Below are 268,005 nucleotides of genomic sequence, written 5' to 3'. Positions count from 1 at the left end.
ATAGTCTCTCCTTCTCGTTCTGAGTCTCCCCTCTGTGTTTCTTAAAAGGACACATGTCACAAGAGCCTACATAGGTAATCTAAGGCACTCTCATCTTAATTTCCTTAAGCATATCTGCAAAGACCCTTTTTCCAAATAAGATCACACCCACAGGTCCTGGGGGTGAGAATGTGGACATATGTTTGGAGGAGGGGGCACCATTCAACCCACTACACCTCCTAACAACCAATCATCCCAGAGACAAGAATGCTGAGGCTCAAACAGGCTATGTAACTTGCACAGGACCACCCCACTGTAGCCAGTTCTGAACTCATATCTCTTTGATGCAAAGTTCGTGTGTTCTCTCCTACAAATGTAACTATTCTGGAAGTCTTTCCTCCTTCCTTCAACCACCCTGATATCTCTAAGGGAACCCATCTCGCCACGTATTTTCCTCTTTAAATTGCCTCTCCTCTTTGCTCTCCTACAAGAAGGACCACACCTTACCCATCCCTGTATCTTTGAAAGTGTGCGGCTCTGAGCATGGATCATAATAAGTCTTCTGTAAATGCTAGTTGAACTCCCTGCAATGTTTAATTAGCATAAAATATTTAAAAAGGATCTCCAGGACTGATATCACAAGGAAACGATTGCTCAAAATCTGAGAGAGTTGTCAGCTGCTCTCCGATTTGTCAATACTGAGGTTAAAAAAAAGCACTCACCCCTAGGTCAGCAGACGTTGCAAAGGGAAAGTCGTGGGGTTGCTCTGCCAGAGGACAGTGACATCAGACCCAGTCACACACCCATTTGTCATTCGGCAGCCGTAACTGGTATGACTCTCTGGACTATTTCTAAATGACACTGCAATTTCTATTTTTTCAGGGTGTAACACTCCTGACTGGAATAGTAACACTTTTTGTTGTTGTTTAGTTGCTAAGTAGTGTCTGACTCTTTGCAACCCCATGAATGGTAGCCAGGCTTCTCAGTTCATGGGATTTCCCAGGCAAGAATACTAGAGCAGGTTGCCATTTTCTCCTCCAGGGGATTTTCCTGACCCAGGGATCAAATCAGAGCCTCCTGAATTGGCAAGTGGAATCTTTACCACTGAGACACTAATATTTCCCCTAAAAACAGCGGAACATAGATAAATACAGCTGGGACTCCCCATCTGATAAGAAGTCTCCTCCGGTGCCACGTGATCAGTCATGTCCGACTCTTTGGACTGTAGCCAACAGGCTCCTCTGTCCATGTGATTTCCCGGGCAAGAATACTGGAGTGGGCTTCTATTTCCTTCTCCAGGGGATATTCCCAACCCAGGGATCGAACCCACGTCTCCTGTGTCTCTTGCATTGCAGGCAAATTCTTTACCTGCTGAGCCATCATCAATAAGAAGGGAGCTGTGTCAACCACTAACCACAGCAGAGGTGCTATGGGCAGAGGGCTCAGGGCTGCAAGGTGATCACCTTGACTCCTACTGTCACCACAAGGGCCATTTTCTTCAGGAAACTCCCAAGTCAGAGACCAAGTCATCAAGTTTCACATTTGACAGCTTAAACCCTGTGGTTTCAATAAATATTTCATATATTAAATGCAATGGTGCAGTTAACACTTCCACTGCAGGGGGGCATAGGTTTGATTCCTGGTCAGGGAATAAGATATCCTGCAAGCCTCAAGGTAGCCTACAAAATATAATCAGATAAAATGAATAAAAGAATGCTATTTGACATGAAAGCTGTAGACGGTCGCCCATAGCAGCCCTGAGCTACCGGAGTGTTTAGGTCACATTGACAAACAGTCTGGGGCCTAACTGCATTGACATGATGGAGGCTCCACCAACTCAAAGCACATCTCTTCTGCCCCCACCCATGGCAACCTCTCCTTCCTCTGCCGTCTCACCACTCATTTGACAAGGACCCACAAGGTTCAGTTCAGTTCAGTCACTCAGTCGTGTCCAACTCTTTGAGACCCCATGAACCACAGAATGCCAGGCCTCCCTGTCCATCACCAGTTCCCAGAGTCCACCCAAACCCATGTCCATCGAGTCGGTGATGCCTTCCAACCATCTCGTCCTCTGTCGTCCCCGTCTCCTCCTGCCCTCAATGTTTCCCAGCATCAGGGTCTTTTCCAAGGAGTCAGCTCTTCACATCAGGTGGCCAAAGTATTGGAGTTTCACCTTCAACATCAGTCATACCAATGAACACCCAAGACTGATCTCCTTTAGGATGGACTGGTTGGATCTCCTTGCAGTCCAAGGGACTCTCAAGAGTCTTCTCCAGCATCACAGTTCGAAAGCATCAATTCTTCAGCGCTTAGCTTTCTTTATAGTTCAACTCTCACATCCATACATGACCACTGGAAAAACCATAGCCTTGACTAGACGGACATTTGTTGGCAAAGTAATGTCTCTGCTTTTTAATATGCTCTCTAGGTTGGTCATAACTTTCCTTCCAAGGAGTAAGCGTCTTTTAATTTCATGGCGGCAGTCACCAAAAATAATTCTGCCACTGTTTCCACTGTTTCTCCATCTATTTGCCATGAACTGAGGGGACCAGATGCCATGATCTTAGTTTTCTGAACGTTGAGCTTTAAGCCAACTTTTTCAGTCTCCTCTTTCACTTTCATCAAGAGGCTTTTTAGCTCCTCTTCACTTTCTGCCATAAGGGTGGTGTCATCTGCATATCTGAGGTTATTGATGTTTCTCCCGGCAATCTTGATTCCAGCTTGTGCTTCCTCTAGTCCAGCGTTTCTCATGATGTGCTCTGCATAGAAGTTAAATAAGTACGGTGACAATATACAGCCTTGACTGTATACTCCTGTATACTTAACAATATACTCCTTTCCCAATTTGGAACCAGTCTGTTGTTCCACGTCCAGTTATAATTGTTGCTTCCTGACTCGCATACAGGTTTCTCAAGAGGCAGGTCAGGTGGTCTGGTACTCCCATCTCTCAGAATTTTCCACAGTTTATTGTGATCCACACAGTCAAAGGCTTTGGCATAGTCAATAAAGCAGAAATAGATGTTTTTCTGGAACTCTCTTGCATTTTCGATGATCCAGAGGATGTTGCCAATTCGATCTCTGGTTCCTCTGCCTTTTCCAAAACCAGCTTGAACATCTGGAAGTTCATGGTTCACTTATTGCTGAAGACTGGCTTGGAGAATTTTAAGCATTACTTTACTAGCATGTGAGATGAGTGCAATTGTGTGGTAGTTTGAGCATTCTTTGGCATTGCCTTTCTTTGGGATTGGAATGAAAACTGACCTGTTCCAGTCCTGTGGCCTGGAAAATTACAAATTTGCTGGCATATTGTGTGCACCACTTTCACAGCATCATCTCTTAGGATTTGAAATAGCTCAACTGGAATTCCATCACCTCCACTAGCTTTGTTCGTAGTGAGACCCAGAAGGTATCAGTCGTCAATTTTTGTGTTTTCCCACAAACATAGCAGAGACATTTATTTGCCAACAAAGGTCCGTATAGTCAAAACTATGGTTTTTCCAGTAATCACGCATGTGTGTGAGAGCTGGGCCATACAGAAGGCTGAATGCCGAAGAACTGATGCTTTTGAGCTGTGGTGCTGGAGAAAACTCTTGAGAGTCTGTTGGACTGTAGGAGATCTAATCAGTCAATCCTAAAGGAAATTAATCCTAAATATTCATTGTAAGGACTGCTGATGAAGCTGAAGCTCCAATACTTTGGCCACCTGATGTGAAGAGCTGACTCATTAAGAAAAGACCTTGGTGCTGGAAAAGATGGAGGGCAGGAGGAGAAGTGGATGACAGAGTACAAGATGGTTGGATGACATCATCGACTCCATGGACATGAGTTAGAGCAAACTCCAGGAGACGAAGGACAGGGAAGCCTGGCATGCTGCAATCCATGGGGCTGCAAAGAGTCAGACACAACAGAGTGACTGAACAACAACAAACACACGGTGTTCTGTTGCCTTGTCGCCCTAATCAGCCCACCAGTTCCATGAAAACAGGAATGAAGTTTGGAAACAGCCTGGCTTCCCAGATGACACCCCGCTTCCAGGCATGAAGGGAGGACCCTTGGCAAAAGCGACACTTCAAATACCTGAGCCTCAGCCCCCTGCCCAGTGGTGTCTTGAGCTCACCCCTTGCCCAGGGCAGCCTCACACCGAGGAGATGGAACCCCACTCCTAGAAGCTACTTTGTAACATCTTCTTAAATTCTGACAATGGGGGGCGAGAGGGTCAAGGGACAGAGCCCTCACCTTCCTCCAGGATGGTGGCCACAGAAGGCCTCAGGAAGAGGCAGGGTTGACTTGACCTGAGCAGGGTGGGTAGAATTATTTTTTTTAATACTTCTGATTATTTTTATTAAATATTTATCTATTTATTTGGCTACATCAGGTTTTAGTTGTGGCATGTGGAATATAGCTCCCTACCAGAGATTGAACCCACCCCCACCCCCAACCCCTACCCTCCCACCCCTCATCCCTCTCCAGCCCCCACCCTCCACCCCCCACCCCTGCCCACGTCCCTGCATTAAGAGCTGGGAATCTTAGCCGCTGGACCACTAGGGAAGTCCCTACCTCTTTAACATTATAAAAGCAACATGTGTTCACAGTAGGAAGGAAAGTATGGACAAATCAAAATAAGAAAATAAAAGTCACCCATAATCCTACTACCCAGAAACAACCACCATCAACAGTTTATAATAATGCTTTCTTATCTTTTTAATATATATGCAATATAATTGTTAAATAAAATTTTCTTATACGGGGGATTTTGTAGTCTGCCATTTTGGCTTTTGAATATATCAAAAGTGTTTTTCAATGCATTAATATTTTGGGGTTTTTGGCTTTTGTTCACTACATATCTCACTTTATGATATTCCACAAATTCAACCAGCTCTATTTACATATCATTGCGTGTATATTTAGGTTGGTTCTACTTTTTTCTTTTTATTCACAATGCTACTGCATTCAAGATCTTGTAATAACCAGTAATGAAAAAGAATCTTTAAAAGAATATATATATATATACACACACACATATATTCTTTTATATATATATATATATATATATACATATACTCACACATATATATAACTGAATCACTTTGCTATACACCTGAAACTAACACATCAGTGTAAGTCAACTATACTCCATTAAAAAAAATTTTTTTTAAGCAGTGCTGCAATGTTTATCTTTGAAGCTGTGTCTATGCACAGCCCTTGGGGTTATTTCCATAGTATGAAATTCCTGCCCCTGGAATTTCTGAGTCAACAGTCATCCACATTTTAAAGCTTTTGATGATGAGGCTAAAAAGGATTGTGAAAGATAAAAATGAGGGCAGAGGGCCTTTCAGATGCAAAGAGAGAAGTAAAAGCATAGAAGCAGGAAAGTTGTGGGTGTGTTAAAATAAACAAAATGCCAAATGGGCTGATAGTTAATGCATGTAAAGGAGACTAACAGGAGAGAAGATCAGAAAAGCAGTAAGACAGTTTGTCAAGGACCTTGAGTCAGGGTTTTAAGGGCCTGTGTGCATCCTTTAGGCTCTGGGCCAGACACTCTGGCTGTGGTAGATGAGGACTGTAGAGAGGCTGGATGGCTAAGGGAGACCGGTCAGGAGGCTGACAGACTCTTCCAGAATAGGTACAGTGAGGATCTGAAGAGGGCCATGGGCTTGAGAAAGGACAGGTACAGCCCCCATATAAATACCTAAAGATGTCTTCATTCTAGTCCCCAAAACCTGTGAAAGTCACCCTACAAGGCAAAAGGGGGACTCTGCAAATATGATTCATTAAAGATATTGAGGGACTTCCCTGGTGGCCCAGTGGCAAAGACTCCAGGATCCTAATGCAGGGGCCCTGGGTTGGATCCCTGGCCGGGCAAGTAGATCCCACATACAGCAACTAAAGATCCTGCATGCCCGCATTAAGACTCAACACAACCAAATAAATAAACACAAAATAAAATAAAGATACTGAGATGGGAGGTTATTCTGGATTGTCCAGGGAACCCAATCGAATCACAAGGGTCCTTACATGAAAGGTAGGAGGATTAGAGTCAGGGAAGGTGTTTGCAGAAGTAGAGGTTTGAGGGATGAGCAGCCAAGGAATGAGGGAGCCTGGAGAAGCCAGAAAAGGCAGGTGACATTTGCTCCTCTGGAACCTGCAGAAGCAACACAATTCTGCCCACCCTGACTTGGACTCATTTCAACCTTCTTTTTTTTAAATATTTATTTATTTATTTGGTTACGCTGGATCTTGGTTGAAGCATGAGGGATTTTTAGTTGAAGATTTGAACTCCTAGTTGCACCATACCTAGTTCCCTGACTAGGAATCGAACCCTGGCTCCCTGAATTGGGAGTGCAGAATCTTAGCTACTAGACCATCAGGGAAATTCCCCCCCCCCCCCCTTTCAGACTTCTAACCAGAACTGTAAGATAACAAACTTCTATTGTGTTAAACCGTTGAGTTGGTGGCAATTTGTTTGAGCGATGATAGGAAACTCACACTGACAGAGCACTCTGCTCTCGTGGGAGGCAATTCCAGGCAGCACTGCTAAATTGGTGTCCAGAAAAGAGGATGTGCTATGAGCTCAAGGAAGAGGGATCCTTGAGGGCCTAGGCATGAGAGCCTGAAGAACTAAGCTGGGAAGATGAGCAACCAGAGAAGAAGCACACATGGGAAGGTGTGACTGTTGGAGGTACTTGGGGCAGTGCTACCCTGAGACAGGGGGATGGATGAGTTGACCTCTGCCTGCCTGGGGAGTGTAAGTTCTCCAGGGTGGAGCTAGCACAAATGCAAGAGAACTTCAAGATTTCCCAGCAGGGCTCATCTTTGTCTTCTCCTTAGATCATTGTAACATCTCTTCTCCTATGTCAGCTCCACAGGAAAGAGAGCTTTCTTGTAAGTCTACACCAAATAAACAGGCCAAATTTCTGAAGCCAGGCTACCAGCTCCCAAGTACACAGCTAATGCCTCTTCTAGACGGAAGCCATCCTCCTCCACTTCCTCTTCTCCAGAGGCTTCTGTGGGCGAAGCGGTATGCTCACTTCCTGCCTTCGTGACTGCCATCAGAGTAGTGGAATGCCCACTGTCAAAAGAACGCACAACTTCAGGCTAATCTTCTCGTGTTCTCAGTGGCTATGACACCACATTATTATAACCACAGCATAAGAGAGGGCTCAGGCCACTCTATCTTGTGGCGTTTCTAGTCCTAGTAGCTCAATAGGATGTTTGACCCACTATCCCAGGAGCAGGGATTCTAATTTCACAGACAGAAAATTACAGATTCTAAATGTGTATGCATGCATCTTGTAAAATAGCCTCAAAACACATAAACTGATTTTAAAGTCTTTCTCCAGACTCCCCTGGTGTCCAGTGGTTAAGAATCCATCTGCCAATGCAGGCAACACAAGTTCGACCCATGGTCCTGGAAGATTCCACGTCGTGGGCAGCTAAGCCCGTGTGCCACAACTGCTGAAGCTCGTGTGCCCTAGAGCCCTCGCTCGGCACAACTAGAGAAAGCCCATGCACACCAGTGAAGACCCAGGGCAGCCAAAAAATAAGTTAAAGAAATAGCACCTTGCAATACCATAAAGATAGCAGGTTGACAATACGTGAGGTACCTGACTTCTTTAAAGTGTTCATACTCTTGGTCCAGTAAATTCCATTTCTAGGAACTAGCTTAAGGAAACCGTCTACAATGAGGACAGAGATCTGCCTCCTAGATAATCACTGCAGCATTGTTTCTGATCATCCAATGAAAGCACAAGCACCCACAACATCCCAGTTTCGGAGATGAGTTAAAAAACTCTTGGCAAACACATGGGATGGATTATCACGTAGCCTGGAGAAACAGGGGTGAAGAACAGTTACAAATGACACAGGGAAATACCTGTAGTATGATCTTAAGTGAAAGGAGACAATCTCAACTACGTGAAATAGATGTAGAAGAAAACATTGGCGAGAAAACCGCTAACATCTTTTGCACTGTTATCTCTAGATGGCGGGAGGTTGTCACTGTCTTATGCTTCCACTTTTTTTGGCAATGTGTTTACAATAGGATGTAATGTATTTAAAAGGGGTGTTTACGTTTTTAGGGGCTTCCCTGGTGGCTCAGATGGTAAAGAATCCTCCTGAAATGCAGGAGACTAGGGTTCGATCCCTGGGTGGGGAAAAACCCTTGGAAGAGGGAATGGTAACCCACTTCAGTAGTCTTGCCTGGAGAATTCCATGGACAGAGGAGACTGGTGGTCTATAGTCCAGGGGGTCACAGAGAGTCAGACACAACTAAGTGACTTTCACATCACTTCACTTCACATTTTTAATGCTAGGAAAAACAGGGAGAGGGGAGAATAAGCACAGAAGGTTATTGAGGATTTAACTTACAGGTGAAGTTGCAGATCTGAGAAGAAGGAAGAAGAATGAACTGTGAATTCCAAGGAAAAAGAGAGATGCTTTCTTAATCCAGTCAGATTCTTGCTTTCTGAAGAGGAGATAAGGTGGGAAGTGGGGGAATAGAAAGAAAAATCCTAAAAGAGGACAGTTTTACCAAAAAAGTTGGATTTACTTTGTATACCCCTTTACAGTGAACCCAACCTAGCAATGCCTCTGTTTGTAATAGTCCCAGGCTGGAAAGTACCTAAACATCCACCCACAGTTGATGGGTAAGTACACTGTGGTGTGCTCACATGGTGGTTATCGCTTAGCAGTGAGAACAATCTATAACCTCACATACCAGTAGAGGTGAGCCTCACAAATAGAGCGTTGAGTGAAAGAAGTCTGACTCAGAAAAGTACTTCCTGGATACCCCATTTGCACAGAATACAAAATATGGCAGATCTGTGCTGTTAGATGTCAGAAGAGTGTTCCCTTGGTGGGAGTGATGAGGGGAATGGCTAGAAAGGTGCACGAGAGGAGCTTTTGGAGTTCTGGTGATGTTCTATTTCTTAACCTGGGTCCTGGTGATGAGAGGGAGTGCTTCGTCTGTGAATAAATATTGAACTGGGTGCTTATAATCTGAGTACTTTCTCTATGAATATTATATCAATATAAAGTTTTCAAAATGAAAAATGAAAAACAATAACAGTGCCTGGAAGCATGCTTGGAATTTATCTTCCCTTAATTGGATAAAGGTCCTGAAAAGATACTGGGCTTCCTAGAATTTTTATTAATAATTCAAGTCTCTGAAGCAGTGTTCCAGACAAGGCAGCATCTAATTAATTTCAAACTCCTTGTTCTGAAACCGACTTCCTGCTCCAACTGGCTGCTTTGGACCAAATCTGCTTGCCTCTCACACAAGGGCGCCCCCATGGGATCTTCCCAACCCAAGGATCGAACCCACACCTTTTGCATCTCCTGCATTGGCCAGCGGGTTCTTTACCACTAGTATCACCTAGGAAGCCCACACCCCCACCTACCACTGTTAATTAGATGACATAATTTGATGTATGCAATATATACAGATGTCAGTGTGACATCACATGGTGGGGTATGCTGCTAAGTTGCTTCAGTCGTATCCGACTCTGTGCAACCCCATAGACGGAAGCCCACCAAGCTCCCCCGTCCTTGGGATTCTCCAAGCAAAAACACTGGAGTGGGTTGCCATTTCTTTCTCCAATGCATGAAAGTGAAAAGTGAAAGTGAAGTCGCTCAGTTGTGTCCGACTCTTTGCGACCCCATGTACTGCAGCCTACCAGGCTCCTCCACCCATGGGATCTTCCAGGCAAGAGTACTAGAGTGGGGTGCCATTGTCTTCTCCTATGGGGTATAGTGTGACTTAATGGGAGGGAAAGAAAAGGTGTGAACACAGAGCTTATTTGGAGGTGACACTGTCTGATCCTCACCCTGAGGATCCTAATTCAGGGACCAGCTTCGTTGACTACACTAAAGCCTTTGACTGTCTGGATCACAACAAACTGTGGAAAATTCTTAAACAGATGGGAATACTAGACCACCTTACCTGTCTCCTCAGAGACCCATATGCAGGTCAAGAAGCAACAGTTAGAACCAGACATGAAACAACAGACTGGTTCAAAATTGGGAAAGGAGTTCATCAAGGCTATATATTGTCACCCTGCTTATTTACTTTCTCTGCAGAGTACATCCTGCAACAAACTGGGCTAGATGAATTACAAGCTGGAATGAAGATTGCAGGGAGAAATATTAACAACCTCAGATATGCAGATGATACCACTTTTATGGCAGAAAGCGAAGGGGAACCAAAGAGCCTCTTGATGAGGGTGAAAGAGGAGAGTGAAAAAAACAGCTTAAAACTCAACATTCAAAAAACTAAGATCATGGCATCCAGTCCCATCAATTCATGTCATGGAAATAGTGACAGATTTTATATTCTTGGGCTCCAAAATCATTGTGGATGGTGACTGCAGCCATGAAATTAAAAGATGTTTGCTCCTTGGAAGGAAAGCTTTAACAAACCTACACAGTATAATAAAAAGCAGAGATATTACTTTGCCAACAAAGGCCCATATAGTCAAAGCTATGGTTTTCCCAGTAGTCATATACAGATGTGAGAGTTGGACCATAAAGAATGCTGAGCACTGAAGAAATGATGCTTTCAAATTGTGGTGCTGGAGAAGAATCTTGAGAGTCCCTTGGACAGCAAGGAGATCAAACCAGTGAATCCTAAAGGAAATCAACCTTGAAAGTTCTTTGGAAGGACTGAAGCTGAAGCTGAAACTCCAATACTTAGGCCATCTGATGTAAAAAGCCAACTCACTGGAAAAGACCCTGATGCTGGGAGAGATTGAGGGCAGGAGGAGAAAGGGGCATCAGAGGATGAGATGGTTGGATGGCATCACCGACTCAATGGACATGAGTTTGAGCAAACTCCAGGAGATGATGAAGGACAGGGAAGCCTGGCGCACTGCAGTCCATGGGGTCGCAAAATGTCAGACATGACTGAGCGACTGAGCAAAACAACAAACCCAGGTACCTAAATCCAGAACTCCCACTGCCTGCACTCCTGGAACCACTCTGCAGTCCTAATATGTATCAGATATCTGGGCTGGGTGTGGGGATGCAAAGATGAGCAAAATTCCGTCATCCTCTGCTCTCAAGCAGCTTACAGTCTAGTGACAAGAATGACATAGATTTCAACAAATCATATCGCTACGAGTGGTGATAAGATAGTGGTATTATGGATATATACCTGCAACAGAGGATTCCAACCTAAATTAATGGAGGAAGGGGTGCCAACTGAGCTGAGTTCTAGAATAAATAGATTAAAATCAAGAAAAAGATGGGAGAAGCCCTTCAGGTCTTGGAATCAACATGGGCAAACACCCAGTGGCCGGAGGAAGCTGCCTATGAAGAACCCAAAAGATGGTTTGCGTGGCTGGAGCACAGGACACAGGGATGCACGCAGCACGGACTGCAGTGGTAAGAAGGTACCAGATGCGACGTGAATCCTTTCTGTCTTCAGGGCACTTTCACCACCACCAGGTGTTAGCAAGAGCCGGCAGAGTCCCAGCCTGCAGGGGAAGAAGTGCGCACTCTGGAAAGAGACTTGAGAAGCTACACAGGGAGGATGTGGAAAAGCCGGTGCTCACCCCTTGCGTTCTGCCGTGTTCTCTGCCCTGCGTCACCTCTGCACCCCTGTATCCAGTCCAAGCTGAGCCTTCCTAGGGCCCTGCCCTCAGACCCAAGGCAGAGACTCCAGGTCACGAAGCTGCAAGACCTTCCTTCTCTGACACTGTTCCAGGGGGCGTCCTGAAAGTGCCGATGCATCCCTGCATCTCCGGCTCCGTTCTCCCTGCTTTATACCATGAAACACAGGCTGGACTCCTTTGAGCTCAGACTTCCTTGGTGGGAAAAGCCTTCGGGATGACATGGTTTGGCTGGACCGAGCAACCCGGCCTTTAATTCAGTTACTCCCCATTTCCAGATGTCGGCTTTGAAACACAGCAAATGCCCCTGGGCCAGTGACATCCTCTCATGGGAAGGTTTTGCTCACTCATTTGGGAACCACGGGAACTTTCCCCTTATCTTTATGGCTTCCTGAAACACAACCATTCTCTATTTGAAATGGCCTTGCCCACATTAAAATGTTTGTTGATTTAGGAAAAAGCACATCTCTCTTTCTTTTTCCAAAAATGCTCAAGGACAAATTCTTTTCTCCTAAATTTCCAGTCTCCCTCTTTCTAGAAAATGTGACTGAATTTACCTGCTATAATTTGCATGAAAAACGTAAACATATCCTAAGTCATGGGCCTTGAGCAAGCTGCCACCACCCTCCCTGAAGTCATTCACCAAAGATGGAGCTTCTTACTGGAAGAGAAAGCCTTGGGACATTTGGGACACTGCCCTTTGCAGCCTGCAAGCAGTAGGATATAACTGTGCCTTTGACTGGAATTAATAACTGCATCTACTTCCTCACAGAGTCTCAGAAATGGAAGAAGTTTCAGACTCTGGGAAGTCAGAGTCTGCAGCTACTTAATCCTCCACCTTGAGAAAGTTTCAGAACTTCTCTGGCCCTCTCTTTTCCATAAATAGTCAAATGTGTGTGTGTGTTTGTGTGTGTGTATGTTGAGCCAATATTAACATCTCAGGATCTCTTACATTAAAATGTGGACTTCCGGTTCACTTAGAAGATCAGCAGGAAGACTGGACCACGTTCTCACGGACAATCAACAGGGGATGAGGGGCTTCCCTTTCTGGATGGGCATGTCCTCTAGAAGTCGCCAGTCCCTTCCACCTGCTTTATTGTCTCCAGTAATGAGGTCTGTTATCAGTTGCCATTTATCATTCCACTTTATCGTTTCTTTTTTAGAGTACAGAAACATTTCTTTTTAGCTACTTCTCTATCAAAAGTGGAGAAAATCAGACACACCAAGAGAGTTGAGTTTCAAGAAAAACAAGAGGTCATAATTCTTTGTAGAAGCTGAAAAGGATCCCTCTGCATTTGGTTAGCTTCTCTCCACGGTCCTGGTTACAATGCATGTAAATTTTGGAATATTTTTAGTTTAATGTGAAAATTGTGTTGGTTTATATGTTTAGGAGCCAGTGTTCCTATAACTGAAGAAAAAGTTTTTAAAGATCTTTTTAAAAACTGAAAATGATTCATAAGTGACATTCTTTCATGTAAGTAGTGGCTGGTTTAATGACTTCAACAATTAATATTCTTTCTACTTAAGGTGTCTAGAGAAGCTGCAAGTATAGATTAAGGAGCAATGAATATATTTTTCTAATTCTACACGGATGTATAAATATAAATATATATGAAGTCTATATACTAGATCATGTTTTTCGTTTTAATGAAACTAGTCACAATTAGAAATAAAAGCCCTCGGGGACCTATTTCTCAAAGTAGGAATCATAAATTTCAGGATTTGGGTCCATAAAGAGTCAACTTACTGTGGTGCTGATGAGTAGATGCTCACCAAAATTTAATCACGTGGAGGAGTGTGAGACAGGCTGGAAAATATCATCTTTAACTGTGTGTCCAGCTAAAACCTGGAGTTCTGTTGTTAAAGAAAGAAGTCCAGAGTAAGTATTAGAGACTCAGCAGCAGACTCTTGCACAAAGAACATTATCCTTAATTGAGACTATGAATCTAATATAATCTTGATCCCAAAACCAGACATGAACAATATAAGAAAAAAATCCCTGCCAGACTTAATCATGAACACACCTGTACATGTGTGTGCACTCGGTCGTGTCCAACTCTGCAATCCCATGGACTGTAGCTCACCAGGCTCCTCTGTCCATGGGATTTCCCAGGCAGGAATACTGGAGTGGGTTGCCATTTCCTACTCCAGAGGATCTTCCCGACCCAGGGATCAAACCCGTGTCTCCTGCATTGGCAGGCAGATTCTTTACCACTGCCCTAGCCAGGAAGCCCCCAAATTATCCTTACTGTGTTAATTATATATGTACAACCATTTTATATGTGTTAAATATATCGGTATAACCATTTTGTAAACTGGTAAAAATCCAAACACTATTAAGCAAAGTAAGCAGCTCACAATTTTGTTTCTTTTCTACTGGACGTTTTAAATGAGCTATTTCTTTACATTTTCTTCTGTATTATAGGCTATTAACATCTCATTTCACAATCGTATTAGTCATATCTTAATGTAGCTGTAATGAGGCAATATTTTCCAATTTAAAGGCCTCTGATTGAAGCCTAAATTCTTATAGAGTAACAAGTAAAAGTAAAAAGTCCTAAACAAAATATTAGCAACTGAATACAACCATATGTTAAAAAAGATAATATATCATGACCAAGTTTTATTTATCCCGGAAATCTGAATGGTTTAACATTAGAAAATCTACCATTATCACATGCCACATTAACAAATTAAAAGATAAAATTCTGAGCATCTCACCTGACAAATTTACTGATTCATAAAAACTCTTAGCAAACCAGGAATAGAAGAAAATACCTTAATATAACTAACATTAAGTAATAAAAACCTATGGGTTACCATTTGCAACGAGGTGGATGGACCTAAAGGGTGTTATGCTTAGTGAAGTAAGTCAGAAAGAGACAAATACTGCCTGTTTTCACTTATACTCTGAATCTAAAAAATGAAACAAATTAGCTATAACAAAACAGAAAGAGACTCACAGACACAAGAAGCTAGTGATAAGGAGTGGGGAGAAGAGTGGGAGAAAGGGCAAGATGGAGACGGATATTAAGAGGCACGAACTACTAGGCATAAAATAAGCAAGATAAGAAGATCTAATATAGAGCGCAGGAAATATGATCAATATTCTATGATAACTTTAAGTGGAATATAATCTTTTAAAAACCAAATCACTATGCTGTACACTTGAAACTAATATAGCATTGTAGATCAACTATATTTCAATTTTTTTAAACCCTATTCTAAAGGAAATGTAAGGATGTAATATCAGTCCTCTTCAGACGAAAGACAAGACAATGATGCCCAATCCTACCACTTCTGTGTAAACCACATTGGAAATCCCAGGAAATGCAACAAGACGTTAAAAACAGGGGCTTGCCCAGTGGCCCAGTGGGTAAGACTCCACATTCCCGATGCAGGGGGACTGGGCTCAATCCCTGATTAGGGACCTAGATCCTGCACGCCTGCTGCAACCAAGATCAGTGCAGCCAAATAAATAAATAATTTTTAAAAGGGAGAAAAACAGAGTCAAAAAGTTCAGAAATAAGCTATCATTAATAATATATGATATAATCTTCCCAAAAGTATCTACAAAAATACTAAAAATTAATAGAAATGTTGGCAAGGTAACCAAATATAAGATCAATATTTTGAAAATCTAGGGACTTTCCTGGCAGGCCTGTGGTTGTTGACACCCATAGAATGTACACCACCAAGTGAACCCTAATGTAAATTGTGGGCTCTGGGTGATACTGGCGTGTCAATGTATATTCATTAGTTGTAACAAAAGTACCTTCTGCTGGGGATGCTGATATTGGGGGGAGGTCGTACATGTGTGGGGACAGGAGGTATACGGGAAAAACTCCATACCTTCTGCTTGATTTTGCTGTGGACCTAAAACTGCTCTTATAAATAGAATCTTTTTTAAATTATTCAAAGAGAAAGCCACAAAAACATCATTTAAAAAATATATGCATCCAGGACTTCCTGTTGGCCCAGTGGTTAAGACCCCAAGCTTCCAATGCAGAGGGCGTGAGTTCAGTCCCTGGTCAGGGAACTAAGATCTCACGTGACTCTTGGCACAGCCAAAAAATAAAAATAAATAAAATAGCAATAAGAATAATAAGATATTTTTAAAATATATGCATCTGTGTTGTGAAAAAGATCTAAAAGATATAAACAAAATCAGAAAACAGTGGTTACCTCTAAGGTCATCTTTCTCAAATTACCTGAGGGCATTGTTAAAAGTGTTAGAAATCATATTCTAATTTAGTAGGTCTGGAGTGGGGCCTAAGATTTTGTGTCACTCCCAGGCAGTGATAACTGGAACCAGCTCATCCTGGCTCGCAAGAGCCGATTGCTATACTTTTAAGAATTTTGTGAATCTGTTAGTAAGTAGTCATAATTAAATGAATGTTATTTAAAGCAGAGGTAACAAATACTGGAAACATCATTTCATAATTATTCTGCATTTTGCCATTATCTATACTCTTTTTTGGGCTTCCCAGGTGGCTCAACTGGTAAAGAATCTGCCTGCAATGTAGGAGACCCCGGTTCAATTCCTGGGTTGGGAAGATCCCCTGGAAAAGAAATTGGCTACCCACTCTAGTATTCTTGGGCTTCCCTGGTAGCTCAGACAGTAAAGAATTCACCTGCAATGTGGGAGACCTGAGTTCAGTCTCTGGGTTGGGAAAATCCCCTGGAGGAGGGCATGACAACCCACTCCAGTATTCTTGCCTGAGGAATCCCCATGGACAGAGGAGCCTGGCGGGCTACAGTCCATTGAGTCACAAACAGTTGGACACGACTGAGTGACTGAGCATAGCACATACTCTTTTTTTAAGTACTAGCAACATTTCATTTTATTTTTTATTGGAGTATAATTGTCTTTACAATGTTGTGTTAGTTGGAGCTGTACATTGTTGTTCAGTTGCTAAGTCCTGTCCGACTCTTTGTGACCCCATGCACTGCCACACGATAGGCTGCCCTGTCCATCACTATCTCCCCGAGTTTCCTAAAATTCATGTTCATTGAGTTAGTGATGCTATCTAACCATCTCATCCTCTGTCATCCCCTTCTCCTCCTGCCTTCAATCTTTCCCAGAATCAGGGTCTTTTCCAATGAGTCAGTTCTTCTCATCAGGTGGCCAAAGTGTCAGAGTTTCAACTTCAGCATCAGTCTTTCCAATGAATATTCAGGTTGATCTCCTTTAGGATTGACTGGTGTGATCTCCTTGCAGTCCAAGGGACTCTCAAGAGTCTTCTCCAACAGCACAGTTCAAAAGCATCAATTCTTTGGTGCTAAAGTAGTAGGTACATATCAACATATATCTGTACAGAGGGAATTCCATACAGCGGTGTGGTGCTACACAACTCTTTCCAATTTTGCAGTCAGTGACACTGAGACCACGGGTTAACAGAAACTGGTGACTAGCAGAAATTCTTGAGCTTGTCTTACAGAACAGCAGGTAAGGGAACAGCTTGTTAAAATCCTTCTGTTTGTAACCTGACTTTACTGATTAAGTTCGATTTAATTGTGTTTTCTTTCTTTAATTGCCTATCCTCCAAGTTTCACATAGCCTAGATAAATATATCGCTAGACTCCTTAACCACCCCTATTAGACAGTACCTCTGACGTATGGGTTGTTATAGTAACGGAAACAGGTTGTTTTTCAGAAACTTGGAGTCAGTTCTTGTCCAGTTCAAGACGGCTGAGACTGGTTGGGACCACTGACCCCACTGACCCTAAAACTGGACTAGCACAAATGTCCAGTGAATGACATATTGATGTCAGAAGGCTGAAAACTCCACCCTCAGATCATGCTAAAGCACCTCCCCTTTTGAACATGCATCCCATGGAGAAGCACATAACCCAGATACACCCACTTTTTTTTGTTGTTCGGTCACTAAGTCATGTCCAATTCATTGCGACCCCATGAACTGTGTCGCCCACCAGGCTCCTCTGTTCATGGGATTCTCCAGGCAAGAACACTAAAGGTTGCCATTTCCTCCTCTACAAGATCTTCCCAATCCAGGGATCAAACCCTTGCCTCCTGGGTCTCCTGCATGGGCAGGTGTCTTCTTTACCAATGAGCCACCAGGGAAGCCCATATTTGCCTATACAGAATACCAAATACCCTACCTTTTCCCTAACTTCAATCCCCTTTCCCCAACACCTAAGATCATGCTGCTTCTTTATCCCATAAATATCCCAAGCCGCTCACCTTTGGGGAGGCGGATCTGAGACTTATTCTCCTGGCTTGGCTACCTTGAGAATAAACTCCTTCTCTGCTATCAAGCCTCATGTCTCGGTGCTTGGTTTGCAGAGAGACGGGTAAACAAACCTGGTTTCAGTAACATCACATCAGTAGCATGAAAATGCAGCCTTGGTGGAGGCTGTGAAAGCCAGCTGTTAATCTTTTAACAGCTCACCATGCTCAGAGAGCAGAATCACAGAACAGGGCTGCTATGAACATTAGATCCTTAGCCTGTTAGTGGCTGCTGCTGCTGCTGCTAAGTCGCTTCAGTCGTGTCCGACTCTGTGCGACCCCACAGACGGCAGCCCAGCAGGCTCCCCCGTCCCTGGGATTCTCCAGGCAAAAACACTGGAGTGGGTTGCCATTTCCTTCTCCAGTGCATGAGAGTGAAAAGTGAAAGTGAAGTCGTTCAGCCGTGTCTAACTCTTAGCGACCCCATGGACTGCAGCCTACCAGGCTCCTCCGCCCATGCGATTTTCCTGGCAAGAGTACTGGAGTGGGTTGCCATTGCCTTCTCCGCTGTTAGTGGCAGGTAGTGCTTAACAGGGCTTCCCTGGAGGCTCAGATGGTAAAGAATCTGCCTGCAATGCAGGAGACCAGGGTTCAATCTCTGGGTTGGGAAGATCCCCTGGAGAACAGAACGGCTTCCCACTCTAGTATTCTTGCCTGGAGAATTCCATGGACAGAGGAGCCTCTGGGGTTGCAAAGAGTAGGACAAGACTGAGTGATTTTCAGTTCACTTCTTTCAGGTCTATGAACGAACTAATGGGTGCCATAAAGAAAAAACAAGAAGCTTCCACTGGGAAACACAGGATGCCCCACTTCCTTTCCCATGGGAGCTGGGAATAAACGCGCCAGGCAGGCGTGAATGCACTCCTGAGGGCCCCTAGCAGGGGAAGCCCAGGACTGGTCCTCGCCCTCTCCCCCACTTCATTTCCTGCATGATTTTGGTTCCCGTATCTGGAAGCCAGTATTTATTTAACTCCTGCCCTGGAGTTCCGCAAGAAAAGCCCAAGGCAACCCAAAGTACTGGCCAAGTAAACAAATGACCACGCCCGGAAGCAGATAGCGGGCGCCCAGCAGACTCCGGGACTCAGCGCCAGTCACATGGAAAAGGCAGTGCTCATGGCCCCACCCCCTCTGGCCCCGCCCACCACCCCCCTGCCTCCTGCCCCTCCCCCGCTGCCCGAATCCTCTCTCCCCCACTCCCTTCGCCTTACTCCTCTGACCACCAGGCAAAGTTCCATGATTAATAGAACTGGCTCTTCCTGCAGCCCCTGCCTGCCTGCTCCCTCCCTCCCACCTGCTCCTTCCATCCCACCCTCCAGGGCTCAGATCCACCTTGCCTTTCCTGAACCCCAGGCAGAGGCTACTCTGTTCTGCTGTTATTGCTACCCACCCATCAGTACTCTCTATTCCCCATCCAGGGAGCCTCAGCTGAGTCCTACTGTGTGCTGGCATTATTGCAGGTGATGGAGACCCTAAGAGTCAGACCGACCATTCCAAGAGCTTACACTTGGTGAGGGAGGAAGCTGATGAACAAGTGTTTATATCCCCCTAACATTCATATGTGTGCGTGCTCAGTCATGTCCAACTCTTTGCGAACCCATAGACTGTAACCCTCCAGGCACCTCTGTCCGTGCAATTCTCCAGGCAAGAACACCTTGGCATTGCCATTTCCTTCTGCGGAGGATCTTCCTAACCCAGGGATCAAACCCAAGCCTCCTGCACTGGCAGGCATGTTCTTTATCACTGTGCCACCTGGGAAACCCCAACATTCATATGGTAAACCCTAATTTTTACCTGGTAAAACCCCAGGTAATGGTGTTTGGAGGTGGAGCCTTTGAGAGGTAATTAGAACTAGAATGGGTCACAGGGTGGGGCCCTCATGATGGGATTAGTGCACTGATAAAAAGTGGAGGAGTTGGGAGGTTTCTCAGCCTGCCTGCTCCCAGGAAGGCCCTGTGAGGGTCCAATGAGAAGAGAGGAAGATAGCTGAATCTCCCAGCACCTTGACCCTGGACTCCCAGCCTCCAATACTATGAGAAATAAATGTCTGTTGTTTAAGCCACCCAGTCTGTGGGCATTTGTTAGAGCAGCCCGAGCTGATGAAGACACAGGGGAACAAGCTTAACTCAAATGGTGACAGCACTAGGAAGAGGACACAGGATAAGGGAAGCAAGCGATGGGGGCGAGTGGTACTTATGGACAGTAGTCAGGAGGGCCTCTCTGAGGAGGCAACTTGAGAGCAGAGGCCTGTACAAGGCTGAGTCAAAGAATATCTGCCTGTGTGCTAAGTCGCTTCAGTCTGTCCGACTCTGTGCGACACTATGGACTGCAGCCTGCCAGGCTCCTCTGTCCATGGGGACTCTCCAGACAGGAATATACTAGAGTGGGTTGCCATTTCCTCCTCCAGGGGATCTTCCCAGCGCAGGGATTGAACCTGCATTCCTTACATCCCTGCATTGGCAGGCAGGTTCCTTACCACTGTTGCCACCTGGGAAGTCCTTAGGTGCCCTTTAGGGAGTTTCTTTTTTTTTTTTTTTTTTTTTTTAAGTGAGGGTCATTTTAAACAACGAAATCACCAACAGAAAGAACAAACGTGGGAAAGATGTGGCACAAAGCAGACCACGAAGAGGAAACAAGGAGACTGAGCGTCTCCTTATTCAGCTGGGAATGTGACTTTCTGACAGCTCACACTAGTCACCGCTCAGCACACATGTTCCAAAGACCTCAAAGAACTTTGAGTACGGATTCAAGGGATTACAAGTAGGCAAGTTTGAAAATCAGGAATCCGCCAATAGTGAAGATCAGCCGTTGGATTTGAAGAGTTGGATGACTAGTTACCTTGTAAGCCTGCTGAAATGGATGTTGCTGTTTCCACTTTATAGATGAGGAAAGGGAGTGCCTGAGAGGCTGAAGATCTGGACGGGTCACAGAGTGGGTCAGCACTGGTGTCAGGACTTGAACCCACCTGCACGCCTGGCTTAACCCTTTCTTTGCCGCTCAGATCCGGGGCCGCAGCTCTTCCCATACTGCATCTGCAGGGGCTCGTGCAGGCCAGCCCCACGCACACAAACAGCATCTCCTGTGTCTACACCAGAGCTTCCTTTCCCAGACCTCTTTGACTGGGCTGGCCAGAGACCCCTGAGGAACAAAGAGGTTTCCCAGCTTCCTGCCAGGCTGGGGCATTCCCTCACTCTGGTGGCAGCATCCCACCATGCCCCCACACCAGGCCTTCACTCCCCCTCTGCTCCAGCACCTCCCACCCAGCACCAGACACCAAGGCAACCTGACAAAAGGGGGCAAGTAGCTGATCGTGGGTCCTGGTGCCCACACCCCGCTGGATCTCCAGTAAACCTGGTGTCCACCAGGAACAGACAGGTCACCCTGCCTCCCTCCCAGGCCCAGAAGTCTCTGAGTGGGTCTGAGATTGGCTCTGTAAGCTGAAAATGTACCATTCTGCAGCCATTTGCATCTCTGTTCACATGTTAGCAGGGGGCAGTAAACTAGGGCCTGAAGGCCCAGTCCAGCCAGGGGCCTGTCTGTGCACAGCTCACCAGCTGAGAAAGGTTTGTACATCTGTAAGGGTGGAAGGAAGAGAGAAGGAGGAGGAGGACAGAAGACTCTATGTCACCCACAAAGCCTAAAATAGTTACTTTTTCCAGAAAAAGGTGCCCACTTCTGACCAGGGTTGACCCCACTCTGGGGGCCAATCCCCCACATACAGAAGGTCACACAGGGGTCCCTGGTGTGTGACCTTGGGTGTGTTATTTAGCTTCTGGAAAGCTCTGTCTCTCCATCTGTAAAATCAAGGCAGGAACAGCAGCCATGCCCCAGGATTGTAGAATGAAAACAGTTGTTCAATTCAGCTCAGTTGCTCAGTCGTGTCCGACTCTTTGCGACCCCATGCACTGCCACACGATAGGCTGCCCTGTCCATCACTATCTCCCCGAGTTTCCTAAAATTCATGTTCATTGAGTTAGTGATGCTATCTAACCATCTCATCCTCTGTCATCCCCTTCTCCTCCTGCCTTCAATCTTTCCCAGAATCAGGGTCTTTTCCAATGAGTCAGTTCTTCTCATCAGGTGGCCAAAGTGTCAGAGTTTCAACTTCAGCATCAGTCTTTCCAATGAATATTCAGGTTGATTCCTTTAGGATTGACTGGTGTGATCTCCTTGCAGTCCAAGGGACTCTCAAGAGTCTTCTCCAACAGCACAGTTCAAAAGCATCAATTCTTTGGTGCTAAAGTAGTAGGTACATATCAACATATATCTGTACAGAGGGAATTCCATACAGCGGTGTGGTGCTACACAACTCTTTCCAATTTTGCAGTCAGTGACACTGAGACCACGGGTTAACAGAAACTGGTGACTAGCAGAAATTCTTGAGCTTGTCTTACAGAACAGCAGGTAAGGGAACAGCTTGTTAAAATCCTTCTGTTTGTAACCTGACTTTACTGATTAAGTTCGATTTAATTGTGTTTTCTTTCTTTAATTGCCTATCCTCCAAGTTTCACATAGCCTAGATAAATATATCGCTAGACTCCTTAACCACCCCTATTAGACAGTACCTCTGACGTATGGGTTGTTATAGTAACGGAAACAGGTTGTTTTTCAGAAACTTGGAGTCAGTTCTTGTCCAGTTCAAGACGGCTGAGACTGGTTGGGACCACTGACCCCACTGACCCTAAAACTGGACTAGCACAAATGTCCAGTGAATGACATATTGATGTCAGAAGGCTGAAAACTCCACCCTCAGATCATGCTAAAGCACCTCCCCTTTTGAACATGCATCCCATGGAGAAGCACATAACCCAGATACACCCACTTTTTTTTGTTGTTCGGTCACTAAGTCATGTCCAATTCATTGCGACCCCATGAACTGTGTCGCCCACCAGGCTCCTCTGTTCATGGGATTCTCCAGGCAAGAACACTAAAGGTTGCCATTTCCTCCTCTACAAGATCTTCCCAATCCAGGGATCAAACCCTTGCCTCCTGGGTCTCCTGCATGGGCAGGTGTCTTCTTTACCAATGAGCCACCAGGGAAGCCCATATTTGCCTATACAGAATACCAAATACCCTACCTTTTCCCTAACTTCAATCCCCTTTCCCCAACACCTAAGATCATGCTGCTTCTTTATCCCATAAATATCCCAAGCCGCTCACCTTTGGGGAGGCGGATCTGAGACTTATTCTCCTGGCTTGGCTACCTTGAGAATAAACTCCTTCTCTGCTATCAAGCCTCATGTCTCGGTGCTTGGTTTGCAGAGAGACGGGTAAACAAACCTGGTTTCAGTAACATCACATCAGTAGCATGAAAATGCAGCCTTGGTGGAGGCTGTGAAAGCCAGCTGTTAATCTTTTAACAGCTCACCATGCTCAGAGAGCAGAATCACAGAACAGGGCTGCTATGAACATTAGATCCTTAGCCTGTTAGTGGCTGCTGCTGCTGCTGCTAAGTCGCTTCAGTCGTGTCCGACTCTGTGCGACCCCACAGACGGCAGCCCAGCAGGCTCCCCCGTCCCTGGGATTCTCCAGGCAAAAACACTGGAGTGGGTTGCCATTTCCTTCTCCAGTGCATGAGAGTGAAAAGTGAAAGTGAAGTCGTTCAGCCGTGTCTAACTCTTAGCGACCCCATGGACTGCAGCCTACCAGGCTCCTCCGCCCATGCGATTTTCCTGGCAAGAGTACTGGAGTGGGTTGCCATTGCCTTCTCCGCTGTTAGTGGCAGGTAGTGCTTAACAGGGCTTCCCTGGAGGCTCAGATGGTAAAGAATCTGCCTGCAATGCAGGAGACCAGGGTTCAATCTCTGGGTTGGGAAGATCCCCTGGAGAACAGAACGGCTTCCCACTCTAGTATTCTTGCCTGGAGAATTCCATGGACAGAGGAGCCTCTGGGGTTGCAAAGAGTAGGACAAGACTGAGTGATTTTCAGTTCACTTCTTTCAGGTCTATGAACGAACTAATGGGTGCCATAAAGAAAAAACAAGAAGCTTCCACTGGGAAACACAGGATGCCCCACTTCCTTTCCCATGGGAGCTGGGAATAAACGCGCCAGGCAGGCGTGAATGCACTCCTGAGGGCCCCTAGCAGGGGAAGCCCAGGACTGGTCCTCGCCCTCTCCCCCACTTCATTTCCTGCATGATTTTGGTTCCCGTATCTGGAAGCCAGTATTTATTTAACTCCTGCCCTGGAGTTCCGCAAGAAAAGCCCAAGGCAACCCAAAGTACTGGCCAAGTAAACAAATGACCACGCCCGGAAGCAGATAGCGGGCGCCCAGCAGACTCCGGGACTCAGCGCCAGTCACATGGAAAAGGCAGTGCTCATGGCCCCACCCCCTCTGGCCCCGCCCACCACCCCCCTGCCTCCTGCCCCTCCCCCGCTGCCCGAATCCTCTCTCCCCCACTCCCTTCGCCTTACTCCTCTGACCACCAGGCAAAGTTCCATGATTAATAGAACTGGCTCTTCCTGCAGCCCCTGCCTGCCTGCTCCCTCCCTCCCACCTGCTCCTTCCATCCCACCCTCCAGGGCTCAGATCCACCTTGCCTTTCCTGAACCCCAGGCAGAGGCTACTCTGTTCTGCTGTTATTGCTACCCACCCATCAGTACTCTCTATTCCCCATCCAGGGAGCCTCAGCTGAGTCCTACTGTGTGCTGGCATTATTGCAGGTGATGGAGACCCTAAGAGTCAGACCGACCATTCCAAGAGCTTACACTTGGTGAGGGAGGAAGCTGATGAACAAGTGTTTATATCCCCCTAACATTCATATGTGTGCGTGCTCAGTCATGTCCAACTCTTTGCGAACCCATAGACTGTAACCCTCCAGGCACCTCTGTCCGTGCAATTCTCCAGGCAAGAACACCTTGGCATTGCCATTTCCTTCTGCGGAGGATCTTCCTAACCCAGGGATCAAACCCAAGCCTCCTGCACTGGCAGGCATGTTCTTTATCACTGTGCCACCTGGGAAACCCCAACATTCATATGGTAAACCCTAATTTTTACCTGGTAAAACCCCAGGTAATGGTGTTTGGAGGTGGAGCCTTTGAGAGGTAATTAGAACTAGAATGGGTCACAGGGTGGGGCCCTCATGATGGGATTAGTGCACTGATAAAAAGTGGAGGAGTTGGGAGGTTTCTCAGCCTGCCTGCTCCCAGGAAGGCCCTGTGAGGGTCCAATGAGAAGAGAGGAAGATAGCTGAATCTCCCAGCACCTTGACCCTGGACTCCCAGCCTCCAATACTATGAGAAATAAATGTCTGTTGTTTAAGCCACCCAGTCTGTGGGCATTTGTTAGAGCAGCCCGAGCTGATGAAGACACAGGGGAACAAGCTTAACTCAAATGGTGACAGCACTAGGAAGAGGACACAGGATAAGGGAAGCAAGCGATGGGGGCGAGTGGTACTTATGGACAGTAGTCAGGAGGGCCTCTCTGAGGAGGCAACTTGAGAGCAGAGGCCTGTACAAGGCTGAGTCAAAGAATATCTGCCTGTGTGCTAAGTCGCTTCAGTCTGTCCGACTCTGTGCGACACTATGGACTGCAGCCTGCCAGGCTCCTCTGTCCATGGGGACTCTCCAGACAGGAATATACTAGAGTGGGTTGCCATTTCCTCCTCCAGGGGATCTTCCCAGCGCAGGGATTGAACCTGCATTCCTTACATCCCTGCATTGGCAGGCAGGTTCCTTACCACTGTTGCCACCTGGGAAGTCCTTAGGTGCCCTTTAGGGAGTTTCTTTTTTTTTTTTTTTTTTTTTTTAAGTGAGGGTCATTTTAAACAACGAAATCACCAACAGAAAGAACAAACGTGGGAAAGATGTGGCACAAAGCAGACCACGAAGAGGAAACAAGGAGACTGAGCGTCTCCTTATTCAGCTGGGAATGTGACTTTCTGACAGCTCACACTAGTCACCGCTCAGCACACATGTTCCAAAGACCTCAAAGAACTTTGAGTACGGATTCAAGGGATTACAAGTAGGCAAGTTTGAAAATCAGGAATCCGCCAATAGTGAAGATCAGCCGTTGGATTTGAAGAGTTGGATGACTAGTTACCTTGTAAGCCTGCTGAAATGGATGTTGCTGTTTCCACTTTATAGATGAGGAAAGGGAGTGCCTGAGAGGCTGAAGATCTGGACGGGTCACAGAGTGGGTCAGCACTGGTGTCAGGACTTGAACCCACCTGCACGCCTGGCTTAACCCTTTCTTTGCCGCTCAGATCCGGGGCCGCAGCTCTTCCCATACTGCATCTGCAGGGGCTCGTGCAGGCCAGCCCCACGCACACAAACAGCATCTCCTGTGTCTACACCAGAGCTTCCTTTCCCAGACCTCTTTGACTGGGCTGGCCAGAGACCCCTGAGGAACAAAGAGGTTTCCCAGCTTCCTGCCAGGCTGGGGCATTCCCTCACTCTGGTGGCAGCATCCCACCATGCCCCCACACCAGGCCTTCACTCCCCCTCTGCTCCAGCACCTCCCACCCAGCACCAGACACCAAGGCAACCTGACAAAAGGGGGCAAGTAGCTGATCGTGGGTCCTGGTGCCCACACCCCGCTGGATCTCCAGTAAACCTGGTGTCCACCAGGAACAGACAGGTCACCCTGCCTCCCTCCCAGGCCCAGAAGTCTCTGAGTGGGTCTGAGATTGGCTCTGTAAGCTGAAAATGTACCATTCTGCAGCCATTTGCATCTCTGTTCACATGTTAGCAGGGGGCAGTAAACTAGGGCCTGAAGGCCCAGTCCAGCCAGGGGCCTGTCTGTGCACAGCTCACCAGCTGAGAAAGGTTTGTACATCTGTAAGGGTGGAAGGAAGAGAGAAGGAGGAGGAGGACAGAAGACTCTATGTCACCCACAAAGCCTAAAATAGTTACTTTTTCCAGAAAAAGGTGCCCACTTCTGACCAGGGTTGACCCCACTCTGGGGGCCAATCCCCCACATACAGAAGGTCACACAGGGGTCCCTGGTGTGTGACCTTGGGTGTGTTATTTAGCTTCTGGAAAGCTCTGTCTCTCCATCTGTAAAATCAAGGCAGGAACAGCAGCCATGCCCCAGGATTGTAGAATGAAAACAGTTGTTCAATTCAGCTCAGTTGCTCAGTCGTGTCCGACTCTTTGCGACCCCATGAATTGGAGCACGCCAGGCCTCCCTGTCCATCACCAACTCCCGGAGTTCGCTCAGACTCACGTCCATCGAGTCCGTGATGCCATCCAGCCATCTCATCCTCTGTCGTCCCCTTCTCCTCCTGCCCCCAATCCCTCCCAGAATCAGAGTCTTTTCCAATGAGTCAACTCTTCCCATGAAGTGGCCAAAGTACTGGAGCTTCAGCTTTAGCATCAGTCCTTCCAAAGAAATCCCAGGGCTGATCTCCTTCAGAATGGACTGGTTGGATCTCCTTGCAGTCCAAGGGACTCTCAAGAGTCTTCTCCAACACCACAGTTCAAAAGCATCAATTCTTCAGCTCTCAGCCTTCTTCACAGTCCAACTCTCACATCCATACATGACCACAGGAAAAACCATAGCCTTGACTAGATGGACCTTAGTCGGCAAAGTATAGAGTACATTTTGCAGAGTACATCATGTGAAATGCCAGGCTAGATGAAGCACAAGCTGGAATCAAGATTTCCGGGAGAAATATCAATAACCTCAGATATGCAGATGACACCACACTTAAGCAGAGAGCGAAGAAGAACTAAAGAGCCTCTTGATGAAAGTGAAAAAGGAGACTGAAAAGTTGGTTTAAAACTCAACATTCAGGAAACTAAGATCATGGCATCCCGTCTTATCACTTCATGGCAAATAGATGGGGAAACAGTGGAAACAGTGAGAGACTTTATTTTCAGTTCAGTCAGTCGCTCAGTCATGTCCCGATTCTTTGCAACCCCATAAACCACAGCACACCAGGCCTCCCTGTCCATCACCAACTCCCAAAGTTCACCCAAACCCATGTCCATTGAGTCGGTGATACCATCCAACCATCTCATCCTCTGTCATCCGCTTCTCCTCCTGCCCTCAATCTTTCCTAGCATCAGGATCTTTTCAAATGAGTCAGCTCTTCGCATCAGGTGGCCTAAGTATCGGAGTTTCAGCTTCAACAATAGTCCTTCCAATGAACACCCAGGACTGATCTCCTTTAGGATGGACTGGTTGGATCTCCTTGCAGTCCAAGGGACTCTCAAGAGTCTTCTCCATGGGCCTTCCCTGGTGGTCCAGTGGCTAAGACTCTCTGCCCCCAAAGTAGGGGCCCCGAGTTCAATCCCTGGTCAGGGAACTAGATCCCACATGCTGCAAATAAGATCTGGTGCAGCCAAATAAATGATTAGTTTAAAAAAAAAAAAAAAAAAAAAAGAGTCTTCTCCAACACCTTCAAAAGCATAAATTCTTCAGGGCTTAGCTTTCTTTATAGTCCAACTCTCACATCCATGACCACTGGAAAAACCATAGCCTTGACTAGATGGACCTTAGTTGGCAAAGCAATGTCTGCTTTTTCATATGCTGTTTAGGTTGGTCATAACTTTCCTTCTAAGGAGTAAGCGTCTTTTAATTTCATGGCTGCAATCACCATCTGCAGTGATTTTGGAGCCCAGAAAAATAACGCTGGCCACTGTTTCCACTGTTTCCCCATCTATTGCCCATGAAGTGATGGGACCGGATGCCATGATCTTAGTTTTCTGAATGTTGAGCTTTAAGCCAACTTTTTCACTCTCCTCTTTCACTTTCATCAAGAAGCTCTTTAGTTCTTCTTCACTTTCAGCCATAAGGATGGTGTCATCTGCATATCTGAAGTTATTGATATTTCTCCCAGCAATCTTGATTCCCGCTTGTGCTTCTTCCAGCCCAGTGTATCTCATGATGTACTCTGCAGAGAAGTTAAATAAGCAGGGTGACGATAAACAGCTTTGACGTGTTCCTTTTCCTATTGGGGGGCTTCAAAATCACTGCTAATGGTAACTGCAGCCATGAAATTAAAAGACGCTTATTCCTTGGCAGAAAAGTTATGACCAACCTAGACAGCATATTAAAAAGCAGAGACATTACTTCGCCAACATAAGTCTGTCTAGTCAAAGCTATGGTTTTTTCAGTAGTCATATACGGATGTGAGAGTTGTACCATAAAGAAAGCTGAGCACTGAAGAATTGATGCTTTTGAACTGTGGTGTTGGGGAAGACTCTTGAGAGTCCCTTGGACTGCAAGGAGATCCAATCAGTCAATCCTAAAGGAAATCAGTCTTGAATATTCATTGGACGGACTGACGCTGAAGTTGAAACTCCAATACTTTGGCCACCTGATGGGAAGAACTGACTCATCTGAAAAGACCCTGCTGCTGGTAAAGATTGAAGTCAAGAGGAGAAGGGGACAAGAGAGGATGAGATGGTTGGATGGCATCACCGACTCAACAGACATGAACTTGAGCAAGCTCCAGGAGTTGGTGATATACAGGGAAGCCCGATATGCTGCTGTTCATGAGGTCGCAAAGAGTCAGACAGGACTGAACTAACTGAACAAACTGTGAACAATGCCGGGATTCATGGCCTCCAGAGGAGAGGAATTCAATCCAGGGCCAGTGATGAGGCTTGATCTCTCAGAGTGTCTTGGGTAATAAAGTTTTATTAAAGTATAAAAGAGATAGAGGAAGTTTCTGACATAGACATCAGAAAGAGTGCCCTCTTGCTAGGTTTTAGCAAGGAGTTATATATCTATTGGTGGTTGAGTTGCTAAGTTGTGTCCAACTCTTGCAACCCCGTAGACAGGAGCCTGACAGGTTACATTACATGGGATTCTCCAGGCAAAAATACTGCAGTTCTGAGTGAACTCTGGGAGATGGTGATGGACAGGGAGGCCTGGCGTGCTGCGATTCATGGGGTCGCAAAGAGTCGGACATGACTGAGTGACTGAACTAACTAACTAACTAATTAGAGAAAGGAAATGTCTCAAAACTGAGAATTGCATCAGGCCCCTCACCCACAACATGCATTCTGAGATAGCACTGACACCAGGTGAGTCATCCCCGGGCCATAAAACAATTGACTTGAATCTTGAAGAAAGGCAGATTTCCTGGCAAATACATAGTTCATTAACATAGCTTAAGAAAATATATCCGTAAGAAAAACACAGTGGTTAGCTCAAGATGTGAGATAAAGCTAAATTCAGGTGGAACCAGGTGTTCCAAGACAACACAGGATTAGAAGAGGAAAAAAAAAAAAATGTCTGCCACTTGCAGTTTTGTTTCCTCCTCCACTTGGGGACCTCTGGCCTCCCGACCGAGGATATTAACATTCTCGAAGCCAAAGGAGACAGGATGACTAAATGTAATGTGGGGTCCAAGATGAGATCCTGTAACAGAAAAGGAACATTAGATTAAAAAAAAAAAAAAAAAGAGCTCTTAGGACTTCCCTGCAGTCCAGTGGTTAAAATTCCAAGCTTCCAGTTCAGGGGATGCAGGTTTGATCACTGGTCGAGGAACTAAGATGCCAAGTGCCACAAGATACGGCCAAAAATAAATAAGTAGATAAAGTTGGCTTAAAGCTCAACATTCAGAAAACGAAGATCATGGCATCTGGTCCCATCACTTCTTGGGAAATAGATGGGGAAACAGTAGAAACAGTGTCAGGCTTTATTTTTCTGGGCTCCAAAATCACTGCAGATGGTGACTGCAGCCATGAAATTAAAAGACGCTTACTCCTTGCAAGAAAAGTTATGACCAATCTAGATAGTATATTCAAAAGCAGAGACATTACTTTGCCGACTAAGGTCCGTCTAATCAAGGCTATGGTTTTTCCTGTGGTCATGTATGGATGTGAGAGTTGGACTGTGAAGAAGGCTGAGCGCCGAAGAATTGATGCTTTTGAACTGTGGTGTTGGAGAAGACTCTTGAGAGTCCCTTGGACTGCAAGGAGATCCAACCAGTCCATTCTGAAGGAGATCAGCCCTGGGATTTCTTTGGAAGGACTGATGCTAAAGCTGAAGCTCCAGTACTTAGGCCACCTCATGGGAAGAGTTGACACATTGGAAAAGACTCTGATTCTGGGAGGGATTGGGGGCAGGAGGAGAAGGGGACGACCCAGGATGAGATGGCTCGATGGCATCACGGACTCAATGGACGTGAGTCTGAGTGAACTCCAGGAGTTGGTGATAGACAGGGAGGCCTGGCGTTCTGCGATTCATGGGGTCGCAAAGAGTCGGACACGACTGAGCGACTGAACTGATACTGAAACACACCAAGCGAAGGATAGTTAGGTGTCCCATAGTCTCCTCCGGGACACCACTTGAGCCCTCATACCTGCCCCTCCAGCATCTTCCTTTCCATACTAAGCTCCCACATCCTGTGTGGCCAAAAATAAAATAAAAAATTAAATTAAACTGAAAAAGTAAAATGCAGATTGTTTGGTAGAAGAAAATGATCACATGAAAAAAGTAAAGTTTAAAAAATAACAATAAAAATAAAGAACTCTGAATAAACTATCCAAGAAGGAAATGGCAACCCACTCCAATATTCTTGCCTGGGATAGAGCTGACAATGTACTTATATGGCTTCATCAATAGCAACGTGTATATCACATTAACATAAGGTGTCAATAATCAGGGAAACTGGATGTTGATTATATCGGAATTCTCTGTACTATCTCTGTAGTATTCGCAGTAATTCTGTGAATCCAAAACTAAAAGTTTATTATAAAAAATGACTCATGAACTCTGTTTCATCTTCACTCACCTCTGAAGCACAAAGTACCAGACTTAACTAGAGGACAGGGCAACGGGCAGCTGAGAACACAGGCTCTTGCCTCAGATGCATGAACTCTGAGAACTGGCTCTGCCACTCACCGCTGCTGTGTCCTGGGGTGGGGGTGGGGGGCTGGTTACTGAACCCCTCTATGCTTCTGTTTCCTTCATATTTATGAGAAGGGCTGATAAAGAAAGCTGAGCACCGAAGAAGAATTGATGCTTTTGAACTGTGGTGTTGGAGAAGGCTCTTAAGAGTCCCTTGGATTGCAAGGAGACCCAAACAATCCATCCTAAAGGACATCAGTCCTGAATATTCACTGGAAGGACTGATGCTGAAGCTGAAAGTCCAATACTTTGGCCACCTGATGCAAAGAACTGACTCATTTGGAAAGACCCGGATGCTGGGAAAAATTGAAGGCAGGAGGAGAAGAATGACAAAGGATGGGATGGTTGGATGGCATCACCAACTCAAAGGACATGAGTTTGAGTAAACTCCAGGAGTTGGTGATGAACAGGGAGGCCTGGCATGCTGCAGTTCATGAGGTCGCAAAGAGTTGGACACCACTGAGCAACTGAACTGAGCTGATAACTAGGGCATCTATTTCATGAAACTGTTGGTTAGTGTGTAAAGCTCTTAAGCAGTATCTAAGTCAGAAAACATTCCCTGTGCTGTTGATCTGCTGTGTGGCCAAGATCTAAGGACTTCTGGAGCATGGCTGCCAGTCATGGGGAGAGCTGGGTGGCTGGAAGCCTCTTCCATTGAAGGAGGAAACAGACAGAACAGGCTCCATCTTGAAAGCAGGACTCCATCTTGGGCTGGACTGTGGACTTTGAGCTATATGCCCAGTATCTATGGAAACGACAGACCAACTGGAAAACCAGACCCCCCAGATGGAAGTACCCCAGGGCTCATACCTAGACTCTCCATTGCCTAAAAGAATACCCTAATTATCTATGTAATCAAATAGTTCTATTATGCTTATTGGGGTATGACCACAGGCCTACTGATAATTGTCCACTGTTAACTACCTAGGCTTAAGGCATAGGAATCACAGGTTAACTTTGATTGTATCTTTCCTTTCCTTTGTTCAGACTAGTTTCAGGGAATTTGGGGAGGTGGGTTTGGGCACGTACACTTAGGGTATATAAGGTTTTCACAAATGCTGATTGGGGTCCTTGGCTAAGAGGAGACCCTGCCTTGGGCCCGCTGATGTAATAAGCTGCACTTCACTATCTGCATCGTCCTTCTGAGTGAGTTTGTTTCCTGGAATGTGTGGCTACAACACCATGAAGAGGACGGAGTCCAGAGGAGGGGGAGGAAGGAGGGTCTGGGAGACCTCCCATAAGTGACCACACTGTGGGCCTCCTTGGAATGCGGGGAAGTACATACAGGGTGTTGCTGCGTCTACAAAAAGGCTACAAAAGCATCCTGAGCACAATGGCCGGAAGAGCCACTCAGGGCGCAGGTCCAGCAAAACACAGTGATTCTGCCTCCCCTTCAGGATCCCCCTCCCCTAGGACCCATCACGGCACTACCATCAAATAAACGGCAGGGAACCTGGGCCTCCAGCGCCCCCACCAGCCAGCCTACAGCAGCAAGGCCACCTCAGAGTGGCCAGGCCAGCAGTGCCCTGAGCTCACCCCTTGGCATTTCTGGGCCGTGTCTGTCCGTGAGCAACCCTGAGGGGCACTTGCTGTTCAGACCAGAGTGGAGTGGGGGTGGGGACAGAGGTCTGCGCTGGGCCAGTTACGGTGTGCCTGCAACACTTGGCACCCTGGGAATCAAAGGTCCCAGGTAGATGAAGGGGCTGGGGGAGCCCTCCAGCCCCCAAGCTTTCTGACTCCCTAAGAAGCAGCAAGGGCGCTGGGAGACTCTGTGTGCTCTTGAGCAAACTTGTACATAGAACATGCTGGTTCCTGCAGGTGAATGTTGTGGCCCCATTTGAATGATGTGGAAACTAAGACCCAAGAGCTGAACTGACCTCAAGTCACCCAGCAGGTCAGTGACAGAACTGGTCCCAGGCCAGTATTTATTCCTCATCTTAGAGCCAAGAGGCTTCACCGCTGGCCTCGGCTGAGCCCGGACACTAGACTCCTGCATCCACGTCTGCCTGGGCTGGACGCTTCGTCTCTGAGCCTCTGTCTTCCTCCACTGTGTGGAGAGACTATGCGCAAAGAACAGTCAGTCTCTCTGAGGGACTTTGAGGGTTCTACAAAGCAAACAAAACCATCTCAGCTTCTGCCCTCAAGGAGAGTAAAATATAAGGATAACTAAAGTTTGTTTTACAAACAGGGGTTTTACTCACAATGCTCTGGTTGAATACCATCATGCTTTCTGCCTGAGGTGCCATCCCCCAGGAGAGCTAGAAGATGAGACAGAATTTGACGGTGACCATCGCTTCATGTAGGACTTTCTCAGCTGCAAGTGACCAAAACCTAAATAAATAAAGGAGAAACCGAAACCAAATGGGAGCTCACTTAAGTGAAATCCAGGAGTCTGGCTGGGCTGCCTTCCAGTGCAGGCTGCCCCAGGGGCTTATGCTCCTCAAAGGCCTGGTTTCTCTCCATTTCTCAGCTGCCGTCCCCTCAGGACACCTGTGATGATAACAAGGCGAAACAGTAGTCCCAGTGTTTAATGCATCCAGGTTCAAGCCCACCAGGGAAGAAACCCTGTGTCTCCCCCCTGGAAACCTCAGCTGAAGTCTCTCTGCTCTACTTGAAGCCCAACCCCACTGCCCCAGACTCATTGCTGTGGTTTTGGTGAGCCAATGGAGCTTTGGTCAGTGGAGCTGAGTTATAGAGATGGGGCAATCTCACCCAAAGCAAAAGGGCAGAGGGTGGGGAGGGAGAATCTTGAAGGAAATTCAAGATAACATTTTATCCGAAGGAGGCTAGGTGGGCTTACTGTTGCTGTTCAGTCACTGACATGTGTCCGACTCTTTGTCACCCCGTGGACTGCAGCACACCAGGCTTCCCTGTCCTTCATTACTCCCAGAGCTTGCTCAAACTCATGTCCATTGAGGCGGTGATGCCGTTCAACCATTTCATCTTCTGTCGCCCCCTTCTCCTCCTGCTTTCAATCTCTCCCAGCATCAGGGTCTTTCCCAATGAGTCGGCTCTTCAAATCAGGTGGCCAAAGCATTGGAGCTTCTGTGCACATGTGTAAAAATGAATTAAACAGTCACTGACCTCATCTGAGTCCAGCGGTTTGTCTCTGATTCTCTGAACCTCCTCCATCAGATAACAATTTCTCCCTATCAGTATCTAAACCACAGTCTTGGAATTCCTTGGCAGTCCAGTGGCAAGGACTCTACACTTCCAATGCAGGGGTCATGGGTTGGATCCCTGGTCAGCGAACTAAGATCCCACAAGCCTCTCAGTGCAACCAAAAATCAAAACAAACAAAAAACCATAATCTCCAAGGATACTTGAGTATTTTCAAGACAGGGGAAGCTGAGTAAAAACTTCACAATCCTAAACTAACATAACATCATAAAGCAACCATACTTCAATAAAAACATTTAATTTAAAATAAAATAAAAAATAAATACTTTTTTTAAAACTTTACAGTCCTGAACTTGAATTGGAAATATACAGATTTTACAGCTTGCTATGCAGCAATCATGGAGGCCTTTTTCTGGTGGCCCCTCCTCCACGCAGACTGGACTAAGTCCCTCACTCAGAGTATCTCCTCTCTTCGCACAGCACTACACAGAGCCCATCAGAGCCGCTGTGACCTTGTCCTAGGACTGTTTACTTGTCCATCTCCCTGTCCAGCTGTGAGCTGCCTGGGGACTGAGTTTACTCATTTCTCCATCCTTGACCCAATCGCACTATCAGGCACAAGGTCACCCCTTCAAAAGTCACTGTATCTATGAGTGATGAGGAGGAGACTTGTTTCCTTCTCATTCCCTACCCTGTTTTGGGTCCACAACAGAGAAGCAGGGTGGGCAGAGGTAAGAGAGAGAGGGACACGTACTCCAGTATCCCCCACGTTTTACTCTCCCAATCCAGTTCCAGGCTCAGACTCACAGACTAAGAGAAGACTTTCTTCTTGGCCTTTCTATTGCTGGACAAGTGCTAGGTGTGAGTTGTGTGAACCTATTATCCACTGGGCTCCCTGCACTGCCCCCAGGGCTCCAGGGCCATTCGGGCAGCCTCTGCAGGGCTTTCTCCAGAGTATTCCACATGACTCTCTACTGGGGGGTCTTGAGGGGGACTCTGCTGCCGCTGCTTATTATTATTTGCTGTTGTTCAGCCGTTAAGTCCTGTCTGATTCTTTGAGACCCCATGGACTGCAGCACACCAGGCTTCCCTGTCCTTCAATGTCTCCCGAATTTGCTCAGATTCATGTCTATTCAGTTGGTGATGCTATCTAACTATCTCATCCTCTGCCGCCCACTTCTCCTTTTGCCTTTAGTCTTTCCCAGCATCAGGGTCTTTCTCAATGATTCAATTCTTCTCATCAGGTGGCCAAAGTATTGGAGCTTCAGCTTCAGCATCAGTCCTTCCAATGAATATTCAGGACTGATTTCTTTTAGGATTGACTGGTTTGATCTCCTTGTAGTCTGAGGGACTCTCAAGAGTCTTCTTAGGCACCACAATTTGAAATTATAAGCACAGACTTTTGTCAGAGCCTCTTAATCAGCCCAAGGGGATGAAATTCATTCTTTCCTTCATATATTCATTCATTTACCAACGTGTGCTGAGCACCTCCAGGGTGCCAAGCACTGAGGACACAGAATCAAGTGAGCACAAAGGACCTACACTCTAGTGCAGGTGATAAATACTGAAACAGGAAGCAATCCCTGTGATGAGATGGGGAGAAGGGGATGGAGAGGGGAAACAGGACAATAGATGAAGAAAGCCTGAAGCGGTAGAGTTCTCATAGGCAGCTCTCCCTCCCCTTCCAGCCTGAGCTCCAGAAATCAAGGGACCAGGAGAGGAGCATCAGCGGTCAGGAGGTCCCGCCTTTGTTTCCTGGGTTCATCACACAGGCCCACAGGCTGGGGGCTTAGACACCAGGCATGGGTTCTCTCACTTTCTGGGGCCAGCAGTCTGAGATGGAGGTGAGGGTGGGCCGGCTCCTTCTTACCGGCAGAGGGCGAGGTGGGTGAGCGGGTTCTTATTTTGTTGACCCCTGGCCCCGTTGTACTCCTGACAAGGCCACTTCCCTAGTGTGTTTCCCGGCAGGCTGACTCATTGGACAGGAAGGGAAGGGCAGCAATGGCTGGCTGCTGACCAGGGACCCCTCACATCTGGACACGCCCAGCACGACCTCCAGGGGAGTGCCCCAGCTCCACACACCAGCCCTCCCTACTCTATGTGTCCTGCCTGGCTAGCAGGCGGCCACCCACCCTCCAGGGGCCGGGGGGGACCATGGGCTCCCCCCACTCTTCCTCCCTGGATAGTCTTTCATCCAAGGGCCCAGCTGTCCTGAGAGGCTTCTGATGTAGGTCACTCACTCATCCATATGTACTGAGCCTTTGTTTCCATTTCAGCAAATAAGTATTAACACCCACATGGGCATGATCTAGGCCCTGGAAATGTAGTGGCAAACAGAAGGACCAGCCATGGTCCCCGTGAAGTTCACATTCAAGTGGATGGAGACAGAGACCAGAAAAATCAACATAACCCCACATCAGCTGCTGAGAAACGCAATGAGGGGACAACACAGGACAGCTGACAAGGATGCATGGGCTGGGCTGGACCACACATCGAGGGGAGAAGCCGATAAAGGTCCTTTAGAGCAAGGCTCAGAGAAGGAAGTATCCTCAGGGAGGGGATCGAGGCTGAGGGAACAGCAAGACCAAGGCAGGAGGCACAGTGTGCCTGACAGTTTCAAGAAGCATCCTAGGTGGATGTCGCTTAGCAGTGCAGTCAAGATGCCTCGTGGAAGCCGAGGTGCAGTCAAGATGCCTCGTGGAAGCCGAGGCCACACTTCCCGCGTGGCCCCTCCTGCCAGCCGCGCTCCACCGGCTGCCATCGGCTCCCCTGCTGCCGCTCCCCGGCAGCCAGGTCTGATGGCCCAGATGGCAACCGCTGCTGCCGGCGTGGCTGTGGGTTCTGCCGTCGGCCACGCTCTGGGACACGCCATCACTGGGGGCTTCAGCGGAGGAAGCAGTGCTGAACCCTTAAGTCCTGACATCACTCACCAGGAGCCTCAGGGAACCCAGCCGGCGCGACTGCTGCAGAATGGCCCCTGCTTCTATGAGGTGAAACACTTTTTGGAGTGTGCCCAGAGCCAGGGTGACCTTAAACTTTGCGAGGGTTTCAGCGAGGTGCTGAAACAGTGCAGACTGGCCAACGGACTAGCTTAATCAAGAAGTCCCAATTGAAGACGTGAAAAATCACCTCTCGTGACCATGTTGATTTAGCATTTAAAGTATAATCAGTAGCGAAGATGTGAAGTGTGAGACCACCCGTTAAACCTCTCCTTAATCATTAATAGGTTTTATGCTTCATGACTGTAGTGGAAGAGGGCATTGTCACTATATAGAAGTTCATTGAGATGGTATTGAGTTTGGGATTGGGCAGAAGAGGCGGTTGTGGCCTCTTAAGTGTGCTTTTCTCATGTTATTGTTTGTGAATTGATTAGAATAAAATGATTTTCTTTCTAAAAAAAAAAAACAAAGAAGCATCCTAAAGTCTGGGGCATATGTTTTGGGGAAGGGAGAGAGGGGACCAGACACGCCATGTGGTATGGGCATGGCATCGTATATCGCAGGCCCTGAGGAATTGGGGTTTTACCCTGAGGGACTGGAAATGTTAAAGGCTGAGAACAAAATGTGCCATGTCTTCAAGGAGTTCCCTGTCTAGAATCAGAAGTGGGGCCAGGGCTCTGTTGACAGTGCTTAGAGGAATGCTAATAATTACATTAGACATGCTAACGATGCTTAGAGGAAATTCCCTGGTGGTCCAGTGGCTAAGACTCTGGGCTCCCAGTGCAGGGGACCTGGGTTCCATTCATGGTCAGAGAACTAGATCCTGCCTGCTCAACTAAGACCTGGCATAGCCAAATAAATAAATAACAATTTAGAAGAGAAAAAAAAGCTTGAAACTCAGCCTCAAGATGGAAAAGCGTCCTCTGCCAGGCTCAGGGAAACACCCACCGCCCGCCTCGGTTCAGAAGCTTACTGTTCTGCATCAATTTCAGCTCTCAACTCTTTGTCTCCAAAGGGAGTGTTTGTTTGTTCATCTTGAATTTAAATCGAGGGGGAAAGTGTTGTAGACTCTTGGTTAACCACCTCAAAAAACTGAGCTGATCCAGCCACAGCCAACCTCATGCCATGGAAAGCAGAACATAGTATGTGTGTGTGTGTGGTGTGTGTATATGTGGTGTGTGTGTGTGTGGTGTGTGTGTGGTGTGTGTATATGTGGTGTGTGTGTGTGGTGTGTGTATATGTGGTGTGTGTGTGTGGTGTGTGTGTGGTGTGTATATATGGGGTGTGTGTGTATGTGTGTGGTGTGTGTGTATATGTGGTGTGCGTGTGGTGTGTGTATATGTGGTGTGTGTGTGGTGTGTGTGTGGTGTGTGTGTGGTGTGTGTATATGTGGTGTGTGTGTGGTGTGTGTGTGGTGTGTGTGTGTGGTGTGTGTGTGTGGTGTGTGTATATGTGGTGTGTGTGTGTGTGTGGTGTGTGTGGTGTGTGTATATGGTGTGTGTGTGTGTGGCGTGTGTATATGTGGTGTGTGTATATGTGGGGTGTATGTGTGCGTGGTGTGTGCGTGGTGTGTATATGTGGTGTGTGTGTGGTGTGTGTGTGTGGTGTGTCTATATGTGGTGTGTGTGTGTGGTGTGTGTATATGTGGTGTGTGTGTGTATATATGTGTGGTGTGTGTATATGTGGTGTGTGTGTGTGGTGTGTGCGTGCTGTGTGTATATGTGGTGTGTGTGTGGTGTGTGTATATGTGTGGTGTGTGTGTGTGTGGTGTGTGTATATGTGGTGTGTGTATATGTGGGGGGTGTGTGTGTGTGGTGTGTGTATATGTGGTGTGTGTATATGTGTGTGGGGTGTGTGTGTGTGTGGTGTGTGTATATGTGGTGTGTGTGTGTGTGGTGTGTGTGTGGTGTGTGTGGTGTGTGTATATGGTGTGTGTGTGTGTGGCGTGTGTATATGTGGTGTGTGTATATGTGGGGTGTATGTGTGCGTGGTGTGTGTGTGGTGTGTGTATATGTGGTGTGTGTGTGGTGTGTGTGTGTGGTGTGTCTATATGTGGTGTGTGTGTGTGGCGTGTGTATATGTGGTGTGTGTGTGTATATGTGTGGTGTGTGTATATGTGGGGTGTATGTGTGCGTGGTGTGTGTGTGGTGTGTGTATATGTGGTGTGTGTGGGGTGTGTGTGTGTGTGTGGTGTGTGTATATGTGGTGTGTGTGTGGTGTGTGTATATGTGGTGTGTGTGTGGTGTGGTGGGTGTGTGTGTAGGCTGCATAAACTCATTGCCCTCTTTGCTTGTCCCTTCCAGCTGTGAGGGTTTCCTAGGGCTGTTCCTCTCTTCTGGAGGGTGCGGCGGGGGAGGGGAACAGGAGAGGAGGCGGCGTTGGGAGACACTTAGGAAAGTGTGGCAGAAATAGACTGTGTGCAAGCAAATGGGGCAGAGAGAGAGAGAAGTTCGAGCAGGGCCCATGGAAGTGTAGTGCCGGGGGAACATTCCTGCGGTTCTCAGGACTGGGGAAAACGAGTTGCAGATCTGGACAAGCCCAGGCAGGGAGGGGTGCGGTGGGATGGACCAGGGCCAGAGCTAAAAATAAGACGGTATTTCTAGCCGAGCAGAAGAGTTAGCATCTGTGGGACAGTGTGAGCCGAGGAGAGTGTTGGCACCACCAGGCACAGTGAGGCCAGAAAAGTGGGGAGGGGTCGCCGGGTGTCAGTCTCAGCCTTGAGAGAGGATGACGCTGCCCTCAAAGAGGAGACTGCTCTCCTCTTCCCAGCCCAGAGAAGCCCAGAGTCTGGGCAAGGGAGGACCGAGGCAAAGCCTGTCCCGCAGCCGGACAAAGGCTCGGGGCAGTTGCTGCGGGCCCACCCCCGAGGCTGGCCTGACTGCCCCCTCCCCCAGAGTAGCAGAGCCGAGGGCCCGCCTCCAAACCTCCTCCCCACCAAGCCATTAAGGAACCCAAGAGTGGCCCGCAGTCCGCAGTCCAGGGAAGGGAGGCAGTATTTAGTGGTTGTTCACTGTGCAGAGATGTTTCCCATAGGGTCCCACAGTGATCCTGGAAGTGAGTATTTTGTTCCTTTTGTACAGATTATGAAAACATGGTTAAGGACTTCCCTGGTGGTCCAGTGGTTAAGACTGGGCTTCCATTGCGGGGTCTGGGTTCAATCCCTGGTCCGGGAAGTAAGATCCCCACATGCCATGCAGCACAGGAGAGAAAGAAAGGAAGGAAGGAGAGGAAGGAGGGTGAAAGGAAGACAGAAAAGCAGGGGACTGGGGGGCACAGAGGACGATGGGAGGGTGGAGGTGGGTAGAGTTAGGGAGCCCAAGGTTCTGGCATTCTGGGGGGGTTTCCTGGACTGCTTGGCAGAGGTGGGTGGAAGGGTTGGGGGGACACCAGTGACAGCATAAGCTGGAACAGCCTGAACAAAGTCCCTGAGGCCAAGGATAATGCAGTTTTATCTAAATATGCAGCTGCTGTGAAACCACAGGAAACCCTCCACCCACCAAACCAAGCCAAGTGTTACACCAAAGCACCCCCAGACCAGACAGCGCAGGAACGTGTGGGTGGATCATCACACATGACAGAGGAACCCATGAAACTCCCAGAGGTCAGAGACCTGGGCTCTGTTTGAGCACTGATTCCAGCCACCTGTGCGATCCTGAAAAGCTCACCTGTAGATGCAGGTTCTTGAGTAGGGGGGAGCAGGGAGTGAGCAATAATACACACTAGCTTGGATTTGCATAAAGGTTACATCAAAACCAAGGCTTCCCTGGTAGCTCAGAGGGTAAAGCGTCTGCCTGCAATGTGGGAGACCTGGGTTCAATCCCTGGGTCAGGAAGATCCCCTGGAGAAGGAAATGGCAACCCACTCCAGTATTCTTGCCTAGAAAATCCCATGGATGGAGAAGCCCAGGGGGCTACAGTCCACAGGGTCACAAAGAGTCAGATATGACTGAGCAACTTCACTTTCTTTCTTTCTTACATCAAAACCAAAGGAGAACAGCTGGGGTAGCAGGGGAGAAGGAGAGGATAGCAGGTATGGAGAAAGTAACATGGACACTTACATTACCATATGTAAAACAAATAGCCAATGGGAGTTTGCTGTATGACTCAGGGAACTCAAACTGGGGCTGGATAACAGCCTAGAGGGGAGTGGGAGGGATGTTCAAGTGGAAGCGGACATGAGTAAACCTATGGCTGATTCATGTTGATGTTTGGTAGAAACAAATGCAATACTATAAAGCAATTATCCTTCAATTAAAAACAAATAAATAAAAAACCAAATGAGAGTCAAATGAGATCCTGAGTATGGAAGGGGCAGTGGAAATTCTCCCCATTTAATATTACAGCCAGATCTCCTAACCTTCTCCTATCAGCCTCCCCACAGTATCCCTGCCTGCAAGAGGGGTTGTAGCAGGATGAATAGGACTTCTGTGGGAACTGGGAATGGGAAAGTTACTGTAAACAAAGTAAATGACAGGGTCAAAGGTAGAAAGGTGGGAGGGAGCCCAGTTCACTCATAGAATTAAAAGGAATGCAAAGTGTTAAATCCCTGTGGGGTCCAAATCCCTTGGACTCTGGGAAAGAAAAAGAATGTTAGTGGAAAAATGGGTGAAATCTGAATAAAACATGCAGTTTAGTTACTAGTGCCATATCAATATTAACTTCTTAGTTTTGACACATCATGATTTTTTTTTTTTAATGTGAACATTACGGCTTTCCTGGTGGTCCAGTACTTGCGAATCCACCTGCCAATGTAGAGGATCAAACACGGGTTTGATCCCTCATCCAGGAAGATCCCACATTCTGCAGAGCAACTAAGCCCAAGTGCTGTAACTACTGAGCCTGTGCTGTGCTCTAGAGCTTGCAAGCTACGGCTACTGAAGCCTACACACCCTAGAGCCCACGCTCCACAACAAGAGACGCCGCTGCAATGGGAAGCCTGTGCACCGCACCTAGAGAGTGACGCCCGGTCACTGCAACAAGAGAAAGCCCAAGGGCAGCAACAAAGGCCCAGGGCAGCCACAAGTGTATAAATTAATAAATTTTTAAAAGGATGTGAACATTTGTGGGAAGTTGTACTATCTTTGCAACTTTTCTGTATAAACCTAAAATTATTCCAAAATAGAAGAGTTAAAAAAAAAAAAAAAAAACACACACACACACACAAAATGGAAGAGTTATTAAGAAAGAGAGACCTGGAAAAGAAAATGGCTACTCACTCCAGGATTCTTGCCTGGGAAATCTCACGGACAGAGGAGCCTGGCGGGCTATGGAATATGGAGTCACAGAGAGCCAGACACAACTGGGCAGCTAATACTTTTGCTTTCACTTTTTCCTTCAATTCTAACTCATCAACATCAAGACGCTGTTATCTGTCTAGGTCAGGTGACAGCTTCCCGACTCAGGACATAGCTGTTGACAGCTGATGTGTGTTGTACAAGCCCACTTGTGCAAATATGTACTTTCTCTGAAATTTTGTTTAAAAAATTTATTTACAATGCTATTTGAATGATTTCTTATAAATGCTGTGAATCTATATTTGTTGCTTTTGTATCTGTGTATTAAAGTTAATTTGCAAAAAAAAAAAAAAAGAGAGAGAGAGAGAGAAGGAAAAAAGACAAAAAAAAAAAAGTATAATAGTACAAAAAGGCTAAAGCAGATAAGATGCCAGAAGAGGGAATGGATGCTGGACATCGACACAGACCAGGTTACAGTGACCTCTTGGGGGACACCATGAGGTCCAGATTCCATCTTTCTGCAAGCGACACTCCTAGGTGATGCCCCCTCTCATCTCTCTCCCCACAGGCCCCAGGGGGCCACAGCTTCTTACGTTCAGGTTCATCTTAATTATATTTCATCTGCCCACATGTGTCTGAACCCACAGACAAAGAACCCAGGAGCGGCATCAGTGAGCAGGTGTGGCACCAGTCAGAGCACAGCAGTCTTGGGTTGGGGGGCAAGGACTGGAGCTGACTGGGGGGAGAACAGGGATCAGGGGAGAGGGACAAGGAGAAAGGAAGTCAGCCTCTTATACAGGGAGGCCCTCAGAGATTACAAAGTCTGATTTTAATGTTTGAGACAAGTCTTTTTGCTTCTGTGACTAAGTACTGCAGATATACTGGCTTAAAATAGCACATATTGGGACTTCCCTGATGGCCCACTGGCTAAGACGACATGCTCTCAACACAGGAGGGCTCGGTTTCTAACTCTGGTCAGGGAACTAGATCCTACAAGCCACAGCTAAGAGTTTGCATGACTCAAGTAAAAAAGATCCTGCATGCCACAACGAAGATCTTGTGTACACAACTAAGACACAGCACAGCCAAACAAACAAACTTTTTTTTTTAATAGCACATATCACTTTAGAATTCTGCAGGTCAGAAGCCTAAAATGGGACAGTGAGGCTCTACTTGTTGCCTCTGGCAGCTCTAGGGGAGAATCTTCTTGGTTGCTGTTTCCAATTTTCATTGTTGCCTGCATTCCTTGGCTTGTGGCCCCATGTCCCTCCCATCTCTGCTTGCCTTCTCTGATTCTGAGCCTCCTGCCTCTTCCTCTAAGGACTCCTGGGAGTACACTGGGTCCACAAGCACACTCCAGGGTTACCTCCTCACCTCAAGATCCTAACATAATCATATGTGCAAAATCCCTTTTGATGTGGAAGGTGATGTCTCCACAGATTTGGAGGGTTAGGAGGTGGGAATATCTCAGTTCAGTTCAGTCCCCCAGTCATGTCCAACTCTTTGTGACCCCATGGACTGCAGCACACCAGGCCCCCCTGTCCATCACCAACTCCCAGAGTTTACTCAAACTCATGTCCATCTAGTCGGTGATGCCATCCAACCATCCATCTCATCTGTTGTCCTCTTCTCCTCCCGCCTTCAATCTTTCCAGGCATTAGAGTCTTTTCAAATGAGTCAGCTCTTTGCATCAGGTGGCCCAAGTATTGGAGTTTCAGCTTCATCATCAGTCCTACCAATGAACACTCAGGACTGATCTCCTTTAGGATGGACTGGTTGGATCTCCTTGCAGTCCAAGAGACTCTCAAAAGTCTTCTCCAACACCACAGTTCAAAAGCATCAATTCTTCAGCACTCAGCCTTCTTTATAGTCCAACTTTCACATCCATACATGGCTACTGGAAAAACCACAGCCTTGACTAGTTGGACCTATGTTAGCAAAGTAACGTGTCTGCTTTTTAATATGCTGTCTAGGTTGGTCATAATTTTTCTTCCAAGGAGTAAGCGTCTTGTAATTTCATGGCTGCAATCACCATCTGCAGTGATTTTGGAGCCCCCCAAAATAAAGTCTACCACTGTTTCCACTGTTTCCCCATCTATTGCCCATGAAATGATGGGACCAGATGCCATGATCTTCGTTTTCTGAATGTTGAGCTTTAAGCCAACTTTTTCACTCTCCTCTTTCACTTTCATCAAGAGGCTCTTTAGTTCTTCTTCACTTTCTGCTATAAGGGTGGTGTCATCTGCATATCTGAGGTTATTAATATTTCTCCTGGCAATCTTGATTCCCGCTTGTGCTTCTTCCAGCCCAGTGTTTCTCATGATGTACTCTGCATAGAAATTAAATAAGCAGGGTGACAATATACAGCCTTGACATACTCCTTTTCCTATTTGGAACCAGTCTGTTGTTCCATGTCCAGTTCTAACTGTTGCTTCCTGACCTGCATATAGGTTTCTCAAGAGGCAGGTCAGGTGGTCTGGTATTCCCATCTCTTTCAGAATTTTCCACAGTTTATTGTGATCCACACAGTCAAGGCTTTGGCATAGTCAATAAAGCAGAAATAGATGTATTTCTGGAACTCTCTTGCTTTTTTGATGATCCAGAGGATGTTGGCAATTTGATCTCTGGTTCCTCTGCCTTTTCTAAAACTAGCTTGAACATCTGGAGATTCACAGTTTACATATTGTTGAAGCCTGGCTTGGAGAATTTTGAGCATTACTTTACTAGTGTGTGAGATGAGGGCAATTGTGCGGTAGTTTGAACATCCTTTGGCATTGCCTTTCTTTGGGATTGGAATGGAAACTGACCTTTTCCAGTCCTGTGGCCGCTGCTGAGTTTTCCAAATTTGCTGGCATATTGAGTGCAGCACTTTCACAGCACCATCTTTTAGGATTTGAAATAGGGGGTATCTCAGGGGACATTAGATTAGAAATGGCCAACAGGCCCAGGAATATCATGATGAACTTCGGGAGAGGTCAACTCAAAAGAAAAATGGAGAGAGAAAAAGGGGGCGATGGGAGTCCAGGGAGAGAGCGGAGTAGAGAACACAGGCCAGGAGGAAGACTCACCCCCTTGCAGCTTTTCCACATGTTTGCAGAGGGTTCCTCCAGGCCATCGAGGAACTGGATGCTTGGAGAACACAGAAATCAACCAAATGCAAGTGTGTTTAAAGGAGTTCACCACCAAAGCATGGACACACATGTGTGTGTGTGTGGTAATCAACTGTGTTCCACTCTTTTGTGACCCATGGACTGTAACCTGACAGGCTCCTCTATCCATGGGATTTTCCAGGCAAGAATACCGGAGTGGGTTGCCATTTTCTACTCCAGGGCATCTTCCCAACCCAGGGATCCAACCCAGGTCTCCAGTGTCTCCTGCACTGCAGGCGGATTCTTCACCACGGACCCACTGGGGAAGCCCAAGGAGCAGCAAAGACGTTTCTAGAAGGGAAAAGAGTGAACCAAGATGGCGCAGCACCTGGGACAGTGAGGGGGAGATGTCTAGAGGGAAGGGCTGGTCAGCAGGGTCGCAGCAAGGAGAAATGGCCATTGGTGTGGCGGCTGGGAGGGGAGGTGAAAACACCCCACGCAGATGGGCGTGGCCCGTCTTCGTCGCCCCAGTCCTGTGTCCATGTCTTACCAGCAGGTGGGGCACAAGAGCCAAAGTGGACCCTCAGCCCCAGGAGCAGGGTTTTTCCAGAAACAGGATTCTCTGAGGGAGGGGAGGAACTCTTCCCACTCCTTCACCCTTCACCACAGAGCCTGGAAGACCTCGCTGCCTCCATGTGATCTCTGACTCAGGGGCTTACCCAGATTTTCCCCTTCCAGTTAAAGCAAACCATGTTTTTTCCATCATTCCATTTCCCGGTTGCCTGTAGGACAAAACACCCGTCACAAACACATGCTGCAACAGGGACTCGTGCCATCGGGAATGGAGATAAAGCCTAAAGGTGCGTGCTCAGTAACGTCGGACTCTGTTCCTCTGTTCCACACCGTGGACTGTAGCCTGCCAGGCTCCTCTGTCCATGGGATTCTCCAGGCAAAAATACTAGAGTGAGTAGCCATGCCCTCCTCCAGGGGATCTTTCCCATCCAGGAATCGAACCCGTGAATGGAGGAGACCTGCCATCTCCTAATTCAATAAGTCATGGTACAGCTACTATGTATGAAGTGGATGGCTGGTGAGAGCCCACGTATAGCACCGCTGCTGCTGCTAAGTCGCTTCAGTCGTGTCCAACTCTGTGTGACCCCATAGACGGCAGCCCACCAGGCTCCCCCGTCCCTGGGATTCTCCAGGCAAGAACACTGAAGTGGGTGGCCATTTCCTTCTCCAGTGCATGAAAGGGAAAAGTGAAACTGAAGCCGCTCAGTCGTGTCCGACTCTTAGCGACCCCATGGACTGCAGCCTGCCAGGCTCTCCATCCATGGGATTTTCCAGGCAAGAGTACTGGAGTGGGTTGCCATTGCCTTCTCCACACATAGCAGGAGGAGGAGAAAAAAGAAGATATAATCTGTTTATAGGACATATATTAACTTAATCCTAAAAATGCATTTCAATATACTTTGTTGTTGTTCTTCTTCAGTCACTAAGTTGTTCCATCTCTTTTCAATCCCATGGGCTGTAGTCCGTCAGGCTCCTCTGTCCATGGGATTTTCCAGGCAAGAATACTGGAGTGAATCCACCATGAGGATCCTAGGATGCTAATGAGGTACCTCGAACAGTCAAATGCATAGAGTCAGAAAGTACATTGGTAGATGCCAGGGGCTGGGGGTGGTGGGGATGGGGCCTTAGCATTTCATGCGGACAGAGTTTCAGGTTTAGGAAGCTGAAAGATTTGGGAGACAGATGACAGTGAGAGCTGCATAACTGTGTGAATGTACTTAGTGCCACTGAACTGTACAGTGAAATATGATTAAAATGCTGTGTTTTATATTATGTGACTTCTGGAAGAGGAAATGGCAACCTATTCCAGTATTCTCGCCTGGAAAGTCCCATAGACAGAGGAGCTTGGAGGGTTATTCTCCAAGGGGTTGCAAAAGAGTTGAATGTAACTGAGTGACTGAGCACATGTTATGTGACTTTCACCATAATTAAAAAAAAAAAAAAAAGACATTAAAAAATGTTATTGTGCAGGTGAGGATCCTGAGGTGGCTCATTGGATATAATCCGAAGAGTCAGACCAAGAACAGAACTCGGATTGCCTCATTCACATTCCAAGGACCCCCTTGATTTTAAGTAATTTGATGTTTCACCATGGCCCCTCCCACGGTTTCTTGAGGGCAAATGATAACAGTAATAGTACAAATAATAACAGTAATAGTAACTGTTGCCAACATTTCCTGGGCACTCCTGTGGCAGGTGAATAAAACAGTCAGGGTTCAGAATCACCCTAAGAAGGAGTTTCTGTTAGAAACTAAATGTTTCCTGAGCTCCTCCCATCTGGGCTTGTGAGCAAAGGAGGGAGAGTGGTTCAGGGAGTTGTCCTTTAGTGGTTAAGTCATGTCCGACTCTTTTGCAACCTCACGGACTGTAGCTTACCAGGCTCCTCTGCCCATGGGATTCTCCAGGCAAGAATACTGGAGTAGGTTGCCATCTCCTTCTCCAGGGGATCTTCCCAATGCAGGGATCAGACCCGAGTTTCCTGCGTGGCAAGCAGATTCTTGACTGCTGAGCCACCAGGAAAGTCCAGGACAGGGTGAGGGGTATATTAAAAAGATAAAATCTTTCCTCTCCTTAGAGCTGTTCTCGAAAGACAGGTGGACTCTGGCTGAGCATGTGAGACCTTGTCTGGTTTCCTGCCTCCCTTCAAGCCTGCCCTACACGTGGACCAAACCGTCCTCAGCCCCAGTGGGTGCGGGGCAGCGACAGAGGGAAAACTCCTATGCGTGGCCACTCCTGGCAACATTAAGGAAATTCTGTTTTCTCTGCTTCTCCTTCCCCTCCTCCTTCCTTCCCTGTCTCACCCACTGTGGTGATTCCCCAGCAGCAACCTGTGGTTTCCTGCCCTGTGCCTTCGCATGTGGTTCCCTCTACCTGGAATTTCTCTCCCTCCGCCACCCCACCACCCCCCTCGTCCTCTCACCCCGCCCCTTGTCTACTGGCCCGCCTTCCAAAGTTGGCTGCTGTGTCCCCCCCAGAGGGTGGAAGCCTCTTCCTTCCCTGGCAGACCTGGGGACACATCCCAGCCCCTATGAGTTCCTAGGCCAAATCACCCCTCTACTAGCACAAGTTCGTGCACCTGGCACACAGGGAGGCCAAATAAACTGAAATGTCAGAGTCTGGAGCAAAGAAAGATTTATTGTAGGGCCATGCAAGGAGACGGGTGCCGTGTGCCCTGAAAAACCCCAGGCTCTCCAAAGGGTTTAGGTAAAGCATTTTTACAAACCAGGTGAGGGAGGTGAGAAGTGTCACAGGGTTTGTGATCAGCTTGTACACAATTCTCTGATGGGCTGATGGTGAGGCAGCAGGTGGTGTCACAGGGGTGAACGTTATCAGTCCTTAGGCTTCAGGAGGCCTGGGGCTGTGTGCTCCTGGTCATCAGGTAGTTAACATCTTCCTTTCGATAAGGAGTTTTCACATCTCTGAAACAACTCGGAAAAAGTGCTTCAGATACTGTCATGTAGGTACTTCAGAGGGCTTCCCAATTGGCTCAGTGGTAAAGTATCCGCTGGCCAAGCAGGAGATGTAGGTTCGATCCCTGGGTCAGGAAGATGCCCTGGAGAAGGAAATGGCAATCCACTCCAGAATGCTTGCCTGGAGAATTCCATGGACAGAGGAGCCTGGCAGGCTACATTCCATGAGGTCACAAAGATTTAGTAACTAAACAGCAACAACAGGGTACTTCAGAGAGGAGCTAAATCAGAAGATATGGAGGAGGCCTGTCCTGGGGAAGACCCCATAGGGTCCTGCTCAGTTATACCCTGAACAAAGACTCCTGGGGCTTAGTCTGGCCTGCACTGGGATTCTTCCAGGTGAGACAGAGGGCATTGTCCTCTCAGGATCCCTTGTGTCCAGGACACACAGCAGGCTCCCCAGAAACACCCGAAGAAGAAGTGAATGAGCTGCCCTGACTCTGACCTCCCCTGGCCGCCCCCTCACACACTCATCCCCTCTCCCTGTTTGCCACCTTCTCTCCAGTCTCCACTCTGCTGTCCCACCTCTGTTCATCCCTGGGTCTCTGACCTGAACCCACATCCTCCTGTTGTACCTCTGTGGGTCCCCAGATCACCTCCATCTCTGGCTGCCTCACTCCCCAACCGCAGATGTTCTCGCCTTTCAGTATTAGTTGCTCAGTTGTGTCTGACTGTTTTCGACTCTTTGGATGGCAGCCCGTCAGGCTCCTCTGTCCATGCGATGCTCCAGGCAAGAATACTGGAGTGGGTTGCCTTTCCCTTCTCCAGGGGATCTTCCTGACCCAGGGGTCAAACCCAGGTCTCCTGCTTTGCAGGCAGATTCTTTACTGTCTGAGCCACAGTCTAAACCTCCAGCGCTCTGAGCCAAGTTCTGGAGACACAGACAATGGTCCTCAGAGTCAAGCAGCCTTCTGCCTGCCCCTCCTGCTCCCCCACCACCCAATTACCCAAAACAGGTTCCCCTTGCTTAAATCCACCAGTGATCCCTCACCCCTGAGGGCAGAGTCCAGTGCCAGGAGGCACCTCTAGCCAGATGCCCGCCTTACTTCCCCACACACCTCCCCACTACTGTGAGTTCCAGCCCAGACTCCAGACAGCCCCTGCCCTAACTTTGCCCAATCTTCCCTTGATTACAACCACTTTTCAATGCAGCCTGCTTCCCTATTTGGGTCAAAAGTTTGCTTTGAGCTCCCCTGGCCTTCAAGCCTCACTCCTTGCGGTCATGTAACAGGCTCAGTCCCCTCCTGCTCTAAGAATATACCCTCATGTGCCTGGATACTGAAACCACATTTGCCCTGAATGAACAAATTGATGAGACAAATGTAACAGTGGTAATAAACAGAGGAAAATATAATTTCAAATTGGTAATACACGCTGTTTCGGGTGGGTGTTATTTTGAGTTATGTTCTTTTTGCCTATTGGTATTTTCTGATGTTTTGGTAATCAAGGAGGTTTTGCTTTTGTCATTAAAAAAAAAAAGGAAACTTCATTTTGAAAAAAAAAAAAATGGGAAAGGGTTTGGGATTTTTAAAAGTAGAGGAAATCTCCTTATCCTTTGGTGAGAACCAGGAAAGGAATGTTTAAGGAGGCATGGAATTTTTACAAGTGAAGAGGGGATGGTTAGCCAGCCAGAGGGAACAGACCACATGCCACTTGCAGGGCTGGGGTGCTGTGGAGGGCAAAATAAGGAATTTTGACTTAAGTCATTGAATGTAGGAGAGCTGCGGAAAGTATTTTTTTCTTCCAGTTTCTTTGAGATGTCAACTGCAAACTGGCACTTTCCAAGAGCATTGCCAGTGACTGAACAGCAAGGGCGTTTGCCATCTGCCTCTGCAGAGATTGAGCCCTGCACTGCTGCAGCTGCTGACCTTAAACACCTGGAGGGGGTTCAGGGTGGAGAGTGAGGCACTCTGTGCTCCAGGGAACCTGGTGGAACTGGTTTTTATACAGTTGGATATTTTCAGGAACAAATTTTATGATTCCAATCCTTGCCATCTTCTATCTAGAAAAGCACTAAATCCCTTCATGATGACATCAAATCCTCATGACTAGCAGAAAACCTTTATAAAATGAGTGCTTGATGGTATCAAACTCCCCGTTCACCAAAATCTTGTATATTGACCGTCCTCCCACTGCCCCTTTGGAGCAGTCTCTCAGAGCTATCTGCGGTGCTGCCTCCTGGGCTGCATTCCTCATTTTGCGCCAAATAAAACTTAACTCACAATTCTCACATTGTGCATCTTTTTTAGTTGACAGAGATATAATTGACGTACAGCACTGTATATGTTTAAGGTGTATGACATAGTGATTTGACTCATGTACATCATGAAATGATTACCACAGTAACTTTAGTGAATATCCATGTTTCATATACATACATGAAAGAAACAGAAAAATATTTACGTGTGTTTCATTGTCCTGAGAACTCTTAGGATTTGTTTTCTTAACAGTTTTCCTTATAACTTACAGCACTGTTGATTATATTTATCATATTGTACATTAAATCCCTAGTACTTATTTATCTTACAACTGGAAGTTTGTACCTTTTGATTGCCTTCATCCAATTCCCCTTCTCCTATCTCCCCACCTCCACCTCTGGTAACCACAAATCTAATCTCTATCTCTGAGCTTGTTTGCTTGTTTTTGAAGTATAATTGACCTACAACGTTGTGTCAGTTCCTGATACATACATAACATAGTGATTCGATATTTCTATACATTTTGAAATGATCACCACAGTAAGTCTAGTTATTATCTGGCACTGTCCAAAGATATCACATAATTATTGACTATATTCCCTACACTGTACATTTCATACCCATGACTCATTTATTTTGCAACTGAAAGTTTGTACCTCCTAAATCTCCCTCACCTATTTCTCTCCTCCCCCTACCCACCTCCACTTGGCAACCAACTGTTGGTATCTCTGTATCTGTTTCTGGTTAGTTATACTTTTTTTTTTTTTTGGGTTTCCATTTGTCTTTCTCTCTCTGATTTATTTCACTTAGCAAAATACCCTCTAGGTTCATCTATGTGGTTGCAAGTTTTCCTTCTTTTTATGGGTAATATTTCATCATATATATATATTTTTCTTTATCTATTCATCTATTGATGGACACTTCTGTTGTTTCCATATCTTGGCTGCTAGAAATAATGTTACAATGAACATAGGGGTGCAAATATATTTCCAAATAGTGTTTTCATTTTCTTTGGACAAATACCCAGGAGTGGAATTGCTGCGTAGTTCTATTTTTAATTTTTTAAAGAACCTCCATACTGCTTTCCATAGTGGTTGTATCAATTTGTATTCCCTCGCAACAGTTTTGGGGGCTTCCCCGGTGGCTCAGATGGTAAAGAATCTGCCTGCAATGCGGGACACCTGGGTTCAATCCCAGGGTTGGGAAGATCCCCTGGAGGAGAGCATGGCAACCCATGGCAGTATTCTTGCCCGGATAATCCCATGGACAGAGGCGTCTGGTGGGCTGCAATCCATGGGGTCGCAAAGAGTTGGATACAACTGAGCGACTAAGCACAGCCCAACAATCTAGGAGGGTTCCCTTTTCTCCACATCCTAGCCAACATTTGCCATTTGCTGGACATTTTGGAGCAGAGGAGAAACACCCTAAGAACTCTGGCACAGGAGCTCAAAGATGTGACAGTGGGCAGTGGCAAGGGCAAGAAGGAGGGTGATGAGGAGAAGAGGCAAGAACAGAAGCCAGGCTACAGCCTTTTTCTTCTCTGGGGCATCTGAACCACAAATCCAGGAAGCAACCCCACATTGTCCAGCTCTCAGACCTATTACTATTCATTGATGGTATTTCAGGATTACTTCCATAAGCCCCTACGAATCCTCCCATCCGGAAGGCAAGCCTCCATGTGCCGAGTGAAGAGTGTGCTTCAGAGTTAAAGTGTGCAAGGAGCCACCCCAGGGAGACAGAAACAGGGCAGTTTCTCTTCAAATCGGGCCCCATGCAAGAAGAGCCCTCATTCTGCGGGCCACCTTGGGTAAGGGGCCTCTGCCCTCACCACCCACAGGGGAAGTTCTCCCTAGGGCAGAGGGCTCGGGAGGGGCAGAATCCAGGAGAGAACCGAGAGGAGTGAGGCCTTCACATAATTCCAGGATGAAATCGGCCAAGGATGACGGCCTAGAAAGACTCCAGGACGGTTGGGAGGAAAGGGAAGGCAAGGCGGGAAGTCAGGTCCGGCCAACTAGGTGGGGAGCACCGAGACAGAGGCGGGAGGAGCCGCGGGCCCCGGGACCTGGGCGGGGCGTGGCAGGTGGGCCGGGGGCGGGGCCTGCGGGGCGTGGGCGGGGCGTGGCCGGGACCCGGCACATGCGCACCGCGGCGTCGCGCGCCCGAGGAGTGGCACTTTTTAAAAGTGCAGCCCCGAGGCCAGCCAGCAGCCGCGCGCACCTCAGTCCACAGCCCGGTCCCGCCCGTCCCGGCCTCACGCGGCCCCGTTTCACATCTGTCCAACCCAGGCCACTCTAGCTCGCATCATGCCGGTCAAAGGAGGCACCAAGTGCATCAAATACCTGCTCTTCGGATTTAACTTCATCTTCTGGGTGAGTGAGTGCGACGGCCGCGCGCGCCTCTCGGGGGCCACCTGTCCGCCCGGCGCACTCAGTCCGCGATCGGTCTTGCCGGGCACTCGCCCCGCCTGCGCGGGGAAGACTTCTGGCGGGGAGGAGAGGGCTCTGCGGCCGCCAGCTAACTCCTCGGCCCGAGTCGAGACGGGCGGGGCGGGCGGGTTGGTCCGGGGCGCGTCCGAAGCGAGGCGGGCGGCTGACTAGCCCTGATGAGCTGCGGTTGGAGTTGGTGTATGCTCCCACCCCGAGCCCCTCAGAGTGCAGGAGGAAGAATCAGAGCACCCCTCTGCTGGGGACTTAAGGCCCTGGTCGTGGGAGGCTGTGGCGGACTGTGCGGCTCGTGACCCGGGCGGGGTCCCCCGAGTATCCGGGGCCGCGAGGAGGGGAAGGATGCGGACGCCAAAGGGACTAATGACTCGCCGGGGACGCTCAGCCAAGAGCTGTTGGCACGTTTGCACGGGAGGGGAAGGGACGCCCCAACCGCGGATGTCGGCGTCCCGGGACCCCATTCGTGAATGAAAGTCGGGGTCCCTCCTGCACCCCCGAGCTCTCAGACTGATTCTGAGCCGGCGTGAGAAAGTCCGAGCTCCCTCGAAACTACCTGAAAGACTAGCTTGTCTTGATTTTCTTTTTCCCCAAAGGGCGATAAGTATCTGGACTGGAGAGAACTCCGAGGCAGTTGGGCAGAGTTGGGGCCGATGCTTATCGGCGCCCGTGTGGGATGAGTCCCGTGTTTCTCCATTTCCGGGAGGGATCAGGTGGCCACCCCACCTCCTCCCCTGCCAGCCCACCCAGAAGCCGGGTGGGGCCACCGGGAGCGGACTGTCACCTGGGGAGGACGCAGGCCTGGGAGTTCCAGGACTCCCGCTGCCGGCTACTGGCAGCTTCTCAGCCTACGGCAGCCTGAGGCGGGCAGCGGGGAAGGGGAGAGACCCCTCGGAGCCCTCCCTAGGGGGATTAAGGGGCCCCCCAGAGACAGAGGCAAGGGGTAGGGGACTTGGTGTCCTAGTTCCAGGGTCACTTCCCCCGCTCACAGGTGGACGATTTTTCCCCTTTGCCATTAGGAAGGCATTTGGAAAGGCAGACCCTGTGCCGCTCTCCAGAGAGAGATGGCTATAGAAGCAGGGGCGTGCCACAGGAGGCTTGTAACAAAACTGTACTTATTCACTCGGACCTGTTTCCCCATAAGCCCCAGGGAAAAGTCTCCCAAGATTTACTCCTCTCCCTGGAGCTGACGGGGTATGAGATGGACCTGCCCTTGTTCAAGTCATCACATCAAACACCTGCCCTAGTGAAGGTGGAGCATAGACGTGCCTTGCCCAGCCCAGGGCCTGCTCTAGGGAGACCCTCCTTTCCCATCAGTCCCAGCAGCCACCCAGCTAGCTGCCAACCTGGCTTCCTCCTCACCCCCACCAAGACACCAGAAAAGAATGTGGAAGGCGGGCTAGCCCCGCCTTTCCCCACCCTAGTCCTTTAAGGAGTTTTCCTCTAGCCCCTCCCTAGCACCTTCTTTCCCCTGCTAGTCCCCTGGTGACTCCTTGGCTTCCCAGGTGGCGCTAGTGGTAAAGAACCCACCAAGAGACATGGGTTCGACCCCTGGGTTGGGAAAATCCCCTGGAGGAGGAGGGCACAGGAAGCCACTCCAGTATTCTTGCCTAGAGAATGCCATGGACAGAGGAGCCTGGCAGAGCCTGGTGGGCGACTCCCAGACCTCTCCGGCAGCCTCCAGCCTGCCACCCCACCCATGTCCAGAGCTGCCCCCACCTGGGCATCAGTGCTGCTGATGGGCAGTGTCACCTGAAACAGAGATGACTCATTTTGGGTGTAGAATTAGGAATGACTTTCGAGGTCATCCTGTCCAACTTCTTCACAGTGAAGAAGTGGGAACCGGAACTGGGCTGATCCGATCAGCATCACGGGAACCAAGCCAGTACCTCAGCCCCTAGATCCTTTAGGTCCTGTCCTCTTACTTCTCCATCGCAAAACCAACAAGGGGGCCTGGCAACGGGTGGTGTGGGGGGTAAGCAGTAGCGCCATGAATCTGAATCAGCTATTGTTGTCGCTGTTGTTGTTTCGTCGCTAAGTTGTGTCCAGCTCTTTTATGACCCCGTGGACTGTAGCCCACCAGGCTCCTCTGTCTGTGGGATTTCCCTGACAAGAATACTAGAGTGGATTGCCATTTCCTTCTCCAGGGGATCTTCCCGACCCAGTGATCAAACCCACATCTCCTGCACTGGCAGGAGGATTCTTTACCACTGAGCCACCAGGGAAGCCCATTGTTCAGTACTCCTGTATTAAGGTCCCTATAGAGATAAAGCCCGCATCTCCTAGGAGGTGATGGAGTAAAGGAACACTGTGATCCCTTGTGCAGCACGGTACAGCCTGCAAATTCCTTTTCCAAGTTCCACAATACGGTCAGAGCAGAAAGCATTATCCCCGTTTTTACCAATGACCAGGAAACCAGTTCCCAGAGAGGTTCTGTAAGTTAGCCAGGGTCAGGTGGCTGGAGAGCATCAGAGATAAGTTTGAAAACAAGTCTGATGGGCTGCAGTGTACCCAGTGCACTTTTTGTCACCACTAGCCATCATACCCAGTTGGATGAGAATGACAGGAGGGTGGCAACAAGCCCTCAAAAAGTGATTTTTAAGGGAAGCTGTGACCTGAGGGAACTCCTTGCTTGGATCGTTATGTCGTCACTTCCCTTTCTGTCTTGAGACTCAGAATTTATAAATTCAGTGTTTGGAACCCTGATATGGCCTTAAAGAGCAGGAGTTGGGAGGGTAGGAGTCACCCATACTTCATGGCCAGGGGATGCTGAGACGGGTGGTCCAGCAGGGATCCAGAGAGGAGAGGCCCACCTTGATGGCAAGGGCAATCAAGGAGGGAGGGTGTACCTCTTCCCTGGCCCCCATTCTCATTCCTGAGGGACCCTCGGTGACAGCACAGCCTGCACCACCTGCCCCCCACTCCCCAAAGTAAGACCCCTGGTGCCTGCAGCCAAGTCAGCAGTCACTCTGTCCTTCCAGTGGCCCCAGGACTCTTAACTTCCCAGTTCTGTTTCAATTGTTTCTGGGTTTCCTTCGACCTGCTTGCCCACCCACCCTCCAGAAAAGATTGAGAGGGGAAACCTGTTGTGATGCCAGAGTGGCAGCCTCAGCTGTTTAGTGGGGAACCAGAGCTGGGCCAGGCCAGGCTTTCCCATTCTACCCTTACCTCCCTCTGCCCCTTTGCTCACTGTGTCCCCCCCACCTCATCCCTGTCCCCTCCCTCACTGATGGGAAGAGCAGGGAATTTCTCTTTCCAGAGAAACAGTATCTCCTGGGCCTAAGACAGGTTTCGTGGAAACCAGAGATCAGGGACCTGGGTGTTAGTCAGCTCTGCCCTCAGCCCGCTTTGAGCATGTCACTTTTGTTTGTGTGTGTGTGTGTTTTATTTAGCTGCGGCATGTGACCAAGCAGGTCACTTTTTTTTTCTTCTTAATATATACATTTTATTGAAATATAGTTGACTTACAGTGTTTCAGGCATGCAGCAAGATGGTTCAGTTATACATATACACATTTATTATTTTTGAAGTTATTTTCCATTATAGGTTATTAGAAGATAGTGACTATAGTTCCCTGTGCTATACAGTAACCAAGCAGGTCACTTTTGAACTCCATAGTTCAGATTCCTCATCTGTAAGACCAGTGAGTTGGAGCAAATGGTCCCAAAAGGTCAGCCTAAGAAACCAGCCCCACCCCCGTGACCTACAGTGAAGGACATTCCCACACGACCCAGAATAGGAGTCCGGAAATGGAAGTGTATAGTGGGTACCCAGGCTTGGCTCAAAGAGTGGCTTCATTTGACCTTTATTTCTGGGACCTGAGCCTTGCCTCTCTTTCCTATTAACCCTGGAGTTACCTCCAGTCCTCCTGGGTGAGGTCTTCCCCTGGGTGAGCGTTTCATGGCAGTGCTGCCCAATGGTCAGAGCACCAGCAGCTCTGGGTTCGATTTCCGCATCATCACGAGGAGCTGGTGCCTGCCCCCCCTGCCCCGGGGTGGCTATGCGTTACACGAGCATGTGCTTGTGATGCACTTGGCCCAGGAGCTTAGTCCTGGGTGGCTCTTATCATCCCTGAGGGGAAAGGACGTAGGGAGGGTGGGAGCCACTGCCTGAGAAGTGTGGAATGAAACCAGAGAGGTAGCCAGGTGCACACCCCTCGTCCACACACGTCCGGGCTTCTCCTCCTCCTCCTGCGTCACAGCCAGCCTCGTTCCTCCACCCACCTCTGCGATCCCCACTTCAGGACACTGACTCCATGTCATGAGTGGCCCCACCTCTGGAAATCAAACTGCAGAGGCACTGGGATTCGGGGTCTGGGTCGGGGATGGACCAACAGGGGTGGCACTGGCTGATGCCCCCCCTACCTAACCTGCGGCTTCCCCCCAGAGGCTGTTTGCTCAGTGCTGGGCTCGGCAGGCTGCTGGGCTCTTGCATGAAATGGCTTCCACCCTTTGGCACCCGGACAGCCGGAGCCCGGCAAGAGCCGGCTGTGTTTGCACAGAGCCTGGCAGGTTAGGGGAGAGGGGAGGGGAGGCCAGGTGTCTGCCTCTGCTCAGGAAAATAGGACTTCTCCCTGCCTGGCTCCTGATGGCTTTTACCCCCTCCGCTTTGCCCTCCAGTGCTTACCAACAACAGGTCTGACTCCTGATGGGAGCCCTGGGGGCGGGGGGCGGGATTCCTACACAGGCACACACACTCTACTCTCTTTTCAAAGTGGCCTACAGCACCATTCGAGACCTTCCTCTTTGTGCTCAAACGAAACCACTGCTGGTGCAGAACCATTTTGATAAACAGCCCTTCGGAGGGCTGTCCTCATCTGAATGCTTACTCTGCTAAATGAAGCCTTCTGCGGTTTTAGACCGCACCCATCAGTGTTCTCACGCTTTTCCTTTTTGTGTCCAAGGCGAATCTTCCCTCTTACACACAGAACTGTGTGTCCATGTTTGATGTGTCTTGTTTTCCTGTTCAGTTCCATTTTGCAAGGAGGCTCGCCTTTTGGGATCCGTTGCACTGTCTGGGCCTTAATACCCCTGGGACTTAACACAAGCACCTTTTCTACTGAAGAACACAAGCCTTGACTGGCTTTCTTGGGCCCCTCTGTCTGCGGGGAGGGAGCTGAAGTCACAGGTCACCATGGCTTCCGTGGTCCTGTAGCCTCCTTGGCGGGTAGTCTGGGCAGAGGAGCGTGGAGAAGTTTCTCAAAGCTGCGTGTTTATATTCTGTGTTCCTGCCGCCCCCAGATTTTCAACCAAAGTCTTACAGAAACCATCATTCCCTCTAACCTACAGGAGAGCACTGATTTCATCGTTTGGGAACTTGAAAATCTGGGGAAGAGAATGTCAGACCCGGGTTCACCCAGAGATCATCCTTTGCAACGAAGGGAATTCAGGAGATCAAAAGTGCTAAACAATACATTTTTTTTTTGAATTTATGTTTTCCAAGTCTAACTGCAGATATTTGCCTGCTTCGTTCCGTGGAAAAAGTAACACTGGTCCAGGGACATGTTCGTTTTCCGTCAGACGATGGCAGGCAGCTGTGGAAAGCAACATCCTGTGTCCAGATGAGATAATTTTATTTTAATTACATCCATCCAGTAATTCTTCCCCACCACCAAAAAAACACTGACTTCTGGATAGTTTTTAAGTACTGCATGCTGTCATCCTTGACTGGCAGGTCTGAATTTTGGGGGGCGGGGAGGAGACCTCATGAAAATCAGTAGGACCTTCCTCCAAAATCATAATGATTTGACATTTGTAAACCCTGAAAAATGAGCACCAGAGTAAGTCTAGGTACCATCTGTCACCAACGTCATAGCATTCTTTTTTTTTTTTGAATATATACCACATCTTTTTATCCATGTACAGTTAGGTTGTTTCCATACCTCGGCTATTGTAAATAGTGCCGCAGTGAACATCAGGGTGCATGTGTCTTTTTCTTGAAATGAGAGCGACTTTCAAATCTGTAAAACAGTATCACTGACTATAGTTGCCATGCTATACATTACACATAATAAATGACTTATTTGTTCTATAACTGAAGATTTTGTACCTCTGGATCTCCTCCACCTATTTCATGCCCCATCCCCCAGCCTTCTTCCCCTCTGGCAGCCACCCATCTGTTCTCTGTGCCTGTGGGTTTGGTTTGTTCATTTTGGTTGTTTTTCAGATTTCACCTAACATAATACCTTCCACTTCCATCTGTGTTGTCACAAATGGCACAATTCCTGTCTTTTCTTTATGGCTGAATAATATTCTGTTGTGTATATGTATATGTGTGTGTGTAAATATGTGTATATATATATAATATGCACACACCACATCTTCTTTATCCATTTACATTTACATTGCTACCATATCTTGGCAATAGCTGTTTACAATAGTAAATAGTGCTGCAGTGAACATCAGGGTGCATGTAACTTTTCACATTAGTATTTTCATGTTCCTTGGATATGTAACTGCAAGTGAAATTGCTGGATCACTTCCATTTTTAATTTTCTGAGGAACCTCAATACTGGCTGCACCAGTTTACATGCCCACCAAGACTACACAAGGATCCCTTTCTCCACATCCTCGTCAACACCTGTTACTTGTTGACCTTTGGCTAATAGCCTTTCTGACAGGTGTAATATATCTCACTGTGGTTTTGATTTGCATTTCCCTAACAATTAGGGTGGAGAAGGTGATGGCACCCCCTCCAGTACTCTTGCCTGGAAAATCCCACGGACAGAGGAGCCTGGTAGGCTGCAGTCCATGGGGTCGCTAAAGTCGGACACGACTGAGCGACTTCACTTTCATGCATTGGAGAAGCAAATGGCAACCCATTCCAGTGTTCTTGCCTGGCGAATCCCAGGGACGGGGAAGCCTGGTGGGCTGCCGACTATGGGGTTGCACAGAGTCGGACACGACTGAAGCGACTTAGCAGCAGCAGCAACAGTTAGTGACTATGAGCATCTTCTCATGTGCCTGTTGGCCAGCAGGATGTCTTCTTTGGGAGGTTTGGTGTTTTTAAGAGATTGTTTGCCATAGGGACTTCTCCAGCTGTCCAGTGGTTAAGACTCCTCAGTTCCACTGCAGGGGGCATGGGTTTGATCCCAGGTTGGGGAACAAAGATTCCACATGCCATGGGGGCACAGCCAAAGCATTTGTTTAAAAAGATAGTTTGCTATAGACTGTGTCTCATAGTATTCCTATGTTAAATCCTAAAGTCTCATGCAGTGGTATTTGGAGGCATGGTCTTTGGGGTGATGAGCTCATGAGGACAGTTTCTCGATCTCGGACTTTTCCACAGGTCCACGGTACTTTGTTATAACAGCTTGAAAGGACTAAGATGTAGTTATTTACAGGTCCCAATCGAGAACAATTCTTCCCTTCTAGATGAACAATTGCAGTGTGCCCGTTTGCTTGCACTCATATCCATGTCTCCCGCTGATGGGTGGGAAGCCACCCCAGCAGAATGTGCCCTCCAGGGTCAGGAAACTGTCCCCCTAAGGCTCTTCCTCCTGCTCACCCTGATGCACTATAAGCGCCTTCCTTCTTCTGATGTGGGGCTGTGGATTTCATCCTGTTTTACTATTGTGCGCAAACTTTTTAAAGCCTCCTTTCTACCAGCCTACTTTCCCCCACTTCAATCACATTGTAGCCCTGGTTCCCCAAGACAGGTAACCCTTAAGAGACCAGAAAACTCATTTCAGCTAGGCATCTAGATGCTCTTCCAGTGCTGAGGAGGAACCCTTAGGATAGGGAGCTGTGACATGACCCTCATGTCGCAGATGCCTCCCAGGGTCCCATGCCCAGGGCTGTAACACAGGCGTCTGCTGGCAGGATGGGCTGTGGGGAAAGGGCAGAGGCTCTGGGTCCCACCGTGGGGCCATGCCTGTAAGGGGTATAAGGACGGCGGGAAGCTGCAGCAGTGTCTGCCTGCCAGGCTTGCAATGGTGGGAAAGCCAGGACAAGAAGGAAGTGTACTAGGTCACTCTGGAGAATGTGTTTCCCAGAGCAGGGCTGGGGCCACACTCAGTTTCTAGCCAGTTCAGCAAGAGTGTGGACAGAGCTTTCCTGCCAGAGGTCAGAAAGAGGAATCAAGCCTCCACCCACAGGGCAGCCGCCCTAGAGAGAGGCCAGGCTCCCATGGCAGCTACAGGCCAGGTGGGGGTGGCAGGTCCCTTGCTGTCTTGAGAAGGTAGACACTCTGTTCATACACGGGATCCCTCTTGGGGCCTTTACGGTGAGAAGATGCCACTTTTGAAATAGAATCAGACGTGACTAGGAAGGAGAAAAGACAAAACTGAAAACTTCTGGCCCTAAAATGAACAAAACGGATCAACAAGACTTAGCAAAATGAGAATTTAGGCTGTGTCGTCAGACTGTACTGGGTCCACGTTGTAACTCTGATACCTCTGTGATCCCAAAACAAGCTACTGAACTTCTGTGCTTGAAGTTTCTCATCTGAAAACTGGAAGTTAATATTACCTACCTGGGGAGTTCATTGAGAAAGTGTAATGATTCAGGTGAGGTGCTTCGGGTGGGACTAGGAACATGGCAGACAGCTTGTCTGATTGTTGGGACTAAAATGAAGGGGGCATCTTGGCAGACGAATAGGACAGGCACATCTCCCACCACTCAGGGTTGTGCAAGCAAGTGGTAACTGGTTCTACAGGTGAAATGAGAACCTGGTCCTCATGGCTAAAGTATGTCAACAAGAATGTATGTGTGTGTGTGTGTGATCACCAGGCATCTTAGTGAGGCGTACGCAATGGAAAACACAATGGTATTTTGGAATTTAAAGCCAAACAGCCCCAAAGCAATCTCCCACATCAGATGATTTTGGTTAAGATCAGAATGCCTGCTTTCAGCAAAAAATGGATTTATGGGCTGGCTGACGTCTGCTACAAGTCTGGTGAACAGGCAGTGGAAACTTGAAATGAGATTTCTTGTTTAGAAGGGGAAGTTACCTTGGGCAGAGGCCTCCCTCCCATTCCCTCAGCCCTAAACCACTTAACATCAGCACCTCGTAGGAACTGAAACTTTTCTCCTCTTAGACAGAATAAGGGCTCTGATTTTCTGTTGTTGCTGCTCTTTTCATTCACATGGCTGCACCAGGTTTTAACTGTGGCGTATGAGATCTTTTAGTTTGGCCTGTCAGCTCCTAGTTGCAGCATGTGGGATCTAGTTCCCTGACCAGGGATTGAACCTGGGCCCCCTGCACTGGGAACATGGAGTCTTAGCCACTGGACCACCAGGAAAGTCCCAGGGCTCTGGTGTTTTAAAAGTGCTGGCTCAGTCCTCAGAAGGGAGGATTTCTCAAGTCTCGAACTTGTTCAGACATAGTCACTGCCGAATTCCCATAAAGATGTGCTAAGAAAAAACTTTTATAGGTCCTTCATTCTCCACCACACCCCAGAGAGGGGACCAAGCTCCCTGCGTTCCACCAAGGATGAGACAGGCAGTCACATAGCTGACCTGTGCCTAGCACATGCTGTGCATACGACAGGTACAGAGCTGTCCGCCAAGGCACTGCGTGTCTGCTCTGTGACGGTGGGCAAGTTACTTTACCACTCTGAGCCTGCTTCCTCATCTCAAGCTGGGATGATGGGAACTACCTCGAAGGGTATAAGGCAGTCCCACCGGCATCCTCGGCTTCAGAAGGGTGTGCATGCGTGCTCAGTCCGATTCTTTGCGACTCCATGGACTGTAGCCTGCCAGTCTCCTCTGTCCATGGGCTTCTCCAGGCAAGAACACTGGAATGGATATTCATCTCCTTCTCCAGGGGATCTTCCTGGCCCAGGAGCAGCAGGACCCAACTGTAGGACTCTAGTTTCCCATTGTTCCTCTTCTCCCCTAGAAATCCACTCACTGTGCCCCTCCAGGGACTGTTCTCCTGTTAGCAGTCTGAACACAATTGCCCAGAAGACACGGCAGAGCAAGATTGTGGCAGCCACGGGCTGTAGCTATTAAGCCACCTCCCCTCCTCCACCTGGGAGGCCCTCAGGTGTTTTAACCTCCCAGGAAAGAGAGGCCAAGGGTCCACATGCAGGCTGAGGCTGTGCTCAGGAACCTTGGGGAAGGTTACTTCTTTAGACTTACATTTTAATTTTGATTTTTTGTTTTTAAAGTGGAATTATCTAGGTGGTGGGGTAGGTGCCATGATCTTCTGAGTGTATGTGTTAGTCATTAAGTCATATCTGACTCTTTGCGACCCCATGGACTGTAGCCCGCCAGGTTCCTCTGTTCATGGGATTCTCCAGGCAAGAATACTGGAATGGGTTGCCATTCCATTCTCCAGGGGATCTTCCTGACCCAGGGATCAAGCCTGAGTCTTCAGCATTGCTGGCCAATTCTTTACCATCTGAGCCATCAGGGAAGCATGTTAAGGGCATGAAATAGCCATAAGAAGGGCTTCCCAGTTTCGATCCCTGGGTCAGGAAGATCACCTGGAGGAGAAAACAGCACCCCACTCCAGTATGCTTGCCTAGTAAATCCCATGGACAGAGGATCCTGGTGCGCTGCAGTCCATGGGGTCACAAAGAGCCAGACATGACCGAGCACACACAGGCGCGTACACACACAACATTTGGCCACAGGAAGCAGAAGTCTGCCTGCCCAGGTCCTGGCTTGGGGGAAGCGGGGCAGGGGATAGTTGGATTTTGGTTTTGTTGCTGTTGACAGCACCTCAAGGTGCCACATTGTGTAAAAAAGCGACACAGAGCTGAGCCACAGGGGGCTTTTGTGACCCAAGAGATTACTGGGGGAAGGGAGGAAATAACTTGTTAGAAATGCAGATTCCTGGGGGGAGGGACAGCCAGTGGGTGACTCTAGGTCTCACTTCCCTTAGCTGGGGAATGAAGGTAATGTGGCAACTTTCCTACAGTAATTCAAGGTCATTGAGAGCAGTAACAGGATATTTAATGTAAAACTCCTATTGTGACATCTTAGCCAGAGCTCAGCTTCTGCAGCCCTCTGTAGTTGCTATTACCTAAGCTGCCTCTCCTTAGAAGTTTTCAGAGGTTGAGGCTGCCCTGAGCTTTCACGTTCAACAGCGTCTTATTCCTTCAGTTCTGCCAACCCGCATCCCAGGGCATCGCTTAAAGCTGAAATTTTACCATAGGCTTCATCCCTTTCAGAAGGTGAAATAGAGAAATTATCTTTCCATCTGACTACAAAATGCCCATTTCAGAGATTTCCCCAGTTTGGAAAAGGCAGGGGAGGGAGGTACCAGTTGGGGGCACATCAGGAGGCCTGGTTGGCAGGGGCCCCTCTTGTGAAATCTGTCCTGGAAGAAAATCTGAGGAAGAGTTCACTTCCGTTCGGGGCTTCCCTGGTGGCCCAGTGGTGAAGAATCCACCTGCCAGTGCAGGAGCCGTGGGTTCAATCCCTGGGTCGGGAAGATCCCCTGGAGAAAGAAATGTCAACCCACTCCAGTATTCTTGGAGGATTCTATGGACAGAGGAGCCTGGCGGGCTACAGTCCACGGTGTCGCCGACTAAACAACGAAGAACAACCCCTTCCATACACAGCGCAGCCTGTCCTGGGAGATCACAGGCTGCAGACATTAGGGATGTTTCTGCCAAGGCTGCCCAGTTCGTTTTGGCCTCTCAGGGAGGAGGGTTCACCGGGTGAGTCTGTGGGTGGAGGCATGTGGGGAAGCCAAATGCAGGTACTGACTTGAGCATTTACTATGACTTCCTCCCTGCTCAGTGGGTTCAAGAGAGTGTTGTCCAGCCAGTATCTATCTTTCTTACCTCTTCCTTCCTGCCTTACCTGTCCTACATCCTCCCCCTTAGCCTATCACCGTGTGGCCGCCAAGGTGATCCTCGGGCTCGGGACCCCTGGCTTTCCAGTGCCAGCCGTGTAGCCATGCGCCCAGGGGAGGCTCAGGCCCCCATTCTGTGACTTTGTGCCTTTTGGCACTGGCATTTCGAAAGCTGGTCTCTGCGTTCAGAAGCCCCCCACCCCAGAGAGCTTAACCATGTTCTCCAGTTGTTCGATGTTTAAGTGAAAGTCTCAGAGCAGTGGTTCTCAAACTCTAGAACACAGCAGAATCATCTGGGGGTGCTTGTTAAAACATAGCTTGGTGGAACTTCGCTGGTGTTCCAGTGGTTAAGACTGTGCTTCCACCGCTGGGAACTAAGATCCCACATGCCACATGGTGTGGCCAAAAAAACAGCACAGTTTGCTGGGTTTCACCTTAGCTGTTGCGCATAGTCGCTCAGTCGTGTCGACTTTGCAACTCCATGGACTGTGGACTGTAGCCCGCCAGGCTCTTCTGTCCGTGGAATTCTCCAGGCAAGAATACTGGGGTGGGTTGCCGTTCCCTTCTCCAGGGGATCTTTCCAACTCAGGGACTGAACCTGCGTCTCCTGCATTGCAGGTGGACTCTCTACCACTTGAGCCATCAGGGAAGCCCACCTTACTTGGGTTTCTAATCAAATAAGTCCCAGGTGGGTACAGCAAGTTTGCACACCCAACAAGTTCCCAGGTGATGCTGTTGTCACTATCGCTGATTTGGGGACCACACATTGAGAACTGCTGGCCTGGAAAGAAGTCTCCCAGTGGCCTTTGAGGGTACTGGTTTCTGTAGATCCATAGCTCAGCAGAAGCCCCAAGGGAACAAGATGGCCCCTGGGATGATCATACGCACGAGGAAGGAGAGAGGGGGATCGGTCATTCCCCAGGACTGTGGTCTCTGGTTCTTGTCCATCATCTCTAATAAAACTAAAGTTGGTAACAGGCCCTGGTTGGCCTCTTTCCATTCTGCCATAACTAACAGTTTACTTGTGAATGTTGCAGAAAGCGAGTTATGGCAGTTTTTTTTTTTTTTTTTTAATCAGGGTGGAATTTGGTTTCTGCTCTTGTTATCTTGTCTGGCAGACCTGGAGAAGGCAGGACCCCAAGATCTCTGCTGATGCCAAAGGGCTTCGTCCTTCCAGAGATAGCAGCTCAGGGGGAAGTGGGCACCAGGAGAGGGTGAGAGAGGAGGTGGGGATCCAGCTGCTGTTTGCTCCTGTTTGCTCCTGCCGGCAGCGCTCAGCCCAGACTTCTGACCGTGAATCAGCCCATCCAGCCCATCGAGGCTTGGCAAGCCGCCCTGAGCCCGGGTTGCCGTGGAGATGGGTAAGGCCGGAGCCCACAGGCCTAGGTGGCCCGACTGGTTTTTAAAGGCATCGTGAACACCGAGCCACTTATCTGCACTCCCAGGGCTTCCATCAGGCATGGGCGGTGGGGCTGCTTGCATCCTCTTGTTAGCCTCTTGTGGCTCCCTGGGCGCCTCAGGCAGCTATGCCAAGGTCTCCCAAGCCCAGTAAGTTAACAAAAAAATTCCAGGGCTGATACAGATCTTATCCAAGGAGGAAAGTCAAGAGGTCAAATCCCCTTCCTCTCTGTGATCTGCCTCTTTAATAACTGCCTTCTGCAGAGTGACTTCACTCTTGACGGAAGCAGCCTGGATCCCAGGAAGGACAAAGGCCTCCACTCTCAGCCAACCGTCTCCCTAACCCTCCCCATCCCACGTCTCTCCAGCCTATTCCAGCTGGTCCCTGTGGAGTCCCCACCCACCACACTCAGACTCACAGGAGACAGACCCCCCTGTCCTCAGTTGCCCTGTGCCCACCCAGCCACCTTCTCAGATCAGGGAAGGACACACCACTGAGGTCGTACATTTCCCCACTGTTGTCTTCATGTCATTTTCAAGGTTTATTTAAAAAAAGAAAAACTCCTTATTTTGTATTGGGGTATAGCCAATTAACAGCATTGGGATAGTTTCAGGTGAATAGCCAAAGAACTCAGCCATACATATACATGTACCATTCTCTCCCAGACTCCCATCCCATCCAGGCTGCCACATAACTTTGGGCAGAGTTCCCTGTGCTATTCAGTAGGTCCTTGCTGGTGATCCATTTTAAATAAGCAGTGTGTACATGTCCATCCTAAACTCCCTAACTCTCCCTTCTCCCCATCCTTCCCCCCCATTCCGGCAACCATAAGTTCATTATCTAAGTCTGTGAGTCTCTTTCTGTTCTGTAATCATTTGTATGCTATTTCTCCTTCTCTGTCTGACTTACTTCCCTCAGTATGACCGTCTCCAGGTCCATCCATGTTGCTGCATGTTGCAAATGGCGTTTCATCCTTTTAATGACTGGGTAATGTTCCGTTGTGTATATAGGCACTACATCTTTATCCATTCTTCTGTCGATGGACATTTATTATTGTTGTCATCATTGTTTTCCCCGCAGAGTCTAGCTAGCTCTAGAACTCACAGTTTTCAGAGTGTTTGACATGCATCACTGCATTTAATCGTCACCTTCAACCTGGGTCAAAGGCAAGAAGGTATCAAACTCCTTTTTTACACATGGGAGCTCTGAGGTTCAGAGACGCTAAGGAAAGTGCTGAAAGTCACACAGCTCCTTGGAGGCAGCACCAGAATCAGACCCCGAGGCCACGCCGTCACGCGTGCAGCCCTTCTCAGCAGAGGTGTGCATTGTCCTGGCAGCACCCAGACGCCCCAGGGTGGAGCTGTGGCAGGGGCTTGCTTAGAGCTCCACCAGGTGCCTCTGACGTCTCCCCGTGGCTGGCAGTGGCCTGCAAGTGACAGGGACAGAGCCAGGGCCCCTGCTTCTTGCCCTTTTCTGTCCCACCACCTGTCCCCTCACTGAAAAGTCTGCCGCATCCCTTAGGGACCACAGGCTCACCAAAGTCACCAGATAGCCAGGGCTTCATAGGATGGTGGGATGAAGGAAAGAAAGCCCTGCCTTCTCCCCCACCTGCTCGTCACCACTGTCACCTCCAGCCACTCCCAGGATGGCAGGTGGGACCCCTGCCGTCTGCGGTCGGCCCAGAGATATGGCTCGTGAAGAATGATCTGCCCTGCACCCCTCGGGCTAGGACTGCTGGGTGGAGAAAGAGTCATGAGTATTTTGCCCTTTAAAAAAGAGCTCCCATGTGACCAGGGGCTTCCCTGGTGGTCCAGTAGCTAAGATCTTGCACTCCCAAGGCAGTGGGGGACCAGGTACCATCCCTGGTCAGGGAACTAGATTCCTCGGGCCATAACTAAAGATCTTGCATGCCGCAAAGAAGATCGAAGGGCCCTCGTGCTGCAGCTTAAGACCCGATGCAGCCAAAGAAATTTTTTTTTTAAATGTGTGACTGGTCAGCTCATATTACAGAAAACAGAGGGGACCATGTGGAGAGAAGGTGCTGAGACCACCCAGTGTGTTGGCCGGAGTGGGGGGTTGTCCCATGGGGAGACATGGTTCCTTCTACCTGAGGGATGGGGTGCAAGGCCGCATACATGCATTTACGCACATGCACGCACATACACACACACATGAAATCTCCTCTTCAGTCAGCCAGCTTCTCTTCTCCTCACATCCCATCTCTCAGACTTCAGGTGTTCCTGTTGGTGGATTGGGCCCCTGATCGCCCACCCCTCCTCAGGCTCTGACTGGAAGCAAGCAGTCTTGCAGACTTGGCAGCAGGTCCAGGGCAGCCAGGAGCCTCTGAGCAACGCTGTGTTTGGATTTGTTTTCAGTTCCCTGCTTGGATCTGGAGATTTGGGGGTCTGGCACTGTCCCTTTGGGGGTGACTCACTGAGATCCCCATCGCTGCGTGGGCGTCTTGGATGCCTGGTGCTTTCGACACTTGCCAAGGGCCTGCCCCTGAGGTGGGGTGTGGCTTTCATGTCCCTGAGGGGAGAGCTGGCACACACCCCCAGAGACCGGGGCACCTGTGTGCTCGGCAAGGATCGGAGTGTCTAGCTGGACCTCCCTGGATGCTGAGGACAGCGGGGCATGGCCTTTTTATAAAAACTCTCATTTTTCAAAAGACCTGATATAGATATGCTCCTAAATCTCATTGTATACCCTTATGACTCTTTCTCGGTGTTTCTTCTGGTCAAGTAGTTGCTCTTTGTAGTTTCTGACTCTTGCTGTGAGGTGAGTCCGGCTGACAAGCCAGTGGGAAAGAAAGCTTGTCCAAGGGAAGAGGGCCCAGGAGAGGAACTTCTGGTGGGCCCCAGAGATTCTCTCTCTTTTTAATATTTATTTGTTCATTTCTTCTATTTATTTATTTAGCCAAGCCAGGTCTTATTTGCAGCACACAAGATCTCTGATCTTAGTTGTGGTATGTGGGATCTAGTTCCCTGACCAGGGATTGAACCCCGGGCCCCTGCATTGGGAGCTCAGAGTGCTAGCCACTGGACCACCAAGGAAGTCCCAGAGATTCTCTTTCACTGACGTCGTCCTTCACTTGTCGTTCAGTCACTAAGTCATGTCCAACTCTTTGGGACCCCATGAACTGCAGCACACCAGGCTTCCCTGTCCTTCACTATCTCCCAAAGTTTGCTCAAACTCATGTCCATTGAGTCAGTGATGCCATCCAACCATCTCATCCTCTGTCACCCCCTTCTCCTCCTGCCTTCAAGCTTTTCCAGCATCAAGATCTTTTCCAGTGAGTAGGCTCTTGGCGTCAAGCGGCCAAGGTATTGGACCTTCAGCTTCAGCATCAGTCCTTCCAATGAGTACTCAAGGTTAATTTGCTTTATGACTGACTGGTTTGATCTCTTTGCTGTCCAAGGGACTCTCAAGAGTCTTCTCTATCACCACAGTTTGAAAGCATCAATTCTTTGGTGCTCAGCTCTCACTCACTGAATAATGATTTACCAAGGACTGTTTGGTCCCAAGTGTGGATGGGGCAGGAGTAAGAAGTCACCCTGCTCTCCAGGAAAGTGTGGACAGAAGGGGAGGGGGTGAGGATGCTGGGAAGACCAGTGTGGAATAGGGGTTACATTTCCTGAGGTGAACATCTTGGTGGGGAAGCAGCTGGCCTGGATGACCAGGGCAGCTGTCCAGGAGGAAGGGCTTGCTTGAGCGATTCCATCTAAGGAACAGAAGAGGAGGCAGCGGCAGGGTTCCACAGTGTCACTGCTCGGAGATCGAAACGTGTGAGGACGGAGTAGAAGCCTTCACACTTGGTGATGACCCAAGCCGTCTGATCCTTTCAACAGCCACCATCCTGCATGAAGGACAGGGGTCAGAGGAGGGCAGGGGACCTTACAGGGACTCCTAACTGAGTGAGGACTCGGAGGTGGCTTAGCTACAAACTCGGGGGTTAAGGCACAGAGCAGCCAGAAGGAGCCATGCGGCTGGAGGAAGAGAGGGCTTGTTTTCTGATGGGTTTTTTTAGGACAGACAAACCTTCCTCTGTGTGTTGGCAGAAAGTGAAACAGCGGCTGAGACAGGCAGCGAGGCAGGAAAGGGGTGGATTAATGGAGCAGGTTCTTGAAGGAGACAGGAAGTTTTGAAAGAGAGGCCCCAACACACACACACACACACACACACACACACACACACACACGGTTTTACAACAGCTTTTAATCTACAGAAAAGTTGCAAAGATATTACAGAAAGTTCCCTTGTACTCCACACCAAGCCCATCTTCTTTCTTGTTCACAGTGCATATTCCCAGGGTACAGTTGTCACAGCGCAGAAGCCAGCATTGCTATATTACCCTTAATTAAGCGAGACTTCCTCGGATTTCACCTGTTTTCCAGTCCTCTCACCTCTCTGCTCCAGGATCCCACCCGAGATGCCAGGTGGCGGGTGTACAGTCTCCCCTGTCTCCTCTGGTCTGGGACAGTGTCTGTCTGTCCTCTTTGTCCTCCTTTTTCATGACCCTGACAGTTTTGAGACGTTCTGGTCAAGTATTTTGTTAAGTTTGTCCAGTGTTTCTCTCCTGGCCCATCCTCTAAGAAGATAGTGAACATTCTTGAAGAAATAAAGAAATCGCCAATAAAGTGATGGGAAAAATTATACTCTTGCCCCAGTCTATCAAATGTATAGGACTGTTTCTGGCCTAAAGGGAGAGTCTGTCCCGTGGGCTTTTGTTAGAGGTGACTGGGGCCTGGGGCTGGGAGTGGAAGGGCTGTACTCTCTACTTCCATCCCCGCCAGACAGGTTTGGTGATGCCAGGCAGGCTGCTGTTCTCTTTCCAAGACGCTGTGAGCAGGGAATTGTCAGCATCCAGCATCCATGCACTCGAGTCCTCCCGTGACGGGTGAGAGGCAAGATGGCACCCGTAGCATCGGCATGGTTGACATTCCCGCCATGTGCAGCGCATTAACCCAGGAGGAAACCGTCAGTTTCTTGCCCCACCCCCACCTCAGACCCCTATGTCCTTATTTTATGGAGTCCTTCCATAACTGGCTGACGCCCTTTTAATTGAAGTATTGTTGATTTACAATGTGTCAGTTTCTGCTGTATAGCAGAGGGACTCAGTGATACAGATATATACCTATTCTTTTTCATATTCTTTTCCATTATGGTTTATTACAGGATATTGAATATAGTTCCCTGTGCTATTCAGTAAGATCTGTTGTTTATATATTTTATATATATAGTACTGTGTAAATGTTAATCCCAAACTCCTAATTTGTATCTTTTTTTAGATTGCAGATATACGTGACATCATGTGGTGTTTGTCTTTCTCTTTCTGACTTACTCACCTAGCTTGATAATTTCTAGATCCATCCATGTTGCTGCAAATAGCATTGTTCCATTCTTTTTTGTGCCTGAGTAATATTCCATTGTCTATGCGTACCACATGTTCTTTATCCACTCATCTGTTGCTGGACACTTAGTTGTCTTGGCTATTGTAAATAGTGCTGCTATGAACCTTGGGGTGACACTTTTTTAAACAGTAAACCTCTTTTTGGTTCTTGCTGGTCATTCCCGTTTGGTTTCTCCTAGGACTCAGATAGCTAGGGGTGAAAGCCAGGTCGGGGGCTAGGGAACCCTCTGTGCACAGCAGAAAGTGGGCCCTCTTGAGAAGTGCTCTGAGCTCTCTGGATAGCACTATCTGCACATGCAGGGAGGCTACTATTAAGTGGTATCATGGCCCTGTGCTGTACTTAGTTGCCCAGTCATGTCCGACTCTTTGTGACCCCATGGACTGTAGCCTGCCAGGCTCCTCTGTCTATGGAGATTCTGAGCGTCTCAGTCCTGCCCCTGACTTCCTTGCCTCCTGGAAGGCTGAGCCTTCTTCCTCGCTCATGGTGAGTTTTTAGGCATCAGAAACAGATCTATTACTGCTTTTTCCACTTCTGTAGAACCAGTCTCTTTTCCTCCCTCTTGATGTTAGGTTTGGGGTGGGGTCCAAATACGGTGGGACCCCAGACTGTCTCCTTGTGTCTGGGCTTGTCCTTGGCCAGGCTGGGACCTTCTGGGTCCAGTTCTCATCTTGCCGCCTGTGTGCGTGTCCTTGAAATTACAGAATGGGAGTTTCATTTGTGTGTCATTACCCATGCATGGACTCATTCCCCAAGAGGCCCAGCTCCTGCCCTGTGAAGCTTCTGGACAGAGTGTAGCCATCACCGTCTTTTGCAGCTTAGTTCTTTCAGATGGGATTGTTTTTATTTTGTGTGTGTTTGTGCTGACTCATTTAAGAATTTTCCCGGCAGAATAAGGAAGGGGTAGATGAGTAAATTTATCCACAGGGAGAATGACTGGAGGATAATTCTTGAATAAGAACAGGCAGCCTAGAGCAGAAAGGATGGGAAAGGACAGGCCTCTCAGGCCCCGGTGTCCTCAGCAATATCCCTGCCAGAATGAGGGCAAGAGGAGATGCGAAGGTCAGGGTTTGTTCTTAGTGCTAACCACTGTCTAGGACTACCTGCAAATGCGCTCAAAGCTCCAGCCTCCAGGCTTTTCAGGTTAATGCTTTCACGTCCCAAAAGAAGCCAGTGGCCTTCCATTTTCCAAGGGCCTGATTGGGCCTTCTTGTGTTGGGAGCGGAGAAAGGGAAAGTCTTACCTTCTTTCTTGAAACTCCAAGATCCCTAAATAGGTAGGCCGGGGTCTTGGGCCTTAGTCCCTGGCACATGGACATTTTCTATCTGGGCCCCTGTTCTGGGCAGTCCTGAGAGTTGGCAAGAACCCAGACTGAGTCAGAGGATCTGGGCTCACTACTCTTGTTTGCCAGATGGGAGAACCAAAGAGATAGAATTCTAAGGAATTCCAGACCCTCACTGTGGACCCCGCTCTGGGTATAGACAAGGTTTTCTACTACAGTCTGAAGTCTTGGGTCACCCCTCCTGCTATAGCCATCTCCATGCTCCACTGAACACACCGAAATGCTACCAAGTCATGTTGAAAAGGAGAGAAGCAGAGAGAGAGAAAAGAAGCCTGTCTACACCACAGGCTGTGCTGGCCCCTGGAGCAGAGAACCCAGCTCCCTGAGTAGGGCTCTGACACAGGGCGCCTGTCTCTGTTGAAGAGGGTGGGCCAGTAAAACCTGGGGCTGGGTGTTGGCCCCAAGCCCACACGCCCTCATCCAGCCGGCCACCACCCACAGCCTGTGAGTCACCCAGGCAAGCCCTGGTACAGGCCAGCAGTGGGGAGGGAAGCTCAGTCGGCTGGGGGGCTGGGCAGGGAGCCACCTCCTGGCACCGAGTTCAGCAGTGCCTGAGGCCAGGATTGATGCCTGAGGCTTTGCTTATTGAGAAAATCTGCCCTTTCAAGTCTAGTATCTCAACTTGCCCACCTCTGAAAAGGGCATATACATGCTTACTCATGTCCACCTCTTTGTGACCCCATGGACTGTAGCCCACCAGGCTCCTCTGTCCATGGAATTTTCCAGGCAAGAACACCTGAGTGGGTTGCCATTTCCTACTGCAGGGAGCTTTTCACTAAACTGTAGGATCAAACGATCTCTTGAAGGCTTCTTGTCTAATGTTTATGAGGATCATTCATAATGATGTGTCCAGCAAACGCTAGAGTTGGGTGGGTCAGGTTGTGAGGCTTCCCTGTGTGAACAGGGAGGGACCAGATATGGCGGAGGGCTGGGCGACATGGCTCAGGAGTCACAGTGGCCTGAAGAGCCAGGGATGTGCCTGCTCTTTGGGTGATTTTTTTCCTTTCTTTTTTTTTATTGTATGGTATGTGTACAGAAGAGTGCAGAAAACAGAGTGAAGAGTAATTGCGAGGTGAATATCTGGACCACCACCGCTCAAGTCAAAGCTAGAACATCACCAGAGCTTTAGGCCCATCCACCCCACCCCTCCACTGCTGTTCTCTCATCAGAAACCCCCGCTCCCTGTTGACCCCCACTCACTTGACTTTACAATCGTCACTTTCTTCTTTTTCTGAGTTACACGCACCCCTAAATAGTCATTTTTTTTCTTTTTTTAATTATTATTATTATTATTTTTTTTTTTTTACTTTACAATATTGTATTAGTTTTGCCACACATCAACATGAATCCGCCACGGGTGTACACGTGTTCCCAATCCCGAACCCCCCCTCCCACCTCCCTAAATAGTCATTTTTAACTGTATGGAATCCTATTGTGTGTGTTTGGTGCTTTTTGCTTCTTCTGTGTTTTTGGTTTTTAATATTTATGTATTTATTGTTGGCTGTGTCAGGTCTTAGTTGCAGGATGTGGGATCTTTGTTGTCCCACTTGGGGTCCAGAGCTCATAGGCTCTTCGTCATTGGTAGGCTCTGTAGTTGTGGTGTGTGTGCTTAGTTGCCCAGAGGCAGATGGGATCTTAGTTCCCCGACAAGACATCAAACCTGTGTCCCCTGCATTGGGACCATTGGACTGCCAGGGAAGTCCCTGCTTCTTTTGTTTAATACGGTGAGATGCACTCGTAGTATCACAGCTGGTTTGGGTTCACTGCTGTATAATATTCTCTCCACACAATAACCATCCCTGGACTGCTGGTAGATAATTGTTTATTCCCCACTGGTTGTTATTTTTAGCAAATGACATGATCCCCTGTCCCCACCCCGGCCTGGCTGCTGCTGCTACCAGGTGCCTGGCGAGGGGCAGAGGCCAAGGGCAGCTCCCCTGGGATACCACCATGACCTCTGCAGCCAGGCTCACACCGACGTCCTGTGTGTCTTGCAGCTTGCCGGGATCGCGGTCCTTTCCGTCGGACTATGGCTCCGATTCGACTCGCAGACCAAGAGCATCTTCGAGCAAGAAGCTAATGATTCCAGCTTCTACACAGGTGAGTGGGGGACCTTGCTGTTCCCTCCATCCAGCTTCAGAGAGAGAGTCCGTGTTGATCCAGGGACTTGGGCAGGGGAGGACTTTGGCTCCGGCCTGCATTGCCAGTCGGGTCCACTTCCAGCCCTGCTTTTGTGTAGCTGCGCCCATGAATTTGCATTTGACTGATGTGGTTTCTTTTTCCAAGCTGACCGAGCCTGGCACTTGGACCGTTCTCTGATGTGAAATTGGCTCTGCCAAAGCTGCTGCCACTCCCAGAGGGCTACAGAGCTTCTGTTCTTATCCCTGGATTTCTCTCTGAATTTCATGTCTGAGAAGGTTCATTCATCTCTTTAATTTAGAAAACTTGGTCCTGGGGACCCATGGTGCCAGGAGAAGCAGAGGGAACATCTCCCCACGGTTCAGACAGGGACTCAAGAGGCCCAAGGTCCTGCCTCCTGGATAACTGTCAGATTAATGTGAGAGACTAGAAGAGGCACCAGCTTTTCTGACCCCCTGCACTGGGGCACAGGCTATGCATGTTAAGTCTTACTTGTTTTCTAAAGTGCTTTTGCTTCAGGGCAAAGGCGTCCAGTTGGAACATGAATAGATTTAGCAGGTTTCTTTCTGCACATAGGTCCTTTGGCATCTTTCTCTGGTACCGTTCTGCCACTTTCACTGGCAGTTTGCTGCATAAGCGTCTCTCACAGGAGCGGGAGAGCCCTGGCCTGTCCACGGCAGTTCCCCGGTTTCTAAGTTGCCTCATAGAACCCGAAGCTTTCCCCTCGCCTGGCTGGGGGATAGGAAACAAACACTTCATTTACGAGAAACAAAAGCAGCCCCCTATTTTAGGAGGATACTGTCATGTCATCAGTCTCAAAGTGTAAGTTTGGTCACTTCCTTTCCACCCACCAAAGAAGTTATTTTTAAAATAAAAAGACAGAGCAAGCAGTCTAAAGAGCGTTATCACCCGGACCTTCGGGAAGAACACTGTGGCCGGAGGCCCATGACCCCCACCCGCCTCCCAGCGCCAGCCTTGATCTGATGGCCCAGCAGGCACCCGGTTTCCCTCCTTTCTTGGCTTTTTGGTGGTAGTGTTAGTTGGGTTTTTTAGGGCGTGCCTCCCTATTGTCAGAAAGAAACTAAGAGAAGAAAAAGCACAACATGTGTTTTTTTAAAAAAACTACACACACAGAGTTTTTGAAAGCAGATTTCCATAGCACCCTGACTTGTTTTAGCAACAGCGGGGTTTTTTGGTGAGTTTTTTGGTGGCTGTGGCAGGCCTGGAATGCCACCCCTTGAGCTGGGGCAGTGGGGCTGCAGGGTGGGGGCAGGGGGTGAGGGCAGGTCTTGAGCTATCCATGTCATGTCACAACAAGGAGCTGGGGACACTTTGGCAGGGAGAGTGGGTCTTGGGACAGACATTTGCAATCAGTTGGCAATGACCCAGAGAGCCCCCTGCCCCCCAACCCCACCCCCATGCTCTGCAGGTGCCTGGCTCACACCATCATGCCCAACAATTGTTTCTGTCTTGTTATCTAGGACTCTGGCTTGTTTTGTGTATATTTTTTGGGAGAGAGGGTTGTATAGTTGATTTACAACGTTGTGTTAGTTTCAGTTCAGTCACTCAGTCATGTCCCACTCTTTGCGACCCCATGAACCGCAGCATGCCAGGCCTCCCTGTCCATCACCAACTCCCGGAGTCCACCCAAACCCATGTCCATCGAGTCAGTGATGCCATCCAACCATCTCATCCTCTGTCGTCCCCGTCTCCTCCTCCCCTCAATCTTTCCCAGCATCAGGGTCTTTTCCAATGAGTTGGCTCTTCACATCAGGTGGCCGAAGTATTGGAGTTTCAGCTTCAACATCAGCCTTTCTAATGAACACCCAGGACTGATCTCCTTTAGGATGGACTGGCTGGATCTCCTTGCAGTCCAACAGACTCTCAAGGGTCTTCTCCAACACCACAGTTCAAAAGCATCAATTCTTCAGTGCTTAAAAAGCAGAGACATTACTTTGCCAACAAAGGTCCGTCTAGGCAAGGCTGTGGTTTTTCCAGTGGTCATGTATGGATGTGAGAGTTGGACAATAAAGAAAGCTGAGCGCTGAAGAATTGATTAGTTTCAGGGATATAGCAAAGTGATATATGTATATCAGTTACATACATACATATATCTGCTCTTTTTTTTTAACTTTTTAATTGTTTTTTCTTTTTAAGTTGATATTTTTTTCCTGCCTGCAAGGCTTGCAGGATCTTTGTTCCCCAACCCAGAAATGAACTGGGGCCTTCCTCAGTGAAAGTATAGAGTCCTAACCACTGGACCACCAGAGAAGTCCCCCTCTGGGCCTTTTGAGTTCACCCCAAACTGTGCTCAGGAGACAGACCCCAACATTAGCAGCCCAGCAGATGCCAGGTGGAAAAGTCAGGCAGGTGGTAGGACAGTGGCAAGCATACAGCTGGAGGGGCCAGGCCTGTCTCTGGGTACCTCCTGGGACTTAGATTCCCCAGGTTATTGCAGGGCCCTTCTGATGGCCCGTGGTCCTAGCTGAAATGACCAGGAGCTGGTCTAAAGGCGCATCCCAGAAAGACACAGTTGTTCTCACTCAGGGGCCAGCGGCCACTGTTCCCTGAGCTCTGATGGACAAATACGAACTTTCTGCGCTGGATTCTCTTCTGGGCAAGGGCTCAGGTCTGAAGACTTCATTCTGCTGGCAGAAGCCTGGAACCTGGAGGGGATACAAGTGACATCACATAGAACACAGTCAGCGACTGACCACCCGGGTCTGCCCGGGCCCTGTACTTCACTGAGCGCTATGGGCAACTGAACAATTGTCATCTCCGGGCAAATGGCCAAGGAGGCTCCATTCTCTGTGTCCCCTTCCCCCTCGGGCTGTGACGTCAGCCTTTGCCTTGAGCCACTGCCCTTCTTCCAGCCTAGAGCACCAGCCCCTCCCAGCCACTCTTCCTGACATCATGGGGTGACTGTCCTTGCACCGGGGCACAGACTATCTGCAGGGCAACCCTCAGGCCAGCCTGGCCATGGAACTCACCCTTCAGGAAACCTGAGGGACCCAGGGATGTCTTTTCTCCAGCAGAGTCACAGTGTTCAAAGTTGAGAAAGAATGCAGAAGGAGGCTGAGAAGTGAGAGAAGAGACTTTGCCACATTCAGAGCAGTCTCTAGTGGATCCAGAATAACTGACGGCCTTATATGGGCCTGATCTCCAGTGCAGGCCCTGGAGATCAGCCTGTCAGCAGGACCTGTAATCCCCGCTGCAGACAAATTTGGCAATGGCTTTTTCTTGGTCCCAGGCCAGCTGCCCTTCTTAACTCCTTGGTGTCCCTTGCAGAACCAGAATCATCGAATGAGGGCATCTGGGGAGCTCTAACCAGAGGCTCGGCATGTCCACCCCACAAGGACTGTCCCCAAGATGGGCTGAGCTGGCTTCCCCAGTCCAGTTCGTGGTCTGGGGTGGTTTGTTTTGTCACTCTGGACCTGGTTTCCCCATCCTGACACTGGCAGGGCCTATACACACACCTCTCCAGGCAGAGAGCTTCCTGCTTGACAGCTGGAGTTCACTGTGGCCTCATGAATGGGGCCCATTGGTAGGATGGAGAGGGATGAAGGGAGAGCCACTGGGGAGCCGAATTAGGGTTCCTTGGAACCCCCGCTTGAATTATTGGAGATGATAAAGTGTCCTCGGGCTTCCCTGGTAGCTCAGTTGGTAAAGAATCCACCTGCAATGCAGGAGACCTAGGTTCGATCCCTGGATGGGGACGATCCCCTGGAGATGGGAATGGCAACACACTCCAGTATTCTTGCCGTGGGAGATCCCATGGACAGAGGAGCCTGGTGGGCTACAGTCCACGGGGTCACAAAGAGTCACATACGACTGAACAAACACATGCATACTCGAGCATGCTCACACACACACACACACAAAGTGTTCTCAGCAGGTGGAGGCCAGAGGCTCTGCCCAGTGTTGTCCTGCACACAAACAGGTGTGCTGAGCGCTGTTTTCATGATGGGGTTGGAGTGATGACAGGAGGCTGATTGTCCCCTCCCTTCCCTAGGCCGAGAGCCCCAGTAAACAGATGAAAAGAGAAGGTTCTTGTCTAAAGGACACCCTGGCAGATGCTACTGCTTCATGAGAAGCTTTATTTTTATTTTTTAATTTTTTTTTTGTACTAGGTCTGTGTCAGCCTGAAACAAGCAGAATAAACAGCCCTTAAGCAAATGAATACAGTAATCCTAGAGAAGGCTCCGTGACGAATAACTTTTTCCATGAGTCAGACCGAAGGCTAACATCCACTTGCTTTATAAAGGGGAATGCTTTGTCATTCATCACCAGCAGCCTCTGCTAACAAGCTCCGGGTGCAGACTAGAAGGAGCCTGTCCAAAGGGGAAGCCCCAGATGGCCTTTTGGAGCAGCATCCTCAGCCTGCAGTGGATCAAGGGCTTCAGGGCTTGCTGCTCACGGCCGAGCCGCCCTGTGGCTTGATGTTGTGTGTGCTCAGTTGTGTCCTTTGCGACCCCATGGACTGTAACCCGCCAGGCTCCTCTCTTCATGGGATTTTCCAGGCAAGAATACTGGAGTGGGTTGCCATGTCCTCCTCCAGGGCATCTTCCTGACCCAGGGATCGAACCTGGGTCTCCAGCATTGCAGGTGGATTCCTTACCACTGAGCCACTGGGGAAGCCCTCCCAGGTGGTGCTAGTGGTAAAGAATCCGCCTGCCAATGCACAAGACCCAAAAGATGTGAGCCTCCACTGAGCCTCTGTGGCCTGATGGCCGTTGCCAAAACCCCCATAGATAGCCGCCAGGGAATTGCTCCTCTTCATCCCCACCTGGAGAGGGTAAAGCTGAGACACCTGAGTTCTGCGAACTGTCTGAGCGAGGTTGAAAACCGAGACTCTTGGTCCTAAAATCTTTGCTGAGCCCAGGAATGAATATTTAATATTAACTGTCAGGCCCATTAGGGAAATGTTCTCTCTGCATGGGAAATGATTTTGCCTTTAGTGGCTCACTGAGGCCACCGATCCAGCACCCCATCTTCTGCCAGGGTCACCCAGGCTTGTGGACTGGGAGCTGGACAGAAAGAAAATTGTCTGATCATCCCCACTCGACTCCTATTTTATGGGCTTGTAAATCCTTTTGATCTCTTAATTTTTGTGGTTCAGTCGCTAAGTCACTTTTTGCAACTCAGTGAACTCCAGCATGCCAGGCTCCTCTGTTCTGCAAGAGTTTGCTCAAATTCATGTCCAATGAGTCAATGATGCCATCCAACCATCTCATCCTTCTCCTCGGGCCTTCAATCTTTCCCAGGATCAGGATCTTTTCCAACGAATCTACTCTTTTCATCAGGTGGCCAAAGTACTGGAGCTTCAACTTCAGCATCAGTCCTTCCAATGAATATTCAGGGTTGATTTCCTTTAGGATGGACTGGTTTGAACTCTCAATATGCCCTATTTATTCAGCCCCTGCAGTGGGACTCAAAGGGGTGACCTCATCCTTCGTTGTCATGCCCTGATGGAGAGAAACAGGGGCCCAGTTTACTGCCCCCGCTTGCTGGGGTCCACACCTTGGAGTCCAGGCCCAAAAGCACTGCCATTTCTCCCGCGGCCCCTGTGTGTGGGCGGGGCGGTCCGTCCTGTGGAGGACTAGAAGGGTGGACTTGACTCGAGGACAAGCTGCATTTGTCCCCTTGCCCAGTCTGGCTGGACGTGCACGGGAACAATACCCATATTCATCAGGGTTTGCCAGCCAGCCCACGTGACCTGACATCACAACAGATGTGGGGGGACGAGCCGAGGACAAACGCTCCCTTGTGTGCACTCCGTGCTGTGCTGCCGGTGAGCCTCAGCTGCGGGCCTGCTGCGTGGTTTGCTGGCTGCACGGTTCCGGCTGAGCGGAGGGCACAGATGGGGGCAGTGAAATCACTGTGACACCTGCCGGCGGGAGAGGGTTCTCATCCCCGCATCCTGTTGTGTATTGTGGGGCGCATCCCGGCTTCGGGGCAGTCTCCCTGGTCCCAGGGAGAGGACAGCAGGGACGCTTGTGAAAATCACCCTCACAGTCATGATAATTCACAATTGTCGTCCATCCTTCCTATTGTTATGATTGACAGTTGTTGATTGTACATCTTGTGTTGCTGTTTAGTCACTCGGTTGTGTCTGACCCTTTTGCAACCGCGTGGACTGTAGCCCGCCAGGCTCCTCTGTCCATGGGGATTCTCCAGGCAAGAATACTGGAGTGGGTTGCCATTCCCTTCTCCGGGGGATCTTCCTGACCCAGGGATTGAACCCAGGTCTCTTGCATTGCAGGCAGATTCTTTACTGTCTGAGCCACCAGGGAAGCCCTGATTGTACATCATCCATACCTTAATAAAAAGATACCGATTTTTAAAGTTTGAGTTAGAAAAATCAACAGGAGCTAGCACTCGTGTGCACTTGGAACACATCCCCTGATCCTCAAGGCAGTCCTGGAGGCAGGCATTTTTCTCACCCCTGGATTGCAGATGGAAAGCTGTTGCACTGACAGCGAAGTGGGTTTCCCTGGGTCATAGAGCCGGTTTTAAAACCCAGGCATTTGGTCTTCAGAGCTGGTCTTCTCACATGTGACAGTCGCCCCTCCCAGGAGTGGACAGAACATGCCTGCAAGCCGGGGAGGCCTGGGACATTTTTGCCATGGGGGATGGAGGAGGGAGCTGGGTTAAGAGGATGGTCATTGCAAGACAGCTGTGCTTCTCAAGAAGATAACTGCATGCTGGGCCTCTCTGGGCATTCCCTGGGGGGAGTGTGGAATGACTAGGGCCAAGCCTGTGTTCCCTGTTCCAGGCCAGAGTTGTAGAACTCACAGCCTCTCAACCACCCTTCTCCATCAGACACCCAACTGAGTGTTTACAAACCATGTCATTCAACCTCCTTTACCAAGGAGGATCCTTTGGATCCTTAAACTGGGGTGACTGAATTGCAGCTGTAAGATCCCATTGGTGTGCTACAAGGCATCTTTTGAAATTTCCTAGCGACCAGCCGGAAAAGGCGATGGCACCCCACTCCAGTACTCTTGCCTGGAAAATCCCATGGATGGAGGAGGCTGGTAGGCTGCAGTCCATGGGGTCGCTAAGAGTCGGCCATGACTGAGCAACTTCACTTTCACTTTTCACTTTCATGCATTGGAGAAGGAAATGGCAACCCTCTCCAATGTTCTTGCCTGGAGAATCCCAGGGACGGGGGAGTCTGGTAGGCTGCCATCTATGGGGTTGCAGAGTCAGACACAACTGAAGCGACTTAGCAGCAGCAGCAGCAGCAACCAACTTCTCATTTTACTTGTAAGGAAATTGAGACTCAGGGAGGGGAAAGGGTCTTACCCAAGATCACACAGCAGTTAGAAGCAGAGTTGGGACTGAAGCAGGGTTCTCTTGCCCTTGGATGTTGTTAACTGCATGTGCCTGGCTCCCACCAGCCATCGGGTATCCCCTCTGGGAACCTGGTCGAGCTGCCCGCCCAGAGCATGGTTGTCTGCATGTGCACGGCCCTTCCTGATGAAGGCTTGCTGTGACAGCCTCTTCCGTCAGGTAGAGAGGTCAGCAGGATGCTTGTCAGAGTCCCCGGGAAGTTAGTCCCCCTAGTTCGGAGGGTCTAATTTAGCAGGAGTGGATCCATCCCAACTGGAAACAGCTGATCAACTGGACCAGTCTGTCCTGAGTAAAACATGGGGGTCCCGTGGATGTTCCCTGTCCTGGGTCGGGGGGGCAGTGGGCACCTTGCTGGAGGGCTGAGGGTCAGGTGGGAGTGGGGGCTTGATGGGCAGGTCACAAAGGCAGGAGAAGACTTGCCCATAGAGGTGGAGGAGGCTGACTGGGAGATGGGGCTTGGATGCAGGCCAGTGAGGGTGTGGGAGAGGAAGCGGGGGCATCAAGAAGCAGTTGGGCCTCCCCCTAACCTGCCCCGTCCCCCCAGGAGTCTATATTCTGATCGGAGCCGGTGCACTCATGATGCTGGTGGGCTTCCTGGGCTGCTGCGGAGCCGTGCAGGAGTCCCAGTGCATGCTGGGATTGGTGAGTGTCCCCTGTGTGCCCACCACCCCTGGCCTCTCAGGTCCCCTTCCCAGGATCCTGTAGACCAGGGGGTGGGGCGGGTGGGGCGGGTCCCCAGGGCCCTATCCCCACGTGTCTCCTCCCCTCTGTGGTAACACACTAGTGCCTCTTTCTTCCTGAAGCCACTGTCTTGTCACTTCCCTTGGGCAACTAAATGCCAGGACTTTGTTTATCCCTTTTTCTAGGCCCACGTTTGCCTTTTTTCCCTGAATCCACAGGTGCCTTCCCCTCCTCTTCTTGTTTCAGAGTTTGTGTGACAGTTCTCCTCCAACTCCAGAGTGTATTCACTTCCTTCTTTCCTCACGTCTCTGGGTTTTGTGAGCGTGTGAGGTTTTTTTTTCAATCACCACCTCTTCATTAACACCTTTAGAAATACCAGTTCTGGCCCGGAAACTATTCCCGTCACCTTAAAAGCAAAGACTTCGAGCCACGTGGCAGAGCAGTCCTGCATTCCCTTATTCTCCTGCTCTCCCCGACGGCGCCCCTTCCCAATCAAGTCTCTTGCTTTGTGAGAGAAACAAACAAACAAACAAGTACTAGTCTGGAGTCTCTGATGTTTTCTCCCTGAGGCTTTTCCCCGCTCCTGGCCTTGGCCAAGCGCTGGCAGCTCTGAACCTCCTCCTGCCCCTTCCAGGCATCCCTTCTAGCCCCCGATGCCAGGTCCCCAGAAGCCTGGTCCTCTGCCTGTTTCGGCCAGCTGGCTAGGCCTGCGTCTAACCCCAGCCCTTTTTCTCTTACAGTTCTTCAGCTTCCTCTTGGTGATATTTGCCATTGAAGTAGCTGCAGCCATCTGGGGATATTCCCACAAGGAGGAGGTAGGTTTTCCCTTAAGACCTCTTAGGAGTCGGGGGCGTAGGGGTGATGGCGGCAGAAAGGTATCCTGGCTGGTCACTTGGGTCACCCTTCAGCCATCAAACGTGCCTCTAACAGGAGCTCCCCAGGGCAGGGGATGGGAGTGAGCACCAGCCTCCCAGGCGCTGTCATAGGGAAGAGGTCAGGCAGTATGGTAGAGTTGGTGTCTGCCTCTCACACCTCTACAGCACTCCCCCAACTTCTCTGGTACACAGCTTAGGAGAATAATGCTTTGTGTGGCCTAGTTCCCCTCCCCTAGTTTATAAACACATGCCACCAGCAGCCAAGAGCTATGCCACACTCTCTGCGGGGTCCAGAGATAGATGAGCTGTGCTCCGCGATTCAAGGAACTTTGCCGCTCCATGTGGGATAAGGACTGACTGGTGTTACAGAAGTCATTTATATCCAGAAACCCCATGGGATTTGAAAAGCTGGCGTAGGTAGGCGAGGGGTGTCTCCTCTGGCTTCATGGAGAGGGAGACGTTGACCCAAACCTTACCTTGATGGAGAGAGGGGATATCAGGAGGAAGGCTGGCGGAGGCAGGGGATTCCTGGCAAAGAAAGGGTCTAAGCACAGCTGGGTGGGGGCTGGGTGGGGGGCCAGGGTGGGGCTCCATCATAGCAGTGTTTTAGGGAGGGATGTCGTGTCATATTTAGCAGGAGGGGCGAAAGAAGAGAGACAGTGGATGTGGGGATGAGAAGTGGGGAAGTGGGGGAGAAAAAGATTTAATTATCCAGATGATAAATGCCGCAGCCATGGAAGTAGGAAAGGCTAATTATGAAAGCTGCTGCAGGAAATGCTCGTTGTTGATCAGTTCTGGTTTGGGGGGGTGGGGAGCAGGGGACAAGCATTTGTTAAATGGAGATGTGCCCTGGTGCAGGAGGGGAAGAGTGTCTCCTTCATGTTATAATATAATAGCCAGTTCTTATCCCATATGTACTCTGCAGCAGACACTGTGCTACAGGCTTAATGCAATATCGCCAGTAACTCTTCAAGATAACCTCTGAGGTTAGGACCATTACGATCTCCATTCTACATATGCAGAAACTCATGTGCAGAGAGGTTTGGTAATTTACCAAAAGTCACACAGTCTCATAGTGAAGGGAAAAGATGGAAGCTAGAAGGAAAAAGAACTAGCTGGATCAGGAGTAGGATTTTTGCTTTTCATTCCTTATATTGAGGCAATTTAATTTTCTTTTTCTCGGTAGAAGGGAAAGAGCCAGGTGGGGCTACAGGGGCCAACCAAAGGTGCAAGCAGAAGTGGAGATGGCCGGAGGGGTTCCTAGACGATGTGGGAGGAGATGGGGGACCCCAGAGACCCTGAGGGGGCTGTCCTAGCCCAGTGGTGCGTCTGCCCTGTGACATTTCAGAGCAGGGGAATTTGTGGCTGCATGTGAGCAAATGGAACAGGTGACATTTGTTCATAAAGAATCCATCCCTGCTCATCTCTTGTCTGTGTTTCCCAGGTGATCAAGGAGGTCCAGAAGTTTTACGAGGACACCTACAACAAGCTGAAGAACAAGGACGAGCCCCAGCGGGAGACGCTGAAGGCCATCCACACCGCGGTACATCAGCGTCCCCTCCCCACTGACTTTTTCCTGAACTTGGGTGCATCTCTGCTTCAGTCCTGGTTATCCTGTCTCTCTAACCCCCAACCCTGTCCTTCTCTCTGCAGCTGGACTGCTGTGGTATGACCGGGGTGGTAGAACAATTTTTCACCGACACCTGCCCCCCAAAGACTTTAGTTGAGGGCTTGAGATCGAAGGTAAGCTTAACACAAGACCTTGTGCCTTGCCCAGCTGCTCTGGGTAAATCCCACCAAAGCGGACATGCCTTCCGCTCCCTTGATCTGTGAGGACACCGCTGTGGTGCTTCCTAAACACCTCTTCCCCATGGGGAGCACCCAGGGTGGCTATCTCCTTTCTCCCCTGCCCTGGGTCTCTGATTCCTCCAGGGCAGCAATCAGAGACCGGAGAAGTAGCAAAGCATTCTAGCTGCCTACAGCGGGTGCTCCCAGGTCTGGACTCTTGCCTTCTAGACTTGTGAGCAGCTCGTGCGTGTGAGCTGGAGCAAATGTACAAACTTCCATAATAGTAATAGGAAGTAACTCTATGGCCAGGCTTCCCTGATGGCTCAATGGTAAAGAATCTGCCTGCCAATCCAGGAGACACAGGTTCAATTCCTGGGTCGGGAACATCCCCTGGAGAAGGAAATGGCAACCCATTCCAGTATTCTTGTCTGGAAAATTTCATGGACAGAGGAGCCTGGCGGGCTACAGTCCCTGGGGTCACAAAAGAGTTGGACACAACTTAGTGACCAACAATAATAAAAACCCTATGGCCAGATAAGACACAGATCCCAAAGCAGGGGCTCACCCCTCTTCCTTCCGTGGTTTCTTGCCCAATTTGGAGGACCCTTTCCTGGTTCTCCTTTCCATCCATCAGCCAGTCCCCAGCCCTCGCTTTGGAACCACAGCACCCGAGGGGTCGGATGAGTGCCATGGAGGGAGGGGGTGAGCCTGGAGTAGGGCTGTGTTGATCTGGGTCTTGGTTTCCCCACTAAGTCCTGCCCTGAAGCCATCGACGAGATCTTCCGAAGCAAATTCCACATCATCGGCGCTGTGGGTATTGGGATTGCCGTGGTGATGGTGAGTGTCAGGGGCTTTGGGAAAAAACCTCAGTAATTACAATTTATGAAGCTCTTACTCTGACCATTATGAAGCTCTTACTCTGACCAGGCACTGTTTTCACTAATCCATGAATTTATCAACATATCTAACCCTTGCCATACCCATGAGGTAGAAACTATTCATATTCCCATTTTACAGATTCCAGAGAGAAAGAGAGAGGTTAAGTACATTGATCAGAGTCTCTGAGGTCAGGAGTGAAGCATCTGAGACTTGAACTCAGTGCTTCTCCAGAATCCATTCCCACTACCTGAAAGGTTTCAGGAATAAATGCAAGGTAATTCCAGTGTGTTTGGTCCACGGGCCACACTTGGAGCAGCAAGGATGTAGGTCACCCAGACATCCTGCTAGTGATACCCAGATAATCTTCAGGACATGTTTTCACAAAAAGCAGCTGCTTTTCTTTGTCCTCTGAAAGCAGTTTCAGTAAAAGCAACATGGATGTGAACTGTCTCACCTCCTGCTATGGCCAGAAAGACACCCAAAGGTGAACAACGAGAATGGGACCGAAAGTTTCCAACCATCTCTCTCTTACCAGTCAATCCCCAGAAGTCATCAGGGGCCATCAGGTTCCCCAGGGGAGCCCCCACGAGGGAGTGATGAGATTCAGTAGGGAACACAGCCCTCCCCTCTGCCCATTGGAAAGACTCTCCAAGAGAGAGAACCACTTCCTCTCTTAGTGGTAATTGGCACCCCTCATCTGAATCTAGGAAAGCCTTGAAGCCACTTTCAGTAAAAAGCGCAAAAATATGAGGACTTCTGGTGGTCTAGTGGTTAAGACTCCTCCACACTTCCACTGCAGGGGTCACAGATTCATTCCCTGGTTGGGGAACTAAGATCCCGCAGGTCACGTGGTGTGGCCAAAAATTTTTTTAAGAATTTTTTTTTTAAATAAAAGTAAAACCAGAATATGAAACACAGACAGGCAAAAAGAGGAAAGTGAAAGTCTCATGAGGGTATTGGAATAGCTGGAATTTGACCATTAAATTTAGCTCTGGGCGTGTCTCACACTGAGAGTTCACAGGAGCTGGCTTGTGCAGTGGAAGTGTGGAGTCTTAACCACTGGGCCACCAGAACCCCTCCACTGTCCTACCTCCTTGTCATTTGTCGGACCTCAATGGCTCCCATCTCCCCCTCTCCCTCCACCTTCCAGCAGAAAGTCAGGCAGGCCCTCACACCTCTTCCTGTCTTCCAGATATTCGGCATGGTTTTCAGCATGATCCTGTGTTGTGCCATCCGCAGAAACCGAGACATGGTCTAGAGTCGAGCTTTGTGCCCTGAGCAGGAGCATTCACCCATGAAGACCGCTGGTTATTTTCGCGGGGTTCTGTTTTTATGGGTTTTTTTTCCTTTGCCACTAACTCTAGTATTCATTCTGCATTTCTAAACAAAGAAAGTTATTCTATGTTTGTGTTTTTAATGCTTTCTTCAACATCGATGTTTGTAGTTAAGGGACTTGGGGATTTGGGTTTGCTTTGGTTTTATATAAATATATATATTTTTTGGTCCTTTGTTTTTGCTTATTATATTAAGCAGAAATCCTGCAATGAAAGGTACTATGTTTGCTAGACTCTAGACAAAAGATATTGTACATAGCGAGATTTGTGTGTGTGTCTTTAAATAGATAAAAATGTCTATCAAGTTTAATCAGGTTGTAACTTAATGTTAAAGACAATTTGATACATAATAAAAGATGATGACAACATTCCAAACTGGTTTTGGAGTTTTGCCTCTTAATTTTTTAGAGCTGCTTATTTTTTCAGGCGTCTTTCACCTGCTCTTTGCTCTGTGTTTTGTTTGAATATTTATTTATTTATTTGACTATGCCAGGCCTTAGTTGTGGTGTGTGGGAGCTAGTTGTGGCATGTGGGAGTTAGTTACTTGACCAGGGATTGAACCTGAGCCCTCTGCATTTTGAGCACAGAATCTAAGCCACTGGTCCACCAGGGAAGTCCCTTATTTTGTTGCAGTATTTGTTTATTTACTTGACTGCACTGGGTCTTAATTTCAGCATGCCAGATCTTTCATTGCAGCTCACTACAGGCTTAGTTGCCCCGAGTTACAGGGGATCTTAGTTCCCCGGCCAGGTATGAAACCCATGTCTCCTGCATTGGAAGGCAGACTCTTAACCAACGGACCACCAGGGAAGGCCGGGCTCTGTGCTTGGATGAGAAGTAGGTGGGAAGGTTGGTCTCCCTTTTTACTAGTGAAGACATCAGGACATTGAGAGATGAAGGAATTTTGGTCCAGATCTCACCATTGTTCACACATCAACCCTGGAAGCTAGCCCAGGACTTTTCTTGCAGCAACACAATGTGTCTGGAGGATACAACCATAAACATGAGCTCCCTGATGGCAGAGTCTTTGTTTTACTCCCTGCCGCAATGGCACCCCACTCCAGTACTCTTGCCTGGAAGATCCTATGGACGGAGGAGCCTGGTAGGCTGTAGTCCATGGGGTTGCTAAGAGTCGGAGATGACTGAGTGACTTCACTTTCACGCATTGGAGAAGGAAATGGCAACCCACTCCAGTGTTCTTGTCTGGAGAATCACAGGGATGGGGGAGCCTGGTGGGCTGCCGTCTATGGGGTCGCAGAGTCGGACATGACTGAAGTGACTTGGCGGCGGCTGCGGTACCCCCAGGACCCATTGTCTAGTCCATGGTAGGTACTCAAAATTTGTTGGTTGAATACATGAGGATATACCCATCAGGGTTTAAACAGAGATGCAGAATATTAAATACTTTTCTAAGGGATTTGACCTTACCCAACCTCAAGAGCTGGTTAAGCAGTCTCTGTAAGACTATTGTCTTTGCCCCGATGTTGGAACTCGACGCCCACAGGCAGAGAGTCAGGAAGCACAAATGGATGTAACATGGGTGAAAGGGAACACGTGAATCCCATGAGGACAACAAATCCAAATCTCCTCTTATTCTTTTCTTTTATTTCTTTATTTTTCTGCGCCGGGTCTTAGTCATGGCATCTGAACTCTTAGTTGCAGCATGTAGGATCAATTTCCTGACTAGGAATCAAACCCAGGCCCCCTGCATGGGGAGCACAGAGTCTTAGCCACTGGACCACCACAGAAGCCCCCCACCCAACCCCGTTCTGGTGCTTGATATTAGTGCTGTGGGTCCTGCAGAGGCCAGGATCTGATGTGATGGAGCCAAACACACAGGCTGGGACATGGAGAAGCTGAGTGAGCCAGGAAAGCAGCAGCAATTTGTGTGAGATACCCAACAACCCCTGCTCCTTCACCCCCACCCCTGGTGGCGATCCATGCTAACCAGAAAGGAGGGGCAAGGGGATGCTGGGGGTGTCATTCAATCTCACCAGGCCACCTTGTGGGAGAGTCTTCACTCAGAAAGACTGCAATCTAGTGAACTGTTCAGAGCATCAAGCCAGCAATTATGACAGAGTGAGATAAACAACATGAGGTTGGGGGCAGGGGAGAGTACAGAAGCCTAGGAATCCTGTCTTTATCCTCCACTTCTTGTTTCTGTTTGGGCTCTATCTTAACATTAAAAAAAAATAAAGAGAGACAATAAGAATTCAGAACACCAGTGTTCACAGCACCATTGTTCACAATAACCAAAAGGTGGGAACAACCCAAATGTCAGTCAACAGATGAAGGGATACACAATAATATTCCTTAAAATGGAATATTATTTTACCTTCAAAAGAAATGAAGTTCGAACACAGGGTGCAATAAAGATAAGCGTTGAAGACATGTTGCCAAGCAGAATAAGCCAGATAGGAAAGAGCAAATACTGTCAACCTTTGCCCCAATTCTATGCTGAATTCTTCTCAGCTCTAGCCTCTTCATCAATATGCATGGACTTAGCGTAAATCTTCCCGGATTTTGCTATTTGGGGAATGTGCTAAATCGCTTCAGCCGTGTCCGACCCTGCGACCCTACGGACTATACTCTGTCCATGGGATTTCCCAGGCAAGAATACTGGAGCGGGTTTCCATTGCCCTCTCCAGGGCATCTTCCCTTCTCAGGGATCAAACCCAGGTCTCCTGCACTGCAGACAGATTCTTTACCATCTGAGCTACCGACCCTACTTTGAAAAAGACCCCCAGTGTTCTCCTTAGTTTCAGAAAGTAATAAATCCTTTGATATGCTTTTGGGTGATCTTGGTCTGCAATGCCTTGAAGCAGGGCTTCGGTTCCCAGCCCAAGACTGAGGACAGGTCTCGGCAGTAAACACACCAGATCCTAACCACTAGACCAGTGGTCAGTAACAAAGCCCCAGCCCTTTGGCTTTACAGAAAAGAATTTACACAAAGACAGAAAGCTGTGAAGTAAGTAAAATTTATTAAGAGGACACAGTGTACAGTATGTGCGGATAGGCACACAGTTGGACTCAGGCGGAAGAGCGAGTCACTGAGTCGCATCCTCCTGGCAGTTTGAATTACTTTTTTGGTGTATTTCTTCCAGGTTTCCTTTGGCTAATCATTTTGATTTGCCTGGTTCACAGTCCATATTTCATATATCTCAGGATCCTCCCGTATCTCTCAGTCAAGCTGAATTCTACCACAAAGGCCTCTGGGTAGACCAGCAATAGTTAGCATCACTCCCCTTTGACCTCCAAGGACCGTTTCTGTGCACATGTGGTCAGGGAGGTCTCCAGACTTTGAGAATTAGAAATACATACACTGGGCAGGGCCAGCCCCCACCCCTTGTGTTGTTAGGTGGCTCAGTCATGTCCAACTCTTTGTGACCCCATGGACTGCAAAACACTAGGCCTCCCTGTCCAACACGGACTCCTGGAGTTAACTCAAACTCATGTCCATTGAGTCGGTGATGCCATCCAACCATTTCATCCTCTTCTGTCCCCTTTTCTTCCCACCTTCAATCTCCCCAGCATCAGGATCTTTTCAAATGAGTCAGTTCTTTGAATTAGGTGGCCAAAGTACTGGAGTTTCAGTTTCAGCATCAGTCCTTCCAATGACTATTCAGGACTGATTTCTTTTAGGATGGACTGGTTGGATCTCCTTGCAGTCCAAGAGACTCTCAAAAGTCTTCTCCAACACCACAGTTCAAAAGCATCAATTCTTTGGCACTCAGCTTTCTCTATAGTCCAAACCTCACATCCATACAGGACTATTGGAAAAGCCATGCTGCTGCTGCTGCTGCTAAGTCAGTTCAGTCATGTCTAACTCTGTGTGAGCCCATAGATGGCAGCCCACCATAGCTTTGACTAGATGAACCTTGGTTGGCAAAGTAAAGTCCCTGCTTTTTAAAATGCTGTCTTCAGTTCAGTTCAGTTCAGTCGCTCAGTCTTCTCCGACTCTTTGCGACCCCATGAATTGCAGCACGCCCAGGCCTCCCTGTCCATCACCAACTCCTGGAGTTCACTCAAACTCACGTCCATTGAGTCGGTGATGCCATCTAGCCATCTCATCCTCGGTCGTCCCCTTCTCCACCTGCCCCCAATCCCTCCCAGCATCACAGTCTTTTCCAATGAGTCAACTCTTCGCACCAGGTGGCCAAAGTACTGGAGTTTCAGCTTTAGCATAATTCCTTCCAAAGAAATCCCAGGGCTGATCTCCTTCGGAATGGACTGGTTGGATCTCCTTGCAGTCCATGGGACTCTCAAAAGTCTTCTCCAACACCACAGTTCAAAACCATCAATTCTTGGGCACTCAGCCTTCTTCACAGTCCAACTCTCAAATCCATACATGACCACTGGAAAAACCATAGCCTTGACTAGATGGACCTTTGCTGACAAAGTAATGTCTCTGCTTTTTAATATGCTCTCTAGGTTGGTCATAACTTTCCTTTCAAGGAGTAAGCGTCTTTTAATTTCATGGCTGCAGTAACCATCTGCAGTGATCTTGGAGCACAAAAAAATAAAGTCTGACACTTTCCGCTGTTTCCCTATCTATTTCCCATGAAGTGATGGGACCAGATGCCATGATCTTAGTTTTCTGAATATTGAGCTTTAAGCCAACATTTTCACTCTCCTCTTTCACTTTCATCAAGAGGCTTTTTAGTTCCTCTTCACTTTCTGCCATAAGGGTGGTGTCATCTGCATATCTGGGGTTATTGATATTTCTCCCAGCAATCTTGATTCCAGCCTGTGCTTCTTCCAGCCCAGCGTTTCTCATGATGTACTCTGCATATATGCTGTCTAGGATGGTCATAACTTTTCTGCCAAGAAGTAAGCATCTTTTAATTTCATGGCTGCAGTCACCATCTGCAGTGATTTTGGAACCCAAAAAATCAAAGTCTGTCACTGTTTCCATTGCTTCCCCATCTATTTGCCATGAAGTGATGGGACCAGGCAAATTTGGCCTTGGAATATGGAATGAAGCAGGGCAAAAGCTAATAGAGTTTTGCCAAGAGAACACACTGGTCATAGCAAACACCCTCTTCCAACAACACAAGAGAAGACTCTACACATGGACATCACCAGATCATCAACACTGAAGTCAGACTGATTATATTCTTTGTAGCCAAAGATGGAGAAGCTCTATACAGTCACCAAAAACAAGTCTGGGAGCTGACTGTGGCTCAGATCATGAACTCATTGCCAAATTCAGACTTAAACTGAAGAGAGTAGGGAAAACCACTAGACCATTCAGGTATGACCTAAATCAAATCCCTTATGATTATACAGTGGAAGTGAGAAACAGATTTAAGGGACTAGATCTGATAGATAGAGTGCCTGATGAACTATAGACAGAGGTGAGGTGAAGTCACTCAGTCGTGTCCGACTCTTTGCGACCCCGTTGACTGTAACCTACTAGGCTTCTCCACCCATGGGATTCTCCAGGCAAGAATACTGGAGTGGATTGCCATTTCCTTAGGTTCGTGACATTGTACAGGTGATAGGGATCAAGACCATCCCCATGGAAAAGAAATGCAAAAAAGCAAAATGGCTGTCTGGGGAGGCCTTACAAATAGCTGTGAATAAAGAAGGGAAAAGCAAAGGAGAAAAGGAAAGATATAAGCCTCTGAATGCAGAGTTCCAAAGAATAGCAAGGAGAGATAAGAAAGCCTTCCTCAGCGATCAATGCAAAGAATTAGAGGAAAACAACAGAATGGGAAAGACTAGAGATCTCTTCAAGAAAAGAGATATCAAGGGAACATTTCATGCAAGGATGGGCTCGATAAAGGACAGAAATGGTATGGACCTAACAGAAGCAGAAGATATTAAGAAGAGGTGGCAAGAATACACAGAAGAACTGGACAAAAAAGGTCTTCATGACCCAGATAACCACAATGGTGGGATCACTCACCTAGAGCCAGACATTCTGGAATGTGAAGTCAAGCAGGCCTTAGAAAGCATCACTACAAACAAAGCTAGTAGAGGTGATGGAATTCCAGTTGAGCTTTCAAATCCTGAAGATGATGCTGTGAAAGTGCTGCACTCAACATGCCAGCAAATTTGGAAATCTCAGCAGTGGCCACAGGACTGGAAAAGGTCAGTTTTCATTCCGATCCAAAAGAAAGGCAATGCCAAAGAATGCTCAAACTACCGCACAATTGCACTCATCTCACATGCTAGTAAAGTAATGCTCAAAATTCTCCAACCCAGGCTTCAAGAGTACGTGAACCATGAACTTCCAGATGTTCAAGCTGGTTTTAGAAAAGGCACAAGAACCAGAGATCAAATTGCCAACATCCGCTGGATCATCAAAAAAGCAAGAGTTCCAGAAAAACATCTATTTCTGCTTTATTAACTATCCAAAGCCTTTGACTGTGTGGATCACAATAAACTGTGGAAAGTTCTGGAAGAGATGGGAATACCAGACCACCTGACCTGCCTCTTGAGAAACCTATATGCAGGTCAGGAAACAGCAGTTAGAACTGGACATGGAACAACAGACTGGTTCCAAATAGGAAAAGGAGTACATCAAGGCTGTATATTGTCACCCTGCTTATTTAACTTCTATGTAGAGTACATCATGAGAAACGCTGGGCTGGAAGAAGCACAAGCTGGAATCAAGATTGCCGGGAGAAATATCAATAACCTCAGATATGCAGATGACACCACCCTTATAGCAGAAAGTGAAGAAGAACCAAAGAGTCTCTTGATGAAAGTGAAAGAGGAGAGTGGAAAAGTTGGCTTAAGGCTCAACATTCAGAAAACAAAAATCATGGCATCTGGTCCCATCACTTCATGGGAAATAGATGGGGAAACAGTGGAAACAGTGTCAGACTTCATTTTGGGGGGCTCAAAAATCACTGCAGATGGTTACTGCTGCCATGAAATTAAAAGACGCTTACTCCTTGAAAGGAAAGTTATGACCAACCTAGATAGCATATTAAAAAGCAGAGACATTACTTTGCCAACAAAGGTCTGTCTAGTCAAGGCTATGGTATTTCCAGTGGTCATGTATGGATGTGAGAGTTAGACTGTGAAGAAGGCTGAGCTCCGAAGAATTGATGGTTTTGAACTGTGGTGTTAGAGAAGAGTCTTGAGAGTCCCATGGACTGCAAGGAGATCCAACCAGTCCATTCCGAAGGAGATCAGCCCTGGGATTTCTTTGGAAGGAATTATGCTAAAGCTGAAACTCCAATACTTTGGCCACCTGATGCGATGATTTGACTCATTGGAAAAGACTGTGATGCTGGGAGGGATTGGGGGCAGGTGGAGAAGGGGATGACAGAGGGTGAGATGGCTAGATGGCATCACCGACTTGATGGACATGAGTTTGGGTGAACTCCAGGAGTTGGTGATGGACAGGGAGGCCTGGGCGTGCTGCGATTCATGGGGTGGCAAGGAGTCGGCATGACTGAGCAACTGGACTGAACTGAACTGAACTGATGTGACCAGAGGCCATGACCTTAGTTTTCTGTATGTTGAGCTTTAAGCCAACTTTTTCACTCTCCTCTTTCACTTTCATCAAGACACTCTTTGGTTCTTCTTCACTTTCTGCCATAGGGTGGTGTCATCTGCATATCTGAGGTTATTGCTATTTCTCCCCGCAATCTTGACTCCAGCTTGTGCTTCATCCAGCCCAGCATTTCTCATGATGTACTCTGCATGTAAGTTTAATAAGCAGGGTGACAATATACAGCCTTGACTTACTCCTTTCATTATTTGGAACCAGTCTGTTGTTCCATGTCCAGTTCTAACTGTTTCTTCCTCACCTGCATACAGATTTCTCAAGAGGCAGGTCAGGTGGTCTGCTAATCCCATCTCTTTAAGAATTTCCCACAGTTTGTTTTGATCCACACAGTCAAAGACTTTGGCATAGTCAATAAAGCAGAAGTAGATGTTTTTCTGGAGCTCTCTTCCTTTTTCAGTGATCCAACCGATGTTGGAAATTTGATCTCTTGTTCCTCTGCCTTTTCTAAATCCAGCTTGAACATTTGAAAGTTCATGGTTCACACTCCTGAAGCCTGGCTTGGAGAATTTTGAGCATTACTTTGCTAGCATGTGAGAAGAGTTCAATTGTGCAGTAGTTTGAGCATTCTTTGGCATTGCCTTTCTTAGGGATTGGAATGAAACCTGACTTTTTCCAGTCCTGTGGCCACTCCTGAGTTTTCCAAATTTGCTGACATATTTAGTGCAGCACTTTCACAGCATCATCTCTTAGGATTTGGAATAGCTCAACTGGAATTCCATCACCTCCACTAGCTTTGTTTGTAGTGATGCTTCCTAAGGCCCACTTGACTTCACATTCCGGGATGTCTGGCTCTAGGTGAGTGATCACACCATCATGATTCTCTAGGTCTTGAAGATCTTTTTTGTATAGCTCATCTGTGTATTCTTGCCACCTCTTCTTAATATCCCTGCTTCTGTTCAGTTCAATTGCTCAGTCGTGTCTGACTCTCTGACCCCATGAACCACAGCACACCAGGCCTCCCTGTCCATCACCAACTCCCAGAGTTTACTCAAACTCATGTCCATTGAGTCGGTGATGCCATTTAACTATTTCATCCTCTGTCATCCCGTTCTCCTCCTGCCTTCAATCTTTCCCAACATTAGGGTCTTTTCAAATGAGTCAGCTCTTTGCATTAGGTGGCCAAAATATTGGAGCTTCAGCTTCAACATCAGTCCTTCCAATGAACACTCAGGATTGATCTCCTTTAGGATGGACTGCTTGGATCTCCTTGCAGTCCAAGGGACTGCTTCTGTTAGGTCCATACAATTTCTATCCTTTATTGTGCCCATCTTTGCATGAAATATTCCCTTGGTATTTCTAATTTTCTTAAAGAGATCTCTAGTCTTTCCCATTCTGTTATTTTCTTCTATTTCTTTGCACTGATCACTGAGAAAGGCTTTCTTGTCTCTCCTTGCTATTCTTTGGAACTCTGCATTCAAATGGGTATATCTTTCCTTTTCTCCTTTGCCTTTCACTTCTCTTCTTTTCACAGGTATTTGTAAGGTCTCCTCCGACAATTATTTTGCCTTTTTGCATTTCTTTTTCTTGGGGATGGTCTTGATCACTGCCTCCTGTACAATGTCACGAACCTCCATCCATAATTCTTCACACATTCTATCAGATCTAATCCTTTGAATCTATTTCTCACTTCCACTCTATAATCATAAGGGATTTGATTTAGGTCATAACTGAATAGTCTAGTGGTTTTCCCTAGTTTCTTCAGTTTAAGTCTGAACTTGGCAATAAGGAGTTCATGATCTGAGCCACAGTCAGCTCCCAGTCTTGTTGTTGCTGACTGTATAGAGCTTCTCCATCTTTGGCTGCAATGAATATAATCAATCTGATTTCAGTGTTGACCATCTGGTGATGTCTATGTGTAGAGTCTTTTCTTGTGTTGTTGGAAGAGGGTGTTTGCTATGACCAATGTGTTCTCTTGGCAAAGCTCTATTAGCCTTTGCTCTGCTTCATTCTGTAGTCCAAGGCCAAATTTGCCTGTTACTCCAGGTGTTTCTTGACTTCCTACCTTTGCATTCCAGTCCCCTATAATGAAAAGGCCATCATTTTGGGGTGTTAGTTCTAGAAGGTCTTTTAGGTCTTCATAGAACCATTCAATCTCAGCTTTGTCAGCATTACTGGTCAAGGCATAGACTTGAATTACTGCCTTATTGAATGGTTTGCCTTGGAAACAAACAGATCATTCTGTCATTTTTGAGACTGCATCCAAGTACTGCATCTCGGACTCTTTCGTTGACCACGATGGCTATTCCATTTCTTCTAAGGGATTCTTGCCCACAGTAGTAGATATAATGGTCATCTGAGTTAAATTCACCCATTCCAGTCCATTGTGATGACCTAGGCAGGTGGGATGAGGGGTGGAGTTGGGAGGGAGTTCCAAGAGGGAGGGCACATTTGTAAGCATATAGCTTATTCACTTCATCTTACAGCAGGAACTAACATGACACTGTAAAGCAATTACACACTAACTAAATAAATAAAATCATAAATGTACGGACCTCCCTGATCTTGGGTGGCCTCAGCCTGCAGTGACTTGAGGCAAGATTTTGATCCTCAACCAGAGACTGAGGTCAGGCCTAGACAGTGAGAGCACCAAATCCTGGCCACTAGACCACCAGGAACCAGTGGGCAAAGACAAGGCCCTGGCCCACTAGGTGTGTACAAATGAATTTCCACACAGAGACGGAAAGTAGTAAGCCAGTTAAGTCTTTATTAGGAGGGAAAGAGTATGTGTAAATAGATTCATGGGCTGGCTAAGAGAGCCACGCCCTCGTGGTGGTTTGAATCACTTTTATGGGACATTTCTTCCAGGTTTCCTTTGACCAGTCCTCTTACTTTGCCTGGTTCTGAGTCTGTATTTGCTTTATCTCTGGGTCCTACCATGTGTGCACTCGCATCTCTTAGCCAAATTGGATTCTAGCAAAGAGGCTTATGGGTAGGTTGACATCATTTCCCTTTTTGATCTCCAAATAGCCTTTCTTTGCATGTGTAGTCAGGAAGGCCTCCTTGACTTCAAGAATGAGGAGTTTGTGGTCCTTTATCCCAGATAAGATCTTTTATCTTGGAGTTTTTGTCCATAGGGGAGAATATAGCTGTTTAGCCTGGGGCCATCTTATCTCCTGCATCATGCCTGCCTCTTCAGAGCAGTTCCGCTGAGCTGTGAGGCTGTCTCCCAGTTATAGTTCCCATCTGGGGCTGTGGATGAAAAATGCTGCCTGCTATATCAGTAAACAAAGAAAATTGAGGCTAACAAGCCATCAGCCACTGCAGATCCCCTGAACTGTGCACCCTGAGGGAATTCAGGATGGAGAAAGCAGGATCTTGGCCCCAGATAACTGAGGTGCACATCAAAACAATGATTTCAATAAGCCCAGACTCTTGCATCTTCCCAGACATAGAAAAGTGCTAAATTCATTAACTCGAGATGACTGGCTTTTCTTTAATTAACAATAATCCTTTGATATTCCAACTTTGTTGTTTTTTGGTAGCTAAGTCGTGTCCGACTCTTTGTGACCAGCCCTCCAGGGCTGGGATTGTAGCCCAGCCCTCCAGGCTCTTCTGTCTGTGGGATTTCCCACGCAAGAATACTGGAGTGGGTTGCCATTTCCTTCTCCAAGGGATCTTCTCAGACCAGGGCTCAAACCCGCATCTCCTTCATTGGCAGGTGGATTCGTTACTACAAGGAAAGGCTGAAGTTCTGACTACTTGGGTTTTTGTGTTTTGTTTTGTTTTGTTTTGTTTTTGCAAAAGCTTATCTATCCTCCTCACTCACCTCTTCAGAGCAGTGGCTCCGAGATATCTGAGAGGCTGCCTTCTGAGTGTAAGTCCTCAGAAAATCCACCGAATAAAACGTGATTCTCAACTTTTTGGTTGTGCTTTTTTTCTCTTTATTTTTAACTGAAGGATAATTACAATATTGTGTTGGTTTCTGCCATACACGTATGTAAGTATACACACATCACCTCACTCTTGAGCCCGTTGTGGTTTTTTTTTTCTTTTCAGTCTACAAGGAGACACAGATTATTCTACATTCTCAACATGGGGAACTCAACAGGCAAAGAAAAGAGATGTGGACTTGCCCAGGACCACAAAGCCCGGGCAGGCCTAGAGAAGCCTCACAACCATGGGGAGGGGGTGTCAGGGAGGAAAACCTTGTCTTTACCCTCCAGGCTCATCTGGATGATATAAGAATGAAATTGGCACGAGACAGGTTAGCAGGAGAAAATCAAACAAAAGTTTCTAACTTGTCTATGCGGGAGAGACACAGAAAACATAACTAAACTTCGCCTCAAATACCATCCTTAGCAGAAGGTAAATCAGGGTGCTGGGGGTGGGAAGAGCCAGTTATGGAAGGGGACCAGGGTGGGAAAGCTCAGCAAACAAGGTTAAATGTTGTGATGCAGATTAAAGTCATTGCTTCTCCAAAGAGTTTCTAGAGATCTGGTCATTTTCTTCCCGGTACAATGAGAAAGACACCCTTACAAATGGAGATTTCCCTTACAAATGTCAATGTTTCTTACAAAAGAAGGACCCTTCCTTTGGTTTGCAGCATTCTTCCAGGTCTCCAGTTTCTTAGGAAATAACAAGCTTAAAATAATTAACATGCCAATGAAACACTTTTGGAGGTGGCCAATTCTGGTCCCCCACTGGCCAGAGACATTGAGACAGATCTACATTAAAAAAGACCTGCCCCTGGCATTTGATTAACATGCCTGGGCCTTAGTTTCTTCCTGTGTAAGCTGGAGATGATAAAATGTATTTCAGAGAGTCTCCCGCATTGTAGGCAGATGCTTTACCCACTGAGCCACCAGGGAAGCCCATTTCAGAGAGTAGTTTTGAAAATTAAAAAGAAATGAGGGGCTTCCCTGGTATTCCAGTGGTTAAGACTGCCCTCCCAATGCAGGTGCCCTGGGTCAGTCCCAGGTCAGGGAACTAGATCCTACATACCTCAACTAAAGATCCCACATGCTGCAGCTAAACAGCCCAAATGCTGCAATTAAGACAAGGCATAGCCAAATAGAAAGAAAGCAAGCTTATCAAGCTGCAGAAAGACCTGGAGGAAACTTAAATTCATATTACCAAGTGAAAGAAGTCAATCCAAAAAGGGTTATCAATTATGTGATTCCAATTACATGATGTTCTGGAGAAGAAAACTGCCCCACAAGGATCAACAGAAACTGGTAACTAAGAGAAATTCTTGAGCTTATCTTACAGAACACCAGTTAAGGGAATAGATGGGTTTTTTAAAAAAAAGCTCTCAGGCTGTAATTTGCCTTCAGTTACCTTTTTTTTTTTTTTTTAATATATTTTATTTGGCCACATCAGGTCTTAGTTAGGGAATCTGGGCTCTTCGTTGTAGCACAGACTCCCTAGTTTGGGGTTCTCTAAGATCCCCGTGGCATATAAGATCTTATTTCCCTGATCAGCGATGGAACCCCTGTCCCTTGCATTGCAAGGTGGATTCTTAACCTCTGGACCACCAGGGAAGCCCCCTGTTCAATTATCTTTTGACTCCTTAACCATCCCTACAGATAACACTTCTGACTTGTGGGTTGCTTCAGTAACCGGCTGAGAGTGGGGGTGCCTTAGGATGTTTTGATACTTGGAGTCAGCTCTTGTCTAGTAGTAGTTTGGCCCATGAATGACATTCTGGGCACATTTTGCTGTAAGCAAAAGCAGAGAAGGATGGTCCCAGCACTTCAGTTAAGTACAAATCTCTCTCCCAGGGAGAGTAGTAGTTTATCCAACCCGGGCTGACATAAGCAAATATTTCACCATTTCCTTCATAAATCGCTGGCTGTTATATTTAGTATATTTTATACCTGCTTTCTTTTACTTATTGCCACTCTCAGGCTCCAGAGCTCAGGCCTCAGTAGTTGTGGCACATGGGCTTTGTTAGCCCACAGCATGTGGAATCTTCCCAGACCAGCAATCGAACCCATGTCCCCCGCATTGGCAGGCAGATTCTTTACCACTGAGTCACCAGTACTCTGTACCTATAGCCACTGCATCTGCTCTCAATTGTGGAGGCTTTGAAACTGTTAAATAACCAATATACAACCACGGTCTGGTCAAGAAGACAGAATCCAAAATAGGTAACTCACCAGAGAGAATTTGTTGTAGCCACGCGTTCCAGGAAACAAACTCACTCAGAAGGACAATGCAGATAGGGGAGTGCAGTATATTACACCGGCGGGCCCAAGGCAGAGTCTCCTCTTAGCCAAGGACCCCGACCAGCATTTGTGAAAACCTTTTATACCCCATGTGTACGTGTCTGAACCCACCACTCCAAATTCCTTGAGACTTACATAAACCAAGGAAAATACAATCCCAGTAACCCCATCGTTCACATGCTATGTGCTCATGTGCTCAAACAGTCAAACAATTAGCCAATAATCAATAAACCCAAGGCTACACTCCGATTGATACACAAAAATTTATGGCCTGTCTGGAGGAAGGTGTGATTAGTGTATGTTTTCTCTTAGGCGATGAGTAACCTAGATACCATCTTCAAGGTTCCCCTGTCTGGAGGGGGTCTTATCCTTCTGTCGTTGTTTTCATAGGCACTAAACACAGAGTTCAGAGTCCATTGGCAAGGTGCTGAGCATGATCAGCATGAACAGGCTTAAGATGGAGTCCAGGCCCTATGAATTCCTTCTTCAAATTTAATATAGGGAATTAGTTAAACAAGTTTTGGAGGACTGAAAAATCAAAAGAACGAGGAAATGCAGAAATAATAACCACAGGAAACAGCTACAAGTCCTAAGGCTGGGGACAGAGGGCAGAGGTGGGGTTCCCAGGCCCTCGAAGCTCAGAGGGGTGTCAAGTCCCCACTGCCGCGGGCACCTCTGCCACCTGCCAAGAGGCTGGTTCTGTGAGTACCTTATCCTATGCATCTGACTGTCGGCATGGCGTCCCTGAACCGTCACTAACTGGGAGCTCAGAAGCAGAACTTGAGGGAGCAGAGGTGAGCTGGCCACACACCTTCCCGGGAGCAGGCCCCTCGAGGACCAAGGAAAATGGTCGTAACTTTGCAGTTGGAAGCCTTGGCTAATGTTTGAGACTGAACATATCCTTCTGGAATGAAGGTCTTTTCTGTACCTCGAAGTCACTGTCGACTTTCCCCTGAGAGTCACCAGGGAAGTGTGGGGGCTGCCACACAGCACCACAGGGCCCGGGAGAACTGCCCCACGGAGCACAGGTCAGGAACAGGGCCAGCAACCGAGGGCCGCTTTGTTAGGGGAGGCCCATTGCCTGAAACCATCCACCCTGGCCAGGAACCGTGGTCACCATTTGTGTGAGTTATTTTACGACAGGAGGTCCTGATAAGGAACGTGGAACTAACAAGCCGCCACGAACCGGAAAAATTCAGGAAAGATCAAAAGGAGACACCGCATGTCCTTCCACCTCCCAGAATCCTTCTTGCTTTAGTCCATCTTAGCTGAGCAATGCTTGCACCACCAGGAAGTACCCCGAGTCAGAATAATTGGCCAGAGACAACCCAGAAACTAACCCCATCATCATAAGACTTGAGGCTGACCCACATGGCAGAGCAGTCCTCCTGGGTTCCCTTACCCTCCTGCTCTCCGCCCCAGTGCCCCTTCCCTTTATTAGGTGTCATGACACTTTAGTAAGTGTCATGCTTGGTCAGCATGTGTGTCTCCTGGGACAATTCATTCCTGAGTGTTAAGACAAGAGTTCGCTTTCAGGCCCTGGAAGGAGTCTCCCTTCCTGCAACAGCTTTGACACTGCCACCCACAGGCCCAGTTCACCCACTGGGTGCAAACCTAAGGCGCCCAACCCACAGTAGACACACACTAGGTGGAATTGCTATTTTGAACCTGGCCCCCCTGCATTGGAAGCATGGAGTCCTAGCCACTGGACCACCAGGGAAGACCAATCACTCAAGAATTTTAAAGTTTATGCTTCAGCACTGTGGGAGAACTGGTGATACTGTGAATTATAGCAAGAAATGTACTTGATTTTCATCCTGTTTCTGGCACAGAGCTCCAAAAACCCTTGGAATTTCCTCAGTGATAATAATAATAAAGGTGTCACTATCTTAGCCTATTTCTTTCAGCCACACCTGAGGTTAAAATGAGGTGACTTTTGGAAAGTACCTAAGGATGGGGCTGGTTGCCAGGGCAACCAACCGGATGATTGGAAGGTTGGACAGTTCAGCCCCACCCCTTAACTTCTGGGAAGAGGAAATGGGTTAGAGGTTGAATCTACCAATGGCTGATGTTTTAATCAACTATGTTTACATAATGAAAGAAAGAAAGAAAGTGAAGTCGCTCAGTCCTGTCCAACTCTTTGAGACCCCGTGGACTGTATGTAGCCCACCAGGCTCCTCTGTCCATGGGATTCTCCAGGCAAGAATACTGGAGTGGGTTGCCATTTCTTTTTCCAGGGGATCTTCCCGACTCAGGGATCGAACCCAGGTCTCCCGCATTGCAGGCAGATGCTTTAACCTCTGAGCCACCAGGGAAGCCTCCATAAAAACCTGAAAGGGTGGGTTTGGAGGGCTTTCAGCCTGGTGAACCATAATAACACATCTATGAGTACCATGCTGGCCTCAAGACTCCCTGGGAACAGAAGCTCCTGCCTTGGAGGCCTCACTTCATGCATCTCTTCATCTGGCTGTTGACTGATATCCTTTCATGCCCTTTGTAATAAACCCATAATCTAGTAAGTAAACCGGTTCCCTGAGTTCTCTGAGCCACTCTAGCAAGTTAATGGAACCCACGATGGGATCGTGGGAACCTCTCATGTATAGTTGGCCAGAGCACAGGTAACAACCTGGACATTCGTTGACATCTGAAGTGGGGTGGGCAGTCTTGTGGGATCGAGCCACCAACCTGTGAAATATGGTGCCATCTCTGGGTAGGTGGTGTCAGAACAGTTAAACTGCAGGACACCCAGCTCCTGCTGGAGAATTGGCATCAGAGCTATAGAACACAACATCCCTGAAATGAGTGCTTTGTAGTTGTACTGCAGCACGAAGTCTGAACCTCATGCTGTGGAGATGGCCCATCAGAGTAGATCGGTCAGCTCATAGGGCGGTTGGAAAGTGCTTGGCAACGGCTACACCTGGGAGTGAGATGGACCTGAGTACAAACCCTGCCTCTGATGCTAAGTGACCTTGGACAAGCCTCTCAACCTCTGGACCCCTTCCCCTCCTCTATAAAACAAGAGGTAATGCGTGCCTTGTGAAGTTGCAAGAAGGGCACACAGAAGCACTCCAAAGATGGTGACTGACCTGGACACTGACCAAAAGTGGGGCCCGCTCACCACTCAAATGCAAAAGGGAAGTTTGCTTTGTTTTGGATGCCAGCAACCAGAGGCAGTTGGGGGAGAGCAGACTCCTGTCTAAAGGTGACTCCCTGCTCTGACAATCAAGGGGCCAGAGCTTTTATAGACAGAGGCAGGGGGCTCCATGCAGAAACAGCATAGTCAGCTCTGACCTTCACCTTGAAATCGGTCATCAGTGGTCTGACCAGCATCATCTAGACTGTTTTAAGTACGGTTAATCTTCAGGTCCATAGTCAGTTTGTTTTCGTTTCCTTGAGGCCAGTTCTCAGAATTGTGCCAGCTTATGTTATGGCAACAGTCTGGTCATCGTGGAGTTAAATTATTCCAGCCCATGGGGATTTCAGTATCTACAAGACAGCTCACAGGATATGGCTCAGAATATTATCTATAAACCTGGAGGAGGAGCTAAGCTCCTTTGACTATGCTTAATGACTAAATTATTGTTATTTGGTCTCCTTTGATTGTTTTCCTGTGTTTGCATTTTCTCACTTCTCTGATTATTGTTTGGCTAAAGTTTTTCCGTAGACAAAAGGCAGGCAGCGGATATGAGGTGGGGAGTGGTAAGAGCCATAAGGTCCTACTCCATTTCAACATTGTGCTACTGTTTTCCTGATGAGCATACATGGAAAGAGTGAGAAGTGTATGAGTGAGGAAACCCAGCCCAGGACCATGACCCAGCATTGGAGGCAGGTTGCTAGGATACTGAGGCAGGTTGGAATTACTGGTGGGCAAGGAGCTACCAGTTGCTCTGGGCTGGAGGACCACTGGGAAGATTTAGAATAAGAAATCTTGGACAAGGAGGAAAGACCACTTTCAGACCCATGGGCATTTCTTGAAGAGTTTTGACCTTGGTAAACTGTCCTTCTTTCCAGCAGTACCCCCTAGGAAGCACTGATGATTTCAAGATTCACAACAAAATCCTTCTAGTCGCCTGGCCCCTGAGCTCTTCCACTTCCCCACCCACACTCAGAACCAGTGGCTTTAAATTTGTTTGTCTATGACCCAACCATATATGTGACTCAGGACACACATGTACCATGTGCACAAACCTCAATGAAATAAAGCTTTATCATGACACTTACCCTTCCTACACACGTTGAGCTCTGCGACTTCCTATTCTGTTCTATTTCATTTTTATAGATGTACTAGCTTAGTCTGGGACCTTCACCAGTGGCTCAGATGGTAAAGAATCTGCCTGCAATGTGAGAGGCCGAGGTCCAATCCGTGGTTGGTAAGATCCCCTGGAGATGGAAATGGCTATCCACTCCAGTACTCTTGACTGGAGAATTCCAAGGACAGAGGAGCCTGGCAGACTGCAATTTGTGTGATCTCAAAGAGTCAAAGACGACTGAGAAACTAACACTTTCACTGACTTAATTTTACAAGTTTTCATGACTCCACTCCAGTTCTAGAGAGGAGGAACCAGCAGTTTCCTGAGAAAAAGCAGCCAATGGGGCAGAGAACAGAGAGCCTCTTCATCACTTGACCCAGGTATGCACCCTCTCATCCCCTCCTGTCTCTCCTTCCTCTAGAACCCCAAACCCAACCATCTTCCCACTCCACCCAGGGCCTTCTGTCCCTTGACCCTGCCACCTGCTCCCTGCTTCTCGCCTTTCCTGATGTCACCTCCTCTTTGTCTGGCTTAGGTTACATAACTCAGAACGTTCATCCGCTCATTGATTCATCCAATAAACAGCCACCCAGGACCCACACTGTGCCAAGCACCATTCTAGGTGCTGGAGATACAAATGCCCTGCCTGTGAAGTGCCTTTTATTAAGGGAAACAGACAATAAACAGTGAATAAAGCAGAACACTGAAGCTATTTTAGTATAGCAACCAATGCAAAGGCCTGAGGCAGCAGGGTGTCGGCAGGTCCCAGGGACAGAGCAGAGGCCAGCGAGAGCAACAGAGTCACAGAGAGGGGATCAGACAGGAAACAAGAGACAGATGGTCTCATTGGCCATTCCAAGGACATTACAAGGACATTCCAAGGGTTTTCCTCTGAAGGAGGTGCTGCCGTTGCAGGGTCTGGAGAGAGGAAGGGTCCTGACCTGACTTGGGTCTCCAAAAGCTCCCTCTGTAGGGAAACCGAGGAAGAGGATGCAGTTTAAGTCTTCCCTGGTGGTCCTGTGGCGGGAGTCCTACCTGCCCATGCAAGGAACACGGGTTCAATCCCTGCTCTGGGAAGATTCCACGTGCTTCGGGGCAACGAAGCCCGCGTGCCACAGCTCTGGAACCTGTGCTCCAAAACAAGAGAAGCCACCGCAGTGAGAAGACCAAGCACAGCGACTGGAGAGTACCCCCCGCTCGCCGCAACTAGAGAAAGGCCGCACACAGCAAAGACCCAGGGCAGCCAAAAATAAATAAATTTTAAAAAATTTTCAGAGTTGTATTTAAAAAGATACTATTGGATTAATCCTGGTGAGAGATGATGGTGCTTTAGACCAGGGTAGTAGGCAAGGAGGATCTAATTAGAAAGGGTAAGGTCAGTCTAATAGGATTCGGTGACAGTTTAGTCAGGAGGACACGAAGGTGTTGACCTGAGTAGCAGAAAGTATGGAGTTGCCTTTTACTGATATGTGGAGACTTTAGGACAAGACTTGCTAGTGAGGAAATCCAAAGTCAGATTTTACATCCATCAGTCAGAAATCCAAGTGGAGGTGGAAATCCAATATGTGGTCAGAAGTTCAAGATGATGTTCATCCCAGTGATTCATCTCCTAAATACCCCCACCCAATGGAAATGCTCACCCAGGAACACTAGGAGATGTGAAAACTGCGTTCGTAACAGCTGTTCGTTAACAGCTGTTCATAACAGCTTATTATTGCAAAGAGCAGGCCAGGGCTTATGGAAGGAGAGTGGACAAGTAAATTGTTGTTTATGTCCCCCCTCCACACACACATACTATGAAGTACTATATAGCACTGAAAACGAATAGGTCTGAGTCATGCTTTTAAAAGGGCTTCCTGGTGGCTCAGATGGTAAAGAATCTGCTTGTAATGCCGGAGACCCAGATTAGATCCCTGGGTTGGGAAAATCCCCAGGAGAAGGGAATGGCAACCCACTCAGTGTTCCTGCCTGGAGAATCCCATGGACAGAGGAGCCTGGTGGGCTACAGTCCATGGGGCTGCAAAGAGTCAGACACGACTGAGTGACTAACATCTTCACTTTCATCCTTGTAAAAATGTAAGTCAGATCATGTACTCCTCTGCTTAGCTCCCTCAAGGGCTTTGTATCTTCCTTGAATGGAAAACCAGTCTTTTTTTTCTATGTTACTTTTTAAATTTTTTACTTATTTATGGCTGTGCTGATCTTCACTGCTACACGCGGGCTTCAGTTGCGGCGAGCCGGGCCAGCTCTCTGCTGCGGGCGCAGGCTCCAGAGCACCCAGGCTTCAGCAGTTGTGCCACAGAGGCTTAGTTGCTCCGAGGCATGTGGAATCTTCCTGGACCAGGGATCGAACCCGTGTCTCCTGCGTTGCCAAGCAGATTTTTAACCACAGGACCACCAGAGAAGTCCCTCAAAGACAGTCTTTACAAGGGCTTGCAAGCCCTCTGCCCGATCTGGTCTCCACGAGCTCTCTGTCCTCATGGTTTTCCCTGTGGCTGAGTCCAAGCAGACAGCCACCTTTCTCTTCTCCTGTCTGAGAAACTCTCCCCCATATACACCCAGATGTGTTTCTCACTGCTCTTAAGCTGCCATCCCATCAGTGAGGACTCCCCAGCTGGCCTCCTCATTGTTGCCTACCCCCTTCACCTGCTTGCCTTCTTTCCCCAGCCAGATCACCCCAATTTGTCTCCCCCAAGGAGAACACAGGCTCCTGTTGTTCAGTTGCTCAGTCATGTCCAACTCTGCAACCCCATCTGCAGCTCGCCAGCTTTCCCTGTCCATCACCAACTCCTGGAACTTGCTCAAACTCACATCCACTGAATCGGTGATACCATCCAACCATCTCATCCTCTGTCATCCCCTTCTCCTCCTGCCTGCAATCTTTCCCAGCATCAGGGTCTTTCCTACTGAGTTGGCCCTTCACATCAGGTGGCCAAACATTGTCTGGTTGTTCTGCCACCAAGGCCACCAACAGGGTGGTGATATTCAGATATTCTTTTTCTGGTCTCCTGTCTAGATAGACGATTGCAGTTCACATTAAATCATCATGTCAGTGTCATTCCCATAGCTCAATCTCCCGTGATCCCACACCAGCCAGTGGCACAAGCTGACTCCTGGAACGGAGGCCAGGCCACAGGACCCAGAGCTCCTGGGGTCAAGTTCAGGCAGAGGGTAGTGAGCAGGGAGTGGGGAAATGGGGGCCCAGCTCCCTCCTAAAGGCAGCAATGCCTCACGCAAAGAAGGTATCAAAAAATTATTGTGAAAATACACTGAGCTTGACCTTTTTTTTTTCCTTTTTCAATCCTCTCCTGTCCAAGTTCTGGCTAAGAGACCACAAGAATTCACTTAAACCTCAGCATGCAATTTACCAGGTCACACAGAAAGGAAGGCTCTGAGAACAGTAGCAGTGTCCCTGTGTGCCCAAGGTTGGGTCATCTGGAGGCATTATTCAGGGAAACAGAGCATCTTGACTTGCATGAATGAGCTTTCAGGACCCTCAGGGTTCCGCTGAGCAACAGGGAACTGCTTCAGCAACACAGAACATCTCAGGATCGCAGAGGGCTCCAGAGCCTGGGCATCAGAACTCCCTGGAGCTGGACGTCCAGCCTTCGATACCCACAGTAGGGAACGGGGTACGTAGATTCTTACGAGGCAGAGGAGGGTCCCTGAATACAGAGCCTGGAGTATTCCCAGTGAGGGGGGAGAGGATGGAGGGGGGGACATGAATCCTGTGAACACCGTCCCAGATGTCCACCTGAGCACAGAGTTGTCCAGACACCAGGAAGTCAAGGGCAAGTTCCAGACCAGACCCTTCTGCCTTCAGCCCAGGGTGCCCACTCACTGTGGACAAGCCACAGGGGTGGACGAATCACAAAGCCGTGTGGGTCAGAGCTGGGGGGCCTCCAGCTGGGATCGATGGGGACCTGTGCTGGTCTCAACTGGCCGGTGCTGGGAAGCGCAGCCTGGGCTCCTGTGGTGGCAGGAGTCAGACCAGGGAGGGAGGAGGCCTGCTTCTCTCATGAAGAATTCTCAGAAGGTCTCTGCCCACTCCCAGGACAGCCAGGGCGAGGCCTGGAGCCAAGACAAACACTCCGGGTGACAAAAGATGGAATTTCCCCATCAAGGAAACCAGGAGGAATTTAATGTTCTTTTCTGAGAGAAAGAGGATAGTGATGAGAAGGCAGAGGAAGGAAAGTGAGGAAATAGGGAGGGACAAGCAACCGGGAGCCGGAAGTGGGCTGCAGAAAGGCCTCGAGAAGTTCGTTTGGAAAGAACAGGGGGGCTCCTGTCCAACCTGGAGCCCCCACTCTGCGCACTCCCTCCATCACCCCCACCAGGCACCTGGCAAGCCGGCCGCAAGCACGGATGCCTCTCAGCAGGGGCAGAGGAGGTGGATTTGGAAATAACGGTAAAGCTTGCTAGGTTGGCAAACAGGAACGTCACAGGGAGTGGTGATAAGATTGCTGTCGGCCCGAAGCGGGAAGTCAGGGCCAGTTGACCAAGAGAAGCACGGGGAGGAAGATGTTAGACTTTCCACAGTGAGGTATGAAGAAATGAGGCAAGCTTATCTAGATGGTGAGAGGTGTGAGCTCCCAGCTGCCCAGCATCTCCCTTCTGTTCATCTTTTTTTTTTTTCTTTAGTAACTAACATAACTGTGACTGTCTCTAGTACCCACAAGCCAATGAAGACTGGGAAAACTTGTTACATAAACAGGAAGGATTCATCCTTATTTCCACTAGGAATATTTCCAGCAGTGTAAGTGGTCTTGATGTGCTTAGCTTTTTGACACGCAGAGTCCTTCCGATGAAGGATAACATGAAGCCTGTGTGCCCAGTCGTGTTCTACTCCTTGCGACCCTACAGACTATAGCCCGCCAGGCTCCTCCATCCATGGGATTCTCCAGGCAGGAATACCAGAGTGGGTTGCCATCTCCTTCCCTGGGGACTCTTCCCGACCCAGGGATTGAACCCACATCTCCTTCATCTCCCGCATTGGCAGGTGGACTCTGTACCACTCAGCCACCAGGGAAGCCTGCAACAAAAAGAGCTCTTTTCCCCTCTTCACTGTGGATGCTCAGCTTTAACATACTATGAAGCTGTAACACTATAAAGCATCAAAGCAAAATAAAATGGAGATATTATTATTATCAATAGGTTGTCTAGTTGATTCATGATTCCCAAGCCCAGACCCTTGTCAATCCTAGAAGGAACAGAGTTATGAATTAAAACTGAAATAGCTATCCATTTCCATCAGGTCCTGATCATGACCTCATAGGTCCCTGCTTTGGGCCCCTGGGTGCTGGTTTTCAAGTAACTCCCAGGGAGCATTCTCTGTGTAGTAGTGAGAGATGGCCTTTGGTGATGGCATGCGCTACAGCCCCGAGTCACCCTCATCACTGCTCTGAGCCTCCCTTTCCTTATCATCAGTGGAGACCCCAAGACCTACCTCCCAGGTTGTAGGGATTAAACAAAAAGCCCTTGTGATGGTTAATGTGATATGGCACTGAGTCTAGACCCTGGTGCCCAGACATGCAGACAAATATCATTCTGGGTGTTTCTATAGGGCTGCATTTGGATGAGATCTTTAATCTATGGACTTGAGTGAAGAGACTGCCCTCCATAATGTGGCGGGGACACGGCCCTCATTCAATCAGTTGAAGACCTGAGTGGAAGGCAAGATTGCCCTTCTCTGAGCAAGAAGACACTGCAGCAGGCAACCTCTGAACTTGATCCACAACATCAGCTCTTCCTGGGGCTCCAGGTTGGCAGCCCACCCTCTACTCAAGACTATCCCCGTCCCCACCCAGGGCTGTTGTGAGGCTGAAAGAGATAAGCTTTGCACGAAAACTGTGCGGGTTTTTTTTTTTTTTTTTTATCAGCTGTGGGTCTTATCAGCTGTTCGTGTTTAGGCACCCAGAATCAGTGTAATTCCCAAGCAGCCTGTGGTGCGGGCTGTTTCATCTGCATAAACAGCTTCTATAATTGCTCCTCCAGGTGGGCAGGGCTGTGCCATCTTGTGGGTGTAGGATAGCCAGGTGAAATGTCGTCACCTCCTTCCTCTGGGAGAAAAGTCCATTGCTGGGTTGAACTTTCAGAGGTAAAATCTAAGTATACACGGAGGTAAGGGGGTTTGAACATGGGAATGCGTTTGGAAAGGGTCTGGCTGAGGCTCTCAACTCTAAGTTGGACAACAGAGGCATGGAGATGGGGGCCATTTGCACAAGGACATCTGGGGACAGAGAAAGAGCAGAGCCCTGGCCCACTGCCCTGTGGTTTCAGGTGGCTTCTGTCAACGATAAACAAACAAACCGGTTGAGGAACTTTCTCTAGATCACACTGCAGCAGGTGGTGGGGCAGGACATGAACACAGAGCCTCCCCATTTGAACCTAGGCTCTTCCCGCCGCCCTTGGAGGGGAAGATGAGGGAAGCGGGACCCAGACAAGCCTGCCCAGCTATGTGCATCTCCACGCTTCTGTGCTTCTCTTTTTGATTCTTCTCTTTGTTTTTTTCAGTCTTGCCAAATTGGCACACATATTTTTAGTCATACTTTATTTTCCTACAGTTCAATGAATTTCTGTGGACAGCATCTATTTAGATATTTATCTTTTTTCACATTCATTTTATTCTAATTGAAGGATAGCGGATTTACAATGTGTTAGCTTCAGGTGTTGGAGAAGGCAGTGGCACCCCACTCCAGCACTGTTGCGTGGAAAATCCCATGGATGGAGGAGCCTGGTAGGCTGTAGTCCATGGGGTCTCTAAAAGTCGGACATGACTGAACGACTTCTCTTTCACTTTTCACTTTCATGCATTGGAGAAGGAAATAGCAACCCACTCCAGTGTTCTTGCCTGGAGAATCCCAGGGTTGGGGCAGCCTGGTGGGCTGCCGTCTATGGGGTCACACAGAGTCAGACACGACTGAAGCGACTTAGCAGCAGCAGTTCCAGGTGTATAGCACAGAGATTGATTCAGTTATATATGTATATATGTACATATATATATATATTCTTTTTCAAATTCTTTCCCCATTCAGGTTATTATAAAATACTGAGTAGAGTTTCCTGTGCTATTCAGCAGGTCCTTTGGGTTTTCTATTTTATGTATAGTATGTGTATACGTTCATTCCAAACTCCTACATTATTCCTCCTCTCTTTAATTTATCTTTTTTTAACATTTCAATTTATTTATTTTTAATTGAAGGATAATTGCTCTACATTATTTTTTCAACTTTTTATTTTCTGTCGGAATTTAGCCGACTAGCAGTGTTGTGATAGTTTCAGGTGAACAGAGAAGGGACTCAGCCGTACATATACATGGATCCATTCTCCCCCAACCCCCCTTCCCATTCAGACTGGCACTTGACATTGAGCAGAGTTCTTTGTGCTTAACAATAGGTCTTTGTTGGTTATCCATTTTAAACATAGCTGTGTGGACATGACTTTCCCAAAGTCCCTAACTTACTATTAACAATTCTGCGTTGGTTTCTGCCATACATCAACATGAATCAGCCATAGGTATACATATGTCCCCTCCCTCTTGAACCTCCCTCTCTTTGATTTCTCTTGAACCAAACCACCACTTTGCAATTCCTTTCCCTCCCACAGCTCCAGCCAGATCCGCATCATTGAGATGTCACTCAGCACACATTTATGGAGTGCTCTCAAAAGGCAAGGCATGGAGCTATCAGATCTAAAAGGAAACACACTCCCCAGAAGTGGTGGGTACAGGGCCCTCAAACCAGGAAATAGACAATTGCAGTCCAGAATAAGAAGCAATCTGACAGTGCCAGACATGGAAGTGAAGAGCATACAGAGAGATGGTCTTTGGAAGCCTCTTGAGAAAGTGATCTGTAAACTGAGATCCCAGGTGGTTAACTGACTGTGGCAAACAGTGCTGGACTGGAGTCTTTGTAAACCCCTAATGGGATCAAGGGGCTTCCCAGGGGGGCTAAGTGGTAAAGAATCTGCCTGCTAATGCAGGAGACTCAAGTTCAAGTTCGATCCCTGGGTTGGGAAGATCCCCTGGAGGAAGAAATGGCAACTCACTCTAGTATTCTTGCCTGGGAAATCCCATGGACAGAGGAGCCTGGCAGGTTATAGCTTAGGAGATTAGTGAACACCCAGGGACCCCTGGAATGGGTGGATTCACCCAAGGAAAGGGAGAAGAAAGGGGAAGAGAAAGAGGAACATCAAAACTGAAGAAACCAAAGTGTCCCAAGCCAAGGCAGGATGGGGGAATCAAAACTCACTGACAGGTGCCATTGTTTGGACAAAGAGCTGGTTGCTGACCTGGCATGAATTTGCTTCCTGGATCCATGCACATGAGAGCTAGACAGAGAGCTTGGTTTTGCAACCACTCACTCCCTGGGTGTGGACTGTACTCAGCGTGACCACAGTCAATCTCTCCCCCTTGGTTTCCTCATCTGTCAAATGGGCTAGTAACAGTACCTACCTCTTTGACTTGTTGTTCTGGGTATTCAGTGGGTCACTACACACAAGTGCTTAGAAGAGCACCTGATAGGTAAAGCTCCATAAACATTCTATTAAAAAATATGACAGGGGAATCCCCTGGTGGTTCAGTGTTTAGGAGTCCACACTTCCTCTACACAGGGCATGGGTTCTATCCCTAGTCAGGGAACTAAGATCCCACAAGTTTTGCAACATGGCCAAAATTTTTTTTAAAATCGTGAGACTGGCTTAGAAGTGAAGGAAAGAGTAGGGGTCATGGTTTGAGGCTAAGCTCATCTTTCAAGGAATTTGACTTTGCAGTGGGGGAGAAAAAGAGCAGTTTAGGGTAATGTGGGGTCAGGAGAGGGTTTGCCATGAGTGAGTGAATGCTATTCGCTCAGTCGTATCCAACTCTTTGTAATCCCATGGACTGTAGCCTGCCAGGCTCCTCTGTCCATGGCATTTTCCAGGCAAGAACTCTGGAGTGGGTAGCCATTCCCTTCTCCAGGGGATCTTCCCGACCCAGGGATCGAATGCAGGTCTCCTCCATTGCAGGCAGATTCTTAACCGTCTGAGCCCCAAGGGAGCCCAGGTTTACTATACCAGATGGAAAAATCTGAGCATGTTGGAATAGGGGCTGAAGGGAGCCAGGAATGAGGGGAAGGTGGAAGACGTGGGGGTAGAGGGCAGAGGTAGAAAGTTTCAGGTTCCAAGAGAGGGCGGGAGAGAGGTGAGGTGGGGCTAAAACCGGTCTGTAGGCAGGAAGGTGGGGGTGGGAGGCTGGGGCAAAGGCTTCTGTTGACTCCCCAGGGTAAGATGATGTCGGTTCCGGAGAAGGAGGCAGTGGGCGGGAGCCCAGCAGAGAAGGGTCAAGATGCCCTTCCAGGGAAATGGAGAGCCTCTTCCAGTCTGCCCAGCTGAGAATAACCCCTGACCTCGGAGGATGATTTCCCAGCACATCCTTGTCCCACCCTCCCAACAGCCGCAAGGGATATTCTTGTCACTCCCCCTTGTGGGAAGGAAACCCAGACTGAGGGTTAAGACTGCAGACCTAGAACCAAGTGCAGTGTGGGGCTCTGCACCAGAGCTTTCCCAAGGGCTTCCTGGAGACACGTGCACACATACACACTCACACACATACACACCCACACATACACACCCACACACACACACTCATACACACTCTCACACACATACACACACACCCTCACACACATACACACACACCCTCACACACATACACACACACATACACACCCTCACACACATACACACACACCCTCACACACACACACACATACACACACACCCTCACACACATACACATACACCCTCACACACATACACACACTCACACACACACACTCATACACACACTCTCTCACATACATACACACTCACACACCCTCAAACACGTACACACTCTCACACCCTCACACACATACACACTCTCATACAGATATACACCCTCACACACACACTGTCACACACATACACACACACACCCTCACGCACATACACACCCTCACACACACACATACACCCTCACACACACACACTCTCATACACATACACACTCACACACCCTCACACACACACTCTCACACGTATACACACTCACACACACATACACACACACTCTCATACACATACACCCACACTCACACACATACACACAAACACACATACACACCCTCACATATACATACATACTCACACACATACACACTCACACATCCTCATACACATATACACTCACACATCCTCATATACATATACACTCACACACCCTCACACACATACACACTCACACACATACACACACACATACAAAAACATATACACACACACTCACACACACCCTCACACACATACACACACACACATGCACACTCACATACACACAACCTCCCTGAGGGCCTGGCCAGAACAGGCTGCCGCCCACTGTGTCCACCTTCCAGGCAGACCAGCTCTGTTACCTGTTCCAGGATGGCCTCTAATCTCCCCTCACCCAGGAGAACATTAGTCACTTATTCACAATGAAGAACCAGGCGCAGGACAATGGGAATCGTGGGCTGACATGTGTCATCAGGGCGCCGTGTGAGTGAGCTCACTTCTGTGTGCATGGAACAGTTCAGAAAGGCTGAGAAAACTCTCCAGTGGTTGCCGGGGGAGGGGAGCTGCCGGCTGGAAAGGAGAGTGACTTTCAGTGCACTCCCTTCTGTGTCTTCTGAATTTTGAAACAGTTAAATGAGTCAGTACACACGTTAAAATACAAACCCGTGCTTTGACCCCCATGAGGAGCACACTATTTACAACACACCCCGTGGCCGAGCTCCGTGATAATGTCGTGAGTGAAAGCCCACGGTGCGCCCTGGCCCCTCTGGCCCTTTGTCTCTCTCTCCCTGGGCTTCTAGTCCACATCTTACCCCCTTGTCAGGCTGTGGTCCGAGGCATTCCTGTGACTCTGAACTGCAGGAGCCAGCAGCCCGAGTGTGGGCAACGACAGCTTCCCAAGGACGGCCGACGAGGACGTGGTGGGCAGACCACGTCAGGGTCTGTGATCCGGGTCTTCCCTCATTGGTCTCATTGGGTCACCACAGTCTCTATTGCTCCGTCAGGTCTAAAAATGTAACTGTACGGAATTCACAGCAAGAAGGCTCTGAAGGATTCTAGGGACCCCAGGAACGACCACCCTACAGGAAGCCATGTAACAGGAAGGGGAGAGTGCCCAGGACGCAGGGTGCGATCACCTCTCAGGTGGGCCGCCTCTTTTTCTGCTCTTTCTGGGCCTCTTCCTGCTTCTGCCCCTCAACCATAAGGCCCAGCCCATCCCCAGCACTCTGATGTGGCCACAGCCCTGACACCAAAGCCCGTCATGGGCCCTGGTCAGCCAGTGGTGCTCAGGCTGAACCAACCATCCGTGGCCAAAGGAGGCAAGGCCATGTGGTTTGGGACAAAATCCTGCAGACGAGGTTTCGGGCCTTTGGTCCCATGTTGCTGTTGTTCAGTCGTTCAGTTGTGTCCAACTCTTTGCCATCCCATGAACTGCAGCATGCCAGGCTTCCTCGTCCTTCACCATCTTCCAGAGTTTACGCAAACTCATGTCCATTGAGTCAGTGACGCCATCCTCTGTTGCCCCCTTGTCCTCCTGCCTTCAGTCTTTCCCAGCATCAGGGTCTTTTCCAAAGAATTGGCTCCACATCAGGTGGCCAAAGGATTGGAGCTTTAGCGTCAACATCGGTCCTTCTGATGAATATTCCAGGTTGATTTCCTTTGAGATTGACTGCTTTGATCTCCTTGCTGTCCAAGGGACTCTATGGCAGACCCCAAGTCCCCAGGGTACCTATAATCTGGGAGCCATAGTTCACCCCCAGCTGTCCTGGCCTCACCTGACCTCTGGGTACTGCCTCTCCTGGAAGTGTTCTTATGAACAGAAGGGAGGAGACCTTGCCTGAATCTGAGAGCCAGAAGAAATACCTCTGATATTTGTTGTGAGGGAGAAGATCCAGGTTTATAAATACCTGACACAAAGGACCCACACAGGCATACCCCGCCTCCCAGTCTCCTCTGCTGCCACGGCCCTTGGCAGCCACCCCACTGGCTGATGCTGCCAGGTCTCCAGCAGTGGTGAAAATATTTGGAGCTTTGGGGCAATCCATGCACGTAAAAAGAGAAAAATAAACTCCAGAAACAGCATGGAATTTTAAATCAAAACGTTCTAGATTTTATTTCTGTATCTGCCGCTTACCAGCTGTACAATCTTAGCCAAGTCCCTTAAAGTCACTGAGCCTCAGCTTCTTCATCTGTGAAGTGGGAGTAACAATACTTCATTCACAAGGTTGACAGGCAGGAGGATTAAAAGAAAGAATGTGAATGACAAAGCACATGGTTGATTCCTCGCAAAGGACTGGCCCCCTCTTCACTTTCCTCCTATCTTTCCTGCAGTAAATTCCCTTCACTTAAGTCAACCAGAGTCAGTTTCTGTTGGCTAAAACCAAGAGCACTGACGGAACCTGGTAGAAGCCAGAGAAGTTGCTTTCCCAGCCTCATTTTAAGCCAGGGAGCAGGCATGTGGCCTAAGCTCCACCCACCCAAGGCAACCAACTGAGGTTTCAAATTGTGAGTGAAGAAAGAGTGTGAGGAGGTAGGTAGGGCTACCCCAGTAGGGCTACATCTCCTGGCAATGGAGGAGACAGAGGCATGGACATCTGGGGCTTGAGGACATGAGGTTCCTGTGTCTAGGGGACCCATTTTGGCCGTATGAGATGCACTGCCCATGACTGGGGATGGGGGCGTGCCTTCACTGGCCTAGTAATAGGTCTGTGTGGTTTGCAAGCTGGTCTCTTTGCTATCCCTGGAAGTTTCCTGAGCATCAAATATCCTAAAATAAATTACTTTTCTGACCAAGAGTTTTATATTTTGCAGCTACAAACACTGATACACACACCCACAGAAGCTACCTGATTTATTGTATTTCAGAGTTAATGAGGTATAATTGACATACAAAACTGTAAGATATTTAAGGTGTACATTGTGGTTATTTGATAGACGTATGCATTATGAAAGGATTACCCCATCCAGTTTATTAACATACCCATCACCTCATATATTTATCTTTTATTTTAGGGGCTTTTTTTGCAAGAACATTTCAGTTCTACTGTCTTGACAATTGCAGTTATACAGCACATTGAAGTGAAGTGAAGTGTTAGTTGCTTAGTCGTGTCCGATTCTCTGCGACCCCATGGACTATAGCCCGCCAGGCTCCACTGTTCATGGAATTCTCCAGGCAAGAATACTGAAGTGGGTTCCCTTCTCCAAGAGATCTTTCTGACCCAGGGATCGAACCCAGGTCTCCCGCAATGCAGGTGGATTCTTTACCATCTGGGCCACAAAGGAAGCCTTACGAAACATTGTTATCACCTAAAGTCACCATTAAGTCACAGCTTATTAAAAAGCAGAGACATTACTTTGCCAACAAAGATCCATCTAGTCAAAGCTACGGTTTTTCCAGTAGTCATGTATGGATGTGAGAGTTGGAAAGAAAGCTGAGCACCAAAGAATTGATGCTTTTGAACTGCAGTGTTGGAGAAGACTCTCGAGAGTCCCTTGGACTGCAAGGAGATCTAACCAGTCCATCTTAAAGGAAATCAGTCCTGAATATTCATTGGAAGGACTGATGCTGAAGCTGAAAGTCCAATACTTTGGCCACCTGATGAGAAGAACTGACTCATTTGAAAAGACCCTGATGCTGGGAAAGATTGAAGGTGGGAGGAGAAGGGGATGACAAAGGATGAGATGGTTGGATGGCATCACTGACTCAATGGACATGAGTTTGAATAAACTCCAGGAGTTGGTGATGGACAGGGAGGCCTGGCATGCTGCAGTCCGTGGGGTCGCAAAGAGTCAGACACAACTGAGCTACAGAACTGAACTGAAAGTCACCATGTTTACATTAGATCCTCAGATCTTATTCATCTGAAAGTTTGCAAGCTTTTACCAACCTCTTCCTATTTCCCCCACCCCACCACACATACCCAGGCCCTGACGATTAATTTTCTACATTCTGTCCCTGTGAGTTTAACTTTCTAAAATTCGACCTATAAGAGATAACATGGAATATTTGTCTTTGTCTGTCTCGCTTATTTCACTTCCCTGGTGGCTCAGTGGGTAAAGTGTCTGCCTCCAATGCGGGAGACCCGGGTTCGATCCCTGGGTTGGGAAGATCCCCTGGAGAAAGAAATGGCAACCCACTCCAGTACTCTTGCCTGGAAAATCCCATGGACTGAGAAGCCTGGTAGGCTATAGTCCATGGGGTCGCAAAGAGTCGGACACGACTGAGCGACTTCACTTCACTTCACTTCATAAAGCCCTCAAGTTTTGTCCATGTCATCACAAACCGTAGGATTTCCATCTTTCTCATGGCTGAATAGTATTCCACTGTGTATATATCTTCTTTATCTATTCATCCATTGAGGGGCATTTAGGTTGTATCTGTATCGTGCTGTTGTATGCCGCAATGAACATGGGGCTGCATATATTAATATTTCTCTGAGATCTTGTTTTCCTTTCCTTTTGATAAACACCCAGAAGTGGGGCTGTAGGATTATATGATAGTTCTGTTTTTAATTTTTTGAGTAAACTTCATACTAATTCTCATAATGACATATTGGGGTCTTTTGGCAGACGAGGCCAGGTGCGTAGTACACAGAACTTCCCCAACTAGGGATTGAATCCAAGACCCCTGCATTGGAAACTTAGAGTCTTTAAAAAAAAATTTTTTTTTTTTTTGGCTATGTTGGGTCTTAGCTGTGGCACGTGGGCTCACCAGAGAGCACAGGCTCAGCAGTTGCAGCACGTGGACTTAGTTATTCTGAGATGTGTGGGATCTCAGTTCCCTCACCAGGGTTTGAATCCATGTCTTCTGCATTGGCAGATGGATTCTTAACCACTGAACCACCAGGGAAGTCCCTGCCATTACTTTTTTGAATAAACTTTCTGTCCTTTACTCCCTCTTTTCTCCTCATGGAACTCCTATAATGTGAATATTGGTCCACTTAATGGCATCTCACAAGCTATCTTTAGGGTTTCCCTGGTAGCTCAGCTGGTAAAGAATCCACCTGCAATGCAGAAGACCCCAGTTTGATTCCTGGATCTGGAAGATCCACTGGAGAAGGGATAGGCTGCCCACTCCAGTATTCTTGGGCTTCCCTGGTGGCTCAACAGGTAAAGAATCCACCTGCAATGTGGGAGGCCTGGATTCTATCCCTGGATTGGGAAGATCCCCTGGAGAAGGGAATGGCTACCCACTCCAGTATTCTGGCCTGGAGAACTCCATAAACTATAGCCCATGGGGTCCCATGGGAACACAAAGAGTCAGACACAACTGAGCAACTTTCACCTTCACAAGCTCTCTTTACCCTTTTTTTTTTTTTTTCTTTTATTCTCTTTGCTCCTCTAATTGGGTGAATTCCACTATCATGTCTTCAAGTTCACTAATCCTTTCTCCCACTTGATCTAGTTTGCTATTGATCCCCTTTATTGAATTTTTCAGTTCAGTAACTGAATTCTTCAGCTCTGTGATTTCTGTCTGGTACTTCCTTGTATTTTTCTAACTCTGTTGAAACCCTCACTTTGTTCATGCATTGCTCTTCTGATCTCAGTGAGCATCTTTATGATCGTTATTTTGAACTCTTTATTGAGTAATTTATGTCCAATTTCTTTATCTTGTTTTCTTTCTTTTTTGAAGCATATTCTTCTGTTTCTTCTTTTTCCTTTACTTTCCATCTTGTTTTCTGTGCAATAGACAAAACAGCCACCTGTCCCAATCTTGACAGGCTGGTCTCAAGTAGCAGATGAACTTTATCATTCAGCTCAGCTCAGCTCTTGACAGGCTGGTTCTTGATTATCTTTCAAGCCTCTGTGATTGTCCAAGCTGCATTCTTTGTTCTCCATGGCTCCCAGTAGTTGAGGATATGCTGAGACCTGTCAGTGTCCCCAAGTCGAAGATCTCTGTCTGATCTCAATCTAGATGCAGGCTGATTGGAAGCCAGACGCTGAAGCAACAGTTTTTAAGTTATGCAGATAGGACTTCTTCAGGAAAAGACTGAGAAAAGGACATTTCTGTCTGCTCCCTCCCCACTAGGCTTGGATGTATGTAGCCCATTAAGAACTATTTCTTCATTTGCTATAGTCTTGTGGATCCTATGGATGCAAGGCCCATTGACTTTCGGAGCTAGGTGTTTTGGGGGGCTGATCTCAGGTGGCCTCAGCCTGCAATGGCTTGAAATAGGGCTTCAGTTCCCAGCCAGATAGTGAAGCCAGGTCACAGTGGTGACCGTGTGTCTATCCACGCATACTGTACTCTTCTCCTCCTAATAAGTCCTTTACTTGTTTCACTACTTTCTGTCTTTGTGGTAATTCTTTTCTGCAAAGCTGAGGAGCCAGGGCCTTGTCAGTGACCACTTGTCCAGGCTCAGAGAGAGAGTAGCTGAGTCGTACCCTCATGGAAATTTGAATCATGTATATAGGACATTTCTTCCAGGTTTCCTTTGGCCAATCATTATGATTTGCCTAGTTCTGAGTCCATATTTGGTACATCTCAGGGTCCTCCCATGTGTCCATGCTCATCTCTTAGCCAAGATGGATTCTAGTGAAGAGGTCTATGGGTAATTGATATCACGTGGCACTCCCTCCCTTTTAAAACTCCAAGGAGCCTTTCTGGGCATATGTAGCTGAAGAGGTCTCCTTAACTTCAAGAATGAGGAATATGTGGCCTTTTATCTCTTATCTGGGTAGAGCCCAGCCTCCTCCATCATCCTGCACTTATAGAGTATCTGCTATCATGGAGATTCTGTCCAGAGGGGAGAAACTGTTCAGCCTAGGGACCATCTATCTCCTGTCTCAGGCCCATCCCCAAAAGTGGAAGTCCTAAAAGCTAGAGCACAAGATATTAAGTCCAAAGCCTTGGCTCCCCAGGGGGACACTGGGAGTTGAGTCCCCTCCTGACTGCATAGCACTGTGTAGGATGGGGTTTCTCTCTCAGCCTTTCTACTCATTTTGATGTGGATTCATCAAATTCTATACATTCATCGAACGTATAGAATTCACTCAACTGATTTCTGGATTTTTTTGATGGAATTTCTCCACATGTTGCTATAGATTTGCTGTGCTCATAGGAGAAGATGAGTTCAGGAACCTCCTACGTCACCTTCTTGGATCAGGCAGTACTTGATTGCTTTTAATACAGTCATTTACACAGCAGTAAGTTTCACTTGGAAACTTCCCTGGTGGCTCAGACTGTAAAGCATCTGCCTACAATGAGGGAGACCCAGGTTCAATCCCTGGGTCGGGAAGATCTCCTGGAAAAGGAAATGGCAACCCACTCCAGTATTCTTGCTTGGAGAATCCCATGGACAGAGGAGCCTGGCAGGCTACAGTCCATGGTGTCGCAAAAAGTTGGACACGACTGAGAGACTTCAATTTCTTTCTTTCTTTCTAGTGTGGGGTTTATTATACAACATACAACCGTAAAAACTCCCTAGTAGCCACAAGTATCTCCTTTTTAGGAGCCTCTGCTTTCCTTGTCAACTGTCTCTGAAATAAGATACACCAAGGAAACTTGAAGAGACTGGTTTGCTTAGCCCAGGTGGTGCTTAGAGGTAAAAAATCCACCCACCAAAGCAGGAGACGTAAGAGACTCGGGTTCGATCCCTGGGCCAGGAAGATCCCCTGGAGAAAGGAATGGCAACTCCCTCCAGTGTTCTTGCCTGGAGAATGCCAGGGACAGAGGAGCCTGGCAGCTACAGTCCCTGGGGTCACAAAGAGCAACCTGGCACAGTCTGCTTATAGCGAAGGGGACAGAGGAAGTCTGGATGGGACTGTGGGGTTCAGTGAGGTCCTTCAGAGGAGGTAGCAGGCTCTGGACACACACACATATACATGTATGCATGCTGTCGCTTAAGTCGTGTCCAACTCTGCAACGCTATGGACTGTAGCCCTCCAGGCTCCTCTGTCCATGGGATTCTCCAGGCAAGAATACTGGAGTGGGTTGCCGTGACCTCCTCCAGCGGATCTTCCTGACCCAAAAATCAAACGTGCATCGCCTGCAGCTCCTGTACTGCAGGCAGATTCTTTACCTCTGAGCCACCAAGGAAGCGCCACACATATATATATATACATGTATATAAAATATACTGTTCATCTCTCTGCCTGAAGGGGTTCTTTATCTGTTTGTTCATTAATATCCCAAGCAGCTAGAACACCTGGAACACAGTAGGTGCTCAAGAAACATTTATTGAATGGGGAATAAATCTATTCAGCAGATTTTTTTTTAAGCCTACTCTTCACCATACCCCATGCCACCCATGTCTACACAAAGAAGATAGTCTTCGCATCTTGAAGCTTATGGTCAAGCTTCTTATCTGCTGAAACTATTATAAAATACATTGAGAAATGAATGAAAGTAATGTACTCACCTTCCCAGGGAATGTGGGATCTTTACAGAGAAACTATTTTTTTTTAGTTGGAGGCTAATTACTTTGCAGTATTGTAGTGGTTTTTGCCATGCACTGATATGAATCACCCATGGGTTTACATGTGGTCCCCATCCTGAACCACCCCTCCCACCTCCCTCCCGATCCCATCCCTCTGGGTCATCCCAGTGCACCAGCCCTGAGAACCTGTCTCATGCATCGAACCTGGACTGGCGATCTGTTTCACATATGATAATATACATCTTTCAATGCTATTCTCTCAGATCATCCCACCCTTGCCTTTTCCCACAGAGTGGGAATGCAAACTAGTACAGCCACTATGGAGAACAGTGTGGAGATTCCTTAAAAAAACTGGAAATAGAACTGCCATATGACCCCGCAATCCCACTGCTGGGCATACACACCAAGGAAACCAGAATTGAAAGAGACGCATGTACCCCAACGTTCACTGCAGCACTGTTTATAATAGCCAGGACATAGAAGCAACCTAGATGTCCATCAGCAGATGAATGGATAAGAAAGCTGTGGTACATATACACAATGGAGTATTACTCAGCCATTAAAAAGAATACATTTGAATCAGTTCTAATGAGGTGGATGAAACTGGAGCCTATTATACAGAGTGAAGTAAGCCAGAAAGAAAAACACCAATACAGTATACTAATGCATATATATGGAATTTAGAAAGATGGTAACGATAACCCTATGTGCAATACAGAAATACAAAGAAACTCTTTAACCCAGAGAGTGACCCTTGGACTTCAGGATTGAGCTAATTCTGGGCAAGGCAGCCTTCTGGGTACAGCTCAGATTACACCTTCAAGGCTACCCCACCCACGCGGCCAGCCTGCCAGAGCCTGATCAGAGAAAGGAGTCCTAAAGTGCCTTCCCTCCTTCATCCCTCCCTCCTTGTTAACAGGATCCCTCCAGCAGCCAGGATCCCAGCAGCAGATGGAGAGAAAGGGGTGCCCAAGGAGGGGCTAATCACGAAGGGGTAGGTGGGGTTGAGGGAGACCAGCTAGGGATGGTGAGACCCCCTGGGCTTCTGACCCAAAGCCAGAGAGCAAGAGAGCCCAGGAGGAGGGCCCCACAAAGGTGAGCCGGCTGGGGCACAGAGCTCGTGGAGAAGGCTGGAAGGTCCGCAGGGGCAGATGGAATGCTCAGCACATGCTCTTTACCTTCCTTTGGTCAGGCTGAGGACCTGGACCTGTCCCAGGAGGCAGCCTAAAGCTATTAGAGCAGGACAGGAAAGACGCACAAGTAGCCTTCAGTGCTGAGGACAGGGAACCAGTGGTGGCCTGCTTTTCTGATCAGCGCCACGGCAACTGCCCTGCCCAGCCTTCCAGGCTCATGTCCAGGCAATGGCTGGCAGTCACTTTTTCCATCACCCGCCCCTTCCAGTCCCGTCCCTCCTTCCTTCCTCCTTGGCCCCAAACAGTGACTTCCCGTGATGCACCCACTCCCAAGGAGAACAATGGATGGCAGCTCTGGGTGGAGGGTGGAGCGCTCGGGCAGGGACAGAGATTGGGGAGGGGGTGATCTGAGTGAGGTGGCACAGGGGTGCCAGAGGACCCAGAGGGATGGGGAGAGGATTACAGCGGTTCATAATATGCCCTGGGGGCACACAGTCCAGAACGCAGGTCCCTAGACTCCTAGCCTCACACCTAACATGAGCACCAAGAAGCCAGAAGAACTCACAGTAGCCAGATTCACAGGTTGGCTATCAAGCTGGGGGATGATAGATGTAACTTTATTCCAGGGCAGAAGTTGTTATTTTATTGTTGTTGTTTAGTTGCTAAGTCGTGTCAGACTCTTTATGCGCCCACGGACGATAGCCCAGGCTCCTCTGTCCATGGAATTTCCCAGACAAGAATAATGGAGTGGGTTGCCATTTCCTTCTTCAGGGGATCTTCCAGACCCAGGGATCCAACTCGAGTCTCCCGCATTGGCAAGCGGATACTTTACCACTGAGCCACCTGGGAAGCCCTCAGGGCAGAAGACAACACCGAAAAAAGAGGGCTAAAAACACGTCCCAGAGGAAGGGGGGAGCAGTCCCTAGGGCCAGCTCACTTGTCATGACAACACTGTCTACTGAGACCTGGGGAAAGAAGATGGGCGTGAGGGTCCCTGAGGTCCTTGGGCTGTCAACATGGCTGAGCCCTCGGGGTGCAAGAGTTCCGCCTCTAGGCGACCACCAGCTCAGAGGAGCTCACCACCCTGCCCAGAACTTGAAGCAATGAAGCTGACAGAATGAGTGAGAATGCTGGTCTCTGGTAAGGAGAGAACTCCTATAAACTAAGGTAGGGGCTTAGGAGAAGCTAAGCTGGGACCCTGCTCCCTTTCTTGCATGGGAGAATTGACGCAAAGTTTCTGAGACAACCTGTGAGGCAGTTCACATGCATAAGGCAGATAGTTCAGTTGTAAGAATCTGGGGCAGTCTTCAAAGACAATTAGAGGAAAATGTGTTCTACACTAGAGGTTGGCAAACCGGGGAGCAACCTGAAAATCACACGAGCAGCTTCTTAAATGTAGAGATTCCTAAGGCCACCTCCACCCTCTGGACTCTACCACTGGAGCAGCCGTGCTCAATATCAGCTGCACTCGAGGATCACCCCAAGACTCAGGGGGATCCCCGGATCTAGCTAATTAGAATCTCCAAGGAGGAGGACCTAGGCATAAAGTCCACTGAGCACCAATGTAAGATCAAGGCTGAGAATCACCCCTCTGCCACGGGATCTGTGTGTTTAACATCCTCAAGACGGTCTCTCTCTGTTGGCAGGTATTTGGGAAACTCTGCTAAAGGCAGTGTTCCCTGAAGCAGTGAGTATGAGCCACCAAAGGAGCCGGAAGTGGGGGCCGGAGACCAGGGAGCAGAGGGCTAGCTAATGACCAGATGAGATGACACCCAGTGCTTCTCTTCTGTCCTGTGGCACCTGGAAAACTGCAGAACTTGGGTCCTGGTTGGAGGGACAGAGCTCACCAGACCCCACCCCTAGCGTCTAGCTAGCTCTCAGTTTAACACTATTGCTCTTCAGACACCCTGAGAAGCAAACCACCTGCAGCATAGTCCTGCGATGAAATAAAATTCAAATTCTAAAGCACGTCATAATTTAAACATTTTTCTTTGTCCTTTTGGGTTCCTTCCTCCCCTTTTTGCGTATGTGTTTGTGCGTACATGTGTGATGTCTCCGCATTAACCCAACCTCCTCTTCGATCATGATCTTTCTTAATCTCATAAGGGCTGCAATTCCTTAAGAGATAAACTTCTTTCTTAATCTTGTAAGATGATAATCCATGACTGTGCTTCATGCCTGTGGATCTGGATCATGTAAACTGTCAATAACCTGTCATTTAATGTACAGCCCCCTCTCTCAAACCTTGTTACACAACTGCGTGTTGGCCTCTAACAGGCCAAGTGAAGTGAAGTCACTCAGTCCATGGGATTTTCCAGGCAAGAGTACTGGAGTGGGTTGCCATTTCTTTCTCCAAGGGATCTTCCCGACCCAGGAATTGAACCCAGGTCTCCCACATTACATGCAGACACTTTACCCTCTGAGCCACCAGGGAAGCCCCTAACAGGCCAAACAGTTCTCAAAGCTTTCTGAGAGGCTGTTCTCAGGTTATAATGCCTCAGTTTGGCACCAAATGGGAGATAAAAATCTCCCATTTCTTTCTTAGATGGGCCAGTTAATTTTTGTGTTGACACCTGCACCTCACCAATATTTGAAGTCAGTCTCATGCATACAGCCTCTGAATTCAAGAGGTCTGGATTTAACTCCCACACACTGCTTCCTAGCTGTGTGATCTTGGGCAAGTTACCTAACTTCTCTGACCATGTTTCCCCAGCCCCCATATGAGGATAAGAGTAGTGTTTATGTCTTAGCGCAGTTGTGAGAATCAAGCAATCCACGAAGAACACGCAGGGGCACACAGTAAGTACCCCACAAAGATGAGCTATTAGGCATATATATTATTTATTATACATAATGGCAGACTAGGTGCCAGGAACAATTTTGAGCACTTTCCACGGGCTGGTGAGTAGGAGGTCCCGATTCAGGAGCTCGGTCTCCCCTCTGGGGCCTTAGGACAAGTCACCTCCCTGCCTGGGCTGGATCGCCCACGCGAGGCCGGGGCCCAGGCTCCGCGAGGTCTAGGGCAGCTCTGACCCCCAAGGTCTGAGTCAGACCCTCTCCGGGCACCGGGCATCGGGCACCAGGTTGGGAAGAGGCGAAAACAGCCTGCCCGCCAAGGAACAGGGTAGGTTTACTGCGTGCGGCTTTGGCGGCAGGGCGGGGTGACCCTGTTCTCTGCGCCGCCGGCTGCAGCCCACCGCACCCGGAGCATCCTAGCGGACCCCACCGGCCTGGCGGGAGCGGCTCCCCAGGGAAGCCCCCTCCTCTGGCCCCGCAGGCAAGACCACCGCCAACCCCGAGCCCGGGGGCAGCGCCTCTGCGGCTCCCAAGCTGGCACCCGCCGCCCTGGATCATCAGCCCCGGTCGAGCGCGGAGTCTCCACCCGAAGCCCCGGCCCCGAAGATGAAGACGCTGAGAGCGAGACTCAGGGCGCCCCCGCTTCGGGGAGGCCCGGGCCCTGCCGCTTGCAGGGCGGCGCCCCCGGGGCCCCTCCCTAGGGTCAGCTCCGGGCGGCTGCCGGGGCGCGGCGGGAGCGGGAAGCCGAAGGACGGCTGACTCATCTTCCCTCCCTCCCTCCCGCCGCCGTGAGTCACCCGCCCGCCCGGAGACCCGCTCCCTCCGCCCCCGCGGCGCCCCCTCGTGGCCACCGGGAAGCCCTGCTGCCCCTGCGCCCCTCCCCGCGCCCTGGGCCCCGCCCACTCCCAGCCCCTGCCCCGCCCCTCCTCTCCCTCGGCGGCTCCACCAGACGGCCTCTGTGCCTCAGTTCAGTTCAGCTCAGCCGCTCAGTTGTGTCCACTCTTTGCGACCCCATGGACTGCAGCACGCCAGGCCTCCCTGTCCATCACCAACTCCCGGAATTTACTCAAACTCATATCCATTGAGTCGGTCATGCCATCCAGCCATCTCATCTTCTGTCGCCCCTTCTCCTGCCCTCAATCTTTCCCAGCATCAGGGTCTTTTCCAATGAGTCAGTTCTTTGCATCAGGTGGCCAAAGTATTGGAGTTTCAGCTTCAGCATCAGTCCTTCCAATGAATATTCAGGACTGATCTCCTTTAGGATGGACTGGTTGCATCTCCTTGTAGTCCAATGGACCCTCAAGAGTCTTCTCCAACACCACAGTTCACATCAGTTCTTCTGCGCTCAGCTTTCTTTATACTCCAACTCTCACATCCATACATGACTACTGGAAAGACCATAGCTTTGACTAGTCAGACCTTTGTTGGCAAAGTAATGTCTCTGCTTTTTAATATGCTATCTAGGTTGGTCGTAACTTTTCTTCCAAGGAGCAAGCGTCTTTTAATTTCATGGCTGCAATCAGTCTACAGTGATTTTGGTGCCCCCTTGGAGCCCCCCCAAATAAAGTCAGCCACTGTTTCCATTGTTTCCCCATCTATTTGCCATGAAGTGATGGGACCAGATGTCATGATCTCAGTTTTCTGGTGGCTCAGCTGGTGAAGAACCTGCCTGCAATGCGGGAGACCTGGGTTCGATCCCTGGGTTGGGAAGAACCCCTGGAGAAGGGAAAGGCTACCCACTCCAGTATTCTGGCCTAGAAAATTCCATGGGCTGTATAGTCCATGGAGTCATAAAGAGCCAGACACGACAGCAACTCTGTGCTTAGTTTATGCGTTTATTTCACACTCACAGCCACCCTGGAGGAGGCAGGTGACATTATGCACCCAAACTCAGAGAAGGAAAGGAAGACTTAGGTCACTGTATAATGACAATTTGTAGACCACTTATTTAAGCAACACGTTAATTCCACAGCAATTGGGGAATGAGAGATTATCCCCCCACCCTTTACAGGTCAGCTAACAGGAAAAGTCTCAGGAAAGGTAAACGCTTACTGTCATCCTCTGGCCTCCTGGCCACTCCCCCTCCTTCCCTGAAGACTGGGCTCCTGGCTCCAGGCTTGCTCTTCCCAGAAACTACTCACTCTACCAGGCGGCATCCATGCAAAAGACTTACCCATCACCGTGGCCTCTGATCCAGGTCCTCTTCCTCCCCCGTGATGAAAATTCTGACTCAGGCTAACACAGATGAACCTGAGGACATAATGTTCCCAGAAATTAGCCAGTCACACACATGTGCTGTATGATTCCACTTACATGAGGTCCCTACAGTGGTCAAATCCACAGAGACAGAAGGAGATGGAAGGCTGGTTGCCAAGGGCTGCAGGAGGTGGGGGCAGGGGGACATGGGAGGTTGTTGTTTGATGGGTACAGAATTTTTATGTTACAAAATGAAGAGTTTTGGAAATTGACTGCACAGCTATATGAAGGTACCTAACACTATTGAAGTGTGAACCTAAAAAGATGGTTCAGATGGTAAATTTGGCATTGCGTGGGGGTTTTTTACACTTAAAAACATCTCTCACTATTTGAGAAATGCAGATGAAAATTACAAAGGGGTATCATCTCACACTGGTCAGAATGTCCATCATCGAAGTCTACAAACAATAAATTCTGGAGAGGGTGTGGAGAAAAGGGAATCCTCTTACACTGTTGGTGGGAATGCAAACTGATACAGCCACTGTGGAGAATGGTACGGAGATTCTTTAAAAGACTAGAAATAAAGCTACCATATGACCCAGCAATCCCACTACGGGGCATATACTCTGAGGAAACCAAAATTGAAAAAGACATATGTATCCCATTGTTCATTGCAGCACTATTTACAATAGCTAGAACATGGAAGCAACCCAGATGTCCATCGACAGATGAATGGATACGGAAGTTGTAGTACATACACACAGTGGGATATTACTCAGCTATGAAAAGGAACACATTCGAGTCAGTTCTACTGGATGAAACTGGAACCTATTATACAGAGTGAAGTTAGTCAGAAAGAGAAAGACAAATATCGCATATTAATGCATATATATGAAATCTGGAAAGATGGTACTGACGATCCGACTTGCAAGGCCATAAAGGAGACACAGACACTTTGGACACTGGGGGAAGGAGGGGTGAGATGATTTGCGAGAATAGCGCTGAAACATATACATCACTATATGTAAAATGGATGGCCAGTGGGGGTTGCGTGTATGAAGCAGGGAGCCCAAAGCCAGTGCTCTGTGACAGCCTCGAGGGGTGGGATGGGGAGGGAGGCGGGAGAGGGGCTCAAGAGGGAGGGGCCGTATGCATACCTAATGCTGATTCAGGGCTTCCCTGCTGGCTCAGAGGGTAAAGCATCTGCCTGCAATTCGGGAGACCCGGGTTCGATCCCTGGGTCGGGAAGATCCTCTGAAGAAGGAAACGGCAACCCCCTCCAGTACTCTAGCCTGGAAAATCCCATGGACAGAGGAGCCTGATAGACTACAGTCCATGGTTGCAAAGAGTCGGACACGACTGAGCAACTTCACTTTCACTTTTCTAATGCTGATTCATGTGATGTATGGCAAAAGCCATCACAATATTATAAAGTAATTATCCTCTAATTAAAATACATATGTATATAAAATAAAAATAAAATAAGAAAAAACAAATTAGCTGGTGTTCTTTCCCTAGAATGGCTTCCTAGTTCTCTAAGAAGAGGATCTGAATTCCTTATCTGGTCGAGAAAGGCCCGATGACTTCTGCTTCTCTCTCACCCTCACCTCTACTCTGGGTCCCTGCTCAGCCATGTCGGATGGTTCTCATATGTGTCCCAGACCAGGCTTGTCGCTCCCCGAGAGACTCAGTCTCTGCCTCTTTTCACAGCAACCTCCACCCTTTACTCTGAGCTGGCATGCTCAGGTTTTCCCTGGCTCAATTATCTGTTGTTGTTCAGTTGCTGAGTTGTGTCCGACCCTTTGCAACCTCATGGACTGCAGCATACCAGGCTTCCCTGTCCTTCACCATCTCCCAGAGTTTGCTCAAGCTCATGTCCATTGAGTCAGTGATGTCATCCAACCATCTCATCCTCTGTCGACCCCTTCTTCTCCTGCCTTCAATCTTTCCCAGCATCAGGGTATTTTCCAATGATTCTGCTCTTTACATCAGATGGCTAAAGTATTGCAGCTTCAGCTCCAACTATCTATAAATTTCCCCATTTTCTATGTCTCTGTCCCCTTTGTTTCCTTCAGAATGCCTTTCTCGATTTGCAATTACAAGCTTATTTGTTTACTGCCTGTTTCCTGCTGACATGACCACCATCGCCACCATCACCTCCAGGCACTAAGCTCCAAGAAGGTTGGAAGCAGGGCTGTCCGGTTCCCCCTCTATCCCAGCACCCAACTCAGGGGGCTAGACACACACTCAGTCTTCGCTGATGAATGAGTGAATCTCTGGCTTCTTTTATTTCTCAGTGTAGCAACAGTGCAGTTCAAGGCAACCATTCCTGGAATTAAATTCAGCTTCGCCATTTATTAATTGTGTGATAGGCGGCAAAGTACTTTCATCTGTTTGAACTTCAGGGGGTTTTGTAAGTCTTTTTTTTTTTTTTTCTGAAAAATGGGGAAATTTTGCAAGGAAATTTTAGAGATTGTTAGTTATGTTGGGTTTCCCCAATGGCTGAGGGGTAAAGAATCCACCTGCAATGTAGAAGATGCAGGTTCAATCCCTGGGTTGGGAAGATCCCCTGAAGGAGGATATGGCAACCTGCTCCAGTATTCTTGTCTGGAATACCCCATGGACAGAGGAGCCTGTTAGGCTACAGTTCATGGGACCACAGAGAGCCAGACACGACTGAACATGTATTTAGCCTCGGTTACGTTACATATAACAAGTGCTTACTACTGATAGATGTCAACAGTACCTAACATCATTGCGTTCTACACTCTCAAGGAGATGCTATTGCTTTGGGGGGGATGGGAAGGCCACAAATCCCTTTGAGAGTTTGATTAAAACCTATAAAAACCTACCTCTAGGTACCTCCCTGATGGTCCAGTGAGTAATAAGACTCTCTGAGCCAATACTGCGGGGCCTGGGTTCCATCTAGTCGGGGCACTAGATCCCAAGAGTGGCAACTAATACCTAGAACAGCATTAAAAAAAAAAAAAAAAAAAAACCTTCCCTCTAGATACAATAATGAAGCTAAACACAGGCACACATCTTTTACACATAAATATTGGATGGTCACTGATGATTAGAGGACTGACCAGAGTCACCAGGTTAAGAGCCCTGAGGATAAGGGAGAAAAACAAGGCTAGAAGTTGGCTGTCAAGAGTGCCTGGGGCAGGGGCTTCCCTGGTGGCTCAGTGCTAAAGAATCCCCCTGCCAATGCAAGGGACATGGGTTTGATCCCTGATCCCAGAGGATCCCACAAGCCTCAGAGCAACTGAGCCGTGCACCACAACTGCTGAACCTGTGCTCTAGAGCCGGTGCTCCGCAACAAGAGAAGCCACTGTAGCTAGAGTAGCCCCGCTTGCAACTAGAGAAACGCCCTAGCAGTAATGGCGACCCAGTACAGCCATAACTCATCTTTGGATATTCAAGGGATTTAAGCGGCTGTGGGATGAACTGTGAAAGAAAAGAACAAAATGAAAGAACATCTAGACCGTTTCATGGAAGATTTTGTCTTAAAAAAAAGAAAGAAAGTTTAAAAAGATCAATAACGCCTGGGAATGACTAAAGCGACTCAGCAGGTTCAAGGCTACCATCTCTAGTTTTACAGCGCCCTCTGGTGGTGACACAGAACGGTTGCATAGGATTCCCAGGCCAAGGAGGAGAATTGCAAGATTCCGAGTCCAGGCTACCAGGCTCTCTCAGCACCTCGGATGGCCTTTGTCTACTTTATTCTTTCATCTTCCCCACAGCCTATCTCTGAGGAATTTAAAATATCTTGTCCCTTTGAAATGTTTCCAAGGCAAATTGTATCACTGAGCCCACAGGTAGACTGAGGGTAGTTTTAGGGGAAGAGGTAATCAGCACCCTGCGTGTGTGCTAAGTCGCTTCTGTCGTCTCCGATTCTTTGCGACCCCATGGACTGCAGTCCGCCAGGCTCCTCTGTCCATGGGATTCTCCAGGCAAGAATGGTGGAGTGGGTTGCTGTGCCCTCCTCCAGGGGGTCTCCCCAACCCAGGGACTGAACCTGTGTCTCAGGTCTGCTGAATTGGCAGGCGGGTTCTTTACGGCTAGCACCACCTGGGAAGCCCAATAAGCATCCTGCTGCTGCTGCTGCTGCTAAGTCGCTTCAGTCGGTCCGACTCTGTGCGACCCCATAGACAGCAGCCCACCAGGCTCCCCCGTCCCTGAGATTCTCCAGGCAAGAACACTGGAGTGGGTTGCCATTTCCTTCTCCAGTGCATAAAAGTGAAAAGTCAAAGTGAAGTCGCTCAGTCGTGTCCGACTCCTATGGAGTGGGGTCCCACTGCCTTCTCCGAATAAGCACCCTAGTTCGCCACTTTTCACAAATTTGAAATGTGGCATTGATTACAGCTATCACTGCGTCTCATTATGTTAATAGTTATTACAATCTTAAATATTTCATGTTCTTAAATATTTCGTCAATGGGAGTAGTTGACACTGGCAAATCATTTTTCTTTTGTATACACTTTTTTGTTTACCTTGTAGAATGTGCCTTATACGTCCCTATTGCCCTGCTGTTATAGCCCCAAATTAGAAAAAAATCATCAATGCCTCAAAAGTGCTTCCTTGACTCATAAAAGCGGCGATGAAGGTAGTAATAGGGATCTGACAACTCAGAACAATGCCATCCATAAAGTGTGAGCAGCATTCAGTGGGGTATAATATGTCCAAAGGGGCTGGGATGAAGGAAAATATGAGTGATTATTTCACACAATAAGAAAAGGAGAAACTGCAAATAGGAACTACCATAAACATTAGCTGGAAACTGGAGGGTTTGGGAGTCTTTTTTTGGCCACACTATGTGGCATGTGGGATCTTGGTTCCCTGACCAGGAACCAAACCAGTGGAAGCCTGGAATGGGAGCATGGAGTCTTAACCACTGGACCACCGAGGAAGTCCCAGAAACTGGGTTTTGTCAAATGTCAAATCAAGGCTCAAAGTCATCAAAACCTGTGTACTGGTCACAGGTTAAAGCCTACTGATTTTTTTTTTCCAGAATAAGCCCAATATAGCATTTCCCAGGATAAAAATTTAATTTCGTGGTAGAAATAGAAAAAGGCCCTCAAATAGAGCATATCACTTCTAGTTGCCCTCACTCTTCAGAGCAACAGAACAGAAAAGACACAACAGAAAAGACAGACGAACCAGTTGTGGAGCTAGTGATATAAACACTTGGCAAGAAAGCAGTTTGATGAAATGCCACTGCAGGATGTCCTAGAACAATGGCACACCAATTTCATGAGCAATCACCGTTAGGTGCAGATGCCAACATTCAAGTCTCCAGGTGAAAAGTTTCATATCCAGACTATGCAATAGCTTTTAGAAAGGGGAAAACATAGATGATGGCAAAGCAGTCACTGAATTTTTGTTCTGCTTATCTCTAAAATGTTCTACTGCCAGAGGAAAATGTTTTATTAGAGGTTATCTGGTAAATGAAAAAGATACCTTGGAATTCTAACAAAGGAGATTTTCCGACCCTGTTTCAGTTTCTCCCTCTGAAAAGTGGGAATGATGCTGTTAACAATAATAATAATGCCTGTTTCCTACAGAGGTGGTTAAGATTAGCGAAGAACTACTCAGAAAGCAATGTCTGGCATATGGAAAACACTCAATGGGGACTTCCCTGGTGGTGCAGTGGCTAAGACTCCGGGCTCCCAGTGCAGGGGGCCTGGGTTCAATCCCTGTTTAAGGAACTAGATCCCACATGCTGCAACTAAGAGTTTGCATGTCACAACTAAAGACCCCGCATGCTGCCACAGAGGTCAACATCCAGCAATTAAAAAATTAAGGAAGTACTCAATAAAGGTGAGTTATTATTATCATTACATGAATGTTGGTTTGAACACTGCTGAATTCAGAGAACCATTGACAGTCCTCAATATGTCTCCTGAACCTAATTCAGTGTTGGAGGAAATAGAAAACATTTTCATCGTGAGTCAAACTGCAGTCACGAAGGCTACATTCTTTTCAACGTGGTCATAGAAATAGAAGTACAGGAACCTGCTTCCTTCTGCCAAGCCCTGGGAAGTACATAGATGCTGGAGGGCAGAGGAGTTCACATCAGTTCTGTTTTGTTTTAGCATTTTTACTGAGATACAATTCACATAGCATAAAATTTACTTTTTTTTAATTTAGTTTTTTTTTTTTTTGCCACACCGCATGGCATACAGGGTCTTAGTTCCCTGACCAGGGATCAAACTCTTGCCCCCTGCAATAGAAGTGTGGACTCCTAACCACTGGACCACCAGGTAAGTCCCCAAATTCACCATTTTAAAGTGTATATTTTTAGTATATTCACTCTTTTGTACAACCATCAATGCTATCTAATTTCCAGAACATTCCTATCACCCTAAAAAGAAACCCCATACCTAGTAGCTGTTAGTCTAAATTCTCTTCTTCCCCCAACCACTGGCAACTGCTAATCTACTTCCTGTCGTCTATGGCTTTGCCTGTTCTGGATATTTCCATATAAATGGCTTCTTACACTAGGTGGTCTTTTCTCTCTGATTTCCTTCACTCAGCACCATATTCTCAAAATTAATCCATGTTGTGGCACGTAATTTCTGCTGTATGGATAGACCCCATTTTGCTTATTTATTCATCGGTAGATGGACATTGGATTGTTTCTGGTTTGGGGCTATTTTGAATAATCCTGCTGTGAACATTCATGCACGAGCATGTGTGTGAATGAATGTTTTCAATTTTCTCAGGTATACATGAATGAAATTGCTGAGTCAGATGGTAATTCTGTATTTTACCTTTTGAGGAACTGCCAAACTGCTTCCCACAGCAGCTGAAATATTTTACACTCCCAGGAGCGATGTATGAGGATTCTACTTTCTCTGCATTCTCACCAACACTTGTCGATGCTGTTATAATTATATATTATAAATTATAATTATATTATAATTATTATAACTATCCTAGTGGATGTGAAGTAGCATCTCATTATCATTTTGATTTACATTTCCCCAGTAACTAATAATGTTAAAAACATCTTTCCATGTGATTTTTGGCCATTTGTTTACCTTCTTTGGAGAAATATCTATTCATACCCTTTGCCCAATTTTTTAACTAGGTGATCTTTTTAATATTGAGTTGTAAGAGTTCTTTTCATAGTCTGGACACTAGCTCCCTATCTTATATATGATTTGCAAATATTTTCTCCCATTCTGTGAACTGTATTTTCATGTTCTTGTTTGTGTTCTTTGACCGCAAAAGTTTTATTTTTGATGAGGTCCAATTGATTTGTATTTTTTCCTCCTTGATTGCTTGTGTTTTTGTTCTCATTTCTAAGAATCCATTGCCTAATCAAAGGTCGCACAAACTTTCATATGTTTTCTTCTAAAGTTTTCTAGTTTTAGCTCTTACTTTTAGGTCTTTGATCTCTTTTGAGTTCAGTTCTTTTTTTAAAGATTTTTTTGTAATGTAGACCATTTTAAAGTCTTTATTGAATCTGTTATATACAATACTGTTTCTTTTTTGTGTTTTGGTTTTCTGGCCTCAAGACGTGTGGGCTCTTAGCTCCCCAGCAAGGGATGGAAGCTGCTCCCCCTGCACTGGAAGGTGAAGTCTTAATCGCTGGGCCACCAGGGAAGTCCCTTGCGTTACGTTTTGCTTCTGGTATGAAGGAAGGGTTCAAATGCATTCTTTCATGTGTGGATATCTAGTTTTACCAGCATCTTTTGTTGAAAAAGCTAATCTTTCCCCCATTTAATCGTCTTGGCACCTTTATTGATCATAAATGTATGAGTTTGTTTCCGGACTCTCAATTCTATCCCATTCATCTATGTCTGTCCTTATGCTAATTTCACACTGTCTTGATTACTGTAGCTTTGTCACAAGTTTTAAAATTGGCAAGTGTGAGTCCTTCAACCTTGTCCTTCTGTTTTCAAGATTTTACTGGTTATTCCTGGTTCCTTGCAATTTTGTATGCAATTTAGTATTAGCCTGTCTATTTCTGAAAAAAGAAAAGAAAAGCAGTATTAACAGAGATTTCATTGAATCTGTAGATTGATTTGGTGAGCATTGCCATCTTAACAATGTTATATATTCTAAACAATGAACAAGGATGTTCTTAGATTTGTCTAAACGTCCTTAATTTCTTTCAATGTTTCAGAGTGTAAAAGACTTGCACTTATTTGGTTAAATTATTCCCAAGTATTTTATTCTTTTTGATGCTATTATAAATGGAATTGCTTTCTTAATTTCAGATTGCTCATTGCTGGCAAATAGAAATGAAACTGAAGTTTATATTGATCTTTCATCCCTCAGGTTTGCTGAACTTACTTATCTCTAATCAGGATTGGGTTTTTGTTTCTCGTTTGGGTTTTTTTTTTTATCAATTCTTCGGGGTATTTTTTTTTTAATAAATAAGACCATATCATCTGAAAATAAAAAGTTTTACTTCTTCCTTTTCACTATATGAATTTTTGAAATGTGGGGACTTCCCTGGTGGTCCAGTGATTAAGACTTTGCTTTACAATGTAAGGGGGCATGGGTTTGATCCCTGGTCAGAGAGCTAAGATCCCACATGCCTCACAACCAAAAAAATAAATAAATAAAACATGAAATGTGGGATGACAATAAATAAGAATACCAATAAAGAGCATTTCTCCAATTGCATATAAAGAAAACTGAGTGCTGCAGAATTGATGCTTTTGAACTGTGGTGTTGGAGAAGACTCTTGAGAGTCCCTTGGACTGCAAGGAGATCCAACCAGTCCATCCTAAAGGAAATCAGTCCTGAATGTTCATTGGAAGGACTGATGTTGAAGTTGAAACTCTAATACTTTGGCCACCTGATGCGAAGAGCTGACTCTTTTGCAAAGACCCTGATGCTGGGAAAGATTGAAGGCAGGAGGAGAAGGGGACAACAGAGGATGACATGGTTGGATGACTTGATGGACATGAGTTTGAGTAAACTCTGAGAGTTGGTGATGGACAGGGAGGCCTGGCGTGCTGCGATTCGTGGGGTCGCAAAGAGTCGGACACGACTGAGCGACTGAACTGAATTGAACTGAACATTGGCATAAAATATCAGGATTTCTTAAAGCTAAAACTCTGGCACAGTTGCCTCTTCAAAGTTTTACTATGTCCCAATATTTGATTTCTCTGAAAAAGAAATTAAAAACATATAATTAGGAGAATTTTTAAACTACTTTGATAAAATGGAAAACTAACACACACACACACACACAACTTGTAATTCTGCATCAGAATGAGAAAGTGAAATGAAAGTTGCTCAGTTGTGCCCGACTCTTTGCGATCCTATGGACTGTACAGCTCATGCAATTCTCCAGGCCAGAATACTGGAATGAATAGACTTTCTCTTCTCCAGGGGATCTGGCCAACCCAGGAATCAAACCAGGGTCTCCTGCATTGCAGACGGATTCTTTACCAATTGAGCTATCAGGGAAGCCCTTCAGAATAAGAAGTACTTTCCAAAGCTGAGCCAAGTCAAGGACTGGATAAGGAATCCCCAATTGCCCCCACCTTCCCTGATGGCTCAGGGCTTCCCTGGTGGTGCAGAGGTTAAAGCGTCTGCCTGCAATGTGGGAGACCTGGGTTCAATCCCTGGGTGGGAAAGACCCCCTGGAGAAGGAAATGGCAACCCACTCCAATATTCTTGCCTGGAAAAGCCCCATGGACAGAAGAGACTGGTGGGCTGCAGTCTATGGGGTCATCAGAGTTGAACACGACTAAGTGACTAAACCACCATCCAGTTAAAATAGTCAGTCTTTCAACTTGTAGCCTTCGGTCCTAATTGTTCAGCAAACCATCTTCCCTGAGAATGAATGCTCTGCACAGTTCTGAATGTAAGTTTCATCTGTTATCCAGGCCTGTCTCATGAAGCGCTCAACCTCATTCCTCCACTTTTCCTAATTGAGTAGAAACAGAACAACAGCAACAAACACTGGCTGCCTATGACTCAGACATGAGAAATGACTCAAGCTTTCTGACATCGACCGCAATACAAATACTTTAGTGAAGGTTTCATGTATATCTTTCTCATTGATTTGTTACCTTTTTAGGTGTTTTTTTATTCTGTTTTAGAGTTTGTGATCATTTTTTAAATGTGTCCAAAATTGTGGCACTTTGTGTGTCCTGGACACCCACTAAAGAGGTCTATAGATGCTGAAGCTTGAACAGCACTGGTTTTTCAAGGGCGCTGGACTGGGAGCCAGGATGTCTAGATCTTAGTCTTGGTTTTGACCTTGACTATGTTAGTCAACTTCGATAAGCCTTAGTCTTCCCGTTCTAGGATAGATTCCATTTCCTGCTCTGGCCTCCTCACATGGCTTTGTAGAAAGCAAATGAGAAAATGGATACACAGGTGCTTTGTAACCTCTAGGACTGTGCAAACATGTGACATGAGATGGTATTTTTTTTTTAATTTTTGCTGGAGTATAGTTGATTTACAATGTTGTGTTAGTTTCAGGTATATAGCAAAGTGAATCAGTATGAAATGGTCTTTTCAAAAGACCCTCTGTCCCTTTGGCTGCCTTTCTTTTGCTTCCTTTGTGTGTGTCCTTACCAGCTGTCATCAGCCTGTTCCCACAGCCTGCCCCCAGCTTTGTGTTTATAAATCCAGTCTATCATCCTCACCGCCATCCTGAGGACCAAAGCCTGTTTGTCTCTGGTGAAGAAAGTACCCAGGTCTCCTGAATCTTGCTCTAACACTTTTTTTTTTTTTTTGACCACACTGCAGCATGTGGGATTTTAGTTCCCTGCCTAGGGATTGAACCCAAGCCCCCTGCATTGGTGGCAGGGTTAACCACTGAACGGTCAGGAAAGTCTCATTGCTCTAACTCCTCTATACCCGAAGACTCTCTCTCCATAATTATTTAGACATAGAGGGCTTCTGATAAACTTGGGGTCACACTGTTCTTTCTGCATGAACCCCAGGCCCGAATGCAGAGGCCTGTGCCTCTACCCTGCTTGGTTCCCGCCCTCCGCCTCTCTGAATCCCCTCCCAAGGACACTCACACCTGAAATTCCATAGACAAAGACTCTCCCCCAACCCCCATCATCTCTGCTATGGTCTGGGAAATTCTGCTGGGTTCTGAGCCAGAAAAAGGAAGAAGGCAGCCCCACCCTGCAGACCCCACCCTCCAGGAATGGATTTATGCTTCATTGTTGGTGGCAGTCATAGAAACCACAGGTAAGCATGAGTCAGAAGGTAGTAAACAGGACTCTTTACCAACAGAGGTTGCCCGGGCAACCCTGGGAGGGCAGGGCCCTGGATTTCTGGATTGGTCTCTGAGAACCTCCTGGAACAGCAGACCGTGACATTTGGCAAGGCCAGCAAACACAGATAAACTTGGGCCATTCTTCTGGGGTTCCTGCTCACAACCGCCAGCATCCACTTGACTCTGAGACCCCATCCGGAGTTTATTTCTCTTCCTCGACTCCCTGCGCTGGAAAGTCTGGCGCTTGACTTTCCTACCTGAAGTCCTTACTCCATGAAATGTTCTTCCCTCATCTTTCTACTAACATTTCGTGGAGTTTGTAACACTTACGGAGGATACTTCCAGAGGTGAGAGAAGGCCCCAACATTTAAGAGGTCTGAGATCTAAACGACGAATAGGTGTTTTCTGTTTTTAAACAGCGAAAAAGAGGGCAAATCACAGGTTAAATGTTTCTCTTTGAGTCAGGACAAATATGAAATGTCATCATTTCTTTTCATGATTATTGCTGAAAATAATTTTGTCTAATAGGGAAGGGAGGGAACAGGTTAAAAATAATAAACACCACATGAGACACTTCAGGTGTGCCTCAGCCTCTCACCCCTCCTGGATTTTTGTTACTAATTATTATTAAGTATTAATAGCTTTCCAGGTGGCTCAGAGGTTAAAGCATTTACCTGCAATATTCACGACCCAGATAATCACGATGGTGTGATCACTCACCTAGAGCCAGACATCCTGGAATGTAAAGTCAAGTGAGCCTTAGAGAGCATCACTACAAACAAAGCTAGTGGAGGTGATGGAATTCCACTTGAGCTATTTCAAATCCTGAAAGATGATGCTGTGAAAGTGCTGCACTCAATATGCCAGCAAATTTGGAAAACTCAGCAGTGGCCACAGGACTGGAAAAAGTCAGGTTTCATTCCAATCCCAAAGAAAGGCAATGCCAAAGAATGCTCAAACTACCACACAATTGCACTCATCTTACACGCTAGTAAAGTAATGCTCAAAATTCTCCAAGCCAGGCTTCAGCAATATGTGAACCATGAGCTTCCAGATGTTCAAGCTGGTTTTAGAAAAGGTACAGGAACCAGAGATCAAATTGCCAACATCTGCTGGATCATGGAAAAAGGAAGAGAGTTCCAGAAAAACATCTATTTCTGCTCTATTGACTATGCCAAAGCATTTGACTGTGTAGATCACAATAAACTGTGGAAAATTCTGGAAGAGATGGGAATACCAGACCACCTGACCTGCCTCTTGAGAAACTTGTATGCAGGTCAGGTAGCAACAGTTAGAACTGGACATGGAACAACAGACTGGTTCCAAATAGGAAAAGGAGTACTTCAAGGCTGTATATTGTCACCCTGTTTATTTAACTTATATGCAGAGTACATCATGAGAAACGCTGGGCTGGAAGAAGCACAAACTGGAATCAAGATTGCTGGGAGAAATATCAATAACCTCAGATATGCAGATGACACCACCCTTATGGCAGAAAGTGAAGAGGAACTAAAAAGTCTCTTGATGAAAGTAAAAGAGGAGAGTGAAAAGGTTGGCTTAAAGCTCAACATTCAGAAAATTAAGATCATGGCATCTGGTCCCATCACTTCATGGGAAATAGATGGGGAAACAGTGGAAACAGTGTCAGACTTTATTTTGGGGGCTCCAAAATCACGGCAGATGGTTACTGCTGCCATGAAATTAAAAGACGCTTACTCCTTGGAAAAAGCAGAGACATTACTTTGCCAACAAAGGTCCATCTAGTATGGTCATGTATGGATGTGAGAGCTGGACTGTGAAGAAAGCTGAGCGCCGAAGAATTGAAGCTTTTGAACTGTGGTGTTGGAGAAGACTCTTGAGAGTCCCTTGGACTGCAAGGAGATCCAACCAGTCCATCCTAAAGGAGATCAGTCCTGAGTGTTCATTGGAAGGACTGATGCTAAAGCTGAAACTCCAATACTTTGGCCACCTCATGCAAAGAGTTGACTCATCGGAAAAGACTCTGATGCTGGGAGGGATTGGGGGCAGGAGGAGAAGGGGACAACAGAGGATGAGATGGCTGGATGGCATCACTGACTCGATGGACATGAGTTTGAGTGAACTCCAGGAGTTGATGATGGACAGGGAGGCCTGGCGTGCTGAGATTCACGGGGTCGCAAAGAGTCGGACATGACTGAGCGACTGAACTGAACTGATGATATTAATGCTTGGAATGCAAAAGCTTTGTGACCCCAAACAAAATGACACCAAAATATCCGTTTTGATGAGTCCTCCTTTAATCGAATCATCACAAGCCTGTGACCCAGCTTCATGTCTTCTCTGTCACATATATCTTTTTGTTTTGGGCACAAGTGTTAGTCTCTCAGTCATGTCTGACTGTTTGTGACCCCATGGATTGTGGCCCACCAGGCTCCTCTGTCCGTGGAATTCTCCAGGCAAGAATACTGGAGGGGGTCACCATGCCCTTCTCCAATGTGACATTAAGAAGAAGATAAGTTGTGGATGGACCTAGAGATTGTCACCCAGAGTGAAGTAAGTCACTTCACTTAGATAAATATAGCATGATAAATATTTATCTTAGAGAAGGATAAACATAGCATGATAGTGCTTACATGTGGAATCTAAAAAGGGGCAAATGAACTTATTTACAAAACAGAAATAGAGTCACAGATGCAGAAAACAAACCTATGGTTACCAGGCAGTAAGGGGCAGGGGGGTGGAGAGACTGGAATAGATATATACACACTACCATATATAAAATAGATAATAAGAACCTGCCGTATAGCACAGGAAAGTCTACTCAATGCTCTGTTAATGATCTATATGGGAAAAAAAAATCTAAAAAAGAGGGGATATATGCATAACTGATTTAATTTGCTCTGCACCAGCAACTGGGGCTTCCCAGGTGCCGCTAGTAGTAAAGAACCCACCTGCCAATGCAGGAGACGTAAGAGATGCAGGTCCCATCCCTGGGTCGGGAAGACCCCCTGGAGGAGGGCACGGCAACCCACTCCAGTATTCTTGCTTGGAGAATCCCATGGACTGAGGAGCCTGGTGGGCTACAGTCCATGGGGTTGCAAAGAGAAAGACACGACTGAGTGACTAACTACAGCACATACTGCAATAAAAAATTTTTTGAGGATTTAATAGAAAATGAGTCCATAAAGCAGTGATAAATAATAATAAATAAAAACATACCTGGGCCCTATTTGGGTGTTCTAGAGTTGGATATATCACAGAGCAGCCACACCTTGAGGCAGACAGGACTCCTTGGACCAATCAAACCCAAATCCCCTGCCGAGGAAGCACAGGATCTTCACCACTGGACCACTGGGAAAGCCCCATGATGCTATTCATTTCCATTTGCCCCCCATTGTCCAAGAATGCCTGATTCCTGAGGGTGAAGACCTCAGCACAAAACAGGCGAAATCCTAAGGGTGATGATACTTTACAAGATGCAGGTGACGAACTGGTGGCGCAGCACCATGCCTTATCCATCTATCTTAAAAACATTCATGATTCTTAAAGAGCATCTGGGCAATGGACGCTTTCTGCTCTGAGGCACACCTGCGGCCTGGCTGTTCTCAGCCTTGGAGAGCTCGGCAGGTACCCTCAGCCGTGTTGTCTGGGGCTGTTCTCCTCTGCATATTTACACGACTTCCAGGAGGAGGAAGTGTGAAGTTTCACATTTACTTTCAACAGCTGAATGCAAAAGAAAGTAAAACTGAAAGTCACTCAGTCGTGTCCGACTCTTTGTGACCCCATGGACTATAGAGTCCATGGAATTCTCCAGGCCAGAATACTGGCGTGGATAGCCTTTCCCTTCTCCAGCGGCCCTTCCCTACCCAGGAATCAAACCGAGGTCTCCTGCATTGCAGGTGGATTGTTTACTAGCTGAGCCCCAAGGGAAGCCCAAGAATGCTCGTGTGGGGAGCGTACCCCTTCTCCAGAGGATCTGCGTGACCCAGGAATCGAACCAAAGTCTCCTGCATTGCAAGTGGCTTCTTTACCAACTGAGCTATTACTTGAGGTCTTTAAATTAAAGGGACCTGTATCAGAGGCATTTCAGTGTTTCATATTTTTACAAACATTAAATGACTTATAGAAAATTTTTTCATTAACTTTGGCCCCTAAATTACTGGATAATGGAAAATCATTTTTTTCCTCTTTTTTAAATTTGGATACATGGCTCCTGCTTGCTGGATCATCTCCTGTTGGTCAATCATCAGTTATTTCTCAGCTCATTTGTTTATTCCTACTGTGTCCTTGTTAGATTAACTTTTAACAGCACCATGATGTGATTCTCCTGTAAAGAATGCCTTTAACAACAATCATTAAATACATATTTTGCAAGAATGCCACTTACTAGTATTGTAGTATCTTCTCTTTTGTTGTTAATTTGCTCTGAAGCCTAATTATTCCAACAGTAATTAATTATTTGTTCATTGCTGCATCTTATTTATATTATAAATTTGTATTGAGCATACAATGTCAGGTCACATTCTAAGTGCTTTTTAATATTAACTCACTTGGTCCCTGGTGACTCAGATGGTAAAGAATCCGCCTGCAGTGCAGGAGATCTGGGTTCGATCCCTGGGTTGGAAAGACCCCCTAGGGGCAGGGAATGGCAGCCCACTCCAGTATTCTTGCCTGGAGAATCCCCAGGGACAGAGGAGCCTGGTGGGCTACAGGGCATGGGGTCACAGAGTCAGACACGACTGAGCGACTTACACTTTCGCTTTTTCAACACTTTCAGTTGGTCCTCATACAATCATATGAGATAGATGCTTCCGTTGTGAAGATTCAGAGACACAGAGATTAAATAACTTGCCCAGGCCACATAGCCAAAGTGTCAGAATTAGGATTCAAACCAAGGCTGCCTAACTCCACACCTGAGCTAGACGACTGTGCTGTTGCTGCCTCTCTGAAGGAGCACACAGCCTAGTTAAGGAGATGCACACCCACCATGGAAAGTCTGGTAACAGCGAGGGCAGGGTGAGAGGCGGAGGTGGCAAAAACAACAGGAACCAAAGGTGGGAGAGGGCGCGGGGACTGGAGGGGTCTGATGGCTGGGTGGGAATCAATCTGAATTGTGCAGAATGTGCAGAACTGGATGAGTCAGGAGGATCAAATAACTCCCCATTCATCCCTCCGCCGGGGACTGGAGGAGGGGAAGGAAAAGGAAGATGGGACAGAGGCCCATGAGGAAGGTAGTTCTCTAAATCCCCTCTTGGTTGGCCCTTCAGCCCGTTAGGGTTTCCCATCAGCCTTGGATGCGCCCAGAGTCCGGATACCAAGACAAGCATCTTCCATCCTCATGGGAGTTGACTACCTGCTTTTGAGCACAGTGGCTTCCCAGAAAAATCTGCCAGAGGACCAGGGCAAGTGGCTTTATAACAGCAAGAGGATGCAGCTCCAGGACGGATGATCAGGAAGAGGGCTTTCGAGGAGACAGAGCAGAGAGGCTGAACAGATGTGAGGAGTGATATTTGGGGGATGGGGTGATATAAGAAGATGATTTTTGGCTGTGCCTCTCAGCACGCGGGATCTTAGTTCCCCAACCAGGGATTGAACCCATTTCCCCAGCAGTGGAAGTGTGGAGTCTTAACCCCTAGACCGACAGCAAAATCCTGTGAAGATGCTTTTTTTTTTTAAGGAAGCAGTGCTGGTGGTGAGCTGCAGGGCTCTGTGCTTCAGGACAGCCCTGAGCAAAGGCCAGCATCACTTCTTAAGGCTTCAGAAAGGAGACTTCTGTCTCTTTGAATGCTGAGACAACCTTTCAGATGGAAACAAGGCAGGCAGTTTCCTCTGGTTTCCTAGCCCCAGGGCAGGCTTTCAGTTAAGTTCAGTTCAGTCGCTAAGTCATGCCCGACCTTTTGCAACCCCATGGACTGCAGCATGCCAGGCTTCCCTGTCCTTCACCATCTCATGACAGGCTTACCCACAAGTAACCCATTGATTTTCTACAGGGAAGAGGTGAGAGGTGCAAGCTTTGGGGCCATACAACTTGAGTTCAAATCCTGGCTTCTCCTCTTGCTAACTTTGTCCTCGTAAGCATGTTATGTAACCTCTCTGAGCCTGTTTCCTCATCTGTTATAATGAGGTTAATATCTAACTCGAAGGGTTTTGGTGAGGATTAAATGAAATGACACACGTCAAGTGCTAAATTATGCCTGCACCTAGTAATTGCTCTAATAAAAAGTTAGCTGTTATTATCATAATGACCCCAAAATTAGTATTATTAGCCTCATTTTACATACAAGGATGGAGACTTGGAGAAGTCAAATTCACCTGCCCCAAAAGCCCTTGTGAAGGGCCTGCCTTTGAACAAAGACTGTAAGGAACACATGAGGCCACAACTGAAGGTCATCTAGGGAGATGCAAAGGATCAATGCAGAATCAGGGTAGAGATGAACATAACGCTTATGTGTCCAGTCGTGTCCAATTCTCTGCAACCCCATGGACTGCAGCCCACAAGTCTCTGTCCATGGGACTGTCCAAGCAAGAACACTGGAGTGGGATGCCATTTCCTCCTCCAGGGGGTCCTCCTGACCCAGGATCAAGTCCATGTCTCTTAAGCCTCCTGCATTGGCAGACAGGTTCTTTACCACAAGTGCCACGTGGGACGAGCATAAAATGGGGATGAAACGGGGGCGAGGTCAGAGAAGACATCTCTCCAGAATGCTCACAGAGATCTCCTGTGAGGCTAGTGCTTGGACCAGTGCCCGCCCTGAAGCCTTGTTGGATGTTCCATGTGCTGTTCCACATACTGGCTTCATGTCCTTGGCCAATTGGCTTTACCTCTGGGTCTCGTTTTTGTATCTATCAAGTGGGCTAATACAGGCAGCCCCGCTCCACTGGGTTATGCAGGGAAGAGAGCAAACTGGTCTCCACTGAACACAGTGCCAGGCACATAGGATGGTTCTTGAGACCTAGGGGCTGCCCATGTGACCCCAAACTGAGAATCTAAGTCTCTGAAGGATGGGGAGTGGGTCCAAGGCTTCAGGATGCTGCTACAATGACCCAAGTGTGCTTGCTAAGTCGCTTCAGTCGTGTCCAATTCTTTGTGACTTTATGGCCTGTAGCCCGCCAGGCTCTTCTGTCCGTGGAATTCTCCAGGCAAGAATACTGGAGTGGGTTGCCATTTCCTTCTCCAGAGGATCTTCCCAACCCAGGGATCAAACCAGTGTGTTTTAAGTCTCCTGCATTAGCAGCTGGATTCTTTAACACTAGTGACACCTGGGAAGCCACGAACTGTGACCCAAATTGTAGTTCAATTATCCCAAAAGGGGCCCATGATACAGAGACAGATATTCCCCTGAACATGAGGAAATTACTTTAAGCTCGAGCAGGAGGTATTTGGGTCAGAGATGAGAAAGAACTTCCTGAAATTCAGGGTTGTCAAATCAAATTATAAATAATGATTTAGGACTGTTGTGCTAGCATCTGCTTTAGGAGTGAAAGAGCTGCCCACCTTCCCAGGCTGGGCAAGATGCGTCATAATGAGATGGGCTGACAGTCAATCTCTCTGGGCAAATGAACCTCAAAATACTCATATATTTTGTGTATTTCACGAGGAAGAGCTGGCTGTGAGCCTGGACTCGTAACAAGGGCTATAGTGCTTATAGAAGCTGACCGAGGTTGGGGGTTGTGAGCTACTCTCACTTTGAACACTTCTTCAAAGACTGACCCAGAGCCTTAAAATTCTTCATTCTGTGTGCTTCTGAGTCACTCGGGCTGAGCAGGTAGACACCCACTGTCAGTCCAGACCTGAGGGAGGAAATCAAATGACTACTTGGAGGAAGGGGTTGTCACAGATCAGAGCTGCGGGAACAAAGGGACAACCTGGGCAACAGCCTTGCTGGCGGTCATCGGGCAGCAGGGAGGACCATCTGCCGAGGACGTTAGGCAGCCTTCCTGCACGGAGTTGTGAGACCACACAGCTGCCATCTCACTGAGAAAGGCCAGGGCTTGGGGGCCTGGCCACTCCTGGCCCTGCAGACCAGGTGAAATCTAACTGCACTTCCAAAGATTGCCACTAGGGGAGACCAGGGCCCTCTGGGGAGAGGTGCTTGCTGCGTGCTTGGCTCAGATGTGTCCAACTCTGCGACCCCATGGACTGTAGCCCACCAGCCTCCTCTGGCCATGGAATTTTCCAGGCAAGAATACTGGAGTGGTTTGCCATTTCCTTCTCCAGGGGATCCTCCCAACCCAGGGATCGAACCCGTGTCTCCTGTATTAGCATGAGGATTCTTTACCACTGAGCCACCAGGGAAGCGCTGGACAAAATATTCCAGAAGACTCCACTATTAATCCATCAGAATTGGTGTGTGAGGTAAAACCTATGTGTGGTGGTTGTCTTAAGGAGCCAGGAGCCTTTAGATGAGCGCCACTGAGGAAACGCTGAAGCTTCACTAATGAACCAGGAATGCCCCAACGAATTTAGGGAAGCATTCCAAGTATTTAAAAAACAAAGGTGGTTACTTCGGCAGGAGCAGAGATATGACTTTCCACCTACAAGTTCATTCTATCTGGGTCCTTTAGTAAGTCAAGGCCATTCACCTCCACAGACGGCGATCCTAGGCCTGCACCAGCCCCTGTGCTAGGGTGTCCCAGCCCCCAAGGAGGCAGGAGTCCAGTGAGGGCCGTGGGCACCTATGCCCACAGCAGCAAGATTAGGTGGTGCTTTTCAAAGGAGCTTGGTGGCCAAGGCATTGAAAGCAGGAAAGAAAGTGATTGCTCTGGCTGAGAAACTGTCAGGAAAGTGTACTGAAGGAAGCAGGATATTGAAAGAAGTGGAAGTGGAGATGGGGGACAAGGGGTCAAAAGCAATATCTATGCTGGTCAGGGGGATGTGCTTGAGCAAGTTCATGGAGCCAGGGAAGCTGATGTAGATTCAGAGGAAGCGGACGGTCCAGGGACAGAGAAGAGCAGCAGCAGGTGAAAGGCAGGAAGCATACCCGGGACCATACATTTGAGGTCTTGGAACACCAGGAAGAAGCTAGTCCTCTCAAGCCACCACTCAGAAATCAGCAGCTGGGAGGGGGCGATGTCCCCAGGAGGCCGTCAGGGCAGACTCTCAGGAGGCCTTTGGGAGTCCTGCCCTTCCCCACTTTCTCTCTCTTTTTTTTTTTTTTTCTGTCTGTGCTGAGTCTTCATCGCAGCTCAAGGGCACTCTGGTTGTGGTGCAAGGGCTGAGTTGCCCAAAGACATGTGGGACCTTAGTCATGTAATCTGGATCAGCATCCCCTTGGAAGGAGGATTCTTAACCACTGGACCCCCAGGGAAGTCCCTTCCCCTTCCTTTCTAAATACTTTGTCTTCGTTCATGCCATTCCCTCCTCCAGAACTGTCCTTCCCTCCTACTCTACCTAGCAAGCTCCTAGTTATCTTCAAAGCCCCAGCACAACATTCACCTCCTCTACAAAGCCTTCCCTGGCTGCCCTATGTAGTTATTAGTCCCTCCCACAGCTCTTGGTTCATTCCTTACATGTAACTTACATACCAATGTTCCCCACTAGTCTGTGTGGCTCCCCGTTCTTTTGTAATCTCCTGAAAGTCAGGGGCTATCTCCCTAATAGGAATGCTGCTGTGCTGTGCTTAGTCGCTCAGTCATGTCCAACTCTTTGCGACCCCATGAACTGTAGCCTGCCAGGCTCCTCTGTCCGTGGGGATTCTCCAGGTCAGAATACTGGAGTGGGTTGCCATGCCCTTCTCCAGGGGATCACCCCAGCCCAGGGATTGGACCCAGGTCCCCTGCATGGCAGGCAGATTCTTACTGCCTGAGCCACTAGGGAAAGCCCAAGAACACTGGAGCGGGTGGTGGTGGTTCAGTCGCTAAGTCATGTCCGACTCTTTGCAATCCCATGGACTGTAGTCCTCCAGGCTCCTCTGTCCATGAGATTCTCCAGGCAAGAATACTGGAGCGGGTTGCCATTCCCTTCTCCAGGGGATCTTCCCAACCCAGGAATCGAACCAGGATCTCCTGCATTGCAGGCAGATTCTTTACCAGCCGAACTATAGGGTAGTACCGGGAAGCCTGTACTGTTCAATATGGATACTTATACTAGGAATGCGTATTCTATATGCCCCTCGCACCTTGGCACAGAGAACACTGCCAGTAAGTGGCATAGGGAGGGAGGTGCCAGTTCCCATCTAAGGCGCCATCAGCTGTGCCCCTTGGCCTGGCCTCCTGGTTTTATCTGTCTCACGTGACTTGGTGCCTCCCAGCTGGAACCCTCAGCTCCCCCGCCCAACCTCACCCTTCCCAGCTCTGCCTAGAGAAGGACACACCTCCGATCAGCTGCCTGGCTGCCAGTGCCTGCCAGCACCTCATTAACCCAGATGGCCCCCACCCCGCCCTGAGAGGTGTGGGCTGGGCAGAGTTCAGGGATCAGGGCAATCTCCCTGACCTTCCCACCTGTGAGGAAAGGCAAGAGGGACTTGCGGTTCCCTACGCCAGCCCCAGAAGTTACTCTCATGCTGTACTGGACAGACACTTTTGGTCCTCAGAGCTCCGCTCCTGGATAGATGACACCTCGTTAGCTGCGGGGTCCAGCTGGGGACTTGATGGGGTCATCTACACTGGGGCAGAAACCGAGGCTCAGAGGAGAAATGGGACTCAAGCGGGGGGACTTCTTCGGTGGTCCAGCAGTTAGGACTCTGCGCTTTCACTGCTGAGGGTGCAGCTTCAATCCCTGGTCGGGGAACTGAGATGCTGAAAGCTGTGTGGTACAGCCAAAAAAAAAAGAGGGAGGGGTCTGAGGGAAGGCAGGGGTCTGCCAGGAAGAAAGACACTTTCCAGGTGTCCCCACACCCACCCCAGCTCCACTCAGTAGAGGCCAACCCGCCAATCTCGCAAGTCTTAAGGCCTCATTCAGCTCCCTGAGTCGTGTTCCCCTCTCAGCCTATCACAGGCAGGGGTCTTTTCTCCACAGCACCGAAGGACAGGGAGACTGTGAGATGAACCACCTAAGGAGGCCAGAGTAGAACAAATAGAACTCAGGAGTCCCACCTCCCAGCCCACACACTCCTGCCGGCCACTCCTCCAGCTTCTAGACTCCAGCTTTCCCTGGGAACCTTGCCTCCCAGAGGGGTGGAGGACAGGCCCTGGGGCAGTGGCTGGTGGAGATTGGATCTCAGCCTAGAGGGAAGTGAAAGGGTTAACACCCTCACGTCCACTGGGCCAGTCCAGCCAGCTCTCCCCAGAGCCTGTGAGTCCGGGCTTGCCTCTGGTCTCTCAATTTCAATTCCATTCTTACTCCCTCCACTTCCTTTCTGGAGAACTGGGAGGGCATCCTTGGCACCAGCAGTGTCTGGGGTGTCATTTAATACTGCCCGTAATCACCACCTCCTGTTTACTGGCTGTCTTTCCCTCATGGCTAGTCTTGTTATCTCTGGGTCTCTCTCTCCATCTTTCACATGCACACACACGCACGAATGGGAAAACGGCTTCTCTCCATCCCAGTTCCTGCCCCATCCTACTGCTCTCCCTAAAACTGGTCCTAATCAACTGGAAAGCAGGAAGCAGGAGGTAAGGATGTATACAGCTAGAGGTGCCAACAGCTCTTCTGAACTACAAGAGCAATCACATCACAGCAAGCTCAGAACAAGAGAATACTTGGAGGGCAAATAGGAGGAAGGTGGACGAAATTAGAAAGTATCAAAGGATAAAGATCCCTCTTCCACATCAAACAGAGCCGTCACAGTCAGCAAGGACTGGAACACCTGAGATCACTGCTGGGTTCAGTATGCCAGCGATACAATGAGAGAGCGAGCTTTTGAAAGCAGAGAAAGTGTCCATATATCACCGCACAGCTGACTCACAGGAGGAAGACCACAGGACACGGTGGAGGGCTGGGGCCATTGCATTCAGACCTGCCCCCCCGCCACCCTCGGGTCTTCGGCTCCCCGAGTGTGAGATGACAGTGACCCCACGTCTATGGGCACTCCTGATTCTTGATATCCAGTGTTTCTGTCAGACTTTGTGTCCTGACTTGGGAATGTGAAATGTGCCCTCCTTGAACAGTGTCTGTTTTATTAGTGGCCGCAGGTGCTCAGAAGCCCTCCTGAAGGCGGGAGTGTGGCTGTTTGCCAGTTAAGAGTGGGGTCCGCCCACCCCCAGACTTGGTTAGTGGGAGAAGTGTTGGGCCAGCCTCAGCCTGGCATCAGGCGCCATCCCCGGAGCAAAGGTGAAGTCCAACCTTCCACCAGATGGCTGGAGCCGACAAGCATAGATAAGGGTCACACTTTGGACTTCGCTTCCAGAAGGGGGCAGTGCCCCGGGGGTCCCTGATCCGCGAGGCCCCTTCTGCTGCCGGTCCTGCTCTCCTGCCTGGTTAAAGGAGGAAGACGAGCCCGAGGCCGAGGCCGGGGAACGGGGCTAGCCGGCCACTCACCGACGCGGAAAGTGAGGTGGGCACCTGCAGCGGGTCACTCGGTCGTTACGACCGCCGACCCGGAGGGCAGCGCGCGAGGGTGACAGGCCGGACTGGGGGGCGGGTGGCGACTTCAGGGACGAGGGGAAGAGAGGAGGGAGCCCTGTGGAGCGAGGCAGAGCCGCCCGGTGCCCAGGGACCGAGGGCGCCCGCTGCGCGGCGGGTCGGATGCCCCCGGGAGAGGGAGGAGCCAGCCCGCCGCCCCGCCCCCGCCCCGCCCCCGCCCCGCCCCCGCCCCGCCCCCGCACTCTCGGCCCGGCTCCGCGCAGCCCGGGTCCTGCGGGCCGCTCGGTCCCAGACCCGGCCGGGCCGCGGGGCGCGCATCGCCGGGGGAGTCGTCGTCGGAGACCGCGGGGCTGGCGGCGCGGGCAGCGGGCGCCGGGACACCTGCGGGCACAGGTGAGAGGCGGGAGGGCGGGGCGGGACGGGAGGCGGGGGGCGCGGGGCCCAGAGGAAGGGAAGCGGGTCAAAGCTCAGAAAGGACCCGAGGCTGCGGGGAGAGGGACTCGGAGCCCAAGGAGGGAGGGGTTATTGGGAGGCAAGGAACGCTGCTCTCCCCTGCTCACAAATCAGAGGAAAGGTAAGGGGAGGCGGAGCGGGGTTCCGGGGCCCACCTGGAGGCACACCAGCACTTGCTTGGGCGGTCTCTCCTCTCCAAGCCCCGCCCACCCAGAGAGCCGGGAGGCCTCTACCGAGCTTTAGGGGGAGGGGAGGGAGCCCCCCGCGTGTCTCCCAGCCTCACCGAGGAGCTCCAGAGGCTGGCGAAACTAGACAGAGCCCGCTCCCTCTCTGCTCATCTCCAAGGCCAGCGGTCTAAGACCTGCCCATGGCCTCAGGGTCTAGGTAAGGGGTGGGGCGTTCCTTTAGGGGGTGGGTGTGTGTTACTCAGTCGTGTCCCACTCTTTGCGACCCCATGGACTGTATGTAGCCTGCCAGGTTCCTCTATCCATGGAATTCTCCAGGCAAGGATACTGGAATGGGTTGCCAGAGAGTAAATATTTCAGACTTTGAAGCTGCTGCAGTCGCTGTCATAGCTAGCAGGGAGGAAGTCACAACTGGCCAAGCACGGACCGTGTCTTTGAGCCCATAGTGCTTTCTTAGGACATGGAAATTTGAATTGAATATAATCTTCCTGTGTTGTTAACTATTCTTCTTCTTCATGATTTTATTTACTTTTTAAATTTATTCTTCTTTTGACTTTTCCAACTAATTAAACATGTAAAAGAGCCATTCTTAGCTTGTGGGCTGTGCAAAAAGAGGTGGCAGATCGGGATGTCTTCACCACCCCTGCCCACCTCCCCCACCCCGGCAACTTCCCATCCACACCCCCACTCCTGTGTATTGGGGAGGGAAGGGTGTTGCTAGGGGCATTCCCCTCACCTGGGGGCACCCAGGAAGCAGGGACCTGTGACCCTTGCTCCTACTCTTTAGGATGTCAGCATCCTTTGAAGCCAGTGCAGGAACTGGTATCCCAAGTGTGCACATGTGAATGAGGGGGTATGGTTCCAAGGGGCTTTCTGCCCAGCATGTGGGGGTGTACCCAACCCCACCAAGTCCTTGATGAGGCCACTGTACTCTCCCAACAGGCAAACTGGGCTCTCCCCTTCCCTTCTTCTTCTTCCCCTCCCCCTCCCCCTCTGTCTCCAGCCTAGCACCCTCCACTAACCAAGGCTGACCCTTTGATCCTTATATTCTCTCTGCAGCCTCAGGGGGTCCCTTTTCGCTGCACAGTGGAGTGATGAGCCTTTGCAGGTGACCCAGGAGAGAAGGGATGCAGGCCTTGGGTCCTCCCAATAAGAGTCCCCTCCAAGGGCTGGTGGCCTCCCGCATTGAGACCTATGGAGGCAGGTATCGGGCCTCGGTCGCGAGTCCTCCAGGCAATGTCTCTCCCCGAGGAGGTCTTTTGCTGGTGAGTCCAGGCCGTGCCCCAAAGGTGATCTGGGAGGGGCAGGCGGGAGGACACCCGGGCTTTCAAGTCTCTGTCCCCTTGCCAGGCCTTGATGGCACTCTTCCGAGCCCACACCCCCGCCTTCTCTCCTGGATTGTGAGGGAGAGGACGGTTGTGTGGGGCCAGGGTCGTGGGACTCCACACTCACCCCAGACAGAAGGAGCAGGTGAGGCAGAGAGCCAGGAGGGGCCAGGCCCTCGGTGCTGTCAGAGGCACGGAGCTAGGGGTGGGAGGTCACCAAACCCAGGATTCGGTGTCTCCCAGACTCCCGCCTTTACTAGGGAAGAGCTTGTGACCGGCTCCTTGAGACCTGCCTTTCTCTGAGTCAGGCCTGGAGAAAGAGCAAAGGTTCAAGGTGTCCCTACTCTACAGGTGGGGAGGGGTGTGGGGGCCTGCCTGGCTCCACCCCCCTGGCTGGCCTCCAGCGCTGACCAAGGAAAGGGGCGTGGAGGCCCAGAGGCCTTTCCCTCAGCCTCCCTCCACCCTGAGGTCAATTCTGTTTCCAGCTGGGGATATCCCTCGTCTGACTGGAAGAGGGTTTGGCCATGGGACACCACCGAGGGCGGGAAGGGAGACTAGGAAGTCTATGGGGTGAGGCCACAGGCAGGTCAAGGAATGTGACCAGGCCTGCCCAGGAGGGACTGCTAGCCCAAGCCTCAACTTCTTCCACAGAAGGGCAGCCACTCCCAACGGGATGGGAGGGCACACATGTGTGTGCCCTCACCCCCACGTGCGTGGGTTGCAGAGTGCGTGTGCACCGGGCCCTGTGCACATACACGGCCAGAGTGTAGGGAGCACACGGGAGCTGGGGACACCGGGGCACACGCAGAGCCCAGTCACATACGTGCCTCTGCGCCTGCTCTGCACGAGGCTGCTTGTACCCCCGGCCCCTCTGCCCTACCCGACTGGCTCCTGCCCATCTAGGCAGCCTTCCTGGCAGCGGCCACTGTGACTCAGGGCCAGAGCGGCTCACACTAAACTGGTTTTAGGGGAGCGGTGAACCAGCCCAACTTGCAGGCAGGTGTAGGAGACGCTGTTCAGAGCTAAGCCGGGCCCCTCTCTGCCTCTCTGGGACCTCTGCGGAAAGGGGGCACGCCCAGAGCTACCCCTGCTCTTCCTCCAGGATCCCAGCCGCCGACTCCTCCAGGGCTACGTCCCCTTCACCTCGGGTTCTGGCCCGGCCCGACGCCTGTCTCCCCTGAGGCTTCGAGAACCAGAGCCCGAGAAGACACACGGGAGTCCCTTTGGGGTCGGGACACCTCACTCCCCCAAACTCAAGGTGAGAGGTCCCTCTCTTCACATCACTGAGCTCCCAGCCTGAGCTGAGATCAGAGCTGAGAACACCAGAGCCCCTCCAAGAAGCCAAGTGCAGCTCTGTCTAGAGATCCTCTCAAGGGAGCATCTCCCAGCCAGGCTGTCTCATAAGAATGTCCGCTTTACAGGCAGGTGTCCAAATATTCCTGGGACCGCTGGTTCCCTAAGCCGCCTTCGGGCCCCCTCCTGAAGGTCCCTCTGAAGGGGTCTGACTCAGGAGAGACCTGGAAGCTGTCTTTCTGACTAGGGAGCCCGGAGTCAGGGACCTCCCTGCAGACAAGGCACCTCTCCATACAGGTTCCAGCCTTGTGCCGAGCCCTGTAATCCCAGCCAGGGTTGGTCCTCCCCGCCCCTGCCAGGTCTGCATGTCCCCAATCATGCTCAGGGCTGCTTGCCACCTCCCATTCACACACACACACACACACACGCATATGATAACTTACAGTGAATGATGTCAGATTCATGATCTCTGAAGATTTAGCTTCAGGACCAGGGACCAGGCTTGATCACTCAAGAGCTTTTGTGTAGCAGAGTTTTATTAAAGTGAAAGGGGACAGAGAAAGCTTCTGACACAGACATCAGAAGGGGGATGGAGAGTGTCCCCCTCCCTAGTCTTATCAGGGCCCTATAGAGTTTTACCAGGCCCACTCCCACAACATACATCTTAAACTAACAAGGTTATAACTAATGGACTTCCCTGGTGGCTCAGACGGTAAAGCATCTGCCTACAATGCGGGAGACCTGGCTTCAATCCCTGGGTTGGGAAGATCTCCTGGAGAAGGAAATGGCAACCCACTCCAGTATTCTTGCCCAGAAAATACCATGGACAGAGGAGCCTGGTAGGCTATAGTCCATGGGGTCGCAAAGAGTCGGACACGGCTGAGCAACTTCACTTTCACTTTCACCAGACTCACTCCCGCAATATATGTCTTAAGATATCAAGATTAGTCAGAAGGTTCTTGTTAAGGGGAAACATGCCCTCAAGCAAGATACACTGTTATATTGACTAAGACAAAACAATGTAAAAAGTTTGTCCTTTTCTCCTTGAGACCCCCAGACCCCTTTCTCCTTCTCGAGGGCTCTAGACTCCTTTCTCCTCAAGGGCCCCAGACTCCTTATCAACCCTCCTAAAAATGAGCTCTCTCACATACACGCATGCATGCACGCACGCAGCCCTTCATTGGCCGGGTGGTCCGGGTGCCAGGACGAATCCCCGCTTGGTGCCCCCAGGAAGTCACCAAGGCCCACGAGCTGCAGGTGAGGCTGCATACCTTCAGCATGTTTGGGATGCCCCGCCTGCCGCGGGAGGACCGGCAGCACTGGGAGATCGGGGAGGGCAGCGAGAACAGCGTGGCCATCGAGAAGTCCTGGAAGGAGCTGGTGCCTGGGCACAAGGTGAGCCTGTCCGCGTGGGGTTCGAGACACACAACACACCCCCCTTACCTCTGACCCGGAGGAGGGAAAGGCCATGGGAAGTGGAGTCCGCGGGGACAGCACTTGGAGCCATGTCACTGAAGCTTCAGATCCAGGCCCGACCATGTATTAGTGAGGCCCCGCCAGGTACTAGTGAGACCCCACTGGGTACTAGTGAGGCCCCACTGGGTACTAGCAAGGCCCAGCCTTGTACTAGTGAGGCCCCGCCACGTACTAGTGAGACCTTGGATAAGACAACAAGCCTCTCTGTGCCTCGGTCGCCTCATGACATGAGGATGACAAACACCCCCTCCACACTGGAAGATGGAGAAGGTTAAAGGCTGTCTAGGATGCAGATCCGGTAGCATTTAGCAGATGGCAGCAGCTGGTCTTGTCATCGTTCACCAGCCCCATCCCCACCCAGGAGATGAGCCGGGAGCTCTGCCACCAGCAGGAGGCCCTGTGGGAGCTACTGACTACGGAGCTTATCTACGTGCGAAAGCTCAAGATCATGACGGATGTGAGCCAGCCCCCACCCACCCAGCAGCCCCAGCCCTGGCATCATCCCCCATCATCCAGACCAGGACAAGGCAGGGTTGTTGGAGAGGGAGGGGCAGGATACCTAGAGCCCGCTGCCCAGGGTCTTGGGAGAGAGGTTTGCGGTACTGAAGATGGGGGTGGGAATGCTGTGAAGGGTGAGGCTGGGGTCCGAGAGGAGGAGACCAGGCACTAAGACCCTCTCTTTCCCTGCATCCAGCTCCTAGCTGCGGGTTTGCTGAACTTGCAGCGCGTGGGTCTGCTGACGGAAGTGAGTGGGCACTCGGTGTGGGGCGGGGGGACAGATTGGTGTGGGTGGACTGAGCCCAGGGTCTGGGAGCGGGGGACAAGGTCACAGAGAACTGAATGCTGCTGCCCCATCTACTAGGACACCACCTTCCGCCCTTCCCACTCAGCCTCTTGCTCCAGCCCCCCAACCCAGGCTCAGCTGGCCTGCCTGTCCGTGGCCCATGCAGCCCGCGGGTCACCTGCCCAGACACATGGCTGAGTGCCACCCCCTCCCCCAGGTGTCAGCTGAGACTCTGTTTGGAAACGTCCCCAGCCTGATTCGAGCCCACCGGAGCTTCTGGGAAGAGGTGCTGGGGCCCACCCTAGAGGAGACACGAGCCTCAGGCCAGCCTCTGGACCCGGTCAGCCTCCAGGACGGTTTCCTGACGGTGAGGAGGGGACAAGGGCCGCTTCCAGATGGGGTGGAACTGGGAGGGCCCCGAGGGGTCCTGTCCACAGGCCAAGACCTTGCCGCCAGAATCCTGCTGTGATTCAAGCGAGTCCAAAGACACTGCCCTTACCGCCAAATACCAGTTCATCTCCTGCCTTCATTTCACCAGTATGACCTCTGTTTCCAGGGCTTTTTGGGCTTCTGAACATCCCAGAGGCAACTGTCTCAGGGAAGGGCTACACACATCATGAAATCTGATGTCCGGGACAGAGATTCAGGGACAAGCATCAGGAAACAAGATGGGGGCCTTAGTGACTTGTCCCTTGGGAACCTGGCGGGAGGGGATATGAAAGACCACAGGGCACTGGCAAGCAAGAGGCTGGGGATCCAACCTCCGCCCAATTCCCCACCCAGGGAAGCATGGCCTTGCATGGTTGGGTTGGGGTAGAGAGGCGGGGCACAGTCTCCTGGGGGCCTTCCGTGGCCCCCTTCTCCAGGGCAGGACTCTGGGCAAGCCTCAGGTCGCCACTCCCCAGCTGGGCTGAAATGGGATCTACAGCGCCCTCACAACCATCTGCTGAATTATTGATGGTGGGTGAAATCCAGAGCAGCGGGGCATGGCAGGGGCTGAGGATGGAGCTCAAAGGGTGGCAGCGGGTCAACCCCTCAGGACCTCAACCCCTCCCTGGAGTCCAGGGAGAGGGGCTGGAAGTGGAGGAGAGTCTGGATTGGCAGGCACTGGAGGAAGGGTCTAGGCCAGGCTGCTCTGCGTGTTGTGTGGGGCTGGAGCCGGTATCTCATCCCACCTTCCCCTGCCCGCTCCCCGTCCCCACACTTGTCCCTCCAGTGCAGCCAGCGTTTCCAGCCCTACGTCCTATACTGCCTGCGAGTGAGGCAGACCATGGCCTACGCCCGGGAGCAGCAGGACCACAACGCTCTCTTCCACATCTTCGTTCAGGTGGGAGAGGAGTCGCTGGGGAAGGGGGACGCGGTGGACCTTGGTCCAAGGCAGGAAGGTAGCCTACAGTCCCTCACCCCTGCCCCCCTTCCCTGGCAGTGGTGTGAGAAGCACAAGCGCTCAGGGAGGCAGATGCTGGGAGACCTGCTCATCAAGCCCCACCAGCGCATCACCAAGTACCCGCTGCTGCTCCAGGCTGTGCTCAAGAGGACCCCCAAGCCCCAGGCCCAGGAGGCCCTGACCGCCATGGTAGGACCGTCAGGACTGACCCCTGCGGGAGGAGGGGGCTGTCGGGGGCTGGTGTGTGGGGGCGCAGCTCCGGGAACCCTTGAGGTCTTCCTCGTGCGTACGTGCCCGTGTGGCGCTGATGTCCTCAGTGGGTGGGATGAACCGGCGAGGAGCCGAGCCGTCTTTCTCCGCATCCTTCCGCTCCTGCTCCCCCAGATCGCAGCGATGGAGTCATTCCTGCGGCACATCAACAAGCAGGTGCGCCAGGGCGAAGAGCAGGAGAGCTTGGTGGCTGCAGCCCGGCGCATCGGGCCCTACGAGGTGCTGGAGCCCTCTAGCGAGGAGGTGGAGAAGGTGAGAGAGAGGGAAGCGGGCTTCTTGAAAGTAAGGCCCCCAGGCCGGGAGGGAGAGGGGCAGAGGTGCCAAGGGCTCTGTGTGTAGCCATCGTTCCTCGAGGTGGGGGGGGGCGAGGGGGGCGGTGCTGGGGGGTGGGGGTGGGGTGGGGGGCGGGTCCCGGGGCGGGCTTAGCGCGGTGAACCCGAGGCACTCCTCCAAGGGGCGGGGTTTCCATGCCCGCTCTGCTCTCTGCACCCTCAGAACCTGCGACCATTCTCCACCCTGGACCTGATGGCCCCCATGCTGGGGGTCGCTCCGGAGCACACCAGGCAGCTGCTGCTCGAGGGGCCCGCGCGTGTGAAGGAGGGACGTGAAGGGAAGGTGAGGAGCGGGGAGGATGGGAGGGAAGGGAAGAGGAAGAAGGGAGAGGCCCTGGAGCCAGGCTGGATCAGAGGCTGGAAATGGGAGGAGGGGGCTCTGTGTGTGTGTGTGTGTGTGTGTGTGTGTGTGTGTGTGTGTGTGTGTCTGTATTCTGTGTGTGTGTCTGTGTCTGTATGTGTGTCCATGTATATCTCTGTGTGTATCTTTGTGTGTGTGTCTGTGTGTGTGTTTATGTCTGTGTGTGTCCATATGTCTCTCTCTGTGTGTCTGTGTGTGTCTATGTCTGTGTGTGTGTCTATGTGTCTCTGCGTCTGTGTGTGTCTTTGTGTGTGTCTCTGTGTCTGTGTATTTGTGTCTGTGTGACTGTGTATGTGTGTGTGTCTGCGTGTCCATATGTCTCTGTGTGTGTCTGTGTGTCTATATGTGTGTCTATGTCTGTGTGTGTGTCCATTGTCTCTGTATCTTTGTGTGTGTCTATATCTGTGTGTGTCCATATGTCTTTCTCTGTGTGTCTGTGTGTGTCTATGTCTATGCGTGTCTATGTGTCTGTGTGTGTCTTTGTGTGTGTGTCTTTGTGTGTGTCTGTGTGTGTGTCTGTGTGTGTGTCTGCGTGTCCATATGTCTCTGTGTGTGTCTGTGTGTCTGTATGTGTGTCTGTTGTCTCTGTGTGTATCTTTGCGTGTGTCTATATCTGTGTGTCCATATGTCTCTCTCTGTGTCTCTGTGTGTGTCTATGTCTGTATTCTATGTGTGTGTGTGTCCATATGTTTCTCTGTGTGTGTCTATCTCTGTGAGTGTGTCCATGTGTCTCTGTGTGTGTTGGGAAGAGGAGATGGTTCTGGCCTTGCTCTGCTGGTTGCTGTGACCCAAGTCAGCCACTTTCTTTCCTGTAAAGAGACGTGCCCACAAGGAGGGGCTCCCAGCTCTCAGTTCCCGCTGCTCTGTGTTGCCCGCACACCCATGCCTGACCCCTCTCTCTCCACCCCTGCTCCAGCTGACCCTTGTCTCTCTCCTTGCACGCCCTTAGCTGGATGTGTACCTGTTCCTGTTCTCTGATGTGCTCCTGGTGACCAAGCCCCCTCGCAAGGCGGACAAAGCCAAGGTTATCCGCCCGCCCCTCATGCTGGAGAAGCTTGTGTGCCGGCCACTCCGTGATCCCAGTAAGTCTCTCCTCTAGTCTGTCTCCCTTCCCATTGGCCACAGCAGCAGAGGTGGGATGGGGATCAGATAAGGTCCAGCCCTGGAAGCAGACCTTTTCCCGCCCCCAGGCAGCTTCCTGCTGATCTACCTCGCTGAATTCCAGTGTGTCTCCAGCGCCCTCACCGTGCACTGTCCCAGCACTGCCGACCGGGCCCGGTGGCTGGAGAAGACCCAGCAGGCCCAGGTATGTGATGCTGGGCGTGGGGCTGGGGAGGGCCCTGGAGCTCGACACAAGAGGGGAGGATCAAGGAGAGGAGAGAGAAGCTAGGGGAGACGCACTCAGCTTCAGAACAGAACTTCTGCCCCTCTGGTGTGCTCTCAGAGGAAGACACAGCCTTGACCATCCTTAAGAGCACAGAAGAAGGAGTTTCCTGGTGGTCCGGTGGATAGGACTCTGCACTTTCACTGCCAAGAGCATGGGTTCAGTCCCTGGTCTGGGAACTAAAATCCCACAAGCCATGGGACACGGCCGGAAAAAAAAAGTATAAAAGAAAAAAGAGCCTAGAAGAAAGCTGTTGGCCAGCTTGGGTGCCCATCTCTGGGCCAGCCAAGACACACTTCCCTGAAGGTTTCGAGGCTGTGAAACAATTAACTGCTGAACTTGGGCTTCTAGTCAGCAGACAGGGCACCTGCTGCATATGAAAGGCAAGGGGCTGGGGAATCAGAAAAGTATAAAATGACATTTCTGCCCTCACGGAATACACGCTACAGCCTATCTAAACAAATGAGTATACACGCGACAGAAGCATGTGGAAGGGACAGAGCAGTGTGGCTCACTCTGTCTGGGGGTTGTTTGGGGCAGGGACCGTGCAGAGGGTAGGGATGATGAGAAGGCTTCAAAAGGAGCTACTGTCTGAGCCCAGTTGGTGGATCTCTTGGGGCACGTTGGGGGAACGAGGTGGGTGGGAAAGACATCCCAGATGGAGAGCAGAGTGTGTGAAGGTCGGAAATCGGAAGCAGTCGTGTGTGTTAAGACCATCACCAACCTAGTGGGTGGTGTTACCAGGGCATCCAGCACAAGGGCAGCAGTGCCCTGCCAGATCACATGGTCTCCAGATGCCATGCTCGGGGCACTTGAACTTTGTCCTGTAAATGACATAGAGCCCGTGAAAATGTTAACCCAGCGAGTGACCCTGGGCAGATTCCTGCAACAAAAACTAGAGGAGTTCTAAAGCAGTGAGACCCAAATGGAGCTATAGTTTTTAAAATATTTATCTATTTAGTTGGTTGGTTGGTTGTTTGGTTGTGCCAGTTCTTAGTTGTGGCATGGGGAATCTTTAGTTAGTTGCAGCATGTGAGTTCTAGTTCCCTGACCAGGGATTGAACCCAGATGCCCCCTGCATTGGGAGCATAGAGTCTTAGCCACTCGACCACCAACGAAGTTCCCCAAACGCAGCTGTGTTGGTTACCACTTGGTGCCTTGAAATGACAGAAGTGTATTCCGTCACAGTTCTGGAGGCTGGAAGTTGAAAATCAAGGTGTCCTCTCCAGGGCTCTAGGGGGCATCCTTCAATGCCTCCTCTAGCTCATAGGGGCTCCAAGTGTTCCCTAACCTTTGGCAGCATCACTCCACTCTCTGCCTCTGTCTTCACATGGTCCAGCTCTCTGTGTGTCTCTGTGTCCCAGTATCCCCCTCTTGTCTCTTAGACACTGCTCATTAGCCCCAAATCCAGGATGACCTCATCTTGAGATCCTTCACTTAGAATCTGTGCACATCTGCAGAAACCCTTCTTCCGAACAAGGTCATCCACATTCACAGGTTCTGGGAGCCAGGACCTAGACCTATCTGTCTGGGCCCACTATTCAACCCACTATGGGAGAAGAATGGCTGAAGAAGAGGGAAGCAGACTTCCCTGGTGGTCCAGTGGTTGAGGAGTCACCTTGTAATGCGAGGGTTGTGGGTTCAATCCCTGATCTGGGAATTAAGATCTCACATGCTACAGGGTAACTGAGCCCGAGTGCCACAGTGAAAGATTTCGAATGACACAATAAAAATCCTTCATGCTGCAACTAAGACCTGACTCAGCCAAATAAATAAATAAACCTTTTTTTTTTTTTAAGAAGAGGGAAGATTTGAGTTGGACTTTAAGGATGGGAAGACCCCAGGCAGAAGACTCAAGGGAGAATTTGGGCTGGATTTATTTGTGGGGGACAGTAAGCATGCTTTCTGAGTCAGGAGGGAAGGGTTTAGTGTGGAGCCAGTGATGACAGGCCAAGTTCTACAGGGACCCCAGGGCCTGCAGAAGAGTGTGGACTGGATGAGTCTGAATTTAGTTAGCAGGTTGACACAAGAGTTGCCATAGATTCTTCAGCAAGGGAGGGCCACGGTGAAATCTGTCTGATCTTGAATTGTTAGGTGGCCATGTGATAGGTGGGCTGGGAGAGGGAGAGACTGGTGGCAGGAGATTTACCGTACTAGTTTAGGTATGAAACATTGAGGTTGAGTGCCATGGCCTTAGGGACATGGTGCGAAAAAGAAGAAAGCAGCTAAAGAAGAGAGAGACAGGTGAGCCTTAGGGAGACTAAGAGAAGCCTATATTGAATGCATGGTTCAGACCCCAGCTCTGCCTCTTGCTGACTGGGTGACCTTTGGGGAGTTATGAGGCTGATCTTCCATTTCTTCACCTGCAAAATGGACTTAAATAATAACAGTCCTTGTCTCACAGGGAAGATTCAAAGAAACCATTCAGATTAAGCAGGCAATGTGGTGGCAGCTCGTGGTAACTCAGATCCACAAGGACAATGGATGACTTGCTTGCAAGGTTCCTGTGTGAAAAGCTGCCTTGGCAAAGACTACAGAAAGGGAAACCTGTTTGTTTAGTTGCTGCTTCCTGGGTGGGGCAGGGCTGGGGTAGTGAGGTTTAGTTTTAAACAGAAGCCTTTGGAAATGAAGTCGTAGGGGACAGCCCAGTAGAGATCTCTTAGCAGTGCAAGTGAGCTCAGTCGTGTCCGACTCTCTTTGCGACCCCAGGGACTGTAGCCTGCCAGGCTCCTCTGTCCATGGGATTTTCCAGGCAAGAGTACTGGGATGGGCCCCCATTTCCTTCTCTAGGGGATCTTCCCCACCCAGAGATGGAACCCACATCTCTTGCATCTTCTGCACTGGCAGGTGGATTCTTTACCACTGAGCCACCTGTAAAGCCCAGAGATCTCTTAAGGGCTTTGGGGGGTTTGTGGAAAAATGGAAACAGACTGGAGTTCAGATGAGAGATAAGTATGAACTATGAAAGTTGCTAAGAGAGCAGATCCTAAAAAGTCCTTTTCTCAAGGAAAAAAAAATGTTTGTAACAACATACGGTGATGGTTATTAACTAGACTTTTTGGGGATCATTTCGTAATGTTGGGTTAGGGCTAGGGTGGGGCTTCCCAGGTGAATCAGTGGTAGAGAATCCACCTGCCAATGCAGGAGATGCAAGAGATATAGTTTGGATCCCTGGGTCCCAAACATCAAGCAGGCTGCCCCAGCGCTGCCCTGACCCCAAGACCAGCTCCTCCCACCTCGTTTCCCTCACCACACTCAGGTCACAGGACCTGGCCTGGTGTGGTGGTCTCCTGCCGCCAGGAACCATCAGCCTGGCTCTGGCCAACATACCAAGTCTTGTGAGACTGCTGAGAATCCTCGCAGGAGACAGTGACTAGGAAGCCAGGGCGGGAAAATTGGAAATAGGAGCCTGAGGTCATTTTCCTGTCTCTGTTCATCCGTTTCTCCAACTTGTCTCTCGTACAGACCCAGCTCCCCTTTACCTCGCTGTGTTTCTAGAGAGGCTTTGGGAAGGTCCTGGTGCCTAAGAGTTGCGGGTTCATGTACTTTAAGTCTGCGTGGGGTGGGGCTGGAGCATATTCAAATTTTTTAATGGGCGTCAACCAATCAGAGTAGAGCTTGGGGGTATGGTCGTTTATCTCTCAGCTGTTGGCCCTTGGAGAAGGAAGGCGTGAGGCTCAGGCTGGAACCACCAGCATGAAGTCAGTCCTTCGATATTTCCACAGTGATACGGCCATTTCAATCTGTGCCGGTACCAGCGCTGCCTGCAGCCGCCGCCACCACAGACTTTTTGCTAAACCTCCGCCTTTAGCCTCTCCAAGGGTTCCGCTGCCGCCTTTCCCTGCCGCCAAGAGAAAAGTTGTCCTTGGATCATTCTTGACCCTTTACGGCTGCCCTTGAAAAATAGTGCAGTTATTGAATTAGGACTCACAAAGGCTTCTTTCTACCTGTGTGGCCTGGTTCAACTCCACTCATCTTTCTAAGTCTTGTTTTCTCATCTGTAAAATGGGCTAACATCCATGCTTCCACCCTGCCAGGTGGTGTATCCAATATCCATATGCATGTAGGAGGGCTTTATGAACAACGTCTCAGACATCACTCTTTTATTCTGATGGTGCCCGTAGGAAAATGCTAAGGAGGACAAAATGTGGTATATCCTCTTTCCATTCCTCTTGGAACGATGTTGCTCTCATCTCTGAGGGACAGCAGAGTCCTCAGCCCAGGACAAAGCATACCCCTGCCCATCCTGCACGTAGGAGGAAGAGTAACCTGAAGATCCAGCATCATTCAGAGCAATTATGCCACTATCACCACCAATCAGGAAGGGCTTCTTGAAGGAAAAAAGCAAACAAGAGAGAGGGCTTGCCAAGGGGGCATGAGAGGCAGGAAGAATGGTACAGCTTGGGAAAGGGCACTTCTGTTCCCCCACCTACCCCCAGGACCAGCTCAAGAGCTCAAATCTTCCACTCCAGTACTCTTGCCTGGAAAATCCCATGGACAGAGGAGGCTGCAGTCCATGGGGTCGATACTAGTCGGACACAACTGAGCGACTTCACTTTCACTTTTCACTTTCATGCATTGGAGAAGGAAATGGCAGCCCACTCCAGTGTTCTTGCCTGGAGAATCCCAGGGACGGGGGAGCCTGGTGGGCCGCCGTCTATGGGGTTGCACAGAGTCAGACACGACTGAAGCGACTTAGCATTAGCAGCAATAGCATTTGGATGTTAATAAACAGAAGGAAACCAGTCAAGGTTTGTGAATGGAGATATTACTTGACTAAACGTTACTTTTATGAATGTAATCTTTTATATTGCTGCCAGAAGCTTTTGAGTCCAAGAGAGATGGATATATGGAAACCAGTTAGATAGTTATTGTAGTAATCTAATTATGAGTCCATAAGCCCATAGATGTGAACAAGAATGGAGAAGAAATGACAAGTGCAACAGATACTATGTGGAAAGACTGGACATGATTCATTGATGGCCAAGGAGACAAAAGGAAAAAGTAAAGATAATTTTGTGTCCTGTGGCCACAGGCCTCCAGGTCATGGCACAATTTCCCTAGGATTTTTTCACCAGCTTCCAAACTGAGGGCAGAAATGTATATAGAGAGAACAAGGTGGGTTAGACTAGAGAAAGACAGCTAAGTAGGCCTTGAAACACTGTGTATGTTAGCGATTACTGTTTATATAGTTTAAAGATTGCATGGCTGGTGCACTGGGATGACCCAGATGGATGGGATGGGCAGGGAGGTGGGAAGAGGGTTCAGGGTGGGGAACACATTGTAAACCCATGGCTGATTCATATCAATGTATGGCAAAAACCACTACAATATTGTAAAGTAATTAGCCTCCAACTAAAATAAATAAATTGAAAAAAAAAAAAAAAGAGCTCAAATCTTGGCTCCATCCCACTTTCCCAAGGCATGACCTTGGTAGTTACTTAACCTCAGAGTCTCTGTTTCTCAGGAGTAAAGTTGTTGTAGTTTAGTCCTAAGTCATGTCCAACTCTTTTGTAACCCCATGGACTGTAGCCTGCCAGGCCTCTCTGTCTATGGGATTCTCCAGGCAAGAATACTGGGATGGGCTCCCATTTCCTTCTCCAAGGGATCTTCCCGGCCCAGGGATCGAACCCGAGTCTCCTGCATTGGCAGGTGGGTTCTTTACCACTGAGCCACCAGGGAAGTTCTGGGAGTAATGTAGGAGCAAAAAAATCTGCTTCATAGGGTCGTGGAGAAGATGAAGTAAGATAATATTTGTAAAGCACTTAGCATGGTAGCTGGCATACAACAGGTGCTCAGTAAAGGAGAGCTCTTAATGTTTCCGCACTCCAGGCCACCCTGCAGAAGCTGAAGGCAGAGGAGTATATCCAACAGAAGAGGGAGCTCTTGGCCCTCTATCGGAACCAAGATGGGGGGTCCCCGAGCACCAGGCCCTCCACGCCTTCCCAGGAGGGCTCTCAGAACAGCACGGAGGGCAGGTAAGAACCACAGAGAGTACAAGTTCTCCCAGGGTCGGGGGGCTGCAGGCTGGGAGGAAAGGAAGGGGAACCTATGAGGCTAGGAATGACAACTTTGGCTGGGGGTGGTGGCGGGGGTGGGACCTGGTTGAGGAACCCAGACTACAGTTTGGCACCAGCCCTGTAAAGGACTGCCTTTGGGTTAGCCAGCCTTGGGTGGGCGCAGGGTAAAGGAAACAGACAGGAGAGGAGCAAACTCCTCGAGAGAGATAGGCTCCCCAGGCCAGGGGTTTTGCAGAATGTCAGGGCTGTAGGAACCCAGCTAGTTCAAATCTGTACAGATAATGTGAGAGCTTCACCCAAAATAACACAGTTGCTGAGCATCATGGTTTGTTACAGAGAAAAAAAAGACTCCATCCATGGGCGGGGGGTGGGGGTGGGGTTTGGGGGAGAACTCAGCAGAGCTTAGCAAAGAGCAAATACTTGATAACAAGTTTCTGGACCCGAACATAGGGGCTAAAATGGCTTAAAGGAGCTTGTGGTCTAGCCAGTGAGATGAGAAAAACAATCAATGAAGTGCCAACAGTGAGACCAAAATAAGTTTGAAGGAGGGGTCATTTCTGGATGGAGAGATCAAGGGAGATTCCCTGGACTTGAACTTGACCCCTCAGCATCTGACTCTGACCACTTGCTATTAACTGTAGTGTTTGCGCGTCCTCGACCGTCATCCCCCATCTGGTAGTGACAGAAGACATGGATGAAGATGCCCCCTCGGTGCCAGATGATACCTCGGACCCTGGCTACGGCACTCTCATCCCAGGCTCTCCTGAAGAGTCCCACTCCTCGCTGAGCCGTCTACGCTTGAGGGCCCTTCGGCGGGACCCTCGCCTCACCTTCTCCACCCTGGAACTCCGAGATGTCCCTCTGCGTCCCCAGCCTTCTGACCCCCAGGCTCCCCAACGCCGAAGCGCCCCTGTACTGCCAGAGGAAGGTGTCCGGAAAGCAGGCAGTCTTCCCAGGGTAGACCCACCGACCTGGTCTGAGGAAGAAGACCGGACCTCAGCGGGCGAGAACGTGGTGGCGGAAGCCTTGCAGAGGACCCAGCTCCGGGGGCAGCTGTGCCCCTCCCCAGCCCACGCTGACTCTTCTGAGGAAAGCCCCTGGGAGTCCTCAGGGGACGAAGAAGAAGAGGGGTCTCTCTTCCAGGGACCTGACTACACCCCCTCCCCTCACCCCCTCCGGCCCGAGGATATGCTCCGAGAGATCCGCGAGGAACTGGCCAGTCAAAGGATCGAAGGCGTCCCCGAGCCTGGAGACAGCAGGCCTCGGAAGCTGACTCGGGTCCAACTGCAGAGGATGCGAGGGTCTCATGTTGTACACCTGGACACACCCCTGTCCACATCGTAAGTGCAGAACGGAAGCTGGCTTGGGCCAGAGTGGAGGGAAAGGCCGGTGTGGAACCAGCGGGGATGCAAGAGGTGGTGGTCGGGTGGGGGGTGGGGTGGGGTGGTGGTGAGATGGGTCAACATAGGAGAGCTTCCCAGGTGGATCAGCAGTAAAGAATCCACCTGCCAATGCAGGAGACACAAATTTGATCCCTGGGTCGGGAAGATCCCCTGCAAAAGGAAATGGCAACCCGCTCCAGTATTCTTGCCTGGAAAACCCCATGGATAGAGTAGCCTGGTGGGCTACAGTCCATGAGGTCACAGAGTGGACATGACTTAGACATGACAGCCATTGCTCAAAGGCAAAAAATACAGGAGGGCAGGAATGAGGGTGGTGGCGTCATGGCAGGGAGGGGCCTTTAGCTTCACTCTTCACCCATGTCTACCTGATACCTGCTTCTTTCCCTTTCAGAGAGGTGTGAGGAACACGAAAGACCCTTAGCATTTCTCCAGGAGGAAATCTCTTCTGATGAATGCTGGTCACCACCTCCACCCTGGGACTCTACCTCAAGGACATTTCCCCAGGCATCTGGCCCCTCCTGCTCAGAGGACTTTGGGGATCAAGAACTGTACCTTTATGTGTCACAGATACCCCGAAGCCCCACATAAAGCTGTGCGTGAAAACCACCGTCCAAGCAGCACTAGATGAGGGCGGAGCAAAGAGAACCTGGGGTGGGGGTCAGGGTGGGTGTAACAGACTGAGAACAGGTTCACTCCATCTGTGCCCCAGCAGGATCGGGGCCCTGGCTGCCTCTTCCCCAGCCTCCCACAACGGCATCTTCACTCAGAAAAACCACTCCCTCCAGGGCAGAGCTTCAATTGGAGGATTTTAGTGTATTTACAGAAGTCCACAGCTCCCTTGGGAGGCCCCATTGTTCTGTGCTCCCCCACCCCCTGCCTGGGGACAGTTGAGCTGGTCCAGGCAGGGGGACAAAGTTTCTATTAGTGTACAGAGTGGATGTGCAGAGTGGATTCAAAGATGGCTTATCTACTGCGGAAACCGGCTCAGGGATCAACGCAGGGTCCCCAAGTCGCCTTGCTGGGTTCTCCAAGTCCAAAAAACAGGCAAGAGGCAGGGCGCCCCCCATCTTCGCAACCACTGCCGTGGGCTCCGGGCACACTCGGCCTCTCTCACGAGTACACACACTCCACATCACACAGACACACATACAGAGACACAGACACACGCACTGCACGCAGACATACACTACACGCAGACACACACTACACGCAGCTGACCCGCCAGCAGTGCTCAGGCAGCTGAGAAAAGCTATGTACACTGAGGGAGTAGCACCAGGTCAGTGGCTGCCAGATCGTGCCTGCTCCTCCAAGACTCTTCCTCTCCAGGAAAAAAAACCAGGAGGTCCACAGGGCATCTCGCAGATCCTTCCGGGCTGCCTGGCGCAGGAAGGAAGCAGCCGTCCACAGGGCGGACGGAGGGGCGGAGCCTCACCGGAGAAGGCGGGGCTCGGACGCGAGGCGGGCGGTGCCGCTCAGCGCCTCCTCGATATTTTCCAGGCAACCCAGCAGGTCCATGTCCCTGAGCACGCGGCCCAGCAGCTCCAGCGTGGCTTCGCGGCGCGGCGTGCGCTGCCGCCAGGCCGCCAGCATGCTGTACTGCGCCTCGCGCAGGTGGCGCCCGTTCTCCAGCTCCAGCCGCTCGATCTCGTGCTCGCTCAGTCCCAGCCGCCGCACCAACTCCTTCCAGCGCGACGGGGGCACGTTGTCCACCACCGCGTACAGGGTCGCGGGGTCGGCTGCGGGGAGACAGCGCGGTGAGCCTGGAGCTGCGGCCCTCCGGCCTGGCCCCTCACCGCGCTCTCAACTCAGGGCGCCCTGCCCACCCGCCTCCCGGCCGGGGCCGGGGTTCCCAGAGAGGATGAATGAGGAACTCACCATCCGCGAGCTGATCGGGGGCGCTGTGGGCGCTGGCTTCCCACTTCTGAACTGGGGTGCAGAGGTGGGTGGAGGCCGGAGGCCCGGGGAGGATGGGGCCAGCCTTTAGATGGGGCGGGGCCATCTCGCTGGAGGGAGGTGCGACGGCTCCGAAGCTGGACCGGTCACAGGGGATGTAAGGGGGAATGGAGACAGGACTGGAACTCGGGGTGGGGTTGAAGCAGATGGTGGTGGTGGGGTTGAAACCTGGGGCCGGGGCCAGGAGTTCTGGCTCCCCCTGAGGAAGGGACGGCACAGCATTAGCGCAAGAGGAAAAACAGCCCCACAGCCCCCGTTCTCCTGGATTATGGATGGGAGCCTTGCTAGAAGGAATCAGGGGAGACCTAGGGCGAGGGGTTGGTTCTGGGTGCTTTGGGTGTTACAAGGTAATAGTGGACAGTTAGGGAAGCGTGGGGGTCATTCCCCGGTATCATCTTACCTCTTTCACCAGAGTCGACTGCCCGCAAACTGAGAAAAAAAGAAACAGCGCGTCACAAATTTCACTTCCTCTCTCAGCCCTAGCGCCCATCGCCGGACTGGTGGTGGGCCATTGTGGTGACACGCTTCAGGGCCTATGTGACCCCAGGGACGAAAGAATCACTGATGCAGTACGAGCTCTCACCACCCATCCCGTACCAGCTCAGGCCAGCGGGGTCCTTGGCAGGAAACTAAGAGGATACCCTTAATCTCCCTCCGTGCCTGTGCACCCCACCCTCCCTTATCGCCTTGCCCTCCCAAAGTCCCCACTCACTGATGGAGTAGAGCTTGGGCTTCCACCGCTGGTAGCGACATGCTAAAACCACAGAGGCAAAGGATGCCAGGCAAAGCCCGAAGACAATCACCAGGGGTAATAGTACTGTAGTGCCTGGAGACAGAGCAGAAGGTGGTCAGAGGCGAGGGCAAGACCAGGAAAGGGCCCCTGGGCTTGGTTGGGCATTAGGATAGTTCTCCTCACCTGGGTCCTGAGAATCTTTACCAGTTGAAGGTCGGGTTGGACATAACTTCTCACACTCCTTGTTCTTACAACTAAAAGAAGAGACAGTGCTGGTGAGTAGGGGCCCCCCATTAAGAGGAATATAGGGGGAAAAAATAGACCCATACAGATTGTTGGAAATTCTGCCCTTTACAAATATTTAGCTATCTCACGACAGAATGGAAATTAATCCTATCTTGGCAACTGATGCAGTGGAAGGAAAAAAAAAAAATTAGCTGATCCCAGAATCATTTCATTTTAGAGCTGGATTTGATCTTGAAGAGGCTGTGTAGAGAAAGAGTTAAAAGCAGTCAGTGTGTGCATGCTCAGTCATATCTGACTCTGTGACCTCGTGGACTGTAGCCCCCAAGCTCCTCTGTCCATGGGATTTCCCAGGCAAGAATACTAGAGTGGGTTGCCATTTCCTTCTCCAGGGGATCTTCCTGACCCAGGATTGAATGAGTGTCTCCTGCATTGGCAGGTGAATTCTTTACCACCGAGCCACCAGTCAGAGTCAGAGTCACCAGACTGTGTGGTTACAAGCACATCACTTCACCTGTAAGCCTGTTTTCTCATCAGTAAAACAGGGATCCTACTTGGACTAAGGATTAAGTAAAATAATTATGCCTGACATATAGTAAACCCTTATACATGCTGACTGTCATTGAACTGGTTTTTTGTGCGTTCTTGTTTGTTTTTAAATATTTGGCTGCACTGGGTCTTAGTTGCGGCATGTGGCATCTAGTTCCATGATCAAGGAACCCAGACTCCCTGCACTGGGAGAGAAGAATCTTAGCCACTGGACCACCAGGGAAGTCCTTTGAATTATTTTATCATTGTTTTACTGATGAGAATCCAGTGGCAGAGAGATTAAAGAACTTTTTCTCTAGATGCCACAGCTGATGACAGCACCTGACTTTGAGAGGGGGTCATGGGAACCATTAAAAAACACATCTTGCTGGGGGAAGCCAGAGGACACTAGAACAAGCACGTCTTCCCATGCTGGGAGCTGGCACCTGGCAGCACGGAAGGATGAGAACTACATCAAGCGTTTCGGAAGGAACTTGAGGAGGTGAGTTCTTCGCAGGAATCTGCAAACAAGGAGAGCTGATTTTGCCCACTTCACAGGCTCACGCAGAGAACCACATGGAAAGGGTGTAAAAGTGATTTTAAGAAAAAGAGACTAGTGGGAAAAAGAAACTAATTTCTCATCAGACACTTTGTAGTTGTTTTCTGGTTCTTACAACTTTGCCAACCTGATGTCATTATCTTTACTTTAAAGGTAAAGAAGAACTGAGTCTCAGAGATGTTAAGTCACTGGCTCAAGCTCACACAGCCAATACAGTGGCTAGCCTGAGGTTTAAACCCAGGGCAATTCAACTTTAGAGCCCTCAGAGTTTCCTCTTTGGACGCAAGTGTGCAAAGCAAGAAGGAGTGAGGAGGCGTGGTCAAAAGGACTGGGAAGGAAAGACCATGCTGTATCAAACCTAAGATCAACAATCAAAGGCATCATTATTTACATCCTACACACAGCTGCCACCTGTGCCATCAACTGTTGTAAGATGCAGTCTGATTTCAGAGATGTAAACGTGTATTCCTAGAATCAATAGCAGAGTCTGTTGCCTAAGAATCTGAATGTCTTCAGAAAAAGATCTGAATGTCTAAAAGGAACTGCAAGTCCTTGGGGGTATGAGCCCCTATTCCTCAAAGACTTCATAAGATTTCTGAACATGTTGCAGGCAGGGAAGACTGGCTGGTATCTCGACATGAAGTGTCTCCCATACCAAACAGCCAGTAGCGGGCTTCCCCTGTGGTCCAGTGGTTAAGAATCTGCCTGCCAATGCAGAGACATGGATTCGATCCCTGGGTCAGGAAGGTCCCACATGCCTCAAGGCAGCTATGGCTGTGCACCACGACTGAGCGCTGGCTCTCAGAGCCGCAACTCTTTAGCTCGTGGGCCACAACTACGGAAGCTCGAGTGCCCCAGAGCCTGTGCTCCGCAGCAAGAGAAGCCACCACAGTGAGAAGCCCGCGCACCAAAACTAGAGGGTGGCCCCTGCTCTCAATGAAAGCTTTCTCGCAGCCAATAAATAAATAAAAATTTACAAAACGATAAAAGCATCCTGTAGGAGCGAAAGCACCCCCTAGAACCTCGCCATCCTCCCACCCCAATCCAGTGTGCAGCAGCTGGCGGAAGGACTCACTCGTGACAGGAGATGCACTTGGCGCCTTTTAGAAAGAAGCCCATATGGCAGTGGCAGATGGTGTCCTGTCTCTCCTGGCCTGCGGGGAGACAAGCAGCACAGCTGAGAGAGGACGCCCCTCACGCCGAGGGCAAGAGGGAGGGCTGGGAGGGGCAGGGGCACAGCAAAGTGGAGACCCTGCTCTGGAGACGGAGACGGGGCGAGGAGCGGGGTTGGGAGAGCCATGCTTACAGGGGATATTCACTGTGCCGTTGGGACAGAGGCTGCAGTTCAGACACCGGAAGCCAGTTTCGCCCCAGTATTCCCGGTACTGGTTCTTCCTGCAGCCACACACAGTGTCCCGGTCCACTGTACAAGGGGAAATCTCCACCTGGAACATTTCTGGTGAGGGGAGGAGATGGGGTGTGAGCCCCCATGGTCCTCATCTGGTGTGTCTCTCTGAGTAACGACCGCCATGCACTCAGTCACTCGTGCACGAACATCCCTGCCCACCCCCAGCAGCACACACCCGTCCCCTCCCCTAGAGAGAGACTGCACACCCCTCTGAACACCCACCTGACCCAGCCTGTTCAGAGCCCTGCGCCCTCCTGAGACTCACCATCCCGGCACCTGGAGCAGCTCAGGCATCGTCGGAGATGGTTCTCCAAGGCAGTGTAGGTGCCAGGGGCACACACCCTGCAGTCCGTGTCTCGCCCTGGAGCCGGACAGTCATTGTACAGATAGGTACCTGTGATTCAGGGGTTGGAATTAGGCTGCAGCCAGGAGCTCAGGGGAAGAGCTCCAGGCCTGGGAAGATAGCCTGGGCACCTCCCAAAGTCCCTAGGAGAGGAAAGGAGGGAGAAAGCCCCAGACCAGCAGAGGCAACCAAGCCAGGTTCTAGAACATCCGGAAAATGCAAAGGAAGAAGCAGGGCCTCCTGACTGAGGAGTTCCACGGGGATCCCTTTCTCCTACCTTTGTGGCACTTGGTGCAGCAAATGGTGCTATTTTGCGGGTGGTTATATTTTCCTTGGGGACAGGAAGTCTCTCTCTTCTCCAGGTCCCCGGGGTGAGGGACCAGCCCATGAACCCCTGCGGGGTACACATCTGCCAACAGAGCCGGAAGCACCTGGGGAGGAGTCAGATGGAGGAGGACCTTCAGGAAAGGGAGGGAGGATGGGGATCATAGAGGTAGCAAGTCTAAAGCCTTCTCAGCCTTCTCAAATCTTCTCCCCGGGACACCCCCACCTACACTCCGCCTGGGCTGTCGGCACCATGCCATCGCCATTGTTCTCTCGTTTTCCCATCCTTTTCCCTCCAACTCAAGGCTGGAAGATCCCAGGTGCGGCTCGTACTTTATCCTGTTTCCCCAAACCAGCTCTCAGGACTGGACCAGGGCAGGTGTTCAGTAGAGGGGTTGAGAACAGGCCTTTCCTTCCAATGAGCAGCCCTAAAGGTTGAGGTGGCGTTTCTCCATCTGGGTGCTGTGCTCACGGTGTATTCACTTTGTGAACATTCACAGAGGCGAACCTATAGGGTTGTGCCCTTTCCTATATTACATTGTCACATCCAACTCTAGCCCACCAGGCTCCTCTGTCCATGGGATTCTCCAGGCAAGAATACTGGAGTGGGTTGCCATTTCCTCCTCCAGGGAATCTTCCCAACCCAGGGATCGAACCCACATCTCCTGTGTCTCCTGCACTGGCAGGCGGATTCTTTACCACTGAGCCACCAGGGAAGCCCGGTTAATCTTGGAGAGCAACAGGCTAATCAGAGCCCAGAGACCCCAGCGGGGACAGGAGGGCTTGGCAGCCCAGAGCAGGTAAGCCGTAGGCAGGTCACCCCTCAGTCCCCCACTGGGTGTCGCTGCAGCAGTTAGAAGCCCCAGCCCCAGCCCCAGCCCCAGCCCCAGCCCCAGCGCCAGCCAGAGGAAGCTACACTCAGAAACCCAGCTGCAACCCTGTAGGGCACCTCCCCTACCCAGAGGCAGCACCCTTCCCTAGCCACCCCAGCCCCGTGCCACAGCCCCTGACAACAGGCCTGGGGCTTCCAGGGCAACAGGAAGAGTTTGGGGATGTTTATGGGAAGGGCTTCCCAATCCTGTATGTGCAGTTCCTTTCCCGAAGAAGGCCTCATAGCATCTAAGGTCACGGGACCTTGGCACTACATCCAGGCAGCTGGAAGCAGAGCCAACTTGCAGAGAGAGCATCAGGACAAAGAATGGGGGCAGGGGTCCAGGTCTGGGCCAGGGTTGGTGGGGGAGTGCAGCCTTCCAGGGACTGCGGGTTGATGAGGAAACAGCTTCCCAAGAAGGAGGGAAAGAGGCTTTCTCAGGCCACATGCCTCCTGCCGCAATCCCCAGCCCTTTGGGGGTTAACTCAGATCCGGGAAAGGGAAATCTTTTCCCAGCAGCTCCGCCCAGTGACTCAGGCCAGAGGGAGGGAAGGAATCCAGGGGAGGGAGAGGGGACCCGTCGGTTCCCCGGCTCCTTAAGGGTCATGAGTCAGCTGAAAGGCTGATGGGACCAGGACCCCGCACGCAATCTGGACCCTATCTAATTCCCTCCTCCTGGGGGTCAGGCTGTATCCCTACGCAGAGCCCCCTTCCTCCCCTCCTCCTCCAAACAGCCAGGCCATGGGTCTCAGTCCCTTTTGGCCCACTTTTTCGGGAAATGGCTCCCTATCCCATTCCATCCCAAAGGGAAGTCTCCGGTGACCTCAGGCTTCCCCCTCTCAGGTCACTACCCGCCCCTCCCCCTCCCGGAGGGCCACTCAGCTCCTTCCCACCCCTCAGCATCCTTCCTTTAGACTCAGCCTCACCCAGACCCCTCCTCCTCCCAGCTCTGCCAGTCCCCGACAACAAGGGCCCCTGACCTGCCCTAGCTCCAGAAGGGAGCGCCCTATGTCCAGAAGGGAGCGAACTAAGGCTGCCCTCCCAGCTGAGTTCACTGCCTTCCCACAGCTCAGCTGGTTCTGGCCAGCTGGGTTGGGTTTGGGGACCTCCCTGGGGTCCTTAAACAATCCTTAGGAAACAAGACCAGTTATGAGGCTCCTCAGCCCCTCCCGCAAGCCCACAGGCTGCACAGGAAAAGCTCCAGAGCTCTGAATGCCCAGTTCCATGAGGGAAGGAGCAAGTAAGCAGGGATGGAAGACAATCAGCACCATTTCCCCAGGGGGGCCCCCCAGTCCCCACCTGCACCCCCAGCCAGCCCACTTGGATCCTAGGGGCCAGGGCCTCAGGTCCCCCCACTAGTGGGCACCATCCCTTGGCACCGAGCGCATCTTTAGCCACTGCATCTTGCAGTGTGCATTGTGCTAGGTTGCTTCAGTTGTGTCCGACTCTTTGAGACCCTATGAACAGTAGCCTGCCAGGCTCGTCTGTCCATGGGACTCTCCAGGCAAGAATACTGGAGTGGGTTGCCATGCCCTCCTGCAGAGGATCGTCCGGACCGAGGGGCCGAACCTGCATTTCTTATGTCTCCTGCATTGGCAGGCTTGCAGTAAAACAGTAGAAACAGAGGGTGAGCTTTGAGCGCCCAGACCCCAGTCAACCTGAGTGTCTGTGGCCTGGAGCAGGGCAAAGGCAGGAAGCTGGGGTGCCTGTGGAGAGACAGCTGAGGAGGTGGCCCAGCACCCCTCCAACTCCCCCACAACTTCCGCCTGGGGAGGCTTTTAAGTGCGACTTCCTGCGCTGGGGCTGCAGCGAGGGGGTGGAAGAGCTGACAGCAGAGACCCTGTGGTCTCTGACCAGCCGCCTCACTCTCCCGTCCCCCATTCACTTGTTCATTAAAGTGTTTTCTTCATTTGATGTCAAAATCTTTGGGGAGCTTAAGACAGCTTCTCCTCCAAGGCTCTGCTGAGGCCTGGCCTCCCTCCCCTGAAGCTCCCCATCAGTGAGGCTTCCCCCCTTCCAGCATATTCCATGCAAACCCCACCCTGTGAGCTTTAAAAACATGAATTTATTATATCTATTTTGGGCTCTTACCATAACATAACAGCTTTGGGTGACTAGATAATAATCTCCCCAAGTAGACCATAAACTATGCAATGAGAGATCTGAAAGCGTTTTGGTCAGAGATACTGTCTAATCCCCCGCACATAGAATGGTAGGGGCAAAATAAATGTGGTTTGATTGATTGATTTCATGACTATCTCTCTTACACTCCAGTAAAAGCCAGTGATAACCAAAGTGGGAAGATGGGAGTCAGTGCTGGGTAGTAGGAATATATTTATCTCCAGGGGAAAACTCCTTCCTCCTTCCCACACACTCTCACACCCACTTGCACAATCTCACAGGAGACGCTGGCAAGCCTTCCTCTCCTTTCGAGCATCCCTGGTGAGTGAAGGCAGCTCTTACAGATAAGAGTCTGAACATTTCTGCCTGAACACGAGGCAGATAAGGGTCTGAGAACCTCTGCTTGAGCCTGTCAGATACGCACTTCACTAGGCGAATTCCCAGACCTTCTACATGCCCCCAAACAAAACCCATTGACCTCCTGACCCAGACAGATATCACAACATCAACTTGTCTTGGCCACCCTTCTCTCCTCAGGGTCCCCATCCCTCCCATGCCACAATCCGGGACTGTAGTCCATCTTGCCAGACCTCCTCCGTCGTCTCTCAGTCCTCTCCATGGGTTGCCTCACTCTCAGATCATTGCCACTGTCTTCTTGCCTATTCCCTGCTCCAGTCCAGCCTACACCCTTGCTTGTCTGCATTCAAGCTTCAACTTGCACCCACAGGTGCAGGAATCTTTCTCGCCTGACCCTGAACATCATTTCCATAGGTCACTCCTTCCTTCCCTAAATGAGAACTTGAAGAGGTACCTGCTACTATTCTGGACACATTCCTGGACACAGCAGACCTGAGAGAATTATTTATGAAGAAATGAATGAACAAACGGAATTCCTCTACCAGGGATCACAGTCAAGATTCTCTCTCCGTTCCTTCCCCTACTTCCTTCAATTTTCTCTTTCTCACTTTTTCTTTCTTTTTTTTTTTTAACTATTTATTTTTATTTATTTGGCTGTGCAGGGTCTTAGTTGTGGCATGTGGGATCTAGTTCCCCAACCAGGGATCAAACCCAGGGCCCCAGCATTGACAGCTCAAGAGTCTTAGCCTTTGGACCACCAGGGGAGCCTCTCTCACTTTTTTGTTCCTCAATAGAATCTTACCCCTACAGTTAAGACACTGAGCTTCTTGCCACCACCAGCCTCCAACACACAACCCCACTGTTCTATTCCTCTGAGCTGTGTGTGATAAGTCGCTTCAGTCGTGTCTGACTCTTTGCGACCCCATGAACTGTGGCCCACCAGGCTCCTCTGTCCATGGGATTTTCCAGGCAAGAATACTGGAGCGGGTTGCCATTTCCTCCTCCTCCAGGAGATCTTCCTAACCCAGGGAACGAGCCTGTGTCTCTTGCGTCTCTTGCACTGGCAGGCAGGTTCTTTACCACTAGCATTACCAGGGAAGCCCAAACTCTCCCTCAGACCAGTAACCCTTTTTTCAGCCTCCTGCTTGTCTGTGACTTCAAATCTCAGCTCCAAAACCCAATTTCCAGGAGGCGTTCCCTCCCTCATTCCATCCTTTATTCATTCAACAAACCGGGGAGGAGCACCTTTGAGGTGCAGGTCCCATAGGAATGCCAGGGAAGATGAGATGAAGACACAAAAGACTCTTAGCTAAGTCAGAGATGGGTGACCGGGGAGGGAGCTGGGCACTGATCCACAGACAGGACAGCACCCATCCCCCCTCCTGGTTCTGCCTCCCATCGGTGTTCCAGGGCACCACATCATGCTTTTGTGGGCGTTTTCCCCAGGATCGTGAGAATCATTTTTTTCTGTAAGCTGTCTTGGCTACAAGATTGTAAGCTCTTTGGGAGCAGCAAGATCTTGTGTGTTCTGTCACAGTGCTCCTGCATTCTCCCTGCCTCCACCACCCTCTCCCCCCTAACACACACATTGTTCCCTGCACTGCTCATTGACTGGCCCTGGGAAGCCTTACCCAGCACCGTACACCTCCTGTGTCCCCTCCAGTTCCAAGCTAAGCTTGTTCCCTTAGCTGTCACACCCCAACCTGGGCTGGATAAGCTGCAACCCCAGGCACCTGACACCTTTCTTTATCTTCCCAGACCCCCTGTATCTCTGTTTTCCAAATGCAGAAGCCACTGAGCAATAACCACCACTACTGGCTTCCCTGGTGGCTCAGACGGTAAAGAATCTGCATGCAATGCAGGAGACCCGGGTTCCATCCCTGGATCACAAAGATCCCCTGGAGAAGGCAATGGCTACCCACTCCAGTATTCCTGCCTGGGAAATTCCATGGACAGAGAAGCCTGGCGGGCTACAGTCCATGGGGTCACAAAGAGCTGGACATGACTAAGCAACACACACGCGCACACACACACTATTACTACTAACAATAGAAAAGCTCTCATTAATACTGAGTGCTTTCCGTTTGCCATACCCTGTTCCTCCACGAGATCAGAAATCCCATGAAGACAAAGACTATGTTCACTACCAGCACCTCAAATAGTATCCAGCACCAAGCAGGCACAAAGGAATGAAATACCTGACATGTATCCATCTATGTCATCTTTGAAATGATACTATGCAGCAGAAACTAAGACAAACTGTAAAGCAATTATACCCCAATAATAAAAATCAAATAAAATACAAAACAAACCAAAACAACGACATCATGAGGTGGTGACTATTCTGTCCATCTTAGAGATAAAGAAGCAAGACGTGGCAGGTTACGTAACCCGTTCAAGTCCAGACAGCGAGTACCTGAGGGAGACAGGACTGGATCGGGTGGTTTGCCCCAGGAGAGAAGAGGTGTCAGGGAGGCTGCAGCGAGAAATGGTGGGAGCCTGTGAGGACAGCCTGGAGAGAAGGGAAAGGCGGGTTTGCGGGTGTGCAAGAATGGACGAAGGAGATCAGGAGGGAGGAGGGGTGCTTCGTGAGGAACTGGTGTCAAGAAAGGTGGACCAGAGCAGAGAAGGAGGAACCAGAGAGAAAGTTTCAAAAAGGAGGCTCCAAGAAGTCTGGACTTGTGGGGAGACTAGACAGAAAAGAAGGAATGATTAGGGCGCACAGCAGGAGACGCTGGCGGAAGGAGGGTCGGGGGAGAAGAGGTTGGGGGAGTCAAGGTGGGGAGTGGTGATTGGGCAGAGGAAGAGTGAACCAGGGGAAAGTGGCCAACGCAGTCCCCGAACTAGGCAGAGGCGAGGGGCTGGGTCTCTGCCCCCAGACCACTGCGGGGGGGTGGGGGGGTCAAGGATACACTGAAAGAAGGCTGAGGCAAGAGAAAGGGACATTTTCCAGTGACGAAAACAAGTGTCTACCAACTTCCCCAAACTGAGCTGTGGAAGAAGAAAGCAAGTGATCTGTTGTTGGGGTCGGGGGAGGGAGCCAGAGGATAGGCCCCGGGGCTCTGCGGCCTCGGAGCGGGGGTCAGTCCTACAGCCAGAGGCCACAGACCAAGGGTGAAGGGTGCCCCCCAGGGGGCCAGGAGGCCTGGGCCTGGAGAGGCCACGGGATCTCCAGCCCCTATGCGGTTACCCACTCCCTTCCCAAACGCCCCCAACATAGCATCCCAAGCCCACCGCCCCCAGCCCAGGGCCTCTCCTGGACTCAGTTTCCCCACTTCACGAGAGGCGTCCAGCCCCTGCTTTCCATTCTCAGCCCAGTGCCCAGGTAGCCTCGCCTCTCCGCGGCCCAACACAGCGACTGGGCAGAACCATCCGGACTCTGAGAAGACCCACCTTCTTTTTCTCATTCCTTTCGATTTCCTAACAAACCACCTCTCCTTACCCTGTGGGCACCTGCCGCCACATTCCCAGCCTGCCCAGGCCTGGGTCCACTTTCCTCCTGGCCTTTCAAGCTCGCCCCCGGCTCTGGGACGCGGGTGAATGGGGCAGTGTGTGAGGGCAGGCCCGCGCAGGCCTGAGGCCCTCTCCAGCCCCAGGCGCCCCTCGCCCGCCGGCCCACTCCTCCCTGGGCCCCTCCCCGTCTCACCAGTGGCAGCAGCAGGCCAGGCACGGTGGGGAGGCCCATGTCCGGCCAGCTGTGGCCTCTCAATCCCCCATCAGGGCTGGGGCAGTGGCGGCCCGCGACAGTGGCAGCGACACAGTCCTTGCGTATCCCCAGTGGAGGCTGGGCCTCGGGTCGGGGAGTGGAGGGTTGAGACTGGGGCGGGGACACAGCCCAATCCGGAGGACCTCAAACCCGGAAGGCCAGCCCTGCGGCCCTGAGCCGGGAGAACTCCGAGAAAACTTGAGCTGAGAGGAGGTGGGAGGGGAAGGGAGAGAGGCAGATGGGGTATGGCAACTTCAGGACAGGAAGAGCCTGGGGTGGAGGCGGGAGGAGGCGGGAGGAAGGGGGGTGCCAAGGTCCCTTAACCCTTTGTAGTCAGACAGAGGCAGGGCTCTGGGATCCACCGGCCACGTGCCAGGGCCTAACCACGCCCCACCCCCCCCAAATACCCAGGTGCGCCCCTCCCGGCCCTCCACCTCCTCTCCCACAACGCCGGGCCTGTCCCAAGTGAACAGAAGGAGAAAGACAGGGCTTTGGAGTCAGATTAGCTGGGTTCCAGCTCAGTACTCTCTGCTTTTTGGGTGGTCTTCTGTGTTCCGGTCTGCATAATGAAGAGACCCTCTCTCACGCTGTCGCAGTCAGGTAAGTGATGCCAGACTTGATCCAGTCCTCAGGGCTCTTCCCCTTTTCCCAGGGTTCTCCAATGACATCCTAATGTCTCACTTTCTTGGGAATGTACACCTGCAATCCAAACCTCAGAATAAAGCTTAACCCTAACTGGGGATCCTGACCTGCCCCACTCCCCACCCGACCAGGTCTCATTCCATCTGTGCCGGGCAGGACCCCCAACTGCTGATTCTGGCTGAACCTCCCAGAAGACCTCGGTCATGAAATGAGAGCCACAGTGCCTGGCCCAGCTTCCATGGGGAAGGTGACGTTATGAGGCCTAATGGAATTACAGCTCACTGCATCAGGTATTGCTAGAACGTTCCCAGTGCCCTTTCCCCCAATATTCTGACACATCGATCCAAACTGCCCTCAAAGATAACCTACTACAGCGCCCCCCCCCCCCCCCCGCCTTGTTGTTGTTGTTACTTAAATTGATTTTTAATTGAAGGACAATATTGTGTTGGTTTCTGCCATAGGTCAATATGCATCAGCCATAAATATGCATATGTCCCCTCCCTCTTGAACTTCCCTCCCACCTCCCACCCCTTTAGGTTGTTACTGAGCCCTGGTTTGAGTTCCCTGAGTCATACAGCAAATTCCCACTGGCGGTCTCTTTTACATATGGCAGTGTGTATGTTTCCATGCTTTGAGGCCCAGAGACGTGCCGGTCATGTGCCCTGCTGGGCCAGCCCAGCCCGCAGACTTCTGACTTCGGACCAAGGGCCCTGTTTTGTTGCAACAGATAATGGCCACTTCCCTATCAGTCCTTTTGAGTCAGTCAGACTCCACCCTTGACTCTTAGGATGTTTTATGCCATGCCCATCCGTGCGGGACGTCTCCCAGATGAATCCCACAACGGAGTACAGCATTCACCCAAATGGTCTCTGGATGCACGGAGCATCCCCAAGACCCAGTCCAGGCCCCGAATTCTCCAGCTGCTGAGACTGCTAGAAATACAGGGAGAGCAGACAGGAGTGAGGAGCGCCTAGGGTTTTGTGACTTGGCATCGGAGCTCCTCACCCATTGATCTCTTGATCCACCAGCTAACCCTCAACCCTGGAATCCACCCTCTCTGGCCTTTCCTGGCCTCCCCTCTGTGATCTCAGGTGTGAATGGAGCCTTAATGCCCCTACTTCTGGCTGACTTCACTCTACCCCATCCTCCAGCTTCTGAGATACTAGAGGATTAAAGCTGGACCCACAGAGGATGAGAATCACCTCAACCATCACCCGGGGAGGCTCCAAGTGCAGCATGAGTGGACCCAAAGCAGAGCTCTTAAAGAAGCCGGGTCATTGAAATACAGTGCAAGAGTCAAATAGCCCAGCTTCCAGTGTGAAGACACTAAGAGACACCTCGTGTTAAAAATGGGAAGCTTGCTGGTACCCCTCACACCGCACGCATGAATGATAAATGACGCAAAGTGTTTAGCAAGGGTTTGACATATTCTAAGCATTCAATCAGTGGTTGTTGCGGTTGTTCCGTTGCTAAGTCATGTCTTACTCTGTGACCCCATGAACTGCAGCATGCCAGGCTTCCTTGTCCTTCACCATCTCCTGGAGTTTGAGCAAACTCATGTCCATTGAGTTGGTGATGCCATCCAACCATCTCATTCTCTGTCACCCCCTTCTCTCCTGCTCTCAATCTTTCCCAGCATCCAAAGTATTGGAGCTTCAGCTTCAGCATCAGTCCTTCCAATGAATATTCAGGGTTGATTTCCTTTAGGATCAGTCAGTGGTAGCAATGGGTTTTATTTATTTATTTGGCTATGGCTTTCAGCATGTAGGATCCTAGTTCCCTGACCAGGGGTTAAACCCACACTCTTGCTTTGAAAGCACAGAGTCTTAACCACTGGACAGCTTGGGAATTCCCCAGTGATAATCATGTTAATATTTTGTATTAACACTACCAACTTTAATGTTCTGGGGTTTTTTTTCTTTTCTTCTTTTAAATTTTTATTGAAACACGGTTGATTTACAATGCTGTGTTAGTTTCAGGTGCCAGGGTCCTATTTTCAATGTTCCAAGAAACTTTTAAGGGTCTGTTCCAACAGCCAATGCCCTTGCACATAGCCCAGCACAAAAGGAGAATTTCTTTCATTGTTTAGGATGAATGCCTATTTGCGCAGCAAGCTTAAAGCCTTGAGAAACACGGTATTCAACTGTTCAATAAAATTCTGTTTAAAAAAGGTGGTGAGTGGTGGGTGGATCTAAGAATATGAACAGCTAATAAGTCTTGTGGAAGAGGAGACAGCACAAGCATCAGCCCTCCCGGGAAGAAGGAATCATGGTAAGGGAGACACAGAGAAACAGAAGAGGCCAGGGGACTTCTCTGGGGTCCAGTGATTGAGAATCTGCCTTCCAGTGCATGGGTTTGATCCCTGGGAGGGGAACTAAGATCTCATAGGCCACAGGACAACTAAGCCCTTGTACTCCAGTTACTGAGCCTCCACACCCCAACTAGAGAGCCTGTGTGCCACAACTAAGACCCCACGCAACCAAAACTAAATAAATAAATATTTTTTTTAAAAAAAGAAGAGGGGGCAAACTAAGATTGGCTATTCGGGCTTGTGGAGCAAAGGATGAAAGGAAAGGAGCTTCAGAAAACAGAACCCCCTCTCTCCATAATGTGCCACACACCCCGCAGGAGCACAGAGTCATCGAAAGGACACTGGACTCTCAGTCGGGGTGATGTGGGTCCCAGCCACAGCCCAGTCATTCCAACCGCATGTGTCACAGGGAGACCTGGTTCTGTATTAATCATGAACTTGGACAAGTCACTTCACCTGATAAGCTCCATAAGGAAGATGAGACAGTGTGAACTCTGTCTCCTCTACCTGTCTGATCAACCTGAGATCTAGAAAGGAGGAAACAGACAGCACCCCTCTCCTGCATGTGCTCATTCTGGATAACTGCTCATATGATGCACATGTGTTGATCACCACCCATTTCAATGAACACTAGAGAGACGTCCCTGCTGGTCCAGTGGTTAAGACTCTGTGCTCCCAATGCAGGAGGCATGGGGTTTGATCCCTGGTTGGGGAACCAAGATCCCACATGTTGCACAGTGCAGCCAAAAAATAAAAAATAAACACTCTAGAAAAATGCATGCCCCATGTTACTGGTACCTGCCCTAGTCCCCTCCCACATTTGTATGTTAAATCGCTTCAGTCGTGTCAGACTCTTTTCGACCCTATGGACTGTAGCCCACCAAGCTTCTCTGTCCATGGGATTCTCCAGGCAAGAATAATGGAGTGGGTTGCCATTTCCTCCTCCTGGAGATCTTCCCAACCCAGGGATCAAACCTGAGTCTCTTGTGTCTCCTGCATTGGCAGGTGGGTTCTTTACCACTAGCGCCACCTGGGAAGCCCCCATAATTGGCATCTGTTTGCTTTTGAAATCCACTTTATCTTGAACCATGTCAGATAAATACATGAACATCAGTTTTTATTGAATTTGTGACGTTTTGAATAATGGTCAGGATGTGCATGTGTGTGGGGGAGGGGATGTTGGTGAAGAAGGAAATAAACTATTTTTAAAGCTAAAAAAAAAAAACCCAAAAGTTAGTGTGCAGGAGTAACACACCGATGGAAGGGAGGGTGAAAGACCCTTAGGTGGACCTGCTTTTTGGCAGGAGAAACTCAGGAGGACCAGGGGTGGCAGGGGAAGGATGGGGAGTAGGGGCTGCCTTCTGTCATCCTTAATAGCTCCAGCTTTGTCTGACAGGCCCCGCCCACTGAGTCAGGGGAGAGGGAGCCAGGGCGGGCTGGGGTCAAAGAGCACAGAAGCGGGCTGAACCTGAGGGTTCAGAGGGAACTGCTGTGACACTTTCCCCTCATCACTGTGAATCTAGGAAAGGGAAGTCCAGAGTCATCGCATCATTTCCTCCTTGCAACCTTTACCTCCCCCTCCCTTTGCCATCTCCCCCTCTTTCCCAAGATTCTTGTGGCTCCTCAGGTCAAGCAGATCACAAAGGTTGGGGATGGGGGTGGTTAGGAGAGCCAGATCAAGGCATCAGGATTCGGCCCTAAGGAGGGTGAGGAAGGGTGACGCCTGGCTCCCACGGCTGATGCTGGTGTGGGAGGAGGAGTTGGGGGTCTGGAAACCGGGGTTCCACTCTGACATCCCTCAGCGTCTCCTTTGTTAAAATAAAAGCTGGGGAGATGCCCGCTGCTGCTCTCTCTGTGCTGATGTGCGAATGAGAATACACAGGCTTCGAGGTTCCTCAGGAAGCTGGGCTGAGTCTCATCCTCTTCCACCAGCACTGGGCAGCTGATGGAGAGGCGGGCGGGTGAGGATGCTGCAGCTGGGTGGTGAGTGGTACTCAGCAGGAGAGGAGGATTACAGATGGTGGTGACCAAAGTCGAGAAGGAAAGGGGTCCAGGCTGTGGACAGGGACACTAACCCCAAGCATTGCACAGCAGGACTCTTGGTGAAGGGCACCTGTCTTCACTTCCCACCTGAACATGGTGATGGGCACAGAGCAGATGCTCAGCAATGCCCGTGAAGAACTAGCAAGACAGTTTGTCTCTCCCAAGGCCCCTGAAGGATGGTCGTTCCCATCGTGCAGCCAGGGAAATGGGAGACTGTCCTTTGCCCCACTCCCCAACCCAGAACTGTGGGACTTGCACCCACTCCCTGGCCCCCTCATGGTGCCATGCAGCTCTCCAGACATTTTCTTTTAGGCCGCGCCCTATGGCAGGGGCATGTTAGTTCCCCGACCCATGGAAGTCCCTCCAGGCATTCTTTATGTAATAATATTTATTAAGTACCTGCCTACTTGCTCCAAGTGGGACACTGGGCTAGACTGTGAGGATACAGGAAGGAACAAGACTCAATCCCTAACCACAGTGAGCTCAGTCATGCTGGGAACACAGAAACAAATGAAGAGGAAAATTAAATGCAGCGTCAGCACTTCCACGGATGTGATGGTGTGTGATGGGAGTCCACGGGAGAGGGAAGTGGTAAGATCTGGGGTAGACAGGGTGGGGAAGAAGCCTTCACAGAAGTAAAGGTATCCGAGCAGGGTTCTCAGGGATGCATAGGAGTTCTCCAGCGGATGGGGGAGGCTTCCAGGCAAAGGAAATAGCTTGAGCAAATATGCAGAGTTACGAAAGACAAGGACACAGGGCAGAGGCGCTGGGCGAGGCTCCGTGGGGGGATGGGGTAGTGAGGCTGACTGGGAATCCAGGTCTTCACTACACTGGGCTGCCCCAGTTCCTGCCCTGGGAGTCAGGCAAACAGAATTGCCTAGCAACTAACTGAGGGGGCTTTCGGGGTGGGGTTCCCCACCCCAGTTCAAGAAGAGGAGCAAACGCCTGTGTCACTGGAAGGCGGTGTGGAGGGCCATTCTGGGGCCGAATCCAGCCATCTTTAGGAAGGAAACCACACATGCCTTTGTGTGCCCTTGTCTGTGTTTTGTTCTGGTCGTCAGTTGTTTCCTAGGAAAGCTGTTTGTCAGAGATCCAAGTTTGGCTTGGCTGATCCAAGGGATAAGAGGACTTGGCTGCACTGGGGGTGGGGGAGAGCAAAGTGTTCTCGAGGCAAGACCAGCGGGGAACCGGGGTGATGCTGGCAGGGGGTCTCCAGGCAATTTCTGCAGCCCCCTATCCATACTGCTTCATCCCCCCGCCACCCACGCACACACCAGGGGCAGCTGGGCAGCTCTGAGAGGAAGCCGCCAAACATTCTTGAATCCTGCCAAGGCTGGGCCCCTCCCACCAAAGGAAGTGCCTGCCTTGGGGAGGCGACACCGTCCTTCCCTCTCAGGGCTCCCCTGGAGCGTGGGCAGAGGCGCTGGCTTCTGCCAAGCCTGATGGAGCTGGGTGGGGACCCAGGGTGGAGTAGGCAGGTGGAGGGGCTGACAAGGCCAGGGAGATGGCAGGGTCTGGTGGGGATGAAGAGGAGGAAGCCTGGTAGGGGCAGAAACTGGAGGGGAGGGAGGTGGCTGGAGTGGAGGCCACCTCCTGGGTGCCCCTGCCCCCTCGGCCTGGGGACCAGTATCGGCTTCGGAACCTCCGGAGCAGCATGAGGAAGGTGATAACCAGGAGGTCAAAGATGAGCTCAGCCATCTCCACCACGGACAGCACGGAGGAGCCGAACCACAGGCTCCACTGGCTGCCCAGGTTGGACAGGAGGGTGACCATCTGTGAGGGAGAGAGGCACGCTGAGTACTTGGCAGGGAGCCCATCCTCCACTCCATTCGGCCTTGCCTGACCCCAGGGCCCCTGGCCTCTGCTCCCCTCCTCTGGGAGCACAGGACTGCTGGCTGGTTTCTTCCAGGGAAAACCAAGAATGAGGCCACGGTGGGGATGGCTGACACCCAGGCCTGTCTCGAGAGGTTTCTCCCCATCATCCAGCACTCCTTCTACCCTTCTAATGCTCACCCTCTCTCCTTCCCTTGGTCCCCCACCTTTGAGGCCCAAACCCTCAGGCCCCACAGAGGTAATCCCCTGTGTTCACGGACAGCCCCCTGACTGAGACCCCCCGCCCGCAGAGAATCCCAGGCTCAGTGGGGCAGGACGCACCGTGACTGAGGGAGACTCAGAATTAGATTTGTAGTTCAGCTCCTTGAAGAAGATGTTGAGTTTGGCAACTCCATCCCTTTGGAGTGGGGGAGAGGGTGGGAAGAGACGGCCCAGGGTTAATTTCTCTGCTGCTCAAAAACACTCTCCTCCAATCAGCTGTACCCATCCCTCTTCCTGGGTCTGCTTTCCCTCCCACAGATTCCTTTCCCAGGGCTGGGACCCAGGGAAAGGAATTATTGTTACTGTTTAGTCACTCAGCCGTGTCCGACTCTTTTGGAACCCCATGGACTGGAGCCCGCTGGGCTCCTCTTTCCATGGAATTCTCCAGGCAAGAGCACTGGAGGGGTTGCCATTTCCTTCTCCAGGGGATCCTCCCATCCCAGATGGAACCCGAGTCTCCTGCATTAGCAGGCAGGGAAGCCCGGGACCAGGGTAGGACTGACCTCTTGTTCTTGATGGTGTAGTTGTTCTGTCGGGACAGCATCTGGAAGACCCAGTCCTGGGAGGGGGTGAGGTGTCAGTGGGGTCACCCCGTACTCTTCAGGCTTACAGAGCTGGGGATGGGGTCAAACACACTCATACACATATGCCCAGGGAAGACCGCAGTGCTACACACACATACACTACCTGGGATGTCACGGAGGGCCACTGTGAGTAACTGGCAGAGAGCTTGTAGATGGTCACACTGGGGATGGAGAAGGCGCTCAGTGAGGAGGGTAGGGGTGGGGTTCTCCCATTCAAAGCTGGACCAAGGATCCTCTGTGGTACCCAGACGACCAACCTGAGCTCCAGGAGGGGATGCTCACCTGCATGGCTTCCGGCACTTGGTGAAACAGCCCAGGCGGTCTGAGGAGAAGGCATCCTGGAGCTTATAGTAGCAGTAGCCTGCGGGTGCAGAGAGGTGCTCATTTTCCTAGGCCCCCTCCACCTTCTCCACCCACACCCTCCAGGTCTCCCAAGACCCCTGGCACCCAGTGCACAAGAGTATTATAGAGCAAAACAGGAAGGGCTCCTGAGTGACAGCACCAGAGCATGTTTAAGAAATAAAGCCAAGTCCAGCAAAAAATAAAAACAACAGGTTACACCTTTGTTAAAGTGAAAGTGTTAGTCGCTCAGTCATGGGTCCAGCTCTTTGCCACCTCCATGGACTATAGCCACCCATGCTTCCCTGTCCATGGGACTCTCCAAGCAAGAATACTGGAACAGGTTACCATTCCTTCTCCAGGGGATCTTCCCAACCCAGGGATTGAACATGGGTCTCCCACATTGCAGGCAAATTCCGGATACAGACAAACGTTGAAAAGTGAAAAAGAAAAGTGGGAACAGTTTTTGTATAAGAATAATGAAATTAAACCACAATGAGCTACCACTTCACACCCACTAAGATGGCTATTGGAGATGAAATGGCGACCCACTGCAGTGTTCTTGCCTGGGAAATCCCACGGACAGAGGAGCCTGGTGGGCTATAGTCCATGGGATCATGAAGAGTTGGACACGACTTAGTGACTAAACCACCACCACCAAGATGTCTATAGTGAAAAAGGACAATGACAAGTGTCGATGAGGACATGAAGAAATCAGAACTCATCACTGCTGGGAATATAAATTGGTGCCTCTGTTGTGGAAAACAGTCTGGCAGCTCCTCAAAAGATTAAACATAAAATACTATATTACACACATGTGTGCCCAGTTGCTCCGCTGGGTCTGACTCTAGCCTACCCGGCTCCTCTGTCCATTGGATTTCCCAGGCAAGAATACTGGAATGGGTTGTCATGCCCTTCTCCAGGAGATCTCCCCAACCCAGGGATCAAACCCGTGTCCCCTTCGTCTCCTGCATTGCCCACAAATTCTTTATGCACTGACCCATTGGGGAAACCCTAAACCTACTAAATGGCCCAGCGATTCCACACCCCAGAGAACTGAAAACACTGACCACACAAAAACTTGTACACAAATGTTCACAGCACCATTGTTCCCAACAGCTAAAAAGGGGAAACAACCCAAAGGTCCATTAATTGATAAATGGATAAACAAGATGCGGTCTATCCATACAATGAATATTATTCAGCCATAAAAAGGAATGAAGTACTGATATATGCTACCAGGTGGAAAGTGAAAGTGAAAGTCACTCAGTCAACTCTTTGCAACCCCATGGGCTATAGTCCATGGAATTTCCCAGGCCAGAATACTGGAATGGGTAGCCTTTCCCTTCTCCAGGGCATCTTCCCAACTCAGATCTCCCACATTGCAGGCAGATTCTTTACCAGCTGAGCCACCAGGGAAGTCCTGATACCAGGTAGATGAACACCTGATACCAGGTGGATGAACCTTGAAAATATTAACGCTAAGTACAAGAAGCCAATCACAAAGGATCACATATTGTGCTCTATGAAATGTCCAGGAGAGGCAAATCTATAGTAGATAGAAAGTAGTTGAGTGGTTCTGAGGGGCCGGGGTGGGGGGTGGGGGAGGGGGAGGGCCTGTGGATACAGGGAATGGCAAGCTTGGAGACCACTATGGGTACACATTTTTTTTTTTGGAGCGATGAGAAGGTTCTAAACTGATTGCAACAATTGTCACACGGTTCCACGACTGTGCAAAAAACCTAAAACTGTACTGCCTGGAGAATCTCCATGGACAGAGGAACCTGAAGGGCTACAGGTCATGGGATCACAGAGAGTCGGACACAACTGAGTAACTAGGCACACACAATACTAAAATTGCACTGTACACTGTCAATGAGTGAGTTACCCAGGAAATGAATTATCTCAATACACCTGTTACCAAAAAAAGAATAATGGGACCATGGGCTTCCCTTGTTGCACAGCTGGTAAGGAATCCACCGGCAATGCAGGAGACCTGCGTTTGATCCCTGGGTTGGGAAGATGCCCTGGAGTGGGAAAAAGCTACCCACTCCGGCATTCTGGCCTGGAGAATTCCATAGACTGTATAGTCCATGGGGTCTCAAAGAGTCAGACACGACTGGGAGGCTTTCACTTTTAAGGGCTTTCCTGATAGGTCAGTTGGTGAAGAATCCACCTGCAATGCAGGAGACCGCAGTTTGATTCCTGGTTCGGGAAGATCCGCTGGAGAAGGGATAGGCTACCCACTCCAGTATTCTTGGGCTTCTTTTGTAGCTCAGCTGGTAAAGAATCTGCCTGCAATACAGGAAACCTGGGTTCAATCCCTGGGTTGGGAAGATCCCCTGGAGAAGGGAACCCACTCCGGTATTCTGGCATGGAGAATTCCATGGACTATACAGTCCATGGGGTCACAAAGAGTAGGACGTGAATGAGCGAGTTTCACTTTCACTTTCAATGGGACCATAGCTTCCGCCTTCACCCCTCTTCCCAGGTTCTAGGTAAGGTTTTTTTGTTATTCTTGATACTTTCAGTCACCCAGGTCCTTCTTCATTTCTGACCCAAATCCCTCTGAATACCAGGGTTTATATAATTAATCACAGAATTAATCTTTAATTAGAAAGACTGGGAAGCAATTAGGCTGGGGAGCAAGCGGTCCTTAGGAAACTCAGCAGATTGTATCTTTAGCCGAGTTTCTCTCCCTCATCCTCACAGCTTCTAGCAAACGGCAAGGTCATTTTTCTCTCAAGGATCTTTTTCAAACTCACAACCACCTAGCAATCAGCGTTTTGGGGCCCGGGGAACAGTGGGCAGAGTGCCTGCTCTGCATGTCCTGGGACATCACGTCCTCCCTCTGGGCCTCAGCTTGCTCGTCTGAGAAAGGGGCCCATCAGGGAAGACAGCCTCTGAGCTTCCCTCCAGCTCGGATGTGCTATGATTCTCCAAGGCCAGAAAGCCAGAAATCAGAGGCCGAGACTGCAGGGCATGGGTCGGGGGAGGATGAGAGAACAGCACCAGGAGAGAAAGCAGGCGGAGAGATGCACAGACAGAGGCTGCTCTCCACCCTGGGGTCCACTGTGTCCCTGCCCTGAGCCCTCGGAGGGGTCAGCTGGGCCAGATAAGGGGGTGTGGACCAAGGACGCCCACCCCGTGTATTCTATGTCTGCCCTCTATGTTCTGTGTTCTCTTGCTGGGGACTTTCTTTCTCTCTCAGCTTCCCTGCTGAATAACTCAGCTGTAAAGAAAAGGAAAAGAGATTGATCTGCTCCTAGACCAGGGCCAGGAGGGGAGTCTAGTGTCTTCCAGATTCTTTTGACTGTGCTCTCCTCTAGTTTTAATGTTTTAATTCTTCCACAAGTCATTTCTAAATGATACACCTGCTCCTGTTGAACTGCTATATATTACGTCCATGATAAAACATACATAAACTGGAAGGTGTTAGGGAATGAGGCAGATTCACACAATTTCTAGTCTTTTCTTCCTGCACCCAGCACTGTCTCACCAGCGCCCAGCAACAGCCCTGCTGGTACCCTAGGGAGTGAGCAGGATGCTACCTGCAGAGCAAGGAACCCAGGGAGATCTTCCTCACGTGCTCTTCTTTCCTTTTGCTGCAAGTTATTTTTATTTTTAAAAAAATATTTATTTGCTTATTTAATTATTTGGCTGGGTCAGGTCTTGAGGATTTTTCCTTTCGGCTCACGGATTCTCTAGTTACGGTTCGCAGGTGCAGTCCCTCCGCAGCATGTGGGATCATAGCTCCCTGACCAGGGATCAAACCTGCGTCCCCTTCTTTGCAAGGTGGATTCTTAACCACTGGACCACCAGGGAAGTCCCATAAGTTATTTTTAAATGGGGACATCCGATTATAAACACACAGAAGTCAAGAGAGAGAGAAAAACGGTGAGGGAGGAACAGGGAAGACAGACAGAGTGAGAGGAAAATGGACAGGGCGGCATCTAAGAACCGGGAAACAGGAGTCGGTGGGAGAACCGGCTGGAGGACGTGGGAGCTGGAAGCCACAGTGGGGGTGCTGAGAGTGCAGGGCTCCTGGGATAGTCCTGGGCTCAGGTGGGAGCGGGCGCTGGCCTCCCGCAGTCTCACCCCAAGAATTATGCTTCTTGTAGTCACAGAACTCTACGCCTTCGGGCCGTGGGTAGAAGATGTAGGCACAGCCACACTCCTTGATCATGCTTTCCTGGAAGCACGAATGGATGCACACCTGGAGGAGGGGAGCACGAAGGGGGACGAGGTCAGGCCTGCCCACCCCCCCACAGCCCCAGATGGCAGGGGAGGGAAGGACAAACCAGCCCCCCCAGTGTGCCTCCACCTCTCACTCCATCGCTCCCATCGCCCATTACGCACACCTGGTGGCTACGGCTGGGAGACGGTTGCCATGGAAACAGGCTGGGCCTCACCTGCTGCGTGTACTTGGTATTGTAAAGGTTCTCCACCGGGACCTCGCTGCCATTCTTGGTGCAGTCGCCATAGTCACCCCCAAGTCTGTCCACGGCTTCCTAAGAACCCAGAGTCACCAAGTGGTCAGAGGTCAGAGCAAGTGGTCCAGGCCTCTTCCTAACCGCAGCCTTCCCTCAGTCCCTGGCTGTATGTCCTCCTCCATCTCTCCCACGTGCCTGGTCATTTCACAACATGCCCCCAGGGCTACTTCCGAGGATGCTGGGCCTGGAGCATCCCCTGGAACCCTCAGCATGTTTCAAACCCCTTCCTGGTATTCTCATCCCACGTGTACTCCTCAGAAAGCTACTTCCTAACGCACACTCAACCTGGCCAGCCCCTCGCCCCAGATTTCTGCTCCTGAAGACTGCTACATGCTCGAAGCTCACCCATCACAACTTCTTCTGGCCCTCTAGCTGTCACCCTCCAAGCCCTCTCTGTCCCTCATCTGGGGTCCTCCCCAGGTCTCCCGGTCAGCGTCCTTGCCTTACTCATGCTGATGGAGGTCTCCACGCCGGGCCGCAGATTAAAGCCAGCATCATCCATAAAGGCAGGCTCATCCCGTTCATGCACCATCACCCGGGCCCCAGTCACCGTGGACAGCAGTGGGATGAAGTCATTTTGCTCTGTGCGCAGTGTCAGGGACAGGCCTGGGAGGAACGGGGGGAACAGAGCCAGGGGCAGGGCACATTGGTTGAAAGAAGCATCAGGGAGTGGAAACCCATCATCCCACCCTGCCTGGTCTCTAAGCCTCCCAGGGCAGCCAGTTCAAGAAGACCTCCAAATGGATTTGGCAACCCCTGAGCTGAATCCGGGGGCCTTCCCTGGTGGTTCAGTGGTAAAGAAGCCACCTGCCAATGCAGGAGACATGTGTTCGATCCCTGGGTCAGGAAGATCCCCTGGAGAAGGAAATGGCAATCCACTCCAGCATTCTGGCCTAGGAATTCCATGGACAGAGGAGTCTGACGGGCTACAGCCCATGATGTCGCAAAGAGTCAGACATGACTTAGTGACCAAGCACGCACATGCACGAGCTGGATTTGGGGTGTAGGGCCAGCCAGAGCCAGGACAGGATTCCTATCACACCTGGGATGGAATACGTGGTACCCAGAGGGGAGAAAAAGCAAAGAGGATTTTCCAGGATACAGATGGGCGTACTGCAGAGAGGCCTGGAGCATTTCTAGGACAAGAGCTCAAGGCAGGTAGATGTGGGCACACAGGGTAGTGGAGGGGCTGGGGCTGGGGCTGGGTCTGGGGTCGGGACAGCGCACCATTGTTGACCCCGGGCATGGAGGACATCCAGAGGTTGGAGCTGTTCTTGTCGTTGAAAGTGTAGCAGTTTCCGTACATCGGGTGGTGGAAGTGAGAGTAATTCCTATTCAGAAGAGAGAGAGAGGGGTCAGAAGGGAAGGTGCAGGGGTCAGGGGGAGCACTTTCAGAGCCCTTTGTTTCCTGATCACCTACTATGTGTGGACCTGGTGCTGGAGCCTCACCCAGGCCCTCTCACTAGGCATCATCCCCACTTCACAAGAGAGGAAGCGCAGACTCGGAGAGGTCAAGTAGCTGCCCAAGCTGACACAAGCAGCAAGCATGAGACGGGGCTCAGGCCCAGGTCAGCTACCTCTCGCCCAGGCTGCTTCCCCCAGGCCCCCCGACCTCACTGGCCTTGTGGCCTCTCCCCTCTCGGTGCCGCACTACATTATGAATTCTGGCAGCATCCCTGGCTTCTCACACGTCTACATCTTACTTCCCCAATCGGATTACAATTTCCTTGAGGACAGGAAACAAATCTCCTTCGTGGCTGAATCATCTCTGGGTTAATGGCATGTTTCTTGGCATGTAGGAGACACAGGAGATCGAGAACAAATAGTTGGTGAATGAACGGAAGAGAAAGGAAGTGGCAGGGGGCAGGGGCAAGACAGTGAGACCAGGAAGGTCAGATCCAAGGGCAGGAACAGGTCTTGCAACAGCATGCCTCCCACTGGGAGGTCCAAAGCAGGGCTGGGACAGGCTCGGAACAGACAGAAAGGAGTCCCAGATTTGTGTTGCTACACTAGGAACATGATTTGACAGCAAATCACATGTCCCCCAATGGGGAGGCTGTGCACACTGCAGCCAGAGCCCACATGGGAACAGGGGGTATCTAACTCAAAGCTATGATTTTTCCGTAGTCATGTATGGATATGAGAGTTGGACTATAAAAAAAACTGAGCACCGAACAATTTATGCTTTTGAACTGTGCTGCTGGAGAAGACTCTTCAGAGTCTGTTGGTCTGCAAGGAGATCCAATCAGTCAATCCTAAAGGAAATCAGTCTTGAATATACATTGGAAGGACTGATGCTGAAGCTGAAACTCCAATACTTTGGCCACCAAAGTATTTGACTTTGGTTGAAGAACTGACTCATTGGAAAAGACCCTGAAGCTGGGAAAGATTAAAAGCAGCAGGAGAAGGGGATGACAGAGGGTGAGATGGTTGGATGGCATCACCGACTCAATGAACATGAGTTTGAGCAAGCTCCGGAAGTTGGTGATTGAGAGGGAAGCCTCTTGTGCTGCAGTCCATGGGGTCGCAAAGAGTCAGACACGACTAAGCAACTGAACTGAACTCCCCAGGCAACAGGGGGTATCTGTTCTAACTCCCCAGCCATGGGGGCAGCAGGGAGAAGAGGGGGACAGGTCTTTGGGCTGAGGGTGGTAGAGGAGGAAGGAACAGAAGTAGGGGAGGGAAGAAGGCTGGACAGAGATGAGGAGTGGGGGTGATGACTAAACAGCCTTAAGCAAACCATTTTCCTTAAGCACACTGCCCTCATCTATAAAACGAAGAAATGGAGCTCAATGATCTATAATAGTCCATCGGCCTCAAAAAGCAGAGGCTCAGGGTGTGAAGTACTAGCGCACATTCTGGGAAGAACCAGGATGGCAGCATTTCCAGAGCTCAGGCTGTGCTCAGGGAGGGACGAAAGAGGAGGAGGCCTGGGAGCCCTGCTCAGAGGGGAGGGGACAGGGACACCACGGGCTGTCTGCAGCAGGTGGAATCCATAGAGCAGACCAGAGATGAATCTTAAACTCACAGAGCTTAGTTTAAAAAGTGAAGGGCAACAGGAGATACATCATACAACACCATTTACGTCCACATTACACACACACTTGGTAAAAACACATACAAAGAAAAACACATTGAGTGCATTACGAGGGTGTATGAGAAGCAGTGTAACATGATGGTGAAGAGTACAGACTCCAGGGCAAAGCTACTTGGACTTGAACCCCAGCTCTAACGACTGTGAGCTGGGGGACCAGCCCAAGCACTTGATCTCTTTATGTCGCAGTTTCCTCATCTGTAAAATGGGGATGATACTAGTACTGACTTCATAGGGATTCTAGGAGGATTAAATGACACCTAGAACATTGCTTCAGAGCAGGCAATGGCAACCCGCTCTGGTACTCTTGCCTGGAAAATCCCATGGATGGAGGAGCCTGGTAGGCTGCAGTCCATGGGGTGGCTAAGAGTCAGACACGACTGAGCGACTTCACTTTCACTTTTCACTTTCACGCATTGGAGAAGGAAATGGGGTCGCACAGAGTCAGTCGGATACGACTGAAGTGACTTAGCATCAGTAGCAGCAGAACAGTGCTTAGCACTGAGTAAGGGCTATATAAATTTTCTATTAAGAGTATAGGAAATCAGGGATTTCCCTGGTGGTCCAGTGGCCCTCAGCACTTTCACAGTTGTAGGCCCATGTTCAGTCTCTAGTTGGGGCTAGATACGACAAGCCTCATGGTGCAGCCAAAAAAAAAAAGGAAAAAAAAGGGTGTAGGGAATCATTAAAACAAAATGACAGATATAACAAGGCAAGGATGTTGAGAATTTGCAACCCTCACACACTGCTGGTAGGAATGTAAAATGGCACAGATACCTGGAAAACAGTCTGACACTCCTCTAAATATTAAATATATAATTACTATATGACCCAGCAGTTCCACTCCTAGGTATCTACCTAAGAGAAATGAAAACATACATCCATACACACATGTGTACAGCATTCATAGCGGCATTCAGCATTATTCATAAGAGCCAGAAAGTGAAAGACACCCAAATGTTCATCCACAAAGCATAGATAAACTCAATGTGGCATAAGCATCCAATTGAAAACTATTTAGTGAAAAAGAGACATGAACTGGGGGACTTCCCTGGCGGTCCAGTGGTCAGGGCTACACACTGCCACTGCAGGGGGAAACAGGGCTGGATCCTTGGTTAGAGAACTAAGATTTGCCTTGTGATGCAGTCAAAAAAAGAAAGAAAGAAAGAAAGAAAAGCAGGAATTACTGATACATGCTGCAACACGGATAAACATTACTAAGTGAAAGAAGCCAGTCACAAAAGACCACATATTATGTGATTCCATTTATATGAAATGTCCCCAGTAGGCAATCCATAGAGACAGTGGTTAGTAGACTAGTGGTTCCCAAGGCTTGGAGGAGGGGACAACATAGGGAGACAGGAAAACATTCTAAAATTAGACAGTGTTAATAGTTGCATAATTCTGTAAATATAGTAAAAACTACTGAATTATATCCATTCAAAGGATGAATTTTGTGGTATGCGATGTACAACTCAATAAAGCTGTTATTAAAGAAAAGATTATAGAGAGAGAGGCAAGAGAATTGAATACAGAGTAGGAGAGGGCTGAGAAAGCCATGATAAAGAACTTCAACTCGATCCCAAAGGCCAGAAAGCCACTGACGGATTTCACACAGGACTGTCTGGAATAGTTAACTGCAGTGAAGTGCAGTCAGAAGGCTGAAGAATAAAGCTTCCTGTGGTCGCAGAATAAAGGGAGGCTCGAGAGGTGGAGAGACAGATTAGGGGCTTATGATAACCCTGGGGAGAGTCGATGGGGCTCTGAAGTGAGGAAGTGACCTAAGTGTCAAGACTGAGATGAACTATGGACTTTCCATTGATGAGAAGGCGGGAGCCTGGGGCGGGCAAAGCAAGACGGTGACAGAGCCACTCGGTGGCAGCTGTGGGCTGCCACAGGCTCAGGTGCTGCTCCTGCCTCACTTGTCCTCAAACAAACACACAAACCCGAGACAGGAGCAAAGGTGTGTGCAGGCAGAGTGTGTGCTCCAGGCGGGGGTGGGGTGCAGAAGCAGGTGACACCTGGCCCTGCCGACAGTCTTCAGGGACAAGGAAGGGACAGGGTCCCTGTGGGGTGGAGATGCTGCCTCAGGCCCTTTCTCAGCCGGGTAGAGGCAGGGAGACAATGCCTGAACTTCAAGGAATACGGAGGGGAAGGTGGGGGTGAGCAGCGGCTACAGAAGGGGACCTCCCTTACTCCTAGCCTCCTCCCCCCAGCAGCCCTCAGAGAGCTGGCAGCAGCCATGACCTCTTTGCAAGGACATCATGACAGGAGATGTGACTGAGAGAAAGCCAGGCGGGCAGTGTAGTATTGTGAGGGGGACCCTAGGCTCTGGCTGGCCTGGTGTCCCAAGGCAAGTCACTTCACCTGCGTGACAGTCACTTCCCACCAACAATGAGACCCACAACTCACTGCAGTGCATAAAGTGCCCTCAAACTCCTTATCTCATGCACTTAAAGACAGATGTTATCAACTTCATTGCTTAAGAATAAGTGTCCAGGGAATTCCCCAGTGGTCCAGTGGTTAAGACTCTGAGATGCCAGTGCAGGGGGCACGGCTCAGGGAACCAAGATCCTCCTGCATGCCACCAAGTGTGGTCAAAGAAAGAAAAAGTGTCAGAAAGGCAAGGATATTTTTCTTCTTCTTTGATGTATCCCAAATGCCCAGAACAGTGACTGGCACATAGTCCAGACAGTCAAAAATATTGGTTCAATGAACACTGAAAGAATCTCATTTCCCTCCATTTCATAAACAAAGAAATAGGCTCTGAAGAGTGGAGTGAAATGCCCAGAGTCACCTGATCCAGAAGAAACAGAGCCAGAGCAGGAGCTGAGGGTTAGTCCCTGATTCAGTCCATGCTGTATCCGCCCCCCACTGCTGCCTACATTATCTGAGCCAGCGGAGCAGGGGACCAGATGACCTTCCAGGCATTCTCGAGTTTGATGCCAGTGAGAAAGAGGCCTCAGAAAAATAGGGAGCCATGCTTCAGTCCTTGGTTTCTCAAAGCCAGACTTCAAGCCCGGCCTTCTCAAGGCTCCCATCTGACACTTCCGCAGACCCAGGGAGCAGGGAGCCACACATGTCCCGCAGGGCCATTCCCCAGGCAGAGGTTTAGACCTGAGGTCAATACTCTCCCTTTCTCCCCACCTGCAGGCTTTCAGTTATTCAACCAGCACTTTCAGGGTGCCTTCCATGCTGGGTCTCAGAATGGTCCAGCAAAGGAGACCGGAGACCGGGGGTGGGGGGGTGGGGGCAGTGGGCAGAGCAGGAAGCCTGGAGGCAGGGAAGGACTCACGCCTCATTGCAGGAGTCCTGGTTGAAGCGGCAGGTGAAGATGAATTTGCCCAGCACGTCCTCCTCCAGCGAGGGAGAGGTGTCCTGTCTCCGTCTGGACAGAATGTTGATATAGTGGAAGCGGTACCACTCCCTCACAGCATCCACCCCTGACGAGTATGTCTGGTAGAAGCAGTCCGATTTGTTCTGGTTGCACTGGACACAGAGACCAGAGCATCAGAGGACCAGCAGCAAGGGTAAGCAGGGTGGGGCAAGGTCAAGCAATGAATGGTCTGGGGTCCTAAAGACTGATAGATAGGGGCGGGGAGCCAGGCTGGGAGAAGCCAAAGCCTGGAAGACAGCAGACCTGGAGAGCACAGGATTGATAGAGGACACTGGGAGCTGCACACACCTTGGGGTCATTTATGCAGCTTCTGAGGAGGGTGAAGCAAAGATTACTCTCCCCATTTCACAGATGGGAATACTGTGAGGGATCAAGCAGTTTGTCCCAGTATCAAAGCGGGGACTGGAACCCTGGTCTCTGGGCACCATCTCTCTGCTTCGCTCCCCCCTTTTTTTAATCTTTATTATTATTTTTATTTTAATTGGAGGATAATTTCTCTACAATATTGTGTTGGTTTCTGCCATACAACATGAATCAGCCATAAATATATATATATATATATGTATATGTATATATGGGTGTGTGCGCTTAGTCACTCAGTTGTGTAAGACTCTTTGCGACCCCATGGACTGTAGCCTGCTAGGCTCCTCTGTCCATGGGGATTCTCCAGGCTAGAATACTAGAGTGGGTTGCCATGCCCTCCTGGATCTTCCTGACCCAGGGATTGAACCTAGGTCTCCCGCATTGCAGGCAGATTCTTTATCGTCTGAGCCACCAGGGAGCCACCGCGGAATCCCAAGACAGAACAGGGAGACGATAGCAAGAAAACTAAAAAAATAAATGGAGATGGGAGGGAGGCTTAAGAGAGAGGAAAGATAGATAGATAGATAGATATGGGCTTCCCCGGTGGCTCAGTGGTAAAAAATCTGCCTATCAATGTAGGAGACCTGGGTTGGACCCCTGGGTCGAGAAGATCCCCTGGAGAAGGGAATGTCAACCCACTCCAATATTCTTGCCTGGGAAATCCCATAGACAGAGGAGCCTGGTGAACTACAGTCTAAGAGGTCGCCAAGAGTCAGATACAACTGAGCGACTAAACAACAATCCTCTGTCTTGGGCCTGCCGGAGCCCCAATGCCCCATCACCCTGGAAGGTCCCAAGTGAGTCCCACACTGGGGATCAGAATTCAGAAAGAGCATTTCCACAGTAGATCTGACTTCCCATCCCCATAAACGCTCCCACATAAAGGCCCCCAGCGAGGAGCCTCCACAAGCTGGTGCCCAGAGAGACGTTATTTAATTTTAATTTTCAAATTTATTCTTGTATGTAACCTATTTATTTTGCCAGCGCGCGGACTCCCGCCTCGTATCAGTGGCAGTGAAGGCGGGCCGCAGAGGGCGGGGAGCCGAGCCGACTGCTGCGCGCAGGGGCGGGCAGGGGGCGGGGCCTCCGGGCGGTGGCGGGGCGGGGCGGTAGCGGGGCGGTGGCGGGGCCTTACCAGCTGGAAGCCGATCTTCCAGTCCTTCCTGTTCACCTGGGGGTTGTTGTCCCGCACGCTGGAGCCGGCGCGGCGGACTCTGCGGGCCGCGTGGGGCGGAGCCGGGATGGGCAGGCGCTGCAGAGGGTGCGGCAGCGGCTCCCGCAGGTCGCGGCGGGAGCGGGCGTGGGCCACGAGGGTGTGGGAGGCGTTGTACTTGTACAGGTCGAAAAGCGTCTGCTCCGTGATGCGGTCCAGGTCCTCCAGCTCCTCTTGAATTTCCTTGTACCTGGAAGAGGCGATGGCAAATGGTCGGACGAGGAGGTGGCGGCCTGGTAACAATCCTCGCCCTCTCTCCCACGCCACCATCTCCCATGCCTCAGTTTCCCCGTCTGTAACGGGTGAGATCAGTTCAGCCCAGAGAAGTCTGCGGGGCATAGCTCTGGGGTCTACAGGGCTATCTCTGGGGCGAGGGTAGGGGAGCGGAGACAGGTGTGTCCTCCTGGTGATTGGAGGCGACAGTGAGCCCCGGCGGGGACGGCATTTATTGCCACATGTTTCTCGTTAGGGAGAGACGGGAGGTGCTCTCTTCCCACTCGACCTGGCCTGGAAGGGAACCCGGAACTTGTCTGCCATTTCCCAAGGCAGGAGAAGGGGTGGGCCGACACTCCCACGGACCCGAGGTGCATGGGCCATCCGCCACCTCTCGGCGAGGGTGACCTTTGACCGTCTGCCACTGACACTTTCTAAATCAGGGACTCTCAACTGCACTTCTAGAACCTTCCGAGGAACTTTAAAAATACCGATACCACACACTCTCCTTTCCCCCCCCTCCTACACCAAAGACTCAGTTTTAAGGAGTTTCAGGTGGGGCTCAAAAACCGTGAGTTAAACACTGTCCAGTATGAATCTTCACATTCCTTCTCAATACAGAGCCTGTATCATCTCCATCATGAAAGTAGCAGGCAAAGTAGCAGGGCCTTAGGGATAGACTCTACCAAAACAAAACAAACACCTAGGACCGATAAATAAACAGGGTTGCGGGATACAAAACCAATATGCAAAAAATGTTTCTGCATGCTAGCGATCAAAAAAATGGAAAATGAAATAAGATCACCATATTAAATAGCATAAACAACATCAAATACTGGGGGTAAATCTGATGAAAGGTGTATAAGACCTGTACACTGCAAATCCTGCTGAAATAAATCAAAGACCAAAATAAAAGGAGCTGCAGACGTTAGTAGATCGGGAACGCCTATGCCACCTTCCAGATTGCTCTCTAGATTCAAGCCGTGCATATGTGCTCAGTGGAGAAGTTGTGTGGGACTCTTTGACCCCAGGATTGTAGCCCACCAGGCCCCTCTGTCATGGAATTTTCCAGGCAAGAATACCAGAGTGGGTTGCCATTTTCTTCTCCAGGAGATCTTCCGGACTCAGGGGTTGAACCTAAATCTCCTGCATTGCAGGCAGGTTCATTACCACTGAACCACCCGGAAAGCCCAGATTCAAGCCAAGCCCTATCAAAATTCCAGCAGACATTTTTGCAGAAATTGACGGGTCAATTCTAAGATTGCTTTGGAAATGCAAAAATCTAGAATGGCCAAAACAAGTTTGGAAAAGAAGAGCAAAGTTGGAGTGCTTACTCTACCTAACTTTAAGACTGTAAAGCCATGGTAATCAAAACAGTGTAGTGCTTATGTAAGGATAAAAAGATCAATGGGACAGAATAGAGTCCAGAAATAAACTCAAATATATATATGGTCAACCTGATTTTTGACCAAAGCACCTGTTCAAGCTCAATGAGGAAAATAATTTTTAAAAAAAGATGATGCTGGATATTGTATGAAAAAAGGGGGGAAAGAAAGAAAGAACCTCAACCTCTACCTTAGTCTGTATACAAAAATTAAGTCAAGCAACCCAAACAAAAAATTCAGAACCATAAAGATTATAAAAGGAAACATCAAAGATACCTTCACAACCCAGGGATAGGCAAAATTCATTAGAATAAAAAATATCTAAAGAAGAAATCCTGAAATATAAAAATTTCTTACAAATCAAAAAGAAAATGACATGGTTTTAAAAAGGAACCCCTCAAATATTCAAATGGTCACTAAACACATGAAAAGGCACTCAGCATCATTAGTACTCAAATGTAAATTAAAACCACAATGAGGTACCATTTAACATCCACACTGACCAGATGGACAGTCTGAGTGAACTCCGAGCATTGATGATGGACAGGGAGGCCTGGTGTGTTGCGATTCATGGGGTCGCAAAGGATCGGACACAACTGGGCAACTGAACTGAACTGAACTGAACTGAGGCTCAAACGAAGAGACTGATGACATCAAGTGTTGGTGAGAATGTGGAGCATCCGAAACTGCTGCTGGCGGGAGTCTAAAATGGTACCACCGATATGGAGAACAATCCCTGGTGGCTCAAATGGTAAAGAATCTGCCTGTAATGCAGGAGACCTGGGTTTGATCCCTGGGTTGGGAGGATCCCCTGGAGAAGGGAATGGCTACCCAGTCAAGTATTCTTGCCTGGAGAATCCCATGGACAGAGGAGCCTTTGTGTCCATGGGGTCACAAAGAGTCAGACAAGACTGAGCAGCCACCACACACACACATGGTGGTCTTCACGTGCCGAGTCCAAACCTCACAGTCCTCAGCCACCATCTCCCTCATAAAAGTCTAGCAGGCTGCCCTCATCCTCTCATAGGGGAGAAATGCAGCTCAGGTCAAAGGTGTGTGTTTGGCATTCTGAGATTTGTCTGTTATTGGTCATTAAAAGAACAGCTGCTGCTGCTGCTAAGTCGCTTTAGTCGTGTCCGACTCTGTGCGACCCCAGAGACGGCAGCCCACCAGGCTCCCAAGAACCAACGAGAACCTACTATATAGCACGGGGAACCTTGCCCAGTGTTATGGGGCAGGCAGGATGGGAGAGGAGTTTGGGGGAGAATGGATACATGTGTATGTATGGCTGAGTTGCTCTGCTGTGCAACTGAAACTATCACAACATTGTTAATCAGCTATACTCCAATATAACATTAAAAGTTAAAAATAAGAAAAGCAGTAACAGTTATAGGAACTGAGTTCTAATCAGCTTCCCAGGATCATTTCGTAGCCTCACCACTTACCTTCGTGGTCATAAGGATTAAGTGAATTAACATATGAGAAACACAGTGAGAAAAAGAGCTGGCAGAGTGAGTACTGTCTGACTGCAGCTATTGTTTTTATGGTCACAACTGTTCTTTAATAAGAATAATAGTAAAATAATAGTAACCTATCGTTGGAGAAGAGAAAGCTGAGGAGACAGGAGAGCCTGCCACTCAACTGCCCTGTGACTTTGTGATCTTAACAGAAGTAGAGGGATTTCCCTGATGGTCCAGTGGTTGAGAATCCACCTGCCGATGCAAGGAACACGGGCTGGATCTCTGGTAGGGGAAAATCCCACATGGGGCTGAGCAACTTAGCCTGTGCGCCACAACTACTGAAGCTCACGCACCTAGAGATGGTGCTCCACAGCAAGAGAAGCCACGGCAATGTGAAGCCTGCGCCCCTATTCGCTACAACTAGAAAAAGCCCGCACATGGCAGCGATGACCAAGTGTAGCCAAAAATAAATAAATTAATTTTTTTTTAAAAGTGGAGCCGAAGACCAGATTCCAGTTCTGATTCGTCCACCTAAACAGTTGGGTGACTTTTGCAAAACCTGTACATTTCTCAGAGCCTCCGTCTTCTCCCCCACCTCTGAGCTGGTAGTTTTCTCCTTATCCAGTAAGCCTGTGACGAAGGTCAGATCATGATAATGGATGCCGAAAAGACAGCCTGCTGACTGCTGTCTTTGGAGCCCCTGAACTGATGACCACCGGGTAAAGAAGGAGGAGATGGTCTTTAGAGCTGCTCCGGAGACAGAACCAGGGCCGGAGGGCAGAAGTTACAGTGAGGTAAGCTGCAGCTTTCGGAGAAGGTAATGGCACCCCACCCCAGTACTCTTGCCGGGAAAATCCCATGGATGGAGGAGCCTGGTAGGCTGCAGTCCATGGGGTAGCAAAGAGTAGGACACGACTGAACAACTTCACTTTCACTTTTCACTTTCATGCATTGGAGAAGGAAATGGCAACCCACTCCAGTGTTCTTGCCTGGAGAATCCCAGGGACGGGGGAGTCTGGTGGGCTGCCGTCCATGCGGTCGCACAGAGTCGGACACGACTGAAGCAACTTAGCAGTAGCAGCAAGCTGCAGCTTTACCTAAGGAAGAACTTTCCATCAGCAGTTGCTGCAGAGATAAGTGACATTCCTGACACAAAGGAGTCCATCACTGGTGGGGGTGGCAGGGGGAGGGGGTCCCAGCTCTAAGAGTCTGGGCTTTTTGTCCCTCCCAGTCCTGCCAATGCAAAGCCTGCTTTCCAGATCCTGTGGGGGGAGTGGGGGGCAGTGCAGGGTCCCCCCCAGGGTCAAGGTTGAATGACATGGCTCAGAGCCTTCCCCTCCCTCAGTGCAGCTCTCTGAGGGGAAGGAAGATTCCATGACCTTCTTTGCTGTCCAAGAATGCCACACTCTTCCTTAAAACCAGCCTCAGTCCCCCCGCAGGATTGAATGAAAAAAATATGCTCTTGGGCTCTGTTTGCTGTTGATGGGGCTTTGTCTGGCCCCCTCTCTTGGGTGAAAAGAGCCCTTTGTTAACCAGAAAGGGGATGGGGATCATTGTGGCTGACCTTTCACATTGGACTCTCAACACCTCCTTCTTAGTATGAAGGTCTTCAGCCTTATCCCCTTTCCTGGAAGTTACAGAACAGCCCAGAATACCCCTCCCCCTCTGCTGGCCACACTCCTGCCACGTGCAGTTGGGCACCTGGGCTGACTTTGCCTCCAGTTATCTCACAAGCTCCTTTATCTCTTCCACGACTTCCACCCCCTCCCTGCTTCCCAGTCCGAGTCACCTGTCTTGCCTCTGCCTCCAGCACCCACACCAGCTAGCAGCATGAGTCACACGCAGGTCCCCACCCACCAGGCTGCATCAACCTGTGCACCCACCCCTGCCTCTCTCCTGGAACAGGAACCAATAACCCGGATCCTTCCCTTCTCTTCTCTTCCTCCCTCTGGACTCCTGCTGCTCCCCACGGGCTCCCACCAGCCCCCAACCCTGGATGCCTTTGCCTGGCCCCTTCTTAAACTCCAATGGGAGAAAGACCTTTGAAAGCAAACATACTTGGTCTTCGACTCAGCTACTGACCCTAGATTCACTGGCTTCTATGTGATGGTGGCGGGGGGGGGAGGATTTTTGAATCTGTTTCACCACCAGTTCCCTGTATGAACTTAAGCAATTACTTAACTTCTCTGGGCCTCAATTTCTTCATCTATAAAATGGGAGCAATACTGGTATCTACATAAGAGATCTGTTATGAAAATTAAATCATTTGATTAATATGAATTTTTTTTGTCTGGCACATATTAAGTACTATGTGTGTTAGCCATTATCATTGGTGTTTTTTTCTTTCTTTTTTTTTTATTTTTGGCCACACCCTATGGCATGTGAGGTCCTAGTTCCCTGACCAGGAACTGAACTGGCATCCTCTGCATTGCAAGTGTGGAGTCTTAACCATTGGACCGCCAGAGAAGTTCTCGTTGTTATTTTTTATTATTACTTGCTGTTTGACCCTGCTCAGTTACTTCACCTCCACTTCCTCATCTGCAAAATAGAAATAATAATGCCTGTCTCCATGGACCTGTCAAGATTAAATGAGGTAGTGCTTAGAGAACTCCCAGTGCAGGATCGAACACATAGTAGGGGCTCCATATCCTTCCCCGGCTTTGAGGAGCCTTCTCTGACTCCCCTCCTATCCAGGGTGCTGGGTGTCTCCCCACTAACTCCTGCAGGAGGGAGCTTTAATCGGTGAGAACACCTGCCTCCCAGCCTGCAAGCCCCAGAGGCCAGGGCTCTGGTTTTCATTCCCTGGGGCGTTTTCCTCTACTACCCAGGGCCTTGCACCCTGCGGAACCTTGAAAAATAAACAGGCCTCAACAGATTAACCTTGCACTGTCCATCTCTCACCCGTATCTTTCAACCAGTCTTTATTGAGAGCCTACTATTGGCTAGTTCCTCATGCTTGCCTGCCCTCCCCTCCCCTCTGCCCCAGGGGATGAGGGTGGGGGAAGTAGGGGAAGGAAGAGGGCTGGGAGCTCTGAGGTTGGGGAGAAGCAAAGCCGCAGACACCAGGGAAAGAGAAAGAAGGCTGAGAGAGGGAATAAGACAGGCTCAGAAATGAGATGCAGGGACTTCCTTGGTGGTCCAGTGGTTAAGACTCTGTGCTTCCAATGCAGAGGTGTGGGTTTGATCCCTGATCAGGGAACTAAGATCCTACATGCTGCACAAAACAAACAAACAAAAAAAAACCCCAAACAAACGAAAAAGAAATGAGATATAACATCTGAGCAGAAACTCCATTATTCCACATTCACATTTTGGGAATTAAGAAGAGGCAGGGGTTTGCAAGCAAGCAAACAGGGTGGAAAAGACCCCGATACTGGGAAAGATTGAAGGCAGGAGAAGTGGGCAACAGAGGATGAGATGATTGGATGACATCACTGACTCAATGGACATGAGTTTGAGCAAGCTCAGGGAGATAGTGAAGGACAGGCAAGCCTGGGGTGCTGCAACTCATGGGATTGCAGAGTCAGACACGACTTGGTGACTGAACAACAACCACCACAAACAGGGAAAGTCACAGTGGAGTCTCTGACCTTGTGCCTTAGCTCTGTGACCTTGTGCCTTAGCTCTCTCTGCCTCAGTTTCCTTAAGTGTAACCCAGGAATAATAACAATATCTGCCTCAGAGGATTGTTGGAAGAATTAAAGGAGCTGCCTGAGGAGTCCTTAACTGCGTCCAGTGGTCTGGTGCGTGAAGCAGCTTCTCAGTAACTGGCCTCTTAACCTGGGCCTCATACAGGAGTTTATCAGTGAAGTGGCAGAGCAGTGTTTTCTCTGTAGGACAGGATGTCCCAACCCTGAGCAGCTCATGACACACCTCCGGACACAACAGACCACACCACCCCTGATATGTGACCGATCCCAGTCACTCGCAATTGCACGCACACCTCATTTGTTTGCTCACACACATTCGTGCGATCACATTCACACTCAGTCATAAACCTTACACTCTGACTCTAGCTCACAGCTTTTATGGTACCTGTCACAGTGTGCTGAGGTTATTTGTTTATATGCCTATCTCTTCCATCTTATCTTTCAGTACCTAGCAGAGTACTTGGCCTTCAGCAACGATTGTAGGAATTATTGATGAACCCATCTGCTGGGTGCCTAGAGCCGTATCTGGCCTGCCGGAGGTGTACCAAGGTGTGACACAGGAAAGGTGTGTGTAAACACCCACCCGTCTTCTCCATGGTTACCACCACCCACTCTGGCTTCCAAACCGAAAATTGGCAAAGAACGCTGGTGAAACCCAAAACTTCAGGACACACCCAAACAGCACACCTGGACAGGTGGACTGCACAGCGCAACAGGGCCACCTGGGCCTCTGGAGGAGCAGCCTGGCCAGGGCAGCTTCCATCCTGTCCTGCTGTCCTGGCTCTGGGACTACACCCCCACTAACCCCCCCAACCCCGCCTCGAGTTTCATGGAGAGCTCCATCACCACTGCTCCCCCACTTTGCTTTCTCTAACACAAACTGCCCTTCTCAACCCAGACCAGCCTGCCAGGCCCCAGTCCCAGCCAGCTCCCACCACCACCACCACTGCCCCCCTCCACACCTGCAGTCATCTCATTGCAGGATCTCCATCAGACTCATCTCATGATAAGGAGGAGGGGCTGATTCCTACCCTGCTCTTCTGAACTTATCGGCATCTCGACCTCATCAGCGCTCCCTCCCACTTTCGGGAGGATGAAGGGGTGGAGGAGGAGACTGTCGGTACAACAAGCCTGCTCTGGAGAAGGCTCAGGCACTAGGAAGTCTTCCCTGACCAGAACGGCCGGCCCATCACGTCTGCTGCCCAGAGGGACGTCTGACTCGGGTTACCTGTAGGGGTTTAGGGTGCAGATGGAGACGGCGGGGAAGATGAGCTTGTCCGAGTTGAGGTTGATGTTGAGGCTGACGGGGTAGCTGAAGTACTCTCCGAAGAGCTGGCCGAACTGCCAGTACATCATGCCGAAGGTGCAGAGCCAGAGCACGGCCCAGAAGACCGTCTTCATGCGGTTGTGCTGCGAGCACACCAGGCGGATGGCGCCGTGGATGGTGGTATTATTGCAGAAGAACTCGAAGAGCTCCCGGTAGGAGCGGTGGAACTCAAGCAGGGCCTCCTCCTCCTCCGTGGGCGGCGGGGGGCCCGAAGGCTCGGGGCCCGGCCCCAGCTCCTCACGCTTGTCTCCCTTCATGAGCCCTTGGTGGGGTCGGGGAAGGCGAGGGGCTGGGCTGAGTTCTGGGCTCTGGGTGCCTCCTCCATCCTCATCACCTGGGGCCCGTGCCCTCATCCCACTCTCCTCCCACCTCTTGCCCACTTTCTCCCCTTCCCCCCCCGGGCCCCGTCCCCGGGAGCCTGCTGACCTGCCAGAGTCTGGTCAGAAGAGCTGGAGCCAAGCCTCCCCTGAGTGGCCTCTCTGCCTCCCTGATAAGACTCTCTTCGGTTTCTGTCCCAGACTCTCCTTTTCTGTCTCCTCTTGAAAGTCAATCTCTGTCTTTGGTCTTCTTCCTGCAATATCTGCGTCTTAGCTTCTCTCTGTCTCCGTCTCTCTCTTTCTGTCCCTCTCTCTGCCTTTCGCTTCTTTTTGGGTCTCTCGGCTCTCTTCCTTGCCTGTTTCCTCTCCAGGTGTCAGGCTCTGTGATCTTGCCCCTCTTCCTCTCCTGACCCCCTTTCCCTCTCCTGACCCCCTCTCCCCGTCCTGACCCCCTCTCCCCTGCAGTCTGGACTCTCCCTTCTGGTCCCCGGGCCTGACCTCGGGCTGTGACCTGACTCCCTCTCGGCCCCAGGGACGGCTGGGCTCCAAGAGGTCTGGGCTGCCTCCTGCTTCCCAATCCCAGGTTGTGGCTGGACTGGGACTGGTTCCTTTCCAGTTGAATCTGGCAGCCCAGCCTCTCCTCCCCCTCACCTGACAGGTGCAGCAGCCAGACCAGGGAGCCCGCCCGCCCGCACAGGATGGAAGCGGCAGAAGCCTCATTAGCATCTCAATTAAAGGTGAGCCGGGCAGGAGGAGGAGCCAAGGAGGAGTCAGAGTTGAGAGCTCTCCCGAGGGAGGAGGGCTCCTGAGGGCAGGTGACCTGCAGCACCCGGACTGGAAAAGCAAGACGGTGGGGCAGAAGAAAAGTCAGGGCTGGGAGTCCTTGGGAGCCAGTAGGTAGGGAGACCGGGAGACAAGAAGGCAGGGGGAGGTCTGGAACCAGGAGGTGATGCTGAACGCAAAGACAGGAGGGCAAAGCAAGGAAAAAGGACAAGTCAGGATGAGTGAGACTAAGGTGTGGGGACCAGGAGAACAGGGAAGGTGGAGGTGGGTGGATGGAGGGGAGGGGGAAGGACCGGGAGGGAGGGATGGAGGACAGGCAGAGAAGAGGGGTGAGGAGGAGGGAGCCAGCCCCAAAAGGAGTCCCCCTCCCCAACCACTGGAGGAGAGGCAGGGGCAGGGACTGCCCCCAGTGGGCTTCCAAGAACCAGGGCCCCTCCCCAGGGAATCCTTCCAAGGGCACCGCTGGGTCAGCCTCACTCCTAGGCCTTGGAGAAGAAGGAGACAAGGCCTGCAGGCTTCCTCCCTGCTCACTAAGGTGTGAATACCTCCCAACCTCGCCCAGGAGCACCCCTCTGCCTCTCCCAGCTGGTCCTGCCCTCTTGACCCCTCACCGCCACCCTGAGCCTGTCCAGCCCAGGGAGGGGCCCAGGTGGAGCTGGGGGCTGGGCGGCGCCCTGGGACATTCTGTTCCTTTTTACACCATCGGCTGCCGGGCCAGGAATGTCCCCAGTTGTGGTCACGGGGTTGCTGGAATGTGTGCTCAGAGAAGAGGGGCCACCGGGGCACTTAGGCAGAGCCTCGGAGCCCAGGGATAGTGGGCACCGAGGAGGCAGGAGGGATTTGGCCGTGAAGAGAGTAGGGAGAGAGAAGCTGAGCCTGGCCCAAGGCTGCACCAAACCTGGAAGGAAGGAAAAGCTCAACCTGGGGGCTGTGGTTTTCCTCCAAAATCTCTGCCCCAGACAACCCAGCAAGAAAGTGAGGGACCAAGTAGGAAAAGGGGGAGGGATCAGAGAAGGGCTCAGGAGGCACAGAGACCCAAGCATACACCCAGGCCAGAGGTCTGCACTGTGATCCTGCAGGAGGTAGCCACTGGCTCCTCCCGCCTCCGGGAGGAGGCCGGCTGGGACATGCAGACAGGCCCAGCCTGAGCCTGGATGCAGCTGGATAGGAGAAGACAGGCCCTCGAGGTCATGAAGTCATAAGACAAGGATCCTCAGAACAGAGAGGGGAGCCAAGTGCTGAGGGAGCCTGGGGGTGAGGAGGGAGGGAGAGGCACTAACCCAGGAGATTCAGGAAGACTTCGCGGAGAAGGCGGCATCTCAGCTGGGTCTTGCGAAACAAACGAAGGCTCCCGAAGGCTCCCGTCTGTGGCTGGTCTCCGTGGCCTCTTAAAGTGAGAGTTGCTGTCAATCAGGATTCCAAACCCACCGCATGCCTTTCCCCAGCGCCTTAGGGGACCCTTCTGTGGAGAAGGGAAAGGCTGGCTTTTTCTTCATTTTCCAGTTGAAGAAAGTACCCTCCGAAAAGACAGACCGGTTTTCTGTGGACACAAAACCAAACAGCAGTAGCGTGAAGAAGAGAAGCAGAATTCTTCTTCGGCAAGTGGGGGTTATCTGCTTAGGGCTTTTGCCACACACCCCGAGACAGACCAGCCACAGTCTCGTGGGGAACTGGGGCTCCCCTGCACCTGGTTGTGAAAGTCAGGCAGGTTCGCATATTCCCACCAGCCATCTGGGTCCTGGACTGTCTCCCAGGCTCCATGAGAAGCTCTGTCTACCATCCCCACCTTCCCAAAGGACATCCTACCAAGAGAAGGGGTAGCCAGCACCCTGCCTGTCCCATCTCAGAGGTTCAGAGAGGCACGTCCCTGCCACGTCTGTTTGCCGGTTGATGCCTGAAATCCAGTCACTGGCCCAAGGCCTCAAGGCAAATAGTATTTCCTTCAAAGCCTCAGTGAGCAGGATCCTGAGCCCGGTCTGGGCTGAGCCGGGAAGCGAGCCCAGTGTCCCCGAAGCACCTGCCGAGGTGCGGCAGCTTAGAGACAGCAGCATTCCAGATCTGGAATGGGCCAGAGCAAGCTCGTTCTGGTGGAAAAAAAACAGAAACCTGAGGCCTGTGCTTATGTCAGAGCTCTGTTTTAAATATTATCTTTTAAGGCACAGGGAAAAAAAACCCTGAACACATTTTCCTCACAACACAGCTTTCCAATAACATAGAAGTTTGCAGATCAACAAAAGCCTCGCTCAGTCCCATCCCGTTCCCACCCCTCAACTCCGGCTGCCACTGCCATTTGTGTCCATCTGTATCTTTTCTGGGTGCTTTTGTAGACTTCCATGTATTTTTAGAAAACAAAATATATAGCTTTTCCATAAATGGGACCATGTTATAGGCATTATTCTATGACTGCCATTTTTACTTTTAAACTATGTGACTTCAGAAATGACACTCAGGACTTCCCTGCCTCTGAGCTCCCAAAGCAGAGGGTCCAAGTTCGACGCCACACACCACAGCTAAGAGTTTGCATGCCGCAACTAAAGATCTCACACGCTGCAACTGAAAAAAGAATCCGAATGCCACAATGAAGGTCAAAGATCCCAAGTACATAACACCCAGTGCAGCCAAATTCATTAATTAATTACTTTCTAAATGACACTTTACCACTGTGGGGCCCAGGCTTCTCAAGGAGAGAGCAGGAGGGTGGAGTGTTTAAGGCAGCCCAGGAGGTTGCAGAAGTCCTTTCCAGCTCGCTCTGCATATAGCCAGTATGGAGGTTCCTTAAAAACCTAAAAAAAGAGATACCATATGATCCAGCAATCCCACTCCTGAGCATGTATCCAGTAAAGACAAAAACTAATTTGAAAACATAAGGTGTCATCACTCAGTCGTGTCCGACTCTTTGTGACCCCATGGACTGTAGCCTACCAGGCTCCTCCGTCCATGGGATTTTCCAGGCAAGAGTACTGGAGTGGGGTGCCATTCATACGTGCACCCTAAGGTTCATAGCAGCACTGTTTACAGTAAGCAAGACACGGAAACAACCCAAGTGCCCATCAACAGACAATTTGTTTAATAAGATGTGGTACGTGTGTGTGTTGTGTGTGTATACATGTAAATATATATATGTGAATATTGAAACTGAAAGTGAAGTCGCTCAGTCGTGTCTGACTCTTTGCGACCCCATGGACTGTAGCCTATCAGGCTTCTCCATCCATGGGATTTTCCAGGCAAGAGTGCTGGACTGGATTGCCATTTCCTTTTCCAGGGGATCTTCCCGACCCAGGAATCAAACCCGGGTCTGCCGCATTGCAGGCAGACGCTTTACCATCTGAGCCACCAGGGAAGCCCATAGGTGAATATTACTCAGCCATAAAAAAGAATGAAGTATGTCATTTGCAGTAACTTGGGTGGACACAGAGGAGATCATACTAAGTGAAATAAGACAGAGGCAGGTAAGTAATATCAGTTCAGTTCAGCTCAATCGCTCCGTCATGTCTGACTTTTCGCAACCCCATGGATTGCAACACTCCAGGCCTCCCTGTCCATCACCAACTCCCAGGGTTTACTCAAACTCATGTCCATTGAGTCGGTGATGCCCTCCAGCCATCTCATTCTTTGTCGTTCCCTTCTCCTCCCTCCTTCAATCTTTCCCAGCATTAGGTTCTTTTCAAATGAGTCAGCTCTTCACATCAAGTGGCCAAAGTATTGGAGTTTCAGCTTCAGCATCAGTCCTTCTAAAGAATATTCAGGACTGATTGCCTTTAAGATGGACTGTTGGATCTCCTTGCAGTCCAAGGGACTCTCAAGAGTCTTCTCCATCACCACAGTTCAAAAGCATCAATACTTCAGTGCTCAGCTTTCTTTATAGTCCAACTCTCATATCCATACATGACTACTGGAAAAACCATAGCTTTCAATATGCTCTCTAGGTTGGTCATAACTTTTCTTCCAAGGAGTAAGCATCTTTTAATTTCACGGCTGCAGTCACCATCTGCAGTGATTTTGGAGACCAAAAAAATGAAGTATGTCACTGTTTCCACTGTTTCCCCATCTATTTGCCATGAAGTGATATTTTGGCCACCTGATGCGAAGAGCTGACTCATTTGAAAAGACCCTGATGCTGGGAAAGATTGAGAGCAGGAGGAGAAGGGGGCAACAGAGGATGAGATGGTTGGATGGCATCACCAACTCAATGGACATGGGTTTGGGTGAACTCCGGGAGTTGGTGATGGGACAGGGAGGCCTGCTGCGGTTCACGGGGTCGCAAAGAGTCGGACACGACTGAGTGACTGAAATGAAATGAACTGAACTGAACTGATGGGACCGGATGCCATGATCTTAGTTTTCTGAATGTTGAGCTTTAAGCCAACTTTTTCACTCTCCTCTTTCACTTTCATCAAGAGGCTCTTTAGTTCTTCTTCACTTTCTGCCATAAGGGTGGTGTCATCTGCATATCTGAGGTTATTGATATTCCTCCTGGCAATCTTGATTCCAGCTTGTGCTTCATCCAGCCCAGCGTTTCATGATGTACTCTGCATAGAAGCTAAATAAGCAGGGTGACAATATACAGCCTTGATGTACTCCTTTCCTGATTTGGAACCAGTCTGTTGTTCCATGTCCAGTTCTAACTGTTGCTTCCTGACCTGCATATAGGTTTCTCAAGAGGCATGTCAGGTGGTCTGGTAGTCCTATTTCTTTAAGAATTTTCCACAGTTTATTGTGATCCACACAGTCAAAGGCTTTGGCATAGTCAATAAAGCAGAAATAGATGTTTCTCTGGAATTCTCTTGCTTTTTCGATGATCCAGCAGATGTTGGCAATTTGATCTCTGGTTCCTCTGCCTTTTCTAAATCCAGCTTGAACATCTAGAAGTTCATAGTTCATGTACTGCTGAAGCCTGGCTGGGAGAATTTTGAGCATTACTTTACTAGCATGTGAGATGAGTGCAATTGTGCGGTAGTCTGAACATTCTTTGGCATTGCCTTTCTTAGAGATTGGAATGAAAACTTACTTTTTCCAGTCCTGTGGCCACTGCTGAGTTTCCCAAATTTGCTGGCATATTGAGAGCAGCACTTTCACAGCATCATCTTTCAGGATTTGAAATAGCTCAACTGGAATTCCATCACCTCCCCTAGCTTAGTTCATAGTGGTGCTTCCTAAAGCCCACTTGACTTCACACTCCAGGATGTCTGGCTCTAGATTAGTGATCACACCATCATGATTATCTGGGTCATGAAGACCTTTTTTGTACAGTTCTTCTGTGTATTCTTGCCACGTCTTCTTAATATCTTCTGCTCCTGTTAGGTCTATACCATTTCTGTCCTTTATCGAGCCCATCTTTGCATGAAATGTTCCCTTGGTATCTCTAATTTTCTTGAAGAGATCTCTAGTCTTTCCCATTCTGTTGTTTTCCTCTATTTCTTTGCATTGATCTCTGAAGAAGGCTTTCTTATCTCTCCTTGCTATTCTTTGGAACTCTGCATTCAAATGGGTATATCTTCCCTTTTCTCCTTAGCCTTTCACTTCTCTTCTTTTCACAGCTATTTGTAGGGCTTCCTCAGACAACCATTTTGCCTTTTTGCATTTCTTTTTCTTGGGGATGGTCTTGATCCTTGCTTCCTGTACAATGTCACGAACCTCCGTCCATAGTTCATCAGGCACTCTATCTATCAGATCTAGGCCCTTAAATCTATTTCTCACTTCCACTGTATAATCATAAGGGATTTGATTTAGGTCATACCTGAGTGGTCTAGTGGTTTTCCCACTTTCTTCAATTTAAGTCTGAACTTGGCAATAAGGAGTTCATGATGTGAGCCACAGTCAGCTCCTGGTCTTATTTTTGCTGACTGTATAGAGCTTCTCCATCTTTTGCTGCAAAGAATATAATCAATCTGATTTCAGTATTGACCATCTGGTGATGTCCATGTGTAGAATCTTCTCTTGTGTTATTGAAAGAGGGTGTTTGCTATGACCAGTGCGCTCTCCTGGCAAAACTCTATTAGCCTTTGCCCTGTTTCATTCTGTATTCTAAGCCCAAATTTGCCTGTCACTCCAGGTATTTCTTCACTTCCTACTTTTGCAAATAATATATGATATCACAAATGTGGAATCTAAAAAATAATACAAATGATTCTATATACAAAATAGGAATAAACTCACAGGCATAGAAAACAAACTTATGGTTGCCAAGAGGGAAAGATAGCAGGGAGTGATAAATTAGGGGTATGGGATTAACAGATACACACTACTACATATAAAATAGATAAACAGCAAGGGCCTACTCTACAACACAGGGAATTATAATTAATATAGTAACCTATAATGGGAAAGAATCTGAGAAAATAACCTTGCTGTACACCTGAAACTGGGCTTCCTTGGTGGCCATAAGGAATCCACCTGCCAATGCAGGAGACTTAGGTTCAATCCCTGGGTTGGGATGATCCCCTGGAGAAGGATATGGCAACCCACTTCAGTGTTCCTACCTGGGAAATCCTACTGACAGAGGAACGTAGCAGGCTACAGTATATAGAGTCGCAAAAGAGTTGGAAATAACTTAGCAACTAAACAACAACACCTGAAACTAATACAATATTGTAAATAAACTAAACTTCAATTTTTATAAATGTCTAAAAAACAGAAAAATGGATCTAAAGTCAAATGCACACAGACCTTTCTGCATTTAATTGCTCCAGTCCCAGTCTCCATTTCCTTGACCTGAGCAGTGCACACGCCCGTTCTGGCACTTCTTCCCCACCCTGGGGCAGCGCAGGACATCCACTGGAAGAATACGAGTCCTGGGCCTGTACTAGGAGAGGAGAGAGGTGTCTAAATCTCAGGCAGGCCAGTTCACTCTTTGGTGATTCCTCTGACCCCTCAGGTACACCCCTGCCCAGGGCTCCCCTGCTTCTCCACCAAGAGCCTGTCCAGCCAGTCAGACCAACCAGGGTAAGGATGTATGCCCAGCAAGTCAACCCCTCATGCCTGGAGGGGCTCCCCTGAGTCATGAGGAGGCAGTTGCTGGACTAAGCTAGGGCCCAGACATCTGGAGCCCAGACTCTAGGCTTGCTTTGCCATGGACTGGCTATGTAACGTGGGCAAGTCATCATCAATATTGACATTGACATTGACATTGAAGTCACTCAGTCATGTCTGACTCTTTGCGACACCATGGACTGTAGCCTACCAAGCTCCTCCGTCCATGGAATTTTCCAGCCAAGAGTACTGGAGAGGGTTGCCATTTCCTTCTCCAGGAGATCTTCACAACCCAGGGATCGAACCCGGGTCTCCCGAATTGTAGGCAGACGCATCATCAAATTAGTCCATCAATATTTACTGGACACGTGGTCCATACCGGACTCTGTGCGAAGCTCCCAGAACCCAGACTTGCAGTTTCAGGGCAGGCTGTTGCCAAGCACAAAAGGCCAGTGGCTGGTGGATGATAAGCAGCGGGTCACAGGGAGGGATCTGGGTGGAGTGGCTGTGCAGCCCAGGGTGGGGTGCCTCCCCAAGCCCAGGTGACCCTCAGTGACAGGTGGGAGTTAGCCAGGAGCACAGAAATGTGGAAACCAGACTCCCTGGTGTGGGCCGGGGAGGGCGAGGATGCCTTAATGAATTGCAAGGAAATGGTAGGAAAAAACAGGGCAGGGGCCAGACCAAGCCCTCCTGAAATCCTGCTCTCTTTAACATGGTATCCTGGCCTCAGCGTCCTCATCCTTAAGGTGAGAGGCCTGGACAGGCGGGCTGTCAGCTCAGGGATCCGAAGGCTCTAAGGTGAGGTCTTAGGCCTGAGGGTGGTGGTTGTCCAGCCCCGGCCTGGCCACCCTGACCACGGGAACTCAGTCTTCACGTCCCTGCATTCTCTGAGAACACGGAGGTTGGGGGGGAGGGCAGGGGCTGCTGTACCCTCTAGAGTGTCTCCTAGGTGACCTGTGCCCACTGCTCTGTGGGTTGGGTTGACGCAGGGGAGGGGCAGGGGGGTGGGAAACTCTTTTGCAGTTTATGTTAAAAATTCACACAACAGGGCGGTAACCCAGGAGTCCAGTAAGTCTGCCAAGAGGTACTTCTGGTTCCCAGATGCTGGTCTGGCTAGCTGTCCATGGCTCCCAGTGGATCTCCACACCCTCCAAGTCTGACAGTCCCAAGCCCATCCATTTTTTCAGATCTGGCCAGACACAGCTCTGTCTGGAACTCTGTCTGTTCCCGCGTCTGCTTTGCCCCAGCCGGGCTCCCTAGTGCCCATCTGAGGACCGTCTCCTGGCTCCACCACCCCTTTCCCACCAGCTGGCCCAGCCTGGCCTGTGTCCTCCTCTCCAATCAGGCCTGAGGAGAAGGGAGGAGGCCCGGGTTCCGGCCCTGCTGCCCTCACGTGCTTTCCCGGCCGCCCCTCCCGCCCTACGTCGTCGGCCAGCCAAGCCTGTTCCTCTTCCCGATTGCGACAGAGGCCGCCTGGGCTCCAGCGCTCCCTGTCCCCGCCCCGCGCCGGCCGCTCCACTCCCACTTCCTGAGCCCCGGCGCTGGAGCCCCGGAGGCCAGGCCAGGCCCGGCCGTTCCGGCCCCCGGGGCGCATCCGTCAAGTCCTGTCCCAGCCTCTGGGCTCTGCCACCACTGGCCAGGACGTCCAGGCTCCCACCTCCCTCCCAGGCCTCCATCCCTCTGCTCGGCTGGCAGGCTGACTGTCCGCCATGCGCCTGCCATGGGCCACCTCCCGCAGCGGCCTGGCCTGGGGGTTACTCATCCTGGGCATCTGGGGTCTCCTGGCCGCATCCCAACCCCAGCTGGAGAGGGAGGGGCCCATGCAGGTAGGTGGGGGCGGGCTTGACTAGGGGAGAGGGGTCTGGGCTGTCCTCTCTGATGTCCCTCTGCTCCTCCCAGCTGACCCCTGAATAATTCTCCCCCCGATTCCATCTCTTCTTGAAGGGGCTCCCATACCACCCAGAGAACCAAAGCTGTGGAGACCAGGAAAAGGAGTACTACGAGTCCAAGCTTCGCCTCTGCTGCTCTCGATGCCCCCCGGGTAAGAGGCCAGGACCAGAGGAAGTCTGGGACGGGGAGGCGGGGTACAGGGGGCTCCAGCCCACCTTGCTGCCTCAGATAGACACCGGACACCAGCTCCCAGGGAAATCAGCTGGCAGAAACAGAGAGCGAGAGACACTGGCCGGCCATCCGATGTAGGCACCGGGACAGGCCCAGGGTCACGCAGCAAGCAGCAGAGGGCACCGTGGGAACCCCAGTCCCCTGAGCCTTCTCTTGCCCTGCTCACAACCTAGGCACGCACATCTCCACCAAATGCAGCCGCCTCCAGAACACCGTCTGTGCCACGTGCCCCGAGAAGTCGTACAATGAGCACTGGAACCATCTCTCCTTCTGCCAGCTGTGCCGCCCCTGTGACAAGAGTGAGTGGGGTGTTCCGGGGTGGGGGCGGGGGGCTGGGACGTCCTGGAGCGCAGCCCCTGTGCCGAGCACCCCCCTCATCACCCCTGCAGTGCTGGGCTTCGTGGAGCTCATGCCTTGCACTAGCAACCGCAAGACCCAGTGTCACTGCCAGCCGGGGATGTACTGCATCTTTTGGAACTCTGAGTGTGAGCACTGTGAGCCACTCTCCGACTGCCCGCCTGGCACTGAGGCCGAGCTCAAAGGTCAGAGGTCACTGGCAGCAGAGGGTGGGAAGGAGGCTGGGCAGGCGCTCTTGAATGGGTGCAGGGTGCTGTGTCCATGGTGATGCCCCAGGTGGCTAGTTCTCTGTGTAATAAAATGCTTCTCCCTGCCTGAGAAAGGCTCACACATGGAACCTGCAGAGAAATGGAGTTGGGACGGTGCAGGGTTCAAGGTCCTCCCAGCACTGAGAGGAAGCTGGGCAATGGGGAGAGAAGGAAAGATGCTGCAAAGTACAGACTGGGGAGGGTGGGTGAGTAGGGGGCCGTCCAGCAGGCGTCATAGAAGCCCACAGCTGGACAGAAGCCCCCTGTGCCCACTCACCCTGGCTGCCCCACGCTTCTCTCCTGCCAGATGAAGTCACGGAGGCTACCAGCAACTGTGTCCCCTGTAAAGCTGGACATTTCCAGAACACCTCCTCTCCCACCGCCCGCTGCCAGCCCCACACCAGGTGAGGGTGCCCAGTCTGCATTCCTCCGGCCCTCCCAGCCCCAGCCAGTGACAGCCCACCTCACGCTCAGCTCCACAGACCAGCTCCACTTCCAGCCGGGAGACCCCCTGAGCTGGGCTCTTTCCTCCACAGGTGTGAGGACCAGGGCCTCGTGGAGGAAGCCCCGGGCACCCCCCAATCTGACACCAGCTGCAGAAACCCACAAGAGCCCTCCGACATGCCAGGTGAGGAGGGGCCAGGGGCATCGGGAGGGGGCATCTGGGAAAATGCCTTAATTCCATCCATCTAAAAAAAAAATGGGAAAATGATGAACCCTTTCCTCTCAGAGTTAAGGCAAGAAGCTCTTCAAAGAAAAACTGGAGTATCCCTGGGCCAGGTTACTTACACACGTGTATGTGTATACACGCACTTTTTAAGTTATATGTTCTACATGTAACTTAAAAGTTACATACAATAGTACGTCTACACAGAGACATAGATACAGATGTAACTATAGATATATAGATATAGATATAACTGTACCTGATGTCACTGTCATCATTCTGGACACGCCTCCATCCCATAACCCATTTACTGAGCATAGCAGGTTACAGCTTCCATCACTAGAGAGAAGATTCCACATTTGATGCTTTCTTGGTCTTTTCTATGGAATTATTGCTTTCCTTGCCTGAAAGAATAGGCATGCTCGTGCTTAGTCGCTACAGTCGTGTTCCTGTGGACCATAGCCTTCAGGCTTCTCTGTCCAGGGGACTCTTCAGGAGTACTGGAGTGGGTTGCCATGCCTTCTTCCAGGGGATCTTCCCCACCAAGGGATCAAACTCGCATCTCCTGCATTGCAGGCGGATTCTTTACTGCTGAGCTACCAGGGAAGCCCTATAGAGAATGATAGGATGTTTCTAATGACTATCATTGTTATCAATCAAGGGAAAGTTTATTTCCTTAATTTTAAAAAATGGCTGAGCATTTATAATCATAGCTTCCATTTAATAAGAGCTAGTGCGTTAGACACTTTGTGAACTTGACTTTCACTAACTCATTTAAGCCTCGTAATGATCCTATGAAATAGTCCTATTATTATCCTTACTGACAGATGAGGAAACCAATGCCCAGAGAGGTTAGGTGACTTGCCCAAGATCACCCATGTGGTAGTTGGTATTATGAAGACCTGTTGTAGGTCTTTCTTACTCCAAAACCCATGCCATAATACATGCAGACTGAAAAAGATTAGAAAATTCAGATAAACAAAACTAAACTTCACCTACAGAACCATCAGCTGGCATATCCACTCGACATTTTTGAATATATCTTCCCAGAAATTTTTCCACACAATAGAAAAAAATAACATTTTTTCTAAAAGTGGAGTCATTTGAATGTTTGTAACTTAATTTTTCATCCAACTATAGCATAATCTTTTCTACATTCTATTATTAATTTTTAACTGTGTATCAAAAATGATTAGCACTTTTTTTCTTTTTTCTTTTGTATTGGTGGAGAAGGCAATGGCACCCCACTCTAGTACTCTTGCCTGGAAAATCCCATGGATGGAGGAGCCTGGTAGGCTGCAGTCCATGGGGTCTCTAAGAGTTAGACACGACTGAGCAACTTCACTTTCACTTTTCACTTTCATGCATTGGAGAAGGAAATGGCAACCCACTCCAGTGTTCTTGCTTGGAGAATCCCAGGGACAGGGGAGCCTGGTAGGCTGCCATCTATGGGGTCGCACAGAATCGGACACGACTGAAGCGACTTAGCAGCAGCAGCAGCAGCAGCAGCATTGGTGTATAGCTGATGAGGGCTTCCCTTATAGCTCAGTTGGCAAAGAATCTGCCTGCAATGCAGGAGACCTGCGTTCAACCTGTGGGCCGGGAAGATCCCCTGGAGGAGGAAATGGCAACCCACGCCAATATTCTTGCCTGGAGAATCCCATGGACAGAGGAGCCTAGCTGGCTATAGTCCGTGGGGTCGAAAAAGTCGGACATGACTTAGCAACTAAACCACCACCATAGCTGATTAACAGGGCTTCCCTGGTGGCTCGATTAGTAAAGCATCTGCCTGCAATGCAGGAGACCTGGGTTCAGTCCCTGGGTTGGGAAGATTCCTTGGAGAATGAAATAGCAATCCATTCCAGTATTCTTGCCTAGGAAATCCCATGGACAGAGGAGCCTAGCAGGCTGCAGTCCATGGGGTCTTAAAGAGTCAGACATGACTGAGCAACTAAACCACCACCACCAGAGCTGATTAACAATGTTGTGATAGTTTCAGGTGTACAGCAGAGGGACTCAGCCATATATCTATATCTCTATCTCTATCTATATCGATTCTCCCCCAAACTCCCCTCCCATCCAGGCTGCCACATAACATTGAGCAGAGTTCCATGCGCTATACAGTAGGTCCCTGTTGGTTATCCATTGTAAATATAGCCGTGCGTACGTGTCCATTCCAATCCCTTCCCCTCATCCTTCCCCTGTTGGAAGCTCACATCTTTTGATGCTAATAGGTCTTCATGTCCTTGGCTCTGTAACTCTCAGATTGGTATTTAGAGCTCGACTTTCAGAGAGTGCATAAGCTAATCTCCTCATTTTATATATGAAAAACACACAACTGAGCAGGAACCCAGGTCTAATTCTTCCCCACACCTCCTACTCTGGACTCACTTAGGCCACAGAATTAGATGAACCACCAAGGGTGAACTCCCAGTGTCTAAACGTCCAGGTCTGCAGGTGACAGAAAAAGTGACAGGCATAGTGGACTCCATGCTGTCAATGGCAGCACAAGGCCCACAGGAAAACAACAGTTGCCCATGGCGGTACACGGCCACCTGAGAAGCCCAGCCTCCCCTTCCCTCCCACTCCTGGGAGCTGCCCCAAGCAAGCCAGTGGAGATTCAGCAGCGCCCCTCATCCGGAAAGCCACAGGCAGAGTTCAGCAGCCGGGACACCGACTCTCACGCCTGTAAACACTCCCATGGCTATAGAAGGACAGGTTCAGCTCCTACTGCTGTATATCTTGCTGTCAGATAGTCAAATCTGCAGAAACATGGCTTTACCCCGCAGCCATGTCTGCTCACAACCCCAAGCCCACCCTCCCTTTACTGCCTCCCACTCCCATTTCCAGCCCAAGTGCCTGTCCTCACCCTCACAGGGCTGCCATCGTGCCGGTGGCCAATCACACTCGCCCCAAACATCCCCATCCGAGGCAGAGTCTCTCCTGGTTCTCGGTGGGAGGTGTCTCCCCCACCCACGTCAGGCTCTACACCCCTTCTCTGTAACCCAAGGGAAGTTTCTCCAACTCCTCCTTTAGGAAGTCCAGTGGGTCTACAAGGGGAAAGAACTTCCCAGGTGGCACAAGTGGTAAAGAATCTGCCTGCCAATGCAGGAGACGTAAAAGACTCCATCCCTGGGTCAGGAAGATCCCCTGGAGGAAGGAATGGCAACCCCCTCCAATATTCTTGCCTGGAAAATCCCATGGACAGAGGAGCCTGGGTTGGAAAGAGTCAGACAGGACTGAGCAGTAGCAGGAGGGGAAGCCTGCGCCCCGTTTCCCATCTGGGTGGCCTGAGAACTGGAGAGCTGCTCCCTAATTGCCCCATCCTCCTCACGCCTCGTGCTGTCTGCTGTCCTCCAGGAACGATGCTAGTGCTGGCCATCCTGCTGCCTCTGGTCTCGTTCCTGCTCCTCACCACCGTCTTCATCTACACCTGGAAGAGCCACCCCTCTCTCTGCAGAAAGCTAGGTAGGAAAGACTCAGAGGCTGGCAGGGATGTCTGCCTGGGACTGTGCCCATCCAGGTGGGGTAGGGGGCTGGAGAGAATATTCAGCTCCCTCAGGGCCAACACTTCTGCCCCTTAACACCCTCAAGACACCCAGCACTTGTCCCCAACACAGACATCACATTAATCCAGCCTCTTCTTTCTGAGGCTGGAGATAAGGGTAATGACAGACTGATCATTCTGGGAGCCCAGAGTGGGCAGTGCCATACTGTGGGGTGGGGTGTGGAGGGGAAAGCCTGCGGGTCTGAGGCCTGCCGTTTCATTTTCTATTCCAGGATCCCTGCTCAAGAGGCACCCAGAGGTAATGGGGAGGCTAGGGAGACAGCAAGGAGGGTCAGGGGACAGGTGAACAAGGGTGGGGGGCAGGCAGGAAAAGAATCTGCAGCTTCAACATCCATTTAATCATTCACCTAATAATTTATTGAGCACGCTGTGTGCCAGGCACTATGGAAATAGCAGTGAACAAAGCAAAGTCTCTACCCTCCCAGAGTTTCATACCAGTGGAGCAAGGATAAAGTTAGTCGACTATGTATTAGGTGGTGACAACTGTTAAATATAGAGAAGGAAATGGCAACCCACTCCAGTATTCTTGCTTGGAGAATCCCATGGACAGAGCCTGGTGGGCTACAGTCCATGGGGTCGCAAAGAGTCAGACACTACTGAAGCAACTGAGCCCAACTGCTAAATAAAGCATGGTGGGGTGGGCGGGGGGCAAGCAATGAGGGTATACTATCTTAGAGTGGACAGAGAGCCTCTGTGGTCAGCTGATATTTGAGCAGAGAGCTGAAGAAAAGAGGGCCAGACGTCAGGATGTAGCAGGGAAAGTGCTCCAGGAAGAGGGAACATCAAGCGCAAAGGTCCTGAGGCAGGAAGCTTGATGAGGGCATGGAGCTGCCTAGGCATGGGGTTGGGGTGGGAATTCAAGAAAGATGGAGTCTGAGACCCCCGTCCTTGGCTGGTTCTCGGCCTCTGTCCTGCAGGGAGAGGAATCGAATCCTGCTGATGGAAACTGGGAGCCCCCAAGGTTCAATACACACGTTCCTGACCTGGTAAAGCCACTTCTGCCTGCCCCTGGAGACTTGGCCCTGGCCTCGGTCGGCGTCCCAGCGAACCCGGGTTTGGAGGAAGAGGTGCTCCAACAGCAGAGTCCCCTGAGCCAGGCCAGGGACCTGGATGCTGAGCCCCCAGAACAAGGCCAGGTGGCCCCTGGTGAGAAGAGGGGATGGGGAGGGAGGCTGGGCAGGGGGAGAGCGTGTGAGCCGGGCAGAAAAGAGGAGACTGCAACAGCCAGTGTCCCGACTACAGAGAAGGGACGAGACTGAAAACCAAGAAAACAGGGAATGAGCGCAGAGCTCAGGAAACCGAAGCGCATGGAGAGGGACAGGGCAGAAAGGGGAGATGGCAGATGGGGCCCTGGGGAAGCCGGAGGCCCGTGCTGGCAGCACGTGGGGGCCCCCCTCAACCTTGACCCCTCGCCCCCTCACTCTGCCTTCCTTCCCACAGGCACCAACGGCATTCATGTCACCGGCGGCTCTGTGACGGTCACCGGCAACATCTACATCTACAACGGGCCGGTCCTGGGGGGAGCCCGGGGCCCCGGAGACCCCCCCGCCCCCCCAGAGCCTCCGTACCCCATCCCCGAAGAGGGTGCCCCCTGCCCTCCCGGGCTCTCCATGCCCTACCAGGAGGATGGCAAGGCTTGGCACCTGGCTGAGACAGAGACACTGGGGTGCTATGCCCTCTGACAGAGCCAAGGACCCAAAGGGTCAGCCATGCCGGATGATGTCTGGAGGAGCCAGGAGAAGGGAGGCTGCCCTCCCCGCACAGGCCTGACTGAGGGCCTGGGAAGGGCCCGGAGGGCTGGACCCTGGGGGGCCAGGCCTCAGACATTGCCTCTCTGAGAGCAGGACTGGCGCTGGCTGGGAACGGCGCCCCGGCGGGACTCTCCAGGCTGCCTGAGCAGGCCCGGGACTCCACTGCAGACTCCCTGCCCACTGCGGCTGCACCGGCTCAGCCTCAGGCACAGACAGGGCACGTGACCCTAACCACTGCCCCCTGGCATCTGAATCCCAAGCCTGGCACGGAACGGAGCCAGCCACGCAATCTCTCAAGGACTGGGGCCCCCTTGGCAGAGTCATGGTGCTCAACATCCCCAAGCTTCAGAGGCCCTTTGAGGGCCCGCACTTCAGTGGACGGAGGGAGACCCAACAAGAAGCCGGAGTGACAAGGAGGACCACCCACCCCTCCCCTCCTCGACAGGAAAGCGAGTCTCTCTAACCAAGGGCTTGGGTAGGGTTCAAGGTATAAGGGAGTTTTGGATGGGGAGGAAAAAATTGGTGAGTGTATTTATGAACTGTACCCACATACAAATAAAGAGGAGACTGAGACCTAGGCCCTTGATTTCCTTGGGATTTATAGAGAAACACGATTCCACTGGGGCCATGTCAACGGCACAGGTCAAAACTATGGAATATAAAATGTCATCAACTATAATCCCACGAGGTATTTGTGTGACAGGCTGGTATATGGAATTCAGGTGATGATAGTATTGGACAAAAATCTCTGGCAATGTGGCAGGCAGTGTTCTCAATGCCGTGCAACCTTACCTTATGCACCCCTCACAAAACCCTCAGGAGGCAGGTATGAGGACTATTCCCATTTAACATATGAGGAGACTGAGGCCCCGAGAGGGTAAGTCAGTTGCCCAGTTTAGCTGCACATGGTTGGGATAGGCCCTGTTAGACTGGCTCTAGAGTCCTAGTGGGTAAAAAAGAGAATTTCTCTGAATAGATAAAATGGACTGGTTTTCTCAAATCATCAGACCTCCTCCATAGCCTGCAGGTATGAAGTTCTCAGCCGACTCTCAAACCCCCAGGTTCAAAACAAAGTACAAAAGTGTTTGGCAAGGCTTTCCGTTTTGTCTGTTTGGCCGCACTGTGTGACATGCAAACCTCCCTGACCAAGGATCAAAGCTATACCCTGCATCGGAAGCATGGAGTCATAGCCCCTGGAACACCAGAGAAGGCCATATTTGGCAAGGTTGGGTGAAGGGAAAGATCCATACTTTAGACCTAAATTGAGAGGCCAAGATCACATTCTGCTGATAAAGAGGCGGAGGCCGGCCTCCTTCAACCAGAAGAAGCACCGTGACTTTTACTTTATTTCTTCTTGTCTTGCAGGCTTACCTCGCTTTATTGTGGGTTTTTTTTAAACAAATCGTGGCAACCCTGAGTTATTGATGATGGTTAGCATTTTTTAGCAATAAAGTATTTCTAAATGAAGGCGTGTATGCTGGTTTTTAGACATAATGCTACTGTACACTTAATAGGCTGCAGTACATTGTACATATAACGTTTAGATGTAGCGAGAAACCCCCTAAAATTCGTGTGACTCGCTTTATTCCAGTGGTCTGGTATCAAACCACAGCATCTCCGAATGTGCTTGTATTTTCTTTTCTTCCTCCAAAGAACTCCAGATCTTCTCAGGCTCTCTTGTTGTTTGTAAATGTTTGGGGCCCCAGAATTTATCTACTGTGCTGCCCAGTAGAAACGGTCTTAGCTGGAAAGATTTCGAGGAGAGCTGCTGCAGCTGACGGCTCCTTCCATAAAAGGCCACCCTCTGGGTCTAATGTTATGACTGTTGCTGGGGCCCTTCAAGGTGGGGAAGCTCCAAGGCACACACTCCAGGATTCTTCTGATCCAACCCAGCAGATGGGTTATTTAAGGTTGACCTTGAAAGTATTAACTCCAACTTCCTTTTTTGAGCAGTAAATAATGTGAGCTGTATTTTTAGACAGAGAATGAAAGCCTCCTGCTCTTGCCATAGGCTAGAGCCAGACATCATGATTCCTTAATCGTTGTTTCAGGGTATTTAGACTTTTAAAAAACTATACATTTTTTTTTCAACAAAATAAAAGGAGGAAACTTTTTTTTTAAGAAATGGTGCCAGGAGTGAGGAGGGAAGTTTCAAGAGGGAGGGGATATATATATATACTTATGACTGATTCATATTGTTGTATGACAGAAGCCAGCACAACATTGTAAAGCAGTTATTCAATTAAAATAAAACTTAACGAATAAATCCAGTCCCTTCTCTTCATGGCAAATATATGGGGAAACAATGGAAACAGTGAGAGATTTCATTTTTTTGGTCTCCAAAATCACTGCAGATGGTGACTGCAGCCATGAAATTAAAAGACACTTGCTCCTTGGAAGAAAAGCTATGACCAACCTAGACAGCATATTAAAAAGCAGACACATTATTTTGCCAACAAAAGTCCATCTAGTCAAAGGTATAGTTTTTCCAGTAGTCATGCATGAATGTGAGACTTGAATTATAAAGAAAGCTGAGCACTGAAGAATTGATGCTTTTGAACGGTGATGTTGAAGAAGACTCTTGAGAGTCTCTTGGACTGCAAGGAGATCCAACCAGTCAATCCTAAAAGAAATCAGTCCTGAATATTCATTGGAAGGACTGATGCTGAAGCTGAAATTCCAATACTTTGGCCACCTGATGCGAAGAATCGACTTATTGGAAAAGACCCTGACGCTGGGAAAGATTGAGGACAGGAGGAGAAGGGGTCGACAGAGGATGAGATGGTTGGATGGCATCACCGCCTCAATGGACGTGAGTTTGAGCAAGCTCCAGGAGTTGGTGATGGACATGGAAGCCTGGTGTGCTGCAGTCCGTGGGGTCGCAAAGAGTCGGACACGACTGATCAACTGAACTGAACTGAATAAATAAAAAGGGAAACATTTCTTCTAGATGTTTCACAGTTTCACTTTTTAAATTTACGCTTATGAGCCTTTTTGTGTGTGTTTAAGTATGAGGTATGTGTTGAAGTATTTGGTCTTTGCATATAAATGTTTAATTATTCCAGCACCATTTGTTAAAAAGACTGTTCTTTCTCCATTGAATTATCTTTGTTTCTTTGTCAGGTCAGTTGATAATATTTGTGCCACTTTATTTCTGGACTCTGCTGGCTCCATCGGCCTGTGTCTATCCTTTTGCTAACATCACAGTCTTGATTTCTGTAGCTTCCTAAGTCTTGAAATTGGGTGATGTAATTTCTCCAATTATTGTTCTTTTTTTAGTCCCTTTCAGTTTCTTTTCCGCATACATTTTAGAATCCACTTGCCAATTTCTTTAAAAAAAAAAAAAACCTGCTGTGATTTTTGAGTGAAGATGATTCGAATTGGGGAGAACTGACATCTTCACAATATTGAGTTTTCCAACCCATAAACATATCTTTCCATTTATTTACATCTTTTTTATTTCTTTTAACAGTTGTTTGCAGTTTTCAGCATACAGATCCTACACATAAGTTTTGTATGCAAGATCTGTACTTTATGGAGAGAGGAAGCTACTATAAATTGTTTTTTTAAAATTTCAAATGTTAATTGTATGTCACTGAATATGGAAATATGATTGACTTTTTTATATTGGCCTTGTATCTTACAACCCTGTTAAACTCACTTCTTAGTTCTAGGAAGCTTTTTGTAGATTAATAAACAGTCATGTTGTCTTAAAAAAAAAACACAGTTTTCTTTCTTTCTTTCTAACCTGTATGCCTTTTATTTGTTTTCTTCACTTATTACACTGGCGGGGCTTCCCTTGTGGCTCAGCTGGTAAAGAATCTGCCTGCAATGTGTGAGACCTGGGTTCAGTCCCTGGGTTTGGAAGATCCCCTGGAGAAGGAAAGGCTACCCACTTCAGTATTCTTGCCTGGAGAATTTCCATGGGATCTCAAAGAGTCGGACATGACTGAGCGACTTTCATGATTACACTGGCCATCTTGTATGATATCTTGTAGGATACTGAATAGGAGTTCTAGCCACAGACTCCTTACAACAAATTGGTGAGATCTGTCAGAGCATTTACACTGAATGTAGCATTTATAGGACAGATTTTTTTAGGTTTATGGAATAGCTATACGCCAGTATTCTTGTCTGGAAAATCCCATGGACGGAGGAGCCTGGAAGGCCGCACCCCATGGGGTCGCTGAGGGTCGAGCACGACTGAGTGACTTCACTTTCACTTCTCACTTTCCTGCATTGGAGAAGGAAATGGCAACCCACTCCAGTGTCCTTGCCTGGAGAATCTCAGGGACGGGGGAGCCTGGTGGGCTGCCGTCTATGGGGTCGCACGGAGTCAGACACGACTGAAGCGACTTAGCAGCAGCAGCAGCAGTATACTAACTATACTACGCATGCTTAGTCGCTCAGTTGTGTCTGATTCTTTGCAACCCCATGAACTATAGGCTCCTCTTGACCATGGGATTCTCTAGGCAAGAATACTAGAGTGGGTTGCCATTTCCTTCTCCAGGGGATCTTCCCAACCGAGGGGTCTCTACCCGGGTAGACTCTTTACCATCTGAGCCACCATAGGATATGTTTTATCTTGGTTTAATCTGGGTTGAGATAACCCCCTAAAGAACTTCCATAAGTTTGTGGGGCCATAAGATTCCCACACATGAGCCCTTTGGGCTTCAACAGGTAAGATAGAGGGCCACTGCCCCATGGCCACTTCAACCTCCATCTGTAATAAAATGGTCAAGACAGTCTGTTGGGCCAGGGTACAGGCCCTTTCCCAGCTGGGTCCAGCATTATCCAGCATTATTGGTTTTTGCCTGACCCACTTTGCTAAAGCCTCATTGTTTTTCCAAGCTGACTCATCATTTGCTTTGCTCCTGAAAACTCCCTTCACTCTGCCTAGCCTAATTAATAAATCTTTTCTTCTGAATGTCATTCTTCATTAAAGCAAACTCCAATTTGTCCCAAGATACCTAGATCAGCACTTATGTCCTCTAAGGCCTTTACCTGTCCTGCGGGCCAGTCCACTGTACATGTTGTTGCCATTGGGTACTAATGACCCCTGTGCAGTTAGGATATATGTTTTGCATCCAAAAACGTTGAGTCCCCCACACTGGGGTTAGGTGACTGTGGCTCAATGTAAAGAACCTGTCTGCCAATGCAGGAGATGCAAGGGATGATGGATTTGAGCCCTGGGTTGGGAAGACCCTCTGGAGGAGGAAATGGCAACCCACTCCAGTATTCTTGCCTGGTGGGTGACACTCCATGGGGTCGCAAAGAATGGGACATGACTGAGCACACATACCTGGATGTACGTTAGTCTGAGTGTGCCCTGGGGGCCTCTCACAGTGTCCCATGTCTCAAGGCGGGGCCGGTCTCCGGGAACTCAAGTCCCCCACGTGATGTCCCCCTCTTTTAATTCCACCCAGGACTCATTGTTTTTCCCTGTTGTGCTTAATAGCTTTCCATCCACAAAACAAGGCTGTATTAGTGCATAGCACCTAATGGGAATGGCACATTGAGCATGCATGCTGCCATTGTATCTTGTCAGTTATAATCGGGGGCCTTGTTATGAATTTTATCATTAAGATTTATAGTTGCACAACCCTAATTCTGTTGGGAGCCACACACCACCCGGTCTGAAGGCCCAGCAGGAAGCAGTTGTCAGAAACTGCTTCCCAAGTGATACCCTTGGTAATAGATGTAGCCTGAAAAATAGGAGTTCAAAGATACTGGCCAATCACTGCAGCTCCCTTTGGTAATTGACCGCTGGTCTAGTTCACCATCATATCGTAGGAACAGAAGTCTTCCAGGGCAATGCCCACTCAGTTTTGAAGGTTGCCATTTGACGTTGTCAGTGTTGATCTGAACAAAGGAGGTAAACTGAGGCAAGCTCCGATGACCAGAAATTGAGTTTATTCTGAAACAGTAAAAGAATCGCAATTTGGGAAATGCAATCTCCAGCAAGCTACAGATTGAGGGTTTGGCGTGGGCTGGATTTATTGGCAGGGTCCCAGCAGCAGGTTCATTGGCTTCAGAATGGGGAGAAAACCTTGGTTAGGCGCTCATTGGTCAGGAGATAAGTCTGTCTCCATAAGTCAGGCATTTGATGGAAATCAGTCTCTCGTTTTTTAAGTTCCCTTCTCCTGAGTACACATGTGTGTCTCCGTTTTCTATTCCCCAGGTTCCATTTCAGATGGAAATCCTATTGTGTATTGGTTTAATATGATTTCAGATCTGCTTATTTATGATGTCAGTGAAGCTGTTTTAATCTACTTGTTCATGGTAAGGACTTTTTTTAAAAGGTTGTTTTAGAAATAAAGTTGCTTGGGAGGGCAATGAATTGGGAGATTGGGATTTAACATGTATACATTATTGATCCTATTTGTTGCTGTTGATTAGTCGCTAAGTCATGTCCAACTCTTTGGTGACCCCATGGACTGTAACCCTTCAGGCTCCTCTGTCCATGGGATTCTCCAGGCAAGACTACTGAAGAGGATAGCCATTTCCTTCTCCAGAAGATCTTCCCAACCCTGGAATCGAACCTGTGTCTCCTGCATTAGCAGGGAAATTTCTTTACCACTGAGCCACCAGGGAAGACTATAAAACAGACAACTAACGAGAACCTCCTGCACAGGGAGCTCGACCCAACGCTCTGTGGTGACTTAAATGGGACGGAAATTCAGAAAAGAGGGGATAAATGTATACGTATAGCTGATTCCCTTTGCTCTCCAGTAGAAATTAAACATTGTGAAGCCACTAGACTCCAATAAAAATGTTTTAAAAATAAAGTCTTACTTTTCCTTATTACTTTAAAAAAAAAACAGAAAATTGTTTCAATGTAAGAATGAAGTGCCTTGGGTCAGGATGTCCCTACCTCATCTATTGCCTTTGATAAGCCCAAAGAGCTCAACTTCTGAGGGGCCCCTCGGGGGCTTAAATGGGTGAGAACACATGGAGAAGCCACTTTGATAAGGAGACATCTAGGCTGTGAGTGCTGAGAGTTTGTGAGAAATATCCAGAGTTCCGTCTGAGCAAAAGCTACCGTTTGCTGATCCAGCTCCATGACAATTTTGAGACACTGGCTCTTGCCCTGGCCAGGCCACTCTTAGTGCTGGTGGTGGTAAAACTGCAGCAGTCTCAGGAAGAGAAAGGACGTCTGTTCCTGCCTCGGAGAGGCACTCCTCTTAGGCAGTATCGCAGGTAGTGCCTGGAGTCATAACCCACAGTTCCTGGAGTGATAACCCTGGAGCAGCCCTGCCTGCCCCCAGCACTCACACCTTCATTCCCTAGCAACGCTCGTTAGCAATGAGGACTTTCATTTTTGGCACTGGCAGCTGCAAGTCAGCTCTTGGTTCGTCAAGTGTCTCTGCTGAGTACCGACCTATATAAAGACAAATGTTGAACTAAATTTGGAGTTTCTTTCTTTCATCTCCCCCTACCCTGGCAAAAATAGGGTCTTTATTTGTTTGTACTACGTAAATGTATTGGTTTATTAAAAGACATTATCCTGCGGGTGGGGAAGGAGAGTGTGGGACGAATGGAGAGACTAGCCTAGGAACATATACACTACCATATGTAAATAGAGAGCCCGTGGGAATTTGTCGTATGCCTCAGGGAACTCAGACTGGAGCTCTGTGACAACCTAGAGTGGTGGGATGGGGTGAGCGGTGGGAGCAAGGTTCAAGAGGGGGGAGACATACGTTCATCTATGACTCATTTTTGTTGAGGTACAGCAGAAACCAATACAATACCGTAAAGCAATTATCCTTCAGTTAAAAATAAATTTAAATAAATAAACTTTACACAGAAATGTTTACAAAGACATTATCCTAGATTCCGTATATATGTGTTAATATACTATATTTGTTTTCCTCTTTCTGATTTACTTCACTCTATATAACAGACTCTGGGTTCATTCACCTCACTAGAACTGTCTCAAATTCATTCTTTTTTATGGCTGAGTAATACTCCATTGTATACATGTACCATTTCTTCTTGATCCATTCATCTGTCAATGGAAATCACTGTATTGAGCTCTCCTGTCAAGGAGTCCCAGAAATGTCTCCCCGAGACACCCCAGCTGTTTATCCACTCATATGCATATGGCCTTGAGTGCCCAGGTGTGAAGTGGGACCAAGAAGATGCTGGCCTATCCATCAGTCTTTACCTGGATTAAGCTAAACACTGCCCTGCACAATTCTCATCATAATTTTTGCCTTCCGATTTGCAAAACCCCTACAAAATGGAGTAAATGGAATAAATTAATTTGGGGCCTTTTAATGTTGATGGACCAGCAGAGGATCCAATTGGTCCATCGGATAAACTTCAGTAGAGTTTATCAACAGCTATGTTTCAACACCATCAAAAGTCCACCATCATTCCCCTCATTTCTCATAGCCATCTAAAGACTTCTACTCTGCTGGCACAGCCCAGGGTGCTCCCCTCCGTCTCACCCCTTTTTCTTGTTAATTACTTTAAAGTTCTCAGTATCAGTAAGAATCACACAAGGGGACTTCCCTGGTGGTCCAGTGGTTGGGAATCCCCCTGCCAATGCAGGGAACACGGGTTTTATCCCTGGTTTAGGAGGATCCCACATGCCGCGGGGCGAGTAAGCCCGTGTACCACAACTACTGGGCCCATGCACCTAGGGCCCATGCTCTGCAACATGAGAAGCCACCGCAATGACAAGCCAACACACCACAGCTAGAGAGTAGCCTCGGCTCACTACAATTAGAGAAAGCCCTGGCTTAGCAAGGAAGACCCGGTGCCGCCAAAAATAAGTAAATAAATAAATTTAATTTTTTTAAAACGATCACAAGGAAGCTGAAAGAGCAAGTTTGATAGGGCTTCTGCTATTGTTGTCCAGTTTTGCAGCAGGAAAATTATATGAGGCATGCATACTAAAGTGAAATGTGAAAGTGCTAACGATCAGTTGTGTCCAGTTCTTTGCAACACTATGGACTGTAGCCCACAGGCTCCTCCATCCATGGGATTCTCCAGGCAAACGTACTGGAGTGGGTAGTTATTTCCTTCTCCAGGGGAACTTCCCAACCCGGGAATCAAACACTGGTCTCCTACACTGCAGGTGGATTCTTCACTAGCTGAGGCACCAGGGTGTGTCCTAAAGACACCCTCTAATCATAGCATTTCCTACGACCAGATAATGAGCATGTTCATCAGGTGAGTATCTGGGTCATCGGAAAGCCAGTCCTTGGGGCTTGTACATGAAGCATATAAGCCACTTCATCTGGAACGTTCCACTTGGCTTTGATAGGGGGAGTGGAGTACTCCCTCCTCTCAGGATAAATACACTTTACAGAGGCTTTCACCCAGCCATGTGTGATTGTTCAACAGTGGCCTGGCATCAACACAAACATGCTCTTCCGCCTCTGCAATATCAAAACCAAAGACACAGCCCCCAAATTAAACATGCTCACAGTCCATCTCCCTAAACGTTCTTCAGGAAGCCAACGTTCCAGTCTACAAAGTGAGGCAATTCTTCTCCCTGTACTCCCTGGCTTCTGTCGCTTCCTGATTTTGTCCTCCCTCCATGCTGACCAATTTAGAGATAAGTAGAGGCCTTGTTGTGCTTTCTGTTTTCCTGGCACAACTTTTCCCTTTGAGAGCGGCTTTGAAGCTGGTGGCCAACGCTCAGACTGACCTCAGTGTGAGCTTGGTCCAGTATTAAGTCCGTATCACTCTCTCTTATTTTCACTTTCGCTATGTCAGCTAACAATAACTGTGGGACTGTGTACTTAGCATGCTTCTGATTATTTTGCATTTCCTTATGTACTCAATAAGCCGACTCCTCAGAAATCCAGTCCACCACCGTTTCTAAATCCCACTGGTAACCATCACCGCAGAGCTGCAGTTTCAGACTACGCGTGACTAGACAGCCATCAGGGATCAGAGGTTCCTCATCTCTCACCCTTCATGCTTTCTCTTTCCCAAACCACAAGTTTCCAGGAACCAGGGCTGTTTTAGCAAATCCCACTGCTCTGACAGCAATTAATGGGATCTGTTTCTATTCACGACACTTCTGACACCAAATGTGTGGGTTTTCCACAGCAAGATACCCTCCAGTTCTCTGCAGACACCTACTGGGTGTGTTATTAATACAACTTAGTTCAGTTTTAACACTAAATACTCAAGAGTTAGCAGGTTACCCACACTTCTGTCCAAGGGGCTCAGATCAGGGGTTCCCAAGATCCCTCTCCTCAGGTTCGATAATTCACTATAGCAGCTTACAGAGCTCAGGGAAAGCATTTTGTTTACTATTATAGGTTTGTTACAAAGGAGAAAAATGATCAGCCAGATAAAGAGGTACACAGAACAAGGTACAGGAGCCACTGCTCCCGTGGAGGCTGGGGCGCACCACCCTCCCAGCTCATGATGTGTTCACTGTCCCAGAACTCTCTGAACCCTGTGGCTTAGGAATTTTTATGGAGTTCTCATCATGTTGTTGCTGTTATTCAGCCACTCAGTTGTGCCCCACTCTTTGCGACCCTATGGACGAAAGCACTCGAGGCTTCCTTGTCCTTCACTATCTCCTGAAACTTGCTCAAATTAGTCTCCACTGAGTCGGTGATGCCATCCAACCAGCTCATCCTCTGTCGCCCTCTTCTCCTCTTGCCCTCACTCTTCCCCAGCACCAGGGTCTTTTCAAATGAGTCAGCACTTCGCATCAGGTGGCCAATGTATTGGAGTTTCAGCTTCAACGTCAGTCCCTCCAATGAACACCCAGGACTGATCTCCTTTAGGATGGACTGGTTGGATCTCCTTGCCGTGCAAGGGACTCTCAAGAGTCTTCTCCAGGACCACTGTTCCTAGTTGTTCCTTTAGCGAGACCCTTGTTTGCGTCTCCCCACTTGGCTTTGCCCCCTTCTTTTGTGCTGCTCCCCAGAGAGAGTCTGTCTCTTGCCAGCTCTCCCAGGTGTGTCTCTGCTGTCTTGGCTGGAGCCTGTTTACGTGGTGATGGGATGTGGAGGAGGATTTGTGCTGCCTCATGTTATCGCTGAGCTGTCATCTTAGGCTGGCACTGCGAACCTGGGCCTTGGGGCCGGTGTTCCCCCTCTTCTGCAGATGCACCGCTGGGCCCAGCATGTGTTCCTGCCCTCCCTCAAGGGAAGAAATTCTTTCCCTGCTCTCCCACCTCTCCCCCGCCCCCATTTCAACGGCTTCCATCAGTGCCTTCAGCCTATGGGTTTTGACAACCTTCCTCTAGCAGATCAAGTCTAGTTTAAGAGGAGCAGAACTTTACCAGTGACAGCACCAGAGAGGGTGGGTGGGGGGACTTGCTCAGAACCCTTCCCCACTCCCACTGTCTTCTTTTGGGTGACTGGTGGGGCTCCTGAAGGAAAAGTCTGAAAGAGAATACAAGCCCTTCTGTGTGTCAGCTCCCAGAGGCTCCATGCTTCCTCAATAGCCAATACTAGGCTTTTATTTGTCAAAAAATTCTCATCTAATCCTCCTTCTCAAGTAAGCACATCACAAGTATTGTTTCTCCGTGTCAGTGTCTGTCACCTTCTAAATTCCAGGTTAATGGTTGTTCTATGATCTCAATTCTCTGATGAGATCAAAAAGAGTCACATTTTCTCTTTTTTAAAAAAATTAATTTATTTATTTCAGTTGGAGGCTAATTACTTTACCACTTGGCGGTGGTTTCTGCCATACATTGACATGAATCCATCACGGGTGTTCATGTGTACCCCGTCCCGAACCCCCACCCACCTCCCTCCCCATCCCCTCGCTCTGGGTCGCCCCAGTGCACTGGCTCTGAGTCCCCTGCTTCACGCATTGGACTGGTCATCTAGGCATTTTCTCCTGCAGATGGGAGCAATAATCTTGCCAGACTTTCAGTTCGGATTAGAAGTCCACTAAAGCAGGGGTCCTCAACCTCTGGGATCTAACGTCTGATGATCTGAGGTGGAGCTGATGTAATAATAATAGAAATAAAATGCAAGGTAGATGTAATTTGCTTGAATCATTCCAAAAACATCTCCCCTGCATCCATGAAAAAATTGTCCTCCATGAAATTGGTCCCTAGTGCCAAAAAGGACCACAACACTAAAGTGTTAAGCAGAAGAATGAAATGATCACAGGTGTAACTTTATTTCTTCCTTGTTTTATTGAGATATAATTGACATGCAGCGCTGTATACATTTAAGGTGCACAACATAGTGAAGTGACCTACATGCATCATGAAATGATCACCCCAATAATTTTAAAGAGTAGCTGTCATCTCAGATACAAAATAAGAGATGTAGGAAAAAAACGTTTTCCTTGTGATGAGAACTTTGAGGATTTACTTTCCTAATGATTTTCATGTATAACTTAGGCACTGTTAATTATATATATCACATTGTACACCACATCTTTGTGTGCTAAGTCACATCAGTCATGCCCGACTCTGTGTGACCCCATGGACTATATAGCCCACCAGGCTCCTCTGTCCATGGGATTCTCCAGGCAAGAATACTGGGGTGGGTTGCCATGCCCTCCTCCAGGGGATCTTCTGGACCCAGGGATTGAACCTGCGTCACTCCTGCATTGGCAGGCAGGTTCTTTACCACTAGCACCACCTGGGAAGACCCACACTACGTCCTTAGTACTTATTTATCTTCTAACTAGGAGTTCGAACCTTTTGGTTACTTTTGTCCAATTTCCCCATCTTCTGGTAATCACAAATCTGATCTCTTTCTTTCTATGAGTTTGTCTGTTTCTCAAGCACAGTTGACCGGCAACACTGTGTCAGTTCCTGGTGCACACCATAGTGATTCGATATTTCTATACATTTCCAAATGATCACCACCAGAAATGTAACCTTAAGTGCTTCTGACTGCAGTGGGGAGAATGGGGTTAGTGGTGGCAAGGGAGGAAGGGTTAGGAGGAGCCCACAGCTGTCATACCTGAAGGAGGGGATGCTCACCTGGGCAAGGCTCATGGCAGTGGGAATGAAAAGCAGATGGATTCTGAGGCTTCTCCAGTGGTCCGGAGGTTAAGACTCTGCACTTCCGCTGCAGGGGGCACAGGTTTGGTCACTGGTCTGGAAACTAAGATACCATGTGCTGTGTGATGCAGCCAAAAAATACTTTTTTAAAAAATTTTAAATTAAAAAAAGATAGATTCTAGAGATACTTGGGAAGTAGAGTAAATAGAACTGGCTAACAGGTTGGATGTGGGAAGTAAGGGGGAATTGAGCAGACAGGATGACTCCCATAATTGTGGCCTGAACACTGAATGAGTAATAATGTCATTTACTGAGCTAGAACATTGTGAAGGGTTAGTACACTTGATTATATTAAGACGTAAAGCTTGGACTTCCCTGGTGATACAGTGGATAAGAATCCATCTGCCAATGCAGGGGTCACAGGTTCGACCCCTGGTCCAGGAAGATTCCACAGGCTTCGGAGCAACTCAGCCCGTGTGCCCCAACAACTGATCCCTTAGAGCCACGACTACAGCCCCACATGCTGCAACCACTGAAACCGAGTGCCCAGAGCCTGTGCTCCGCTCCAGGAGAAGCCGCCAAAATGAGGAACCCAAGCACTGACACTACAGAAAGCCCACACAGCAGTGAAGACCCTGCTGCTGCTGCTGCTGCTAAGTCGCTTCAGTTGTATCCGACTCTGTGCGACTCCATAGATGGCAGCCCACCAGGCTCCGCCGTCCCTGGGATTCTCCAGGCAGAAGACCCAGGGCAGCAACAACAACAAAAGTAAACCTCCGTGCTTTAAAAGACACTATAAACAAAGGACAGACTAATAGAAGATATTAACAACTCATACGACTGACAAAGAATTACTCTCCGGCATGTTAAAAAAAAAATCAGTGAGAACCAGACCATCAGACAGAAAAGTGGACAAAGTGTAAACCAGCCAATCGCTCATAAAGAATGCCAAAAAAAATTTTGAAAAAACATTCAGCTTCATCAGTAGTCATGAACATCCACATTAAAATGACAAATACTATTTCACACATCAGAACTAGCAAAAATTAAGAAATCTTATGAGACCAAGAACTGGTAAGGATTTGGTTCCCTGGTGGCTCAGACGATAAGGAATCTGCCTGCAATGTGGGAGACCCAGGTTCAATCCCTGAGTCGAAGATCCCCTGGAGAAAGGAATGGCAACCCACTCCAATATTCTTGCCTAGAGAATCCCATGGACAGAGGAGCCTGGGAGGCTACAGTCCATTGGGTCGCAAAGAGTCAAACACGACTAAGTGACTAACACTTTCATTTTGGAGCATATAGAGCTCTCAGGCATTGTTAATGGGACTTTAAATGAATAAGATCATTTTGGAGAGCAAACTGGCTGTAGTTTGCAAAACAGAAGACACGTTTTCTTACATGTGATGCGCATTTTATTTCTAGGCGTAGAGAAATTCTTGTTCACAGGCATAAAGAGACATTCAGGAGGATGTTGATATGGGCATTGTTTTCTAGTAGTTGAAAAGGTGAAAGCCATATAAACAGAATATTTATACAACTGGAGCATATTTATACAATTTAATATAAAATACAATACTAAAATATAATAATACAGTAAATAGTAAAAAATGTTGATACATGTAGCTTTAGCATCAGTTCTGTGACTTTGTTCTTCAAATGAGTTAGCTATTCTGAGTCTTTTTGCCTCTCATATAAATTTTTTAAAAGCATGTATTTATTTTATTTACTTATTTATTTGGCTGTGTATGGTCTTAGTTGCATCATGCAGGACCTTTCATTGTAGTGGTAGGGCATAGTAGGTGGGACACATGGGCTTAGCTGCCCTGAAGCATGTGGCATTTTAGTTCTCCGACCAGGGATCAAACCCTCATCTTCTGCATTGCAAGATGGATTCTTAACCACTGGACCACCGGGGAAGTCCCTCATATAAATTTTTAAATCAGTTTTTCAATATACACAAAATAACTTGTCAATATACACCAAATTGTGATTGCAATTGTGTTGATTCTACAGATCAGGTTGGGAAGAACTGACATCTTAACAACATTGACTGGAAGAATTTTTTTTTTTTTTTTAAGATGAAGAGAAACTTGAGTGTATAGTGTATTTTAAAGTTCTGGGAAAGGAGCCAGTAGAGAAGAAATGATTGAAGCCTCAGAATGGGAGGAATAATCAAAAGCAGGAGGCTCCTAACCAAGCCGAAAGAAATGGGGTTCAGAATGCATGTGCAGGAACTGGCCTTAGACTGGAAGAGGGACTTTGGTCTGTTGTAAAGCGAGGAAGAGGGTGAGGATGGGGGCAAATGCAGGTGTATCTGTCAATTTGGGAGTGTTTGGATTTGGGGCAAAGAGGGAAGCCAAGTCATCTGTTAAGTGAATGAAAGAGCGCTTGGAAGTCTGACTAGAGGAAGCATGAATTGCAGGGAGGGAAAGAGCAGGTTGACCAGAAGCACGTACCAGGCTCATCAGGCAGAGCTGGGGGCTCAGTTGGTCATACACTGAGTTCCTGGTCTATGCTGATAGGCGGGTGCTACTGCCTGAGGGTGCTCAGAGGTCTAACGGCTCATGAGGAGGAGGAAATACTTCTGTTCATCCAGGATTAGGGTGCTCCTACGAAGGTGTGATTAAAAGTCAGAGAGGCAAGGGTGGGACTTCCCTGGTGGTCCAGTGGCTAAAACGTCACAATTCCACGGAAGAGGGCTCGAGTTCTATGCCTCTTCAGGGAGCTAAGATCTCGTAGCCTGTGCAACCCAGCCAAAAAAAGAGAGAGGGGGCAAAGGATTTTATAATATATTGACAAGAGAGACAGAAATAGGGTAGGATTTAAAGAGTACAGAAAGGGAAGTGAGAATGGAGGGAGGGAGCTGATGGCTGGAAACCAAGCAGAGGAGGCCTTGGCCCGGCAGCCCCGGGTGAAGAGCAGACACAGAGGGAGCAGTTGGGCAAGAGCTGGGGGCTGTGCCCACAGAGCTCCCACATCTGTAAAGTGGGGAAACAACGGCGTGTAATGAAAAGTAAACGTGACAAAGCACGTGCTTCGTAAGCCGCTAGACACCATACAATGTTGGTTTGTTAGCTGGTTTTTCACTAGACTGCAAGTTTTCTCTCTCTCTTTTTTTTTTCCGGCTTGTGGCGAGGCCTTGGGCAAGCCACTTCTGAGAGCTGATTTTGCTTTGCTCCCTCTATTTGCCACTTACCACATTTTACTGTTTGTCCATTGGTCTCGTGCCTTTCCCTGATCGTAAACCCGAGGGCAAGGCCTTGTACGTATTCCGCACAGTGTCCTTGCGGGCCACCGGCACAGAGCTCAGCATCCAATTAGAGGCAGTTCATCTGGTGTTGCAGGAAGATTAATGGTCTGGTAGGAAAACACCCAGGTTCCACTCCCAACATCACCATTACTATCCTCGTGACCTTGGAGAAAGCTTTGCATGACCTGGCTTCGCTCACCTGATCAGACTCATCACTTTGCCCTCTGCTTTTACACTAGCCCTTCTGAGATAATGGTTCTCGGAACGAACAGTTCTCAGAACATCGCTTGCTTTTGTATGTTTCTCCACCTATGCCCAATCTCAGGACTGGCAGTTCATACTACCAGTGAAGTATTTCACAAGTATTCTTGCCTTTGTGAAAACTAGGGAAAAGTACCTCCTCATGCCGTGTACTCCTCATGGAGTGCAGGCTGGATTTCAGGCCCCGCTCAGCTCTTGGCCTGGCCCCCTGCTGCATGGATCAGCCTGCACACCATTCCCGAAGCCTGGAGCAAACACAGCTAGCCTGCCCAGCAACCCCCTACTCCTCCACCAAGTATCAGCTCAACCACTGCCTCCCCTGTGACATCATCTTCCTCTAGCAGATCTTGTTGGGTTTGGGGTTTAAGCTTCCTCTTTTTTTGAAGTAGCCTCCATTAGAGCAATTGTCTTCACTGAATTACGGTTGCTTGTCTACATACCTCTCTACCCCTTTAGATTATTCTCAATGTTTGTTCCTCTTTTATTCTTCACACAAAGGCCAGTTCCTAACGCATAGGAAGTGACCCCTAAAGTGGAATGAATGAATGAATGAATGAGTAACTTTTTAATTTTTTGGTTCTCATGATGCTTGTCTGAGAATAAAGGAATCAGAATAAGGGACAGCTGGACTTCCCTTGTGGTCCAGTGGTTAAGATGCTGTGCTTTCAATGCAGGGGGCATGGGTCTGATTCCTGGTTGGGGAACTAAGATTCCACATGCCATGGGACATGGTCAAAAAAAAAAAAAAAAAGAGAGAGAGAGAGAGAGATGCCTGAATTTCTTACCAACTCTAGAATTCCCTTTTCAATATGCATTATATAAATGGCTGGTGAGCAAATGAATAGAATCCAACCAAAATAAAATCCCTTTGAAGGTGCAGCTCTAAGGGACGTGGGTCAGTTTGTTTAAGTTCTATTCTAGAAGCAGTGAGTTTTGCCCAAGTTCTATTCTAGAAGCAAGCTATTGTGTTTTTTTAAATCTCCTACATATTTTGTCTTGCTGCTGAGACCTTTCAGAGACATTTCAGACTATCTGAAATAGAGTTTAAGAGGAACTGCTTTATGAAGCCCTTCCAGAGAGTAGATTGCCTTTCATCTCATTATGCCGCATTAACTATTTCTATTATTGATCTTTCTCAGATACTGTCCCAAAAGGAACGATCATTTCTCTACACAGGGCAGCTCTTTAGCCTCTTTGAAGCAAATGTTCCTTCTCTCACGAGAGAACATTTTACCCTGAATCCTTCCTCCCTCATCAAAGATATTGTCCTTAAGTAGACTTTGTCAGTCTCCCCAAAAAGACAGTAAGTCATTCAAGGGCATCAAGCCTCTGGGAAGCTAACAGAAGCAGAAGGTCTAGAGTAGGGGCTTTTACAGACTATTCCCTGGTTCCCCAAAGAGTCCAGTAACTCGCTGAGTCTAGTCACAGTATTGTGTGCATTTTCCAAAGAGAGATAAGGGTCCTTTTCAGATTCTCAAAGGAGCCCCTTGACCCAGAGAAGCTGAGTAAGAACCACTGGTCTAGAGTCTGGCTAAAATAGACTGGGAAATACAGGGGCTTTTAAGTTCAGATAAGAGGCTCTTCCCTGGTGGCTCAGATAGTAAAGAATCTGCCTGCCGTGCAGAAGACCCAGGTTTGATTCCTGGGTTGGGAAGATCCCCTGGAGAAGGGCAAGGCAACTCACTCCAGTACTTTTGCCTGGAGAATCCTATGGACAGAGGAGACTGGTGGGCTACAGTCCACAGGGTCACAAAGAGTCCAACACGACTTAGTGACTGAACAAGAATAACAATACTCAACAGTACTCTCTGGGGTCATACCAAAGACGAATGCCTCAATAGCTCCAGACTGGAGTCTATGGAACCGAGTCCATCCACCCATCAGCAGCCCTCCCTGAGGGGCTCCTCCAAATCCCTGGGTCTTGCTGAAACCCAACCTGCTCTGCAGACAGGGCGAAGCTTTGGGGAGGGCGGGGGCGGGATGGCCTTGGAGCCAGATGATTGGGGTATTGGGTTTCTAAGTAGCGCCCTCGCCCAAGACAGAAACATTATTCTGCCACAAGGGGGTACCCAACACTCAGACATGAACCTCTTGCCTCTTGCTCAGAGAAGCTTCTCAAGCTCTGAGCCAAAGCTCCTGGTTATCCAATCCGCCCACAAAGCCCTTCTACCCACGCCCAGTGTCCCGGGGGAGGCTTAGTCACTCCTTTCTGTGCAAAGTTTGTGTATGTTCCTGCTGGCTTCAGTCCTTTCCCTAGAGGTGACCTTGGACCCCACGTTCCTCCTCAGAGTCTCCCTGGATCACATAACTTGAATTGTGAAGACCCTGATAAGAGGCGAAGGCAGCACACACTTGTCTCTCCACTCCCCGGGTTACTCCTGGGCCTGCAGGGTCGTCATTCAGAGCTCTGTCTTTAGGGTGTGTTCACAGCTGTGCACAGAGGTCTGCAGATGCTGTTGGGATGTTATGAAATCATCTCTAGAGAGCTGTGACCTACTCAGACAGAATTTTTAAAAGGCTGATGCTTTCAAACTATGGTGCTGGAGAAGACTCTGAGAGTTCCTTGGACAGCAAGATCAAACCAGTCAGTCCTATAGGAAACCAACCCTGACTATTCATTGGAAGGACTGATGCTGAAGCTGAAGCTCCAATACTTTGGCCACCTGATGTGAAGAACCGACTCATTGGAAAAGACCCTGATGCAGGGGGTGAAGGGAATGACAGAGGGTGAGATGGTTGAATGGCATCACCAGCTCAATGGACATGAGTTTGAGCAAACTCTGGTGATGGACAGGGAAGCCTGGCCTGATGCAGTCCATGGGGTTGCAAAGAGTCAGACACAACTGAGTGGCTGAACAACAACAGGATAAGGAAAACATCCTATACTTACTAAGGCTGAAGGAAAGAGTTATCAAGAATTAGCTGAGGCTTGGGTGGGGTCCCGGGCCGCCATGTACTGTAGCGAGGGTGCAATTTGGACCCAAAAGGCAAGGTACAAATCTAAACCCATTGGAAGGTTATGGACTTAGACAAAATCAAAAATATTAAATTTATAAATGGAGGTTAAAATATTTCAGGGAACTTATTGTATCCATTTGAGAAGACTCGCCTAGTTGTACGTTGGCCCCAGGTCTGGCATCCTAGCTTCAAATCTCTGGCAAATAGATGACTTAAGTCTTCTTGAGACAGTCATCACAGATCCTGTTCATACATTGTCCACTTGAGATAGTAACACTGTTCCCTTGGTGGATAGGCATCCTTTTAACTCCAGGAAGGTTTGGGATAGACACAGTGGCATTGCCAGCATAGCTAAGATGAAGCCGCGTTTCTTGAAATTCCCTCTCTGTGTGGTTCCAGATTAGGACTGGCTATGAGAGAAGTGTGAGTGGGGTCTGAAAGGTGGAAAGGCAGAAGTGAAGCCGCAACCACTGCCCCGAGGGTCAGCATGGGTGCTAGGGTGCGGCAGCCCCCACCCAGCGCAGCTGCTCCGACAGTTCACTTTTTCAGCCCAGGAAGCAACAACCAGTCCCGCGCAGCCTCCTGCTCCTGTCAGACCTCCCCCTTCAGCTACGCCAGCTCCTGGGCCAGGAGTGTGTGCCTCTCCATGGCGGAGGTTGCCAAGTGCTTCTGCAAACAACCCACATCGTCCAGGCTGGAGCTGTGAGGGACAGATGCAGGTTCCACCTGGTTCTTCCAAGCCCTCCCCCACTTCACAGCCGGCATTTCTTCCCGGCTGATCTATGGTGATCACAGACCCTTCATCAGTCCCTAATTCCATGTTACTCCCAGCGGTTTTGCTTCTCCGGTCAAACCTTAACTGATCCCAACAAGCAGTGATGAAGGAAATCAGACTCATGCTAAGCTTCACATATATTTGAGTTCTTTTTGGTTTCTTCTCTTTTCTTTGGTAGCATCACATGGCAATGCAGTATTTTAGTTTCCTGACCAGGGATCAAACCCACGCTCCTTGCAGTGGAAGCTCAGAGTCTTAACCGCTGGACCACCATGGAAGTCCCTCAGTAGATTTTAAAAGATAGATATCTTGGACGGCAAGGAGATCCACCCAGTCCATCCTGAAGGAGATCAGCCCTGGGTGTTTTTTGGAAGGAATGACGCTAGAGCTGAAACTCCAGTACTTAGGCCACCTCATGCGAAGAGTTGACTCATTGGAAAAGGCTCTGATGCTGGGAGGGATTGGGGGCAGGAGGAGAAGGGGACGACAGAGGATGAGATGGCTGGATGGCATCACTGACTTGATGGACATGGGTTTGGGTGGACTCCGGGAGTTGGTGATGGACAGGGAGGCCTGGCGTGCTGCAATTCATGGGATTGCAAAGAGTCGGACACGACTGAGTGACTGAACTGAACTGAACTGATCATAAAAAGCATCTTCTCTGATCAATAGAATGAAGTTAGAAATTAATAACAAAATGAAGACTGTAAAATTCACACTACTGTGGAAATTAAACAACATATTTTTACTACACTTTTACATTTTAAACAACTAATGGATCAAAGAAGAAACCACACAGGAAATTATAAAATACTTAGAGGCAAATGAAAACATAACATACTAAAACTTTGGGGATGTAGTGATTGTGGTACTAAGTGGAAATTTTATAGCAAATTTTCCTGCATTAAAAAAAGCAAGATTTCAAATCAACAGCCTAACTTTACAACTTAAGGGACTAGAAAAAGAAGAACAAGCTAAACCCAAAGCTAGCAGAGGAAGTAAATAACACAGATTAGGGCAAAGATAAACAAAAGAGAGAACAGGAAAACTACAGAGAAAATCACTGAAACCAAAAGTTTGTTCCTTGAAAAGATCAACAAAATCAGTAAACTTTTGGTTAGACGAACTAAGAGAAAAAGAGAGAAGACAAATTTCTAAAATCAGAAATGAAGGAATTCCCTGGGGGTCCAGCGGTTAGCATTCTGCATTTCCCCTACAACGGGGCACGAGTTCAATCCCTGCCTGGGGAACTAAGATCCTGCAAGCTGTGAGGAGTGGCCAAAAATAATAAAATCAAATTAAATACACATTATTACTCATTCTACAGAAATGAAAAGGATTATAAGAGAGTACTGCAAACTGTACACCAAAAAACTGGATAACCTAGATGAAATGAATGAATGCTTAAAGACACAAAACCTGCGAAGACTACATCACAAGCAGAAAGTTTGAATAGACCTGTAACTAGTTAGCAAATTAAATCAGTAATCAAAAATCTCTCAGCAGGCTTCTCTCATGGCTCAGTGATAAAGAATCCGCCTGCCAATGCAGGAGACACCAGCTAATCTCTGCTCCAGGAAGATTCCACATGCCATGTGCCAACTAAGCCCGTGGGCCAGAACTGCTGAAGCCCCGTGCCCTAGAGCCTGTGTTCTGAAACAAGAGATGTCACCGCAATGAGAAGCCCGTGCACCACAGCAGACTAGCCCCTGCTGGCCACAGCTGGAGAGCCCACGCGGCAACGAAACCCAGCACAGCCACAAATTACATTAATTAATTTTCAAAAAATCCCTCAGCAAGCAGCACTGTTTACAACAGCCAAGACGTGAAAACAAACTAAGTGCCCGTCAACAGACAATTGACATAAGACAATGTGGTATATATATAAAAAATAGAATATTAATCCACCACATAAAGAATGAAATATTGCCATTTGCAGCAACATGGCTAGACCTAAACCATATTATACTTAGTGAAGTAAATCAGACAAAGACAAATATTATATACCACTCGTATGCAGAAATCTAAAAAATAATACAAAAGAATCTATATTTAAAACAGACACAGACTCACAGACATAGAAAACTTATGTTACCAAAGGAGAAAGGGTGGGGAGGGTGGATTAACATCAGTTCAGTTCAGTTCAGTTCAGTTCAGTTCAGTTCAGTCGCTCAGTTGTGTCCGACTCTGTGACTCCATGAATCACAGCACGCCAGGCTTCCCTGTCCATCACCATCTCCCAGAGTTCACTCAGACTCACGTCCATCGAGTCAGTGATGCCATCCAGCCATCTCATCCTCTGTCGTCCCCTTCTCCTCCTGCCCCCAATCTCTCCCAGCATCAGAGTCTTTTCCAATGAGTCAACTCTTCACATGAGGTGGCCAAAGTACTGGAGTTTCAGCTTTAGCATCATTCCTTCCAAAGAAATCCCAGGACTGATCTCCTTCAGAATGGACTGGTTGGATCTCCTTGCAGTCCAAGGGACTCTCAAGAGTCTTCTCCAACACCACAGTTCAAAAGCATCAATTCTTCAGCTCTCAGCCTTCTTCACAGTCCAACTCTCACATCCATACATGACCACTGGAAAAACCATAGCCTTGACTAGACGGACCTTAGTCGGCAAAGTAATGTCTCTGCTTTTTAGTATGCTATCTAGGTTGGTCATAACTTTTCTTCCAAGGAGTAAGCGTCTTTTAATTTCATGGCTGCAGTCACCATCAGCAGTGATTTTGGAGCCCCCCAAAATGAAGTCTGACACTGTTTCCACTGTTTCCCCATCTATTTCCCATAAAGTGATGGGACCAGATGCCATGATCTTCGTTTTCTGAATGTTGAGCTTTAAGCCAACTTTTTCACTCTCCTCTTTCACTTTCATCAAGAGGCTTTTTAGTTCCTCTTCACTTTCTGCCATAAGAGTGGTATCATTTGCATATCTGAGGTTATTGATATTTCTCCCGGCAATCTTGTGTTTCTTCCAGTCCAGCGTTTCTCATGATGTACTCTGCATAGAAGCTAAATAAGCAGGGTGACAATATACAGCCTTGATGTACTCCTTTTCCTATTTGGAAATAGTCTGTTGTTCCATGTCCAGTTCTAACTGTTGCTTCCTGACCTGCATACAGATTTCTCAAGAGGCAGGTTAGGTGGTCTGGTATTCCCATCTCTTTCAGGGTTTTCCACAGTTTATTGTGATCCACACAGTCAAAGGCTTTGGCATAGTCAATAAAGCAGAAATAGATGTTTTTCTGGAACTCTCTTGCTTTTTCCATGATCCAGAGGATGTTGGCAATTTGATCTCTGGTTCCTCTGCCTTTTCTAAAACCAGCTTGAACATCAGGAAGTTCATGGTTCACATATTGGTGAAGCCTGGCTTGGAGAATTTTGAGTATTACTTTACTAGCATGTGAGATGAGTGCAGTTGTGCAGTAGTTTGAGCACTCTTTGGCATTGCCTTTCTTTGGGATTGGAATGAAAACTGACCTTTTCCAGTCCTGTGGCCACTGCTGAGTTTTCCAAACTTGCTGGCATATTGAATGCAGCACTTTCACAGCATCATCTTTCAGGATTTGAAATAGCTCAACTGGAATTCCATCACCTCCCCTAGCTGTGTTCGTAGTGATGCTTTCTAAGGCGCACTTGACTTCACATTCCAGGATGTCTGGCTCTAGATTAGTGATCACACCATCATGATTATCTGGGTCGTGAAGATCTTTTTTGTACAGTTCTTCCGTGTATTCTTGCCACCTCTTCTTAATATCTTCTGTTTCTGTTAGGTCCATACCATTTCTGTCTTTTATCGAGCCCATCTTTGCATGAAATGTTCCCTTGGTATCTCTAATTTCCTTGAAGAGATCTCTAGTCTTTCCCATTCTGTTGTTTTCCTCTATTTCTTTGCATTGATCACTGAAGAAGGCTTTCTTATCTCTTCTTGCTATTCTTTGGAACTCTGCATTCAGATGCTTACATCTTTCCTTTTCTCCTTTGCTTTTTGCTTCTCTTCTTTTCACAGCTATTTGTAAGGCCTCCCCAGACAGCCATTTTGCTTGTTTGCATTTCTTTTCCATGGGGATTGTCTTGATCCCTGTCTTCTGTACAATGTCATGAACCTCAGTCCATAGTTCATCAGGCACTCTGTCTATCAGATCTAAGCCCTTAAATCTATTTCTCACTTCCACCGTATAATCATAAGGGATTTGATTTAGGTCATACCTGAATGGTCTAGCGGTTTTCCCTACTTTCTTCAATTTGAGTCTGAATTTGGTAATAAGGAGTTCATGATCTGAGCCACAGTCAGCTCCTGGTCTCATTTTTGTTGACTGTATAGAGCTTCTCCATCTTTGGCTGCAAAGAATATAATCAATCTGATTTCGGTGTTGACCATCTGGTGATGTCCATGTGTAAAGTCTTCTCTTGTGTTGTGGGAAGAGGGTGTTTGCTATGACCAGTGCGTTTTCTTGGCAAAACTCTATTAGTCTTTGCCCTGCTTCATTCCACATTCCAAGGCCAAATTTGCCTGTTACTCCAGGTGTTTCTTGACTTTCTACTTTTGCATTCCAGTCCCCTATAATGAAAAGGACATCTTTTTTGGGTGTTAGTTCTAAAAGATCTTGTAGTTCTTCATAGAACCGTTCAACTTCAGTTTCTTCAGCGTTACTGGCTGGGGCATAGACTTGGATAACTGTGATATTGAATGGTTTGCCTTGGAGACGAACAGAGATCATTCTGTCGTTTTTGAGACTGCATCCAAGTACTGCATTTCGGACTCTTTTGTTGATCATGATGGCTACTCCATTTCTTCTGAGGGATTCTTGCCCACAGTAGTAGATATAATGGTCATCTAAGTTAAATTCACCCATTCCAGTCCATTTTAGTTTGCTGATTCCTCGAATGTGGACATTCACTCTTGCCATCTCCTGTTTGACCACTTCCAATTTGCCTTGATTCATGGACCTGACTTTCCAGGTTCCTATGCAATATTGCTCTTTACAGCATCGGACCTTGCTTCTATCACCAGTCACATCCACAGCTGGGTATTGTTTTTGCTTTGGCTCCATCCCTTCATTCTTTCTGGAGTTATTTCTCCACCGATCTCCAGTAGCATATTGGGCACTACTGACCTGGGGAGTTCCTCCTTCAGTATCCTATCATTTTGCCTTTTCATACTGTTCATGGGGCTCTCAAGGCAAGAATACTGAAGTGGTTTGCCATTCCCTTCTCCAGTGGACCACATTCTGTCAGACCTCTCCACCATGACCTGCCCATCTTGGGTTACCCTGTGGGCATGGCTTAGTTTCATTGAGTTAGACAAGGCTGTGGTCCTAGTATGATTAGATTGACTAGTTTTCTGTGAGTATGGTTTCAGTGTGTCTGCCCTCTGATGCCCTCTTGCAACACCTACCATCTTACTTGGGTTTCTCTTACCTTGGGCATGGGGTATCTCTTCACGGCTGCTCCAGCAAAGCGCAGCTGCTGCTCCTTACCTTGGATGAGGGGTATCTCCTCACTGCCGCCCTTCCTGACCTTCAATGTGGGATGGCTCCTCTAGGCCCTCCTGCGCCCAGGCAGCCACGTCCTCCTTGGATGTGGGGTTGCTCCTCCCGGCCGCCGCCCCAAGGACCTACAGTATAGAGCAGGAAACTATATTCAATATTTTATAATAACCTATAATGGAAAATAATCTGACTATATATATATAAAACACATTGAACTTCATGAAAATTTTCAGAGTTTGTGTACCAAAAGATGCTATCAACATAGTAAAAGAGCAACCCAGAGAATGGGAGAAAATATTTGCAAATCTTATATCTGATAAGGGATTAATATCTAGATTATAGAGAGAACTCTAATAACTCAATAGCAAAATAAAAAAATAACAGCAACAACAAAACCCTCAAAAATGTGCAAAGAGGCAATTCCCTGGCAGTCCAGTGATTAAGTTTCTGAGCTTCTATGGCCAGGGGCATGGGTTCAATTCCTGGTGAGGGAACTAAGATCCCACACGCCCTGTGGCATGGCCAAAAGAAAAAAAGTGCTAAGAAGTTGAATAGACATTTCTCCAAAGAAGACAGATAAATTGTCCATAAGCACATGGAAAGATTGTTCAACATTACTAATCATTAGAAAAGTGTGAAACACACTACAGTGAGATAGCACCTCATACACATTAGCAGGGGAGCTATCAGAAAAAAAAAAAAAACAGAAAATAAGTGTTGGCAAAAATGTGGAGCAATTGGAACTCTCATGCACTGTTGATGGGAATGTAAAAATGGCAGCTACTGGAAAAGAGTGGTGCCTAAAAGATTAAAAATGGAATTATCACATGATCCAGCAATTGCATTTCTGGCTATATGCAGAAAAGAATTGAAAGCAGGGTGTAGAAGAGATTGGTTTACTGTGTTTGCAGCAACATTATTCTCAGTAGCTAAAATGTGGAAGCAACTCATCTGTCCATCGACAGATGAGTGAATAAGCATAATGTGGTATACGCATAAAGTGGAATATTGTTCAGCCTTAAAAAAGAAGAAGATTCTACAGTATGCTACAACATGGATGGGCCTTGAGGGCATCGTGAGAAAACTATTCATTTCATTTATCTGAGGTACTTAGAATAGTCAAGACCATAATGTCAGAAAGTAAGATGGAGGTTACGAGGGGCTAGGAGGAGGGGAAAATGGAGTTTTTGTTTAATACATGTAGAATTTCAGTTTTACAAATTAAGAAGACTTTGTGGAGGGTGGGGGTGGATGATGGCCATGGCTTCACAACAAGGTGAATGTATTTAATATCACTGGCCTGTATGTTAATTAGTCACTCAGTCATGTCCGACTCTTTGCAACCCCATGGACTGTGGCCCACCAGGCTCCGCTCTCCATGGAATTCTCCAGGCAAGAATACTGGAGTAGGTAGCCATTCCCTTCTCCAGGAATCCAACCCGGGTCTCTATCATTGCAGGCAGATTCTTTACCGTCTGAGCCACCAGGGAAGCCCTGCACTTATACCTGTATTGGACTGTATACTTAATTGTTGAGACAGTAATTTTTATGTGTACTTTACCACCATAAAAAAGTGCTCAATAAAAGTGAAGATCACTGTCTTTGTTTTACTCTATATAAAGAGTCAAGCGAAACATATAGGTTGAAATTAAAGAAAAATAATAAGTAAGATTTTACATTTTTATTGTATTTTTAACAGAATAACAAAACTTATTTGAACCTAAAGAGCCTAAGGAAAATAAGGTTTGAAATTGATTACTTTAATACATAAAATTACGATCTTTAAAATTCCAGTAACTATGCATAAACTTTTTTTCTCCTGTGCCCTTGAATATCAAAACACACAAACTTGAAAATATCCTGCTTCCTACAGCTGTACCTAGCCAGCCTATCCCATTATTTTAGCATGAACATATGATGGCGTCTCCTTGGCCACAGAACCCCTCCCCACCCCATTGCCCATCATAAAGCTCTCATTGCTGTCTCTGAGCTCTAGTACAGGTGAAATGTGTCATCCCATTTCCAGATTTTCATCCTCCCCAGACTGCTCTGATCCCACCCACCTCCAGGACCCTTCCTGGAGGGACTCACACCAAAACTGAAAGACTCACACTTCCCAATTTCAATACTTAACTACAAAGCTTTGGTAATCAAAACAGTGTGGCACTGACATAAAGACATACAGATCCATGGAATAAACTCAAGAGTCCAGAAATCAATTCATACATCTATGGCCAATTGATTTTGACATGGGCACCACGACCACTCAACATGAAATGAGTAGTCTTTTTAACAACTGGTGCTGGCACGATGCATATTCACAGGCAAAAGAATGATGTTGAACTCTTACCTCAAATCATATACAAAAAATTAAGTCGAAATAGATCAAAGAAATAAGACTTTTAGAACCAGGTGTAAATCTGTGTGACTTGGGTTAGGCAACCTCTCTGTTCCTCTGTGGGCAAGACGCTCATCAAAGAAGGGAGGATTCTGGTCCAACTCACACATCATAGGGTTGGCTGCCACAGCCCTCAACCTTGAGAAATGACTCAGAGGTGCCCCAAGCTCAGGGAAAGCAACCGTGAGAGATGGGGAAGCTCCCGTCACCAAACCACCCTCTTCCTCTCCCCGTAGAGGGAGACGAAAGAACAGCAAGCGTGGGGAAGATGAGTCAGATAGGTTTCCCTTTACGTCACAGAATCAAATGCTCCATCAGTGACTCCAGATAAGTCACAGGTAACCCAAGCCACGGCCCATCGGCTGTAATCATAACACATCTGTCCCCAAGACACAAAGTTCTAACCCTGTGGAGAAAACAATGGCCTCCTCGGAAAGTCAAAGTGTTATACCAACAATGAACAATTCAAAAATGAAACTAAGAAAAGTTACATGCACAGTAGCAGCAAACAGAATGAAGCACTTAGGAATACATTTAATGAAGACAGTGCAAGACTTGTGCAATGAAAACTACAAAGCAAAGTTGAAAGACATCAAGGAAAATAGCTCATCTTCTCATAGATTGGAGGGCTCTGATTTTCTGATTTTTTTTTTTTTTCCAGCCATAAGGTATGTGGAATCCTGACCAGGGATTGAACCTGTGCCCCCTGCAGTGGAAGCGTAAAATCTTAACCAGCGGATTGTCAGGGAAGTCTCAGGACTTCACGTGTTTTAAGATGACAATACTCCCCAAATTCATCTGCAGATCCAGTGCAACCCTTATTAAAATTCTAACTGCCTTGTTTTGCAAAAATAGACAAGCTAATCCTAAAATTCAATACAGAAATACAAGAGATATAGAATAACCAAAATTATTTTGAAAAAGAAGAACAAAATTGGAGGACTCACGCTTCCCAATTTCAGTACTTATTACAAAGTTTTGGTAATCAAAACAGTGTGGCACTGGCATAAAGACAGACGTACAGATCCATGGAATAAACTCGAGAGCCCAGGAGTCAATCCATGTATCTGTGGCCAATTGATTTTGACAAGGGCACTGTGATCACTCAAAGTGAAACGAATTGTCTTTTTTTAACAACTGGCTCTGGGACGATGCATATTCACAGGCAAAAGAATGATGTTGAACCCTTACCTCAAATCATATACAAAAATTAAGTTGAAATATATCAAAGAAATAAAACTGTTAGAAACAGGTGTAAATCCATGCGACATTGGGTTATGCAAGGATGTCTTAAATATGACACCAAGATCACAAGCAATGAAAGAAAAAAATAAACTGGACTTTATCAAAATTAAACATGTTAGTGTATCAAAAGACACTACCAAGAAAGTGAAAAAAGCATTCATAGAATGGAAAAAAATATTTGCAAGTCACATATTTGATGAGTCTAATATCCAGGATATAGAAATGATTCTTCTAACCAAACAAAAAGGGCGACTAATACAATTTAAACATGGGCAATGGATTTGAACAGACATTTCTTAAAGAAGATATGTAAATGTCCAAAAAGGACATGAAAAGAATATATAATTAGGGTGGCTATAATTTTTTAATGGAAATTGACAGATGATGGTAAGCTTGTACAGTAACTACATGTACCACTAGGGGGAATGCGAAATGGTTCAGTTACTGTGGAAGACGGTTTGGCAGTTCCTGAAGAAGCTTAACATAGAATTAACATAGGACCCAGGCATTTCAATTGTAGGTATATACTCAAGAGAATTCAAAACATATGTTCAATTAAAACCTATAGTGAATGTTGACAGAAGCTTCTTTCATAACAGACAAAAAGTGGAGACAACCCAAATGTTCATCAGCTGATAAATGGATATGCAAAATGTGAGACACCCATACAATAGAATATTCAGTTCAGTTGAGTCGCTCAGTCATGTCCGACTCTTGGCGACCCCATGAATCCCAGCACGCCAGGCCTCCCTGTCCATCACCAACTCCAGGAGTTCACTCAAACTCATGTCCATCGAGTCGGTGATGCCATCCAGCCATCTCATCCTCTGTCATCCCCTTCTCCTCCTGCCCCCAATCCCTCCCAGCATCAGAGTCTTTTCCAATGAGTCAGCTCTTCTCATGAGGTGGCCAAAGTATTGGAGTTTCAGCTTTAGCATCAGTCTTTCCAATGTACACTCAGGACTGATCTCCTTTAGAATGGACTGGTTGGATCTCCTTGTAGTCCAAGGGACTCTCAGGAGTCTTCTCCAACACCACAGTTCAAAAGCATCAATTCTTCAGCGGTCAGCTTTCTTCACAGTCCAACTCTCACATCCATACATGACCAATGGAAAAACCATAGCCTTAACTAGACGGATCTTTTTTGGCAAAGTAATGTCTCTGCTTTTGAATATGCTGTCTAGGTTGGTCATAACTTTCATTCCAAAGGGGTAAGCGTCTTTTAATTTCATGGCTGCAATCACCATCTGCAGTGATTTTGGAGCATTATTCAGGCATAAAAAAGAATTATGAACTGAAGTCATGCTGCAACGTGGGTAAACTTTGAAGATACTTTGCTGAAGTGAAAGAAGCCAGACACAAATGACCATATATTATATGACTCCATATGTATGAAATGTTGAGAACAGGAAAATCACTGACCAAAAATAGATTAGTCATTGCCAGGAGATGGGGGAGGGGGGAAGTGAGACTGACTGCTAGTGGGCATGAGGTTTCTTTTAGGGGAGATGGGAATGTTCTGAAATCAGAGAGTGGTGTTATCTGCACCACATTAGTAAAAATCCTAAAATCCACTGAACTGTACATTATAAAATGGTTAAAATATTGAATTTTATCTCAATTTTTTAAAAGGCCACATGCACCAAGTTGCTCTTCAGTCTGGACCAGAAGACGGTGCAGTCTTAGGGAGCGTTCAGTGCTGAGGCAGAGCAGTCTGGGGTTCCTCCAAGTCCTACTGGAGTTTTGCAAATGAGGAAAGGCACACCACCTCCACACAGGTCTGAAGTTTCTGGAGGTTTGTAGGGGAGACAGGAGTGACCTCCACTGCCACAGGGACATTGAGCACCTAGGATGAGGGCAAACATCTGAAGGGGGACTTCCCCAGTGGTCTTGTAGTTTCCGTGCTTCCAATGCAGGAAGCCTGGGTTTGACCCCTGGTCAGGGAACCAGATCCCACATGCCACAATAAAGGTTTCACCAGGACTTAAAAAAACAACAATCTGAAAGGATCACGGGCCTGGTGGAGGCTCTGCAATTTGAGTCTGAAAACAGGATTTTCACAGGGAAGAACCAAGACTGGTCTTGAAGACACCTGTGGTGATCCAAGGATAAAAAGATGTCAAAAACAAAGAGAAAATACAACGAGCGACGATCACGGAAGGATGCTGGACCTCACTGGTAGTCAGGGGGTGGACACTGAGGCAGCATGAACAGCATTTCCCCCATTCGATGGTCCACAGTGGTGTGCTAATATGACAAGTGAGCAGGGTGTGAAGAGGCGGGCTCTCATCCCACAGCTAGTGGGCGTATGAACTGTAGAGCCTCTTTGGAGAGCAATTTGCCAGTATCTATTAAAGTGAAAAATGTGCACACCCCATGACTCAGCGATTCCAGTGCCCAGAATCTATTCTAAAGGAACACTCCCACAGACATACAGTTCAGATGTTTAGGCGACACCACTTGTAATAATGAGATGTTGGGGGGAAAACTAAATATTCTAAACTAAATATTTCCTCTATCCAAACTAGTAGTTCTGCATGTATAACATGAAATGATCTCTAAGACATATTATTGGATTAAAAGAGCAAATTTTAGAAGGATGTGTACTGTGTATCATGTATAAGAAAACAAAAGAAAAGTGAAGCCGCTCATTTGTGTCCAACTCTTTGTGACCCCATGGACTATAGCCCACCAGGCTCCTCCATCCATGGAATTTTCCAGGCAAGAGTACTGGAGTGGGTTGCCATTGCCTTCTCCAGGGGATCTTCCCAACCCAGGGATCAAACCCAGGTCCCCCACACTGCAGGCAGATGCTTTACCATTTGAGCCACCAGGCAACCCCCATAAGAAAACAAAGCAAAACCCAAAACCCAAGTGTGCTAGGCCCTTGGAGAATTCTGCCTGGCAGGCTGGGGTGCGAGGGCAATTAACAATCCTTTCTTTATCTGGAAAAAGATGGTATGTGTGCATGCTAAGTCGCTTCGGTCATGTCCAACTGTTTGCGACCCCATGGACTGTAGCCCTCCAAGCTCCTCTGTCCATAGGATTCTCCAAGCAAGAACATTGGAGGGGGTTGTCATGCCCTCCTCCAGGGGATCTTCCCAATCCAGGGATAGAACCCGCATCTCCTGAGGCTCCTGCATTGCCGATGGATTCTTTACCACTAAGCCACCAGGGAAGCTGAAAAACATGGACCTTTATTTATTTTAAAAATTTTTATTGGAGTTTAATTGCTTTACAATGTTGTTAGTTTCTGTTGTACAGCAAAGCAAATCAGTCTATATATATCCCCTCTTTGTCACCACAGAGCTCTGAGTACAGACAGTTCCCTGAGCTATACAGCAGGTTCTCATTAGTGATCTATTGTATGCATAGTATAAAGTATGCATAAAGTATAACAGTATATATGTCAATCCCAATCTCCCAATTCATTCCACTCCCCATTCCTGCCCCCGCCCCATCCCCCGCCCACACTGGGGTCCGTGTGTTGGGTCTCTACCTCTGTGTCTCTATTTCTGCCTTGCAAGTAGGTTCAGCTGTACCATTTTTCTAGATTGACGTATATGCAGTAATAGAAGATATTTGCTTTTCTCTTTCTCACTCACTTCCCTCTGTATGACAGTCTCTAGGTCCAAAAGATGGACTTTTAAAATCAACCCAAGAAGAACATGGACCTGCCAGTCTTGAGCTGTTTCATTTCCAAAAGATCATTTTTAATGAGTACAGAGACTCCATGCATAATTGGTTCCATAGGCTGTCTTTCTGGCTCTGAGCTAGGAGAATTACTGCAGGCTTGCGTAGTATTTCCTTTTGAGAACAGAGGTAACCTATCTTTTCCAAATCAGAAAGGGAAGGTGCATTCAACTATCTCAGTATAAAGGCAGGAGGGGTAAGCTCCTTGCCGGGGAGAAGTAGTGACCACAGGCTGTACAAGCGGCTTTTTGCTCACCTCCCTGGAGACAAAGGGACTCCCTTTGTCACCTCCCGACTCCTGCAAAGAATGGCACACGACTGAGCAACTGAACTGAACTGGAGACGGGGGGCTTCCCCCAGTGGTTCAGTGATAAAGAATCCACCTGCGCTGTGGAAGATGCAGGTTCAGTCCCTGGATTGGGACGACCCCCTGGAGGAGGGCATAGCAACCCACCACCTGTACTCTTGTAGGGAAAATTCCATGCAGAGAGGAGCCTGACGGGCTCCAGTCCACAGGCTTGCAAAGGGTCAGACTGAGCAACTAAGCGTGAACTGGAGATAGGACATCTTCCCTCCTCTGGGAAATTCTAGCAGAAGGCCCTCAGTAGGAGAGGGGCTAAGATCAGAATGAGAAATATTTGAGTTTTGCTTAATAATATTTTAAGTAGGAAATAAAACGCACTTTATTGGAAAAATTCGTCTGGTTTTCTGCTGGTAGACATTTGTCTCCGGCAGTTTTGGACTTTCATTCCCTACTGTATAAAAATAACCTGTTTACCAACCACAGCCTAACAAGGGAAAGGGAAAGGCACCTTTCCGCATTTGGGGCCATGAATATTCCTAAATCAAAAACACACACATGGAATTTGTTTGTTTAGAGAAAGTTCTGCAAGAATCCTCACTAATCTTAATGATTACTCCTGAGGGGCAGGGAGAGGACGACAGAGACTGAGGTCAATCAAAGTGAATTTGAGTATTATCTATAATTGTTCAATATTTTTTCCATCTTCACTTCTAATTTTTTAAATAAAAAAGGATGACAGAAAGTTGAGGAAAACAAGCTCCCTGGTGGCCTAGTGGTTAGGATGCTGGGTTTTTCACTGCCATGGCCCAGTTACAATTCCTGATCAGGAAACTGAGATCCCAAAAGCCATGTGGCACCACCAAACAAAAAAAAAATTTTTTTTTAATTGGCAAATTTTGAGGGACTTCCCTGGTGGCCCAGTGAGCCGGGGTTCAATCTCTGGCTGGGAACTAAGATCTCACAAGCTGTGTGGCCAAAATAAAAATTAAGTTGGGGAAAACAACATTTAGAAATAATATTATTTTTACTTATTTACAACACGGAAGATCTCTCTTACTGTCACTAAAACATTAATATATAATGAAATCTTGTACAATATAACAATATTTAGCAATAATATATTTAGTAAGAGCAATGGGATTTAAAGTGTTTCATTATTTTTTTAAATCCTGCTACAATATTTTATATAGAGTGACTAGGAACTCTAGATCTAAGTTCAAATATTTGGTTGTTGTTGTTGTTTTTTTAATATTTGGTTTTAATGCCTGACCCAGATGGAAACAGGTGCCCTAAGTCAAACTGTTTCAGGTACTTTTTCTGGTTTTGAATCTCAAGTTCAGATGCCATGCCCGGGTGCCAAGGGCACTTCCCTTCAAAGTGGTTTCGAAGTTGATTTTATCAGGTGTCTTATTTACATATGTATATGAATATATAAATGTATTTTTATTTTTAAGATTTATATTGTGAGCTGTACCAAATATACAAAATAATGTACAGAAATCACAACATGAAAACTCATGCTGAGACCAGGACTTCCCCAAGAAACGTAGATGTTTCCTGATCATACCCTTTTTCCCCGGCAGGGGGCGCAGTGTCTCGCACTCGCTTACTTTTCTTTCGAGCTCTACCTCCTACGTGTGTATGTATCCTAACAAAACTGTTTAGTCTTGCCTGGTTTTATACCTCATATATATGGAGTCTTATCATGTTCTTTTCTGTGTCCTGGTTCTCTCACTCAATATCGCTCAATATTACAGTTTTGCTTATTTGTTTGCTTGTTTTTTTGCAGTAAAATATACATAACATAAAATTAACTTTATTTCTTGGCTGCACAGCTTATGGGATCTCAGTTCCCCGACCAGGGATCCAGCCCACTGCAATATATGTACGGATTCCTAACCACTAGACCGTCAGGGAGTTCCCTAAAATTGACCATTAAAAGCATTTTTAAGCATATGATACACTGGCATTAAGGAATGCATTCACATTGTCATTCAATATTATATTTTTAAGACTCATCCATATTATTGATGTGACTTCATGCAGGTCACTCATTTCCATTCCTTGAAAGTATTCCCTTAGGTGAATATTCTGTTAGGGGAATCTATCATTTATTAATCATCTATTATTCAAGTAAAACTCATTTATTATTCAATCACTTATAGACTGATGGGTTCTTTTCTTTTTCTTTTGCTATTACGCATAGTAGTGCTTGAAAAATCTGGCATGTATCTCCTGGAGCATATGTCCAAGAATCTTTAGTGCATTTAATTTCTGGTGGAATTGACAGATTTCACTGGTTTAATTTTCTATAAAGAGATACTATGAATATATTCATATATGAATGCATATGAATATGAATACCTATGAATTTTCTATAAAGAGATGCTATGAATATATTCACATGGCAGGCTACAATCCACAGGGTCGCAAAGAGTCAGACACAACTGAAGTGACTTAGCACACAGCACACATAAATATATTACTCTTGTAATTAAATTTCAATTTAGAGAAAGAAAAGTAAAGAAACTGAGGTGCTTTCAAAGAGCGAAAAGGCAGAGAACAGTGTCTGTGAAAGGGCCAGCAGAAAGGTTCAGGGAAAGTAGCTGGGCAGGCCTGCAGGCTGAGAGTATCTGCCTACGAGAATTCAGCCCAGCACATGCGCAGAACAGTACATGCCGGCTCTGTAAATGCTACCGTCAGCAGTAGGCAGGGGTTCAGGGCACCTGTATGACCTCCTGACTCTGCCACAAAGAACTAGTCATCCTGCCTCTTGGGCCCATGGTTCTGATGTCTGTAACATAAGGGGATGGACACACAGGATCAGAAACCTCTTTCAACTTCCCTGGTGATCCAGCAATTGAGAGTCCGAACTTCCTTCCACTGCAGGGGGTGTGGGTTGGATCCTTGGTGGGGGAATTAAGATCCCACATCCCATGCAGCCAAAAAAGGAAAAGAAATAGAAACCTCCCTTCCAGCTCTGCTAGTCTGAGAGCCTAAGCAGGTTGGAACATTAAGGTAGCTCTCTTTGCTCACGCTTAATCGTGTCCAAATCTTTGCGATCCCATGGACTGTGGCCCCCCCGTGCTCTGTGCATAGGATTTCCCCAGCAAGAATACTGGAGTGGGTTGCCATTTCCTACCCCCAAGGGATCGAACCCACGTCTCCTGTGTCTCCTGCATTGGCAGGCAGAATTTTTACCACTGAGCCATCGGAGAAGGTTGGAGTAGTAAGACAGGGGCTCATCTCTAGCGGTTCTAAGCAGAAGTTAGAAGGAATGGGCCTGGGGCCCTGATGAAAGAACTCTGCCTTCCCAGGATCTAAAACAGGATAAAGACAAGGATTGAGCCCAGCCTTAGCGAGGTTAGGAATATCCCTGGGAGAAGGGAATGGCTACCCACTCCAGTATCCTGGCCCAGAGAATTCCATAGCCTGTATAGTCCATGGGGGTGGCAAAGAGGTGGACATGACTGAGCCAGTTTCACTTTTAGGAGCCATGTGGTGGTAACCGTTTAACAGCAGCTCTCTCGGTTTGTAGCATTTTCTGGCTTATGTGGTTGTGAGTACTCCCACGGCGGCCAATTTCAAGCTACTAACGCGTAGCGAGCTCACAAGATTCTTGACAATTTAACAGTCGGGCTTTGACTGGACAGTGCTGGCTGGCTGCAGCACATAACTGGGAGGTGAACTGGCCGTGAGAGGTAAAGGCTCAGCTGACACACCACATGCCAGGAGTGGGGAACGAAGGCAAGTTACTGACAAGGCTCACCGTGCTGCTAGACTCAGTGACAGCTTGGGGAAATCACAGAGCTGCCGAGACTGGTGTGTGTACAGTCGTCACTCATTCGGGTGGGCAAGAGAAACCAGGAAATGCCAGGGTGCAGGAGCCCACAGGGAGGGGAAGTGGCCGCTACCTCCTTGTAGCATCACTTTTTTGCATAACAAGAGCCATCTGAGTGTACCACGTGGAGCACATATACCACTCCGAATAGCTGGCTCATCCACTGAGTCTTCGTCTCTTTCACGCTCCTTCGGTTCATTCCCAGGTTAAAGGGCTGTTCTCTCAATCCTGTGTCTTGGGACTCACAGCCTCAAACTCCAAGAAAGGAAGGAAGGAATGAACACTTCTTGAGTGCACAAAGTGGGCAAGGCATTTCAT

At 49.0% G+C, this 268,005-nt stretch overlaps 5 protein-coding genes and 1 pseudogene across 16 annotated transcripts; 4 read left to right on the top strand and 2 right to left on the bottom strand.

Annotated features, from left to right (window-relative positions):
• Nucleotides 1-37,448: 37,448 nt before the first annotated feature.
• LOC138079205 (coiled-coil-helix-coiled-coil-helix domain-containing protein 2 pseudogene) lies at nucleotides 37,449-37,853 on the top strand (annotated as a pseudogene).
• A 2,803-nt stretch (nucleotides 37,854-40,656) lies between these two features.
• TNFRSF1A (TNF receptor superfamily member 1A) lies at nucleotides 40,657-185,335 on the bottom strand. Of its 2 annotated transcripts, XM_068970429.1 has the most exons (11): nucleotides 185,070-185,335; nucleotides 178,028-178,181; nucleotides 177,673-177,801; nucleotides 177,306-177,455; nucleotides 177,075-177,153; nucleotides 174,853-174,923; nucleotides 174,649-174,762; nucleotides 174,337-174,365; nucleotides 173,859-174,135; nucleotides 173,398-173,719; nucleotides 40,657-40,667 (listed from the first exon to the last, which is right to left on the bottom strand). In XM_068970429.1, exons 1-10 carry the CDS (start codon nucleotides 185,106-185,108, stop codon nucleotides 173,412-173,414), a joined length of 1,350 nt encoding a protein of 449 aa, XP_068826530.1. In that variant the 5' UTR covers nucleotides 185,109-185,335; the 3' UTR covers nucleotides 40,657-40,667; nucleotides 173,398-173,411. The 2 variants fall into 2 exon arrangements, with proteins under 2 accessions (XP_068826530.1, XP_068826528.1); XM_068970427.1 differs by lacking the exon at nucleotides 40,657-40,667 and having other exon boundaries at nucleotides 172,791-173,719.
• Nucleotides 53,961-89,507, top strand: CD9 (CD9 molecule). 5 transcript variants are annotated; one of them, XM_068970310.1, is made up of 8 exons: nucleotides 53,961-54,128; nucleotides 76,146-76,194; nucleotides 84,134-84,231; nucleotides 85,011-85,085; nucleotides 86,590-86,688; nucleotides 86,799-86,888; nucleotides 87,687-87,770; nucleotides 89,005-89,507. In XM_068970310.1, the coding sequence occupies exons 1-8, from the start codon at nucleotides 54,063-54,065 to the stop codon at nucleotides 89,068-89,070; spliced, it is 627 nt and encodes a 208-aa protein (XP_068826411.1). In that variant the 5' UTR covers nucleotides 53,961-54,062; the 3' UTR covers nucleotides 89,071-89,507. The 5 variants fall into 5 exon arrangements, with proteins under 5 accessions (XP_068826411.1, XP_068826408.1, XP_068826410.1 ...); XM_068970307.1 differs by having other exon boundaries at nucleotides 76,092-76,194; nucleotides 84,137-84,231; XM_068970309.1 differs by having other exon boundaries at nucleotides 76,092-76,194; nucleotides 86,608-86,688.
• On the top strand, nucleotides 155,619-172,502 carry PLEKHG6 (pleckstrin homology and RhoGEF domain containing G6). Its single transcript, XM_068970936.1, has 16 exons — nucleotides 155,619-155,703; nucleotides 157,008-157,213; nucleotides 158,376-158,531; nucleotides 159,797-159,961; nucleotides 160,404-160,499; nucleotides 160,737-160,787; nucleotides 161,044-161,193; nucleotides 162,043-162,153; nucleotides 162,253-162,402; nucleotides 162,598-162,735; nucleotides 162,979-163,098; nucleotides 164,126-164,258; nucleotides 164,367-164,482; nucleotides 170,393-170,538; nucleotides 171,222-171,920; nucleotides 172,375-172,502. The coding sequence occupies exons 2-16, from the start codon at nucleotides 157,076-157,078 to the stop codon at nucleotides 172,382-172,384; spliced, it is 2,379 nt and encodes a 792-aa protein (XP_068827037.1). The 5' UTR covers nucleotides 155,619-155,703; nucleotides 157,008-157,075; the 3' UTR covers nucleotides 172,385-172,502.
• Nucleotides 185,336-191,517: 6,182 nt separating the features above from the next.
• On the bottom strand, nucleotides 191,518-213,994 carry SCNN1A (sodium channel epithelial 1 subunit alpha). The gene is made up of 12 exons (XM_068971942.1): nucleotides 213,639-213,994; nucleotides 205,625-205,892; nucleotides 204,025-204,218; nucleotides 198,863-198,966; nucleotides 198,078-198,241; nucleotides 197,555-197,653; nucleotides 197,241-197,358; nucleotides 193,086-193,164; nucleotides 192,907-192,964; nucleotides 192,723-192,778; nucleotides 192,280-192,355; nucleotides 191,518-191,898 (listed from the first exon to the last, which is right to left on the bottom strand). Exons 1-12 carry the CDS (start codon nucleotides 213,992-213,994, stop codon nucleotides 191,518-191,520), a joined length of 1,953 nt encoding a protein of 650 aa, XP_068828043.1.
• Nucleotides 213,995-214,752: 758 nt separating this feature from the next.
• On the top strand, nucleotides 214,753-231,912 carry LTBR (lymphotoxin beta receptor). 7 transcript variants are annotated; one of them, XM_068969960.1, is made up of 10 exons: nucleotides 214,753-214,791; nucleotides 223,751-223,847; nucleotides 224,101-224,226; nucleotides 224,317-224,469; nucleotides 224,846-224,936; nucleotides 225,069-225,160; nucleotides 228,560-228,667; nucleotides 228,980-229,005; nucleotides 229,685-229,913; nucleotides 230,208-231,912. In XM_068969960.1, exons 1-10 carry the CDS (start codon nucleotides 214,753-214,755, stop codon nucleotides 230,447-230,449), a joined length of 1,203 nt encoding a protein of 400 aa, XP_068826061.1. In that variant the 3' UTR covers nucleotides 230,450-231,912. The 7 variants fall into 7 exon arrangements, with proteins under 7 accessions (XP_068826061.1, XP_068826060.1, XP_068826058.1 ...); XM_068969959.1 differs by having other exon boundaries at nucleotides 224,840-224,936; XM_068969957.1 differs by lacking the exon at nucleotides 214,753-214,791 and adding an exon at nucleotides 223,356-223,632 and having other exon boundaries at nucleotides 224,840-224,936.
• Nucleotides 231,913-268,005: the final 36,093 nt, after the last annotated feature.

This window comes from Capricornis sumatraensis, chromosome 4 (genome assembly GCF_032405125.1).
Source record: "Capricornis sumatraensis isolate serow.1 chromosome 4, serow.2, whole genome shotgun sequence".
Taxonomy (NCBI): Eukaryota; Metazoa; Chordata; class Mammalia; order Artiodactyla; family Bovidae; genus Capricornis; species Capricornis sumatraensis.
The sequence above is the reverse complement of the archived record's forward strand: the minus strand, read 5'-3'. Positions and strand labels throughout refer to the sequence as shown.

Excerpts from the sequence above, each read along its gene's own strand:
- TNFRSF1A (XM_068970429.1), bottom strand. The coding sequence starts at position 185,108 with ATGGGCCTCCCCACCGTGCCTGGCCTGCTGCTGCCACTG. Across the intron at positions 178,182-185,069 it reads CTGGCCTGCTGCTGCCACTG|GTGCTTCCGGCTCTGTTGGC; the intron begins GTGAGACGGGGA and ends ACTCCTCCCCAG. Across the intron at positions 174,924-177,074 it reads AAGTGCATCTCCTGTCACGA|TTGTAAGAACAAGGAGTGTG; the intron begins GTGAGTCCTTCC and ends CTCTTCTTTTAG.
- PLEKHG6 (XM_068970936.1), top strand. The coding sequence starts at position 157,076 with ATGCAGGCCTTGGGTCCTCCCAATAAGAGTCCCCTCCAAGGGCTGGTG. Across the intron at positions 157,214-158,375 it reads CCCGAGGAGGTCTTTTGCTG|GATCCCAGCCGCCGACTCCT; the intron begins GTGAGTCCAGGC and ends CTCTTCCTCCAG. Across the intron at positions 164,259-164,366 it reads CCGGCCACTCCGTGATCCCA|GCAGCTTCCTGCTGATCTAC; the intron begins GTAAGTCTCTCC and ends TCCCGCCCCCAG.
- LTBR (XM_068969956.1), top strand. The coding sequence starts at position 223,516 with ATGCGCCTGCCATGGGCCACCTCCCGCAGCGGCCTGGCCTGGGGGTTA. Across the intron at positions 224,227-224,316 it reads GTGCCGCCCCTGTGACAAGA|TGCTGGGCTTCGTGGAGCTC; the intron begins GTGAGTGGGGTG and ends TCACCCCTGCAG. Across the intron at positions 224,937-225,068 it reads CGCTGCCAGCCCCACACCAG|GTGTGAGGACCAGGGCCTCG; the intron begins GTGAGGGTGCCC and ends TTTCCTCCACAG.
- SCNN1A (XM_068971942.1), bottom strand. The coding sequence starts at position 213,994 with ATGAAGGGAGACAAGCGTGAGGAGCTGGGGCCGGGCCCCGAGCCTTCG. Across the intron at positions 192,779-192,906 it reads GGCCCTCCGTGACATCCCAG|GACTGGGTCTTCCAGATGCT; the intron begins GTAGTGTATGTG and ends ACCCCCTCCCAG. Across the intron at positions 191,899-192,279 it reads CTGAGTCTCCCTCAGTCACG|ATGGTCACCCTCCTGTCCAA; the intron begins GTGCGTCCTGCC and ends TCTCCCTCACAG.
- CD9 (XM_068970306.1), top strand. The coding sequence starts at position 54,063 with ATGCCGGTCAAAGGAGGCACCAAGTGCATCAAATACCTGCTCTTCGGA. Across the intron at positions 84,232-85,010 it reads CCCAGTGCATGCTGGGATTG|TTCTTCAGCTTCCTCTTGGT; the intron begins GTGAGTGTCCCC and ends TTTCTCTTACAG. Across the intron at positions 87,771-89,004 it reads TTGGGATTGCCGTGGTGATG|ATATTCGGCATGGTTTTCAG; the intron begins GTGAGTGTCAGG and ends CCTGTCTTCCAG.